This window comes from Acanthopagrus latus, chromosome 16 (genome assembly GCF_904848185.1).
Source record: "Acanthopagrus latus isolate v.2019 chromosome 16, fAcaLat1.1, whole genome shotgun sequence".
Lineage (NCBI taxonomy): Eukaryota > Metazoa > Chordata > Actinopteri > Spariformes > Sparidae > Acanthopagrus > Acanthopagrus latus.
The window spans coordinates 3,826,372-4,098,807 of record NC_051054.1 but is presented as its reverse complement, the minus strand read 5'-3'; the positions used below and the strand labels follow the sequence as shown (position 1 = coordinate 4,098,807).

General features: G+C 42.0%; 19 protein-coding genes and 2 long non-coding RNA genes across 37 annotated transcripts; 12 read left to right on the top strand and 9 right to left on the bottom strand.

The window, feature by feature from the left end:
- Positions 1-2,844: 2,844 nt before the first annotated feature.
- On the bottom strand, positions 2,845-11,804 carry hhipl2 (HHIP-like 2). The gene is made up of 9 exons (XM_037071741.1): positions 10,570-11,804; positions 8,738-9,390; positions 7,610-7,753; positions 6,978-7,309; positions 6,671-6,797; positions 5,555-5,700; positions 5,394-5,475; positions 4,596-4,678; positions 2,845-3,951 (listed from the first exon to the last, which is right to left on the bottom strand). The coding sequence occupies exons 1-9, from the start codon at positions 10,927-10,929 to the stop codon at positions 3,284-3,286; spliced, it is 2,595 nt and encodes an 864-aa protein (XP_036927636.1). The 5' UTR covers positions 10,930-11,804; the 3' UTR covers positions 2,845-3,283.
- An 896-nt stretch (positions 11,805-12,700) lies between these two features.
- Positions 12,701-22,037, top strand: wdr32 (WD repeat domain 32). Its single transcript, XM_037072475.1, has 7 exons — positions 12,701-13,430; positions 15,253-15,366; positions 15,625-15,822; positions 16,889-17,091; positions 17,421-17,501; positions 17,609-17,754; positions 18,107-22,037. The coding sequence occupies exons 1-7, from the start codon at positions 12,970-12,972 to the stop codon at positions 18,476-18,478; spliced, it is 1,575 nt and encodes a 524-aa protein (XP_036928370.1). The 5' UTR covers positions 12,701-12,969; the 3' UTR covers positions 18,479-22,037.
- Positions 22,038-22,339: 302 nt separating this feature from the next.
- Positions 22,340-31,071, bottom strand: LOC119005054 (probable carboxypeptidase X1). Of its 2 annotated transcripts, XM_037072473.1 has the most exons (13): positions 30,729-31,071; positions 29,669-29,778; positions 28,729-28,868; positions 28,519-28,603; positions 27,465-27,615; positions 27,259-27,347; positions 26,993-27,116; positions 25,838-26,034; positions 25,536-25,715; positions 24,163-24,457; positions 23,566-23,705; positions 23,381-23,483; positions 22,340-23,263 (listed from the first exon to the last, which is right to left on the bottom strand). In XM_037072473.1, the coding sequence occupies exons 1-13, from the start codon at positions 31,039-31,041 to the stop codon at positions 22,902-22,904; spliced, it is 2,289 nt and encodes a 762-aa protein (XP_036928368.1). In that variant the 5' UTR covers positions 31,042-31,071; the 3' UTR covers positions 22,340-22,901. The 2 variants fall into 2 exon arrangements, with proteins under 2 accessions (XP_036928368.1, XP_036928369.1); XM_037072474.1 differs by lacking the exons at positions 29,669-29,778; positions 30,729-31,071 and having other exon boundaries at positions 28,724-28,792.
- A 2,577-nt stretch (positions 31,072-33,648) lies between these two features.
- Positions 33,649-42,069, top strand: zmp:0000000662 (RING finger protein 145). Its single transcript, XM_037072472.1, has 11 exons — positions 33,649-33,941; positions 34,162-34,412; positions 35,073-35,181; positions 35,798-35,889; positions 36,530-36,771; positions 36,959-37,134; positions 37,229-37,369; positions 38,240-38,422; positions 38,564-38,711; positions 38,921-39,277; positions 40,539-42,069. The coding sequence occupies exons 2-11, from the start codon at positions 34,244-34,246 to the stop codon at positions 41,361-41,363; spliced, it is 2,442 nt and encodes an 813-aa protein (XP_036928367.1). The 5' UTR covers positions 33,649-33,941; positions 34,162-34,243; the 3' UTR covers positions 41,364-42,069.
- A 1,926-nt stretch (positions 42,070-43,995) lies between these two features.
- On the top strand, positions 43,996-51,335 carry LOC119005056 (ubiquitin-conjugating enzyme E2 D3-like). Its single transcript, XM_037072476.1, has 7 exons — positions 43,996-44,452; positions 45,626-45,689; positions 46,496-46,527; positions 46,738-46,815; positions 47,247-47,352; positions 48,330-48,423; positions 50,256-51,335. Exons 1-7 carry the CDS (start codon positions 44,429-44,431, stop codon positions 50,299-50,301), a joined length of 444 nt encoding a protein of 147 aa, XP_036928371.1. The 5' UTR covers positions 43,996-44,428; the 3' UTR covers positions 50,302-51,335.
- Positions 51,336-52,364: 1,029 nt separating this feature from the next.
- On the top strand, positions 52,365-60,323 carry manba (mannosidase, beta A, lysosomal). Its single transcript, XM_037072666.1, has 17 exons — positions 52,365-52,695; positions 53,826-53,920; positions 54,003-54,108; positions 54,192-54,365; positions 54,711-54,834; positions 54,993-55,162; positions 55,269-55,379; positions 56,055-56,206; positions 56,422-56,539; positions 56,822-56,908; positions 57,092-57,259; positions 57,344-57,562; positions 57,727-57,891; positions 58,192-58,336; positions 58,601-58,743; positions 58,998-59,255; positions 59,341-60,323. Exons 1-17 carry the CDS (start codon positions 52,372-52,374, stop codon positions 59,563-59,565), a joined length of 2,784 nt encoding a protein of 927 aa, XP_036928561.1. The 5' UTR covers positions 52,365-52,371; the 3' UTR covers positions 59,566-60,323.
- A 975-nt stretch (positions 60,324-61,298) lies between these two features.
- Positions 61,299-69,185, top strand: slc39a8 (solute carrier family 39 member 8). The gene is made up of 8 exons (XM_037072410.1): positions 61,299-61,910; positions 63,074-63,236; positions 65,011-65,180; positions 65,261-65,383; positions 65,749-65,895; positions 67,009-67,216; positions 67,841-68,025; positions 68,766-69,185. Exons 1-8 carry the CDS (start codon positions 61,704-61,706, stop codon positions 68,910-68,912), a joined length of 1,350 nt encoding a protein of 449 aa, XP_036928305.1. The 5' UTR covers positions 61,299-61,703; the 3' UTR covers positions 68,913-69,185.
- A 1,525-nt stretch (positions 69,186-70,710) lies between these two features.
- On the top strand, positions 70,711-72,765 carry nat8 (N-acetyltransferase 8). Its single transcript, XM_037072412.1, has 2 exons — positions 70,711-70,863; positions 71,681-72,765. Exon 2 carries the CDS (start codon positions 71,690-71,692, stop codon positions 72,362-72,364), a length of 675 nt encoding a protein of 224 aa, XP_036928307.1. The 5' UTR covers positions 70,711-70,863; positions 71,681-71,689; the 3' UTR covers positions 72,365-72,765.
- A 1,699-nt stretch (positions 72,766-74,464) lies between these two features.
- dctn1b (dynactin 1b) lies at positions 74,465-110,628 on the top strand. 7 transcript variants are annotated; one of them, XM_037125436.1, is made up of 31 exons: positions 74,465-74,617; positions 83,343-83,594; positions 85,743-85,821; positions 88,242-88,273; positions 89,480-89,524; positions 94,930-94,947; positions 97,440-97,460; positions 98,613-98,783; positions 100,671-100,868; positions 101,143-101,347; positions 101,992-102,070; positions 102,465-102,624; positions 102,733-102,837; positions 103,534-103,725; positions 103,827-103,943; positions 104,188-104,340; positions 104,425-104,585; positions 104,694-104,862; positions 104,976-105,044; positions 105,186-105,398; positions 105,554-105,715; positions 105,814-105,945; positions 106,053-106,181; positions 106,266-106,408; positions 106,523-106,680; positions 106,897-106,908; positions 107,617-107,744; positions 107,961-108,147; positions 108,420-108,493; positions 108,588-108,677; positions 108,829-110,628. In XM_037125436.1, the coding sequence occupies exons 2-31, from the start codon at positions 83,367-83,369 to the stop codon at positions 108,964-108,966; spliced, it is 3,768 nt and encodes a 1,255-aa protein (XP_036981331.1). In that variant the 5' UTR covers positions 74,465-74,617; positions 83,343-83,366; the 3' UTR covers positions 108,967-110,628. The 7 variants fall into 7 exon arrangements, with proteins under 7 accessions (XP_036981331.1, XP_036981327.1, XP_036981329.1 ...); XM_037125432.1 differs by lacking the exon at positions 74,465-74,617 and adding an exon at positions 79,288-79,682; XM_037125434.1 differs by lacking the exon at positions 74,465-74,617 and adding an exon at positions 79,289-79,682 and having other exon boundaries at positions 89,480-89,500.
- Positions 110,629-110,785: 157 nt separating this feature from the next.
- Positions 110,786-123,232, bottom strand: alms1 (ALMS1 centrosome and basal body associated protein). Its single transcript, XM_037125431.1, has 18 exons — positions 122,966-123,232; positions 121,757-121,919; positions 121,540-121,660; positions 119,594-121,436; positions 119,215-119,374; positions 117,904-119,049; positions 117,683-117,798; positions 116,323-117,322; positions 115,952-116,065; positions 114,926-115,084; positions 113,446-114,365; positions 113,126-113,243; positions 112,521-112,700; positions 112,129-112,391; positions 111,850-112,015; positions 111,602-111,659; positions 111,232-111,331; positions 110,786-111,118 (listed from the first exon to the last, which is right to left on the bottom strand). Exons 1-18 carry the CDS (start codon positions 122,978-122,980, stop codon positions 111,074-111,076), a joined length of 6,687 nt encoding a protein of 2,228 aa, XP_036981326.1. The 5' UTR covers positions 122,981-123,232; the 3' UTR covers positions 110,786-111,073.
- A 138-nt stretch (positions 123,233-123,370) lies between these two features.
- On the top strand, positions 123,371-132,711 carry si:dkey-33c12.4 (uncharacterized protein LOC560112 homolog). Its single transcript, XM_037125444.1, has 18 exons — positions 123,371-123,530; positions 123,786-123,838; positions 124,135-124,207; positions 125,971-126,134; positions 126,346-126,429; positions 126,544-126,600; positions 126,725-126,931; positions 127,090-127,290; positions 127,551-127,605; positions 127,711-127,801; positions 127,901-128,042; positions 128,269-128,373; positions 128,979-129,087; positions 129,172-129,358; positions 129,503-129,577; positions 130,037-130,139; positions 131,153-131,259; positions 131,538-132,711. The coding sequence occupies exons 1-18, from the start codon at positions 123,503-123,505 to the stop codon at positions 131,671-131,673; spliced, it is 1,977 nt and encodes a 658-aa protein (XP_036981339.1). The 5' UTR covers positions 123,371-123,502; the 3' UTR covers positions 131,674-132,711.
- Positions 132,244-170,958, bottom strand: LOC119034442. Of its 3 annotated transcripts, XR_005079564.1 has the most exons (4): positions 170,920-170,958; positions 168,886-168,950; positions 167,822-167,977; positions 132,244-135,467 (listed from the first exon to the last, which is right to left on the bottom strand). It is a non-coding gene; the product is annotated as an uncharacterized LOC119034442 (long non-coding RNA). The 3 variants fall into 3 exon arrangements; XR_005079565.1 differs by lacking the exons at positions 168,886-168,950; positions 170,920-170,958 and adding an exon at positions 168,349-168,579 and having other exon boundaries at positions 167,818-167,977; XR_005079563.1 differs by lacking the exons at positions 168,886-168,950; positions 170,920-170,958 and adding an exon at positions 168,349-168,579.
- LOC119034440 (nanos homolog 1-like) lies at positions 158,986-160,803 on the top strand. Its single transcript, XM_037125448.1, has one exon. It carries the CDS (start codon positions 159,133-159,135, stop codon positions 159,808-159,810), a length of 678 nt encoding a protein of 225 aa, XP_036981343.1. The 5' UTR covers positions 158,986-159,132; the 3' UTR covers positions 159,811-160,803.
- Positions 163,894-167,255, top strand: si:dkey-33c12.3 (uncharacterized protein LOC335380 homolog). The gene is made up of 3 exons (XM_037125447.1): positions 163,894-165,050; positions 165,602-165,726; positions 166,057-167,255. Exons 1-3 carry the CDS (start codon positions 164,043-164,045, stop codon positions 166,115-166,117), a joined length of 1,194 nt encoding a protein of 397 aa, XP_036981342.1. The 5' UTR covers positions 163,894-164,042; the 3' UTR covers positions 166,118-167,255.
- Positions 170,959-170,991: 33 nt separating the features above from the next.
- On the top strand, positions 170,992-176,386 carry mrps26 (mitochondrial ribosomal protein S26). 2 transcript variants are annotated; one of them, XM_037125451.1, is made up of 6 exons: positions 170,992-171,008; positions 172,958-173,054; positions 174,411-174,622; positions 175,390-175,536; positions 175,640-175,763; positions 175,909-176,386. In XM_037125451.1, exons 3-6 carry the CDS (start codon positions 174,567-174,569, stop codon positions 176,038-176,040), a joined length of 459 nt encoding a protein of 152 aa, XP_036981346.1. In that variant the 5' UTR covers positions 170,992-171,008; positions 172,958-173,054; positions 174,411-174,566; the 3' UTR covers positions 176,041-176,386. The 2 variants fall into 2 exon arrangements, with proteins under 2 accessions (XP_036981346.1, XP_036981345.1); XM_037125450.1 differs by lacking the exons at positions 170,992-171,008; positions 172,958-173,054 and having other exon boundaries at positions 173,994-174,622.
- Positions 176,387-177,489: 1,103 nt separating this feature from the next.
- On the bottom strand, positions 177,490-197,086 carry loxl3b (lysyl oxidase-like 3b). 3 transcript variants are annotated; one of them, XM_037125439.1, is made up of 16 exons: positions 196,836-197,086; positions 193,382-193,756; positions 193,006-193,169; positions 190,701-190,918; positions 188,847-188,912; positions 187,801-187,857; positions 186,459-186,666; positions 186,147-186,327; positions 183,955-184,109; positions 183,139-183,309; positions 179,873-180,032; positions 179,497-179,740; positions 179,296-179,411; positions 179,003-179,139; positions 178,742-178,853; positions 177,490-178,655 (listed from the first exon to the last, which is right to left on the bottom strand). In XM_037125439.1, the coding sequence occupies exons 2-16, from the start codon at positions 193,746-193,748 to the stop codon at positions 178,582-178,584; spliced, it is 2,430 nt and encodes an 809-aa protein (XP_036981334.1). In that variant the 5' UTR covers positions 193,749-193,756; positions 196,836-197,086; the 3' UTR covers positions 177,490-178,581. The 3 variants fall into 3 exon arrangements, with proteins under 3 accessions (XP_036981334.1, XP_036981337.1, XP_036981338.1); XM_037125442.1 differs by lacking the exon at positions 188,847-188,912; XM_037125443.1 differs by lacking the exons at positions 187,801-187,857; positions 188,847-188,912 and having other exon boundaries at positions 196,836-197,084.
- Positions 197,087-197,972: 886 nt separating this feature from the next.
- pank2 (pantothenate kinase 2) lies at positions 197,973-204,400 on the bottom strand. Of its 2 annotated transcripts, none has more exons than XM_037125446.1 (7): positions 204,002-204,400; positions 203,131-203,483; positions 201,958-202,211; positions 200,875-201,018; positions 200,511-200,634; positions 199,952-200,077; positions 197,973-199,866 (listed from the first exon to the last, which is right to left on the bottom strand). In XM_037125446.1, exons 1-7 carry the CDS (start codon positions 204,213-204,215, stop codon positions 199,816-199,818), a joined length of 1,266 nt encoding a protein of 421 aa, XP_036981341.1. In that variant the 5' UTR covers positions 204,216-204,400; the 3' UTR covers positions 197,973-199,815. The 2 variants fall into 2 exon arrangements, with proteins under 2 accessions (XP_036981341.1, XP_036981340.1); XM_037125445.1 differs by having other exon boundaries at positions 200,842-201,018; positions 204,002-204,398.
- A 1,521-nt stretch (positions 204,401-205,921) lies between these two features.
- On the bottom strand, positions 205,922-212,021 carry mavs (mitochondrial antiviral signaling protein). 3 transcript variants are annotated; one of them, XM_037072280.1, is made up of 6 exons: positions 211,892-212,021; positions 209,529-209,651; positions 209,244-209,424; positions 209,029-209,152; positions 208,332-208,992; positions 205,922-207,781 (listed from the first exon to the last, which is right to left on the bottom strand). In XM_037072280.1, exons 2-6 carry the CDS (start codon positions 209,649-209,651, stop codon positions 207,029-207,031), a joined length of 1,842 nt encoding a protein of 613 aa, XP_036928175.1. In that variant the 5' UTR covers positions 211,892-212,021; the 3' UTR covers positions 205,922-207,028. The 3 variants fall into 3 exon arrangements, with proteins under 3 accessions (XP_036928175.1, XP_036928173.1, XP_036928174.1); XM_037072278.1 differs by having other exon boundaries at positions 208,332-209,152; XM_037072279.1 differs by lacking the exon at positions 211,892-212,021 and adding an exon at positions 209,739-209,890 and having other exon boundaries at positions 208,332-209,152; positions 209,529-209,685.
- Positions 212,022-219,759: 7,738 nt separating this feature from the next.
- Positions 219,760-221,583, bottom strand: LOC119004710 (G-protein coupled receptor 151). The gene has a single exon (XM_037071878.1). It carries the CDS (start codon positions 221,189-221,191, stop codon positions 220,058-220,060), a length of 1,134 nt encoding a protein of 377 aa, XP_036927773.1. The 5' UTR covers positions 221,192-221,583; the 3' UTR covers positions 219,760-220,057.
- A 20,345-nt stretch (positions 221,584-241,928) lies between these two features.
- Positions 241,929-245,656, bottom strand: LOC119004637. Its single transcript, XR_005070263.1, has 3 exons — positions 245,519-245,656; positions 242,475-242,558; positions 241,929-242,223 (listed from the first exon to the last, which is right to left on the bottom strand). It is a non-coding gene; the product is annotated as an uncharacterized LOC119004637 (long non-coding RNA).
- Positions 244,504-270,730, top strand: rab11fip5a (RAB11 family interacting protein 5a (class I)). Of its 2 annotated transcripts, none has more exons than XM_037071738.1 (6): positions 244,504-245,617; positions 257,622-258,133; positions 259,084-259,681; positions 262,194-264,779; positions 266,342-266,498; positions 267,489-270,730. In XM_037071738.1, exons 1-6 carry the CDS (start codon positions 245,241-245,243, stop codon positions 267,747-267,749), a joined length of 4,491 nt encoding a protein of 1,496 aa, XP_036927633.1. In that variant the 5' UTR covers positions 244,504-245,240; the 3' UTR covers positions 267,750-270,730. The 2 variants fall into 2 exon arrangements, with proteins under 2 accessions (XP_036927633.1, XP_036927634.1); XM_037071739.1 differs by having other exon boundaries at positions 244,505-245,617; positions 262,461-264,779.
- The last annotated feature ends 1,706 nt before the right edge of the window (positions 270,731-272,436 follow it).

Sequence of the window (272,436 nt, the reverse complement as noted above, 5' to 3'; positions counted from 1 at the left end):
CACACAGAAACATAAATATGCATTCCTGAGCCTTTACAAAATGAATAAAAACACTGAAGAAGTAAATCACTGGTTCCTCTGTGTGATACAATGAAGATATCCAGACTCTCCAAATATAACAGTACGTAATTTTAAGTCTTTATTGTAGTGATGGCTCAATGGCAAACATGTTTCAGCCACATGTTTGGAGACCTGATGAAGACACTGAAACATGTTAGGTGCCTGTATTGCCTCCACTCTGCTTCTACGTACACCTGATGACATTTCTTAAATATTCCTCGTTGAATATTGTGTGAAACATGTTTATAAAAATCAGTTTGGATCATCAGCCCTTGTACCGCTCCTGGTTTTTTTTAACTCCTAAATAAAAACAGACCCAAAGAGACATTTGGTTTTTTGCGGTCAGTCACGTATCATCATTTCTACACTGAGAACAAGTCGTAGAGGGGTGATATATTTCTCACTGAGCTGTCAGAGGGCTGATGTTAAAGCAAGAGCACTCCAGAGTCCTTTTACAAAAGCATTTGTTTTTATACCTTAGACCAGAGGTGATCAAATCTCAAGGCACACCTGTAATCATAGCCGTGCAAAACAGCCTCTTGTTTTCAGTTTCCTGGAAGGTTTTTAAAATGCTTTTTCAGGGTATAGCATTTGACTAATAATAGGTTCACGGCACGCCATTTGGGAACCACTGTCACAGAGGGTCACCCACTTATATAGAATAATAAAAATGCTCTCTTCAGTTTTTTTTACTAAAAGTTTAAGAGTCTACAGCCATGACATCAGCGTGAGTGTTTGCCGTGTTCACTGTTAATTGCATTGGATTCATTATCTGGGGACAAATTTACACCAAACCATTTAGTAGATGTTGAGATATTCTACTGGATTAGAGATAAAGAAGATTACTGTCGAGGGATTCTCAGGTTGATGTGACATGTGATATGATAAAGCATTTAGCAAGAGAGAATCTATGTTCTAGTTACTTATTTATGTGTTGGGCAACTTGTTGTACGTCAGTTATGTTGAAAGGAATTCAAGAAAAACAACAAAACACTGAAACATGCAAACATCCCCTCCGAGAGGGGGGAAACCATCACGTTGTGTGTCGACTCACGTGACAGAAAAGTGCCTGGTTTGCTGAAAAGTGCACTTCAAAAGGTCGCCCCCTCCAGCAAAACAGCCACTTAATGACCAACAGAGCTAATAGGAGTCGTTGCACAACAGGAAAGGAGTCATCTCTAGACGGCTCTTCGGCCTCTTTACCGGCACAAAATGAGCACGTCTGAGGGGAAAAACCTTTCTAGGTGTAGAGTGAACAGTCAAGTTTCTAAATGCTTGACGTTACGCACAAATACACAGTTATGTAGGTCTGTAATTTATTCGGGTGTTTGGTTCAAGGACCTTCAACGTACACGACACCATATAGAAGTTACATAGTAGTCCTACCTCAAGTCCTTATATATTTTTAGACCTACACATTTAAACCCATAATCACTTTTAATGACTCTTGTGCTTCCTTTTCTAATCAGTATAATTTACATGTAGGACTGCGGTGCAAGTTGTGAGGGGATATGAGTACGTTAGGCCCTGAAAAATGGCAGGACTCCTAAAGTTTCCACACTAGTGTCGCTTCAGTCGTATGCAGGAGAGCCGGAAATTACACAAGAGGATTTGTCAAAGAAACTCATATTCTTTATGTGTGTGACTGCTGTAATAATACAAAGCAGCAGCACTTTTCTTGGTGATGTTCTTAATTGAGGGTTTATAGGTGATATTTTTATGTCATGTCGTGTCATGGTATGTTTATAACCTGCTATATTATTCCGTGCCGTGTTGTTGTATGTTTTAAGCCGTGTCGTAGTATAGTTTTTCTCTCAGTAAGCATCCAGCATCTTGTTATCAGGAGGTTGTTGGTTCGATTCCTCCTGGTCTGCCTGTCGAAGTATCCTTGGGCAAGACACTGATCCCCACACTGCTCCTGTAAATGCTCTAAAATGTAAATATTACATTGTCATAGTCTGGTATGTTGACATCATGTTAGGTTTATATCATGCCATATTATGTTGTGTTGCTGCATGGTATATTAATGTCATGCCATAGTAAGATATGGAAAATATGTCTTGTCATGCGTTGTTATGGTATATAGTGTCGTATCATTAATATTGTATAACGTAGCATTGTATATTAATGTCACTTTGTCATGTTATGTTATGGTACGATGTGTTTAAATCATCTTGTGTTATGTTATGATACAGTATTGTATAGTGAGGTTATCTTAAAGTCATACTATGTTTATGTCATGATGTATCTGTAAGTGTCATGTTAGGTCATGTTTTGGTAAGTTTTTGTCGTGTCTTGGTGTGTTACAGTCATTTTGTAATTGCATGTTATTGTATTTTGTGCAATGGTAAGTAAGGTATGTTAAACTTCTACATCTTACAGAATATTTCAGTATACGTTCAAGTTATGTCATGTTACGGTCATATAATGTCATCTTATGTCACGCGTTATGAAACAGGGTTGTAGTTGACTGGAGGTTGTACATTTTATCCTCGGGTAACCCTTCATTCATAACAATTTTTTTCTTTTAAACTGTTAAAAACTGTCAGACGGTGGTTTTTCCAGAAATAATTTTAAAAAAACAAAACAAAACAAACATGTTGTATGTCTCCGGATTGGCAGCAGAGAAGACATTTAAGAGATTTGTGTAAGTGCACGCTGCAGTCGGTGTGGCTTTAAGTTTACAGGCCTCATTATGTGATGTGAGCCACACTCTCCGCGGTTTTCAGTCATGATCAGTGGAGTTAAATTACAGAGAGCTTCTGAAATACACACACACACACCGACACTTTCTAATGTTTATTTTTAACACTTGCATGTGTTGTAAAATTAGAGAGAGATTAAACAACAGTGGGCTCTGGGGGTTTTTTTTCCCTTTTTATGTTTGCTGCTTATTTTTGTTTTTACTTCAAACCCATTTTGATGTGTGTTAAATACAGACAGGCTGGTGTTTAAGTCAGAACAATGAATTATGACCAACAGTTCCAGAATTGTTAATTAAACTGTCTCATTACATGCATAACGTGTGGTTTGTACTCATGCACCTCATGCAGAAAGATAAGATTGATAAGCCTACCAGTCTACATATCAAGCTAACTGAAATCTGGGGAGAAAGCTAAGCTAAGCTAAGCTAAGCTAATCGGCTGCTGAGTGTAGCTTCATGTTTACCTGAAAGTGGTGTTGATCTCCTCGTAAAAATACACAAAATATAACAACTCATGTTTTAAAGTGCTTTTGCATTTTTCGCTCGCTTCCTTTTCACCTGAAGTTTGTTTTGCATTCTTCCGCTTGTTTTCACGTTCAAGTTCGTCAGGGTTTTATTCACGAAGGCGTGATATTCTTTCGCAGATTCTTTCACCTTTATGCTGTTTTTGCCGGGCACGGTTTGCTTCTGTGCACCTTTCCGTTGGGGCGTCTTCTTCATCACGACCTTGTCAGGATCTCTCAGGCTCTTTGGGGTTTGTAGAGCGTTAGTTTTTATTTCAGCTGTGGCAGTTTCGTTGGTCTTCATCGGCTTTACTTTGTCACTTACGGATTTTACCACGGTGGTCTTTTTTAATTGCTCCTTGGATTTCTGTTTCTTTTTTTGCGTGTTGGCTGCCTGCTTGTTCAGCTTTTCCTTTTTCTTCCATGGTTTCAACTTATTCTCCTTCCTGTCTTTCTTATTAAATGATTTCCATTTCGGCTTCACCACAGCGGTGCTTGTCGTCGTTGGAACGCTGGTTGTAGTCGTCGAAAGTTCGACCCAGCTGCTCGTCACAGCGGTGCTTGTAACGCTGGCTGTTGTCGTCGAAGGTTTGACCTTGCCGCGTGTCACCGGTGGTTTAGTGGTGAGTTTGAATTTTCTCGGCGGTGGTCTGGTGGGTTTTTCATTCATGTCCAGCACGGTCACTGAAATGGCACAGATGTCAGTAAGTACTCATTTTCACAGTTTTACTTGTTGAATTCTGCAGCCACATGTATTAAATTTTAAAAGGCTGGACTGAATATTTAGCTCGGAAAACAAGCCTGAATGTTTGAAATGTTTTCCTCTCTGTTCAGCATGTTTGATGTATATTGGGAAACTGCTTTTTATAATTTTATATATGACCTCAATGTGATTATACAATTTGGCTGTATAGATGTGAAACAGGGAGGGAAGAAAAGCGATTTCTGCTCAGGACAAGCATACTAAAGAGTAAAACAGTAAATGTAGGCAATTTGTTGTTCGTGCCAGAACAGATGTCCTATTATAGAAACCTCTAACATCAGTGTAATTGACTTGATAACATGTTGTGTATGTGTTGTTTATATTTAGGGCACCTTGATTGACCCAAATCTATTTTTTACTCGTAGAAAAATGAAGAGCTCGATGCACATACTTCAGTTTAAGGCTCAATTTCAGAGGCTCCACTTTGTCAGACAGGCACAGACAAAGAAAAATTTAACTTGCATGTGTCTCTCTCCACATGAGGAATGTGCAGACTATAAAATGAGAAATAAAGTTATACGAAGAAAAGTCATAAAAATATAAAAGGTAAGTTTGGGTAACTTACGTTCCCTTGGCGTAAAAGGAACCTTTTTCCCCCTCACTTTCACTGGCAGCTGCTTCTGCTTACACTTTCCTGGAGGAGCTCTCCTGCAAAAGTTCAATGAGAAGTGATTCTTAACAGAGATAATACTTTCATCTTTCCCCCAAAATGTCTGTGGACATCAGTGATTTTTGTTGTCAATACTGAACTTTCCTTACAACTTCAAATTGATGAGTTTTCGCTGGTGTAGACTTTGAAAATCCTTCGTATTATTGTGACCTGAAAAGACCTTTAAATGCAGCGTTGGCCTTGAAGATACTGATTTATCTTAAATCAAATCAAAGTTCTGTAATGAATACTTGTGATGGCTCACGAAATGATGAGAAAATCATTAAATTAAGCCTATCCAAGCACTGCACATGAGGTTCATTGTTTAGCAGCCTATTATCTAGTTGTCAAATTAAATTTGTTTTGTGGCCTTTTTGATAGGATTTTACCAAGGAAGTAATGTTCTGATCTGAAACTGGCTCGCGGGCAATTCCATTAATTTCTTGGCTGATTGAAATGTGTCTTTGTTTTAAAATCGTTGCCTTTATTTTAAATACTGGTCCTCGACTCAAATATATAACTCTACAGGAAGAAGGATTAGTTGTGTTTAAAACTACGATTGTAGCTTACTAAAAAATGTCGTCCCGAAACGTACTAGTCCACTTTAATTGTTGGTTTCATGTTCCAACATATCCTACTCTTACCTTTCCTAGTTGGCAACATGTATTAATGTGATTAAAAGTACTTGATTTAATGCTGTGTGTGATACTGCACCTGGAGGGATCCATGAACTTGAAAACAGTTCCGTAAGGAGACGTGGCCCCGGGGTACGAAGTAGCCAAAAAATACAGTTCCCCTAAAAACACAGAAATACCCTTGAAGTAGCCGTTAAATCGATACACGACTAAACTGTGAGAGGCCGACTGAAACGTTACCTGCTTCGTCTTCAGCGAACGAGATGATGAACTTGTGGTACTGATTAATAAGTCCAGGAAAAGAGCACGTTTTCTTGTCGCCCATGCACACACTCCTCTCCTTCCAGCTTCCTGTCGATTTATCCTCCTCCAACGCCATGATTCGACTGCAAGATGGACAGGAATCACGTGTGATGTTATAGGCAAACATTAAGGTCTCTCAAAATCTACAAAGGCTGAGAAACAGTTATTATTTAGTAGCCTGGAACCTATTTTTCCATTAGAATTAATAACAGCATATAAATCACTTAGAAATAATAGATTAATAGCTCAACATGTGCTTATTCACTTTCTTGCCAAACTTGAGAAGCGTCAGTTGGCAGCTGGTGAGCTGAGCTCAGCATACAAGCTGGAACTGAGCCAAACAACAGGCACAACAGACCCGATCAGTAGCTAATCATCGTTAGCACAAAGCACAGACCTACAGCGAAGAGCAGCGATTGCCGGTCCAGGTAGAGTATGTTCATGAACGCTCTTTTGTTTATGCTCGTATGATTGTGGCATTTAACAGAGTGTTTATCTATGTATTGATTAAAGAGAGCTTGTTGAATTTCACATTTTGTGAACCTGTGGCGATAAAAGACGGAGGCTGGATTTGGACTTTGTTCTCACCTACTTGCAGAATCACATGGATGGAGTTTTGTCTCATCTGGACAGGGCAGATGGAAGTGATTGAGAGGTACAACTGTGTGCTGGAACACTGCATTTATCCTTAGGTTGTGTAACTGAGCTTTCCCTCGTGTCCTAAATCTTTCTCAAGTCCTCGATCTGAAGTCTCAATTTAAGTGTGAGCATGAAACACAGCCTGAAGTCCAAATAAAGTTAATATTGTTGGATCAAACATGAGCTTAAAACAAAGTATTTATGACGTGGTTGAATATAAATGTTCTACCGATATCAGTATTTTATTGTATGTATGTCTTGAATTCATTGAAAAACACATTGGCTTCTTAAAAAATGCACAACAGCTGAGCAAATATACTCAGAGGAGAGAGTCTGTTTCTCCTCCCCCCCCTGAAAAGCTGACAAACAGTTGGAGAAAAAAAAACTTTTGGCATGGATCGAAAACAATCTTACCCACTCATGAAGTCTCCGAAAATGTACAGGCCGTTCAGATTGGGTGATTCACATCCTCGGTACACATATCCCCCTGTCACAGACTTCCCAACATGATGGCTGTATGCAAATATAGGGAGGATGTCATCTGTGGTGGCAGAGAAAGATGCACTGAATTCAAATCAAATCTGAAGCATCCGAATTAGATTGAAAACCGCACACATGGGGGGGGCGGGGGTAGCAGGTGGTGGATCTATAAAAGAGTTAGAAAATAACTCTTTATTTTTAACCATCGGTGAAGTTTTTGACGTGGACAGAAAACACTCACTCAAGGAGGAGTTGTAGCACAGCTTCATATCGTAGCACTCGAAGCCTTCTTTGGCTCTCCATCCGTAGTTTCCTCCCTTCACGATAATGTCGACTTCTTCGTAGCGGTTTTGACCCACGTCGCCGCAGAATATCCTGCCCCTGCCGTAGCCGCTGACCTGGTCTCCACGGTCCACCGAACACCGCCACATGTTTCTGACTCCGTATGCGTACACCTCTGGCCGGGCGCCTGGGTCGTCGAGGAAGGGGTTATCAGGGGGGATGCTGTATGGCTTTCCACCGGAGTCACTTCCATCTACGTCAATGCGTAGTACTTTTCCCAACAGTGCACTCCTGGGTTGGGTAAAAATGGGATTAAGCAATAGTTAAGAGGCCTTCTAGCACAGAAGTTCCCAGCCAGGGTTAGGGCTGCTTGTAGCTAGTTTAGGATGTAGTTTTGCACTTCTGCATGTTTAGTCAGCTGTTAACACCAGAATAGACTGTCAGGCTAAAGGTTCTGAATAAAAACAATGGATAAATGTCAATTGATGGATGTTTGAGCTTGGATAAACAGTCAAATCATATGAAATCAAACCTGACCAACCTATAAAAAGAAAAGCGAAGATTAACAGTAAAGACCTGAAGTGGCCTTACTTGTTCTGTGCGTTGCCATACTTCCCAAAAGGATCCCCGGCTTTTCCCCCGTCTCCGGTGAAAATGTACAGATATCCGTCCAGACCGAACAGCAGCTGGCCTCCATTGTGGTTTGCAGCTGGTTCCTCAATCTCCAGAATGACCCTGAATGTCAAAAAAAAAAGGATCAGTTGAGCTACTGATCTACTGAAGGGGGATAATCTTGTTTTTCAGACGTAAATATCTGGTTGCCATGATCTTTAAGTATGCCTTCAGGTCGTGCTCATCCTGCCTTTTACCACTATGACATAGACGCTTTGGTGTATGTCACTCTTACATGCAGTTAACAGAAAGAAGTGATGACAGGGCAGACCTCAGGCGTTTAAAAGAGTCTGCTCACCCCAAATTACACAAAACAGTTTTGTTTGATCTGCTCTGTAATATCTGGTCATGCTGGTTTAGAAAAAGGGGGAGGTTTGGTTTTCTTGTTGCCTGCCACGCCAGAACAATAGAGGATTGTTTGTGGGACATCTGATTATTAGCCTGGTGGGCGGTTAGATGTTCAGACTGATACCACTCTCGTTATTATAAAGCCACTGCCAGCTGTTGGCTAGCTTAGCTTAGCATAAAGACTAAGAACAGATGGAAACAGCTAGCCTGGCTCTGTCCAAAAGTCATAAATTCCCACCTGTAAGATTCACTAATTAACTCTATTGCTTTATGTATGTTTAATCTGATGGGGGAGATATTTGTGTGTGCATGATGGTGCATGTAAGCGAGTCTGGAGACAGTTGTTCAGTCTCATTCCAAGGTCGCCACATAATAATATGATGCTGTGAGTTATTGGCAAACCACCAACACAAAGCGTCGGTATTTGACAACCTGCGACTCAACAGAAATCTGTGTTAGTTCTTTGTATATGTCCCTGAAAATGTAATGTTGCTCAGGCTGAGAAGGGATTTAAAGTATTAAGCTCAGAACATGTTTGTGCATGCTTTGGTGTATTTACAGCCCATGGGGGGGAGGGGGTTTGACAACATAATCCTATATGTCTTTCAAAGAGTAATTACTGTAGGTGCAGACATAAACATCAACAGCCAAACTTTGATGCCATAAAAAAAAGTAAATGGAACCCTTTCGTCTGCATACCTCTCTGAGGAAGGATCAGCCATGTTCATGTCGTAGGCAGACACTTTCATCTCACTGATTCTAACTTTCTCCAGCTTGCTGTTGACCTGGATCGAGTAGTAGATGAAGAAGCGTCCGTTGACCTGGTACTTTGGGTGGAAGGCCATGCCCAGGAAGCCCCTCTCATCCCCCAGCCAGGCGGTGGTTATCACCTCCCCGCTCAGGTCCAGGAAGGGCTGCTCTAGCCGGCTGCCGTCACGCAGGTAAACCCACACGAAGCCCAGCTGCTCTGCGATGAACATGCGATGTGTGTCGTCGCCGCTGTGCAGCATCAACACGGGGTTCCTGAGGTTGTTGGCCACCTCTGTCAGGCACAGCTTGAGACACCCTGTGGTGTCCTCTGCCACCTTTCCCAGTTTGTTGTTGAGGACCGAAGTCTTCAAAACGTTGGGGTAGCAGTAGTCCTGGTCGGACAGGTCCACCATGCTGCAGAACGTGGACACATCTCGCTCAGAGGTGTCCTGCAGCAGCTTGTTCTCGGTCAGATACTTGACCACGTGGCGACATTTGCCGTGAAACTCAGAGCAGTAGCCAAAGCAAAGGCCAGGGAGCTCTCTGACAGGAGTGTACGGGTCCTCAGCATCGTAGAGGTGGGCGGCATACGGAGAGCACTCCTGGGGAGGGCAAACATGAGACACTTCAGGACAAGAGCAACTTAACAATCACAATACACCCCATCTCTACCACCTGGCCCTCCAGTTGGGGGTGCTGAGGGGTGAGTCACTGGTGGATACAGCAACACTCATGTTTTTGAAGTAATTTGAAAGGCCAGGATACATTTTATCTGATAGTCACTAACAACAATTTGAGATGGTTTTGAAATACGGCCGACACCAATGTACTATAGGCCAAATCACAGGGAGAGAAATTCCCCAGACACTCTTATGGAATCACTCAGCACTCAGGTAGTTTCCCCCCCTGCCCTCCACTTACCACACCACTGTTTTAAAACTATGGAAGCATTCATTCATCTAATGTTCGGGTGTTGAGGCTCAGGCTTTTCACACCTTTACACACATCTTAAACAACATCATGTAAAAAATTGGCATTTTGCAGGACAAACATATTACTCTGCACATATAATGATTTAAAGTTTACAATGTCAATGAAACAGAAACTGGCATTTTGTGTGACTTGGCGCCCCCCACAGTTTCTGAGTGCAACACCACCGTCACAAACACAAATCCCAGGTCTGCAACAGTTTGTCAGATGTAACGCAGGTGCTGACTACAAACAAAACTCATTACATCAAATCAATGTTATGTGCTGGAAACTTGTATCTTCAGGTAAACATGTGATCAGACCCTCTCAGTGATGTTACACAGTGCAGGAGCAAGTAGCAGAGACACGATTCACCCTGTGATGAGACGCTGAACCATCAACGTGGTCGCTGTTATTTAAGATTTCATAATGTTGCATTAACGCACAAAGTTGGGTGAGAAACACAAGAATCCAATGTATCCAAAATATGACCTCTAACATGAGATTTCCCTTTCTGCTAATTAAAGTTTGGATTAAACTAGAGAAGATGACTGTAAGGGAGTACTGTGTGTTAATTCACTTATAACAAATTAAATCATGAAGCCTACATTTGTATCACTTTACCAATGTGGATCAGTTTGATGTCAGCGATCATTAGATAAAAGTCATTCAAAATAATTTGTAGACAGAGAGTTTGGACGGTGCCTCAACAACATTATGTAATAAATGTGTGATAATTTTATACCCATTTATTAAAGTAGCATCTGCAAGGCGGGGCACACATCCAACCTTTAGAGAATAAAGATATTTACCTGGCACATGATGTCCTTCAGCATGTCTGCACAGAGATCATAACCCGCCACTTCCAGCTGGTCGATAATGTCCCAGTATCTCTCCGCGATCGTGTTGTCCGTTTGCTGGTCGCAGCAGCCAAACTGCTCGTACTCCACACAGAACTCCAGGTGCCACTGAGGTTTGAAAGGTGGCTCGAAGTCCAGACACTGAGGATGAGCGGATGCCGGCTGGACTGTGACGAGCAACATCACTGACACGATCAGGAGAAACTCAGAAAGGCTCGGAGTCTTTTTGGATGAGTCGGAACCAGCCGCGCGTAAAACCGCGCCACAGGCGCCGTGTGGATGGAGCGCAGCATCCCGCCACATACTTGTCATTTTTGCCGTCTGCCCCTGAAAGAGTACAGCTGTTTGCTCTCTTTTACTTATGTGCCAGAGTGGAAGTGTGCGGGCGTGTATATGAATACATGCGTTACGCGTGCGTAAACGTATGGAGAAGGATGTGCGTCCCAGCTGGCCTCCTAAAGCAAGGTAAAAACGCACCTTGTCGTCAATTGTGTTTCCAATCAGGCTAATTACTAACAATTAAAATAAAACAGATTCATAATGTCGGTCAAGTCAATGGGATCCTTCATCATCTGCCACGCACAGTGGGATGCACCACAGTGAGGGTGGCAGGGGAGACGCAGTCAGCTTTTAAGGGCGCACGCAGAACAGGGCACAGTGTCGAGACACGCAAACATCAATAAGTAAACTGTACTTTAGTCTCACAGTCATGTTAAAGCGCCTCCAGGCAGCTCGCGTTTGGGCAACAGCTCCTCAGCAGCTGTGCCTCTTCCTAAAGATCTACTGTCCCGGCATGTCAACTCAAATTTGAATATAGAGTCATAGGTGTCTGTCATCATCATCTCCTGGTGCCAAGAGGAGGGAGAGAGAAGGAGACACCAAATCACTGCGCTTACATAATGTGCAGACCAGCAGTCTAACAACCGCGATTAATGCCAGCAGATAAGAACTATTTCATTCAAGTGCACAGCGATTTAGATAAGAAAAAAACACTACTTTAAATTTGATTGCACATTAAAGAAATCTTACTAAACCTAATTAATATTTTCAAGCATTTTAAATGACACCCAGCAGTAAATAGTTTAGCTTATAGTTTTTTAACATAGAGCCACACTTACTGAATCTAAATCTGATAGGTGACAAAGCACCTTTGCAACTTTTGCCTGAAGCCAGTGCTGGATTACCAACTTGGAAACTGGCCCCATGAATCCAAAGTGCTAATCAAACAGCTGTCTACCCAGCAGCTTATGTTGGGATCATTTGCATCTTCATGCCTCAAGGTTAAATTTTTACTTAAGTATATTCATGTTTATAATGTGAGGAAATGTTCTGTATTCAAGCAGAACATCAAAACCTTTAGTCCAAAAACACAAAATGATGTTTTTGTAGAATCATTCATAAGCAACTACCCAACAAAACCAATCATTTTGGAATGATTTCTCTTTTATTTGACCCACATTTCTGTCAATTTGCAGATACATAAGATAACAGATAATTGGTGACATAGAGTTTTTTGGTTTGGTTATTTAGTTTTGTTGGAGGTATATGACATTTTTGTAGTGCACAATAGTATTCTCTACATTAAGCAATTTTTTAAAAATGTTAATAGTTCAAGGTGTTTATCGTGGAAATCTCCTGCAGAAGAAGAAGAAACTGATTTTAGTAATCTTGAAGATATCTTTTGATTTGTATTATGATTGAAAACATCCTCCATACCAAATAACAGATGCAATATGCAGAAACATACTTGCAGTATTTATCCAGCAGATGGAAGCAACCAGCTGATGGATGCACCCTAAACTGGCCCCGGAAGCGGAACTACGTCATTTCTTGTTATTTTGCATTTGTTTTGGTCAGGACGAAAAGTGTCTAGTTAGCGAGAACAAAATCTTGAAACTTCCGGCTCAGCCCTTCATCTTAAAATATTTATCGATTACAATGTAGGTGTTGCGACGTAATTTAAGTCACATAAACCGCGATACAGTAATTAGATTATAATAACAAATGAATGGGTGATAATTCTAATAGTTTGTGCTTCTTTTTTTAACACGCACACACGTGGAAAACATATGTGTGCTTTTATCTTGAAGGCAGATATCTGCTCTTCCGGTAGCATTTAAGCTAACTATGTTCGGTTTGACGCGCGGCGACACGGCTCTGCCAAGTCCGACAACAAAATGTAATTTGCCTAACCTGTGCAGCTAAATTCCCCTTGCCATGGCATCTCAAATGAGTGCATGAAGACACGGTTTCATGCTCGGTAGGTGACCGGACTCAGTCAACTTTTCGCCGTTGAGCCGAGACGCTTCGCCCCGAAACGCAGACGGCTGCTTGGACGTCGGAGAAGCTACAATGAGCTCCGAGCACCAGAGCGACAGCGAGGACGCCGACGAGTCGCAGGACAGGCCCAACAGCGGCAGCGACAAAGAGGAAGACCCTGACATCGACGACTCGGACGTGGAGGATGACATCGCTCCGGTGGCTTCTCCATCACCGCCTAGGAGCAGCGAGGAGCGACCGGAGCGGACTGCGAGCTCCCCGGCGTCGGAAGAGCGAGAGCCCGGCTGCCAGGCGCCCACCGCGCCGCAGACGGGGAGCGGTGGGGACTCCGGCAGCGACATCCGCAGGGGGAATAGCCTGTTTTCATGGCTGCAGAGCAGGACAATAAGACGAGGGGTGTTTGTGGACCCAGCTAGGGATAACTTCAGGACAATGACCAGTTTGTACTGCTCGATGAATCCGGCTGTGGAGTCTGTCAACCTGAGCACTCAGACCCACGGAGCGGTGTTCAACCTGGAGTACTCCCCCGATGGGTAAGACATCAATTTAGGCCTTTTACCTGAAGTTCACGTTCACAGGTTTTCCACTAACCTGGAGGATATTTAAGATGTGCAATGAGAGGGTGTGAAACTTATTGGGCAAAAGACCTGGAAAGTGCTTGAAATGTGTCATCAAAGTCAGCTTCACATCCCTGGACTCCAAGGAAGAAGCCCAGTGGTTGATAATTATGGGATTACTGCAATTAATCTCTACATTTAAACATGCATTCATGAGTTGTCAATCTGGCAATAACATCAAGACAATATGAAGTTCTTGCATTTCTCAAAACGGAACCTGGAAAGTCTTGCAAAAGCCACACAGAGTAACCACAACTAAAGAGAGTGCGCGCAGGGTTTAAGCCTCAGTGACCAGACAGCAGATGTAAGAAGTAAATCCTGCAGACAAACCAGGTCAAGCCGTGTCCAGTCTGGGTTAAGTTTAAGTTCTTGGGCATGTGGGACAGCAGAACACAACACATGTGAGTGTCTCTCCCTGCACAGTTGAGTGCCTTTTGCAGAAAATGCATTGTGTTTTTGCAAGAGAATAAAATGTCCTGAGCCACAGTTTTAATAAACTTGATCAAATTATTACAACAGTTGGTATTTGGACACTTCTGACAGGTGCTTTTGAATCACAGATAAGGATGCAGAAATTATAAGCTGCCACTAGACTGTCAGAAATCAGAAACACTTATCTAGCAACATTTCATAAATCTGTCTTTTTATTAACTTCTGCATCTATAATCCACGAGCTGACACAAATCAAACTAGAGCACGTTAAACATTCAATTCTTTGGGGAGTAAATAAGTTAAACTTCCCACTGAACCTCAGTTTGTATCTCTATATTGATCAAGCAAAAGTTAATTATATAACAATTTTACAGACACCGGTCATAAAGTTCTTCACAGTCAATCAAAGCAAAAAAAAAGAATTAAAACAACAAATTCAAGGTAAAATATGAGCTGATAAACACAGCAGTAAAACATAAAACCTTATATTCTACTGTGTGTGTATATAAAGGAAGGTTAATAACTGCTTTCTGGAAAGAGTTCTCAAAAATTCTGGGAGACTAATCCAAAGCTTGGCTGCACCCCGAGTCTTGGGATGTGTCCGAGGAGAAAACCTAAGGGCTCGAGTTGGATGTTTAGAGTTACAGAAGGTCACTCAGGTAGCGTGGAGCCAGGCCAGGTGGGGCTCCATGAGCGAGCACCAAGAGGAAATCATGAGATTAAAATGGGTGTAATATGTGACCTGGCAGCAGTCGGTGTAGTGAGAGTTTCCTTAGATGTATTGATAACACCGCACCTGCCAGTGTGGGGTAGAGTCACCAGCTGTTCTGTGTTGCTCACATTTTCCCTAGAAAAATATATTTCTCAGATGTGTTGATAAAACACCAGCTGCCAGTGTGTGATAGCACCAACTGACATTTGATATAACACCAGTGGAGCTTCTAACATACAGATTTAAATGTATTTCTTAAGATTATGATTTATTTTCTTTCTCTCCTCTTTAATTGTTGCATCACATTGCAATTTTTTTCCCATTTATATTCCCAAAACATATTAATGTGACTGTTGGATTATCTCTTTGAGTATGTCATGTGCCACGTTAACTGGATTTTATTTTCTGCCAATTACTTTCAGCCTCAGTTAATCATTTAGTCTATTGATTGGACAAAGAAACAATTTGATTTGACAAATGCCTCACATTGAGGAAGCATCTTTAACATTTTGCATTATTGCTGCAGAGATTGACTCTTTTCCTCCCCCTGTATTTCTTATGAGTGTGTCTGATTTGCGTGTCTGCTCTGCTCAGGTCCGTCCTGACTGTCGCCTGCGAGCAGACGGAGGTCCTGCTGTTTGATCCCATCTCCTCCAGACACATCAAAACCCTGACCGAGGCCCATGAGGACTGCGTCAACAACATAAGGTGTGTTTGTCATGTCTTAAATCATCCAGAGATGGTATTAAAAAAAAGGAAGCGCGCAACATCCTGCATCCACATCAAGGACGGGGCCGAGGACAAAAGATTCTGGATGGCAACATGATGCCTTAAATCATCTTCTTAAGATGCCAGATTATGCTCCTTGTCCAGACTTGAAGTGCAGATGCTAATAAAAAACATAATATTTTAGATTAATGTCTGCAGAGGATGTTAAATGTTCTACTCACTGACCGTGCCCTGCAGGTTTTTGGACAATCGTTTGTTTGCCACCTGCTCTGACGACACCACGATTGCATTATGGGATCTGCGCAAGCTGAACTCAAAGGTTTGCTCGCTGCACGGCCACGCCAGCTGGGTGAAGAACATCGAGTACGACACCAACACTCGGCTCCTCGTCACGTCTGGCTTCGACGGCAACGTCATCACGTGGGACACTAACAGGTTTGTTAGATCTTACAGATAATCAAACGTGAATGTGGTGATTCTGCTCTCTGCCCCATTTTTTGAGAAAAAATGATGTAATGCTGTACAATCACATCCCCGTTACTTCCTGGAAAATGTCCTATTCTAGTGTGCACGTCATGCTCTACCAGAAGCCGCAAATAAAACTTCGATCAATACAAGACTGATATTTTAGGAGTGTCTTTCCTATATTTCGAGTGAGGGAAGGATGGAGCGTGAGATTGACAGGCGGATCGGTGCGGCGGCCGCAGTAATGCGGTCGTTGTACCGGTCTGTCGTGGTGAAGAGAGAGCTGAGTCGAAAGGCGAAGCTTTCGATTTACCGGTCAATCTACGTTCCTACCCTCACCTATGGTCATGAACTTTGGGTCATGACCGAAAGAATAAGATCCCGGATACAAGCGGCTGAAATGAGTTTCCTCCGCAGGGTGGCGGGGCGCTCCCTTAGAGATAGGGTGAGGAGCTCTGTCACCCGGGAGGAGCTCGGAGTAGAGCCGCTGCTCCTCCACATCGAGAGGAGCCAGTTGGGGTGGCTCGGGCATCTGTTTCGGATGCCCCCGGGACGCCTTCCACGGGAGGTGTTCCTGGCATGTCCCACTGGGAGGAGACCCCGGGGAAGACCCAGGACACGCTGGAGCGACTATGTCGCCCAGCTGGCCTGGGAACGCCTTGGGATCCTCCCAGAAGAGCTGGAGGAAGTGTCCGGGGTGAGGGAAGTCTGGGTGTCCCTGCTCAGACAGCTGCCCCCGCGACCCGGTAACGGATAAAGCGGTAGAAGATGGATGGATGGATGGATGGATGTCTTTCCTATATTTGTCTGTCAAATAAAAACCGCAACTTTTCAACTCTGAAATCGGGTAAATTGGGTTTCTGGCCGCACTTCAGACCTTAAAACTTAATAACCAAGCAGAGTTTATGTTTCTCCAGACAAACCCTTTTACTGTTGGTTGTTCTCCAGCTGAGGAAAACCCTTTTAAACCAGAATGAAATCTAATTATTTTGGAAAACCTCCCCCAATGATTCATGTTATTGTCCTTCTCCTGCAGGTTTACAGAAGACGGCTGCCCGCACAAGAAGTTCTTCCACACCCGTTATTTAATGAGGATGCGACTGACGCCCGACTGTTCCAAGATGCTCATCTCCACTTCATCAGGGTACCTGCTGATCCTCCACGACCTGGACCTCACCCAGTCCCTGGAGGTGGGCAGCTACCGTATGCTGCGAGCACGACGGACGCCCCTCAGCTCAGGTAAAAAAAAAACAAACATATTTAACGTAATTATTTCACTCAGTCATTCAGTTTTTTGTGTTTTCCCCTTTTTTTGTGTTTAGTTTTTTAGATTTTTCAGTGTGTTACTTCCTTTCTGTTAAGTTTATATGGATTTAGTGCCAAATCACTTGGTTGATCAATCAATTTTTAATGGTTGAGTAGTTAGTTCTAGTCCTTTTATCAGTAAAAATATAGTATTTCAGTGCATGATTACTGACATTTTCTTGACTAAATTTTGATGTGATTAGAACATTACCGTGGTTCCCAGATTAAAGAAAATGATTTCTGATCCTGTTGTGATTCTGCAGATGGAGGCACATCGGCGTCCAGGTCGGCCGGCACTCCTCGCCAGGGAAATGACTCCAGCAAGATCCATCCTCACAGAGAAGGTCAGAGATCACGGTGTAAAACTGAATAATAGATGTCAGCCGCGGTTCTCCTCTGATAGAGTAATAAAAGATTAACAATAAGGTTATCACACACTTTGTTCTCGCAGGTATGTCTCCCAGGAACAGCCTGGAGGTTTTGACTCCAGAGATCCCCGGGGAGAGAGACCGAGGGAACTGCATCACCTCCCTGCAGCTCCATCCTAAAGGCTGGGCCACACTCATCAGGTGCTCCAGCAACATGGACGACCAGGAGGTGAGAACCATAAATCTCATCTGTTAGATAGAGCACAAGAAGTCGAAGGCCCTGTTGTTGATGTAAAATTGCCTGTAGCGGATATACAAGAAAAAAATACTGTCCTTGTTGAAGGATTTCAAGAGTCTTTGCTGTAAGAATAGCCACACTCAGTAGATAGTAGGGTTAGCAGTAGTAATTGCTGTTGTTGTAATTTGTCTTCAGTGCAGCTCTATTGTTAAATCACAAGTAAAAAGCCACTAAGTGTCTCAGTGTCACTGTGGCTCCAGTGACCAGCGTCTTTCCAGTGACGGCACCAACATGATGAACAGTTTCGGACTCTGATATGTTGTTATCCTGTTTTCTTCCACAGTGGACATGTGTGTATGAGTTCCAGGAAGGAGCGCCCACCCGCCCGCTGGTCTCCCCCCGCTGTTCCCTCCGCCTCACCCACTACATCGAGGAGGCCAACGTTGGCAGGGGCTACATCAAAGAGCTGTGCTTCAGCCCGGACGGACGACTCATCTGCTCCCCGTATGGCTACGGCGTCCGCCTGCTGGCCTTCGACGAGAGCTGCGGCGAGCTGGCCGACTGCCTGCCCGTCCAGACCAGCTGCCTCAGGGAGATCCGCTCCATCTACTCGCACAGCGACGTGGTGCTCACCACCAAGTTCTCCCCGACACACTGCCAGCTGGCCTCAGGCTGCCTCAGTGGACGCGTCGCCCTTTACCAGCCCAAGTTTTAGCAAAGAATGATACGCTGCAGACCTGGGTAGAGAAGTGCTAATCAGGGCTCCTGCACAGATCTTATCTAATCTCCACTGAATGATTTTACAAAACAAACGATACACACCAACACACTAACTAGAAAACACTTACAGTACATACAGAACATACTGTCAGCACAGATGGCCTTCATTTGTTTCACAGATCACAAAATAATTCAGCAATACAAACTCAAATATGATCAGTGACAGTTATCTTAACATAAATATGATTTTTTTTTTCCTTCGTAAAGTCTCTTAAAATGAATAATATCGAGCAACATTTGAAGTTTTTAAGCGTAGATTCCACAGTTTTGCGCCGAATACTGAAATATGCTTTAATGTAGTTCGTGCGTACAGACTGTGTTGTCATGGAAGAACGGAGGAAGTATGACATTCGACCCATGACCATTTGAGGCTTCCGTATTTAGGAAACCCTGAATGACATTTCCTTGCATTTGTTTTAAAGTGCTGAAGTGCACCAGATGGGTGAGATTCACTGCCCGCAGATATCAGATATGTCTATTAACAGTCTGACATATAATGGTATAAATAGAATATTGTGATTTTTTTTTGTGTGTGGAAACCTGAAAGGGATCAAAGAAACCCTAAAATGTATTGAAGTACTTCTAGACCCGGGTCTGCAGCTGTGAGGCAGACTGAGTTTGTTTGGGTGGGAACCCTTCAGCCACCGACCTGGAAACAAAAATGAAAGACGAAGACTTTCAGCTGTGACTTCTTGACCGGGCTGCGGTAGTGGATGAAGACTTTCAGAGTTTGAACTTCAAGAAAAACAAAAGCAAAAAAAAAAAAAAAAGAAACTTTGAGAATAACAAAAGGAAACAGCACCACTGGGCTTCTCAAACTAGCCTCCCGCCAGGACTGAGGAGTAGGCTTGAAGCTCGGAGGTGCAACGTTGCGTCCGTCAAAAACAAACTCTGCAGTTCGTCTGTTGCTCTTTTTCATACTAAAGATTCCTTTTTGTCCTCTATAGCAGTGGAAGACTTATTCTGAGACGCAGCACATCCAGATTTTGCTGTCTCGGGCAAAAAACACTAAGGATGCAAACAGACTGATATTTATCCATTAATTCTAACGAGACAAACCAAGAAACGTGTCGTCTGCGCTGTTGTTTTTTGTCTTGACAGGTGCGGATCGTGTCGCTCTCAGCTGCTCCGCTCTGCTCATGCCTTTTCCACAGGTGCTGCTTCTCTGCTCATACAATCTGAACTTTGCCCCCCTCCCCTCACTTCATCATCGTCAACGCCTTTCCCGTTAACCTACCTGTCACTCGTCCATCTGCTCCCTGTTTCCGCCTTCATGGTCTTTAGGTTTGTTAGCGGTTTTATTGGTGTAGTGTTGTCACTTCTTGTTCACGGTGTTCGATTCGTTTTGATTCTTAAACTCACTTAACGCTTTAGAAAGAGTTGCGTCGGATTCACCTCTTGGTTACCTGCACAGTTTGTGTGTTTTTTAACTTAAGCCTGTGAATAGAAACCTCATGCCGTCTGAAGTAGAAAAGTCCAGCAGATGTCAGTATCCCCATCCAGACCCGCCCTGAGCAAGGAAATAGTACAGTTACATACTCCTGAAATGATAACGCTGGCATTTTCATTATTATTTTTGTTTTGACATAGAGAACTATAATCCGTCTCATAATACTTACCCATGACTTACCCATCATTAAAAGTCCTATTTGTGACTTACAATCCCAATGCATCAGTATTTGAGAAAAAAAAATAAGTTGGGAATGACACTTTCTTACAAATAGCACCTTCAAGCTCAGACAATATTAGCTAGTTGAATCATCACATAGTTGGTTTTGGTCTTTGTCATGCAGTTTGTCATTATAGATATAGAATTTTTCTGGCCTCGTTCTTTAATCAGCTCGTGACTTCAGAAGAAGTAGCCTCAGCATCCTTCGTTTAATCCTTCCTAGGAAGAAATCGTTGCCAAGAAATTTTGTTTTTTGGCCTTGTACCTCATGTTGTCTGAGTGTTGATCCACATCAGTGTTTGAGTATTCCCCTCCCCCTCGCGCATCACATCCAGTTTCTCATTTTTACAATGTTGTCATAAAGCTGACCAATCAGGTTTTTAATCCTCTCTGCGGAGCGAACGGATCGCTTTCTGACTGTTCTCGTATCGGCAACGCTTTTGTGTTTTCAACCACTGTAGAATAGTTCCTGTAAAGAGCCAAGCACATGTGTGGATGTTACACCTCAATATAAACTGGTTACAGTTCATACTTACTGACTGCAGAATAGATATAAACAAACGAATAGACGTTAGCGTATACTACTATGCATACCAGCCTTTATGAAGATTTTCCTTTCTTATTTATACGAGGGTGACGCTCTGCGTGGAGCGGTCAGATGCCAAAATGTGTTTTGCTCGGACAAGGCAGTGTGTCTCCTCGGTAGTTACTGTGAGCTGAGATTAACGGTGAACATCTGCTGTTATGGATTTAAACAATTTGTTAAAAGCTTAGATTTTAAAAGAACGGATGGATATCGAGGGCTGCAATGAACCGATAATTTCCCTGTTGATTTATTTGGCCATTTTTCCTGAATGTTTGAAAACACAAAGTATTAAATTAAGAAATGCAGCTGCAGCGTCAGAATGTCAAACATTTGCTGGTTGCAGCTTCTTCAATGTGACGATTTGCTTTTTTTTCTTCACCATGTCATTTATGACACTAAATGAAGAGTCTCTGGGGACAAAAGAAGCGATTTGAAGACGAAGATGAACCAAACTTTTTACCATGAACATAACCAGCTGATTAACTGATGAAGGTAATAGTCGTTAGGTGCAGCTCTGTTGAGAAATGTATTTAAATTTGAAGTGAAAAGATAAAGTTGTGTGAACGCAGATGTGACTTGTTAATTCCCAGCTCACAACATGGGCCTAAATGTTCTGAGAAAGGATGCTTTCAACACTTTGTACCTCAGTTATCTACTCAAAATGTGCATATTTCACAAACGGGGCTGATTTATCTTTCAGTTCAGTCGATTCTGTGACTTTTCCACCTCTGGAACAACAGAAGTTAAGGAAATACAGTACAATAACTTTAAGAGTAAACTGCTAAATGTATAGATTTAAAATTGGCTGAACTGAAGGATAAAGCAGCAGCCATGCTGTATATTCAGTGCTGCTTTTATTTCACTTGTATTCAACAATAAGCTCTTTGGAGAGAAGTGTCTTATCTGCCATTTTCACTTCAGTTACAGCAGCTAAACACCGGGTTCATTTTTATTATGACTGTTCCGTTTGTTTGTTTTGTTTTGTTTTTTTCGCTCACTCCTGTTCTGGGTTTTAACCCGTATTCTGTTGTGGATTTATTGAATGTTCTCAGTAGTTCTGGTGTTACCTGTGCACCGTCACACTCAACCGGAGGAGGAAGAAGGGTGGAGACGGAAATCACGTTGAGTTGTTCGCACTGTTACCTAAAAAATGGCTACACACAGCAAGGAATCCCAACAATGATACTAAAAATGGTACTTATAATTATCTCTGAAATAAAAAGGTTAGCTTCTTTTGCACTGCTGACTGTCTGTTTGTTTGAGTCCAGTATTTATATCCTTCAATATTTTTGTTTTATCTCTATTTTAAACACTGCGCTTGAAGGAGAAGCGACCAGTAGATGGCAGCAACTAAACTAGCAATTACTCTAAACCAGTGGTTCACACACCAGAGAGGATCCTGAAGGGGTCATCAGGAAGAAAATCTTTGTTTTTTAGACTTTCTTCTAATAACGTATTTAAATAAAACATGAGAGGGAAGAATTGCAGGCCTACTTATTTGATTTATGTCTGTGCACTAAAATATAGATAACACAAATAAGTCATATTTATTTGAGATTTTATTGTCCTTTTGGACTTTAGTCAAAGAAAAACAGACACAGTGTTAGAAAAAAAAAACATGTCACGTATCAGACCAGCTGACAGGTAAATTCTCAACTCAGTCGTCTTACAGATAAACAACGAACACTACAGCGTCACCAGCTATAATGTCGAATAAAACAGTCCGCCTGTCCATGGATGTGCAGACATCCATTAAAACCCTGCTTTTTTTTTAAGTATCCTGTCAAGTGCTGTTAGAGTTTGTTTGACTGTCATAGTTTAATCTGCCTTAAAGGGTCAGAACACCCAAACAAACCACAGCTTCAATATCTTAAATCTGTGATCGTCACATTGGTGGAATTAGAAATCTCTCTGATGGATAAAACCTCAGCAGATAAACTGTCTGCCTGTCTTGATATCACTGACGCTATGCAGAAAAATACATGTTTGTAATTTGGGTGAACTGACCCTTTAACAGGAACACGTCACAATTCCCAGAGGTCAGGTTTCTCCATTCGAACTGAACCTAATCAACCCATCACCCAGCTTGTCTCTGAGGCGTCTTCAGCCCCTGATCGCGTCTCCTCCTTGCGACCTCCGGGCTCCGATGGACCGAGCTCTCCTCCGCTGCTCCTGCTGCTCTCGCTGACTCTCCCTGCGGCGGTTGATGACCTTGGTGGTGGCACGAAGTTTGCGGAGCCTCAGAGCCCGAAGACGCAGCTGAAGGTCCTGGGGGATCTTCCCTCCTTTGGCCCGGATCTCCTTCAGCCTCTGGATGGGCGTTTTGGTCAGGGTGAAGTCGCAGATGGTGGGACGTGGCTCCATCCCAACGCGGCAGTGACGCACGGATGGGAAGTAACCCTCGGCCCAGACTATCACCTTGTACTCGCCCGGGTTCAGGAGACGCCAGTAGTCTCCATCAGCAGCTAAGGAAACCAAAAAGCATAGACAAAAATACAGATTGTTTTTTCTTCTACATAGTTACACATGTTCTGCGTCATCATCCTGGTCAAATACAAGAGAGAAGAACTCGAGTGTCAGACCTGATCGGATGTCATGATCGTGGTCCTCCACCTTGATCACAGCGTCAGCTATTCCTTGTTTGGTCATCTTGTCTTTGATCACACCTTTAATCCCCCTGTGAACCTGAGGGAAGAGGAGAAAGTTATTGATCTACAGCTGCTGCTGCTGCTGCTGCTGACTTGTATGATTTTCTCTGCAGACTGACCTGCTCCATGTAAACCAGCAGAGACTCCTTGTTGTTCTCCCACTCGACGGGAAGCTCACTGGCATGAGGGAACTTGTCACAGGACAACTCCACGGTCACCTCGAAGCAGTTGGTGTGCATATAACTGAAGTCATTCATACCTGCAGGAAAGAACAATGTATATAAGAAAGGCATTTACTAGTTTTATTTACTCAAAGAAGCGATTGAAAAGCTTCTTTCTCAGGTGAGCTCAAAATTGCCCAAACACCGTAATGATGCAGCGTTTGGACAAAATTACAAGGTTGTCCAGAATTCACAGGGATTGGCCGATCACCACATGTCGACTTTCTGTCTTGTTTTGTCCATAACCCAGATATTCAGCTTACTCTCATGGAGGAGACTGAACTAACCAGCCAGCAGCAGACAGTTATCAGTTACTACGCTGATAACTGTCTGCTGTTCACTCTGCAATTTTTATTGTTGTATCTTTCTTTCCTTGAAGTTATGAAAGGCTGTATTTCCACTGGCAGTTTTATCTGTGAAAACATCCTCTCAGCACAGCCTTTCTGAGCTAACTCTCCTCCGCTGGTTTCCATATTTCAGTCTGAGCTGACTCACTGCCGGGGACGGTGTGCCAGGCTCCTCCGTTGATGATGTTGTTGTGCGCCTGGAAGTCCTCGTAGTGGCAGATGCGACGGTCGGGGTTGGCCATCACCAGGTTGGTGGAGGCATAGACGGTGGCCAGCCAGCGGAAGAAAGCGTTGTCCGCCGTGGGGGTGTCCTCCTGAGGGGCCCAGTCCCGAGTGCAGTCGAAGGGGTACGTGACCACCAGCTCCCCCCCGTGGAGGTTTGCACTGAGGACGAAGGGAATGTCCTGCATCCAGCTGATGACGGCACGAGTCTCTGGTGCAACCTGAGAGGGAGGGAAAACATTGTGACATAACAATCAGGAGAAACTCATATAAAAATAATACTCTTAAAATGAATATTTCCGTTTATCAGTACCTGGTTATCTGGAGGCAGAGTTTCAACATGTGGTGACCTTTAACAAACTGTTACCCAACGCTGAGTGACAATGTTTCCAGGAAAACCACAGCCCTCTTGGCTCTGATTACTTCCTGATTCGAGGTTTGCATGCTGCTGCTGCTGCTGCAGTGGAAACATTATTTTCCTTTTCTGAAACCGTCCTCACACACTACCCTGCAAAAACTGCCTCTCAGTGTGACCTACATTTATCCACTAATGAACTGGAGACTCATTCAGTCACTGTTTAAAGTAACAGAGTTTGGTTCTTTAAGGCAACCGTTTGTATTTCATTAAATTCTCTTCCCTCTTCTAAGACAACAGAAAAGTCCGTTGTGTTTGTTTTATAAAGTTATGTGATTCTTGTTGCTGCCCGCCACAGTGCTGTTGTTTCTTTAGACCACCAGATGGTGCCAAATAAACACATTTTTAAAATCTTACACCCTGGTGCTTTACCACAATCCCAAAACTTAGTCAGCAAACTATATTGCTTGTCACATCAGTAACGACTTGTTTACTTTATTGGTTGTTTCAGAGGTGGAATTTAAAAGATTACATGAAATCATCTGCTGTACTTTAGTACACATTTGGATGTTCACTGACATTTTCTTTTCACCCACCTACATTGCTGTACTGAGTTCCCTCCCCAGACATCTTAACAACCATGCACATCTGGGCTCAACTACCTCTACCATCCCACATGAAGGCCAGTAAGGTCAACGACTCACAAGTGGCCCTAAACACTCTGTGAGGACACTCCCACACAGGGTTCACAAGCCTGCGACTCCCTTCCAGTTAGGTAGAACTGAAGAAACCTCTCGGATCAGAGCTGAAACATCTAAAAGTCTGGCTGCCTACGATACAGCACTTGGAATTACCATGACCTGGATGACTGCCTCTGTTATACACAGAATATGAGTACTTCTACTACTTCTCTGCTACCTAAGAATTGAGCTACGCATCCTTACCATCGCGTCTTCTTTGGTGTAGTACTCTGGGATGGGGATGTAGTGGTTGGTGACTTTGGACTTATCTACTGCCGTCTCTTGAGCATCCCACATGATGTTGTTCAAGTCTGGAAAGTTATGATTCAGGTCGATTCCTTCAAAGCTGTATCGTCCGTCAGCCCAGCCGGCCAACTCTGAGCCCTGCAACCAGGAACAGAAATTAATAACTGCAATGGTATATATACAGCATTCATCTCAAATTAGGGGCAAACTACAGAAAAATATCCGTCAAATCTACACAAAGTTACTTGAACTTCACTGACCTTCATATAGGCTTCTTCATATCCATCAGGATTCATAGAGGGCAGGAGGTGGATTCGAGTCTCGGTCACCAGCCGAACAACACGTTGGTTTCCCCTCTTGTACTCTTTACATAAATACTGCATGAGGTTGAGGACGAGCTCTCGGCCCAGAGCCTCGTTCCCGTGCATCCCCGCAACGTAGCGGAACTCAGGCTCGCCTACCGAAAGAGAAAATAGAGACATTTACTTTGCGAGCCAAGTAACAAATGTTGAGACGTTTGCCTGGGTCACACTCTCCATCAAGCACCTGCAGTGTTTTATTGGTTTCGACCAGAGTGTCGCGGCTGGAGGCACATCAGGAACCTCTTGGATAAAACTTTCAACACCTTTTATATTGTGTGAGGAAACAGTGTGGATCTGGCTCACAGCGCGCGGGTTGCAGAAAGTTTGCATTGGCTGCTGCCCCTCTTCTTCTTGGATTTGGCGCCAGTGAAACCACCGAAATTTAAATCAGCTGCTGACATTTTAAATAACCTAGATTCCCATTATTCCTGAGTGTTTATGCCATTTGTCTGAGAATAAGGAGAAGAAGAAGGAGAAGAAGAAGGGGAAAAAAAATCTGCCCTTCACGTAATTTATTTAAACTCTTTGGCAGATGTAGAGGCTAGAAAACCTGGCATCTGAGGACAAGATCACACAGAAATCTGTCTTGTATGGTGGAGAGAGAGTTGTCTCCGATTTCAACCCTTTATCAGTTTGTTTACATGTGGGAGGCCCCATTTTACGATACGCCTCAACATCCCTCAAGAGACAAGCCTGTATAAACACTTGAGGATTTTGAACCAGGGGCCTCTGAGCAGCCACGCCAGCAAAAAATGAAAACCACGTAGGATTAAATGTCTCAAATCAAGGCAGTATGTGCTTCTTTTCTGTCTCACAAAGCTGTTTTTATGTTGCAGTTATCTTGTTTAAAAGCCATTTTGTCCTTAATAATCTTCTAATATACAACGTGTTACTGAGATTTCACGGTTCTTGAAACTGGAGAGTCTCAGTATGAACTTGTTTGAACACTGTCAGGATAACTTCTCTATGAATTCTGGCTTTCTGCTGCAGAAACTTTAAACTTTAAAAAGACATCTCGACTCATGAGAGAAGGGCTGAATCACTTTTCCTTACCTAGCTCATGTTTGCTGGGGTTATCTGAGATCACCATGACGTACAGTTTGAGGCCCATGTAGCTCTTCCCGATGGTGTAGACGTGGGTGATGTCCGGGCACTCCTCCGTCACAGACTTCATGAGCTTCAGGGTTAAGAAGACAAGTTGGACTCTTTAAAGGGTTAAATCTGAAAACTGAATCTGAGTAAAAACCCTGGTATTGGCTTCAGGCGAACCACAGTTACTCATCATGCATCTGTGGCCTCACAGACTTAATCACTCTAACCTTTCTCATCTCTTTGTAGTTGTGGTGTCTGAAGTCCAGAGCGTCTTTTGATCCAAGCTCTCGCTCCGAGGCGTAGATGTCAGTCGGGTCTACGAGGAAAAACAGCATTAACTCCTGAAAGACCACCTGGCAGCATATTGGTCAGTGGGAATCTTATTATCAAGTGAATCATCATTACTGTCAAACACTTGCAGATCTGTTCCTACCATGAACTCGACAACCGAGTATCTCCGCCCTGAGGCAGATGGTGCCGTTGAAGTACCAGGTCTGGGGGTTAATGCGGATGAAACGGGCGACGGTGGGAACAGGAAGGAGTCCGAGGACCGGAGTCTCTGGATTCTGGTTTCCTTCGAAGATCTGTGCAATTCAATGGGACACTTTGGTTTGAACATTTTTGGATTCCCTGTAAAAATTACAACATTTACACATAAAGCTAGACAACAATTAGACCCCCAACCCCCTACAATTGTTATTGTATTCCAGACTGTATATCAACATATTCTGGATGGATTCTCACAGTAAGAAAGAAGAAGAGGAAGATGGCGATGAAGAATGAAGAAGGAGGAGAAGAAGAAGAAGAAGAAGAAGAAAAACAAAATGGTGGCTGAAGACTCTTGTTAATCTTTTGGCTTTGGAGTTTCACCAGAATAAACAAACTTTGAGAGAATCGATGGGACATTTTTTCCAGATGTGACTCATAATAAGAGGGAAGTCAGTCAAAACTGGCACACCAATCACCAAGCTAATTATTTGTTTCTTGTCCTTAAAGTTAGTCTTTGAGATCTTAACAGACCAACAGACAAACAAACAGGACTGAGACAAAACCTCGTTAGGGAAAACTTTACGAACTACAACAGTGCAAAGAATTTTATGTTTCAGCTCCAGCTCCTTGGAAAAAAATCTGACTGTCCAGCTCACTCATGTGTGGCACTGAACAGAAATCGTTCCTTCAGTTTTAGTTGCAGGTTTCAAGGTTCATCGAGGTGTATTTAACTTTGAATACACGTCTTCATTTTGTCATTTTAGAGGCAATTAACATCACTGTTTACTATGCCAACCACATACCCCAGTTTTCTGCCGTCCTTTATTTGTTTTCATTTTGAGCTCTCTGTTATTTGAGTGGTTCTCTTTCTACTCACAGAACATATTTCACTTTGGCTCAAGCACTTTGAAAATCTGTTTTCCATCTGTGTGAGGTCCAACGGTCACGGTAGAAAACATTCCTCAAATCAGAGAGAAAACACAAAAAGAGGTTCTTACTGCTTCTTCCGTCCCGTTCATGCAGGGCTCCCAGTTCACAGAGTCGTTACTCAGCTGGACTTTGTAGGTGTGGACCCAGTCCCAACTGGAATGAGGTCCAAAAATGTTAATACGCTATCATCTTGTAAACTTGTTTCTGTGTTTCTAGCACCAGTTTCTTAACATTTTGGAGCATGAACTCGTCAGATTTGAGTCCTGACACTACCTGACCTCCAGATGGAGTTTCGGCCCTGCAGGATGACTCCAGTGAACAGCGTCAGGTGCAGCGCGTCCACCTCCAGCCACTGGTGTTGGTCCTTATAATCAGCGCACCAGGCTCCGTCGTACAGGTCGCCGTCCTCGATGCCGGACTACAAACACATATTACACAGACGTTTTGAGGTCAGCTGTGGAATCCATTAATCAGAAACACGCCTGGCTCAGCCTCTGTCTGAATCGTTGCATAAGATTTAAGTTTTGACCCTGATTGTTAAATAATTGCTTTCAGACTGCAGAACATGAAGAGGGAGGCTGGCTCCTCACTTTACTGTACTCAACAAGAAGTCTCTTTCCTGCAAGGCCAATCAGTGGGTTTCATTACAGTGGTAATTTTAAATGTGAATAAATGCTCACAAGCAACTACGGCAGCTGATTTAACAGCTTAAACCACCTAAAAAGCGACAGGAACAGTAAGCCCGTACGGCATGTTCACAAAGACTTCTGTCAATCAATAGAATGAAGAAGAAAATAACGACTACAACACTGTGGGTACAGCATGTTTCACATCTGAATCAGTACATAAAGTAAGAGAAGTCAGGCTTCACGGATCTTGCTGAGTTTCTGACTTGGATGACCGTTCTGACTTGGGTTAACCTGACCCTTTCTGGGGCTTCTACCCCCGCCTGTGGGCACCAGATGTTGGATATCATCCATTTCCTGGCACCCTTGGAGAACCAGAGAACCATGGGAATGTTTGGGATGTATGCACGGTATTCGCCACATAGAGCTCCATTCCTGGGTAAAGGTCCAGTCAGTTAAGGGGGACAATCTGGGGTCATGTACCCGACTCAGAGTGCCCCTTTCCTGGGTAAACATCCAGGCAGATACGGGGGAGATAAGGAAGCTGTTCTCTGTACTTTGTGTTTGAAGTGTGATCCGGATCTAGACCCACCTGGATGTTCAGCCTCCCCCTGTGAGGACCCAGACCCATCCGCTGGTAGGAAGACGCTTGCATCTGGCTGTCATCGACCCGCAGGGACTCAAGGCCGAGGGGAGGACAGTCTGGAGAGAAAATAAACACAAGATGAAAATCCTTGTGTTTGAGCTTGTCTGGTGATACTGAGGGGTTAAAAAACTCCCCTCCTGGTTTCTCTGAGTAAGCAAACACCCGGCTGATGTAACAAGAGGTCCCCGCAGTTATGTGGAATATCTCCTAATCATCCTCTGGTCCAGTGGAAGTTTGGAGGCCCTCTCCAAAGGAAACCACAGATAAGTGAATTCAAGGAGGGTTCGAATGTAATCTGAGACAAAGCTGAGGGCCAAGAGAGAGTGAGGGCAAACGTCCAGCAGAGCAGGGAGACGAGAGTCACAGCTGGAAGGTATTTTATGGTTTTGGGAAGAGACAATAACAATCCTATTAATCATAAACACCACTGGTAGGGGCCATGCAAAATACCTTTGTTCTCTTAAGGTCAAGGTTATTTTTCTTTAAAGGTGCACTATGAACAGAAAGATCTTCAGTGACAGATTTTTTTCATTTTTATTCATTCCTAAACGAACTTTTGAGGCAAAAATGTTTTACTCCACAAAATTTACTTACTAGTTACTTTACAGATTCTTTTTAAGCATGAAAAAATAATATCAACAAGTAAATAATAGTATATTATTATAGATTAAGATAAAAAAAAACAGTAAATAAAGTACTAAAACAATACTTTTAACTTCAAAAGCTGCAAAATGCAAATGCATTGATGCGTCAATGGTAAAACTTTTAATGCACTAATTTGTCCTGTAACAGAGTATTTCTACACTGTGGTACTGCTGCTTTTACTTAAGCAAAAGCTCTGAGGAGCCTACTTGAAGATATCAGAAGCTCAGTGTGTCCCTGAAGGCATCACTGATTAATTGCACTTAAGTGTTTCGTTAATTAACATTAATATCTGGGTTAAATCAGCTTGAAGTCTCCCTGGATTCTCACAGCTTCGTGTAAAAAGAAAACTGTTCTATTTTACCCAGTGTAGTTTTCTTCTCCTCTGTCTTCTTGACATCTGGTTCTTCTTTGTTCTTGGTGTCTTCCTCGCTGTCTTCTTTGTTGGTGTTTTTGGTGTCCAGCTGTTTGTCTCTGACGGTGGTGGTAGATAATGTTGTCTGAGCCGTGGTCGGAGTCGGTCTGTCTGTGCTGTGATCCTCAGTGACGGACTCAGCCGTAGTCGTCGTGATGTTTAATAAATAATAACTCCGAGTTGATGCATCTTCAGTCAGAGTTGCATCTGAAAATCCTCCCAGAAAAACCACTGCAGCCAACATGAGCAATGACTTTTCCATCTTCCTCTTTGTTTGCTGCTGCAGAGTGGGGGGAAAAAAAAGTCCCAGAGCAATTTATGTGGATCTTACAGAGCCAGACCTCCATCCACATCCGTCCTCCTCCTCCTCCTCCTCCTCCTCCTCCTCCTCCTCCTCCTCAATCCCACCTCCCCTGCCTCACCCTCCCTCCTGAAATTCCAGTCAGAGTCCTGCAAAAAAAAGTGACTTTAAACAGACATTATTGCAGTTACATAATGTGGGTTGTGCGTGAACCAGTGACCTATATATCAATATATAGGCCTACGCTTGTGGTGCGAAGTAACTTAAGGACATTCACTCATGAACTGTACTTAAGCGAGGGATTATTACTCTGCTTTAGTAGGAATTTTTCTATTCTTAGTCATTCACGGTGCCCAGAGACTTTGAGGCTCTGAACACCAAAAGTTTACACTGTAAAATCTGACAAAGGGACTTTACTTTAGAAAGTGAGGAAACCAGTTACCTCAAAGTTTGTCTTCTTCACAGATCAGCTTTCATTTCTTCACCTTTTACTTCTTGATTTCAGGGTCATACAATACATATAATGTGTGTTTGGCCAGAGTTGCTGGAGCTTCCTGTTAATAACGATGACTTTTTCCTCCTGAATTTCAAAACCCAGTTTCCAACACATCCTGGCTTTTCCGAATTTCACTCCAAAGTTGTAAATTTGGATATGTTTTTCTTTTGTTTTTGATTATTCACATCCGCTTCCCTCTGCTGCTCTGACTTTCTGAGAAACATCTTACTCATTCAGCACTGTCTCCAGCTTATTGCCGACCTGAATAATGACCCGAGACAATGTTAATCATGTTCATAACAATATAAGATGCATCTGTGTCAAGATCAGCCAGTCCGCCGTCTGTTGAACTGGAGCGAGAGGCTGAGATTTATTGCAGCAGCTCAGATTACACAGATTAGTTTGAATGTGACAAACGCTTACTGGGAACACACCATCCCCTGTTTGTCTGCTTCCATCCAAACCCCACATTCGCAGTTTTTCAGCAAACCATCACATCTGTGTCATATTTTAGTCGCTCTGCCATGAGCTTTACTCACTTTGGCTGTCAACATCTGGTAAAACTAATATGTTGCAATGCAAGACGACATTTAGACAAACAAGGAGTCCCTCACTAAGCTGTGTATGACTTGTTCCCAGATGGTCCGAGAGCATGTCTACATAAACAGTCCATACAGTGATGATGTTTTTGTTTGTGTTTCCGGGTTTGGCTCATTTTCTCGCTGCCAGCCTCTCTGAGAGCATTTTAATAATCTTTTCTTCAGCACTGAGTCATGTAACGCTCTGCTTGGTGTAAATATTTAAACTACTGCTCAGGTTCATGGCAGTAATTCTGCCTTTGAACATAAAAGAGACCAAAAGAGCCATTTTAATTAAGTGTCAACACCTCATAATGTCTTACACTTAGACTCTTATGTAGTTTGTTAATGTCAAAGATAGTGGCTCTTGAACATCCATCATATATCTGTAAATACAGTACGAGTCTGTGTGTGAGAGGAAAATATATGTTTTATTTCTAACAGGATCAATCCTTTACTAAGCCCATTGTATATTCTTGATCATCTGAAGGAGATAAAAAGTGTCTGCAGTTTAGGAGAGAGATTTGATGCGAGGATGTCTTTGTAAAATCAACCGTAAACAACATGACATGAGTAACATTTCCTCTCTAGTTGCAGAGACAAAGAAAATCCACCCACACGATCAGGAAATTCACTTTCTTTATATTAGTCATGCAGTGCCTAGCAGTGCTTTCGGAACAGAGAGAAAACTGACAAATTCTGACAACTGATCTGAATCCTCATCCTCATCTTAATCCTTCTGTAAATTCCAGTACAAGATGATGGATGCATACATTTAGATTTTCTGTGAAAAATTACGTCTTTCATCATGGTGTTAAAAAGGTTCAGGAAAATCTTTATTCTCCTGTTTCCATTCAAAATCTAATCACAAAAGTTATGAAGACAGAAATCATTTGTCATGTTTGTCCAATGTGTGAAGTTATGAAACTGGTTGAGAAAATAACACTGATGGTTGTGGCTCCAGTTTGCAGCATTTTGTGAAATAGCACATTTATCATTGCTTTATCAGCCCAGTGTTTCCCAAATTTCTTACACCCGTCATAAATCTTGTGGACTTGAGAAGTTTGAACAAAGAGTCATTAATGTCATTACATAGGTATGTTATACCTCACAAAAGGCATTTTCTTGTTCTCCTTGACGTCTTGTCATGGCTGTGATGTTTCCATTGTTTAGGGTTTGCTTACAGAAACTACATGGAGTTAAGTGAGTAAATCGTCTTGCTCAAATTCATCTTGGGACCCCAAACACTGCAAAGAAATAATAAGAATATATCATTTCTGACTAGAAAACCACAAGGTATGTTAATTTATGATATTTTGTTTCTACTTTTAATTCAATTGCACACAAAAATGGCAGCTAAGATGGTCTAAGTTGCACTATGTTGCTTAAAAGTGCAGTGTAAGAGTAGTAACACCAGTTGTAGCTTTTATTTTGAAATCGAGACTGCCTGAAACCGATGGCCGTAGAAGAAGAGGAACCTGAACCTCATTGGTGCATTTCTCCGTGACGTATGCACGGGAAATGGCCACGCAAGCGAGCGGAATCATAACACAGCATCTGAAGTGTCTTTACTCACCCCGATATCGCTTAATTTGAGCCATTTAATTTCACTTTCTCCATGGCGGCTTCTTCTAAATATGTCCGAGAAGCGGCAGTTACGGAATAAATTAAATATTTGTCTCGCGGCGCTGTAAAAACATGTTGCTGGTCGCTGTGAAAGCTAACAACCAGCAGCAGGAACTAGCTAGCAAACGGCTGTTCGGCTGTGATGTCTGTCACTGTGCAAAGTAAGTGAACCACTGTCACTTTACACACACCAGCTAACAAAAAGCTTCATCACGGTGATATCTGAGATTACAAACGTACTGCTGCACTTCTCTAGAGCTGATTAATGGCCTGAATTTGACGCAAAAGCAGAAAATCACGGCCTGGTTGCTGTTGGAGGATTCGTGCTTGCGTGCTTCTCAGGAGCCTAACTTGTGTATTTTTTGGGGGGGTGTTTTACAGATGACAAGAAGACGAGCAAAACAGTGAACGGGTTAGCTAACAGCATGTGACACACAGGCTCAAAACACAGCTGGTTTCAAAGATGCCTCGACTGGAAGAGTTGGCCAACGTTGCCCTCAGGGTGCCGAGCATACTGGTGCTGGACCTGCTGTATAAATGTGACATTGAAGGTTTGACGGATCACCTCAAGGCCAAAAATGAAGACATGCTCTTCAAATACAAGTATGTCATCTGGAACATGTACTACGTTGGTAAGTATGCATGTGGTAAAATAATACCCATATACAGCTGTGGGTTTTGACACAATGACTTCTGTTGTCTCTGTTCAGCTGATTTAATGGAGATTCATCATTAACAACAGAGCTACTGTCTGTTTAAAGGCTGCAATGCAATTTTTATTATGTATTTTCTAAATTAATTTGTCTTGTAAATGCTTAAAATGCATAACATTGCTGCCAGTCCAAGATGGCAGACATTAGTCAGAATTCTCTGTGAAACTATGATCACAGTCAGCTTTGTTGCTGATGTTAATGAACACATGAGAGGAATTTCACCCCAGTTCACTTCACAGTTCCAACAAAAAATCTTCAGGAAGATCCCCCCTAATTCTTTTTGTTATTTTTGACTTTTGGTTAGACAAAACAGGATATATAAAGGCGTCACACTGGGCTGCCAGAAAGACTAAGGGATATATTAACTATTTTCTGACAAGTTATTGATAAAAAATGTTTTAGCTGAAACTCTAGCCATGAGCTTAAACAACAGGTGAATACAGTGTACAGCAGATCAGATGATAGAGCTTGATATGAATGCGCCTTGTGTGCCTTTCTAGTGTGTATTTTCTATGTTTTAATCTTCACTCGTGTTTTCTTTGAACACAGGAAACATAAACATTTCCTTTTTGCCTTCAGGTCATCTGATAAATGTGGTGGTTTTGGTTCTGCCACTGAGGCACATTGTGACGCTCTACCTCCATATCCTCGCTGCCCTCCTCCTCTACATGGGGCATCAGATTTCCAAGTGAGAACCCCTCTCTTCCTCCTCCTCCTCCTTCTTCTACTACTACTACTTCTCAGACATTTATTATACTTAGATCAGGTTTCTCTCCTGACAAAGCTTGGCTGCAGTCAGATTTCCCCTCCCTCCCTCCGTGTATCCAGTATCCTTCAGCCTGATATTTAATTTTAGGAGAGAGACAAGTGTATCATGTGTTGAGGCCACTGTTGTTTACTGCTCACTCGCTTGTTAATTTGTCTTGCAACTTGAGAACAGCCCGTGGTTTTCTTTTAAAGGCTTCAGGCTTGTTACTATAAAAAGACCAAACCATATAAAACATGAACAGAAATAAATAAACAAATAAATAGCTAAGAATATTAAATAAACTGAGGAATAATTCATTAGATTTTACCTTTTTCTGTCATCTCAGGAATTGTTTTAATGTATTAATTTAAGAAAATATATTCCATAATAAATCCTGCTGGTACAAAGTCCACAAAACAATCTCAGACTTGCCAAATGCAGCCTCAGGAAGTTGTGTGGTGCTCTGTGTTTTTTTCAATTATGTATCTGATGTAAACAAACAACAAACACTTCACAAAACATTATAAAACCTGTTTTATTTCTGTTAATTTTACAGGGATTATGTTCGTGAGGAGCTGCAGTACGGTTATGAAGGAGCAGTGTACCTTGATTCTCTGGCCTTCAATAGATTTGTCTCTGCAATGACTAGTGAGTCCTGAAACCAAACTTTAAATATGTGGTAAAAAGTCATCAAGGTTCATATTCATGTTTTGTTTTCTTAGGGCTTCACTATAAATATGCTGCAATTTGGCCTGTTAACAGTTTTCCACCCTTTCCAAGCTTTATGGTTGGAAAATCGTCATCATCAGTCATTTTACTTGCGTGTGTGACAGTGATTGATATTCTGTTTTAGTTTGTTCCACTAGAAAATTACATGTCTCCAAGTTTTATGGCTCCACCCTTCCATCAATGGTAATACTGTAGATTTTTTGTGCATCATTTTATACACTTTTCCTTGAAATGTAACTGAACTAAACTGTAGCTTTTCAAGGATGTTTAACTTGTGATCTGTGGGTTTGAACAATGTTTGGCTGAACAGTCGGGAGATGATAAATTTAATAATTTATTTGTTTTTCACTATTAAATCAATTACCAGCTATTCTAATGATTGATTGCTTCCTAGAGATTTTCTTTTTTAAAGAAAAAGCTCAAAATTATCTGATTCCAGCTTCTTAAATTTGTTTTTTTCCTTCTCTGACAGAAAACTAAATTAATCCGACACTAAAGATTGGACTAGTTTGTAAGTGTAATTCAGTTCTATTAATGCAGTATGTTATTTTCTTTTCAGGTCAGATTATTCTCAGCACGCTGTGTGCCTTCCTGATGAAGACCAGGAAGGTGTGGTTGTTTTCTGCTCACATGCTCCCCCTGCTGGCCAGACTCTTCGCTGCTCCTCACGCCACCCTGTTAACAGTCAACACGTTCTCCATGGGACTGACTGGAGCAGGAATCACCGTATTCCTCCTCTCGCATCTCTTTCTGCCATATCGTCTCGTGAGGGCTGCCTACTCAGAGCTGCTGCAACTGGAGGTGCTCTTATTTTGAAATACTTCTTTCTCCTCTTTTTATAATGAATCCTGTTCGTCTGAAGATGCTAATGTTTATTTAAAAATATGCTGTGGGATCACACTTCTCTACCTCTTATCTGTAATTTTTTTTGTTTGATTGAGTCTGATTTTATGCTCCTCAACTCATCTCTGTTTTTTTTGTCCCTCAGGTGATTGAGCTGTACAGACTTCTGGCTGTGGGAATCTCTTTGTGGAACCAGTTTGCCGTCCCAGTGCTCTTCAGTGTCTTCTGGTTTGTGCTGTTCATCGTCCAGCTGTGCTCAGATGCCATGTCTAGCAGTGCTTCAGCAGGCCATCAGGGAATCATGTTCTTCCTGCTCACAAGGTAGAATGTCATTCTCTGTATTATACACATTATTCCTTCATTACATATTTTCTTTATAATTTAATGGGGTTTTTTTGTTTTTCAAACCCTACAGTGTCTCTGAATGTTGTGCCACTCCGTACTCTCTTTTGGGTCTGACCTTCGTGGTGTCCTATCTCGCTCTTGGACTGCTCAACCTATGCAAGTTCTACCTGGGAGGTTACGCAGCTGTTCAGAATGAGAATGTCATGCACAGGTGAGATGTTACCTCTGGTTTTGTACTCTCACCACTTAACCCCTTTTTGCCCATTTTCTAAACAAATCCTGCAAGAACAAATTTTTTAAGCAGATACATTGAACTTGTTTGCAAACAGTTGCATATATCCACATTCAGCAGTTTCTGAGCAAAATTATGACTTATTTAGGGTTGTGTTTCTGTCCACCCGGTGAATGTGGGATGCAATATTCACTCTTGTAGCTTTGTTTTTGGGCTCTAATGACTCCTGAGGGCAATACTTAATCCTCTTTGTTCACCAGTTCATTGCCAAAAGTGTCTTATTGCTCTGTGGTGCTGATCAGGTAGTGTAGAGTGGGTTTCTAAAGCTTTTTTGATGAACAAAGCTGTCTGCTGAGGCTGAAAACAACAGTGTGACAGCGAAGAGAGTGAACCAAAACAGTAAAGCTGCAGTCAGACAGCTAAAAGATAAGCTGAAAACATAAAGCTGTGCATAAAGCTGTTTGTTACCACTGGGGGGCGCCCCCTATCTAAGTCACATAGAGGCAACAAACATCTCAGGTGATTTACAAGAATAAAGTCCTTGTCACTGCGCTTGGAAATTGTCATCTGGAAAATTCCACTCCCAAAACAAAGCTTGGAAAAAAACAACCACAGAAAATTCAATCCCTTTATGCTCCTCACAAATGGTCAAGGAAGAATGACTATCTTTAACCATTAGGATGGTAATTAAAATTCATTTTCATCATTGTTGATTATTTAATTGATTAAATAATTAGCTCTATTCACTCTCTTACAGATCAACAGTTTGATTACAAGATTTCTTTGAATACTACCTCAAAAATTAGCACCTGAAATGACTTTAAACTCCTTTCCCCCACTTGTCCGCAGAGGTGTAACTGAGGGCGTCACGCTTCTTCTCCTCGCTCTTCAGACTGGCCTGTTAGACATGCAGGCACTGCAGCGCACCTTCCTCCTCAGCATCATCCTCTTCATCGTGGTGACTTCAACCCTGCAGTCCATGATCGAGATAACAGATCCAGTTATTCTGGCTCTGGGTGCATCACGCAACAGGTAACAACAGCCACAACATTGATTTTCACCTCCTCAGGAGAGATAGAAGTGAAGCTCTCTGGGTGAAAATATTAAATGCTTCATGTTCAAAAGTTCTCTCTTGCCTCATTCCCTTCATTTCTGTTTCTTCTTTGCTTCCAGGAGTGTGTGGAAACACTTCCGTGGCCTCAGCATGTGTCTGCTTCTGCTGGTTTTTCCAGTTTTCATGGCTTATAAAATCTCACAGTTCTTCCACATGGACTTCTGGCTTCTTATATTGGTGTCCAGCTGCATGTTGACTTCTCTCCAGGTAGGAAGAGCAGGTGACCTTATATGATTTCCTGTGATATGCTGAAGAAAGGAAGATGGCTTGACACACATGCCTTATAAGATTAGAGGGAACAAACCAAATTCTGTTAGAATATTATAAAGATGTTATACATGCATAAACAGAATACATCAAAAAGAAAAAAATAGATTTTCGAATATATTGAATATAAATATTTACTCTTTGTCCAGGTTACCGGCACTATGCTGATCTACTCCCTCTTCATGGTGGAGCTGTTTCGTCGCGACCCGATCGAGAGCCTGGATGAGGTGATCTACTGGGTGAACGCTGTTAGCAGGGTGCTGGAGTTTGTGGTGGCACTCTGCGTGGTGGCATACGGCACCTGGGAGTCTCTGTTCGGGGAGTGGAGCTGGATGGGCGCCTCTGTCATCATCATCCACTCGTACTTCAATGTGTGGCTCCGGGCTCAGTCTGGCTGGAGGAGCTTCCTGCTCAGACAGGAAGCAGCAAAGAAGATTAACTCCCTCCCCAGAGCCACAGCACAACAGCTGCAAGAACACAACGACGTCTGCTCCATCTGCTTCCAGGTTAGTCACACTGTGACTGTTGTCATAGGCAGGTCATCAGAAGCTTCTGCTGTATATTGCTTAACATTGCATGTACCTTTCAGACAGTGGGACTTTGTGGCTTTTACAAGGGAGGCTTGGATGAACAGGAAAAAAATATGGAGGGAAACTAAGTTGAATGAATCTGATCACGTAGGGGAAATAAACAAGAGTAAACATCATCGTACTAACTTTTATTTTCACTCACTAAAATTCATCTTGGATAATAACTTGGAGGTTCCTTCCTCGTCATTATGAGAGATTCATAATGTTTGTGGGCTGTCGGCTTCTGAAGAGCGGGCCATGCCAGATAAGGTTTGAGAACCACTGCTTTGAGGCATGTTGTTCCTGTCTTTCCAGTTTAGCTGCACCTCCTCTTGCGCTGTTGAGGTACAGTCTTTGGCCCTCAGCCAGGGTTTTTGTTAAAACTAGTTAATATTGTTTTGCTTTTTTCTGCCTGTCGTTGACATTATGACTAGCATGTTACCAAGGGAGTAGCTACAGAAAATCTTGATGACGTAAAAGAAAGCTGATGTTATTTATTAGCTGGTTCAAGATTGTTTTAATCATCTTGTTTAAAGAAAAAGTTAAGATAATAAAACACTTAAGTGGGGAGATTCAGATATTACAGCAACACAGAAACAACCTGCGAGGTAAGAAAACAACATTTGAGTTCCGATCAGTCAGACCACATTTAGTGGAGGCCGGGACCACATTCTTGCAGCAACATGTACGCATATGTGTCCTGGGCCACATTGAAGAACCGCCTACTCAGCTGACGTCCTCTGCAAAAAACAAGCAGCAGAAGAAGAAGCCACAATAACAGGCAGAATCCATTACTGACTTATTTCCATGTGGTTTACTATAATGCAAACTAGAGTACGTGTTTGGGCTCTCTTAGCCTGTCTATGTTTGGAGCAAATGTTTGTTTGTGTGTTTCGACAAACCATTAAACTAGTGACTGTAATATCCCCAGACATTCTTAGAAATTGCGTGTTTTTAAGAGTTGTTAAGTGAAGTGTAATGTTATAAACTATGCAAAATGCTGTCTACAACAAATTCTTTCCCATTAGGGGCTTCTTATTAATCCAGCAAATGTTATACATGAAGATATTCCTTTAATTGTGTAAAAAACATACTGGTTTAAAGGTGTGAATGAGTACAATTGTAATGTATATATTGTTATATTTGTTGTACTGGTCCACAGGTGAAGAAATGTAATGAGATATGTCTCTCCCTACAGGAAATGAGCTCTGCTGTGATCACATACTGCGGACATTTCTTCCATGGCAACTGCCTCCGCAAGTGGCTGTACGTGCAGGAGACCTGCCCCATGTGCCACCAAACGGTCAGACCCACGCCATCGGGTCAGAGCCAGGCTTCAGGCGACGCACCGGAAGCTCCAGCTCATAGAGACGCAGGGCCAGATCCGGCTGCACAAGAGGGAGATCAGAATCAGAACCACGACACGTCCCAAGAGACGCAGAGCGAGAGCGAGGCTGTTACTCCTGATCCCAGCGAGCAGCAGGATCAGACGGGAAGATTTGAAGATGGGGATTGTGAGAGAGAGGACAAAGCTAATGGAGAAGCTGCTGAAGGGCTTCGCTTCAGCTCCAGTGGAGATTTTGTTGGATTTGTCAGCCCAGTGTCAAGCTCCTCTTTAGAGGGCGTTTCTAGTGAAACTTTTCCTCCTTACGTTCAAGGTGAGGAGAGCGGCAAAGACCCTCCTCTGCCATCGACTCTTAATGCTGTGAATGAGAACACAGCGGAGAACCAATCTGACTCTAACGGAGCAGAATTTAACGTTACTTCTTGTCCGAGAGTGCCACAAAAAGGTGACAGGATACCGAAATCATGGAACAGCCTGAGTTCACCTGAATCACAGATTACCAATACAAATCTTGAGGCATCTGGTTTCAGCCTCGATAGCCAAACATCTTTCAAATCATGTAACTCAGAACTCTTAGACTGCAATGATGACCCTCAGATTCATAAAGGTAACGGCACATATTCAGACGCGGACCTTGATGGGCTCGAGGAGGCCGAGACCAGTGACGACAGAGACTGACTGCCCTGCATCAGTGCCTTGAAGGAGTTAAAAAAAAAAAGGGTAATCCTCCATACATGGGAATAAAAAGCACATTTGCCTTTTCTCTGTGTACCAATAGAAAAATAATTGTATCTTTAACCAGACAGTGTACCGAATGTGCTTCAGTGAGCAGATAACGAGCATCTGGATTGAATTATAAGACTAAATCGTGTTAAATGACACTTATTGTACAACTGTAAAGAAATTGTAAAAAAATATAATTCATAGAAATTATGTGTAACTATGAAGCAGTCATGTTGCATCAATATTCACCTAATTCTAACAGGTTACAGGTAAAGATGTTTACTTAGAGAATTAGGTGATATTTGATTTATTTTCATTTTTATTTGTCCAGTGTCCTGGTCGCTCTCTTGTTTAGCTTTTTTGTGAAAACAGCGTGGAGGGGGAAAAAAAGGAAAAGCTTCAGCAGTTGTCTTTGTTATTCATGAATCAGCCTTTTGTACTGCTAAGGTTCTCTGTCGGTTCTCTGTCCCCCCCTCCCCAGTATTAAATTACTGCTGTGAACATTTTTTTTTTCTTTCTGTAGTTTTTATATTAATTAATAAAGCCGTGGCAGGTGCACAGTGACGTTGTCATCGTGTGCCGCATCTCTGAAGTCTAAACAGAACTTTACCTCTGTAGCCTCGAGATATGAGAGGCCAGATTAAACTTTTTGGCTCACATGTCAACTTGTCACTGTATAATTTCACAGTCATCTACAGTAAAATATCATAAGTCATCATTAAATGCTAAAAAAAACAACTTGACAAAACTTGGGTTACAAAATACAAAGTGTTTTCATTGTAATATATTTTGTACTACTGTTACTTTTGGTCAGGTTTTCCTTGGAAAAACATCAGGGGCCTGAACTTAAATATGTACGAGTAACACACATGATTTCTTACTTTTAATTAGATATTTATAACTCAAGAGTTGATGATTGCATTTAGCATTCAGGCAACAACACTAGAATGATAAATATATTGTGAAGTGTTAAAATGACATTTACTGTAAAGTGGTCAACAACAGATTACAGCAGCATAAAACTGTAGACTTCATTATCAGTTACATCTGTGCTTTCACTTCTATGATGTTAAAATGTAACAGATTATAATTGCCTATTACCGCAATAGACAGACAGTTTATGCAGCGTTTTCAAATAACAGAAGGCAGGTTGATGAAGATACTGCTTGTGTATCCAAGCAGCAACAAATAAACAAAACAGTGGAAAAAAAAATGTTAATTAAAATACAGTAAAGGTTTCAGTCAATATATAATTCAAGTGATTCAGATGGATTTTCAAGTCACTTTTAAATGCCGTAAAACTCAGACAAACTTTTAAAGAAATCTACAAATATATACAAAGTTTCAACCTCCAAACTTCACAATGTAATATGTGCAAATAGGTTTTACTTCATCTGAAACTAACCACTCGTGCATTCTGTCCCAAAAAACGTCAAACAGTATTACACGTGTAGAAAAGAAGTTCCTGACATTCAACAACTATACGACAGTTTTGAGGCACTTGTATTTTACTTAAATACTTTAATTTCCTGCTACTTCACACGTCAACTCCACCACATTTTGGAGGCAAATATTGTAGTTAGAACTCACAACACTTATTTCATCACTTTAGTTATTAGTTGTGCATTTTTAAATCAGTTACTTTCTTTAAAAAAATGACTTATTCTGATACTCAGCTGGGACAAAAATTGCTCGACCCATAGTATCCAATATATACATACTAGGGGTCGTCTTTGTGGCTTTTTCAGGGCTGATACTGATTATTAGAAATCTAAGAGACTTAAAAATGATATTTGGGACAGATATACATTTGAAGTAAAACTTTTTAAATCTTGATCTCAAACAACCAGTGTACTGTTATTCCCATTATCTGCTACTTTCTACTTCTTCTCCGCTACATTTATTCACACATTTTGTAGATACAGATTAGTTTTAATGTTCATAGGCTGTTAATTGTTACACCAAACAGATATTGTTGTGTGAGAGGATGTTGCCTCACAGCCAAAGTGACACATTTTTAAAATAAGCTTATTTATTGACAATCTGACTGAAAATTCACTAATAATGATCATTGTAAAATGCTGAATATCAGCCCTGATACTCAATCCACCCATAATATATATATGTAAATATGTATATAATTTGCTTTTACTTACACAAGTATATAATATATAAAATTCAGACCCTTAAAGACTGAAAGAAGCACTATTTGTGTGGGTGACTTTCACTTTTACAAAAGCAATATTTAAACGTTTTTACTCAAGTGTGACTTTTGGTTTCTTTTTGCTTTGACTAACTTTTTCAGCTGTGTTATAATTTAACAGATGTTTCTTTCTTTTTCTTTAATGGTAATATTTTTACTTTGAAACTAGAATTTCAAAATAAAGGTCACAGCGTGGCTAAATGAAACATGGTGTTATAAGCGTCGCATTTTAATTTAAGTCCTTTTATAATTAAATGCTGACATGTCCCAACTGGTCTGTCACGCATGTTGTTTTTTTATTTTTTTTTCTGCCGGCATGTAACCAATCTGCCTTCACATCCGCCCTGTCAATCACACGCCGACCGCACCGCCTTCTGCTCATAAAGCTTCAAATACATGTAGAGAGCTGCTAGTCGGCTAACGGAATCGACCGAAACCAAAAGAAGAGAGGAGCCTTATCGTCCGGGTTGCTTCACCTGGCACACGCACTTATTCACCCTCGACCGGGGACACGGATAATCCGACAGAAGACGTCGAAACTACGGGGAAAGTGAGGTTTATCGAAGGGCAGTGCGAGGTCTTGTCGTTGGGCGAGAATAAGCTGGATAAAATCGCCAGCTAGCTTTGTTACCAACTCCGCGCATACGTAGTTTTAGCTCGCTAGCAAGCTAACTACGCTAGCTCGAGAAGAAAGGCCGTCGAGTTGACCCCGCGTCAAATCACCTAACAGAGAGCGAATCATCCTGGCATATCACGGTTGCCTCTCACTGCTTGGATCGGAACACATTGAAATAAAAGAGAAGAACATCGAGAGAGGATGGCTCTGAAAAGGATCAACAAGGTAAGATAACATCGTCGGCTAGCTAGCTAGCTAGCTAGCTTGCTAACTGTACTAGTTCGCCGCGCTAGCCTCCCACAATGTAACGGGGACGCTGTATCCTGTGTAACATGGCGGTGAAACATGTTCGAGAAAGTCTCAAGTTTTCTGTTTCGTCGTGTGCACAATAATTTGGTGTGTTCAAGAGTTGAGTGAATAGACTGTAGTTTTTATTGCTGGCACCGACCGGCTCGCACACACGGCACGGTTTGTAGGGGGGGGAAACGCCATTCATAAAGCTAGCTAAACTAGCTAACGTTAGCAGTTTCGTTTACAGGTTCAACTCGTCGAAATGGACTGACGACAAAAAGAGGCCTCGTGAATTGCCCAACACTTCATACCTTTACATAAACACACACGTGTTGTAACGCTCTCTGCTCACAATACCAAGTCGTCACTGAAGCCCTCCACTTTGACGACGTGTGTTTTCGTAGCCAGTGAATCACTTTGTACATTGTATAATACTCTGTTACCAGAACCCATGACTCATATCACTCCCTGAATCTGTGTTAGCAGTCTGAGCCGTGTTCATGAAACACTTCCTTGGTATGTGAAAGTATTTGCTCAGTGCATGGGCACATCACAGGGTGTGTACTGCAGCTCATATGGAGGAAGTTGGCAGCAGTAGAGCCAAGAGTGACGTGAATTGTTTCCCTGAATGTCTTCTTTTCTTCCGTGTGCTGTTTGGACTGGAATTTTCTAAGGAAATCCACAAAGTGTAACTTCTTCTGTCATGTCTTCGTGTTTTGTAAGCCGGGGTGGGGCAGTGGTCGCCACCTCACCCTAAAGTAGCTGGGGACCTAAAAATAACATAAGAGGGCTGTAGTGTATATGCTCCTGGCTCATCTTGCGGTTAACTGGAGACGATAATAAGGCGGCCCCTGGCCCCTGAGCTGCTGCAGAGTTGAACTTGGAGGAGATAACAACACCGGCAGAGGGTTGTGAAATAAATGACACACACAATCACCTCTCGTTGCATTTCCCCTCGTCAGTCCCCATGTTGGCATTCATACACAGGATGTTAAGTGCTACTCGGTCTGGTGTATTGATTTCGCATGGTGTCTACTGTTTTTTTTGTTTTGTCTCTGAAGATCACTGTGGTCTAATTGGTTATTGTTGTGAATCTCTTCATTACAGGAGCTCAGCGACCTGGCTCGTGACCCTCCAGCACAGTGCTCAGCTGGCCCAGTGGGTGATGACAGTAAGTGTCTAAAAGTTTTTAGCTCAAAAGTACCTGTTTTATAAGTTCCCACAGACAAGGGTCACTTCTTGTTTTGTCTGACCATATTCAGATTACAGACATATGACAAACTGAACCATCAAAATCAGCAAATTTGGTAGTAGTTGATATAATATATAAGTAATATAAGTAGTTAGCAAAATAGTCGCAGATGAATTTTCATCCAATAAACTATTTGATTGTTGGTAGATGGTGTAATGGCAAAAAAAGAGAAAAAAACTATTGCTACCCCAAAAAATATAAAAGGCTCCATACAGCTCACCTAGAGTTCAGCAGCCCTTAGAGCCCTAATTGATTTGAAACTACAAATTTTAAAGGTGAAATCTTCACTGTTGCTACCAAAGCTAAAAGTGTTTACACCCAACATGTCAGTGCAAATTTCTGTCACGTCAAATCATTTTGGATTACGTCCAACAAACTTCATACAGCTAAAACTTGACCAAACTTTCCATCATGACGGGTGTGAGTAGGTAATGGCTGAACTTACAAACCCACTTAAACTGTTGAGAGATATGTCTGTATGTATGTATGTATGTATGTATGTATGTATGTATGTATGTATGTATGTATGTATGTATGTATGTCTAAATGAAAGTAAAAAAAGCACTGGTGGATTTAGATTGAGTACTGCTAAATAGTCATGTACATCCACCCTAAAATTCCCTTTCCTTGAAGTGGCAAATACTGCTGAGAAGCCATCTTCTCGTCAGATCACATACCTGGGACCTTTGTCAGCCTTACTAAAATTTACTTTCTGTTCTTTGCAGTGTTTCACTGGCAAGCCACAATCATGGGACCTGTAAGTAGATACTTTATGACATAAGTGTTGCTCTCTTCGTGCTTTAAAACACCACGATGTTGAAATTTGTGACCAGCGTTGTGCTCTTGGCTGCTTTAAATGTATTCATGTGATAAAGGTTGAAATTTGACTTGATAATGAGAAGCTGTGGACAGCAGCTTTGAGATCATTCTTCTCTGAAATATATGTAAATGTTGTTCTTGCTTTCAGAGCGACAGTCCATATCAGGGAGGAGTTTTCTTCTTGACAATTCATTTTCCAACAGACTACCCCTTCAAACCACCCAAGGTAAGCTGAATCACACCTGAAACGAGATTTTCTTTTTTGGCATTGATCATAAAAATGTTGTCATTTATCTATCAGGCCAGCCACCTGTGGTGAACATTAAAATAATGGCTTATATGTTCAATGTCTGAAACTGGGGTCAAACATTGTATTTGTTTAAACACTCAGACTCATTTCATGCATGGTGTTTTTAAAAGTTGACGTGAAACAACAGAGAAACCTTCCACGTCATGAAACTGAGCCTGGGTGTTTGGCTTCATCAACACATTTTATCTGTTGACAGCCCTCATGAAGTAATACCGGTCATTCCAGAAGCTGATAGTCATGAGCATCAAACGTCATGGCCGAGTGTCAAGATACTAAAATTGCATAACCATGTCTTGTTGTGTGACGCAGGCCTTATTTAACTTGTCCCTTGTTTTTCTTCTTTTCAGGTTGCATTTACAACAAGAATTTACCACCCAAATATTAACAGTAATGGCAGTATCTGTCTGGATATTCTCAGATCACAGTGGTCTCCTGCACTTACTATTTCTAAAGGTATGGACACACACGATCAGACGCCACGAGTTCTTGAAAGTGAACTTTGACGACAGGGTCTGAAATTAGCACTAGCTAGTCGAGGAGGATAGCTGCTTCTAACAACACGAGGTTCAAAGTGCTCTCCTGCAGGTCGAGTTTTGTTTTATGACAATTTAAGTGGGAAAAAGTTTTGAATAAAGACATTATTTCCTTTTTAGTAGTGTTCTCACCTTACGTGGAAAAATGTTGATATTCAATACAGCAGGGATAAATTGGCAAAACACTTTTCCAGACAAACCTTGTACACTGGTTGCACTGGTATGACTCACTTTTTCCATTAACGTGCACCCAGTGATTTTAATTGATATGTTGTGCATGTTAACGGCAATAAAGGTACAGACAATTGTTTTTTTCCTTCCTGTCCAACTATAATTACTGAACATGGAATATTATTGGGGTATTAAAAAGTCCATAGTCTCACTCTGGAGCCCTGCTTAAAGGTTTCAAGATAAATATAGCAAGGTTAGTGTAGTGTGCTTTTTGTTTTTGTTTTTTTTTACAGGCCCGTAAACAAAACAGGCTTTAAAAAAAGTTAAACCCACAGAACAACGGCAATATGGGTCATAACGAGCTGTTTTCACAGCTGTTTTCCTGATGAGGGGGGAAAAAACATTGTGACTTTTCTTTTCTCTGACTGTAGCCAGACTTGATTTAATATTTTATAATCAATTTTATACACCTGTTTTGATATTTTCAAATGATTCTATGCACATAAAAACGTAAAATTATCGGAGCATGTTCATGTGGAATGTCTTTGGCAGGTATTTTATTCTGTAAAATATGTTTTTGTTGTGGATGCTTTGAAATGACTTGACAAAAATTCTTCCACTAGATGTCATCTATTGTTTAATCAACTTGTGTAGATGTTTTACAATGTGACAAACTGTATTCCCTCATTAGGTTAGAAAACTTATATTCACGTTTGTTTCTTGCAGTACTTCTCTCCATTTGCTCACTCCTATGTGACCCAAACCCCGACGACCCACTAGTGCCAGAGATCGCACGAATCTACAAAACAGATAGTGTGAAGTAAGTGTTTATAATGTACACATGTGATTAACTCTTTCTCCCAAAAGGAACCACTGTCCTGTGTTACATTATATCCATGATAGTATGTAATCTAGTTTTACTCCGTCAGGTACAATAAACTAGCTCAGGAGTGGACAACGAAGTATGCCATGCTTTAGGGGTAAGGCCAGGAGGCGGTGCTGCATCTTGGCTTGGGGATTGGTTGGTTGTGTTGCTCTGGTCTCACTGGAATAACCAGAAGCTTCAATCTATTATCACGTGTATGACTGCTGTGTGGGGTTTGACTGCGATACTAATCCGTGGCTGTCTGTACCTATAGAGTACTCTGTTCAATCTCTGGTCCAGTGTGCACCTTGATAACCTGTAGATGACCCAATTAATTGGATATTTGTGCCTTGCACACCAACATAATCTTGTTTTGACAGTTATAGGTTACAGTCTTCTGTTGCATGAAGAAATACTCCAATGAATTATCTTTCATGGGCCCAGTGGTTAAAATTTACCGTGGTCATTCTCTTTTCATGGCCAATAAAGTCAGTTTTTAGAGAAGTCTTTATAATCTTAGACCACACCTTTTTAATCGAGTTCACACATATTACATGGTTGCTGACACATATACGAAGTTACATTTATCATTCCTTCCAGCATGACGGGAAAGTCAGTGTTTAGAAACTAGAAATGGGTGATCCCTCGCAGTTAAAAATGGGTTGCCTTTTGTTTTTGTTGTTGCTGCATTGTAAAGCAGTTGTCAGCAGGGACCACTCTGAAAATGTCCTTGGTGGTGCATTCGAGGACACGCCAACATTAGGCTGCCAAAGAGCTGCATTCATGAGCTATGATGTCTGAAACTGAAGCCCAGCATATAAACAATAGTGGTTATACGAGTTAGTTTTCTTGTATGAAAAGACTGATGTTTGGTTTGTCACCTGCATATTCACAATCTGCTCAAAGGTAGTTCGGTTTTTTTTACATTCTGTGCTGGCAGCTGCATCAACATGTAATGAAAAGACAACGAGCCGTATGCTGTGACGTATTTTGTCTGGAATTATTGTACATGTATTTCCAAGCTAATTTTCATATCGTACTCAGATGGACAGACAAAACAAAAAGCAGAACGAGTGGCTTCCTGGTGGAAAAATCCAACTATGTTGGGTTTGAAATACAACCTGGATGGATATATCTTGACATTGTTTCAGGGTCGCGTAACATTGTACAAAAAACAGAGCATACAAAAGTAATAAAATGTAGAGGGGAAAAGCTTTGGTGTGATTTTAGAATTTGTTTTTCATTATTGCTTAATCTGTAGACTATATTTTCTTATTGGTTTGGTCTATAAAACATCAGAAACTAGTTTAAAAACAAATGTCCATGATGTTTTCTCAGAGGCCTCGTCGATGTCACCTACTGACAAATGATCTACAGACTTAATAGTTTCATACGAGCGGGGCGTGAGCATAATTGCTTATTGTATCTGTCATAATGGCCACCCAGCCCTCAAATTAAATCCCTCGTGTAACAAGTTTTGAAGCTGAATCTTCTGTGCATGTTGTCGTATCCACTAACTCCTGCATGAAAAGTTTTTGTCCCTTGGCAGGTAAAGACGATGTCTTGAAGACAGATTTCACTGTTTCAGATTGGGAAGTTTAGCTTGTACAAAGTGTCGAGTATTGTGCATTTTGTTGAGGTGCCAACTTTGCTCGCAGTGTGTTTAAAAAAAAAAAAAATTAAATTAAAAAAAAAAAAGCAATGTGCTCAAGTGCATGTTAAGAACGATGGTGGTGGGAGAAGTGTGATTCCTTTTCGTTAATTTTGACCCGTTCCTCTCTTTGCAGATACACCAGAACAGCAAAAGAATGGACAAGCAAATACGCAATGTGATGGCATCGCTTGGAAAGCTGGTGGAAAATGTCATCGCTGGTTCAAACTGAAAAAAAAACCCCGGAATTATGTTTTCTTTACACTTTTTTTTTCTTTTTCTTTTATTTTCTGTTAATCAGAACATTTTACCCCCCCTCCTCCTCCTCCCTGCATTTCACCTGTGCGCTCATAAGAAGATAGTGTTTTTTCTCTAGGACACGTGCCAGTTTCTGTGAAGTTTCTGCTCCCATTTTGTGCGGAGTTTAAAAAAATAAAATAAAATGGAAAAAAAAAAAGAGGAAAAAAAAAAAGTTCTGAACACTCAGTCTGAGCATGCACCAGTAAGAGTTCTTACAACCCGAAATTGGTGATGTTATTCATTCACTCTGCACACACTTAGTAGAATCTGATGCAACTGGTCTCCTGACAACAAACATTATATCAACCCCACGATGATCCAGCTGTTTAACTGGTCGGCTCCTGTGGGGTTGATATTTTGCTGGATCACTGGATTTCTCAGAGCACTTAGAGAGGCCTGTCTTATGCCATGCCTGTAAAATTCAGAATTTTAAAGCTCAAATTGGCTAAATAAATCTTGGCTCTTGTATCTGCCTCCTGGACTGGTGTGATGTCGGTATGTTCTTCTGATCATTAGTATAGGAATCTATTACCTAAGGAAAGAAGTGTATCTTATTCCACTATCAAAGTGTGTGTACAGAGAAGCACAGCAGTATATATCAATGTTAAGGAAACAAAATATAAGAACTTCAATGTTGTATTTTATGCATGTTAATAAAGGTAGGCTATTATATCTGATATGTTTCTGCAAATTAAGTGGAGTGTAAGGCTGGAAGTTGGAAAAAATTTGGTTCCCCTCAAAGGCTTTCTATTTCTTTTTGTTATTTAGAAGCCAGTAGATATTAGTTTTATGCCCACATGAACACTGTCTTCTTGTAGCCCTAAAATATTGATGCAAAGCTGATGGTTGATAATCAACTTCTGGCTCTGTTTTGTTTTTACTTTTCCCTTCAATAAAGTTACTTAAACCATAAAAACGAATAGGTGTGGTGCCGGTTTTTTTTTTTTTTTTTAAGTTTATGTGAACTTGGCTAAATTTGTGTTAAATGTCTTTGAAGTTGCAGAAATGTGTACTTTTTTGTAGGCTTGTGCAGAGTTTACACCATTTTTATTTCCCCTCGTGCCTGTTGAAACTAAGAACTAAATGCTGTCAATTCTTGTTAAGCCTTGATTGTTCTGTTTTAGGATAGAGCTGAAAAACTGGAAAACAGATCTAATTGCAACTATTTTAACTGATGATGCAATTAAGATATTAACTGAGTGAGTGATGGTGAAAAATTGCAATTATTTGTAGTCCTGTTTTTGGGAAATTCTTCAGAGATAAAGACTAGTTTGAATATTTGAATTTGATGAGTAAAATTAAGACGATTATTTTCTGTTTATTTTTTTTTTGTCTATGCTGTGACAGAACTATGAATCGTGAAGGAAATTTGTTTGCTAATTGGTACAGAACAACAAGTGATAACCAGCGAGTTGCTCTGGTCAGGCTCGCACACGGGCCAAGCAAAAAAAAACAGAAGTAAGATGAGTACACGAGTAAACTTAAGTAGAGGAAAGTAACATTGGCAGTGATATGAAAATGTGGTAAAATTGAAGTGATATTGCACCTGATAATCTACCTCTAATGCACATGATATTAAATGTTATATAGCATGAAAAGGAGAAGAAAAAAGATCACATTTTGTCTGATAATTTAAGTTGCATATGCAAGTTAATATCTAACTTATTATCTAATTAGATATGCATCATTTGCATAAACATCTTGAACAGAGTTCTGAATTAAAAACACACCTAAATGTGTATTTTGGACTTTTCCACAGCAAAAGTCTATGAAATAATATGATAAATAATCGACTCATCCTTGAAAAATACATATTTACCCCTGTAGTATGTAATAATGCATGTGAACTTCCACTGCTTGCATCAACAGTTTTCTGATAATCTCAAGAAAACATTAAAATGTCCTAACAGTGGAATGACTCCTGCGTCACGTGACGTCCGCCTGCGCGTCACATGACAAACCAGGAAGTGCCCTCACAGCAAACACAACACAACCCAGACGCAGTCACACTTTTAAAGAGTGTTCCCGTTACTTACCATGTCTTAAACCAACCAGAAGCCATGACTCTGCGTGTCAACATGTGTGTGTGTGTTTCTGGTGTGTTGTTGTGTTTGTTTTCCGGAGTTTTATCCGGATTTTCTTCGGTGAAGGACCAACAACACACTGTGAGTCTGAGCGGTAAATGGAGTCTGTCCAACAGTAACGGCTCAGTGTCTCTGCCTGCAGAGGTGCCAGGATGTGTTCATTCAGCCCTGCAGCAACAGGGATACATCCAGGTGAGAAACCAACATATAACTACACTTTAATCGCTTTATTTTACTTTACTGTGCAAGTGCAGTAGCCAGATATTCACTCTGAATCAGTAAAGTAAGTCTGATAATCCAATAAAGTGAAATGAAGGAAGTACTGTACTTTTTTACCTCACTACATTTACACAGTGTTGTAAGAAGTACTCAAAAAGTCATAATTAGGAAATAGTAAAGATATCCGGTGTAGATTTTACTTTGCTGTTTATGAAAGTTACCCATAAAAGTAGTAAATATAAAGTCTTAAAGTATCTGATATTAAATTTACTTAAGTAACAAAAGGACATATCTGGCATAAATGTGCTTGAGTATCAAAAGTAAATATATCTCTATTTGTATTTATATTATTTATATTATATAACTACTAGTTACTGAAGTTATCAAATAAATATAATGAAGTAAAAATGCAATATTTGCATCCAGAATAAAGTATGAAATTAAAGAAAATGAAACTGAAGCACACTTACTCCAAAAGTGCACTTAAGTTTAGTAATTGGTTAAATTTTACTTTCAATAAGTGCATTTATGTACAGATTTAGTCAATAGTAACTTAATGAATTAAGAATTTTGCCCACAAAACATGTAAAGAGCTTCTCAAATTTGATGTTTTGTGGTAAATTCAACTTCCCAACATGTTAAAGTACATCTGAAACCATCAGTCAGTTAAGCGATTGACAAAAGCATAATACAGAAAAAGTCTTTTTAGGGTGTAATTTTTTACTGCTTTTAATACTTCAAATACATTTTCCTGATTTTACTTACGTTCTTTTACTCAAGTGACAGTTTTAATACAGGACTCTCACTTGTAAGATTACTTTTACACTGTGATATGAGTACTTTTAAACAAATAAAGGATCTGAATACTTCCTCCACCACCAGGTATCTTAATTAACATATGTCAATATTTCTTGCGCCACATTAAAACAGAGTTAAATATCAACTAAAAGCTTCTGGTACTTTGTTTAGTTAACAGTATCAGTCCTCCACTTTGCTACAGTTTTAGCAGCAGGTGTCAGTAAAAACAAAACTTGAACACTTTTTATAAATAAGAATAAAAGAAATGATCCTTTCAGCTAAATCCTCTTTTTGTCCCATTTCAGGACCCGTATTTCAGGTTCAACGATGTGTCTTATCGGTGGATTGCTTTTGACAACTGGACGTACTCGACCACATTTAATGTATCTACCCAGCTGAGGTCAGAGTCGTGATTTGTATTAATTTTAAAGCATATTCTGTTCCCTTTTCCTGACTCAGCTGTGTGTTTTCTGCATTAACAGGTCAAAACAAAAAGTGCTTCTCGTCTTTGACGGTGTCGACACTGTAGCATCGATTCAGCTCAATGGAGTCAGTGTCGGGAAGACGGACAACATGTTTCGTAGATATGTACGATCACGATGCATTGTACATATTTTCTTCTACATCAGAGCATCGTTTGTTTTAAACATCGCCTGATTTTGGTGTTTTAGGACCTCTCAGTCAGAGACCTGCTGACGGACGCAGATAACGAGCTGAGAGTGAGCTTCTCGTCTCCGGTTCTTTATGCATCCGAGCGCAGGAAAGCTCATTCTGCCTACAGAGTTCCTCCTGAATGTCCTCCAGACGTCCAGAAGGGGGAATGTCACGTCAACTTCATCAGAAAAGTGAGTGTGTGAGTGTGAATTACCTCTGAAAGTAAAACAATCTGTTTTGTTGATGCAAAAAAGTCTTTGAGGAATGAAGAGTTTAATGTTCAGCCTGTAAATCATCATACTGAATGTTTTTTTTATTCATTTTTGTGAATAATTTTTTTTTTCTGTTTGACATTTTAATCTTACACATGAACTAAACACTGATCAGTACTTCCTTCCTCATTTTCTGCTGTTTATGTTCATTAAAAGTGAACTGAATATGCAGAACTAACACTGACATCCTTTGACATAACTCAAGTTATATCAGTATTTATATCACTGTACGTCTGACACGCAGGTCTCTCTGTTTTGTTGAAGGAGCAGAGCTCTTTCAGTTGGGACTGGGGGCCTTCCTTCCCCACGATGGGTCTGTGGAAGGGAGTTCGACTGGAGGCGTTTGACGTCCTGCAGCTCATCCAGGTGTCCTCTGTTCCTCTGTACAGTACGTCCCAACTAATCTTTACCATCAGCCCTTAAAAATACAGATAATAAGGAACAAATAAGGATGTTGTTTTATCACTTTTTCCATTATCTTGTTCTTCTAGCAGTAGTTTGTCTCTTCCTGTCTTTTTATATAAAGTCTATATAATCTGTGTCTAGACTTGAGCGTCTCTCAGTGGAGAGTCCATGTTCAGCTTCTTGTCGATGCGGTTCAGACAACAAACGGCCAAATCACGCTCTCCATACCCGAGCTGGAGTCGGAGCAGACCGTCCAGACACAGTTTCTCTCAGGAAAGACCAAGAACAGCATCACCTTACACATCAACACGGTACTCAGCACAGTCGGATCAAACTGTTGAAAGGCTGCCTTGTTAAAACATTAATTGACGTTGTCTTGTTTTAAGGAGTTTTAAGTCCTCTGTCTTCTTCTTCCAGAGCAGCCAGGTGAAGCTGTGGTGGCCCAACGGACACGGTGACCAACCCTTCTACCAGCTCACTGTCAGAGGCTTTCAGGATGGATTTTTAGTCCTCAGTACAGAATCAAAGGTCAGAGTTCACTGCCTGTCAACACTTCCACTCTCCTCATATGTTATTTATGCAGTCAGCTTGATTCCCAGTTAGCTGATATAAAATCCCAACATATCTCCGCCACTGAAAACATGACAGGTGATATGAGCAGGATTAAACTTCTTTTTCATGCTTAATTTGACATCCAGGAGCAGATTAGATTTTACTTGTGATGCTTGAAAAGTCATGGTTACTATTTATTGTATGGCCAAATTGCATGTGCAGGAAATCAAGAGTAACAGATGTACAGATTTAAATCACAAGACGCAGCTGTAAAGTGTGTTTCATGTGTATTCAACAGTGTATTTAAAATTCTGAAGTTGTTTTGCAAATTTTTCCCTTTGGCACATCATCAATCAACCACTAATGTACTGTTATATTAGACTGTATGCAAGTATTTGTCTTGATAAACTGAAGGAAGGTTCTTCAAAATGTGTAAATTTAATGTGTTTTATTCCTCCTAACTCAGATTTTACATTTTAAGAATAGCTCTTTATTGAAACCGGAGTGTCTGTTGGTCCTTAAAAAATCCTAAAATGTCCTGAATTAATTTCTTTAAACAGTAGAATTAAAGGTATTACAGTTTTATACATGTGCAACAGAGACTGAACTAAATCATAGAGGTCAGTGGTTTGATGAAGGTGTCCCCTGCAGGTGTATTTCCGCACAGTGGAACTGGTCCAGGAGCCGGTTGTCGGGTCTCCAGGATTGAGCTTTTATTTCCGAATCAACGGGAAGCCAATTTTCCTCAAAGGCTCCAACTGGATCCCGGCCCACTCCTTCCAGGACCAGGTCTCCCCTGCTGTGTGAGTTCAGTCTGAAAGGCTGCTTCTTGAATTGTTGCACGTAAGCGTTGCCTGATGAGGAGAATACTGATCAGTAATTAACATCATGTTCAAAGAGAATCTGTATCTTTGTATAGATTTTTGTATTCACAGGACCGGCGTAGAGTTAAAGCCAGACCGCTGAGTTTGTTTGTTATGAATAATTAATGACTGAAGTGTCTCTGCTTCTCCTGCAGCTTGAGGAACTTGTTGCAGTCGGCTGTGGATGCTAACATGAATGCCCTCCGGGTCTGGGGAGGAGGGGTGTACGAACAGGATCTCTTCTACAGCATCTGTGATGAGATGGGAATCATGGTAACTACTACTTCTTCAAGTGAGATCGATATTAATACAACTACAGAAGAAAAAAAATAAACAGCAACATCACAACATCTTGTCGTACTGGTAGTTAAAGGTGCTATTTTAACATAAATATACCCTGAAATCATTCAGCCACTCTCACATACCATCATTCTAGGATTGTGTGGCTATTTAGGGAAGCATGACTATATTCTGTATGATTTAGGTTGTGTAACACCACCGTGACTCATGGCCATATTGCAGAACAGATGGAAGCTCAGAAATATTTGTCTTTAGGTTTGGCAGGACTTCATGTTTGCCTGTGCCATGTATCCCACCGAGGACGACTTCATACAGACCGTAAGAGAGGAGGTCAGCCAACAGGTGAGCCGAGTATTTATTTTAATTTAATTACATTTATTCCGTTTGCTCATTGTAAGAGGAGTTTTCAAATACCAACAGAAATAAGCAGAGATGCAGCATTTCAAGCTAATATAATGTTCCTGAATGTTGCATCCTGTACTGATGGTACATGTCGCCTGTTTCGTTTTGTGTTAACTCGTTAAGGTTCAGCGCCTCAAGTCTCATCCTTCCGTAATTATCTGGAGCGGGAACAATGAAAACGAAGCTGCCCTCGCGACGGACTGGTTCAGCATCCCCGTTTCCCAGAGGCCTCTGTACCGGAAAGACTATGTGACGCTGTATGTGAACAACATACGGGCGATAGTTCGAGAGGTGAGAGTCAGATCGTGTCATGTTTTTAAAAGTGTTCAGATAGTGTGCAGCAGGATGAAAGGGAGAGTCTTATCTGTCCTTCAGGAGGACGAGAGTCGGCAGTTCCTCGTGTCCAGTCCGACAAACGGGGCTGAATCAGAGCAGGAAGGATGGGTGGCAGCGAACCCCTACGACCCTCTCTATGGGGATACACATTTCTACAGCTACTTCCTGGACTGCTGGGACTGGAGGACTTTCCCACGAACACGTTTCGCCTCTGAATACGGCTTCCAGTCCTGGCCTTCATTCTCCACCCTGCAGCCGGTGACCACACAAACCCTCCATTCTCCAGTCCTTTGAAATAGGAATTATATCTCAAGAGGAGGATGCTGATTGTGTCCATCACATCTACAGATCTCAGTTTAACCCCTTTAGTTTATTTTTATTTTAAGTGGTATTAAGTTTCCGTCTGTTTTGTGACGTTTCAGGTGTCCGTTAAAGCAGACTGGAGCTACAACAGCAGTTTCTCTTCCCATCGTCAGCACCATGAGAACGGGAACCAGCAGATGTTACAGCAGGCTGCTTTACACTTCAACCTGCCGAACGCCACAGATCCCCTGAAGAGATTCACAGACACTCTCTACATCACTCAGGTAAGACACACACACACACACACACACACACACACACACACACACACACACACACACACCACCCTCAGCTCACGTCTGATTCTTCTAAAGCTGCGCGGGGCAAGTTAGTGCAGGTACAGCGGCTTCCGATGGAAGTTAAGAATTTGGACTTCAGCACAGATGAGTTATGTAACATGAAACTGTACATTTATGTTTGCTGATTTGTGAAACTCTGAGTTCAGACTGAATCATTTGATAATATTCAGCGTGAACATTTGAACTTGTGTTCCTTCAAACAGACTAATCACGTCTCATATCCAGGTCATGCAGGCTCAGTGTGTGAAGACTCAGACTGAGTTTTACCGGCGAAGTCAGAGTGAGATCATCGAGGGCAAAGGTCGCACCATGGGCGCTCTCTACTGGCAGCTCAATGATATTTGGCAAGCGCCGTCCTGGTCATCGATCGGTGAGTGAATGCCCAGTCAGCAGGTCATTTTCACTGTCATCTTTATTTTAACAGCTTTGAAAATAAAGGTTACTATCACCCTGACATTTTTATCAGTTCTGCACTCTGACCCCTGCACTCAACACTGTGTGGTGATTAAGCAATGAGAAAATGGAAATATTTATGATCTCTATAAATAATTTGTTGTGTAATAAATATCTTATCTATACTTGAGATTAGATATCACTGTTGCAGAATAATGATACATAATTTCCATGTGTGTAGAGTTTGGTGGAAAGTGGAAAATGCTGCATTATTTTGCGCAGAACTTCTTCGCCGCCGTCCTTCCTGTCGCCTTTGAGGACAACGACACGCTGTTCATCTACGCCGTCTCAGACCTGAGTCACGACCTGAAGCTCAGAGCTGTGGTGTGTTTACGACAGTAAACTTTATCATCACATTAGATTTATTTTGCAAATGCTTTTGTCCAAACTTACAATAAATGCATTCAATGTTGCAACGAAAAAAACAGCTGGACGTTGGACGAACAACTGAAAGCGTTTTCAGTGAGACAGTAAAGTGATAAATAAATAAAATAATCATTAAGTAGATGCTTTTTTTCTCATTCCTCCACCATTTTAGTAAATATAACAGCTAACAGGTTTATTCTTTTGTCCATCAGGTGTCCGTGTACTCGTGGGCTGATCTGGATCCTGTGTGCACACTGAAGTCAGACCTGCTCCTGGTCCCTGGAGGCAGCGCCGCGGCCATTTTTAAGCAGCCGGTCACCGCCCTGCTGGCAGGATGTGGACTCTGCACTCGCCTCACCTGCCTGCTCACCTTTCACCTGGAGGACAGCGGCGGCCAGCAGGGTCCCACCAACCACCACTTCCTGAGCTCACCTAAAGACGCTCAGGGACTCCAGAGACCAAACATCACAGTAAGACGACAGGAGCGCCACTGGTTTTATTTATTCATAGACAGATTGCAGCCATAAGTGTTGATCTGTGTGTGTTTCTCTGCAGGCCAAGGTGCAGCAGGATGCGACGGGATACACCGTCACCCTCCACTCTGCCTCTGTGGCTCCGTACGTCTGGCTCGACGTGGGAAACGTTCCCGGACGCTTCAGTTCCAACGGCTTCCTGATGGTTTCTAGAAACAGGACAGTGGGTTTTGAAGCGTGGCGCTCCACCAGCGTCGCTGAACTCTCCAGATCCCTCACCGTCACATCTTTGGCAGATGTTTACTGACCTGAGACCAGCCAGCAAAGATTATACCAAAGTGCAGAGACAACAGAGGGCACACCGGGACTGTCCTGTATCTGAACGGACTTTGTGTCTTTTAAAGAGATAATACGGCTTGTGTTTGACTCTTTGGATCAGAGAGTTATATTTTTTTACTGAACCTGATGAAGTTGAGACTTTTCACCAATTTTCGAAATGTTTGCTCGTCTTTTCTTGCCAAAAAAATCAGAGTGGGTTTGCAGCTCTTGGCAAAAGGACGACCTGCTGAATTCAGTCACTGAGGGCCTTTACATGAATCATTCATTCACACAAAACCCATCAGACAAAGAAATGGAATGTGTGAAGATCAGTACATGCTTGATAACGTTTAACAAGATCAACTGGATGAAGAATTATTCCAGATTTCTAGACTGATGACATATATCTGAGATCTTTAGCCACTGAAATAAAAGGATAATTAATTAGGCTCCAAAACCGACAATGACATCGATCTGATCAGTATTATTCACTGGAAAATGTTTTTTCCTTTTGTGTGTTTTGCTTGTTTGCACATCTCTCAGATAATTGACTGAACAAAGATTCATACTTGACGTCATGGATGTGTTGTTTTTTGTACAGAACTGTTCAAAAAGTGTACGTGCTAATTTTTATTCTGATGATCAGTCTGAAAATATCCTGATTGTATCAACTGTGGTTGATAGTTTAATGAATGAATATGAAAAATGTTGCATACACTGAGTAAATGATTATACATGATGACTTCATTTAGAGGCTAGTGGTTATTTTCGTTATGGATCAATCTGCATCTACATTCATCAGTGTTTTGGGTTTGTAGAAGTTCTGAAAATAGTGAGAATCACCATCAGAATGTTTGTCTTGTCCAGCTGTCCAAAGCTCAAAATCATTATGATGAAATTACTTTTTCATTACAATTATTAGAAGGAGAGAAAGCAAATGGCTGGAATCTTGGCATGATTTAACAACTATCAACGTGGTCAATTTTCTCCCAATTAGCTTATTGATCAATCATTTCAGCTCCATGTTGGACAGTTTAAGTTAAAACACGTATTTTCTAATGTCTTCATATGTTTCTCGTGTGTGAAAATCTCCCTGTAATGCAACTAAAGCGGCAAAATAACTGTAGCGCTGAACACGGAGATGCAGAGGTGAAGAAGTAGAAAGCGTGGATGGTGAGTAAAGTGCTTCAAATCAATACTTGAGTAAATTTATTTAGTTACAATCCAAAACATTACATGTTGTTATTTAAGTCCTCCAACAAAAATAGAGAAATAAATAAATAAGTTGTCTCTGGATTATTTTCAAGCCTAAAAAGGCCAATAAATGACGTGAAAGGAGTAAAAGATATGTCAGATATGTAGGATTTTGTTTTATTTTTTTTACTCTGCGTCCTGTCAGTATAATGCATAGTTATGTTTTACTCATGCAAACTTTCTCGTCTCTCCTTCCTGCAGTGACCACCTTCTGCCACAAGGTGGCGACAGAAACATTAAAACACTCCTCACATGTGTCATGTTTACTTTTTTTTTTTCCACTTCCAGCTGTTTCATAGTTGATCTGACTGAGACTCAGCAGCTGTAAAGTGACTCACGTCGCCGCACATCCGCCGCTTTTGCACTTTTACCCTCCACACACACACACACACACACGAGGGGTCCCCTCGTGTGTGTGTGTGTGTGTGTGTGTGTGTGTGTGTGTGTGTGTGTGTGTGTGTGTGTGTGTGTGTGAGCACGTTGCATACCAAGTGAGAAAGTCAGCCACAAAAGAAGGCATTGAAAGACGAGAGTGGCACGCGGTCGGTCACCTCCATGTTTTTCCTCCTCCGTGTCTCTTCTGCAGAACTGATCTTTGAACCTGATCTACCTCCGATTGATTCCGATTGATCATCAGAGAAGAAACACACACACACACACACACACACACACACACATTCTCTCTCTCTCTCTCACTCACACACACACACCCGGGACTTTAATCAAGCTGCTGCAACTTTTTTTTTTTTTCCTTTTTTTTTTAAAAAGGACTGCCATGGATGTGACTGAGCTTGCACAGAGATCCTGAGTGAAATGCTTTGAGAGAGGGAGCTGAAGGAGAAAACAGATTTATTCCCTGAAGGAAACAACACGATGTCTAATTTAACGCGTTTGATCAGCTGCCTGTTGGTCTTTGTCTCACAGTCGCACAGTTTACATGTGAGATTCCTAGAGGATATTTTGCACTATTATGGTCAGAATAACTCCATTTCCACAGAGGACCTGGATCACTTTCTGCTTTTAATCTCAGCCAGGAGATCCGAGGAGATCACCGAGGGGAACCCGCTGGAAAACCAAGAGGTATTTTACATTTATCAACTCTTTTCTTACTGTTTTAACTCATTAATGAGCATTTAAAACACCACACAACACTGAATGTGCTTATTTATTACAGTGTGTCATCACAGTTCATAAGGCTTGTTTATGAAAAGTGTTTTTTCAACATTTGTTCAACACTGTATAGAAATAAATCATTCTCAATAATGTTATATTTTACTGCCTTGTTCACTGTAAGCATTTGTAATTAAATAATGTGACTTATTTTTGACAAAATATGCAGTTTAATTCATATTTTAAGTCAGTTTTCTCCTATTACTCAGAGTCCCAGCCAGTTTATACATAAAACAAAAACCTAAATGTAGTCATGAACTTAATTCTATTGTTGTACACTTTGTTGACACTGTATAGTAATATTGAAATAATTGGGCTTATTTCTTTGTGAAATACTCATTAGTTAATTCATATTTTATGTGATTTCTGATGGTATTTCCTCACACATTTTAAGAGATATAACCAGTTTAGATTTAGATTGAAAATGTATTCATAAAAATTCATAAAAAAAGAAAAAAAATAGTTGGAAATAAACTTTATTCTGTTTTTGTTTACTTTGTTGACACTGCATGGTAATGAATGTTGTCGATTGATTGATGATTGGCATAATTTATGATCAAATACCTTCATCAATGCTTTTTTGATATTGTTTTCAAAGTATTCCTTTGTTGTTGTTTTTTTGTTGTTATATACTTTTGAACATGCTGAATTACAGGAATAAAATGTTAATTTATTGTTAATTATCTTTAGTTTGTTAACAGACGATGAAATGCTTCATAAACATGTATTATTATAAAGTTGCGTTTATGTTTATAACCCTTTACAATGATCAGTCAGAGGTTGCTGAAGCATTTCAATATTTGTTACGATTGATCTCTCGTCTTCTCACACTGTTTTACCTTTCTTATTTTCTACATTACATTATAATCAGGCTAAGTTGCTTCATCGTAAAATGATCTTCTTTCATCCCACGACAATAACAGTAATAAGAAGATTACTTGTACATTAAATATAAAAATGATAAGAAAAGAAGACAGATGCAAGAAACAAGACCATTAAAAACGCAGCAGGGAGGATTTTCGCGACTCAGAAGAGATTTAAAAGTTGTCTGATCAGGTCTTTTTGTCCCTCAGTGTCCCTCCACAGGGCAGATCTTGTCCCACTATGGGCTCAGTAATGTCAGTCAGCTGACTGTGGAACATCTGGAGAGGATCTGCCCCGCCGTGTTGACCCAGGTGCTGCTGCCCTCCTGCCCCTACGTCGTCCCCACGCCTGTGGCCCCTCTCGACTACACTGGTGAGTTGCTTCATCACCACATCGGTTTATTTGCTGAGACCCCCGCAAGTCAAATAATTCACAGTTCACCGCGGTTTGTTGCCTTGAATTAGGTCCAAAGTGACACAAATGCTCGGGATGATTCAGTGATCGGAGACGGAGCTGCTTCACTGAAGTCTGCGGTCGGCAATTTGCTTTTGCCCGAAAAACAGCAGGCTGTGGTGTGACTGAAGTTTCCTTTGACTCAACTGTGAAGTCGAGGGTTCAAATCCGAACCGTCCCTTATCTTTCCTGTCTCTAACAAAAGTGTTAAAACCTGTGACATCCAACAACCTTTTTGTTTTTAGATTCTTTCAAATGTGTCATCACTGCAAGAAGGAAATGACAAGAAACATAGAATTCAAACGTGCGGTCAGGTTGTTTATGTACGTTTGGAAAACAAAACCAGAAAGTTGCTGTTTGATCATTTGAGTTCCAGTCTGAGAGCCACTGACGTCATTAACCTTTCAGATCTTGTAAAGTTTCAGAAAGGTTTGAAACCAAAATTGGAAAACTTTTAGTTCACATTTGGTGTCAGATCACTGCGTTCTCATTTTGTTATCCAACATGTCCTGATACTTCTTGCTACTCAGGTTAAATTCAGGAAATTAAGAATTGGAATAAGAACTAAAGACTAGAACTACATCGTATTTCTATTTCTTTTACACATTTTAAGGACAAGATTTTAGATTATTTGTCGACTGCTTTTTTAATAATGATAATTACCTTGAGCATCTACAGTTCCATGCTGACTCCTGTTTCCATGGTCATGAACTTTAACTCTCCAGAAAGCAAAAATTAAAATGCTTAAACTTGTAGTTATAAAGGATACTCTCACATCTGTCCTGTGTAGATATGTTTGTGTGGACAATTTAAAGAACTTTAAAGCACATGAAGAGAAATGATATCATGCAAAGAAAACAGAAAATCACTTCGAACTGTCTTACAAACGTCGTCTCTTTATGTCCTTGCAGGAGTTGGTAAAATTTCAAAATAAAATAGATATTCCCAAATCGGGGTTAAGCTGCTTTTAATCTGCTTCATGATGAACCAATCATCAATCAGAGCAGGGGGCAGCCGCTCGGATTGATGAGTTCAGTGCCCTGAATTCACCACCGTGCTTGACTCTGGACCTTTAATCTCCATTCTCGCCATTCTCACTTATCTGTTTCCATTAATTAATAAAATCTAATCACGTGAAGTCATCTCCTGCCGAGGAGCCATAACTCTCCATAAAGTCCTGGACTGAGTCACAGAGCTACTGACCCGTCAGATTCACCCTCAGACTCTCCTCCTCCTCCTCCTCCTCCTCCTCCTCCTCCTCCTCCTCCTCTTCCTCCTCCTCCTCCTCCTCCTCCTCCTCCTCCTCCTCCTCCTCCTCTTCCTCCTCCTCCTCCTCGGTGCTGTTGACACAGTTACAACCAACTGTGACTGTTGTTCAGTGTGTTGTGCACGATGCACGCTGGTTCCTCACCGGCCTTGTGAACAGAACTTCCCTTCTGCAAATAAATAATAATTGTGTACTTTGTTGCGTTAACATCTGTTCGGTGACTGTGTTACATGATGATAAAATAAAACAAAATGTAGGTTTTCTTGTTAGAAATCTTCCAGAATAAATATCTGGTACCGTGATGATGGTTCTGCCCATGTCATAGACCACAGCAATAAGCCTAAAGCATTAAAAGATGTCAACAAAACACTTCATATGCACATTACGATGCTTCTGTCTCACTGTTTCTTCCTGCTGTCCTGACAGTGTGGGGTTATGGCTTTCTGGCGGTCACTGTGATCAACCTGGCGTCGCTGCTCGGTCTCTTCCTGATCCCCTTCACCAAGAAGTCTTATTTCCCCAAAGTGCTGACCTACTTCATCGGCCTGGCCATCGGGACACTCTTCTCCAATGCCGTGCTTCAGCTCATACCAGAGGTTTGTAGCAGGTGGAGGGGTTTGAATGGAGCCAATATTTATGTGCCGCTAACATTAATGTTCTCCTGTTAATTTCACAGGCCCTGGGCTTTGATCCCAAAACCGATAACTATTTGGCGAAGGCGGTTGGAATATTTGGGGGGTTTTACCTGCTGTTCTTTATGGAGAAGATCCTGAAAATGGCTCTCGGGATGGAGCATGAGGTGAGGTAACAGCGCGGTATGTGAGTTTAATCGGTGCAAAGCACTTTCCTTTTATTGCAGAGTGATATCAATTACTCTAGTTGTACATCTACCACTGATTACCTGGATTTACTAGCTAATTTGGCTGCCAATTAGAGACTACCATGAGGGCATAGTTACAGTTTATGGGAGTCATGTGCATTATTATATCTTTATAGTTTTACACAAGGATGAGGGACACAGTACTCATTAGATATATGGTTTATATAGTATCAAGGCATCCTAATGTCTTGAAGAGGTATTAAAATCTGTAGGCGGCAGAAAACAGAAAACATTTAAATCAGGAGAGACTTCATGTTCTTTATCTGTGTCTCTCTCGTCCTCAGCATGGCCACAGCCACTTCACTCCTGCAGAGAATCAAGAAAACTCCCTCCACAACGGAGACATAATGGAGAAGAAGGACTCCATCATTTTGACCGGCATCAACACCATCGCCACGGACAAGAGCAACCCCAACCCAGAACCTTCTCAGGTACGAGGGCGCGCTCACGTCATCTGTGACAGACGTCTGAATCACACTGTGCACCTCACATGTTACATTGACCTACACAGCAATCAGCCTTGTTCTCAGTTGTCTTTTATCTAATGAGTAGCTCATTCTTCAGATAAGCTTGTAACAACAGTGAGTCTCTCCTTAAGTCTTATCATTTGCTGTCCATGATCACAAACACACCTCACAGGAGCTCAACTTGGATTATGAATTAATGACTGTATTTAAAACTTCTAATCAGTTGCTGTGAGCAGCATCATGCAAAGAGTTTGCGATTTCAAATGGTTTCAAACCCACTTTTGTTTTTCTATAAGCTCTGTTATTCAGCTCAGGACTCATTTAGTGCGCTGCTATCAGTGACACAGGGCGTTTCAGAGCTACTGTTAATATTTAACGGTGAAATCTCTCGTGTCCGACGGAATAGTCTGGCTTTGAAGGGATCAGAAATGCTAAACAAACAGACATGGCGCTGTCACGGAGGGACGAAGCGATGAAAGCAGGCCGAAAGCCTCGGATCCTTCCCCTCCTGATAAATGCAGGAATTGTCTGCCTCGAGCACAAAGACTCCTTGTTCGGCCGTGGCTAATAAAAGGGGCCCAAATGCTCTGTTTCTGTTAGCCTGCTCTCAGGTTTCCCATTAAAGACACTCGTGCCTTTATATCTGTAATTGAAGAGTTCTGTTTGTAATGCTGCACATTCATTTAGGGGAAATATTCCCTGTATTTGATCATCAGTGTCTCTTACATTTCGAGAATCCAAATGAAAACACTTAGTTGAAGCATTTAGTCAGGAGGATTTCCTCAAAGTCTTTATTTTCAGCCAATTCTTAGAGCTATGAAACATTATAGACATTTAAGGTCTCTTATTTTGGCGAGACTCTGACCTACCTTTAGGTTTCATGTCAGCAGATGTCACGTCCCCCTCAGAATGAAATGTAATCACTTTGATGATCCCTTCATTGTCTAGTAATTGGACATTTATGACAAAATACCTGCAGTTTCTCCACCAGAAACCAGTGACAAGTTCATTTTCAAATGGTATAATCAATCAGTGGCATGAGCCGTGTGACTTGAACCCGTCCACCATCTCTTCCAGGAAGCCCAGGGCTCAGATTTGATGTGCCACTGGTTGCGTGGGCGACGCATCTCCAGCATCAAGACGGTGGCATGGATGATAACGCTGAGCGACGCGCTGCACAACTTCATCGACGGTCTCGCTATCGGCGCCTCGTTCACTGTGTCTTTACTGACGGGGTTCAGCACGTCCACCGCCATCATATGTGAGGAGTTTCCCCATGAGCTGGGTGAGTGAGTCTTTTATCCTGTTTGACCCTGTGTGAGTCTCATTCATTACAAACCGCATGTGCCGTGCAGTTAAACATTGCTCAAACCCAATGAACTTTGCTGGGAGCACTTGTGGAGATCCCAAAGTCACCAAAGATAACAGATAAGTCAGGCTCAATTTGGGAGGAAATGCGTGACACTAGACATCTAGAATATCTTAGTTTGATGAACAACAGATCGTCAAGTTTGAATGTTTAATCAGAAAAAACATCATGTTTTAAATGAAAATATAACCGATTTAAAGCAATTTAAGAGGAAATGAAATGGGATTTGTAGGTTAAAAGCAGGTAATATATTTTAATTTAAACTAAAGGGAAATCTATGATCTTCAGCAATCTCTACTGACAAACTGCAGAACTGCACCAAAACATTTATCATCATCATTTATTTTCAGTTGATGCAGGTTAAACACTTAATGTCACTTTTAAAAGAAACGTACATAACAAATACTCGACTCAGACAGCGACCAATCATACAATCACACCAAACTCACGATGACAGAAGACAAAATAACAACAGAAACAACAGTGAAACTCATCTTTGCACCCCTGTTGTATCCACCCTGGGTTTCCTTCCCTCTGCAGGTGACTTTGTGATCCTGCTGAACGCCGGTATGAGCATACCTCAAGCTATTTTCTTCAACCTGCTGTCGGCTGTGTCGTGTTACATCGGTCTCGTGTTCGGCATCATTCTCGGGAGCAATTTTGCCCCCAATCCAATCTTTGCCATCGCAGGAGGAATGTTCCTTTACATCGCACTGGCAGACATGGTGAGTGAGATCACACAACCACACACTGCTGTTGGTTTTGCATCTTTTATGTCTACTCACTTCCCTGTCCTGTCTGTGGCAGTCAGACAAGGTAGTGTGTGTTTAGAATAATAATGAATGAATGCCAGAATTGATCAAACATGCACCATTTTGTTCTTATAAACAGGGCTCGGAAATAAGATACAAACTAGACTCAGGACTCATCATGAGAAGTTACATACTTCCAGGCCTGAGGAGTTAAAAGTACCCTGTATAGGATCGAGTATTGTAAAGACAAATATCCAAAAAACTAGACGAGGAATGTGTCTGTGATTTATTACCTCAGTGAGCAGTTTGAGTTAATGCTTTATCTGATGTGTGATGTCACAGTGGACTTGCACTTGTAAGGATCAAGTGATAGTCAGTTTTGGCCTCTGCATGGAATTTGTTGACAATAAAACAATTCCCTTTCTGATAAGATAAACTTCTTTTGTTCTATTTCCAATTCAACATGTAATTTTTAAGGAACCAAAAGTTGCTTATATCTTCAACATTGAGAAGCAGTCAGCGCTCCAGACAATGTCAACGCTGACTTGCGGTCTGTTTCCCAGTCTGTTTGCTGCAGAACAATGTAATATTTGTAGCCACACAAACTAACACTTCTTGTTTCTCTACTATTGCTTCCTCATATGTGGGCCATTGAACAGTAAGGCCAGTGTATTTAGTGCACCACGCAGACGGCTGTCTTTTCTTTGTCTCAGTTTCCAGAGATGGACAGTATAGCACGGGAACAGAAACAAACCTCCACAAAGATCGTCTTCTTCCTGATCCAGAACGCAGGGCTGCTCAGCGGCTTCACCATCATACTACTGATCACCATGTTTGCAGGGCAGATCAATCTGGGCTAGCAGGGCACGAACACAAGCTGGAGAGAAAACTCAATAAACGAGCTGCTTCTGTTTCTGCTCCAGCTCGTCGGGCTGGACAGGAAAGTGAATGTAAAGTGAATGTTTTGTACAAACAAAACCAAATGTTTAAAGGAGACTTGATGCTTTTATATGTCCTGACTATCAATTTAGTTTACTCCGTATAAAAAGGGAAAATCTTTGCAATCATTTGATGTATGAACTGTAGTCAAATCTGTTTTCAGGAGACAATAAATTATTTTTTTAGTCTTCACATTGGGTGTAATATTTTACATTGATTGTATCTCACAGATGCTGTAGTGAACATATTGTTTTTCCTTTAATGGCAGCGGTGTTTGATTTCAGGGTTTTTGACCTCTGTGACCTTCACTGGTGCTTTTGTCAGTTCTCCTTTTATATTTTTTGTCTTTTTAAATACATGTATGTTGCTGATGTGAGGCAGAGTATAACATAAATCCTCACCGTGACTTCAGATGATGCAACTCTTCACCAGAGCTGAACATATCATGTCCATTATATCGTGCATTGTTCACCTTTTTTCATCAGGGTTTTGACAGATTCTGTCAGTGGCTGTATGATTAATACAATAACCAACAAAAGGTGCCACAAATACCAAGAAACAAATTAAATAAACTTTTAAACAATGCAAATGAATCAATTATATACAATCTGCATTTTTACAGTAATATTTCTGAATATTTGACCTTTGTTTCTCTTTTTATGGAAACCAATTTGTTTTCAAACTTAATTTTGAAAATCCTTAACAAAAACAGTTGATAAAGCTGTTCATATGATTGAAAAAATGTGATGCACATTTGCACTGGCTCTGATATTTTGTCTAGACAATACTGATATTGGCCAAAATAAAAAGGAACAAAAACTAAGCATCAAGGAAAACAAGGGGTAAGAGGAAGACAGTCATCTGGAAAAAATGGGAAGTTTTCGCAATACTAGATTAAAAGGTTAATTTTATGAAAGAGGGCCAGAGGAAGTGAAATGGACATTTGTTTTCAGAATCAGAATCAGAATACTTTATTAATCTCCAGGGGGAAACATGTGTAATGTGTAAAAAAAAAAAAAAAAGTGGGAAAGCAAGAAAAGGGAGATTATAAAGAAATCATATTTGGTATTATAACCTTGGTATTAAGTTGAGACACAAATGGTCATACAAGTAATATTGAGAGGTCTTTGGTAAGTGGTTACCTTTTAGAGATCAGTACTAGATGTTAACCATCCTCAAGTTGTTCTTGTCACTTGCCAAGATTCAAAATGATGTAAGGTTAGAGGATGAGAATATATGAAGAAAAAAAAAACCCATAAATGCCAGACATCATTGTAGGCAAGTGACAAGGGTCTAACAACCAAAAACTAAAACAATTAAAATGTCATTTACTGTTATGATTCTTCTTGAGAGTGAATATTAAAATATATATAATTAATTGCTAAACGTGTAATATACACACTGGTAAAGTTCACACCATACAGTGATGTTTTGTTTTATATAAACAAATGACGTAGGCAATTCGTCAGGAAGTGGCAACCAATCCGCATTACAGAGGAAGTGGTATAAGTTGCGTTCAATAACATGGAAAAGCTCGTAATTACGTACATCCATGGTAAAATCATGCAAAAAAATCAAATAAATAATAATTCACGTCAGCAGCCTGATTGTCATCCCACGTTGAATATATCGCAGATAACTTGACAGAAGATTCGACAATCCCGTGAGAGAATCGATTGAGTTTAATCTGACGGAAATCCCGCACTGGAAGGACGTGACTTACCATTTCCCCACTCTGCCGACATTCAGTGAATGCACCATGCTAGACGTTGGGGGGAATTGGACATTGACATTAAAACGGTTTTGACTTGTGGCGAACTTTTCTGCCGTCTGTAGATTCACACCCTGCTGCCGAGCCTCACAATAAAACACGTAAGTCAAGTTTATTCGTGCAGAGAGTTTAAGATCAAATTAAATCAGGGCAAAGCAATCACATCCTAGGCAGCTTTGTGAGGCTAGCACTGGTGCTAGCTGATATTAGCTAATCAGACGAATTAATACTTGGCTAACGTCTCATTTTTGGACATTTTCTGAAAGGATACGTATAGTTAAAGCTCATTAAATGTCGTTTGGTTGTGTGTTTAAGTCTGTCGGTGGCTAGCAGAGTTAGCATTGCTAACATACCCCTGGCTTTTTGTTTAAAGTTAACACAGTAACTGACCCTCATGTGACGTTTGAGGGTCACAGAAACTGCTCTGTTTTCGTCGAACCTGAGCCTGCAGCAATAATTACCCATGGTGTGTTTGTTGTTTTCACTACTTGTGCAAGACAGGGCTGTTTGTAATGATTACAATTCGTTTTGGTTCACGAGGAAATAATTACCAAATACATCATTCACTAGTAAACAGTAGTAAGTAAAAGGTCTTATTCTGAGAGTTAACCCCTACAATGTCAGTACTATCTTACCTATCATTGTGTTCCACTTTGGGGCGCTTCAAATTAAAGCCACATTGACACTGGATTTTAAGTCTGAAAGAATATGGATATAAAGTTGTTATATCTAATAGAGCTGGACGACATCTATGATATATGGTGTCGTCTTGATATGAGGCTATACACTGTTTTATATTGTTAATATCATTCAAGTGTTGTCTTTTTCTTGTATTAAAGCCTCCAAACTGATGTATCTAATCATTTATATTGTTTTGATGACTCTCACATTTCCACTTCCTGTCATTTAAAAACCCAGGGCTGAGCCATGGCCAGCATTCAGATCCGGAAGTATCGGGATGATGACGCTGAGGCAGTGAAGGAGATGTTCACCCTGGGGATGAGTGAGCACGTCCCTTCGTCCTTCATGCACCTCCTGAAACAGCCGCTGACCCAAATGGTGCTCATGTGTTCGTTCTGCGCTCTCATGACCAGCTCCAAGTCCTTCCTGCTGCCCATCCTTGCTATCACTCTCCTCTTGGCCGGGGCCCGGCAGTCAGTCGTCTACATGTTCAACAGATACATCGATCGTTCCCTCAGCGAGGACCTCAACAACATCAGTGAGAGCTACCTGGAGCAGAAAAACTCGTGTTTTTGGGTGGCTGAAAGTGACGGTCGGGTGGTTGGCTCAGTGGCTTGTCTGCCTGCTAGGAAAATGGCCGGGTGCTTGGAGCTGAAACGCATGTCAGTGCGGCGCAGTCACCGCGGGATGGGCATCGCTAAGGCTCTGTGTCGGACGGTGGCTGATTTTACTCAAGAAAGAGGATTTCCAGCAGTCGTCCTGTACACCTCTGTGGTGCAGACGGATGCTCAGAAGCTGTATGAGCACATGGGCTATGAGAAGATAAGAGAGTTTGTCGTTCCTGAGCTCATTGCCAAAATCACAAACTTTACACTCATTGAGTACAGACTGGATTTACAGAAAGATGGGAAAAAGGACTGAGTGTTCTTAAACGGAAACAAAAGGCTGTGTAACACATCAGGGGGACAGTACCGTCCATTCTCCCAGTTTCTATGCTTATGTCTACCCAGCATGCATTGCAGTTACGGCAACTAAACTCTCAGGACAGGTCAGGTAACATGAGGAACTGTTTACTGAAAACACCCAAGGTAAAAGGTCAGGCATGTTATCCTCTTCTTCCAGACACACAGGACAGATTAATCAATTATCGTTGTGTTTTGCAGAAACACATTTTTTTTTAAATTCTTGATAGAAATGTCCATGTTCATGCTGTTAAAGGTCTATGTTGATAAGCTTCTTGAAAGTTATTTGATTATTTAATTTTGTAAATGGTTTTCATTTTACATGACACTGAGAATAAATTGATAGATCTGAACACGCTCCGACAATTTTTTTCTTTTTTCAATGCTCCGGATTAGTATCAGTGTTGCAACTGATGATAAGATTAATAATAAGACATTTTAGTTGGTAGTTAGCGCTTTTCATGTTGCTTTTCAGTTAGCGCTTTTCATGAAACTCAAAAACACTTTACATGTGAACATAAAAGCGAAAATCAAAGATGATTTCATTGTCAATTCATCTGTCGATTACTTTCTTGATTAATCGATCAGTTGTTTGGTCCATGAATGTCAGAAAATGGTGAAAACAATCCCAAGAAGACGTCCTCAAATGTCTTGTTTTGTCCACAACTGAAATATATTCAGTTCAAGGAAAGAAACTGGAAAATATTCACATTTAGGAGCTGGAATCAGACAATGTTGAGCTTTTTTCTTTAAAAAAGAACTAAAACCTATAAATCAATTGTCGAAAATAGAAGGTGATTCACCTAAACTAAATGATTTATCGTTGTATCTGACCCTATTAATTGACCAGGGTGAGGCCATGACTTCACCAAACATCAAATTTTTTTTTTTTATTTGGGCATTAGGGCCGTCATAGTATCAGATGTTTTACTGGATTACTCCAGCCTGAATGAATTCATGACATTAACTGCGACATTGATATTTCATAGTATTTCCTTCTGACATGATATTTGACATCCATGTTTAATATGTACTTCACCTTTTCAGTTCTTTTTTTCTTGTTCTGCTGGTTTGCTTTATTAGGTTATCTGCAGCAATCTGGATAACCTATTGTCTGATTTGTTCATATATTATCTATTTTCCAGTCTTTCATTATTGACACTGAGCCCTTCTGCTTCACAATTTCCTCTTTTTCTTGACCACAATTGTGCAGCCTGAGGCATCAAAGAGAGTCTGGCAACTGTTCAGTCAAACGGGGAGAACAAGTCTTGTTTTTTATTAGAGCAAGAAGAAGGTTGTGGCCACAGGGCGAGGATCCTGCCGGGAACTGAATCAGATATTAATGGGTCGGGGGAATACTGAGGTTCTGCTCTGGGGTTTTGTTTCACCCACAGGATGCATCGCTATTACCATTGTTGTCCCAGACTGATACTCATAAGCACTGAGGATGTCAGGTTTAAATGTTTTGATTACATATCTTATGAATATCTCTGTTTCATGCAAAACTGTTCATTTAAATTGGCATGCTACTTCAAGTTCCAGCTGTTGGTATTCAACTTTAATTTCATTGTCCATGCTGAGGATATGTTTGTCTCTCTGTCGGATGATAAACTGAAACACAGAACGTATTCATATAAAATATGAAACAAAATATTACAAAAATATGTAAAACAATTGCTGAAACCTGACACACAAACCCACATAAAACAAATGTGGATACATGTGGGTACATTCAAATTCAAAAACTTTATTGTCCATTAATGCAGGCAATAAAGAACATGCAATCTTTGCTGCTGCATTGCTCATATAGAGATGCAATAATGTACTGTAAGAACATCAGATGCACATAAAAATACAACACATCACCACTCTGATATTTCATTTTATTTTATATTTTGTTTTGTGAAAAATACATATTTATCAGAGGAGTTCCCACAAATGTACTAAATTCTCACCTAAAAAAATAATTATTTACACAACCTTGTCTGTAAGCTGTCATAAACCTATCAGGGAATGCAGTGATATATTTACTATATTTATAGTGTGACACAGTGTTTAGAAAATCACCGGTCTCCTCTGTGTCTGTGAGGCGGGCTGGGTCAGGCAGCAGCTCGGACACCTCAAACGGATGTGTCCGGTCAGACCTCCATGGATGGATGTAGCCTGTCAGGGACGAAGCTGAGCGGTTAGCCGGATTTTAGGACACAAACAGGTAAGATTGAGCGCACGTTTGTAATCTGAACGGTGTGGGAAACATTTGAAATACATAAACACACATGTGTAGGAACACATATGTGTGTGTTTCGTTGAAATTAAAGCGTTAAGAGATTTTTTTATTGAGAAAGACAGCCGATGCTAACGGCTATCTTTGCTAGCAGGCATTCAGGGAGTGTCCAACTGACAGCTGACAGCACCAAACCCCAGCGGTTAAACTCACGATTTTAACGTGAGTCACAGCTGTTAAAATGCAACATTTACGCATTAAAACTACCAATTACGGAGTCGAGACCTTTACAGATATTTAATTGGCATTGGTTGGTGATTATGGACGCCTTTTGGATCCAGATATCCAGCCCTAATGGGATCAGAGGGCTCTCTTCTGGTTTGAATTAATTAATCCCAAATCCAGATTGATTTCGTTAATTTCTCATCCAATTTGGTTAATCTAAGGGGAGACACTGTCATGTCAGCCTGCAGCCACACCCATGCTGTGATTTATCATGACTTCCACCAGACATAACAGGCAGAACATAGATATTATTTGGCTTTTTGTGGAATAATGAATGCTCATTATGTTAAATCATTGACTTAAATAACATTATTCAGGTCAGTAAGGCAGTAGCATATCTTTGGATCAGAGGTCTCTGGGTTTTAAACTCACTAGATGGCACCAAATGACAGATAGAAGATTTACATGCTGCCACATCTCACGTTATAGAGGATTTATTTATATTTTGCAGGGATTATTTGTAGTGATCATGCAGATTAATTGGGCACTTCGAAGCTAATTTGATACACATTAGAGTGAAGTACCGGACTGAACAGGCTCTGCCCCTGTTTTCTATGGATGACCTATTTCTGTCCTGTGTGCTTACAATAGCACAGAGACCAAGCTGAATATCATTAGCATGCATATAGTGGAGAGGAAGCCAAACCTATAAGTAGCTAATGTGATATTCAGTATTGTTAGCATTTAATCTTGTTGCCATTGATTATTCATAAATAAATGTAAATGTTAAAAGTAAATGTTAAAAAAACGTGAAAACAAAATGTCTATTACAGCTTCAAGTAATATCCTCAAATTCTGTTGTAATATAATGTAAAACTAAATCTTCTCAATAATTTTCAGTTGATTTACAACCCAGCTTATTGATAAATCACTACATGTATGGCTTACAATTCAATATCTATAATTGCAATTAGACAACAGAAAATAAATCAGTGACATTTTAGGTAGTTGATTAATATTTGAAGCCATTTTTTAAAGCAAAGATGCCAAAAATTCTGAAGCCAGACATTTAAATGTCATATATGTGTCATCTTTTAAGTTTGCATAATAATCATGAGATTATTTCATTATCAATATCATCACATTATCTTTGAATATTGGACTGTTGGTCGGATAAAATTATACTGGATTTTTGTTAATAAATCATATCCAGCACATCAGATATCATATATGTCCATACTGATATATGTATGTGAGAGTTAAATATCGGTTGATAATATCTGTCGTAGTCAAATTAAGCTTTGGGAACTTGTGATATAGACCAAAATGGTTCATCACTTAATCCAGAAAATATTAAGAATAATCAATAGTTGTAGTCCTATGGCCAAATTTTAAAGTCGCACCTATTATAAAAGGCTTTATTGATCAGTTCTGGTATTTTAACATGAATTAACAGAAGTTTTTTCACACTGGCCTCATTATCTTTATAATGAATGAGACCACTGATGCTGAATTCAACTTAAAATTGATTGATGCCAATTTGTATCAGTAGTTTAAACCATTTATTTAGTAAAAGAACAGATATCTGCTGGAGAAAAGGTTGCTCAGTCAGTTTCTGAGTCATCTTTCTACACTGAGTCATTTGATTTTCTGACAGTAAGTCATATTAAGTCACCAATCTGAGAGCTCTCATCAGTCATGTATCATTATTTTTAATGTAAAATGAACAAATTACCAACGATTGACTGAATTAAACAGATTCATTTGTGACGTACCTAAGAATTCTTTACCTTGGTGACATGATGACACCTTGATGTGTCCTGACACAGCAGTTTCGCATTTTTAGCCCACGATTCAACTTCTCCATGAAGACGCAATCAATTTTTACCCGTGACAAACTTAAATCCTATTTCTCCTCCTCGTTTTAATCAATGCCAGCTTCAAGGACACTGACATGCTCATCCTTACCTCGTGTAATGACGTTGACTTGTTCCTCCTGGACTTGCAGTCTGGCTGAGGTGCACCGTGGTCGTAATGTTCCTCCTAAAATCCTTGTGTGTCACCTCTGTTCCTGCAACCTTCCTGTGTGCACCAGTCTGAAGAGGCTCGCAGCAGCGCTTGGCTGAGCTGGTGACGCCTCTTTCTGTCCTATTGTCCTCATTTTCTGTAAGGAGGCAGCAGTTCTTTGATTTTGGCCGTCTGCTGGTTGTCTCTATTATTATTTCTTCGGTGGGAGATAAGGGCTCCCCCTCTTCTCCCACACCCTCCCCACATTTTTGATTCTGCCTTTGTCATTTGCATAAACGGGTGCAAAGAGACTGCAGAGGTTGATTTTTGTCCCTAAACAACCTTAACTGTGAATAACTCTGAAATCCAAGTCCGTTTTTCGGACTGTAAATGCAATTTTGGGAGTTTTATCAACGCTCTATAGCCAACAACACATATACTACTTCAATCTGTGGTCCCTGTTGTAAAGGGATATTTCAGTACATGTTGTTGTCCTGGTTTGTTGAAGCATTATGAGCAATGCGTTTATTTGACAGAAAGACAAATATCTCCCTTGTCCGGAATGGTCTGTTTCTTTTGTTCTGATCCTTAAATGCATACTCTTTACCACATCTCTCATCAGCCTCTGAGCTGGAAGCTTTCACAGAGAAACCCTGCAGCATTTGCTTCCATTGCAAAAAGATGACAACACAGAAAATACAGAGAGTTTAAAAAAAAAGAAAAGGCCCAGCCACGCAGTTAGCTGATAAAAGCTGATAAAGGAGAGCTAATCCTCGCTCTGTGATGGGCCACAGCATCAGGCGGGGCCCTAATGCAACGCTGCTGGCTTTTGCTTACAGTGTGCTGCATTATTACAGAGCATCACCTGGGCCTTTTGTGTTCAACCACAATGAAACGGCTTCAGATTGAGTTGAACTGGTTTCAAAATGCTTACCGCCGGCATTTCCGTTCGCCCAGTTGTCACTGTGGCTTAAGAAAGAAACTGAATTGGATGGACACCTGACATCGACTGCAGTGCCTCTAAAACAGTTCCAAACTATGGATTGACTGATATATTTATTTTATTCAGGACCCGTAACGTAAAAGAAAAAATGAAAATAGAGATGTCAAAATAACCATTTAAAGTAACTGACCATAATTGGCTAAAGTAGTGTGCTGAAGTACAATTTTGAGGTACTTTCCATTTACTGCTACTTCATACTTCCACTCCATTACATTTATTTAATAACTTTGGTTACAAGTGACTTTACAGATCACATTATTCAACATTGATAAGCTATAGAGAGGCAAATCCAGCCCTTCTAGTGTGTCCCATGCAACCTTGTTTTAGAAAAAATGTTGTACAGTAGTCAGCGTGGAGAGACAAATACATTTTTGATCCCATTTGAATTGTGCCATGAATCACACAAATTATTTCAGCCAGTATAAAAGATAATTTTCCTAGTCAAGGAAGCTGAAGTTTGTTGTGAAGATATTAAAAAAAACGTTGTATATTGTAGTATATTGGCAGCTGCTGCCACGTAAAAGGAGATTTTGTCAGTTATGTGAGTGAGTTCATATGAGGGACCGGCGCTATAAGGTTTTATTTATTGGTTTTTGGTGAGTGATAATCGAGACAACGCGGCTGTGAAGTCTTTCCAGTTTTGTATTTTCATAGTCTTGTGTTTCATTCGTTTTTGCTTGAGTTGAAAACTGACCTTTAAATTGACAAACATCATATGTGGGATCAACAGTATTTGTCTCTGGCCTCTCGCTACCAAACATATTCTGAAATAGTGTCTGATGGTAGTCCATTGGAAGGGACGTGACTCCGCCTCTCTGTTTTGGCTTTTACTTGTGACGTGTAACCAATCAGATTGTGTTGTGGGTGGGACATTGAGTGAGACTGGAGCCAATGCCGATATAAAGGAGATAAAGATTGCCAATATTGATCTATCCGCCGATTATGCTTTATATACTGAATGTATGCATAACAATGATCCTTCAAATGTGACAGACAGACAGACACAGATACTGTTTAAAACGTAGGCAGGATATTCAACTATCTAACAATAAACTTCACTTGATTATCATAAGTTACAACCCCTCATCACCTTCTGCATAGAAAAAAAAGTTTCCATATTGGCGCATATCAAACAACAGACACGCTTATACCAATGTATCTGTGATGGGCTAATATCATCCAATAGTTATGTTGCTCTACTCCAGACCTCTCCATCATGCCTTATTAGCAAGACTTACATGAGAATAATGACTGTTAAGTTTATTTGGAGAAGCTTTTGAGTAGCATATTTGCAGGCTTTAGGACCCAGCACCTCAGTCTGGGCCTAAACCTCCCTCCCTCCTGCAGAAGCCAGCACAGACACTAGCGCAGCGCAGTGCTGCCGCTCAGCTGATGCGCTCACAGCAGACTGAGCCTGGCCGGTTTGTTTTTTTTCCTCCTGTCCTCGCTCTGCTGTTTTCCTCCGGTCCATTCATCGGAGGGGTGGATCGGCGGCGTCTGCCCCTCTGAAACTTTCTGACAGAGCCCAAAAAAGCTCCCGCAGCTTTTTTCCTCTGGCAGCAGCAGAGAGGAGGAGACAAGGAGTTTTGGGAGCTCAGGCTGTGCTGAGGATCAGGAGAGGGATGGTGTGATCCTGTAAAGAGACAGAGAGAGGAAGAGGGAGACGCTCCAGCAGCATCACCGATCCCCCCCCCCAACCCCTCCAGCCCTCTCCCAGACCCCCTTCTGTCTGGCTGACGCTCACCCCAATAACACGCTCCTTCAGACGAGACAATCTGGGGAAACATGTCACAGACTAGGAGGAGCACGTACACCCGGGTGAGTGTGTACGAGGTGTGGGGAGGTGAATGAATGGGCCAGACTGTGGTGTTTAACTTTGTCCTGATCGGTGCGCCATTGTTCCTGTTATGTCTGTTCAATTTGTCTCACTCTGTCATCAGCTTCGTGTCGATTTCTACTTTCAATAGAGGGGTTTCTAATCCATTTCAGCGCTGCATTCCTCTGTCTGAATTGTCGCCTCTTTGTTCGGCTCGGATGCCCCTCCGGGTTCAGAGTCGCCGGTCTGATGTTGAGGTTCAGACCTCTGTTATGACTGTTACATGAGACATGACAGGCAGGTAATGGCTTCACAAGGGGTTTTATTATCAGCAGGCTGCTGGACACACAATCCATGAGCCCCAGAAGACTTCCTGTTTGTCATCCGTCTCTGAGTCCAGCAGCTTCCCTGTCACCGGGAGGGATGACATCAGTGCTCGCTCATACAGTACCTTTCATCTACTCTTTCCTCTTTCTTCAGATCAGAAAACCCTTTGTAGATCGAGAATGGTCCTTATATTGTGTACCAGCCTGTGTAACATGGTGTTTATCTGTTATAACCATGTGTATGAAAGCATTTTAAAAGCTTATTTTGTTGAGAAAACAAAGCAGTACCATCTTCAGTTTGATCAGTGCCTTCGTCAGAGCACTGCGAGTGTTACAGTGCAGAAAAAGAGGCTGTATCACTGTTTTTTTCATCTCCTTTTCATTTTGCATCATAGTCAGTGTGAGCTCGCGTGTGTTTAAGAGTAGAGTGGCACTAAATAATTCACCTCGTCCTCCTCGGGTCCTCTGCCTCCAGCACATGACGAGCAGGTCGGAGCAATGTCTGAACTACGCTGAGTGTTTCATTACAGACTGGTAGCTGAAGCCAGAACTCTTTTGTTTACATTATTTGATGACTTTACAGACGGCAGGAATTATAACCCCCAATGGATGACTGATTGCAGATTGCTGACAGGTGCATTTGAACTGTGAAGCACCGCAAACGAATGATTCCTGCTTCTTTTATGGATCTGAAGTCATTTTTATGGCTTTAAATAGAAGTTGAAGTTTGAATAAAAGATCTGAGGCGTTGACGTGATGTTGAAGGGGCTCAACAAAGACTGCAAAGGATGCATTTACTCCACACGACGAGTTAAAATGTCTCTTCCCTTGCTGGTCATGAATTATAAGATAGGTTAATTAGACTTTAAGCAATCATGGGAATTCAGGGTTTGTTGGCAGCATCTCAACAGTGATGTTAATAAAAGATCATCTGCAGCTGCTAAATGATGTCTGGAAGCAGTAAGAGAGTGAAGATGAAAGACTACGAGGTGGAGGATGTGATAATATTTCATGTTTTTGGCCAATAAAATGTTTGGATGTATTGATATTTTATGAGAGAAAGAAACTGATTGTAGCTCTGAGTTATGCCTTCAGCAGAGAGCAAATTAGTTTCCATAAATACTAAGCTGAGAATAGACCTACACCCTCCTCCATTGTGACTGAGACCATTTTCCTTCATATACAGTCTCAATCGTGACCAGTAAATCCATGTTTCAATGGCTGAGAAATGTAAACGGCTCAAAAAAGGCTCTTAAGAAGTGACACCAGCTTTCAGCTTATGTTTAACAAAAGATTCATTATATTACCACATTCCAACCTATACTTTACTCATTAGCTTAGATTTAATGGCCTCCACCTTGTGCAATATCAGTAGCTGACTGTTAAGACCTATAGACTTAACCAGTATATAGTACACTATAAAACAAATATAGCATAGTTTATATAATATATTTTGTGCTAGCTTTCTGAGTATTTCCTGTCTTTGCTGAAGAACGCAAACGAGAGCAAATATTGCTGAAGGGAGAAGACAGGAGCAGAATCAAGGAGGATGAAGTACCAAACGTGTTTATTACCGATTATCAACACTTGGTGGAATATGATAGTGATGATATGGCTCGTTGTAGATCTATAAAGAGAAGTCGCAGCAGAGAATTATAGAAGATATTTGAGGTTAGAAACATTGAGCCATAACATGGTTTGCCCACCAGAGAGCACTGACAAATTTTACAGCTGTAATATGCTCGTTAAAACTTTTTAGGGTTGCTTAAAAAAAAAGTGGTTGTTTTTATTTTGTGTTCGTTAAAAAACTGGTGTGTTGAATCGGATTTTAAACTCAGATATCAATATCGGTACATCATAATCTAAACTCTGCCGTGAGTGATCTCTCAACCAAAACAATAATAAAAGCAGAAGTTTGTGATGTCATATAGTAGCGTAGGATCATGGGAAATGTTGTCCTCTTTCTCAGTTATAACACGCAGCAAATGACATTGAAAAAAAATCAGGAGCTGATGGAAACATTTGATAAAATAAATATTACACAACTCAAAAAACTGATGTCTTTAAAATTAGGTTTTAATGTGGGAATGTTACATATTATGCCTTTTATACGAACAAAATTAGTAACTAGTTTTTGTTTGATATTTCCTGAGTTTTGTCTGAATTAATAAAAAGAATATTTGTAAGTTGTCAACATATTTAGCATCAGAAACGTGTTAAAAGTCGTGTCAGAAATAAAATAGCTTGGATCAGAAAACAGGAACTAATGATTGCAGAAACCTGCAGTGGATGAGACAGACCGGGATTTAAAAGCCATCACGTTGCAGCTGTTTGTCTGTTTTGGCTCACGGTCCTGCGGAGGCTTCTTTGTTTAGTTAAACAGCAGTATATAGACAGCATATGTTTACAGTAAGCTGAAGGAGAGTCAGAGTATGTTCTCTCTGTGTAATAATATCTGCTGCTCCTCTTTGAGCTGTTCTGCTGAGTCACCATCAGTTCTAGGACATCACACTGTAAATTGGGTTATGCGGGATTATTTGATTACAAAATATTGCAGCACGAGTAAGCGTGCCCTATTGAAACCCTTTCACTGTGTGATTTTTTTGTTTCCATGGATTTATCACAAAAATTTGGCCTCTTTCGCTAGAAAGAGAAAGAAGCTTATATTGACACTTACAGAGTGCAGGTCAGGACAATTCCTGCTTTCACTTTCTGTGTGGTCCTGAACAGCCCAGTGGATCAGAATGACACTTGAATTGCTCTTTTGCAGTCTTATCCCAGCTGCACTATGCCTCTGTGTGCAGACATGACCCTGTTAATGGTTCTTTTTTAGGCGATATCCACTGAACAGCTTTAGTATGCACCTGTAAAAGGATCTCAAGTCCCATTTTGAATGTCAAGGGTCAAAGAGATCACCCTGAATCGATGCTACAGACATTCAGTATTCAGGGGACTCTGGCATGCAGATTTACAACAGCTGGTCTATATTAAGCACTGCAACACTTGATGGTTTCTTCTTTTAAGATCTTCCCTGTCTGGTAAACACCCACAACTTTCAAACTCTACACCTCCGGTTTGTAACTCAGACTTTCTTTAAAGTCACCTTTAAAGGCCAAGGTGAGACTACTCTGATGACATCATCATCAGACTTTCGGACAGGACTCCTCCAGAGCCGCAGAAGACATTATACAACAGGCTGAGATGAACTCCTACATTGACACCTACACTGATATGTATATTTAGTGGAGTGCCCCTTTTAAATGTTTTGATACGAGTATGAGTTCTTGTTTTAAGAGTCCAACTCTCTCTCTCTGTGTTTTCCTTCGTCCCACTCAGACCACCAGCAGCGGCAGCAGCAGGATGAGCTCGGACGGGGGCGGGCGGCCCGTCAAAGTGGGCTCCCTGGTGGAGGTGATCGGGAAGGGGCAGCGCGGCACGGTCGCTTACATCGGCAACACGCTCTTCGCCTCAGGAAAGTGGGTGGGAGTCATCCTCGATGAGGCCAAAGGCAAGAATGACGGCACCGTGCAGGGCAAACGTTACTTCACCTGCGAGGAGAATCATGGGATATTTGTGAGACAATCACAGGTAACTACAGAAGTACTTGCCATGTGCAAGAAACCTAAAGCATATAATGATACAGCTATTTATCCAACATTTATCTATTGTTTCTTATTTTGTAAGATGTTTGACATTTTGTTTTTCTTGTGATTTGACGCAGTGTGTCTGTGTGGGGGTTGATGTTTTCCTCTGCTGTCTCAGTGGTGCCAGCATTTTTCTTTTTCTGCTTCAGGCTGCATGCTCGGTTGTTTTGGATCAAAACAACTTTATTATTTTCTCACAGAAAATACTGCATAGCGTCCCTCTGTGTTACACTGGCCATTGATTATATGTGGCAGTCTGGAGAGTAAAGTCGAATATATATCCCACAGGAAGGAAAGCGAAATAATCTTTTTTGGGGGGACATGGGTTAAATTTCATGGCATTTAACAAACATCATTGTGGTGGTTTTAATTGTTTGAAATGGCAGATTTCTCACTTTGGAGGAAAGCTCTCCATTTGTACAAACACAAACAAACGCTCAGAGCTCAGACAGTTGAGTTCAAGGTTTCTTGTGGAGATTTCTTTTACAGTAAACAAACAAAAGTTATGTTTAAATTCACTGTTACCCACCGTAATGCATTTTGTGTAGGCAACATGTCAAGGTATATACAATCTTGCGTTGTTTGCATCTGTGTTTCTGGTTAAGGGAGAAGTCTAACTTTGTGACATTCTGCCAGAAATCCTTACTGCCATAGCGCTCTTTGAAAGTCATGCATGAGACCAGTATCGTGTCCTACGTGTTTGTGCAACAAAACTATACTTGGTTTGGTTTTGGAGAAGATCAGTAAACGGTGACGTGAGGTTTTTACATGGGGCAACAACAGCTTGAAGAAAGTTGCCCCTGAAGGCATTTGTCTCCCACTTGCCATGTTTACTAGTTAGCGGTTTTCTTCCTCCTTGTCGTTCTTGGCACATTGCAGCGTTTCTTGTCACATTATCACCACCTCTCCATCAGTGGAATAGTGTGAAAACCATTGGCAGGAATGTCTGTCACATCACCAGTGTGCATGTGTGTGTGTGTGTGTGTGTGAACATTGGAGCAAAAAATCTCCGTAGAGCATCATTTAAGCCTATTTGTACCTCCTGCAAGAACATTTGTAATTCATGGCACAGCTCAGACCAGATCCAAAAATGTGTCTCTTGCCATACTACAGTTATTTTCTGAAATAGGGTCCTTAAGAGAGGGATCATAGTCCCTTGAAGGAAACTGGAAGAGGTTCTGTTGACAACCCAAATCACTGTATGACTCCACATGCTCTGCTCCATTTGTGTGCCAAGTGTAGCCAGTGTAATTAGTGATATAAGAGGGCCAGAAACAATTAAACTGTAAATGCTATGTCATTGTAGTACAAAGTACGTAGCAGTAAGAATACTCCTAAGTTCAATACAAAAATATCCTCCCAAAGGAAAGCAGTTCATGACACAAATGAGAGCAAATGTGACCCTCATAACAAGGACAAGAGAATATATTTCATTACAGGCAGCAGATGATGTTACCCTGTGCAGGGACCTGCTGATATATGCAGAACAAAATATGTATTGCATACCACTTTGTATTATTTTTATCATATATAAACACCAAATTACTTTAGATTTATATGTAATTATTAATTAAACAATAGTTTAACACTATGAAAAATGACATCAGGCCTGGACCACTCTTGAATTTTAATGCACTTGACACCTAATAATGGCTCTTATTGACAGTTTCGATGAGTGAGCCCTGAGAGTAACTTCTTCATAGTGTTAATGCTACCTGTGACCCAGCTGTGCAGGTACAGACACATACAGGTCGGCGTCTGTATCGATTGGGTGTCGTATTACTAATCCTCCTCATTATGTCCCCCCACTTGGCTTGAAAGACTGTCTGGTGCTGACTGAGCCTGCACTCCACTTGTAGAGGTTGTTATGGAGATGGAAAGATCATGACTCATTTGGAGAGTGCTACATTTATATGAACATCAGTAAACAAGTCAATTTGATTTTTGTGGCTGCCCTTTAACATCTGTCGCCTGCTCCCTGCCAGCTCTGCTGATGAATGTGATAGTTGGCAGTCAGATCCTGTGATGTTTTGGACGAAATGACTAAATGTCTCCGGCTGTCTTTCTTCCTCTTTCCGTGTCTCTGTCTCAGATCCAGCTGGTTGACGATGGGGCCGACACGACATCTCCGGAGACACCTGAGCCCGGCACTGGCAAGGTTCCCAAACGAGGCAAGAACACACGCATTCAGTTTTTTTTTTTAGTATTCTGGAGGTCTTTGGCAAGTGAAATAAAAGGGATATTTGCTCAGACAAAGTGCATGTCATGTCGATTTTGACCTTCTTGAAATGGAAGCTGTCTAGGGGACATGCATGCTCAGAGTGCTAAACATGCAGCAGTATTGGAAAGCAAAGAAATTAAAAGTTCTGCAGTTTGAGAACACACGGGTCCGTACTTCTGTGCGTCCTTCACATTAATGGATGTTAAGCAATACAACCACTAGAGGACTTCTCTTGTCCTGTGGTCATGTCTACACTGCTGCATTGCCCCCCATGACTAGCAACAGTACTGCTCTGTTGGTCCCTATCCGAAAGCTGAAAACCTGCAGAAATACAGACTAAGTGAGCATAAAGTGCCGACAGTACGGACGCTGAGCATACGTGACACCTACTAACCACACCTGCTGTGTCTGCATCTCTGTGTGAGTGTATAAGTGCATCAGTAAAGCAGTGTAAACCTGCTCACCCACTGTTAGTCACTGTGGTTTCCAGTTTCTTCCTAAATATGTCATTATAAGGACACCCTATGGTTTTATTTTGGTCATGATGAGTCACTTATCAAGCAGGAGTGTGGAGTGGAGTGTGGCACCATCACTGCCAAAGTTGTGGGTTTGAATCCCTCTGGTGCTCCAGTAAAGTGTCCACCAGGTGATGACCTGTAAATGTCAAACTTAACAACAACACGTCGCCTCAAAACGAAGCGTTTAAGATGATTCGGGTTGAACAGCATCTTAATTCTCTTTCAACACAGGGCTGCAGGACAAAGTCACAGTAATCATGAGAGATTCATTTGAGACCAGTTGACAAAACAGTCTCATTACGTGGGCCGTTAGTGGCTAGAGCTCATCATCATCATCATCATCATCATCATCACCTCATCTGCTGATGAAGCTCCTGAAAAGCTTCTGACTTCTAACTCATTTTAAGAGACGTTAAAGACGTTTTGAATTATTGTTCTCTCTCTGCTTTCAACAAAATGAAAATAAATTGCCTATTTTTTTTTCCACATCTGGTCACTAATATCTTTTATCCTCTGGAGGATGGAGCTGCACTCTGTTTCCATGGTTACGCCTCACTTCTGCTTCATCAAATTGGGTGGTGGTGGCGAGTGCATTGTGATCGGTTTAGTGACCTGGTGCAGAATGTTAGAAGTGCTTACACACTTCGCACTTACTTGTGGTAGTGGTTGATGTTTCAGTAGCAGACAATGAAAACGAGACCGTCGATGATTCAGATGTTTTATTTGACATAAGAGATGTTTCTTGCGTATCGAACATTTAACACAGAAGAGGGTTCTCATGAAACAGGGGTGGCTGTAAATGCTCCCCTGCACCAAAATAAAGATAGAAACATGATTGAAAAAATGTCGCACCAAGTATATTTGTCTAATTTTCTGGTCAAAACATCTTGATGTACTTTATGAGACACAAATACTTAGAAAGTGACATTTATGTGAGCTATAGGGGCTTGTTTTAATACAATATTTACTTGTTGCATTGGCAGTTTTTTCTCCTTGTTTCAAGCATGAAACACCTCCTATTCATTGTTTTTTTTAGTAATTATTGAAGTGGTATTTTTTCCAGTGGATGCTCATCTCCATATTGAAGCCCTTCTCAGACATGGAATATGTAACCCTTTGCTTCATTTTCCAGTTAAAGTGATGCCTCTCAGACAACAGTAACTTTTATAAATCAGTTTGAAAATGACAGAACATATTAGAGAACAAGCCACAATGTTCACCAAACACTGGGGAAAAAAAATATTATAATAATAATTATGAGGAACACACTTTTTTTTAGCTGTGACTGTTATTTTTTTCTTTGCTTGGCATTCATTCATCTGTAGTTGGCGTAACTTGAAATTTTGAGTATTAATGGGGAATGCAAAGTACATTTCATTATAGTGTTGTTCACTCTCTGAATGTTTAACCTTGTGGAGTCTTTACATCAATCTGAAAGCAGTCGATTCAGACGTGCGCCTTGTTGAAAGTAATATGAAAAGATTGTTGCCGTGCGTAGGCGTGAAGTTGACCAGGGCGTTCATTCACACATAAAACCGACATGTTAAATCGCCATTGGATAAAAGAAAAGGGGTCTAAGTGCTGAAATCACTAACACACAAACAACAGCTACTGTCCTCCAGTTTCATCTGAAGGGAGAAAATGGACACAGAGAAACTAATTATAGAGACGTGATTGTGGTGTTGCAGCAGCACAGATCCTGCAGCTCACTGTGCATCTGTGTCAGAGTTGACTCTAATGTGTTTGCACCAGGATGTTTGTGGGACTTTAAACCTTGTAAAAGATGGTGAACACTGATTTGATATGACAGCTCACTTCTCACTTTCTTTGTTTGTCCTTTTTATCACTTCAGAGATCCTGGAGACGCCCAAGTCCACTAAACTGGTGAGTCAGACAACAGATAACACTGCAGCGCGACAGAGAAACAGTTCCCCTGCAGGAAGTCAGGAGCAGATCCGGCTGCACACACCTGGACTCACAAATGGATCCGCTCAAACTCACATACCTGCACACACATGCACACACACACACACACACACACACAGACACACAAACTCTGTGTTATCTCAAGTACCTGCTCATTTGCACATTTGTTTTTAGTATGTTCAGGGTTAAGCGATACTTCCTTTGCTCAATAGTGTGTTATGATTCAGACTATAAGAGATTTAACAAAAATCTTTCTATGCCTGAAATGAACAATACTTTTAGCCTGTGGCACACTGACAATATGCAGCCTAGAGGTAGTAGAGAAGAAACAGACTAAACACTAAACAACTAAATATTATAAATTATGTAGACTCTGGAGATCATAAATCCTTTTTTCCTGCGTACTTTCACGTTCCCTTCCTCCATAATTGAAACCAGATTGAAGATTTATGCAGTATAAAAACAGATGTATTGTTCTTTTAAATCATCCCTGAAAATGTGTTTACCAAGTTGTGTTGAACCCACTCAGATCTTAAATCTTGAGCCAATGTGTCTTTTCTCCTTTCTGACCACCAGAGGGCGACAATTACTTACAAATAAAGTAGTTGTGCTATGCAGACAGATTATTTATTTAAGTGACACAAGTGGAGGAGCTCCCCTGAGATCATTTTAATATTTTAATATAAAGAAACATATAGGAATATTCCCCTTTTATTGCTTTCTAATGGCTCTGTTATAGCTTTATGAATCTGGCTGTATAACCACAAATTAAAGATATAATTCAGAATATTTAGATTTAGCATTTTTGCAGTTGTGCCCATAGATGCAGTCACACTGAATTCCCCAAAGTCTAAAAAAGAATGTGTGTCATGTTACTATATTTTGATTTAATCACTGTGAAGAGAGACACTATTTTAGTGACACATCAGTCATGTTGGACTCATATTTAACAGGATTTTTTATGTGCAGTGTGTGTGAGAATGAGCTGACCGAAGGGATGTTTGTGTGAAAATATGTGTACTGTGTATCCGACTGAGGTCTTTGAAGAGCACCGACTCACTACAAGCCCCCGTCACCTCCAGCATGACAACTCTTGACCTTTAACCTCCACCCTCCCTACTATCCTTCCTCACTTCCTTCCCTTCTTTCCTCCCGACCACGCAGCGAGGAGTGAAGCCTAAAAAGGTGCTGCATGTTTCTCTAACCTCGGTACAGTGGTAATGTTATGACCTGATGATCGTAGTATCCGTGGCTCTGAATGGCCTCGCTGCTGCATGGCGACAGGGCCTCATCCCTCATTTACCCATGATTCCTCTCAGCCCACCGCACCGGCATCCTCTGTGTTTACATGAGAAGAGGTCCAAGTCTTTCCATCATCGTGCCACGTCCACTTCCTGTCATCTGACCTCACCGTGCTCTGTGCTCTGGTCTGTTTGCGTCGATGCAGCTCTGTGGCTCATGGTGTGTGTTTCTGTGTTTGTCCGCTGTCTGTGCATTTAAAGTTGCATGTTGAAGTCAAATGATTCTGGCAGCCGGGTTATGCTTCTTTTAATCTCAAATCCAAAGAGCCTCAAGGAAAACTGTTGTTTTAGTGTTTATTTATTGGAGGAGCACAACAACGTCCATCCAGTAATCAGGTTTTATGAGAATCAGTTCCTCCATGATAAGTTTTTGAAGACATGACGGATCTCTGAGGGGATGTTCAGAGGTTTTAGGAGATTATATTGAAAGACCAGAAGCTGCAGCTGAAGGTACTCGTCAGTTGGCTTAACTTTTTGGCAGTGGTGGTCGCTATTTATCTCTTGTTTCCTCTGCAGTTTCAAATCTGTAGAGTTAAATTACTCACTAGTATAAGAGTGGTGTTAGACATGTGAACGCAATTGGGCTGGTTGGAGGTCATCAGCTGGTTGACTGCTCAGATAATTTTCTATTTCCTGCCTCCCTAATTGTGAGAATTTGCTGATTTCTGTGCCAGCGATAGCTGCAGGCATCATGTTTTCACGTTGTCCATCCATCTTAGAAAAACAGTGAGTGAATTTCTTACAATTTGGCACAAATGTCCGCTTGTTTGAATTCGGTGGTCAAAGGTCACTTTGACCGTACAAAATGTTCATATTTTTGTTCATAGAAGGTCCTGGCTCTGCCCAGGACAGCAATTTGATGTTGCTTGTTCATCTTTCCTTCTTCTTCATCATCTTCTTAGATTTCATTGGCGGATTAAAAACCAAATTTAAAGGAGCATGCCATGTTTGTAAGATGCTATGCTTATTAAGTCAATAAAAGCAATTTGGTTTTGTGTCAATTTATCGCTGTAATTTGGTTAAAGGCCACTAAAATACATTTTCTATTTCCGATTATCTTGAGATTAATTGATGATAAAGTCAAGTGTGCGACCTTCGTGCTATTCTTTTATTGTCAGCTATCAGTAAGGCTTAGCATTTTCATTTTGTATTAAAAATGTGACTATTATAGCTGTTAAAAATAGTTAAAACAGATGATTTGAAAAATATATATAAAAAATCTTAGGATATGGACATAAAATTGAATCAAAACTATCTTTAAACCCTCTACTCTCAGTTTTCTTGAGGAAGTTGGGAGATTTTGTTGAAAAGAAAACAAGGAACGCCTCAACCTAACAGATCTGAATACACAGTACATAGAGTCAACTTTACATGTCCATCTGCAAAATCTTATTCCAGCTGAAAATGCATCGAACAAGAAGGTGTAAAAATAGAATGACAAAATATGATTTAATATATAGTGACTTTAACATTTTATGCTGTGCCACTCGGGGGATTCATCATGAGGTCCAGTGCTCTTTAATAATCACCCTCCGCTGAGTCATACATGCAGGCGTTCCTCTGCTGCGCTGCTTTGAAAATGTCAGACTATGACGGAGGTGAAATCGGCCGCCCTCCCGCCTGCGGAGAACAGACCTGCAGAGTATGGATTTCCTGTCAGCTCGGTTCTACTTTACCGTCTCCTGTTCCGCAGCAGACTGACTTTTAACACCGCGAGCTCAGTTTAGTCTCGAGCAGGAAGCTTGAATATTCTTTATTTCTCCTCTGAGGTTCAACTTAGGAATGTGCAGGGAATAGAGGATGCAGACGAGACAGAAATGTACTTGTAGAGATTAACTGAAGGTATGAATGACATGAAATACTAAATTTAATAGTTCAAACCAAAAAGGAAACTGAGTCTACACCTGCTAGTCCTCCAGCTGAAGGTCAGAGGACACAAAAAACAGCAGTTTAGTGTCCAGATTTCAATTTCAGCCTTCCCATAAGTGTCCAAAGAAAAAGATAGATGAATATTTCTTCTTTTGTTTTTTTAATCCTGAAGTCCATGCAGAGGAGGCACCAGTGTTTGTCTTTAGCTCTGAGTTCCATAGAGCCTTTCTGTCAGACTTGCACACCCCCAGAAAACCTCGACACAATCTTAATAGAAACCCAGGGGTAAAAAATGTCCTGAGAGAATTAGTTAAAGGGGAGGGCAGATGAGCATGCCGCATGTTTAGAGACAATTAAAGCGAGCGAATCACTGACTGAAACATCAAGAAAAGGGACGAGCAGACAGAGAGGATGATGGGATTTCTAAAAAGTTACATCATCTGGTCAAAGCTGCAGGGAACAGAGCAAAATGGACGTTTATATCGCTCCGTTGGGACCCTGGAGCATTAAGCTCCATCCTCAGTGGAGATTACGCACATGCAGAAAACCAAATAAACTTAGATTTTTATTCTTGTGCTGCTGTCCTACGAGATCACATCTTTCTACTAGCAGAGCGCGCTGGGTTCTGCTGCGTTGATGCTTCCTGGGCAGTAATTTTATCCTCTTTTCGTCCTGCTGGAGGCTGCAGGGCAGTGACCTCAGATTCAGCGATCCTCCCTGTGTTTGCTGGGAAAGCAGGAACTTGATCCATCTCCACCCATCCCATCATTCTCTCTGTCTGTCCGCCTCACTACCATCACTTCAGCGGTCCTCTCAGAGCAGCACTTAGTGTGAGAAAGTCAGGGGATTACACAGAAAGATCTTTTAATATTTCAACAGGACAGATTTCCCTTCGCTGCTCTGTAATGGATCTGCGTAAACAGTTTTACTCTGTAGTTCAGCAGACAGGAATCTTGAATTCTGCCTCTCGCTTTCTCATAATAATCCATTTTCAGTTCCTTTAATACTCCCTAGCAAACACTACAGAGTCTGTACTCACTGTGATGTAAGCCTCATTTAGTTTCATCACATCAATCTCAAAACACTTCAGCCAATTCTCATGGCCACAATGTAGAAGTGTTTTCAGGTTTAAAGCTCACAGCTAATCATAGTATCCCCCACTGAATTAATCCTCTTACATCCCTTTTCGCTTCCTGCTGAGCTTCGGGTGACGAGGACGAGATTAGTGGAGCTGAGGAAGATATGATGATAGCTACTCAAACTCCAGCTCTCGGCTGTTAAGGAAAGGATTGACCCACTAAATCACTTTTACACTAAAAACTAATTTCACTACAATCAGTGTTACGACTAAAGCTTGAGGCATATGTTTTATTGAGTAGAAGAAAAAAGACATGCAATGTGTGTACAAAAAGTCATAAAGCTAGAGCAGATAATGAATAAACAACACCCAAAAAGCTTCGAGGCAACACTTGCTAAAGAATCCCACGGGGGACCAACTCCGACCGTTAAATCTGGGGGAAAAAAACTCATTACCAGATGCTCTAAACATTGATTTTAGGGGTTTCTCAAACCAACCTGGGAAATGCGTTTAAGCCGCACAATGGTTGGGAAACCCCTGTAAAGCATTTTGCAAGGATTTGTTCTCCATTATTGGAGGAAGTAACCTGTGTAGAACAAATAAGACCGTTGGGAAATAGGCATATGAGGGTATTTACTGGTGCACGCTTAAGGGATTTTGCTGTAGTTCCAGACCTGCAGATTTCTTCAGTGATCCCAGCACTGTAATCCATGAATAATGGAATGAAATGGCACTCCACCATCATTTACAGGCTTAAACAGTGGATGTGATCACTTGAATATCTCCGGGTGTGTTAAGCCATTGTGGGTAATGTTGCGAATCCACCAGCTCCAAGGCCATATTGGATTTAAAGGGGCACTCCACTGATTCCCAGAGTGGTACTACTCAGCCTGTAAAGCAGCTGCATTTCAGTCCAGATGAAATTTTAAAAAAAGGCATTGTTAAGCACATTCGATCATAACCCCACGTCATATTGTGCACCAACTTGACAATATATACAAAAGAAATTACTAAAATCTATTTCTTTGTATTCTTATACCAAAATCTTATCATATTTTCTTCCTGTAGAACAAGAAATGACATCCTGAACTCATCCACCATCAATCGATATTTGTGCGGTTCAGGCACTCGCTGAAATAGATTAATCTGCTTGTTGGTAACAGGGTGGTAGGTCACTGCGTCTTCAGGGGTTCGCCACCTCAAACCTTGTTTGGTTTACCCACAATACTGCATTTTCAGGCCCGCTGGCTAGAATGTATTCATTTTATGTGACAGCTCCAGATTATGCACAGTGGGCTGCTTCAACAACCACGTGGACGTGGAATTTGTTCTTCATGACTCGGCTGGTTGACTAAAGTTCAAATAGAATCACATAAAATAGCAACAACAATGAATACAAACTATATAAACACGCTAAGACAACAAAAAGAGAACATTTGGGAAAGATGCATCAACATTGAAAGTGAATCCTCTGCACACTGTTTGAGGGAAAGGGGACACAGTATACCTTCATCCAGTTTGTAATAGCAGATCAGGTGTTTCCTCGTCCCGATCTTCAATGTTTTTGTCTCATTTTAATGAACCCAGAGGAGGAGGGCTTTGTGAGTGTTGCTAGGAGACAAGAGAGGCTTGCATCATTTCCCCCCCCCCCCCGCCTCACCTCCGTTAACAGCACCGCCCTCCTCTGTCTCACATCCTCCCCTCTGTCTGTCCCCCGACACCACTCAGTCTCACCCATCCCTCCCTGTCTGTCTGTGGCTGAGGTGGTCATGAGTGGGTGAGCAGCAGCAGCAAGCAAAGGGAGGAGAGAGAGAGAGAGAGAGAGAGGGAGAGGGAGGAGGGTGCACAGTGATGTAATGCAGGAGCAGGGCATTGGCCGGGCTGCCAAATCACAGTGAGCAGAGTGAGAAAGTGTGGGGGGGTGATGAGACAGAGGGGAGGAGGGGAGGAGGAGAGGGAAGGTTAGGGGAGGAGAGGCGTCTCCTGTGAGCAGTAGCAGGTCGGAGGCTCCACGGCAGCGAGATGTCAGAGTCGTAATCGGAGCGGAAAGGAAAGGGAGGCACCGACCGAGGGCTCCGGCGAACGGATTATGAGAGAAGCAGGACATAAAGGAGGACGATAGCAGGAGGAAGGGACGGACGGCGGCAGGGAGGGAGGGGGAGCCTGGGAAAAAATCGTTGCGGCCATTTGCACCACTGCAGCTTCCCGGCCTGAGTGGCTGCCTGTCTTGTTCGGCTTCAGCTGTCTGTCCTAAAGCCGGCATCTGTGGATCGAGCATCTTTCGCTGTTTTATCACCTTCCTCTGTGTGTGTGTGTGTTTCTCGGTGACTGTGTTGTCTTCTTCTCTTGCAAATATGATGAGACAGACTCCTGCACCCCGGAAGGTACAGAACTCCAAATGATCGTCCTTAAATGTTTGGGATGTTGCTGTTATTGTTGTCATCATCCATTTGTTTTGTTGGCAGAGCTGCTGTAAAGGTCATGCCCGAAACTTTCAGTTATTCCTCATTCTGCTTTGATGGGAATCGCCCTTTTTTTTTTTTTCCTCCTTTTGATATTCCCGAGTGGAAGTAGAAGTGTACCTGCAGCTGGGTTGTGCTCTCTTTTGATTTTCCTATTGATTTTTTTTTTGCGAACTCACGTGTCTTCTTTGCAGAGTTATTTCATGTGTGTGCAGCAGCTTCTGTTGTATTTTTCTGTCTATCCTTAATTTGGGCTCAGCTTGCACGAGTCATGCCTTCCACAGCTTTTTATTTCTACGAGGTCAGTGATTTTAGTCTGTCAGGGGAGAATCAAGGGATTTCACTCTTGGTTGCAGATGTAATAAACAGACTGATGCGATGTCAGTACAGCCTGTTCTGTTATCCACTGCACGACACTATGGCTTAAGTAGGCTGTCAGCTCTTATTTGGTACAGCTGTTAGCTCGGGCTAATTTCTGCTGAATGGTCCAGCTCTAATCCAATAAAGAACGATAACTGACCAAAGCGATGGCCGTGCCCAAGAGAGAAACAGAGAGAAACGGTGCGCGTCTGCACAGACCTGGGCTGAAAATTCACTTTTAATGTCATCACCATATAGGGAATGCCTGTGTAGCAGATCTGCAGGTTGAGCTCGCTAAAAAATTGGGTATATATGTATTCAGGTGATACTTTATTCAGATCCATATATTCCTCACAATTTTTCTGATAGTGTCCTAAAATGTTTCCAGGACAGAACAATGTAATATGACAGTGATCATGAGTAAAAACGAGACAAAGTTCAAGTGGTTCTCTTCTGATAAATAATTCAAAAATCACTAAACTAACATAATCGATATTCTGTGACGGAAGAGGAAAATTAATGATTAATAAATGTTTACTTAGGTTTAAAAGAGGCTTATTTCAGTTGTTCTTTCCAGGAAACTTTATTGAAAAAAAGATATAAAGGATTGAGTTGTAACAATATTCATTAATAATCAAACAAAACAGTGATCACTAGAGTAAATGTTGGCAATTTAAGTTTCTGAAAACAAGGATCTGTTGCAATTTTATATTTTTTTATGTTCAGTTTTCAATTTTAAAACCCAGTTGCTTAGGACTGGGACTAGATCTGCTTAAAATACACAGTTCCATTTCCACAATCTTGGCTAAACTGTCCAGATGTCTCTGCAAAAATATCACTTACAGATGTTGAAACCCTGTATTGAACAGTGGTCACTGGCTTGGCAGCTGTCTCGCCCGATGGCCACACCACCACTATTCAAGTAAATGTTAATATACATTAATGTGAACTTGTCATGTTTTTAAAGAAGTCACAGCTTAATTTCTAGAGCTGCGACAGTCAGACAATTGGTCAGTTTGTTTGATAATCGATTGATCGTTCAAGTCATTTTTCAAGCCAAATTGTGCAGGTTACACCTTCTCAAATGTGAGAATTACCTGCTTTTGTCCGTTTTATATCTAAGTAGGTTGAATGTGTTCATGTTTTGGACTGTACGTCTGACTAAAGACATTTAAAGAAGTCAACTTGGACACTGGCAAACTACTTTTCCTCAAATAACAGACTAAAGATTGTAAAAATGTTTTGGCTTGCAGAGAAACCAGATCTTGAGATGAGTTCTCTCGTGGAAATCAACTAAAAATAGAGATGCAGATTTTTCCTTGAGAGCACAGTACACTGTAAGTGTTTGCTTTGATCGTCTTAGAATAAATTGTGGGATTATCTCCTCTTCCTTAGGATTCTCTCTGTTGTCCTCTACAGCCAATCTCTCCTTCTCTAAGCAGTTTAACTCAAACATTTATAAGAACTCGGTTAAAAAGATGCAACGCAGATCTGGTGGCTGGACTCCTTTTTAGAAATCAGATAAGAACAAAGAGTGGATATCTCTCCGCACACTTCACTGATGATCCACTCAGCCAGCCGTCTGTGCAGCGTGTCTGAAACAGGCGATGTAGCAGGATAACAAGCTATTATCCCAGTATGAGCAGCAGCACAACAGCTCTGGTTTCAGATGAACCTGCTGCGTCCCCCGAGACACAATGCAGTCATTTAGGTCACAGCAGCCGTACCAGCCACTGTGTCCATGTTGTTACTGAGGGTTTTTTTTTTTTTTTGGTCACGTGGGTGGAAGAGATGAGGCTCTGGAGACCAGCGAGGACACGAAGGAAAACAAAAGGAGAAGAGATCTGTAGGGATGTGACATGATAATGGATTTGTTGTTGTCAGTCTGAGAAGTTTCATCTTCCACTCATTTCGTCCTTCTGTCTGTGATTTCCAGTTTAATATGAACTTTGCCTTGAATCACTAACCCTGGCTGTTTGTTTCCTTCCCTTCCCTGATCCTCCTCCTCCTCTTCCTCCTCCTCCTCTTCTTCCTCTCCTCCCTCTGCTCCTCAGACCACGGCCAGAAGGCCCAAGGTGAGCCCAGTCTTCAAAGTCTTCAGGGCTTCCCATTTCAGTCATATCAGTCTGAATTTTATTTACATTTTTTCTTTTATACGTGTGATTGCTTTTTCACTTCATGCAGCAGTTTGTGTGTGAGTGTTTGAGTGAGTGTTGCTGAGACAGTAGTGACAATACATCACCAGAGACGACATCCTTTTTGTCTTCGTTAGAGGATTCACAATTTTGGTGCCAACATTTTTCTACTTACATCGCTGTTTTCCTTTATTTCATCCTTCTTATTTTGGACGTCTTCACATTTATATTCACAGCACAGATTCATGTGTGATTCATGTTTTTGTTTTTAATGTCTCAAATGTCTTTTTTTCTCCCGTAGTTACTGTTTCTTTTGCTCAGTTGTTTTGTTTGTTCCATGGCAGTTTCAGCATATTAATGGCTTTGTTTGCTTTCTAATATTGTTTTTTTTATCATTTCATTATGGTTATTATTTGTAAATCAGATGTGGTCATGATGGAGGTCCAATGAAAAATTGGCAAATGCAAAAATGAAGAGTTAGATAGTGAACATTTTCACAGTTTCATACTGTTTTGCTTTGTTTATATTTGGCGGACCCTGCCACCTTTCTAGCTTCAAACAGTGTCATGGGGTCTTTATTTTCCCCGGAGAAGCATTTATCAAATATTCCAGAGTTTGTATTATCACCATTTATAAATATTGGTTAGTCAGTGCAAAACAAGTGTTTTTATGATTACATGGACGTTAGTATTCTTGTTATGATCAGTCAGAGTATCCTGGTTCTCTATTGAGGCGTGTACTAAACATAATTTCATGCCAGATTTGCGAGTGCTTCATCAGTTTGAGTGATTTAGTCCTCAGCAAGTGAAGCATGAACAATATAATGATGCTAAGCACACAAAAATGAAAAGGATAGTGTGACTAGCAGAGCATAAATCGAAACTAAAAAATTCTTAAATCCTCAGCTATTGGATTTCAGTCCGTTCTAATTTGTTTCCCAAAGCCAACGCTGACGTCCTTGAAAAGTATTCACTCAACAACCTCCATTATGGCCACTATTACATCCTCAGACAGCTATTTATACTGCGCGGGATCTTTTCACTGTCTTTCTATCCAGATTTCTAAAGGTTTCTATTTTCTTTGTTTCTGTAGCAGCCCACCCGACCTGCTGGAGGGAAGGGGGCTGCGTCCGGCTCGGCCTCGGCCTCAGCTGGGGAGATGAGCAGCAGCGAGCCCAGCACGCCGGCTCAGACCCCTCTGGCTGCTCCGGTCATCCCCACCCTCCACTCCCCTGGAAACCCTCCGGCGCCCGTCCCCAGCAAGGTCTGCGTCAGCTCTAAAAAATATCTCGCTGCAGTTCACAGTGTAGCAGATCTGATGTTTTACAGTCAGTGTGAAGTGAGAAAGTCTGCCTGCCACTGAGTTAAGAAACATGTTGCATCCACCAGATAGAGGGATAGTTCTGATTTGTTTTACATGTAGTAACCAGCTGACTCAGCCAGCTATGAGGACACATTTTCTCTCCTTTAAAACCACAAACTACACATCTTCAATCAGGAATCAGATTGATTAGATTGAATCAGATTGCCTGGTTTTTCGATCTTGTTGGCACAGTGAGTAATGTGTTACAAAACCACAGAGCACGGCGTGCCAACAACATCAGAAACGCCTCAACACTCGGTGAATAAGCAGCAGCGGTAGTAGTCGAGGTGTGGGAGTTAAATTAGAGCTGACATTTCTTTGCTATAGCTTCTATAAATACACACGGTTTTTGACACAGCTGTCAATTTCAATTGGTGTCATCCAAGAGTCATCGGCCATCATCAGAGGCCATAACTGGCATCTAACAATACATTAGGCAACGTGCTGAAAACTCGAGACATTTCAGTCCAATAAATAAATAAAAAAAAAAATACACAAACCATGAGGTTATTATTTCTAATGTAGTGCCAGTCTGTTAGTTATATAATCCATTTCCCCACTTACCTACAAACAGAACATCCTTTTGATGGTTACAGATGTTCATTTTCATTTTTTTCCTAGTCCCGCCTTTAATTCTGTAACTTTGTGACATCACAGTATGTCACCTTGTCACACGTTTACGCATTTTAAGCCTATATTTTATGGTAGAAGTGAAGCCAACTGGAAGCTGCAGGAGACACAGGGGACGTGTTTTTTGAGCATTAATCCATTTAAGACTATTCAAGTAGTGACCCAAAATATAAATTCTGAACCTGAAAATGAGCATCTGTCTCATTTGAATAAGTCAATAACTGGAGATAACGAGAAAATGTCAGTAATCAGTAATTGCTGAAGTGATTAGCTCTGGAGCACACAGTCAATTAAGCACGATTAAGAACCAGTGCGTGACCAAATGCTAGTCAGTTCGAACCAGTAAAGTGGCTTAATGTTCTGTTAATTCGTTAATCAGAGAACCGGGGACAGATTGAATCTGTTGCAGCCGACAGAGCGAAGCAACATGTATGAAAATGTCACGTTTTATCACATTAACATTTAGCAAAAGTCAGCTGTTATTTGGTCTTTAATTTTTTACGGCGGATGTGATCGGTCTGATTCATATTTTATCCCCTCAGGAGGACGTCGCTATGGAAACACAGGTGCAGTGATGTGGCGTGATGTGATGTTTTCTGCTCTTGATACTGACGTGTTGTTTTCCTCTCACTAACATTTTTAACGAGATGTCAGAAGTGTGACTTCTAGGCTTTAATTGGTGTGAGGTGACTCTGTTTCTGTTACAGGCTGCAAAAAAAAAAAAAAAAAAAACTCATCTATTGCCAGATTGATATTGTCGGTGTGCACTTCCCGAAAAGGCATGTGTGTGTCTTTTTCGCAGACTTTCTCGTGTCTACAGGTGGAGTCACTGCATGGCAAGTGAAATTGAAGCGTTCTGTCTAACACATACAGAGACAAAAGTGCTGTCAGAGTGAAAGCTTTGTACGTGATATATTGCTTTCATTATTCGCTGAGAAGAAACCTGAAAGTGAATCGATTAAAGAAACATTAAAGAATGAAAAACTGGAGCAATAGAGTGAGGTTGAAACCTCCTTTCATGTTTTGGAGCGCTTTTACTTTGTTAAAATGTGCGATTACCTCAACATCCTGCACCAGTAATGTGTTGAAACTAATTAAAATGCTACTTTTCCTCCCATCTGTCCTTTTAACTGATCCTCGCCGCCGTCCTGTATCCAGGAGGAGGAGGCGCTGCGTGGTCAGGTGAAGGACCTGGAGGAGAAGCTGGAGACACTGAAGATGAAGCGGACGGAGGACAAAGCCAAGCTGAAGGAGCTGGAGAAGCACAAGATCCAGCTGGAGCAGCTGCAGGAGTGGAAGAACAAGATGCAGGAGCAGCAGGCCGAGCTGCAGAAACAGCTGAAGGAGGCCAAGAGGGTAAGAAGCAACAGACGGACGAGCGTATGAGTAGATGGACGGGTAGATGTTGCTGATTATAGAACCATTTTTATGACCAGTGACAGGTAATCATGTTTTCATCTAAGAACAATACTATTGTCAGAATGGAGGAGACAAACGCACACAAATAAAACATTTTTGCAGATTAAATATTTGCACAATTGCCAGCCACACCCAGCAGCAAAAAAAAAAAAATGTATCTTGAGAAAAGATTTTATTCAAATGTCCATAACTGTATTTTTTTTCTCTGTAGGAGGCAAAAGAGGCCCTGGAGGCGAAGGAGCGTTACGTGGAGGAGATGTCGGACACGGCGGACGCCATCGAGATGGCCACGCTGGATAAGGAGATGGCCGAGGAGAGGGCGGAGTCTCTGCAGCTGGAGGTCGACTCGCTCAAGGAGAAAGTGGACGAGCTCACCATGGACCTGGAGATCCTCAAGCACGAGATCGAGGAGAAAGGTGCTGACAGAGAAGAAGAGATGCTGTTTTTAACTTTTTATTTTTATTGTTACATCCATCAACTTACAGACAACGTTAGACGGTCAAAGTCGTCAACATCAAACTTTACTTGAATGTAAAAGTTCACAACGGTTCAGTACAACAACATCAGTCTTTCTGCTTTAATTTGTTTATTTTATACCTTTAAGGCTGTTAAAAAATAAACCTGCACTGTAAGTTGTCTAAAATAGAATGAAATGTTTAAAGTGTTCTGTACAGAAGGGCGCAAAATGAAATAATTCAGTTTCTGTCCGTGAAATTTGATCTCTCACTCTCCTGTTCAGTTCCTATCAAGTAGCACAAGAGGATAAATCTGTCAGGCTTTAATGTGATCAGACTGCTGAAGGAGTGCAGAGAGAGTCAGTCTTCGGTGACCTCTGAGTGCAGCATGATGGCGGCTGATTTATCGATTTCTTTACAGCAAACAGTGATCAGAGCCAACTCAAGAGAAAAGCCCCATTCCTTTAATTAAAATATTCCATGTTCTCTTTTGGCAATAACATGCAGCAACATCAATTCTCTTCAAGTGTCATTTGGTCACATAAATTAAAAGTTGAAGTCGTTCTTGGTCTTTTAAAAACTTTCCATGTTTTTTGGGTTTTCAGGTTCAGACGGTGCCGCTTCCAGTTATCACGTGAAACAGCTGGAGGAGCAGAACGGCAGACTGAAGGAAGCGCTGGTCAGGTAGGTGTGTCGACGCTTCCTTAAATCAACTCTAGGGCTGCAAGAAATGATTATTTTTATTGTCAATTGACCTGCATCATTTCCTTGACATGAAAAATGTCAATCAGTGTTTCCCAAAGCCTAAGATGACGTCTTGTTTTGTCCACAACCAAGAGATGTTCAGTCATAGCGAAGGAAAGAGACCAGAACATATTCACCTGTAAAAAGCTGGAATCTGATAAATGTAGACTTTCCTTTCCAAGAAAAATTACTTAAATCGATGAAAAGCAGATCTAGTGGCTAATTCTAATTCTAAAAGTTGGGGAGAATGACAACAGACAATAAATAGAGATAAGAGAGAAAAGGAGAGAGAAGTTCTTGATCCAGATGTTGATGCTTTTCTTGTTTTTGTCAGGATGCGTGACCTGTCTTCATCAGAAAAGCAGGAACATGTGAAGTTGCAGAAGCAGATGGAGAAGAAGAACGTGGAGCTGGACACTCTGAGGAGCCAGAAGGAAAAACTGCAGGAGGAGATGTCAGCAGCAGAGAAGACCATCGACGAGCTGAAGGAACAGGTCAGTGTTTTACAGTGACGACGATCTGCCTGTTAATGTGTTCAGAGGAGATCCGTGGAGATGCCAAGGAGACAAATAATAACCTCTATTTCTGATGCTTTGTTTCAGGTGGATGCAGCTTTGGGGGCGGAGGAGATGGTGGAGATGCTGACCGAGAGGAACCTGGACCTGGAGGAGAAAGTGCGGGAGCTGAGAGAGACCGTCACTGACCTGGTGAGTGGAAGTCATCAGTCTCAGTGACGGCAGACGTGTTCAATGAAATTAAATTAACAGAAAACACAGAGTTGATCCAGTTCTTAATTTAAAAACCAATGACTGAAGACTCGTTCATTTCCTGCTCCGACCCTCTGAGTATTTATAGGACTGAGGTCAGAGAAAAATTAAAGTGCCACAGTCTGCTGACTCATTTCATTATCGATATGGGATCATGGTCATTAATATGCATGTGCTGCCCTCTGGTGTTTGTAGTCTCTGCAGTCATTGTTGAGTTTTTATTTTAATTTGATTGAACTTCTGTTTTGAACTCGATCAAAACAAATGTTGCTTTAGAGGAAACCCGACTGGTTTGTCCTTGTTTCAGGCAGAAGTCATCAACTATGGTAAATGCAGGATTTTAATAATAATGGCATCTTTAAAAACATTATGAGGGCATGAGAGCACATCAAAGTAACAAACAAAACAAACTATGTTCAGGAGTCAGAATAATTTTAGATATTACCAGTTTGTTTGCAATAAACAGAGGATGAGTCAGGTAGTTAGTGTGAAAAGCATCTACAGCAGCGCCACATACAGAAACACAAACTTTACTTCCAAAATCTGAAAAACAAGCAATAATTAAAATTGTCAGTAGTGATCATAAAAGGTTCCCAGTAAAGGACCTTGTTGGATTTTCATTGTCTTGCTCTTCAGGAAGCTATTAATGAGATGAACGACGAGCTGCAGGAGAACGCCAGAGAGACGGAGCTGGAGCTGAGGGAGATGTTGGATCTGGGTGCTGCGAGAGTCCGAGAGGCTGAGAAACGAGTGGAAGCTGCTCAGGAGACGGTCGCTGATTACCAGCAGACCATCAAGAAGTACCGAGAGCTCACAGCTCACCTGCAGGTACACTGTTAGTTTTTAATGTAGCGTATCGAGCAAGTTGTTCGATCACACATGTTTCTGTCTAATGCTGCGCCCTGATCCTGCCTTTGCGTTCTCCGCAGGAGGTGAACAGAGACCTGACCAGCCAGCAGGAAGCCTCAGCAGAGCTGCAGCAGCAGCCGCCTGCAGAGATGTTCGATTTCAAGATTAAATTTGCAGAGACGAAGGCGTACGCCAAGGTCAGAGACAGAAAGAGCTCTGTGGTCTGAATAATGAGGAAGTCTGATAACGTTAAATGTGATTCTGTATCAGTCTGAATGTCCTTTTTTCACCTCTCTTTTGATTTAGAGTTTGTAAAGTCAAAACTTTGAAAGTTTTAAGTTTGCACAAGATTCTAAGTGAGGGTCCGTATATTATTTTGTCTGTGTTGTGTTTAATCTTGTGTGTGTGTGTGTGTATGTGTGTGTCTATATTTGTGTCCAGGCCATTGAGATGGAGCTGAGGAAGATGGAGGTGGGTCAGGCCAACAGACACGTCTCTCTTCTGACCTCCTTCATGCCCGAGTCCTTCCTCCGTCACGGCGGAGACCACGACTGCATCCTGGTGCTGCTGCTCATCCCCAGACTCATCTGCAAGGTAAACACTTTACTTTCATGACTACATTTCCTCCAATAGACGAAGAAGGACGACAGAAATAAAAATCTGTTTGTGTGTCTGCAGGCCGAACTGATCAGCAAACAGGCCCAAGAGAAGTTCGACCTGAATGAGAACTGTGTGGAGCGAGCGGGACTCAAGGGAGCTGCCGGGGAGCAGCTGAGCTTCGCTGGCGGTTTGGTCTACTCGCTCAGTCTGCTGCAGGCCACGCTACATAAATACGAGCAGTATGTTTCATTAGGGTCCATAAAAATCAAGAATACACAGCAGGAGAGAGTCCGAGCACTTAAAAATAAATGTGTTTGCTTATGTTGCCCTCTGTGTTTGTGTTTAAGGGCTCTGGATCAGTGCTCTGTGGATGTCTATAAGAAGATCGGCTCTCTGTACCCGGAGATGAGCGTCCACGAGCGTTCTCTGGACTTCCTCATCGACCTGCTGCACAAAGACCAGCTGGACGAGACGGTCAACGTGGAGCCGCTCACCAAGGCCATTAAATACTATCAGGTACACACAAACACGGATGATTATTTCTGCTAAATGTAATGAAGCAGAGATTTGACATGAAGAGGATATATTGCATTCAGGTCCACTTATCGATGTTAATACATCTTCCTCAGCACCTGTACAGTATCCACCTGGCAGATCAGGACGAGGAGTGCACCATGCAGCTGGCTGATCACATCAGAGTGAGTATCAACATCAACATCAGGACAAAGGTCCCACCTCATACTTTGAAATAAAATTAAAAAGACCAGTCAAGCAGCTCGTGTTGTGACAGTGTATATGAAGTTTAAACAGCTGTGGATCTTGCCGCTGTCCCTGTGCAGTTTACCCAGAGTGCCTTGGACTGCATGGCGGTGGAGGTCGGTCGCCTGCGGGCGTTCCTGCACGCCGGTCAGGAGAAGGCCGACCTCGCCGTGCTGCTGAAGGACCTGGAGACGTCCTGCAGCGACATCCGACAGTTCTGCAAGAAGATCCGCCGCAGGATGCCCGGAACCGACGCGCCGGGAATACCAGCGGCACTCAGCTTCGGACAGCAGGTATCCACGGCAACAGAACCCCTCAACTTGGACAACTGTTACTGTTTCTATTACTTTATCATTAATGGATAGAAAATAAATTTCTCTTCAGTGGAATAAATTTTAATTTTCACCCCGTTGTGATAACTCTAGTCTTGCTGATGTTTGTCCTGCAGGTGTCAGACACCCTCTCAGACTGCAGGAAACACCTCACCTGGGTGGTGGCCGTGCTGCAGGAGGTTGCAGCGGCCGGAGCTCAGATGATGTCGCCTCTCGGTGAACAGGAGGGGCTGTCGGCCGTCAAACTGGAGGACGTGGCGTTCAAGGCAGGAGAGCAGGTACACAAAGTGATACTTCAGTATATCTGTGATGGAAATGGCACAAACGCTGTTCTGTGAACTGCTCTGGTTATAAAATATCTCACTATCATTTTCAGATCTATGGATCCCAGGGCGCCAACCCCTACGAGTGTCTGCGGCAGTCATGCAGCATCGTCATAGCAACCATGAACAAGATGGCCACCGCCATGCAGGAGGGAGAGTATGACTCAGAGAAGCCTCAGAACAAGGTGATTCACTCTGACGTGATTTCTCTCAGCTGTGGTTTTTGCTTCTGACAGAAGGATTAGAAGTTCAGAGATTAGAGTTTTGAGGTCATTCTGTTGTCACCCCTCAGAACCCTCCACCCGTGGATGTGCGATCAGCGGCTCTCCGAGCTGAAATCACTGATGCCGAAGGCCTCGGCATGAAGCTGGAGGACAGAGAGACGGTCATCAAAGAGCTGAAGAAGTCTCTCAAGATCAAGGTGGGTGAACACACACCTTTCTCCCTGCAAATTCACCGAGAATAAAAACACAGAACTGCAGAGTCATTGTGTTCGTGTTTTCAGGGAGAGGAGCTGAGCGAGGCGAACGTCCGCCTCAGCCTGCTGGAGAAGAAGCTCGACAGTTCCTCCAAAGACGCAGACGAACGCGTTGAAAAGATTCAGACTCGACTGGACGAGGCTCAGACTCTGCTGAAGAAGAAAGAGAAGTGAGAGCCGACCGTAGATTCAGACGGTAAAGTCATGTTCTGTAACAGAAGTCTGCAGCTGTGTCATGTTCTCCTTCCTCCTCCTCCTCCTCCTCCTCCTCCTCGTCTCTGCAGGGAGTTTGAGGAGACGATGGACGCCCTGCAGGCCGACATCGACCAGCTGGAGTCGGAGAAGGCCGAGCTGAAGCAGAGAATCAACAGCCAGTCGAAGATGGACGGGAGAGGAACCGGCCCGTCAGGAATCGCCTCCATCGTCACAGGAATAGCAGGAGGTAAAGAATTACTACACATGATCAACTTATCTCAGAGCTGTTTGTAGATGTATGAAGTATTTTCACTTTTGAACCATTTTCTGGTTATTTATCATCACTTAAACTCCAACGACTGTTTTTAATTCCACCTTTTGACCCTAACAACCTAAACACCTCCTCTTTGTCTTCACTCTTTTCTCCTTGTATGACTTCTTTTTAAATCTTTTACTTCTGCAGAGGAACAGAAAGGTATCTACTCCTGTTGTTGATTCTGCATGCTAAAATTAATGATGAATTAATCATGCATGGTTTGACTGCAGTTGAATACATGCACGTTTTTTTTTTTTCTTTCTTACACATCATTTCAAGTCTTTATAACAAATAAATCCAGGACATATCTCCCATACTAGTTATCTATCTTACTTTAGTACAGCACAGTATGATGGAAACGGATATTAAATGGAATTTAATGTGGAACTTAAATCTACCGGGTTGAATCTGCAGAAACTCTGTTATTAAACCGTTAAGACTGAGAATGTTGTTAATATTCATCACGTAAGTTTTTTTTTTCATGGCATGTACATCATCTTCGTGCATGATCTTAATCAGTATTTTGCTAATTCTGCGAGTCAAACATGAACATCGATATTATTTATAAAACATATTGGAGCAGAAAAAACTGAACGATGATAGTTTGACGTCCTCTGGACAGTTGAATCAGTATGAATCAGCATGACAGTCTAAAAATACTCCTGCAGGCAGAAGTCCTTACTTTGGTAATATTTAGTATAGTAGCATTATCAGCTGCAGCTGAATGGCTCCTGTCAGGGTGGAGCTGGCAGAACATTGTTTGTTTGTACGTTTGGACTATAAAGAAAGTTTATCAGGAGCGTTTAATGAATGCAAACACTCACAGGTTTGGTTCCTGTTCTCTCTCTCTCTCTCTCACTCCTGCAGCGAACATGATGTCCAGCGTCGGCTCAGGTTCGGGTGTCCAGGTGATCGACTCTCCTCTGCTGACTCAGCAGATCGAAGCTCAGAGACTCTGCATCAAACACCTGAAGAACGAGAACAACAGACTGAAGGTACAAGTCTCCTCTAAACCACCTCAGTGCCTGAGCTCTTAAACAGAATTCACTCTTTTCTTCATGATGAATCCTCAGAGACGTGAGGAAATAGTTACACTTGTTAAAAAAAGGAGAGAAGTCACTTTAAAATCAGCTAATATAAGTTTATAGATCGATCCTTGTTGTTGCTGTCATGTCTGTATTAACGAGCGTCCGCGTCTTTTCCCCTCTCAGGCTGAGAAGATGCGCGCTCAGCTCGCCTCCCTGCCTCCTCTTCACGTGACCAAACTTCCCTCCAGAGACGGAGGACGTCCCGAAGTGCTCTCCAGCGCCCTCTATCGCAAAACCGACCAGCTCCTGGAGACTCTGCTGCAGATGAGTGCCAACGTCAAGGTGGTGGACATCACCGGGAAATCTCCAGGTGAGTGAGTGCACTATTAAGCAAGCGGGTTTGTGTCCTGTGTTTGCCTCCCTGAGTGTACAGTTTTAGTTTGATTTAGCATGTTGGCTTGTTTCTTGACTCTCAGACTTAGTTGTTAGACTTCTGGTTGGTGGAGCTTTTAGAGCTGCCAGAATCCAAAAACTACACTCTCTCCTCTCAATCATCAAATCTGTCGTTACAGAGAGAAAAAGACTTGGTGGTTAGAAATGTAAACACTCACTTGAGGAATAACTGTTTTTTTTGTCCTGCAGTGACACCTAGTGCTCAGCTCCTGGAACAGACGGCTAGATTACAGTCCCTGAGCGACACTCTGGGCCGACTGAAGGTAAACACATCTTCACACCCCCACTGAACAAGTAAACACTCACCCAAAGATCAGTTAAATTCAGATGTCCTCCTCCACATCTCTTCTCTGTCAGGATGAAGTAGCTGAGCACGTCGTCAACCACCAGCCCGGAGCTCGAGTGTCGTCTGATTTTGCGACGTTCCCTTCGACCACGTTTGTCAAGGTGAGTGCAGCTACAAGACAAACTGTCACAGCTCATCATTTGTTTATTTTCTTGATAGTTTACAGAAGGGAATGACTCAGGACTCAGGGGCCTCAACCCACTTTCTACCCTCTCTCAGCTGATCTAACTCTCAACTCTTTCCTGTCTTTAGGCGAAGGAGGAGAAGCAAACCGACTCGGTGCTGGTGGGTCGGGTCATGGTGCCGTGTCCCCGCGGTCAGGAGCAGATCCACCGCCTCGTCCTGTCACAGTGTCAGCTGCAGAGAGTTCACAGTCTGCTGCGGACCTGAGCTACACCCGCCCTGTAATCCTGCCTGCTGCACCAACAAAACACCACCACCACCATCACCACCTCTCGTCATCAGCTTGGCAGCCTGGTCTCCACTCCAGGGCCAAACAAGTCAGACCAGGAAGTAAAAATCATGACTCCATCTTCATTTCTTTTCACCAGAAAAAGAAGAAGAGATATCATGACTGCACTGCTGCATGCTGCCCAAGACTCACTGTATTTCATTTTAGTTTATCAGACTTGTGTTTGGCCCTGGTGTGGAACCTGCAGTGTGCTTTGAATTAGGCCACAACGTTGGATGTCGCTTCATGTTTCTATGTTACACTATCGGCGCTACACAGGAGAGGAGAGATGTGTTGTGAATTTTAATCTGGTGTCACTGTTGTGTGCTCCGTTTTTATAACTTGACTGTCTAAAGGGAAAGAAGGAATATGTACGGAAGCCCTGAGAGGTAAATAAGGAAACAAACTCTAGTGATCTATATTTTAAAGTCTGAACGCGTGAAGAATTTAAACATTTTTGCCAGTATAATATTTTAAGTTATTGATGTAGTGAAACAGGCGGGGACAAAAGTTTTAATTTTTTCTTGGGTTGTGATTTTTTGTTTTCATCTACAAAAACAGGCAGGGAGAAGTCTTGCAAGGTTTATTGTTTTGTTTACTTTTTAAATCTATTTTATCGGTGAAACAGTTTGGTTGAGTCAGTTGAACAATTTAAATCAAATGTTAAAAATCGATCACTAAAGGGTTTTGGTTTTTTTTTCTCAGGGCTTCCGTAATTATTTGATTTAGAAATTACACTGAAAAAAAAAAATAATTTGTCCATTTAAAGTCGTGGGCGTTTTACTGTGGTTTGATCATAGAGACTTTTTGCACATATTTAACAAGTCATGAGTGACAAAAGAACAAAGTCCTGCACATTTGCTTTGTTGCTTCGAAGACGTTTTGCTGGCAGCTTGATGAGAAAATCATTTTGGAAAGAAGAAGAAAGATGCAAGAAAACTACAGAACATGTTGAGGATTTTTTGTGTTTTTGATGAAAATCTTGTTGGACTGCACAGAACAAATGAAGCTGATTAACCTCAAGGGATCTACTGTGGAAAAAAAAAATTGTTTATTTAAAAAAAAAAAAACAGAAGAAGCATTAATATGATTTAAATTATTTAGTATTTATTACACTCGTGGTGTAAATTCCTGTACGCTGATACCATCTTCTTTTACATGCTTGATGTAAAATGAAATGCCGGTTGTGTTGGTGAAGTTACTGAATTATCCACAAACAGACTGTATTACCTGTTGCTGTTTCAGACTTTGTCCGAGCCTTAAACCTGCAGAGAGCCTCGAGCTGAAGAGCGGTCACCTGCCTTATTTTTTTGATTCGTTTAGACCAAACCTCGTTTGAAGCAAAACTACATCTTTGCCAAAGAATCTTTGTTTCTCTCTCACCACATTTGCCACGGCTGATTTTTAAGGCTTTTAGTTTTAATCCGTGCTAATTATTGTATTTATGATCTGTTAGAATATTTATGTTTACACTGTTATGGCTTGAAGTTTAATTTAATTTAATTATTGGGCATAGTGCATCTACTTAATTGTAGTTTAAGAGGAAAATGCAGCTTATTTATTCATTCTGTTATTTATGTGTTGTCTCAGTGAGCAGCTGATGTACTCGACCTGCAGCTTGTCTAACTCGTCTTACAGTTTCCTCGTGTGGCTTCCTGCTCTTGCACAACCAATAACTGATCAATAAAAGACATTAATGCCAGTGTATCTTTCTGGGTCTTCACTGTCATCAATCAAAACATGAAATTGACCAAAAAAGTCATTAAAAATCTGCAGAAATCTGGTTTATTTTTTACATTAAAAACTCATTTAAACCAATTAAAACATTCTATTGGTCTGTAAGTAAAAAAAAAAAAAAAAAAAAGTACAAAACAGTAGAATTCAAATTTTCTACATAATATATAAAATATCAACTAAAAGATTTGGTCACAAATAAATAAAAGCTTTTGTTCTAGTTGAGTTAGGTAGTTTTGTTCTTAAAAATTGTAAAAATGTTTTCATGTTGTTGATTTACTCTACAGTAAAAAGTGTAACCGGTGTGTTTGATCAGTGCCACGCTGTTCTCCTGCCCAGGACTCGACCAGTGATTCTCTGAAAGACACAAAATATTCATTTGATTAATGCAAATATTCATCTGTCACACATGCTGAAAAACAGCTCCAGTCAAACATTGTGTGAATGATGAATGTGTGTTTGTGTCGTACCTTGTTGTAGAGTTGAGCGTTCAGCCGGTAAGTTCGATACTCTGCTTTTCTTCTTTCCTCCTCTTTCCTCCGCTGGACCTCCGGCAGATTTTCATAAATCCTGGAGAGAAGAGACAAAGTTCAGCTTGCTGTATAGTTGAGACCTTTTTATGCAACATATACGTCAAATAAAAATACTGCAGAACTGTTTTTACTTCCACTGAAGTTTACTAATAACACAATAACAAAGTAAAATCCTCCCCAGATTTTAAAACCTGGAAATGCAGATGATCAGACATTTCCAGCAGCCCCCCCTCTGGAGGGTTTGTCTAGAAAGTGTTGACATAATGAATTCAAAGTTAAATTCAAAACAGAACAAATGTCGGCTTACTGTTTGGACCTCTGAATCATCTCTTTCCTTGGAACAGCCCTCCTGAGCTGAGCGGTGCCTTAACAAAGAAAAGAAAGAACAATTTGTCAGTAAGTCCTATAAATACAACATCATTATCTTCTTTACAATGCATGTACAGAAAATGGTCTAGATTCATAAAACATGTAGCTGTCAGACAGAACATTAAAAACACCTCAGTTAAGGATCATCGTACGCTAGAAATGTGAACTCTATTTCCTGCTGAGTACCTGCAGGCTTCGGCAGCCTCCCTGGTCCTCCGGGCCTGCTGAACAGTTCTTCTCTCTCTCTGCTGAAGACTTCCTGCAGCTTCCTCTCCTCCATCTGCCGAGCCAGGCGCTTCACCCGCTGCCTGGACTGAGAGATGAACTCCGGACGACGCATCGCCAGAGCCTCCTGCAGGGTTGATGAGGAGCATCAAGTTTTTAAAAGAGCATCATTTACTGTTCTTTTCAAATGTCTTGTGTGATGTTTAACATTTAATCAGAATGGATGCCCGAGAAACTAACCTGGAGAGAGATCCGTGTCGGACTGGAGGATGTAGTTTTGGTTCTTGGGTCTAAATCAGTTTCATGGTGGAGGATAAACCTGGGCTGTGTGTTTCTGTCTTCAAGGACTTGTCTCTGTCTGAGCGGCTCTCTCCATGGTTTCATTCTGCTGTACGGCTCAAACCAGGCGGTGTTCGGCCTCCATGTCGACTCCTCCTCCTCCGGCCGGTTCTCCTTCCTCGCGTCTGGCCTCAGCTCGTCAGCAGAAATGAACCAAGAAACGCCTGGAGTAGACGAGGGAGATTCAAACCAAATATTTCAATATAAGGATGACTATAAACAAATATACTGTGTACACACATGCAAAAATATAAAACAAAGGGCACAGACAGGTCATCTGCTGTCTGACGTACCCTCAGGGTAGGTCTTTGTTGGGCTTCTCTTGCTCTTTCTCTGCCCTCCTCTTCCTCTCTCTGAGCTGGATGAGGAAGATGAGACCCGTCCGTAAGTTCTGGTTTCACCAGGTGATGGAAACGTCATTCCAACATCTCGGGTGTGACGACGAGTCCCATTACTGACGAGCTCCAAATCACCTGAGGAAGAAGAAAACAACAGTGTGAAGATTTTTTAAATTTGTACTAGAATAAATAAATAAATGTATAAATAAATAAAAATGAAGAACACAAACTTCACAAATGTTTCATAAAGTTGGGGTCGTCTTATACTGAAGGACTGAACACTACGCGTCTTCACAACAGCGGAGAGAAACCGTCTGTTTGGGTTTTTGTAGGTTTAAATGTTGTAGCTTATTTTGAGCAAGTCGGCCCTTTAAGTGTTAATTCAACCATCTCACATTTGGGTTGCTGCCGACTATTTTTGAGTGAGGAAACACAACAGCCCCTCAGTGATTCATCATGTTGACAGTTCAGGAAATAATGTGCCTCATGTGTCACCGGTTTTTCTTGGTAAATGTTTTTCCAACACAAAAGAAAACAGTAAGAGTTCAGCACACACTGACCTGCCTGGATGCCTTTGCTGACCAGTTTAACAGCCTTCTTGGCTGTCAGAGTTCTGGAGGGGACGTGTTGTGATGGGAGGCTGTAGGTGCTGGTGGATGATGCAGAATCAGCAGCAACCTGAAGACCGACAACATCAAAACATTAGAGCTGTAAAAAAACCTATTTTTATGTGTCTCATCTTTGCTCCTACACAGATCTTTGTCACAGACCACATTTCAACACAATAGAAAAACAACATCTGTAAATAATAACTTGCTTCAGTTTCAGGGCCTTGGTATGATACATGCTGGCTCATTTTCATGGTTAACTGTAAACTTACTGATTCATCAGTGCCGGTGGTCTCTGACATCATGATGATCTGAGGCGGCTCTTTGTCTCTCCCTCTTCTCTGTTCCCTCCCGTCTTTCTGCCTGTTGATGGTGTTGTACAGTTTTCTGAGGCCGGAGCTCGTCTTCACATGCTGGACTCTGTGGGCGCCGAAGGCTCGGATTAGCCTCGCCGTGTCCACGGTGGACATGGAGCCAGCGGTGGACAGGGTCTCAGACTCTTCTCTGTCAGCAGGATAGATGAGCTGACTCTGGGAGGAGGCGTGAGAGAAGCTGGAGGTGGAGGAGTCCTCGTCTGCAGGTGGAGACGCCTCCTCTGTTGGGAGCCTCTGTGGGATCTGAGGTTCACTTTCAGCCTCTCTACCTCCTCTGACTCTCCTCTCCAGCTCTCTGGCTTCACCATCTATGTTACTCTTCATTCTTTCATCTCCTCCCCTCCTCCCTCGCTTCTCTCCTGGATCACCATACACCTCTGACAGGTTTTCATCCCGAGTGTTATGAATAAGACGAGACAGACGCTCGAGCCGCTCCAGCAGCGACGCCTCTCTGTCACTGACGGGTCGGGACTCCTCCAGACTCCACCGGGCACAGAACCTCTGCCACAGCTGGTCCAGATTGCTGCTGCTCTGCTGGGCAGAGTCCCTCCTGTCCTGATCTCGCTCCAATCCAGCCTGAAGAACAGAGCTCCCGTGTAGGCGATGGCTGATTTCCACATGAACCGGCTGAAATCTCTCACTTCTGGGTTCTGGTTGATCATAGCTGAGGAACTGCACCGGGCTGGTCCCCTGGTCTCTCCTGGAGGTCTCCTGGTTGCTCGATAAAGGCACTCTGGTGAAGGCAACTGACACCTGAGAAGATGGCTTTGGAGTTTGAGTCGCAGTTTCAGAGGTTTCCTCTGTTGACACAGACACACCTGTGAAAAGAAAGAAAACAGGTGTTTTAACACAGACATTAAACAAACAATAACAAATATTGGAACATCAAGAACATGTTGCTTCATGATAGAACTGCAACATTAAGTCAATTACAGCTTACAGCTTCTAACGTTTGAGGATTTGCTGCTTTTCTTTTGTCATTTATTACAATAAATAATACAATATAAAGTAAGAGTCTTTTCTGAGACATTTTTAAAGCGTCTGCACTTGTAGCAATGAGTTTCTGAGTGACAAGCCCCTAAATACATCAGAGAGCTTTCTGAAATAACGTTCTCCACGGTATTTCTAACCTTTTCCCAAAAGCAGTTAAATTTTCTGCATTACCAAACTGTGTAACATCCTTTTCACCCCAGTACATTTAGTGTGTTTATTTGGGATGTTTCCAGTATATCAAATTAGTCCAACCAGAGTGACATATGTTTAAATTAACCAATGACAGATAATATATAAATTAATGGACTGATGATTTTTGCTTCCCAACATCTGATGAAGACATTCAGGAGAGTGAGTCTGTATACTGTGTTTGCGTTGTTCTCACCTCTGTGTTCTCCAGCCTTGCTCATTTTGAAGCTGCTTGTCTTCAGCCTCTTGCTGTAGATCCCCTCTGTGTGTCTGATGGAGACTCCACGGTCCAGCCCCGGGTCTCTGTGTCCGAGGACCTCACTGCTGAAGCGTGGAGGCACAGCGTCGTCTGAACCTGGTCAGAATCCAACAGCGTCTCATTATCTCATGACGAGTGTGACTTGGATCGTTAAACCATGATTGTCCTTATTTTTAAGATAACAGATGAATAAAACTGCTGGGAAAATGACCAAAATCCTCCATTTTCAAGATGTTCAGAGACATGGAGTCTACGGTCTTCTCTCCCTCCGTCTCTGCTGGGGCCCCAGCTCGCCTTTGTCTCCCTCTGCCCCTGAACATGAATAATTAATGCTCTACCGGGTGTGTGTTACAATAGAGCAGCTGCTGCCCAAAAGGCTCAGGGGAAATGAGAGCAGAGCCTCCTCATTCATCTCAGATTCAACTGACAATTCAATATTCTGGATTTGATATATTTCTTAATTTTTAATATGATTAACTTTTTCACTCAGGGCCCATTGGGGACAGTTGCCAAGCTGTTTGGCCATATTTGGAAACTGGCAACCAATTACTGGCCTTTGACTAATCAAATCTCATCATTTGTTCCAGATTTGAAAAAAAACTTTTAAGAGTTTCTGAAATATCATGTTTAGAAGTATGGGACGTCACGAGAACACAAGACAGGTCTGCAAACATAATGCATCCAGCCTGGCTATTGCCAGCATGGAGACATAAAAATATATAATTATTAACTCCCCTGCCCGGTTATTGTGAGATGAGCCAACACCGGGGCGGAGCCACAAACTGCCAGATTTGCTTTGACCGGCCTCGTCCTGTTTACAGCTTATAATTTACAGTGTGCCATGCAGTTGCTCCTGCCATTGGCTCAGTACAATGTGACAGCTTTAAAAAAGTGCACTTATTCTACTGACAAAACGCAAGTTAACCAAGAGGCTCAGTAAAATTAGATATGAGCAGACTTCACCTGTGTGGGTGCTCTCAATGGTGGTGTCAGTAGAGGAGGAATCAGCTTCGGTTTGAGGGACGTAGAAGAGCTCCTCACTGCCGCGGGGTTTGTAAGGCAGCAACACAGGCACAGCTGTATGAGGAGAGGTAAAAAGAACAACAGATAAATGTGAATAAAGTTATGTTGACATTCATTTCCTGATTTCTTAATTTGCACCATCAGCTCCACAACTCCCTCGAACTGCGCTCTGTGTTTTAGCCAATGTCCAAGTCCTTAGTCAGTTTAGATCTCTGTCTTTGTTTATTGTGTGATAAAAAACATAGTGAAGGGCTAAGTTTTCTTGTTCAGTTATAATCGATTATAAAACTAAGTTTTTCCTAAGTCACTACCTGGTGATTCGGTGGTTAAGGGTCTTGGTGACACTGCAGCTCTGTGACTTGGTGTAAAGAACCGTGAGGATGTGGACGTCATCCTGTCCTGAGTCGCAGCGGTTTTAAACAATGTGGAGGTGTCGGCTCTTTCTGTCCCTCGTTGTCTTGTTGGCTCTCTGTTGTCGCACCACTCTGGTGGACTGGACAACCCGACACCTTCGTCTGGACTGCTGGCAGGAGAAGACGAGTGTCTGAGGGGGACAAATTCTTTACGAGGCAGTCCTGTAACAGCAGAGGCCAAGCTGTGATTGTTGGCTTTGGGGGACAGAGTGAGATGGACGTGTGAGATGTGACCTGTCTTGGGTGGAGATTCAGATGTAGATGAAGCTGTGGTTTGACCAGAAACAGAGCTGTCCTGGACGGATAACTTGTCATCTCGCCTGAAAGACGGTGTGCTGTCATTTTTAATATTCACGTCCTCTCTACCTACACCCAGAGTGGATGGAGGAGGCTCCTCACTTTGGCCTCCTACAGCATCTTCCCTCCTCTGCTCCCCTGACGCTAACTGAGAAGTCTTATCTTCTTCATCCATGATGGGGGGAAGCTGCTTGTTAGCTTTAAGGAAGTTCACTGCTCCTGTAGAAAGCTCTGTCAGGTGAAGTGGCTCTGATGCAGGACTGAGAGGAGTTGCGGGTGACGTGGAAGGTGAAGGGGAGCTGGAGCGCCTGCGGGTGGCGATGGTAATAGATGTAATGGCCCTAGGGTTCGTCTTAGGGAGTGTTACCCCTTCTCTGGCAGCGATCTCACGTATTTGAGCCTCTAGATCCGGATGAGGAGGGTTTTGAAGCTGCACACTGGAGTCAGAAGGATCAGTGCTGACACCCTGCAGTGCCTCGGGTGGCTGATCGTTAGTGTCACCGAGGGTGGTGAATGTCTGCACTTGCTGAGCCTCTTCCTGCCGCCTTGGGGCTCTAAAGCTGGATGCTGCACTGCTCTCCGTGTCTGTGCTACCCTGACTCTGAAAGAAAACAAGAAAAAAAACTGTCTGTATGAAACTGTGTGACCAGGAAAATTATCCTGTGAATTAATCCACTACAAAGATTCAACAAAATCATTTTTCACTGCAAAACAGCACATGAAACAGTGTAAACGTGCACGCCACTGACTAAACGATTAATCATTGCAGCTCTTATCTGTTGACACAGCACACCTGCAACACATGAGTTACCTCAAGCATGAAATCTGAACTGTCCAGAGATTGGAGGCAGACGTCAACAGAAACAAAAACATTATTTTTTCAGCATTTGCATGACTACAAATTACAAAATGTACAAATATGACTAATTGCAGTGTTAAGATCTCTTCTTCGGTTGTTTACCTTCATGGGGTTTTTTAACAGCAGCTCTCTCTTGATCTCTTCAATCCGCTCTCTGTCTTCTTTGTCCAACTCAAGAGGCTCACACTGCTGTCCGGATATCTTCAGCTTGATCCACTCTGCAAAACAAAAACATTAACACCTGTGCAAAACCAGTTTATCTCAAAGGGATAGTATAGATTAGATTAGGCTGTAAAATGTGGATACCTTGCGAATCCTCTTACCTCTGGCTTTGCTCTCCTCCTGGTCGGTGACACTGGGTGTACTAGACACCATGGTGGCAGGGGATTCACTCTGCAGTAATCTGGCCACTCTGACTGCCAGCAAGCTCTCACTGCTTCCATCACTCATCACACCCTGGTCAACGTCCTCTAGGATGGGTGAAGAGGAGCTACTCTGTAATGGACCTTCCATGGCAGTCTGTTCTTCCTCCTCTGCCATGTCTGCAGGAGTGGAGGTGAGCTGTTGTGTAGTCAAGGCTGGTGAAGGAATGATGATTGCTGGCGGGGGTGGGAGTGTGTTGTCAGGGGGAGCAGCACTGCAACCCTCAGGCTCTGCCCGCCGGGCTGATTGAGAGAGGACAAAAGACGTCCCTGCACCTCTACTAACACTGCTGTCCGGTGGCTTTCTGTATGTACCTGTAGCCGGTGCTGTAACAAGAGGTTGTGTGGATGGATAATTAGATGGCCCTGATGAAGTCACACTCTCTCGACCAATAGAGGTTTCTCTCAGTTTCTCTGAGGTCAGCATAGAGTCAGACGAGGACCTGGCCCACAGCAAGGAGGATCGAGTTCTGGGATTTCCAGTCGCAGAGGAGGAGGAAAATGAGGATTCCTGGAGTTGGCTGGTTTTCTTCCTGGCTGATAGGAAAATGTCCTCATCAGAGAGTGGGAGACGGGGCGCTGCAGGGGAAGCCACTGAAGACCCAGCAGAGACCATGTTTTCTGCCTGAGAGAGCAGCTTACGGATCTCCAACAAGGCCTTGGAACTAACAAACGAAGCTTCTCCGCTTTGCTCCATACTACGGCTCGTTTGCAAAGGTGACTCCAAGTCACTACGTAACGAGGGGTCAGAGCCAAACCTGTCTCCTGGCTGGAGGGTGTTCTGGCTGCTGGTTAGGCTGCTGTCTCTCTGCTGCTGTAAGGCTGTCTGCAGCGTGGAGGGATAAGAGTCTTCATCGGGCTCAGACGAGGGGGCCAGTCTGCGTTCACTCTGGTTCGAATCTGTATCTGATGAGAGAGAAAGCCGTCTGGTCCGCTCTGAAAGAGATGCAGCTGGACCGAGACTATCCACGCTCAACGGGATGGATATGCTAGAATCCACTGACAGGATGCTGGACCTGGAAAACTCTCCTTTATGGTGACTGCCAACTGAAAATACAAAATGGAAATATTCTTTAAATCTTTATGGATAATTATGGTACCAAATAAAAGTTGACAAAACTAGATCTGTGCATCTTTAATACACTTTTTTTTACAGACTAATGAAAATAATCATTAGTTGCTGCTCTCATAAGAACAGCAGCTGGTAATTACCTTCAGAGAGTTGGGTGCTCTTGGTGGGGGTTCCAATAGATCCTTTAATTGTACAGAGATCAGTGGGAGAGAATTCAGGCTCTCTGATTGGGCCTCTGGGTGCAAATGGAGTTAGGATTGTTGAGGGAGACTGGTCAATCCCCAGGTTATGGAGATACAACTGCAGGAAAAACAAGTACAGAACATATAAGAACCAAGAATACTAATCTACACGTATACACGTTTGATTTGCTTGCTGAATAAAATTAGCTGCTAATTTTGGGGGTTTTCTTATCTTCTGAAAGTGAACCTGTAAGAACAATATTACATTATATTTTTTTCAAGTCATAAACATATTTTTTATATCTTCTATGTGTGAGACTTTCAGTTTTTCAAATACCGGAATTCGTTCTTCAATGTTGAGCTCTCGCGGCTTGGGCTGAGGTGGTGGTGTGGATAGCTTTGAGGTCCAGTGCGGGACGTAGTTATCTACCTCAAGGCTCACAACAGAAGAAGCTCCAATTGAAGTTCCTAATTTAACTCCACTGTTGTAACTGTCTTGGGAACTTGAGAGTGCCAAATCTTGATCAAGTGACACATCACTGAACTGACCAAGGCTCATGCGGGGCAATGGCTGATCTATGGCACTTGGCTGATGACTGACATAATCCTGAGTGTCACTCTTCTCTTCTTCTAGACGTCTTTCTGTCTCCTGATCTTTCTTTACTGACATGACCACTGTGCTAACAGAGGAGTGGGACTGTGACGTGCCAAAAGTTGAGGTAGAGGGTCTTTTTGTAGACCCAGCGTTGTCTTTATCACTGGGAGCCCTGCCAACCGCCTCCCCTCTTCTTGAAAAAGAGGGAGAGGTGGAGGAGCTCTGTGTAACACCCTGACTGGCAGCAGCTGAAACAGGAGGCTGTTGTAAACTCCTCGTCTGCTGACTCAGAAGGCGATTCAGGGTGTCAGATACTGCATCGTAAGCTTTCTTTTTAGGAGAGACGCCAGAAAAACCTTGCAGTGCCAAGCTATCAAATAGGGACGTCTTGCCTGAAGTTTGGTTTGTCCTCCAAGCATCTACTTTCTGCATATAGCTGAGACTTGGGAGAGACTGGACTTGTGCAGTGGTAGCTTTCTCTTGGCACTGATTTGACGAGTCTGGGTGGTGGACATCAGCTCTAGGAACATCTTGCTGTGGAGAGTTCTCTGTGCTTGACTGACAGGAGCTCTCTTTATTGGATTCTATTAGAGAAAGTTTAGCCTTGACACTGGATTTGGGTGGGGCTTTAAAAACACCTGGAGTGGACTGAGATTGTGGAAGGAAACCCAGATATGATCCATCAATCCCTGTTTGGTTCCCAGATGACCAGAGGTCTTGCTCTCTGGGACACCGTTCAATACCAGCTGAAAATGGGCCTGTCCATGGCATGCCACCCAGATTTGATCTGGTGACACCTGGCTTGCCTTCAGACATCTTCGTAGGATATGGTGTGAAAGACTGACCGGGTTGTGTTAGGCTTTGCTGTGGTTGGTTTTTAGATTCAGCTTCATGGCTGCTGCTCCTCTCTACCTCAGACAACAGCTCTCTGTGTAGCTCTTCACTATTCTCATCAGGGCGAGTGCTGCGGACCCCCATGGTGATGTTACAGACCTCAGATGACAATGTCCGTGACTGATCTCGATCAGGTTGTTGTGTCTGCTGCTGGGGACGAGAAGCTTCACCTGGAGGACCTTCTCTTCTCACAGTACTTCGGTCGATCTCTGGTTTGCAAACTTGAGTGCTTTTAGACTCTTTGGAAAAGGATACAGCAATCTTCACAGAGGTCGCTGAGGCAGAAGACACAGCACTGCTGCTGCTGCTTAGCATGCCGATATCTTTCTGAAGGAGCTCGAGAAGGTGCTGGGCAGGAATATCCTTATTCAGAAAGAATGTCTCATCTTCAACAGCCTGTCCTGCTGGCTTGTCTGAAGGGTCAGTTACAGTGTCTGCGTCCTTCTTCCTGTTGCCTGTATCATCTCTGGATGGACCTTCCAGTTTGTCAGTGTCCTTTTGTCTGTCTTTGTCCCCTGGTGACAAACTGTGCTGGGACAGAGAGCCGCAGCTGCTCACTCCTTCTTCAGACAGGACAGTTGCTTGGGCCAAAGGGTGCTGGGACAATGAGCTGCACTCAGAGGCCTGAGTGGTGTGATCCTGGGGCGGAAAGTGAAACTTCTCTGATGCCATGGAAATGTCGGGGTATGACCTTTAAACAGTAAATAAAATTATAGACTTAAGGACATTTAAGTGACACACTGCACAAAGCTATGCCCAGAGAACCATTTTTAAAAAAATGTATTTCATTTTACCTTAAAGGCACAAATTCATTGTCACTTTGTTGGAATAAAGAATATTCCGTGAACATGTGCTCCACACCAGAGTGAACAGGAAACAGGGGAAGGGCTGGAGACAGGTTACTGTCCTGGAATTCTGATAATACAGAAAATGCTGATTGTTATCCACACCATTTTCAACAGATTACAACTTGAGTGTTATTCATTGTTTTATTCATTGTACTGTACATACCTGTCTGCAAAGAGGGCTCCCAGCCATCTGTTCCCTGCCTGTACTGCTCCTGGTCCTGACTGGCACTGCCATGAGTCTGGGCTCCCAGTTGGTTTATCAATGTTTGTCCAGCCGACTGACTCACATCTTCATGTGCTGGCAACTGAGGAGATGCCGCTTCCCTCTGTTAACAGAATAATCAAACAACTCACTCTCACTGTTTTCTTTTGAACAGTTTCTTAAGAGGCTAAAAACAACTTTAACAGCAGCAGGTTTTCGGTGTGTAGTCTCTGGAGTTAGTGGAGAGGAGCATCCTGTGCCAATTGTGATTCATCCTGGAAAATATCGAGCAGCCCCTCCACCACCTGCTGGTCAGACAGCAGAGCAGAAAAACTTAACTTAAACTTATTTAGTTCCTTCAGCTCCAACTCTGGATTATTAAATAACAGACCGATATCTGTTTATATACAGTTTTTAATGCACAGTTGATTCCAGTAATATCCAAACATAATCTTGCACCTTGCTGCATAAATCTATATAACAGACCTGCACTACTAACGTACATCATATCACTGGGCACCATCTTTGCATAGAGTATAATCAAGATTATGTGCTAACATTTAGCCTATACTGATTTGTTTCATTCCAGTTTTCATTCATTAGGCATTTCTGTCATCCCAATTGCTTTGCTATGATGACAGGTACTTAGCGGAAAAGTCCTTTAAACCCAAAATGACCGAATCACAAATGAAACACTTATGTACAGCAGACTCATTTTAGAGTGAAAAGCTAATTGTATAACAGTTGAGTTTAACTACATTGTGTTATGTACCACATATCAATGAGTTGACAGGCACAGAAAAAGTAAGCAAGCTAATAGCAACAGGTTGCCGTTAGCTTTGTGAGAGACACATGCCTACGTAGACTATTATACGTTAACGTGCAGTTGTTTAGCTGCCAGTCATAAGTACAACTAATATCACTAACGGTGGCAAACACAGATTTTGTCTGACGATGGCGTTATAATTTGAATGAGTATGTTAGCGATGTGTTTTAGTTAGCTAACTACTTAGCAAAGCAATTAGCTAGCGTAGTAAGCTAGCTACATGCAACAGCTAACGACTGGTAGACTCTTGCCAGGTTTCTCCGGGTGAGAATTACGTGTAAGCGCACATATTGTCGATACCAATGTGGTGAAGAGACTAATTTTCACCCAGGAATCATAATTACCTCTGGAGGCTCCATGTTGATGTTGTTGTTATCGGGCCGCCACAGTGCGCGCGCTTCCCCAAGCGCGTATCCATGGAGCGTTGCTAGGAAATGTGGAAGAAACCGGAAACTCGCGCGGTCAGTTGGCGGCCGCGAGAGGCAGTTGAAAATTTATGTATTTTGTCTTATAAACATGTTCTTCAGGACTTTAGTACACGTCTGTCTATTTTAACGATTTTGAACGTTTTACCTATTATTTGCAGTCAATCATCATGACAGCACTAGCACAAACTGTCGCGCCAAATCCCGCCTACTTTGCCGTGATTGGCAGCAGCACATCCAATCACAGCCCTGAACCACCATAACAAACGAGTTATCCAATTTGATTGGTGGAGCTTCTTGGAGGCGGGGAAGTGTATGATAGGTTAAAGCCAGGGTGACGAGGATCCACCGTTAAAACGCGGAAACCAGAAGTCAGTCATCACATCACTGTAAAATTTGCCTTTAGGAAGATAAATACAGCCTCGACACACCTGTACCAACACACAAGTTCACATCATGCCGAGGAGGAAGGAGATTGTTAAAGGTAAGAATACGGCTGTGAGTCTTATATGGTGATTTGATATCCCAGTTGTTCAGTTTCATTTACTAAGAACTTCACCTATTTCGTCAACATGTTAAGCTAGTTAGCTTAGTAGCTGGCTAGCTAGCGTTGTGGCGTTTGATGAGCACCTGAACAGTGCGACTGTAATCGTGTCACCTTTATCCACGGACTTTGCCCCTCGCCATGTTATAGTATGAATAAAACCGTGTCTGTTACGGATACTTTTCTACCTTTCAGGAGGCGCTCCCATTGCTAGAATCCGAGAAAACTCGAGACTAATGCACACCCATGTGAGTATGATAACTGGAAATCTGGTACTGTGTCATTGTCATTGTGGCATAACCTGTCTGTCCAGTTTGTAATTGTGCTGCTGTTATCATGCCAACAGTGGGTAGGAAGCCATGGCAGCATGTTGTCTCACTTTGTTAATCAAATTCAAACTGTCCTTTTTAATGCACCCTTATAAAAGGGAAACACTGTACTACACTTCAGTACTCCTTAAATATAAATAGTCTTTGTGCACATTTGCTGTCACTGCTGCAGATGACAGCCAACTCACAATCAGCTGATCTTTTCTCCCTCTTAGGAATCTATGGTGGATTTCATGCATGGACGACACTCTGGGGGCTCTTTGCTGGATGTCGTCAGCTCTGTCTTCGGTGAGGCATTTTCTGGTTGTTGTAGGTTATTAAGTCTTATTCATTAGAGTTTATCTCATTTATTAGAGATGGCAGATGTTAGACAAGCTGATGGCACCTAACACAAATTCACAGCCTTCTCGGTTGATTCCTGAAAAACCCTGGGAAAGCCCATGTCTGTCAATACATATCTAGTCACTAGATCTAAAAGGCCACATCAGTTTATGTAAAATAAGACTGACATGGTGGTTATTAATTGGACTTTGTTTGGGGGAAATCATTGCCTCAGAGCTACGAAGGTTAATGCTAGAATATTTGCACAGATGATATCTAGTTATTGTAGGGGTAGACAGCACGGCACCCATACAGATATCAATTACAAGGGCGTGGAGGGCAATCAACTCCTTCTTGTGACGGTAAACTGCAGATTGCATCCTGTTCGATGTTGCCATCCTGTTGTCTATTGTAAATATTGTTTTGCTGACCTGTCTGTTAAGGTTTATGGTTGGCCTTTGACGCCAACAGCATTCCATTCCATTTTAAGAGCAAGCTAGGAGTGAGGCGACAAACAAACAGTCATTTTATTGAGAAGTTTTGGGTGTGACATCTTCTTTTAGCAAATAATGAGTCAGGAAAGGGCAGCCAAGGGATGAAATGGTAGGTGTGATGCCATTGGAAAGCAAAATTGTTTGTACCTGTTCTGAACAAACAAACATTCAGACCAGGTCGGATGTACTGGCGAAAATGCCAGTCTTCCCATCCAGTCTTGAGTGGAAGCAGTGCACACTTCAATTGTTGTTGGGAGGGGAAACAAAAAACTGTGGTCCTGCAGCAGACGAGTTGAAACAGAATAAATGCAAGCAGATGTCACGCTGCGGTAACCTATCACAGAAGCTGGCAATCAGACAGAACAAATGTAACCTAGTTCTATAATACTTATGATGGAATATTTTCATGTATTGTCATAAGCACTTGTTGATGTAACACATTCAGTGTCAGTTTCTATTCTGTTGCTTGGTGGTTCAAACAACATCGTGCTGCCAGGAAACTGAACCAACAAGGGAGGAGAAACGCTCTGCAAAGTTGTTGTGGCTGGAGGGATCCTCTGTGGAAAAGTTGCTGCTACCAAGCTGGGAGCCTGAATCTGGGCACTGCACACACACACAGTTCAGGGACCAACAATGAGACTTGTGTCTTCCTGTGCTAATCGCAACAACATCTGATTTGGTCTGATTGCAGCCTCGGGCAGAGTGAAAAGCATGCTGTCATAGAAACTGGGTGATGCAACACCATTTAAATATGAGGGAATCACTCCACATGGAAAAGCACTTTTAATGTTGGAGTTGTTCAAATGAAAAGTTGCAGACATAGTTGAGCAACAAACATAAAAACAGAGCTGGAGAGAGAAGGTCAAAGGAGTTGCGAATGTTAGATTGTTGATCCCCCAATTTAGACATTGGAAAGGTGAATGGGGTTAGTTACCTACGCCATCTGAAGAACAGTTCTGATGTATACAGTACAGGCGCAGTTGTTCATCAAGCTCATTAAGGCTAAGAAATGTTATTGGGTGAGTTCTGCTAGTGCACATGCAACTAGTGATATTCTTCTCTGAACTAAACTGTCCTAACACTCACTAATGTTTATGCACCACCAAGATCTGACGGACAGTAATAAAACAAATCATTTTCACTCTTCTTTTATAAATCTGATTAAAATGAAAAATTAAATCTGTGTAAAATGAGGCACTAGAGTGAATAACTGGATCCTTTTTGTTTGTCTCCCAGGTTTAGATTTTATAAGGAACAACCTGGAGGAAGACTTCATTTATTCGGACGATGACGACGATGATGATGATGATGATGATGACGATGATGATCGCTTCTATCCACGCAATCATGTCCACAGGCCTTTAGAACCACATCCAAGAATTAGACAGCTCACTGACGAGGTATTACACTTGTGTTTCATTTTTGGGAAAGTGAAACACAAAGGTTCATGGGGTTGTTTATGTAGGATACAACTACCTGGAGAATATAACTGGAGATTAGATTGAATTTATCCTCAAAACATGATACAATTGGCTTGTTTTAGTCTTAGATGGTGTGTTTTTTTCTTAGATGGTGTGTTTTTATTTATCTTAACTCACAATTTTTTTCCAGGAGGCCGATAGACATGCAAAAGAATTGATAGAAGAAGAGGAAAAACGTAAGGAGAGAACAGAGAGGAACAAGAGAAAGAAATTGGTCAGTTTTGGCACAATTATTAGGATTTAACATCATCTTGAATGTTGGTATTGCTTTTTTTTTTCTTTGACAGTGACTTGCAACACATTTTATTTTTTTTTCTTTCTGTTACAGCGTAAAAAAGAAAAGAAACGATTAGAAAAGGAGAATGCTGTTAAAGACATTATACCTGTAAGTATTCTTTAGTTCATATTTGCTGTGAACGAAGTGTTACTGTCTGGCAATAAAGACAACAAGACCTTGACAAAAGCAAAGCAAAGTTGATTGTTTGTAATCTAATTTTTTGTCATTGCAGGAGAGAGAACAAGCAAAGTCAGACTCCTCAGAAAATCACGAAGAAAGTCCTGTAATTGAAAGTAATGCAGAAACAAATACATCTCCTGAATCTGCTGAAACACAACATGCAACAGAGGCAGGTGGATGTAATGAGAGCAGCAGTGAAAATAAAATTACAGAAGAAAATACTGTGGAGGAAAATAAGAAAGAAGATGAGGAGCAAAAGGTTTGTGGTGAATTTTACATTTGTCACATTATTGTGTTTGATTACTTTAAATTCACTTGTGAACTCTGTTTTAACATTAGAATCTTTGCCAGTATTTGACAAACAGTAGTGGATGATTATCTTAAAACGACCACCCTGTGTTTGATTGTCCTCAACAGGATTTGGATTTAAATAATTCATATTCTTCGATGACTAAATCGGTGCCAGAGGAGACGTGTAACAAGAAGCCTGCAAAAGAGAGAAAAAAGGAAAAAATTAAATTACAGGAAGTTCAGCAGTCCAAGGAGAAAAAAACAAAAGAAGTGCAGAAAGCTGAAGTTCCAAAGAAGAAGGAAGAGAAACCTGAACCTGATAAAGAGGTGGGAACACTGAAAACATAATATTTATGTGTCCGTAAGGCAATGATAAAAAAGTTGTTTGCCACACTAAATTATTGTCAAACTGGAAACAAAAAACTTTCCCTTAAAAAAAAATAGCTTGATTTTATGTAACAAACAATAACTGGTGGGCATTTTTAAAATAATCTAATTTTTGACAGGAAGCTTCACACAGATTTGTTGTTTCCTGTGTTCCTCAACATGCAGTCAGTTTACTAATGTGCTGCCTCTAATTTTAACAGAAAACCGCAGATGCTCAGGCTGAAGAGTTGGCAAAAAGAAGCAGGGAGCTTGCTGGTAAGTTCCTTTTCCTTTTTTAACATTTTTCTCATTGAGAATTTGACAGAACGATCATGTGAAAGGTACTGAAGCAGGCACAACTGTCTCTGCTCCTCCCTCCAGGTATTGGAAATCGTTTGGCTGCCTCTGGTCAGTACGAGATGGCAGTGAAATACTTTACTGACGCCATTAAATGCAACCCAAAGGAATTCAAGTAAGAGAACAGGGACTTAAATTGACTTCAGCCTTTTCGTTAAAGCATCCAGAAGCATTTACTGATAATGACCTTGAATTCTGTTTACTACTTTCTCAGGTTGTTTGGAAATCGGTCACTCTGTTTTGAAAGAATGCAGCAGTATGAAAACGCGCTCAGGGATGCTGACCTGGCACTCTTCATGGAGCCAAACTGGATAAAAGGTTTATTTAGGAAAGGGAAAGCTCTCTGTGGGCTCAAGGTAAATCACTGCTTCTGAATCCAGTTAACCTTGCTTTGGTGTTTGTCCTTTCATATGCAGAACCTTTTCATGTTGCAGCTGGCTAAAGCTGTTTGCAAATTAAGAACTTGATCGTATTGGCAGATAATTTCTCTAAAGTTCAATGCTTGACCAAAAGTTAATGTGCTCTATTACCTAATCTTTAAAACCTTACGTATTGCCCTTTATTCCTCCCTCACTTCTGCAGAGATACTACGAGGCCTCACTCATCTATAAGGAAGTGTTGCAGCTGGAAAGTTCGAGCAATGACGCAGCGCAGGAGCTGAAACGAGCGCAGACGTTGCACCTCATGGTAAGAGAAGCTTACAAGGCTAAAAAAAAATAATCCCCTGATCGTAAAGCTCATGTGAAACTTAGTTGTGGTAACTTGTGTTACTGCCTATAACCATTGGACACAATAAAAGGAAATGGAGGATCTACAACAGAATGCTGTTGAATGTTTGGTTCAACTTTTTATAAAGGGAACGCTCTCTCACTTCTGGAGGTGTTTATTCCCTCCACCTGGTTAGTTCATGTTTATGTTCCTCAATAAGTTTAATTTATTCATGTCTTCTGGTGGTCCTGAGGAAGCTTCAGGTTTCTCACACTGTTCACTGCTTCTGTGTGGAGGGGGACGTGGACTCCCACATTTAACACCAGTGTGGACATGCTAATTGTCTGTTGCAGTGCTAGTATGTGTGTTAAAGTTAAGGATGTTGGAGCAGTGATAGTTTTTCATCCGTCTCTGTCAAGCAGCAGCACAGAGAGCTCAGTGCAAATCAGTTTAGATTTTGAATTGAATTTGAATTGAGTTTTACATCTTTGATACCTCTCTTGAGATTCTCAAGGGTGTCGTTCTTGTGTTTACTGTGTGTACGGTGTTATGATGTTTTTGGGTTTTTTTTACTGCCATTTTAGGAGATGGGATTCACCTGGGCGCAGAGCTCCGAGGCCTTGAAAACACATGCCACCTTAGAGGAAGCTGTTGAATCTCTGTTTGGTGGCGACTGTAATCCTGGTACTGGAGGTAAGTGTCTCAAAATGTTTCTCAAAGATGACACGTCGCTTCAGTATTGCATTCTCTGATCGTTTGTTTGTTGGCTCTCTTTAGAACTCGGTGCCAGTAAGGAGATCGCAGATCAACCATTGGTCCAGGAAGCAGCCGAGGATGAGGGAGAGTGGATTGTCCGACAAACAAGTCGTCCCAGAGCGCTGCAGATCAGAGACATCGACGCTCAGGACCAAAACAGATCAAAATCTCAGTCGCCGACCCCTCGCTCAAGAAATTCTGTGAAACCGTAAGTTGGATGTAATTAATGTTCATTTTTACATGGATTATGAAAAATGTGGTTCTCAACTTTTTAATGTAATGCCTGTGAACCTTTTTTAAAGAGAATTGTAACCGTAGTGCAACATCTTTCTGGTTTTTGTTTGGTATGAAGGGAGCTGTTCCCCATCTGGGTCGGATCCTTGGCCCCTGCTGTCACCTACACGACGCTCCACGAGCTCTTCAGCAGGTGAAGTACCTCAGTCTGATCTCCTTCACGCCTCCCGAGCAGGTTTTCATTTTAAGGATGTCGTTTGGCACTTTGTCAGAATCAGATGCTGTCTTGAGTTTACAGCCTCACAGGAGACACAAAAGATTTCAGCTCGAAGAACACAAAGAATGAAAACAGCTGTTTTAAGTATGAAGGACAAAAATAAATCTGCTAGAACAAAAGTAAAGTTGAACTGTGTTTTTAAAGCAGGTGCAGCTTGAGTTTTTGGTGGTTAATTTAGAGTCACTGATATACTTTGGATAAGAAATTGCCTGACGCTGTAGTGTTGGTATATGTCCACCAGAAGGCTCAAGCATATCGACTCTGAGCCTTTCATGTATCTATATTATTGCTGCTTAATTAACATGCTGATTTTTCCTTATTGACTCCAAGATTTAAGCTTGTCTGTTAACTTTCTCTTCCTTTCCTCTCTCTCAGAGCTGGGACGGTTTACAGCATCAAGATGCTGCTTGAACAACAGTGTGCCTTTGTCAACTACACCAAGAAGGAAGACTGTGACACAGCCATCCGGTGCATTAACGTATGTGTCTTTTTTCAACTTGTTTCTCTGATATTTCTTCTTCTAAACAGTATTTTAGTGTTAAAATTGACTAAAATCTTCAGCTGCAGCCACAAAAAAAAATCTTAAGTTCACCGAAGTTACAGAAAGCAAAGGCACACTGATTTATATTTTGTATAAGTGCAAAAATAAAAAAATGGTAATAACGAGTTTGTATTCACAACTTGGCAGATTCTAAGTAGAGCAGGAAGTTTTGAGACGAGGGTAAAAACTTCTTCTTTGATTGTGTTATTGAAGCGGTGACTGAAGACTGCAGCGCCTTCACTCTGCAAAGTTATTCCTGCTTTAAAGTCTGTCGGCTTCTCTTTAAAACTGTGGCATTATTTTCACATCATACTAAATTGACTCTGACACAAATCTTATCGGTTGTGTCTCAGCAAAAAACCTCTTTTCTGCTCCAAGCTGTGAGGCTCTGATAACTGTCACTTACACCCTTTTATTTTTCAACACAGCAACTTTACAATATGGATGGAAATGTGATACATAAACCAAAGTTATCAAGCTTTCCTTTAGCCATTGCTGTTCCTTTAACACTTTTTTGTCTACACTTTTTTAGTTATGACTACTGTAAATGAATGCAATATCAATAACTGTCTCTGGATTATTCTACCAAAAGAAAAATGAATCACCAACAACTTTGATATTGATTGATCGTTTCAATCATTTGTAATTAATGCTGGTTCCAGCTTGTTATTTGTGAGGATTCGCTGCTTGTCTTTGTAATTTCATGACAGTAAATCGAGAGCGTTTGGGGATTTGGATTGTCGGTTGGATAAAAGAAGCGATTTGAAGACAACTTTTCAACAGTTTATAAATCGTTAATTAAAATAATTGTTAGTTCTGTCCCTCGGTCTGGCCAGGAGTGTTAACTTTACAGAATGTACGTTGCTGTGCTTGATTAGAAAAATTACTAATTTTGACTGCAGTCAATGTTGACATGTTTGCTAGATGTTTGATGTGTCTTTCCTCCTCAGGGGATGGTGGTGGAGGGGGCTCCACTGTCGGTGCGATATCCCAATAGAATCCACAATGGACTTGGTATGTCCAGATCGGCCGCTACTGACGCCTACTCACGGCCCGGGTGAGAACATGCATTTCTTCTCAGAGTTTAAACTTTATGTTCATGTGTAAAATTATTCAAATCATAGATATTAGAGGGGGAAAATCTAGATTGTTGGTCGAATTTCATTGTTTCATCTTGAACTTGTGGCTGTAAGAAGACTGGACTTCTTTGGTCCAACGTATAAAATAACCAGTATTACATTAACTGTGTTCATGTGCTTATTCATAGTGTGTGACATACCTCCCTACATACAGTTGAATCTTGAGGTAAAAGATTGTTTCTCTCTGTTGTCGCAGCCCGTTCAGGAAGGAGTGCTTCTTCTGGAGGACCACGGGCTGCACGAGACCAGACTGCACCTTCAAACACGACCCGGAGCACAAGAACATTGACAGGGACAAATTCACCAGCAGACTGGGAAACTTTAACATGTAGGAAGTCAGAGAATGACAAGCATGCCTCTTGTTTCCTTTGATATTTGACACAGTGGTGGAGCCAGAATGAGCCGCTTTCTGTCCCGTCGGTTCCCCCCCTTTTTTTGTTTTTGGACCTTGTGAATTTAGGGCAACGGAAGAATAAGTGTTTTGATGTGTTCGGGTTTGATTCTTCTGCAGTTTCGGAAATGTTTGTACCATGACGGCCCGCCACCGTAGTACAAATACAAAGGACACAACAAACTTTATCATTCTGCTGTATAACTGTATTAATTCGTGTGCATCCAACTTTGAACATTCTCTTTGCAATCTGATTTTTGTCAGGGATTAATTCTAATTATCTAATCTGTTTAAAGATTGTGTTAAACACTTGATTTTTACTTTGTATAATTTTTAAAATTTTATTTTTAAATGATGTTTCTGTTCTCTCAGTCACCACTAGGTGACACTGTAACCTTTTATCCCTTAACTTTGGGGCTGCAAACATTGAACTGCTTTCACTACAGGCTGTGATTGATGGTTACTTTTGCTACTGGCACATTTATGGTGTCATGTTTAATGATGAAGCTGTTCTCTGTGATTAGAGTGCAGGGGCACTGGGTTTTGTTAATGTGCTGCTTAACTAATGGTTCAGTTCAGTATTTATGTACATTATGTATATGTTTTTAATGGCATGTCTGATGGTGAATCTGTTAAAGTGATGTTTGGACACAAACTGTCACACATTAAGTGCCTTTCAGTAGCACTGTAGGCTGCAGTTTATCATGGGTCAGCCCAGAGGGATTGAATCCTCAAATTGGAGAGTGTTAATGTTGTGCCATAAACATTAAAGGACCAGTTCACCCAAAGATGAAAGTTCAGTCATTATATACTCAAAGCAATGGTGACTATAAGTTGGGGGGAATTTTTGGAGCCAACAAAACATTACTGGAGATTCACAGCAACCAGTTTAAATCACAGGCTGACCAGTGTTTGTGTTTAAGGTTTGTAACCCAAAACCTAGCCTGAAGCTGAAGTGATTAAAATACAAATCATCGTCCGTGTTGCTCCCTCTTTTTGACTTGACACACAAACTGACAGAAGTCGGAAGAACGACCTCCGAAATTGGGAAGTGGTGACATGGTAGGAGAACATGAATGCAGCAAAAGTCTGCTCGAAGGCCCTTAAAGTTTGCAAGTGTGCAAAAGCAGTGAGGTCTGGAGATTTGGGTGCAGCCCAAGTCTCTGGATGCCCCGAGACACTGACTTGAAAGCTAAAAGCTCAAGGATATAAAGAACATCTTCTCAAATCAATCTGGGATCTCAGAGCTGCTGGAGACTTGGATTACGCCGGATGAGCTTCATGCATACATATCAAACCAGTTCCCATCTACTTTAAGTTTACAAAGGGATATTGCAAAGGAAGAAAACAAGGAAATACTTGAGTTAATTACAATTTTTGATCTGTAATCCCCTGGCTTTGGTGTTAAAAAGGCATCCTAAAATACATCGAGACAAGACAGATGTTAAGAACATTAAAACCAGAGGCGAGACATAAACAGTACGTATAAAATGAGGAAAGGAATACTTGCAGAAATGCTTTGCAGACTGAAACGTCACCTGACTGAGAGTGAGAAGATAATGACTGAATTTCTATTTTTGGGTGAACTGTTCCTTTTTATATACATACAGAACAGGACCAAAGCCTCGGTGTGGGTGGAGCAGCACATACAGATATGAATCAATACAGAGAATAATAAAGTCAGCCTCATGATAAACTGCGTCAGGCTGAAGAAAGATTCCTGAGAATGTAACTGAGTGTAATTTGGGAGATCAGTGTGCGGTCGCCGTCCCGCCATCAGCAGATTAACCCCGGCAGCAGCTGCGTATCCTGTTGCAGTGTCCTTGAGCGAGAAGCCCTCTGCAGTCGGCCTGAGTCAGAGCAGACCGCCAGTTAACCACCTGAAAAGTAACCATTGTCCCAGAGGTTTTATCTAAAGCGAGGTTCTTCTAATCCTGAAATACCTCGCTCCAATCCTCCTGGCTGTGTCTCCTCGCCCGTTAATGTGGGTGGGATTTGTGTAAGATCCCTCTTCGCCGAAGCCCAGCCCGTTTCTCTTTTCGTTTTCTGACTTCGGAGCAGTCCAAGGTCACTTCGCTGTGACTCCCGTTACGCAACGTGTGGGGTGTGAATTACCAAACCCTCCCAAAGAGCTGAATAATTACCTAAAAATGAGGTTGGAGGAAGTAAAAAGTCGAGGCGTTTAGCTGTGAAGAGTGCTTAGTCTTGACCTCGCAGACGGAGCAGCTGTACTCGTGGACATTAATTGGCTGATGGTGGCATACCTCACAAAGCCCTTTTGATCTGTGTGAGATTCGAGAGCATGAAAGGCCTGTAATACTAACAATATGAACTCTGGGCGAACTCATAGGCAGCACTGGGACACGCGGTTCATACATTACCAGCTCAGCAAAGCAGGGGTCTATATATTTAATCTCATTGGGCTGCTTGGCTTTAAACCTGTGCAAATGCAGATAAAGTCTGATAAGAGGTGAGGGTTCACAAGCCGGCTGGAGTCAACATCCCGCCACTCTGCGCCCGGACGAAGCCAATCCCTCACTTACCTAAAGCAAACAGCGGGAAGATTAAGTGCATCTTGTTAAAAGGCCGCTTGGTTTGTAGAGCTTTTAGCAGATTTCTCTCCTTCTCTCCCTCCCAACAGGAGGCAAAAGGGGAAAACAGAGAATGAAGCAGCAGACGTGACATGCTGCTCTCCCACTCTTTGCTTTCTTGATGTATTGCTGTGCAGCACACACACACACACACACAAAAAATCCTCCTCACTCCCCCTCAAGAGAAGTTTAGAGTCGGCGTAATTGAATGCGTTGCTTCTATCGCAGGGACGCATAATCTAATTTTTATTCTAATTCTGTGGTTTCCCTCCGCTGCTAAATAAACTATTGATGTGACATGAGGGAGTAGCTGACTCACGCTCTGAATCAACAGTCTGATTTGTTTCTCAGGAAGCCAAAGTAAATGCTCCGCTGCAGCCCTGCAGCCGCTCAGCTTACAGGCCTCTGTGTGAACTTCATAACCTTCCCAGCAGGGCTGCTGCTGTTTGCTTGTCCTCTTTTAAAGGAATGACACTTCAAACACAGCAGAGTGTGTGTTTTGGAGCAACACACCTCATTTTCTTGTGCCTCGTTTCCAACGGATTCTTGCAGGAACATCTTTAAAAGTTTAAAAGGCCCCTGAAAACGTGTTTCCTCAATCGTCTTGCCTCGCCGTGAGTGATGTCCTTCATATCACACAATTTTCTGGTAAAGCTGGATCAGTTTTGGTTATGTCGCAAGAGAAATATCTGTCTTTTACTGTTTTTATCTGTGCTGGTTTTAAAGCAGGCAGGGTTTTTTTTCAGGCAGTGTGAACAATCCAGCGAAGATGTTTCAGACAGATTTGATTGTCAGCATTTTCTCCCCAATTTCTACAGATATCTGAATAACACCGTTATTGTGAATTTGTTCGGCTGCCGTAATCGTGGAGTGAACCTCATTTATCCATCTTTTAATTCAAGCTTTTCAGCATGAAGGTCAACATTTGGTTAACCTTAAATAGAGTTTAATTTAAGGTCTGATACCCGCGAACACCCTGAATGTAACGTCAACGTTTAATTCTGGACTGAACCGTTGTGTGTCTTTAATGGGCGTGGCGACTGAGATCAACAAGATGTTCTGATGCTGGACTCAACACAATGGGGGAGGCGTCTGGTTCACTGCGGTGACTTCCTCAACCGTCGGCTGGATTCCTTTTGTTGCTCTGCGAAAATGAATACAGTAATTGTCACAAAGAGAAATTGACCTTCTCTTTAATCTCGACAGAGGCCCCCTTAACACGTTAAAATAGCACAAACCCAATTAGGGAATTGATTGCTTGCTTTCATTTTCCTCATTTGCATCAGGGTCATATAGGGAAGATAAATTAACGTCTAGTCTTTTGTCCACGCTGTCATTCCTGGTTACGGAGCATCTATTGCTAAGAAATGAGCTGGAGGGAAGTCTTTTGTGTCCTCCTTGACAAACTCATCTCTGATTATCTGCTGTTAAACACCTTCAGAAATAAAGACTTACAGAAGATTAAAACAGTTCTCTTTCATACTGCTGTCTGAATTCAAAGTGAAGATTTTATGTTAATGAGATCATTCAAAAGGGAAATATCAGAGTTTATGAATAGGTCAGGATGGGCTTTTTTAATTTCTAGCCACATTTAAAAGGTCTTTTACAGGTTTTGAATTGATGTTTCCTCTTTAGACTCGATGAATATATTTTTCTAATTGCCAACATTGCCTGAGTTCGTCTCTACAGTGTTAACTAAATCTTTATCATGCATTCATTTAGAAAAAAGGCTCGGTAATGTCCTAAAAACAGCTGGGCGCTGTAGTTTTCAAGCAAACGCTTATCAAATAGAAATAAACAGTGCATATGCTGGGGACTATTTTCAGCTGTGGATTCATACACATTTGATGCACTGTGAGTATTTGCAGAAGCAGGACGGTGAATGTGGGACACGGAGTCATAATAAAACGGTGCCATGTTCAGCTTCGTGTTCTAAGAGAGGAAATCTGATGAAGTTGGCTGAAGTGAAGCCAGTTCAGTCAGCAACGGTCGAGCCTGAGGTACAGCCAGGTCGATACCTTGGCTGTCCGACATGAAAACCACAGATTATGATGCAGTAATCGTGATAATTTGTATTTTTTAAAGTCCCAGTCAGTCAGGACGATAACTAACTAAATAACAACATTTGAGGGATCCGTGCAAATAACATATTGATCAGTCGGTCAGGCTCGAGTCTAAAGGAAGTGTAAACCCTCCACGATGTCGTCAATTGGTTTGTGGATTACTATTTTAAAGACTTGGCAGCTGAAGCCTGTAGTTATCACATTTGGAGGAGAAGGTGGAGCTGAGGAAGACATCCTGACGATCTGACTAAAATCTCAAGGACACGCCATGGTAGCATCTTCTAATGGCAACGTAGCCATGTACTGAATCATAGTGTGCTTTATCGATTATTTTACTCATAATGGGACCTGAGTTTACTAAATGAACATCATGCTGTGTTAAAAACGACTTGAAACTAGCGATTGAGACCATAAACTCATCCGTAAACAGTTTACAGAGGTAATAAGTCAAGTAAGAAGTAGGGTCATTTTCTCATAAGCTTACATACAATCAGACTTCTTTTTGAAACCAGTGCAGTCATTAGAAAGATGGCAGGTTTAAGACACTTCAACACTGGCCTCCCCTTTTCAGAAATGGAAGCTACAATACGTCCATATTTTGCACGTCTCAAAATGAAAGAAATCTGGGAATGTGAGGCTAAATTAGCCGCTACTAGCAGAACACCTAGCATCGCCGGTAGGGCAGGCGCTGATATTGAAAAGGAAGAAGAATGTGTGGACCCAAAACAGGCTGCATCGATTTTAATTTTCTTCTCCAAACAGTTTTTTTTTCTAAAGCTGACAATGGTGGAATGAGATTTATCAGGCTTCGGAAACAACAAACGCAAACAAAACCTCTTTCGGCTCAGTTCATTGTTGGTTTTGGTGTTTTCGTGGGATTTGTTGATGAAAAGGAAAATATTAAACTTGTTTTTTTTTTTTTTTTCCTGGTGGTTGTTTTGGAAGGAGGAAAAAGCTGCAATACTTCTATCAACGGTCAACAGTAATATAATGATTGAAATAGTGAACACGTACAGTAAATACAACTGGTGCTGCCTTCATAACAACCATGTCTTTTATGTTCCTGCGCATAAACTATTCAGTAAAACTGTCTGCCTGCATCCATAATGTACACTCCCGCTCCTTTACGTTTGGATAAATTATTCAGCAGTGCGAGTTTTTATGTGTATATGATATGTGCATGTTTACGTTCACCCGCAGAGACTTGCAGGGTGACGGGGAGGATAATGGCGTCGACTCCCTTTGTTGTCTCCCCTGATAAATGGCAGTTTAAAGGTTGAATCTCACATCTCTTTCATCTCCGTCAGACGTGCACAGACACAGATTCTGTCGCTTTACGTTTGGTGTCCGTGATCGATTGAGAGACGGCCTGTACGGGATGCACGGTGTCATTAACATGATTAGAAGCTTGTAAACAACAAAAAACAAAAAAACACAACTTGTTTTTTTGGTTTTTTGCAGGACGTTGAAACGCGGGGCATGCCTCAACTTGTGTTTCCCTCAAGTATTTACGTAACTTAATGGGGCAAGAAAAATGTGGCCTGTGTGTGTGTGTGTGTGTGTGTGTGTGTTGGAATCATTAAATCCTCCCGTCAGGTTGTATTTCATCCTGCTATCGACCTACGTATCTGGAGGTAACATGTTCAAGGGCATGAAAAATGTCAAGGCCTGTAAATCCGCTCATTGTTGCCCGGAGGAGTTTGGACTTCCAATAATTGATGCCCACTTCCATTCATCACCATCCTGCAGAGGTCTGAACGCTCAGCCCCGCTCTCTCTTTCACACATTGTCCTGTGGCTCGTCTTCCGTTTTGTGTCATTCATTTTCCCCAGAAAACACCTTACATTAACCTCCAGAACAACGTAAAATACAACGTCACCATTAATCTCCCGTTTTTTTTGCGCAGACAGTGATTTATAACAGGAGACACTTGTAATAAAACTTTGCCCTGCAGGCTTTTTTTTTTTTTTTTTACAGAACTGTGTGCTTCCTGTGTGAATGAAACCTGCTTCCTTTAATACAGATAATATCACCACCTTTTATTTTATTTAAAAAAAAAAAAAAGAGATTTTGCTCCTCGAAGCCATCAATCCAGTCAAATTTACGACTTCGCCACTTTTGCAGCACGCCGAGCTTTATTGTTTAAACGCCTTGTGTACGAGGGAGACAAGGCAAACAAGCTGGTTTGCTGTGTAATGTTTACCGCCTATTTAAGCAGCACTGAGGAGGCTGTTTATCTCTCTTGTGCTTATAGCAACCAGGATGTCTGGGACGATTTAAGACTTCCTCCTTCTTTTTTTCCCCCCCCCGCTTGTTTGAAAATGCTGCAGAGGATCCATCTATTCCTCCCGTTGTAATGAACCTCCCTGGGGGCCCGGGCGCACCATGTGAAGACGCCTTAGTACCAGAGCGATTCATTACCTCGGAAATGTGAGCTTTTGTTCCGTTTTCAGCGGAGCCCCATTAATCTTGGGCTGCCTCCTGGCATGCAGGCCAGGTACTGCTTTGGTAATTACAGTTAATCATCATTCAGACGTGCACATGGACCGCGGGCTCCTCTGTGGTTTACATGCAGGGGCAAATCTGCCCCCTTTACGCAGTTGTTTACCCCCCTCCAACTGTAACTCTGTGTCCCAGTTGCACCATGAAGCAGCCTCGGTTTTTTTTTTTCTCTTTTTGGAGAGTTTTAGTAATTGTGTCCGGTAAGGTTTGGTTTAGTTTGGCCGGCCCTGCACAAACAAGTACCCACCCACCCACATTTGCCCCCCCGGCTCGCTCTAAACATTTATACTATCCAGCTGTCAGAGGTGCACAGTTACCGGAGCCCACTGTTCACCTGCCGTTTATGATTGTGATTAATGGACAGATTATAGGATGGATGATTTTCAGGAGCAACAAGCAGAAAGAGACCATCTGTGTGTTCCTGCAGCAGAGGGACACGTGGAGGCGGATAACTTCATCACCCGGGTGTTTCCTACTGTCGCTGAGAACACATGCGGAGCTGTGAGAGTTGACATGTTTACATTCAGAGATTAAATAATAAATAAAGAGGCTTGTTTATTTGCCTCAAACAGCATGATTACGTTATTGTACATTAGCCGTGAGACAGCGAGCCACCGACAGCACCGAGAGCGTACGTGTCGGTGTGTTTACATTCAGGTCAGCCTCTGACTAAACGCAGCACTCACCACAGACTCCAGGTCTCTTACATTAGTGTTTAAGTGATTTAGAGACGCATTTTGTTCCGAAATATCTCAACAACTACTGGACGGGTTTCCATAAAATAATATGCAGGTATTCAGATAAAGACGACAAATTCTACACTGTTTTTTTAACCCAAATAAACCAACAAAAAAATAAGGAATTGGCTCCTCTCCTATTGACAACAGACAAATTTATCTTGTTTTTGTTTTTTCACAGTCAATGTCGTGAACGTGCCAGAAAACAGAGAACAGTAGAAAGCAGCATGAAGGACAGTGACGATGTTATGGTGGATGGAAACATATTAAATATTTATCTCATGTTAGTATTGTTATCATGGTCATGTTAGCCTGCTGAATATCTTAATATCTTTATATGTAAATAGCTTTTGTTTCTCAACTGTTGGTCGGACAAAACAGGTGACTTAAACTTTATCTAAATTATATCAAAATCCCTATTTTTTATTTTATAACCTCTATAATGAATGTAAACAAATGTCAACTCCAATTTCTTACTTAAATCCCAGTAAAGCACCGGAGGAACAACACAAGCTCCGGGTTTTGGGTGATTTAGTAGAAAGTATAACCCAAATGGCATTATTATATAATTCAATGTGGAAAAAGGGATTTCCATTCTGAGAATAATAAAGCATTACTCGATCATTTATCGTTTATTATTAAACGTCTCTAAAATATTCAGTAAAAATTTGCTCATGAAGGGAGGGCGTAGCGTCGTGTCAAAACCAAACCACCTCATCTACTCCTGCTTCAGATTGTGATTACCTGTTTTCCCAGAATGCATTTCACTCTGAGAACATACCTGATATTGCTGCATTAATCTGTAGGTTACGCTCTTTAAACAAGGTGGAGAAAAAAAACGCTCTGATAATACAGTCGGAGCAAGAGAAGCAGGGTGAAATAGACGAGACAAAGAGCAATTTGTGCGCCCACAGTAGGAGGGAATGCACCAGAATCTGTGTGAAGGGTCACAACTCTCATTCTGACAGCTGAATCTCTTTACTTTTACTGATTCTGTGGGTTTTATACTGGTATCGTTATTTATTTAAGAGGGATTCTTTCTGTTTTGGAGGCACACCTTATCTTGAAAGCACATCGGACTGCGTTTTCCCTTTTTGTTTTTTGTTTCTGATATGAGTCATCTTGTGAGAGAAGGTGTCAGGTTTTTTTTTTGGTTTTTTTTTCGAAAGTGTTTTTCCACAACAAAAACCCTTCAGCTGTGTGGTTCCCCAGAAGAACAGCCAGTCAGCCATCCATTCAGCAAGATGAAAACACAAAAAAAAAAGAAAAAGAAAAAAATGAGAAAGAAAACACGAGCATCTGGGGAAACTGTGAAGACTCTTGATCAGCTCGCTGTTGCACATTCCTCTAAAGACCAGCCACAAGCTCTCAGGGTATTGATTAACATTTTAGATATGAGCAAAGAAGAGAAACAATGTGCGCTGTTCTATTAGCGAAACGAGCCCTCAGAGGTTTGGTTGTTTGTGATTTGAATGCGGATAAACTCGCCGCTTAAAGGCTGCGGCAGCAAATGAGATGAGAGTCTATAGGCTGGCTGACCTCCTTTAAAAGGAGAACAAAGGCAAACTCAAACAAGAGCGAGCTGTTGTTTGCTCTGACTGATAAAAAAAACACACACACACACACAAAAATAAGCAATTGGTAATGATGGCAGAGCATGCTGAAGACATTCAGGTCCCGTCTGTCAGAAAATGAGAAATGAGCGAGGGCAAGCGGCCTGTTATCTGATGTCAGACGAGGGGAGAAAAGATTTCCTCGGGTTTGTTTCGCACCTGTTGCGTCGCGCCTGGCGTGTGAAGGAGGAAGAAGCTGGAAGATGTCCTGACTGTGTCGTCATCCAGTGCTGCAGACTCACTCATGCACTCACAGTAACGAACACCTCGCTTTGCTCCCCCGAGGAATTCCTGCGAGCCGGGAACCAAATCTGATCTGGGTCATCAGACCTGGTTCTTTTCTCTTAAGGTACATGCACATTTCTTGCTCGGATCCAGAGTCCGAAAACTGTGAATTATGTCCAACAACGCTCTTTGCTTTGTTATATATATAAACATAGTTTTCTTAAACACGCGTCCAACAGTGTTCTTAGTCTCTGCAGGACATAAATTACAGTCAGCAAATCCCATTAAACACAAACATCAACCCTGAACTGATTCTGAGATTTAACCTTTAAACTGCCATTTGTCAGCGAGGACGACAAAGGGAGTCGACGCCATTATCCTCCCTGTCACCCTGCAGTCAGTGTGCGTGAACGTCAACATGCACATATACACACCAAAACCTGCACACCTGAATAATTTATTTAAGTGGATGGATGAAGTGAGACAGTAGTGAGTACTTCATGCGCAGAGACACAACAAATCTGGGTTGTTAGACGGACCAAAGCAGCGTTTTGGCATATTAAATTTACATCAGGCGCTTTAATCTTTGTTAGACTGTTCTCTGAAGTGTTTTTGATTCTATCTGAAGGCTATTTGCGTCTCTTTTCAAAGAGGAGTCTGGAGATATTTTCATTTTATATACGCAGCACTTTTCTTGGAAAATCCAAGCCAACAAATATCACAAATTGTTAATAAAACAGAATTGGTGATATAGTCTGAATAATCCAGGGAAGATGTGAGGCTTTGTGCATCTTCTATTCATCTGGCTGCCCTTTCACAAGTAAATGAGTAGTTGATCGTAACTTTCTGTACATTTTTGGTACGAAAAGTTATGGTTACAGACTCTCCATCCCCCCTACATTCTTATTCTAAGCGTAATCTAATCTGTATGACTAAAAAAGGGACAAACCATACCAAAAAAACAAGGTTTAAACTGATATGGAGACAGCCATACTTTCACACAAACTGTTCACCTGCATGCAACCAAAAACCCGCTCAAACGTGACTGGTTGATAAAACCTGAACTACAAACAAAACCCTTTTGACACCAACATCCTGTCCCTCGCCTACACATCCAACATTCATATGAAGATATCTGCTTACAGAGATTAAATATATCTTACTCCTCTGCGGCGTAGAGCTCCAGTGAGCCACAACACTGCTGCACCGGCTGACATATTCCTTCATTACTGTGAGAATACACAAGTAGTTTATTTGGACTCAGTCCCACACTCACTCTTCACTGGAGCACTGATTGTGTCTCAATCCACCGCTGAAAATAGTCCAACAGAAGCGCTGGTTACTTCTGTTTGAGGAGTGTTTTCCAGAGACGACAGTGCCCAAATGTTTGAGGAAATAATTTAACCTTATAATAAAATGAAACTATTTATTTGTGAGCTGCTTTTAAAGGTCTATTTGTCAGAGGGAACCACGGGTTTGGAGGCTGATAAAGGAAGTCAGAGAGTGTTTTTTTTTGTTTTTTTTCATGGGTATTGCTGACAGTAAGTAAAATAAAGAATACCACCAGGTGTACTCTTTAAAGTTTTACTGATATTAGTGCAGGTATAACATTATTTGGATTATACGTGATGCAGAAACAGCTCCAGATTCTTCCACTGACGGAGTTCAGGAGCACGTCGTTCCTCAACGAGGCCTCACCGATTGTTTGCTTTTACCTTTGTGTCCTCCTCACCGCTGCCACCTTAAACCGCGAGACACCTGTCCCTTTGTGTGACACTTTCCACACACACACACACACACACACACACATTGAAAAACCTCTGGGGGTTTCTGCCCAGTCATTTGGCACATTTTTGATGTTGAATCAAAAAAGACAAAATGAGAGAGCGAGGAGGGAGCAGGGGAGGGAGAGGGAGCAATCTAGGCTTTCCACTCCAGTGAAAGGCACTCTTTGTTGAGCACTCCTCTGCAACCCCCCCCCCCCTTCTCTCTTCAACTCAACCCTCCCTCCATATTCACCCTCCCCTCCAAAGCCCCGGTGGATTTTTCATTAAATGCTATCAGAAATGTGACTGGTCCTATTCATGGGCAGATGGAGGGCTGGCTGTGCGGCTGGAGACCAATACTTCACTGGAGAATGACAGGAATCTGGGCTGTGGGTGAAGGTCCGGGCGGGTTTATATCAGAGAACCTGACAGAAAAAAATTAGCTTTCTTTGTGCGTAAAAGCACCTTTTTTTTTTTGCCAGTTCTGATTACGTGCGGTGCGCTCTCGCTCTGATTTTCTCCGGTTGCACCTCCTTTGTTAGCAGAGAAAGGAAAAACAGCCTCACATTTGTTGTATTCAAAAGGCACCTCAGTGTTTTCTCTCCCCTTCTCTGAGGCTCCTCCAAGTAAGACCTCCTTGTCCCCATTTGAACAAAAAAAAAAGAAGCTACTTAAAGAGTTAAGAGCACTCTAGCTAAACAAAACAGCATATTGTGCCTCTGTTCCCTCAGACAAACAAGGTGACCAGATCCATCCGCTGTTCATTTTCTCACCAAAAGGAGAGAGATGAACCTCTCATATTGTTAGAGAGCGCTCGATTATGTCACGGGACAATGGGAAGGGCAGCGGGTCGGAAGAAAACACAAACAATGATTTCCGCAACAGCAATTTAATCCTCTGGCGTTAAAAACCTGACACAAAAGTGGACAAAGGCGAGGAGGCTGGCACGAATAAACCCCCGAATCTGAAGATTAAGCAAAAAAAAAGAAAAAAAAAGAGGATCCTTTGTGTAAAAAGGCCCTTTATCTGCTTTTGAAGTCTGTGAGACCTGCCAGCCGTCCTCAGCCTCTCTTTGTAACCGGCCCCCATGTCCCACAGCAAAAAACCACCACCTCACTTTCATCTGCCCGTCATCTTAGGGGGCAATTAATGCCATTCAGGTCTACCCACTACACAGCGAGTGGAGAGAGGGTTGGGAAGGCTCCTCTACTTGTTGAAGCAGGGACTTGACAACAGTTTAGTGTAAGCCTAATTTGGTGCATATAAGGCAAGTGTCATTTCTCATCTGATAGGATCCAGCGCCCGCTCTCTCTGCCTCCCCTGTTATTATTTATATTTGATTGGGCTTCTGTTTACAGGCAGGCGGCGTGGAAACCAGCCAGGCTGTCGCTTAATGAATATTTCACTGCCTCCACACAATAAGCCTCCCATGATAGCCTTGTGAATAACGCCCTGCTCTGCAATTCTGCCGTGCGGTGTGCAATAACTCCAAACTCATACTTGATAAAGCTGCATGAGAGGAGAAGCCCTGGCTTTTTTTTTTTTTTTATCGCTGACCTTTTCGCTCTCTGCTGTAGTTCCTTTACTCGGGGGACTCCCGCCGTTTTCTGCTCTGCTGTTCTCATACAGCGGGACCCCGTCGTCTGCGAAGAGGCAGGGGAAATAAAGCCTCCATTTGCATTACGTAATTTCATGCATTATTCAGAGCTTCAGAGAATCATTTCACCTAGACAACTCCTCAGAGGGCAGTGAGGAGATAACTGTTAGTGACAGGACCGGCTCATGAAATGCAGAGTGACTTAACCACCCAATCTGCAGATATTATCCCGGCCTGAATTGGAAATATACACCAGCAAACGCTCGCACAGATGCGCTCCCTGCCTGTTGTTTTCATTTTTTTCCATTCCTCACACTGAAGGGGAGAACAAGCACATATCAAATGCACATTTTTTTTACCGTATATCTGTTTTATGATGCTGCTGATGTTTCAAAAGAGGATTTCAAACCACAGCACAGATGAACAGTGCTGTACGGGTGGGAGTGGATCCGTCTGTTTTTCTTTTTTTCCTTCCCTCACGCACAAAAGAGGAAAAACACTCTGAATTCAGACACTGTTAGATAATGATGTTCTATTTCTGCTTCCTCAGCGAGGCTCCTCTGCAGCCTCTGTTATGTTGCAGTCGTGTCGAAATGAGGGAATATGTAAAGATTTTATTGTCGTAATCTGTCTCTTTTTTTTAAAAAATAGTTTGGAGGCTGAGCTCACAGCAGCAGCAGCACCAGCAGAAGCAGACGCGCCAATTAGGGCAATCAAACAGCAACTGTAACACATGAGCTGCATAGCAGGGCTGCTCACAGCAACTGGACATTGTTTCTTTATTGTCTGAGGCTCACAACAGAAAGAGAAAGAGCCCCACAGCTCCAACAGTGGTGCTGCAGTTGTTATCTCGGCTCGGGAGGGGAAACACAGCGACACAAGACGACAGAGAAATAAAGCTTTTCTCCCTTCTAATCATAGACAATGGAGTGTATTTCATTAAGCCAGATAATGGTGTGTGCATTTCATTACCATAGATAACTAGGAATATTTAGATGAGGGATGAGGTGCTCGTAAAAAGCTCCAGTTGGTAGCCATGGTAACCCGGATCTTGGCAAACAAAAGAGTCGGGGAGAAAATGTTTGCTAGGGGATGGAGAGAGAAAAGGGGGGGAAAAAAAACAGAGAAAGGAAAGGAGAAAGGAAGGGAGACGAACACACACAGTCCCAGGCCAACGCAACCACGCCGAACGCTTCCATGTTGTTTTGTTCCTTCTTCCCGCAGTCCATGACGAGACTCAGGTGACCAACCGCGATGCTCCTTTGTTCTCACGGAAAGTTAAACATGCTTCCTCCCTCCGTAGGATACCCGCGGTAATCACATGCTAATGTAGCCGCGAGCCAAATAATAAACTTAATCACCCAAAATGTGGAAATCAGCGTTCAGTAAGAAAACCTATCCATCCATCTTTGCTCTGCTCCTGTGCATTTATTACAACCCCCACGTGTCCTCCTCATGCTGCCAGTCAAACCTGACTTTATGTTGTGTGAATTTCAAATGAAGACAATAAGAAAAGGGCCTCCGAGCCGAAATCAGCCCAAACCGTGACCTTGACCTTGGGAGATGGTTCTCATTCATCCTGTTCCAGAGCTGTCAGTCTGAGGACAAAAACCAGGACGGGTTATATTACTGTGGCTGACACTAAAGCAACGGGAATCCATTTCTTTTTTTTTTGGCAGTCAGCTACATTAAGCCCCGCTCCTCAGATATGAGTCCATCATTATTATTGGTGGCTGCAAAATTAAAGGCGGGAGTGAATGACAACTCAATACAGCCGATTTGGCATTTGCAAAAATTGGAGCAAAAGAAGACAGCGGCTCACATTTTTTAATCATAAATTGGCCAGTCAAGCTTCTGTACGCTGTAATTACAAGTTCAGACACGACCGCTTCATTTAATTTAACAGATTAAAATATATTTTACACCGTCTTGTCATCCTGTCGAAATGAATATTTTTCTTTAGATGAATACAGAAAAAAAAAGACATGGAGGAAATAAATGCTTTTATTTGGTAGTTTTTCTTATTGTGCTTTTTTTTCTTACACATTTGTCTTTTCATGCATCGCAAGCTTCTGTTTAAAAATCTCCTCTTTTAATGGTTGTGTTTACATTCTGCACGTCACTTTGTAAGGTTGCAGTGATAAACTGTTTTCAAGGCGTAACGCAGTCTGAAAATCGATGATTATTATACCCTGTACATTTGCTTATCAGTGGTCTTGAATTCTAATGTGTTAAGTCACGATTCATGTCAGGACATAATAACTTACATTTCTTATTAAAAGGTCACTGTGACTGATAATAACAGTAGGAACACGTCCACCATCACAATGCTAACATGATGATGCTAACCAGGTATGTTTACAGTTGCCATGGAAGTTCATTTTTCAGTGGATGTTAAGTTAATATATTGTAAATTCAGTCAGATTGAGATATTCTTTGTAATAATATAACATGTCTGAACAAAATATTGATTCAAAAAAGCCTCATCTTTTATTTTTCTTTGCATTTCCTACATCACCTGCTCGCAGCTTGCTCAGTCGTTAGCCTCAGTGGCTAACAGACGCTGTTGCAAAGTAGAAGTCATCTCAGAATTTAACGTCTTGAACACCAACACGAGTTTGAGTTTAATCTGTTAGCATGCTAATTTCCGCTAAACTCTTCCTGAGGTGATCATGAATGCATGCACAAAATTACAGTCCACTGGCCAGTCACTCAAAACCAGAAATGACAACCTCATGGTGCCGCTGACGGAAAAGTAACAGTATCGCCTGAGCTTCAGGGCTCATCCCGACTCGTGACCCTGCCATCCATAGAGCCAACGCTGCTAACGCCATCATCAAAATGCTTGTGTTATATTTTATTCAGCCATTCTCAGTGTCTGTACTTATTAATTTATTCTTTTTTATGCATCACAAGACTCAGTATTAATCTACTTTCTTGATTCGGTGATTAAATTCAGAAAAACAGCCCAGCAGATGAAACACAGAAAACACCAAATAACTGCACACGACCCGCACGTGGAGTTCAACCATTAGGTGAAAGCAGATAGGACTCCATATGGACGATGTGTTTGTTCCCCTCCGATACTCCACTTTGACAGGAATGTAGCGCTGCTGTTTAGACCTTTGATCTAAAATAAATTCAGCTTTTGAAACTTTTATCCATCGAGGGATCTGTTTTACAGAGCTTACGGAGGATGTTCAGCAGCTCTCGTCCATATATGAATGTCTGAAATTCATTTTCAAAGTTTTTTCTGTGGCTATGTGGTAGAATTTATGTTTTTTTTAAAGCAATGTTGAAAAAAAGACGGTGAGTATAAGAGTTGAATTCATGTGTAAGTTTCCAGTTAAATTATTATGATATTGATAAGATATTAAATATAGGCCAAAGGTGATTCACAGCTAACAATGTATAGGTTTCTTGCTGCAAACATACTAGAAGGAGGCAGCACACACACACAAAAAAACAACATTAAACATTTCACCCCAAAAACAAAAATACCTCACCTGTTTATATATTTCAGCTGTAGAGATGTCCACCTTCTTTCCAATATTGTGGAACTAGACGGCTTGTGTTGCACAAAGCGCCCAAAAAATACATCTGAAAACTTCAAAGGCGATGTCTCTTTCCAGAAAATACTCAAGATGATCCACAGACTTTGCTGGGAGCAGTTTCACGTACAAACTATTATCTTTCTACCGAACTTGTGCATCTACTCGTGGATGTGAATCCACTGCAATCAGCCCAGAGGGGATTTTGAATTCAGCCAAAAAATACAAAAGATAGCGAGTGCTACACAATGGGACTGCTACACCTCACGAGATGTAAACAAAGCAGAGACTACGGTGCAACTTACTTTGCTGATATAACCAGATCATCCAGGCCGAACATTTACACCAGCCAAGGTCCCCTAACATTGCAGCTCAGTCGAGGAGGACGCTGATGCTTCCTTCTAGGGCTGATTTCTCACAGCGTAACAGTAAAGATGGTAAAATAACACTACAGATAAGAGATAATACACTGAGCCATCCCAAGTCATGGCACAAGAAAATCTGTGTATTAGTCCTAAAATGGCCTGTATTTCACACGTGGCTGGTTTCAGCATTCCCCCATCATCGGTAACTTGAGAAGGCACCATTTGCAGATCAGAATTCAGTCACCAACCCACACAGAACTGGAATTTTCTGGTTTGAACACCGATGAAAACATCTGACAAGCCGTACAGGTGAAAACAGACACATAACAGGGTGAAACCAGCCTGCGACGGTCAGGCACAATAATGTGGATTCCCCTGATGATGATGGTGTGTGTGTGTGTGTGTGTGTGTGTGTGTGTGTGTGTGTGTGTGTGGGTGTGTAAGCAGACTCCAGTCGTGGCCCGCAGTAATAAGATCAGCCTGTTTGGGCCCGGCAGGCTCAGCCTCTCTCAGGGTGGCCCATCTGGCCAGCGCCCAGGCCACGGCGCCAGCCACCGGCTCCACTGTGCGGGGACCCATCTGTGGTCCTGTGTGGTATCAGCCATTACACTGCCAGGCCTGTCCCGACTTGCACATGGGTCCACTGGTGTGTGTGTTCTGCAGATGGGATAGTGGGTCAGCTAATGGCAGCAAATCACTCTTTGTGATTGTTTGAACCCGCCTGAAGTGTACAGACGGGCGGAATTTACAGCAGCAAGATGTTTCAGCCTGATAGTGTCAGGTGAGCTGCCCGACGCAGGAAAACACCACATTTGATCATTTGCTGCCTTAAAAATGTGAGTTAGGTTGAGTTAAGCTGCTACAAGGAGTTTTCAGATGTTTATGAAAGTCTCTATATGAGCTACATAAGCAATAGAGACCATGAGTGGGAGGTGATCTATTTCTTTTTTTAGTTTTTCTTGTCGCCTGCCACCGGGTCTGTGTACAGACAGGAAGAGCCTGCGTTTACGTTTTCACAGTGAGTAGGAAGTTAGCCAGTTAAAAAGAAGAAGAAGGAGATTTTTCTTCTGTTACGTCTGTTGCTGACGTTATATTTTGAGGTTTTGATGGTGCAAACACAACCACTTTTGACTAAAGGGGCCTCCAAAATCGACGAAATATCAAGCTTTGACATATGACATCTAATCTGTTCAGTCACACCGACAATCACAAGCAGTCATCCCCCTTTTTATAGCCCTAAACATGTTTATGTAATGTTTTATTAATAGTATCTTATCATTAAAAAGAAGAAAAAAAAGGTCTTTGGGGAAATATCATAAATGCCTCTTTTCGTCTCGGCCGACTGGAGGGGTGTGTCGCTGTGTGTGTGTTTGACTGACAGCAGCCGACAGGTTGAGTGTTGCTGTAACACCGTAGGGAAACGAGAAACAAAGTACACAAACTTGCGCTGCAGCTACATGTCATGGGCAGACAGCGTGATGTGCTGTTGTAGAGGTGGACCACACCTGCATTCGAACACACTGAGGTAATTCTTGCAGGGTTGTACACACGCTGCAGCCGAGCAGGTAATTAGCTATCTGGACCTGCAAAGTGACCCGAGCAGAGCAGCTTTGTGTGGCTGAACGCTGAATAATTCAAGGTGCAGCACAAACTGATTTTAACACAAAACAGTCACAAATGGAAGCTTCTTTAACGGGACTGCATTGATAAACAGAGATGAGAAATCGAAAACTGTCTCTGAGCCTCTCTTCTCTGTTCCCAACAATCACCTGGCACGAACGCTTCATTAGATTCGGAGGTAGATATATCGTGGAACGCATGTGTCGACTGAGAATGTGATTGCCATCCAGCCGTGCGGGGAACTTGACCTGTAATACGCTGTATCTATTGCCCATAAGTGTGCAGTTTCCTTGTAATTCAGTTTTTGGAAGATGAACGCGAGACGAGGGAATGCAGACATGACAGCAGCTGCATAGCTGAAAGATCACAAGAGACAGCCGAGCATGAGCTAATACGAGACAAGACACATCTGCCTCTGAGATCTAATGGTCCGTGAGGTAGAAGAGCACCGAGTTTACTGCATATTAGCAGCGGAGCGCAAACAGGACTGTACTCTGAGGATTTTAGCACAGAGTAAACAGAGCATAATATTTACAGTACATCAGACTCAATCAGTTTAATCAAAGGGTGGATTCATAGGTAGGAAGGAAATCGTGTTTGTCTGCCAGTGTGTTGGTGCATCATTCCGGTCCAGAACACGATGGATTGCCATGAGATTTCTGCGCAACATTCATGGCGAAGTCTTGCACAGACACAAGCACCGCGCCAGCACTGAATAAAGATCTGGCTGCACCTATTATTATTCTGCGATTTGGGAAAACACTTTGGCTTGTTTGCGTCAGCGCGCCTTCCAAATACAGCCGCTAGCTTGTTAAAAGTTTGCACCATTCGCGACCAGGTTAGTTGTTGTTGTCTCTCGAAGCGACCGGGATTTTAAAAACAGCAGCATGCAGAACGCGGAAAGCATAAAACTGGCGAATGACCGGCTCATACCGACAGTCTACACCCAGCGAGTCAGACGAGATGAATCCAAACGTCTCCGCGAATTAGTTATTTTTTTCTCTAGTGACACAAACAAGCCAAAGATTTCAATTTCCGGGAGAAAAATCTCAACATTTCATAGATTTTCCAGACTACTACGGAGTCATTCGACCTGGGATTGATTGCAAATTGTTATGTTTCCTATTGAAGACGAAAGCCAGATGTTGGTGGGTGTTAGTGGGTTTTTCTTCAGGACATAAGGGGTTTAAGCTTTGTCATTGTGAGCATTGTTAGCGTGTTGACATTAGTATTTAGCTCAAAGCACTGATTTGCGTAAGTACAACCTCACTTTCTCCGCGGATCACTAGAAATAACTCTACTATTATGGGGCTATCAGCAAACCAGTCAGCTCGAGGCCGGCAGTGGGACCTCTCACGAATGAACTGTTACAACCGAACCTTTTACCTTTCAGATAAACCTCTTTATAGCGCCGTGTTACAACCCATTAAACCCCGTACTACTGCATATATTTTAGACATGGGTGGCCACAGCAGCAATTAAAGCCCCGGCAGTGATGGTGTTAGCATTACGCTCCAATCATAAAGTAGATGCCCCATATCAGCATTGTCTTAGTAAAGGTTATTTCCACCGAGGGCGAAAAAAAAAACACGTCAGGCAGACTTCAAACGCCTCGCAGTGCACTCGCCTGGCTGCACAGTTTAAAAGCTCGACATGGTGTGTGGGACAATGGCGGCTCTCGAAAGCATTGTGGTAATCAGGGCCAATGGAATTTTCCCTGCATCATTAAAAAGGGATTGGTCTGTTCACCGCGTTCATGGGAAGTGCCGTTAGTTAACCCAACAAAGGTGCTCTGGCTGTGGACCCCCAGAGATGAAGGGCATCACAGGGGCTCAGTGAATCCACCTCTAATCCTCTCGGCCCCATTGTACCGATACACTCTAAACCCTTTGACCACTTCCCGCTCTAATCTCTGCAGATTTGGGTGAGTTAAACAAGTTTCTGATCCGTGGGCCTGCAACTTCCCTCCTCCTCCTCCTCCTCCTCCTCTTCCTCCTCCGCTGCTCTCCTCGCTCTGCAAGTTTAGTTACAGCAACTCGCCTCAGGAGAGAGTTTTTACTTTTACTTCTACTTATAAATAGATGCAATCTATAGACCGCAGACTTTTTTTCTAAAGTAGTACAAAGTATTACAAGGTTCTTTGCAACACACTAAAAAACGCTGCATTAAAAAATTCACCGTGGTGTCATATACATTTGACCCAGCGTTGGTGTTTTGTACTACATTACTTTAGGGTTATTGTATCAAATTAACTCTTTCGTTGGGTGTGTTTTTTTTTTCTACCCGTTGGAACAAATTGAATATTGCACTGTTGATCTTGGGAAGCAGCCACATGTTGAAAAAGGATTAAAAGTGTTGTGTGTAGGATTTAGGGGGATCTGCTGGCAAAAGACTTTACATAATATTCGCAATTGCAGTCACATAACCTTCGAACAAACCTTTTATAACTACGGAGGGAGAGTCTGCTCTGTTTCCACGGTGGCTCAGTATGGACAAACCAAACAGTACGAGTATGTTGCTCTAATTTATCTAATGTGATATGTGTAAATGGAATATTTTGGGCTTCAGACAGAACAAGCAATTTGAAAACAATAACGAAGTCACAAGTTTTCCTCTGTTTTATGAATATTAGCTAATAATTTTGTTATCTAAAAGTCTAATTGGTAAGAAAGTTGATTCTTTCAGTCTCATTCCCAACCAGTCACATACTGACCTTTCCAAACTCAAAGATATTCAAAGGAGGAAAGAAAGAAATTCACATTTAAGAAGCTGAAATCAGAGAATTTTGACTCTTTTGCCCCAAAAATTACTCAAACCGATTGATCTATTGTCAAAATAGTTGATTTGTTAATCGTTGTAGCTCTATCAAACAAGACAACCTATTAAAATGGACTCAAGACATTAATTCGTAGTAGATTCATGACTTGATAGCTGACAACAAATTGATTATTAGATGAATCAGTGCAGCTCTGATCAATATGCAATCACTGTCCTCCTGAAGGTTTCTTTACGTTTCCTATTAACTTAGATATTAAATTAAATAGGAGTGTGTCTATTTTAAAGAAGACGTCGGAGGTGAAGTCTTGAGATTGCTCGCTTTGTCTGATAAAAACAAAGATATCCAGTTTATTATTATATAAAACAGGAGAAGCCAGAACCAGGGAAATTATTTAAATGATAAACCGGCTACAAACTGGTTTTAAATGGTTTCCAACGATCGGAGGGACACTGGTCCTCTTTCCTTTCAGTCCCACCACTTCCACCATGTCAAGAGGAGGCTGTGTTTATGTGTGCGTGAGTGAACACATGAATAAGCTGGTGTGAGGAGGAAGGGGTGGAGTTAGCAGCTAAGTAATAGTGGGGCTGCTGCATTCAGAGAGCCGGTGGTCGTGACAAAGCACTTGACAGGCCCAAAGACAACCCCCTAATTTCAGGTTGACCTTGGCTTGTTTAGCATTCCCCACTGCTGCTGGTGACAGTGACACGTGTCTGGGGTTGGGTCGACTCTAGGAGCCGCGGGTCTGAGAGGGGTGTCGGGGGGGGGCCGGCAGAAGGTGTGTGTGCAGATGGACGGACCGTTAGGGATGAGGTCCTAAACTCCCAAGAGAGAGGAGGCAGAGGTCAAGGATCAAAGCCCCCCCCTCCCCTTTGCTCCGTGTCTGGGGACGTACCGAGAGCCAGAATGAAGCGCTCCTCCGGCCGGCCGCATTATGTGGTTTGTACAATTAATGCAGCGACGGGGATGGCAGGGGTGTGTGGAGGAGCGGGTAGGCTGTTGTTTGTGTCTGAGGCTGTGTATGTTTGCATGGAAGGGAGTGCTGTGTGGGTGTCTTCCTGTGCCAGGCTGTTGAGGCTTGCACAATGCAGCAGTGCAGCTGGCACGTGCCATACACACACACACACACACACACACACACACACACACACACGCACACACGCACACGCGCACAGCAGAGTCTAGAGAGGTCTTTTAATTAAGGGATTTGTTAATTTTCTATTCAACTTGACAGTGATGAATGGGGGAGCAGCGCCTGCCCGTCTCAGCCTCGGCTGCTCGGCAGACAGAGCTGCCTAGGAGGCCTCTGGGTGCGATCATCACGCTCTGAAACCAAATTCACGCATGAACATTTCTTTTTATTTTTTTTTAACCCTTCAGAAGTCGGAGATGCTGCACAAACTGAAGCTGAAAGAAAAAGAAAACTCTACTAGACGTGGCTCGCACTGTGTAACAGCCTGTGCGCAGTAAACAGATTAAACAATGGACACATTGTGGGAACAAAGCGAGATTTGTTGCTGCTGTGTGGCTGCGAAGGAAATAACTCCTTATTGTTATCTTGGCCTGTTACCAGCTGAAGCTTATCACAAACTCTTTTTAAATGACTAAATGTACATTAAGCCCTTTGTTGCTTTTTTGCTAACTCTGAAGTGTACAATTCTTGAGATACTGATTATTTCATTCTCAAGCATTTGCGAGAAGCTGTTGACTTACATTTTTTAATTTAATAAAAAAGAGTGTGTGTGTTAATTTGCACCAGACGACTGCAGCAGTCAGAATTGTGTTGCCAATTCTAATAAGAACAGGGAGAAGTAGCGCATTATCACATTATTACACTTTCCCACTTAATGAAAGGATATATTCTTAAGATTAAAGCTGGTGTTATTCTGTTTCCAACAGAGACTCTCAGTATCCAATTGCAAGGACTTTTTTTGTTTCTGCAAACCATAAATCAACATTTCATTAAGTTGCAGGTGGAATTTTATGTTTTGTCTGCGTCTGATAGTTAGTTAACGGCGTGAAGAGATCACGCTTTGGCTAAAAAATACCGGGTTTTGTCACCACAAACACGTCCGACGTCTCGTTAAAAGTATCCAGACATGTCAGGCTTTGAGACACACATAAAACCTATTGGCAGAAACATTCAGGTACTTTTGGTCTTTTTGTGGGATTTGCCAACAGGAAGAACAACTAGAATATCATCAGACTCAAGTTTTAAACACAAACTGTGTGTATTGCTGCACCGTAACCACATTATTTCTATTTCATTATCCTTTAACTATTATTTTACCTGTTTTAAATCCCCTTTGCCTCATCGACAGCACTTTTAGAGTCACCTTCTACAGACGAACTCGCCTTGACTCCTATAACAATCACGCCAGAAATCTTTTTTTTTTTTTTCCAAAGACGGTCCTCCAGATGAAACTCTTCAAAATGCAAAAGTGAACGCACTTTATATTCATTATCAATACTTTCTTTTGTTGCCGCCAAGCACGTTTTGCATTGAGAGTCATATAGGCACCCTGAAGCAGCAGAGCCACATGTCAGATTGGCCCCCATGCAATTTATCTATTGTGATTTGGCAGCCATTCATCTTTTAAATGCTCTCTCATGATTTTCTTTGTGCGCGCAGGAGCCGGAGGTGACCTTGAAAGTGGACCATGTGGTGTATTCTGATGATAATTTATTCCCACATACAAGAAACTGTTTCACTATCATGATTTTCTTTATGCTTTGTGCCGTCCACACTTCGCCAGGAAACTGTAAAAGCGGCGGCCGATGCGTTCGCAGGGCCATTCAGACAGCAGACACAGTTTTTCCGAGGGTGATTTCAGCAAGATTGAAAGTCAAATTCATCCTCTTTCATCACTGAACACAGGTCTCTTACTTTAGCATTTTTATAGATTTCCAGCGTACACAATCATACAAATATTCTTCATATAATATAACGACAATATCCAGTATGTTGAGGAAAAGCCCCACAAATGTTGTCTGTTAATTGGAACCCAATCAGATTTTCTTTTAAAAATGTTCAAAGAAAAGCATAAAAAAATGAGTGGAACATCAGATTTACACTGAATCAAAGGACATATTATTCAAATGAGAGTCATTTTGAATCCAGTGGTACAAAAGAGCATTTGTTATCACTCTTTGTAGTTTTTGAGATACATCCAATCTGCTGATTACTTTAACAATTAATTAATGGAGTTTTTAAGTCCATAAAATGTCAGAAATTGTGAAAAATTCTCAAAGTGACTTCTTCAAATTGCCTCTTTTGTCCAACTAACAGTCGAAAATGCCAAACAGTCTTCATTTACTGTCATAAGTGAAGAAGAAACGCCGTGAGGTCTCACATTTAAGAAGCTGAAACGAGGAAACGTACTGAAAGGATGAATTGATTAGCCAAGCAGCTGGCAACTCATTTTCTTCCCAATGACTAACTGATTAGTCAACTAATCGCTGCAGCTCACAGTATGACATGTGCATTCAGTCGATGGTCACGAGGCGTTTCTCATTTTATCATTATCGCACTTTCCCAGAAACACAGGTAGAAATACATTTTCCTACGACACCTGGCGAGTTTGTCTCAAGCACCTGAAGTGGTCGCCGGTTTGTGAACGAGCTAACGCTAACGTTGTTATCATTAGTTAATGCTAGCCATCTTTATGTGTCGTAAAAGGAATCATAAATACTCTCCTCGAGACATTAAGACGTTAAAACACACTTTTAAAGATGTGATGAAGTCAAACAACACTGAATCCAGAGGCAGGAATGTAAAACTATGGATTTATAGGTTTTTGTGTCCATCTTCTGACAGAACTGAATTGTTGTCAGAGACTCCCTGTTACTCAGTGAAAGACTGATATTGATTTTTTTTCCATCAATAAACTCCCTCAGCACCGCGACAAGACAAAACTGGATCTGAGCTCCAATTTTAAAATATAAGACATGCAAATGACTTTTGCCTCAACTTTGACTGTCCTTAATATTTCACACGACCGTCTGACAAAAATAGTAACATGGTCTCTCTTTTTTTTTTCTTTTTTCTTTTTTGGAGTCTGTCTTACTGAGCTCTGACCGACACACACACACACACACACACTCTCTCTCTCTCTCTCTCTGTTTTAATGCATATTAATGAAGTTAAACGGCCCACTGTAGAGAGGAGACAATGGAGCATGAGGATGGCTGGTTGCGAGCACAAAGCCGTGGACTCAGGGGAAGCAGTTGCAGGTGCAGCGAGGACACTGCAGCTTCACGTGGAGACGACTCACTATAGGTTCACCAGTGCAGGAAGGGATCTGCTAATGTGCCCAAATGCTTCATCTTGATGGTTTCTGGCATCATTTCGTGTGTCGGAGGGTCTTTGTTGACCCAGGAATCGTCTGTTAACTCAACACGGAGGCCTCTGCGAGACCGTTTTCTCTCATTTTTAGTGTTTTATTCCAGCTCGGTCACTTCAGTCTGGCTACACACAACATGACGTCAGACTTTTCTTTGGTTTTGTGCAACACATACGGCGAAATCCAGTCCAGTAGTTCAGGGTTGAGGTTGAGGGATGTGTCAAATAAAACAAAACAAAAAACAGGACTTTCACCGAGGAGATCGATGTCAATGTTGACTTAACTTTGAGTCTGGAAGTGAACGGACGTTACACACATGTTAACTGCACCTACGTCACATCTGACGTTACAGACCTGGGATTTGTGTTTACGACACCAGTGTTGCACTCGGAAACTGTGGCCAACATCATGTTGCTTTAATGGATGTGACGTACGTAGTGTTTTCTTCTCCTGAACCCAACCAGTGGTTCTGTTGACTGAACCATGACAACGAAGGGCGGATGGATGATGTTAAAGGTCACATGACAGAATTAAAACGTCAGATCTTTGTATCACGTCTTACTTCTGAGAGTTAAAAACCTCTCAAGACCTGCTTATAAATTAAAGAATAGAACAAGCAAACCATGAAAAAAGGGTCAAAATTATGGCTGAACAAATGATTTTCATTGTCGATTGATTTGATGATTCGTTGTTTGTTCTATAAAATATCAATCAGGGATATCGTGATATAATCCAGAGAGGATGTTTGGTCTTGTGCATCTTTTGTTTATGAGTTTGTCTGGTCGCCTTTCCACAAGTCATCGAGTGTAATGGTTCTTTCTGGACAATCTTTGCTAATGTTGAAGAGTCTCTCTCCACCTACATTTGTAATTTGAGTGTAATTTCGTTGCCCAAGAGACAAAACACACAGTAAACAAAGTTAAAGATGGATTTGACTGCTTCAAATTCCTATAAATATCATGATAATGTCGTTATTGTGAATCTGATTCCGTGACAGCCATACTTCTGAGCAGTCCCAAAATGTCTTGTTTTGTCAATAACAACAAAGAATTTAGTTTATGGTACCCAAACAGTCGCCCAGTTATCAAAATAGTTTTGATAATTAATGTTGTAGTTAAGTCGATTATTCAGTTTGAGTTCATATCACCAACACGGTTATTGGTTTAATCAGCTCCCAAGACAAGACAGCGGGTGGTGACGCAAACCAGAAACATTTGGGGCCCATTTCTCTCCAAATCTTCTTTAAATTCAAAAATGCACAAGCACAAACTGCCTGATAAATAATTATGAGAAGGAGGAAGCAAATTAGTCTCCAAGCCGACAGGATAAATAATTCCGCTGTGGCACAAAGAGATAGTCTCTCAGTGATAATATTGTGGGAGGGGAAGTGATTTTCCCAGCTCAGTGACTCCTGCTCCGCTCCGTGGACCCTCCTCTGCCTCCACACACGGATAATCAAGTTCAAACAGGCCACGCCCCCCTCTCGGTTCTTATTCTGGGGAATTTATCTGCGCCTACATGTTGAGCTGCGCTGCACACCGGACCGAGCCAGAGAAGAGAGCCGAGCACCTCCACAGACAACCCAATGCTGACACCCGAACCGCCTTTTCACTCCTGCGGATTTTAAAACTCTGCAGCTCCAAACTCCAGGATGGATTTTTTAGAGCGCGGCTACCTGGAAGCGCGTTCTCCTTATGATTACACCTTTAATTTTTGGAACGACTACCTCGGCCTGTCGACACTTGTCGCCAAGAACAAGAGCCCGTCCTGCAGCCCCAACTCTATCACCGAGTCCCTGAAAGCGACCCTGGGCTTGGAGGATGACTCCCCGGTTTGCTCCTGCGTAATTGGGCACGGCAGGGACGGCGACGGACACTTGGAGTGCTGCTGCGCGGCTCCTGGCTCCCCGCCGATCTCCATCTACGACCTGAAGGAGCGCATCTCGCTCCTCAGGCCGTACGAGCAACTTGCGGGTGATTCGCAGCTGGCGGACAGAGATTCACAGTCCTACAGGGGAAGCTTCGCCGGGCTCGACCTGCTCTCCATGGACAGGAGGCGCAAACAGACTCAGAGAGGAAAACCCGAGCCGAAGGTGTGCGTCTTCTGTCGGAATAACGGCGCGCCGGAGGAAGTTTACGGCACCCACATCCTGAAGACAGCGGACGGGAGGGTCCTGTGCCCCATCCTCCGGGCATACACCTGCCCCCTCTGCAGTGCCAACGGAGACAATGCGCACACCATCAAGTACTGCCCGCTGTCTAAAGACCAGGCGAGCCAGAGGATGGCAAAGGGAGGCAGATCTGTGGGGAAGAGGCTGAAAATCTTCTAAAAAAAAAAAAAAAGAAGAGAAGCTGAATGAAGTTTGAGTTGCACTGTAAATTACTAGCGTGTGCGGCGGTAATCTTCGCCCCCCCTCATTTCATGCACAAGACAAGTCTGGAGAGAGATTTAAAGACAATTTTTTTTTGTATTGATCTTCTTTTGACGTGTCACAGCTTCATTTAGTCTCTCCTGTTACTCTATGGGCACATAGTTTACACCTGGACGCATTACGCGCAGTATCCTTCCTCCTCCTCCTCCTCCTCCTCCTCCTCCTTCTGCAGCACTCTTAAATGACTTGGTGATCAAAAAAAAAGAAAGAAGAAATGAACCAAAGTACTGTACAGATCGACCTGTGAATGACCAACCTTCATGCTGTAATCAGAAGTTGCCAGAACAAACAAAAGCCTGCTCTGCTCTCTGGGGGCTCATGAGATGCCAACATGAATGAATATGCAGCACTCCTGATATGAGATGAATGTTTTAAGTCCCATAACTTGGATGTGAGAAGATACACTTCTTTATATCGAAGCACATTTTAGTTTTTTTTCTTCTTCTTCCTGAGATAAATGTTTTCTACCAAAGGAATACACTTTTTGTACTGACACTTAGCTCTTGTTCTCTTGTTTATATATGTATGTTGGATGTCTTATATCCTTTACGTGACTCTGTGTGGATAGAATTTTGCAGATATCAACTGAATGTAAAGACGGCAGGAGGCGAGATGTGACGTTCAGTTTCACCCACAAGCTCTTTTCAAGTAGCTCCAAGCTTTCAGTTTCCTGTCAGACGGTCACAGCACACAGATTCCTGAATTTGAACGTTTTCTTTCACCTGGTATTCTTGTAAATGTGTCAAAAGGTGGGGCGGAAACTCAGCCCGACATTCCAAAGTCTTTATCTGTCAATAGAAAATGTTTTATGTACTTATTTTTACCTTATGTATCATTGGGAAATATATTCACTGTAAATGACCCTCTGAATAAACATGTCATTTGCATTTTTTTCGGCTGAAAAACCGATTTAATATGACACGAGTCGCCTCACGTCGTCGTGATGGAGGGTGTCACAGCTCATTTTGTCACACATAACTGAATAAGCACTTCCACAAAAAAAACAGCATCTGCAACAGTCGCTCTGACACGAGGTGCACATGTGCCACCCAGTGTTCAAAACCTTCAACGACAACATCCCTGCAGGAAAGATCTCCACCAGACTCAGAACCAGAAAGAACCTGGTTGTTAGATCAAGATTAGAGCTGCAACGAATGATTATATTCAAGAATATGTCAGAAAATGGTGTTTCGAGATGACGTCCTTAAATGTCTTGTTTTGTGCACAACTCTAAGGAATTCAGTTTACTGTCAGAAAGAAAGCAGAAAATATTCATATTTAAGAAGCTGGAATCAGAGAATATTGGACTTCTTCTCATGAAAAATGACTCAACCAATCAATAAATTATCACAAAAGTTGGTGACTAGTTGGTGCAACTCTAACAAAGATGATCTTTTACACTGGGTCTAAAAAAAATCATTTATTTTTTATGATTCATGATGGATTGGTCTTGGTTATTAGTCCTGACATATGTAACCTCGACCACCTGGAACAAACAACTTGCCCGACATCAAAAACAGCTCAGCTGCTTTGTCGTATATCTGCATGTCGATAAGTCTGTGAAATAGCTGCAAGTTTTCTTTTAACACCAGGTCTTCATGCAGTACTGTCATCAATCAGTCACAGACTTTCTACGCATAAAACGACAACTGGTGGACGTAATTAGTTTGAGTTTGTGGTAATAGTTCTAGATTAAACGTTTCAAAATAAGATCTGTGGATTCTTGTGCATTTGTGGGTAAGGAGCTGATAAAATACTGAGTCTTATGTTAAGTTTAAGGGATTCAAAACCAGGATTTTAACACACTGAAGAGTTTGAGGTGCAAATGTGCCACCTAGTGTTCAAAAGCTTCAATGACAACATCTCCTGCAGGAGAGATCTCCACCAGACTCAGAAGTAGTAAGCCCGAGAGCTGCAACTAATCAAAAACCTCATTGTTGATTATTCTGATGATGATTTTTGTGATTAATTGAGTTGTTGGGTCTAGAATCTGTTGTTCTGTCCACAATTCAAAGAAGTTCAGTTTACTGTCAGACAAGAGGGAAGAAACTAGAAACTATTCACATTTAAGAAGCTGGAATCAGAGAATTTTTGACTTTTTGTACTCAAAAATCACTCAGGCGGATTCATCTATTATCAAAATAGTTGGTGATTAATTGTTGCAGCGCTAATGTGCTAAGTTTTCTGCTAGTTCTGATGACTTATGATGGGCTGGTCTTCGACATATGGGACGAGATTAGGAAGGTGTTCTGAAATCAGCTCCGATTACAAACTATTCGACTTCTCCTGATTTGAAAAACCTTCCAGCTCAATGCCAGAAATTAAAAACTGCTCAGTTAGCTGGTAGCCAAAAGTCCCTGCATGTTGCACGTTAATAAGTTGTTTACTTACATTATCAAATGTAAGTATCCAGGAGAGACTACTAATGTAAGTATCAAGGAGAGTTTCTTTCTTCCCCGTGTTACAAAACTGTTGAGTCAACTGTCTCTTTAAATGCCGAGCGATCAATGAGCATCATTGACCTCTTTCTTTTGGACATAAATAGAACAGAGAGCATCTCCCTCTACAACAGCCTTCAGATGTAACTGACACAATAATGAATAATAATCTTTACAATCGCTTGGAGTCGTCCTGCTGATTACATCACAGGCGTTTTATCTTTTGGTTTGGCTGCGAGGAAGGTTTCAGTTTGAGAACAGACGTTTCCTGGCTTAATGGTGTCACCTACTGGCAAAATAATGTTTCTTTACTGGCCTTTTAGGCTTGAATTCAACACTTTTTCACCTTTATAGCTGAGGAGCGATGATGGAAATACTTATCTATAGCACCATAGTTTATTTACTGGATGTTTAAACCTTTCTTACCTTTATAAGGTGTTCATTTTGATGTACTTGCTGTTTGTGCAATTAAGAAAAGATTTTGTTCCCGGACATCATTTTTAGCAGCTTGTGAAACTGATCGAATTACACTCTGCTGATAAATTCTGGTTGTTTTGTGCTCTAAAATCTGAAATATTTTCCTTCAAAGTTGCTTTATTTTTTATTTATGTGCAGGATCAGATAAATAAAGGTCAAAAAGTGACCCTGTCCTACAGCTGTCACCAGTCTGAAAGCTTCTGTCACTCAATCCGCGTCCTTGAGCAGAAATCTGAATCTCTTCCTGAATCACAACACCGGCTTGATGCTTCCTTTACAACAAACACTGAGGGTGATTTACAGGTACCCTCTGACTCATCTCAGGATGTTAAACAGCAGGAGTGTTTTGTCTGTGTCAGCAGACACAGATAGCACTTTCTTCTCCGGCGGTGTCTCCCACACACACTGTGACTCATCAATTCGCTAATCTAAATAGATCGAATAAATACGTCGAAGGATACGACAGCTGTGATGTTCAGCTATCAGGAAAGGCTTTTTACATCGGTGTTTGTGGACTAAATGTAGGATTATTCAATCATCATTCATTATTCAGTTAAAGCAGTAGACAGGCTGAAAACACATGAATCTATTTAAGGACCAGGCAAATTAATTTGTTGTCTTCTGTGGCATTAAAACCTTTAAGTGCCCGACTTTTAGAGTGTATGCCCTGCTCACTTCACTATAACTGGGCTGTGGAAAAACACTTTGTTTCAAGTCATTTCCACAAGGTCTGACCCAGTGTTTTCACTTTATTGACGTGGATGTTGTGGTTAATCATAAGATGCATCTGAGACGTCATTAAAGGAGAATAAAATATGTCTTCAGAGGTGAATGGAGTAATGAGTGCAATTAACTGAGATGTCATTTGAGGGGAAGATTAAAAGAAAACCTGCTCTACCACATGGTGCTCTGCCTGCCTTGGCTGAGAGTGATTCTGAAAATCAACCTGCTCTCTCCTCACTGCAGCAGTCTGCTATTGGCCTGGAGGATGCTGACAGCACTGATGTTCCTCCGTGGTGGCGGGAGGGGGGCCAGCCTCACTCTATAAAAGCTGGGGATCTGCAGCATCACCGAGCTGGTGCAGTGCAAAACGCTCGCTCATCCTCACCGATGGTGTGCAGAACAAGGGGGACATAAAAAAAAAACCTTCTGAAACTTTAAACATCCATCCTTTTCTTAAACAAACAAAAAAAAATCCACAACAAAAAATTCATCATGAGCTACGATTCCTACATCTCCTACCGCCGTCCTTGGGACGGCTACAGAGGCTCCCAGACCTCCTACAAATCCTCCATGTCTTCCTCGCTCTTCTCCACTCCTCGAGCTCCTCCGTCCGGGAAGAGGATCCTGAGGCTGGCCTCCTCTTCCCTGCCCGATGGGTCAGAGCGGATGGACCTGGCTCAGGCCAGCTCCATCAACACAGAGCTGCTTGGTCTGCGCTCCCAGGAGAGGGAACAGCTGGTGGGTCTTAACGACCGCTTCGCCACCTACATCGAGAAGGTGAGGCACCTGGAGCTGCAGAACCGGGCCCTGCTGGCCGAGCTGGAGGCGCTGAGGAGGCGGCAGAACGACCCATCCCGTCTGCAGACGCTCTACGAGGGCCAGGCGCGGAGTCTGAGGGCCATGATAGACTCGGAGAACGGGGAGAAGATGCGGATGGAGGCAGAGAGAGACTACCTGCGTGATGTGTACGAGCAGATGAAAGAGCGCTATGAGGAGGAGATGAGGAGGCGACTGGATGCTGAGGAGACCCTGCAGAGGGCCAAGGAGGAGGCCAGCAGGGCCGTGCTCTCCAACTGTGACATCGAGGCCAGCGTGGTGTCTCTGTGCGACGAGATGGTGTTCTTGAAGAAAGTCTTTGCAGAGGAGCAGGCAGAGCTGCAGGCTCAGCTGCAGGTGGCTAACATCAGCGTGGATGTGGAGGTGTCCCGGCCCGACCTCTCCACCGCCCTGCGAGACATCCGGGCCCAGTACGAGCGGCTGGCCAACAAGAACATGCAGGCCGCCGAGGACTGGTACAAGAGCAAGTTCGCAAGCGTGGCAGAGATGGCCAGCAAAAACAACGAGGCCGTGCACGCCATCCGGGAGGAGACCTTGGAGTACCGGAGGCTGCTTCAGTCCCGTTCATCCGAGATCGAGGCTCTCCGGAACGTCATCAACTCCTTAAACAAGCAGCTGGAGGATCTGGAGGAGACGCAGGCCAAAGAGGTGGCAAAGTACCAGGTGAATGAAGGATATTTGGATCCTGATCTGCATGAACATCCACCCTGTAAGGGATCTAATACATGGAGCCTGGTGTAGTTATTTGTTTTCAGACCAGAAGCTTCTTTTGCGTTTTAACAGCCTCTCTGTTCAACAGGCGAACAGGGAAAAAAGCGACAGGACAGATACAAAGATGTGTGTAAAGGTCATCATGATAAGACACAGAGATGAGATGGAATAATGAAGAAATCAAAAAAATAGCATGCTTCTTCTTTTTGCAGATGTAAATGTGAATATATTCTGTGCAGCAGCTACACCCTCCCCATCTGTAGTACTCAGCAGGAAATGAAGACAGGCTCACAGCAGAGGTGAAAATCTGCAAGGTTACTGTCCGAATGATCCGAGAGGGAACAACACAACTACACAAAGCAACAAAAAAAACAAGAAAAGAGCACAAATTTCCATTTAACTGACCCCTTTCCAATAATTTACAGTTATTTCAAAGGTAAATTCTTCAGGCACTGGGTTTATCTTCTTGTTATTTGCTAACGAATGTTTGTCTCCATCCATAGATAAGGATAAGTGAGCTGGAGCAGGACATCGCCGACGCTAAGCAGGAGATGGCGCGTTACCTGAGAGAGTACCAAGACCTTCTCAATGTGAAGATGGCCCTTGACATTGAAATCGCTGCGTACAGGTGAGATCTTTGTCTGCCGGATCTCCGGGCCGGGCAACATGTCGTTGTAATATCAGACTATACATCGTCTTAGATTTGAGTTATTAGTCTTTTCCTGGTGTTAAAGGCTGTGTTACAATAAAGAGATATGATTTTCTGAACCCTCCAGACTGTCTATCCACATTACTGATGATTATTTATCGAAAAACCTCACAGACACTTGTGATTTTATGACGTGCAACATGTTTAAAAAGACATTGTTTGTTTGATTTTCAATCTCTTTTCACACTTTTATTGCAAAAATAGGCAAACGAATGCACGGTAAAGATTCACTTTCATCTTCTTTTTCAGAAAACTCCTGGAGGGGGAAGAGATCCGACTGGCTTACCCTTCCCTTCCCGGCCTAAACTAAAAAACCTAAATGCCACCAGCCTGGCATAAACCTGAATTCTTCATCCCCTTTCTGATCTCCCCTCACCTTCATCATCATTCCTCTCCCTCCCTCCTTCCCTCCCTCCCTCATTTCTTTTACATCCCTCCCCTCTTTCATATTCTCCCTGCCCCCCCCCCCCCTCAAAAAAAAATACACTTTCATCTACTCCAAACCAAAGCTCATCGTTCTCAAGACAGATGCGCCCTTGTGCTAAACAAGAGGTCCACCAGAAGTCCCCCTTCTTCTACACACGATATGACACCACACATCACGAAGATGGCAAACTGTAAAAATGCAGAGTGGCTGCACTGCATTAGTTACGTAGCTATATACCGGACAGCAATATTGCTTTGGCTGAGTTCCTTTTTACGTCTCACATGTTTAAAGTCCAAGCAGCAGAGTAACTGTTCGACTCTCCTGAAGCCTCGTTGTGCAAACATTTGACCAATTGTTTGTGAAGGAGGACAAAGAAAATCCCCTTTCTGCCTCGACTGCTTGGACTTTAGCTGTGGTTATAAACCGATGCAAGAAAACCTGCAGGATTAACTGACCGGGAACTCTACCAATCGATTATGCATTGTCCTGCACCCCTGGTTCTGTAGTAGTCAGTGAACCAGTAACCTTAAAACATTTAATTTTCACTATATTAAAGTCTCATTTTTGTCCATTTTAGTTATTCTTCCTCTGCATTTACGTCTATAATTCCACAAGTTTGGGTTGGTTTAAGAATCAGAGTGAGTTTTTCCTATTTGGCCGGTTGTTTAAATTCTCTAATTTCCAACAGACCTGTCTTTTTCTTGCATCACCGTCTGGACATGTAAATGCTGTGGAAGACTAATTGTTACTGGTTTTCTCCTAATATTCATGCAGGCGTGTCTCACGGCCGACTGCGTTAGATTTTTGTTGGGTTTTTTTTCTGTTCTGTGAGTCCATTCGAAGCTAAACGACGACACTGAAAGATAACCGCAGGAGCTCCTTGTCTGTTTGTCTGCTGGTGTTAGATCCTCAATGGTGCTTTTACATCCGTGAAACTAATACAACGTCTGCACCATCATGCTTGGTCACGTACCTGTAACAGCCGGCAACAAGCTGAATAAACATATAACTGACCTGCAAATCGGTTCACGTCTTGTGTTTTCTTCTGACCTTGTCGCAGTGTTGTGTCTCAGTTATTTACCCTGGTGTTACCTCATTTTAGACCAATCAGCAAATGAGTATTTACATATTTAATCAAGGTGCAAATGTAGAAAATGCACAGAGATGTTCATTTGACGTCAACGGCAGCCTCATTTTAGCCTTTCTATCATAAAAAAAAATGTTTTAAAGAGGCCATTCAGGCAAAAGCAGACAAATACACTCATCATCTGTGTGTTTTAAAATCCCTTGACTGTAAAATAAGCTCTGATTAATTAAATTTAGTCACAATGACCCAAATTCCAATTCCAGACAAGATGTACAAACACCTGTCACCAAGTTTAGCTAAAGACTTATAACAAGAAATACACAGTTTTAAAGGAAGCCTTAAAAAGTTAAGGAGTTCAACATCCGTGAATGAGGAAATATTCTCTGTGGGATTTTTGTGATTTGTTAATTTGTCTGAGTGTCGAGGGTGCTGCTATTAAACATTTTCATTCTGAGATGCCGTTTAACGAAAGCAAACACAGCCTTCACAGACTTACTTACAGCTCTCAATGTCACGGGAACGACACACAACGGCACTGCACCATTTCCCATCATCCCGAGTTCCTGGCAAGCGGACGGGCGCTGTAATGTGCTGGTGCCTTGCCTCAGCAGGAACATCAGTCACCAGGCTGACACACCACAGCGTCCCACTGAACCCTGAAGGAACAAACACACACACAGAGAAAAATGCAGTTTATGATGGTTGTGAGTGTAAAACAACAGTTCAGCATAAATAATATGAAGAGTTATGTTGTGCCATTGTCTGGTTTTTAGGGGCCAGCTGGTCTCTGCTGTCAGAACATCAATCACAACATCTGTTATCCTCGAGTTGTAATTAGTAGTACTCTGCTTAAATTTAATCTATTTTTTATGTTCTACTGTTTTATAGAGTGCATTAAAGAATGATTCAGTCTGGTATTTGTTGAGACAGTAATTAGATTAACCTGTCACCTGCTTTTCTCTTCAATTGTGCTGAAGTATTGGTGGACTAAATTTGTGAAATGGTTGCTAGAATACTTGATTCTTACCTCTGTTTGTTGGTTTGTCAGCAGGGTAACACACAAACTACTGAACGGATTTCCATGAAACTCGGCTGGAGGATGGGTCTCAGCCCAAAATAGACCCAATTAACTTTTGGTTCTGGTTAAAGGGACAGATTACCTTCAGTTTATAACCGGGAATAACTACTGTAAACGTATCCTGTGTTTCATGGTCAGATTGTGAGACTGCAGTCTGCCTCAAACTCACAACCAGCAGTGGTTTCATTACAATCACGGTAAATGTTTGTGCATTTCCGCACTGGAAAAAAATGCTCTTATTTTCTCGATTCATCCGGTCATTGCGGAACTGACGATGCATTCAGGTGCGCTTTCAGACAATGGGAGATGGGAGCAGTCAAACCTGGGGGGGACTGTATCAAGCAGGCGCCGCCTACTGGACATTAGGGTCGATGCACTTTCCATTGTTAGTGCAGTTTAAGCTGCTCTGTCCCAACACAAATAAACGTGATAACATATTAGAAACATTTTCTTATTTGATATTGATCAGAATATTACATCACTGACCTCCTCATGCAATTCCCAGGTATCATGACTGACTTCGAATCAGAATCAGAACACCTTTATTGGTCCTGCAAACAGGGATATCTGTGTGTCATAGCAGCCTAAATAAACAATAATGTTAGTACAAAATAAACACGATAATAAAAAGGGAAGAAATAGATTATTATATACATAATATGTACAGGTCCCCCACCCTTTTCTGTGACATCACCAACATGAAGTCATTGTTCAAATCTAATGTCATTAATTTTATGGTAAAATTACAGATCAGAAATCAATAACACTTGAGCTGAGGTGTCCACATCACCCGAATTCACCTGATTACAATATCAAAGTAACGTAACTTCATTACATTCTGTTTGTATTGGAATAATAACAAATAAAGAGCAGAGAAATTTAATTTAAAAAGTAACATTTTAATGCTTTTATCAATTGTTTATCTGTGTTGTTCAAATCAATATTTGTTTTATTTTAGCCTCTTTTGACAAGACAGATTCAGGGATTACAGGAATCAGATTGCATTAAAGAACCCCAGGCCACAGATTGTACCAAGGGTGAAGACAGCATCTTGGCAAAGGAGCTCCTGCTCTGCCAGCTGAGCTGAACAGAGGTCAAGGATGGTTGGATTTGCATAAACCAGGCAAAATAAGTCCCGCCCACAGATTTTCTGACGAATGCAGGTGGTGAGCGCCAAAAGGGGCGGTCTTGTTCTTTTCCCGCGCGAAATCAGTGCATTTCCCTCCAAAACTGTTAATGTGTATATTAATGCTGATGGATTTTCACTCAGGTTGGAGCTGCTCTTCTCTGAGGACACGAACACGGTCAGTAAACTGTTCTGTATGATTCTGCTTTGTGTGTACAGTTACCTGCTCAGTACAAGTGTATTCAGGTCTGTGTGGGAGTTGTACAGGTCAGTTATTACCTACAATCTCAGGTAATAAGCCCAGGTGATGTTCCTTCATGTATCAGGGAGCTCCACATAGTAATGCGTTCATGCCTTGTCTAAGTCCAGTAAGTTCTACATATGTGCGGGTTAAAATGGAGCCAGCCTCCCTTTAATGTTGGTGAGATTTGTTTTGTTTTTGCCTCAAATGTTTCTAAAATAACTCTGAAGAGGAAGCTGAAGATGTCTCATTTAACTGTTAAATCTTGACTTAAATTCGGCTGGAAGTAATCCTTTAATTACATCCAGTTAAATCTGCTACAGACACTGTTTTGTTCGGAGCACCAAACTCCATTGTGATTTTGTTCGTTTTTTTCTCTGACGTGTTTATTACATGAATAATGCACAGTTAATTAAATTTAGGTCACTATCTCAAAACAAGTCGGTAGCTTTGGTGAAATCGGCATGAACGTTTTTCTAAATGTATGTTTAGAACGCCATGAAATCTGGTTAGCTAACGTTTGCTGGCTAACGTTAAAGTGAGTGGTGACGATCGCTGTTAGCTAGCTGACGTTGTTGTTGAAGTTGTTGGAGATGCACTGCAAGGTTTGGGAAACACGTTATCTACGGCCCAGCTGCCTTTATTAACAGGTTCTGACACTAGGTTTGCATATTAGCTAATGTGTGTGTCTGTTGGAGAATATTAGCACGACGCCATTATAGTGCTGTGCAATGTTAGCTTGTTCATACTGGCATGTTAGAGTACAGCACAGTTAGCTAACAGGCTCCGTGTGTTGTGCTCAATAATGTCTCAGTATGTTATTATGTCAGCATCTATAAAGGTCATTTTGAGCAGCTAAAGTAGTTTATACACACCACTGACTGTGTGTCAAAAGATAGACTTTAAAATCATATTACTCCTGTATGAAGCACAAAATGTTCTCAAGACTGAATACATTTGATTTACTTTTGGTTTTTGGATGATAATCCTGTACGAAATCCCCTTTTTGCCAGATGTGTCTGTAATCTGATTACTTGTGTTTTTCTGTTAGAATCAGAATATAACAAATACATATATATATATACATACACATATGCATGTAGTCATGTTATATTAGTAATATAACTTCCTAGTAATTAGTAATATAACTAACCATGTACTTCCTCCTCTCTCCAGGTGAACAGCGGGACTTGTCTTCAGCTTCAAGTGGAACAGCTCTGACCTGTATGGTGGATCAACAAGGTCAGTGGAATGGAGGTGTCAAAATTAAAGGCAGAAAGTGTGAGATTTGTCAGTTGCTGTTCATTAATACTCTAGGATCAGTAAATGATTCTAGATGACAGTCGAGTCTCATTCACAGGTCGTTGAATACCGACAGTTTGGGTTGGCAGAGGCCTCCCTCTTTTTCTGAGGGAGAGGCAACCAAATTTATAAAAAACAGCAATGCACAAGTTACTTAAATGGGAAATAAAAGAAGGAAGTAACTTACTAAGTGCTATGTTGTAGGCAATTATGATATAATTATATTTTATTGAACATGTATATCTACACTGTTCAGCCACAACATTAAAACAATTGACAAGTGAAGTGGGCATCGATCATCTTGTTACAATCAAATGTTCTGCTGGGAAACTTTGTGTTCTGTCATTTCTGTGGATCCTCTTTGACAAACACCATCCACCCAAACACCGTTCAGACCAACTGCACCCCCTCATGGCAAAGAACCCAAGGTGTCAAACTGGCCTCCTCACTCTCCAGATCCCAATCCAGGTGAGCATCTGTTGGATGCATCAGAACCAACTTCCATCCATGTTGGGGCCCCCATGGATCGTTCTTGGCTCAGACTGCATCCAGTGGGAGCTCAGTTGGATTGAGATCTGGGTAATCTGGAGGCCAGTTTGACACCTTGAGCTCTTTCCCATGTTCCTCGGGTCATTCCTGAGCAGTTTTTGTAGCGTTGCAGGTGCGTTGTCCTGCTGGGGGGGCACTGCCATTAAGGAGTGCTGCTGCCATGAGGTGGTGTACTTGGTCTGCAGCTGTGTTTGGGTGACTGGTGTTTGTCAAAGAGACGTCCACATGAATGCTAGGACTCATGGTTTCACAGCCGAACATGACATTGGAACAAAATGATCCATGTTATTTATTTCACCTGTCACTGGTTCTAATGATGTGGCTCTCAGTGTATACACATGTTAAATGCTTTTTACAGATACACTCAAAACCTCCACAAATAAACACAAAACTTCCACAAATACACACAAACTCTTCACAAATATTCTCAAAACTTCACAAATTCACAAAAAACTTCCATAAATATTCACAAAACCTCCACAAATACACAAAAACCTCCACAGTGGCACACAAAACCTCCACAATGACACACAAAACCTCCACAATGACACACAAAACCTCCACAAATACACACAAAACCTCCACGATGACACAAAAACTTCCACAAATACACACAAACTCTTCACAAATATACTAAAAACTTCCATAAATATACACAAACCTCCACAAATACACAAAAACCTCCACAATGACACAAAAACTTCAACAAATACACAAAAACTTCCACAATGACACACAAAACCTCCACAAATACACACAAAACCTCCACAATGACACACAAAACCTCCATGATGACACAAAAACTTCCACAAATACACACAAACTCTTCACAAATATACTAAAAACTTCACAAATTCACAAAAAACGTCCATAAATATACATAAAACCTCCACAAATATACAAAAACCTCCACAATGACACAGAAACTTCCACAAATACACACAAACTCTTCACAAATATACTAAAAACTTCACAAATTCACAAAAAACTTCCATAAATATACACAAACCTCCACAAATACACAAAAACCTCCACAATGACACAAAAACTTCCACAAAAACCTCCACAATGACACACAAAACCTCCACAAATTCACTAAAAACTTCCAAAATTACACAAAAAAACTCCACAATGACACACAAAATGTCCACAAATACACATAAAACCTCCACAAATTCACTAAAAACTTCCAAAATTACACAAAAAACTCCACAATGACACACAAAACCTCCACCAATACACACAAAATCTCTATAAACCCCCACAAATTCACTAAAACTTCCACAAAACCTCCACAAAGAGACGTGAAACTACCACTGCTCTTCTTTCTCATCTTGCAGGTGATGAACGAGCAGCTGAACCCGGGAGACGAGCCACAACAGGAGCCTGAAGCAGCAGGAAAACTGAGGATCTGTCTTCTGATGACGACTCTTTCAGGTCGTGCAGTTGTTTGTTGACTACGGTTTCACCTGCTCAGACACAGTGAGCACTGTTGTCTTCACTGGCTGTTTACGTAATAAACCCTTTTTTTTAATTATGCTGTTGTGGTGTTAATCCTGCTCATCCCTGATTTTTAAAGAACATGTTGAGTCTTTTAATGGAGTCCAGTGTCTCCTCTCAGTGGCCTTGTCAAAGCTTTAACTATATTCGATATATCAGATATATTGAAATATACCTGAAATTCTGTCTTTCAGATGCTGTTTTGATGTCTTAATGTTTTAGTTTTGATTACTTTCTATGTCTCTGAATTTAATTCTGTGTGAATAAATCTGCCTAAGTGAGGTTTTATTTGACCGAAGTTTTTTAGATCTCTAAACCTTGTTTTAAACTGAGTACTTAGTAATGAAAAATAGAAAACGGGACCTGAAATAAATCCAAAAGGCATTTTAGTTGAGACACTTCACAGGCTCCTCAGCTTGTGCCAGTAATTGTATTTGTAATTTTTTTCTGGATGCTTTTTTCCCCCTACTCTCACTTCACCTATTTGGTTTCAGCTAATTAAATCCGAGCCCAAATTTGCTCTCTGAACTTTGAATATTTATGTACATTTTTTTATTGTGATCACAGCAAAGAGTGAAATAGTGTGCACTGACTGAATGCTCAGGCCCTAATAGTACAAAAATTAAATACAAATCTGTCAAGAATATTTTGATTTGGTCATTTGAACAAAAAGCCTTTACAGAATAATTTGAGTTACTATTTAGTAATTTAGTAATTTTACTATTTACTTTTGTCAATTTCTGTCATCCACTGGTCAAAACTGAAGTCACATTGAAGAAACTCTTTAGTGAAACAGAAGTTTATGTTTACTGCTTCATTTCTAATTCATTCATTTCTGAAAGGTGTGAAAAAAGGAAACCAAAATCTAAGATTCAAGGTCTGAATTAGCGCACCACCTCCCATTGTTAGTGTTAAATCTAACATTGAATGCTTCACCTGGGAGCCAACAAGATTTCCTTTATTTGTACGTATATATTGTGTATGTGAAGTAAAAGCTGCAGGATCAGAATCAATCAAAAGAGAATATTTTTTTTTATCAGGTTTTTCCAGCTGCTCTGCACTGTGGCGATGACGTCACGCACTCTAGCTCATGTGTGGTGGCACAAACCAGAAGGGGCGGGGCTTCTGCTCCGTTCCACTTCCGCCGTGCAAAGTTCACCAACATGGCCGCCTCCTTACGTCGATAACATTTCTGTCTCCAATGTGAACTGAAGGCGCGTGTTTCAGAAACAAATGTTATAGTCAGCTGTCGTTAGGAATTTGTTACCGAGCTTTTTCGCCGACATGTTCCAGGTGATCGGCGGCAGGAGCGTCCAGGCGGCCCGGCTCCTCGCACCCAGGAGCGCCGTTCTTGTGGAGGCTGTCCGGGGCAGAAAGTCCCGCAACGACCCGGTGGCCAAGTCCAAACTGGGACGAATCAAAACGCCTCCTCCGGTCGATCCGGTGGAGATGGTCGTGCTGAAGGAGAGATACTCGCAGTACCAGCTGATCATGAGGGCGCTTCGGTGCGTTTAATTACGAATGTAACAGAATGTGCTTAATATAGGACATGTCTGATGCGTTAACAGGTCATCTGGTGTTGTGGGAAATTCTGGTTTCCTGCTCATAATCTGTCCTCCTGACAATTATTGGGGCGAAAATCTCTTCCTCAAACTGTCAAACGTTTTTATATGTATAGGAGATTTATTTTCACCTCAACTCTGATCCAAAAAAGCTGCTAAATTTACCAACATGTGTTGTAAAATCTCAATTGATTGCTTGTACTTCATTTTACAATTTTAATGATTTTGCATTCCTTAATATAAATCAGCAGTATGTTTAAGTGTGTCGTTTGCAGCAAACCTTTATGTGCTAGGCAGTTAAAAAAAATACACTTATTTTTCATCAAGTTAAATAGAAAACTAGAATAGAAATTATTTGTTTTAGGTTTTAATTAGCTAATAAAAAATGATTCGGTATGTTAAGCAGAAATATCCATAATGCACTAGTTATAGTAAACAGAATGTTAAACGAGTTATTTAATTATTTCTGCAAGGGATCTGCAGAAAATTTGTCTTCAACATACTACACTTCACCAAGACCAAGATCAATCAAATACTTTACTCAAAAAATACATCTTCAACATTTCTTCTCTTAGATGTTGCAGATCATTGTGCTGCTGGTCATTTGTATATTCCTGAAATTGATTCATAGGGTGGCACGGTATAAGATTTTCAAATTAGATTAAATTAAATTAGTGAATTAACCTGGTTCTTTCCTCTGTCTTTGCCAGCCTGGAGTTTAAAGAGGAGGTGCTCCGAAAGAAGTACGAGGAGGAGACGGGCTCCCTGGCCGAGGAGAGGGCGAGGCTGGAAGCGGAGGAGCATCACGCCCTCATGGCGTGGAACAACGAGGAGAATCTCCGCTTGCTCAAACTCAGGTAGGTAGAAATTCAAAATGATGATGTGAAGAAAGCACGCTAAAAATAAAGGATTTTGTCCCATCCTCGGAGTATTAGCTCAACTATGTCTCTAACTTTTCAGGACGCTGAGGATCCAGAAGGAAAAGGAGGAAGCAGAGCGCAAGAAGCTGGAAGCCATCATCAAGCATGAACAAGAACAGCAAGAATTCCTCAAAGTAAAGGAGAGGGAAATTCTGCAGCTGCAGGTAAGATTTTCTCAATCTGAGTTTATGTTCTTTCTGTTTTCTCCTTTCAAACTGATGTGGAAAATGCATATTTTTAAAATTTCTATTTAAAACTACTTTTGCATGTTTTTTAATCTGTTTTTCCATAAATAACTTTACTTTGCAGGAGGATGCCAAGAACTTCATCACCTTGGAGAACATGGATCAGCGAATAGAAGAAGCTCTGGACAATCCAAAGAATTACAACTTTGCCATTGACAAAGAAGGACGAGTTGTGAAACAGACGGTGCTGCAGTGAATCCAACCCGGATGTGTCTGTCTCAGAAGATTACAGGACCGCGATTCTGGATTTTCTTCAAACGAGAACGTTATCGCACCTGATTAACCAAGAAATATCTGAGGTGTTTCCATCAGCAGATAACTTCTCATGTCATCATATAAATATGAGCTTGAGTTGAGAGTGAGACCATGTTACTGTTTGTACCTGGATATGTGATGGACAGTTTAACACACAAGGTCACTCTGCCTTTATTTTCCATGTTCATGTTTTATTTTCGTCCCTATTAGGATTCTGTACCTGGTCATTACTGTCTTCTCATGATATGTATGTAAGTAAATTAACGTTCATCGGAGTTTCCATTGAACTAGTCTGACATTCCTTTATTTTCTTTACTTATAAATATTAACACTCCATTTTGTAATGGTTAGAAAGGCTGAAAAACAAAAAAGGGAGCTTAATTATACTTCCTTTTCACAACATTGCGGCAGACTTCAAGAACTTAGACTTAAAAAACAAGTTAGTGGTCACCACGGTGGGTTTTTCGCATTGCATCACATTCAGTCCTGCATTTGAAGCTGCTGCCCTGTAGGAGGCGCCGTGTGCAGCTCTCCTCACTGTCATCGGTGTTGGGGTCACAGGTATTACAGCAGCTCATGTATGACAACGTGCAGCTGCACCAGTGTAATCCTCTTCCGTCAGTTAAAGCTTTCAGGTTGATGGGATGATGATGATGGTCGGACGGGAAGATTTCAAGAGACACTCAGGCGACCTGCAGCCAGCACCACCCGACTGTCTGAGCTTCAACACATTATGGTTTGTAGACAAAGTGGTTAAAGAACAGAGCAGTTTTTCTTTGAAATATTTAAGTTTTTACCTTCGTGTTCATGCCTTATTGACAGAAAGTTTACATAACAACCAGGAAATTATACATTTTGCACTTTTACACAAGTCCACCCTTTTGGAAATAATTTTCTTATTCGAAGCATTGGATCGCTTCAAAAATACAGTGAATTTTAATTTTTTTAAGAGCATAAATGATAACCTAAAACTACTTAGATGATTCATAAATTCAATCATTGAAGTTGATTTTCAAAGCAGAAATGACAAACTTGGTGTTTTCAGCTTCTTCAGTGTGATGATTTTCTGCTTTTATCCATTTTATGATCTTGTCAGCTGAATATTTGAGTTTTTTGAGTGCTGGTGTTGCACAAAAAACAAACATGTTTGAGGATGACACCTTCAGCTAAACCCACTCAGAGCAGATGACACGATGGAGCAGACTGAGATTAGCAGCTGTTCTATCCCATATTTAATCAGCGCTGAGTACTCATATGGTTAATTTATACCTGAATCAGTTTCCTCCTCGTGGAGTGATTTTACATTTCAGGCCTTCAGACCAACAAGGCCAGAAAACAAGATGTGGCAACAAACCAGAAAGTTTGAGAATCACTGTGAGAAACAGCACAGTTATTTATTATTCCAATCCTTTTTTTTATTGTGTGTAGCAGGTGTGATTACATCAGCGTACAGACAGCGATTCGTGGGTGTAATTGTAGTATTTTTTTTGTCTCTGCCCAATAACATCTATGTTCTGACTCTAAACGGCTATTAATAATACACACGGACTAAAGCTAACGATGGCTTCAAACTGACCGTAATGCTAATAAGGAACACGTGTTGTTCTTGAGCACCTTGATAGTAGTAATAAATACATTCACAAAATGGAACTGTGGAGGCAGGTGTGAACAAAGATGGCAGAAAACTGAACAGGAAGTGATGTGAAAACCTTCTTTTTCTCTTGTGCAACACGTGGACCCTTCAAAATAAAACTCATCAAGTGCGCTGTGTTCTGAGGCACCGGCAGGTTTTTTGGAAACAGGACTTTCTTATCTCATTTATCAGTAATTCCCAGAGATGGAATGAAACTAAGTACGCTTACTCAAGTACAAATGTGAGGTACTTGTATTTTACTCGAGTTGTGCTACTTTATGCAGCCTGATACTTCCTCTCCACCACATCGCAGTGACTCAACTACACTTTAAACTGGCAGCTTTAGTTACTAGTTACTTTTAAACCCAGTATGAAGTTGCACTCCAGACCTGTAAGACTCTCACAGAGCTGCACTTGTTCCTGTTCTGCTGCCGCTAACAGCTAACGCTAACACCTCAGGTAGTTCTGAACCAGCCCGCTCCAAGTACAAACAAAACCTGGTTATAAAAAAATAAGAAAACAAAATAAAACCTCATTCATAACTCGGAATATAAACATTCAATAGAAGGCTGTACATTTCGTCATACACAGACTGACTTCATAAAATCCTATTTTGTGATAAAAATATAGCATTAGCTCACATTAGACTGAGAAAAGAAGCTTTAAAAAAAAACACTTGAATATTCAAGTATAATAACTCAGACGTACAACACATTCACCGGAGGAGAAAATACTGCTGGCTTCTTCAATGACAAAGGTTTGTGTCTTTCTTTTTGAGCAAACGAGGTGTTTTTACTCATTAAACCCTCACAGTGGGTCTCATATTGTTGATAAAAAAATGATTGTTTATTAAGAAACTTGGTTATTCAGCTGCCCGGGGTATTTGTCAAATCTTCTCTCTGCCTCCTCACTGAATGCATCACCTGCAGAGATTAACAAATTATGAATAAAGCAGTTAGAAAAATGTAAAATCTGACGAATTTGGCGTTAATATTTGACTGCATCTTACCGATGTGGCAGTTATGGAGCCAGATTCGATGTCCGTCATATTTGCAGTTGCATTTCATGCCGTTGTTGGTGAAGTCGCTCTCGGCCACCTCCTGATTTGGATTGATCACGATCTGAAGGGGTGAGAAAAGAGAAGGAAACATTTTTGATTTTAGGATAGAAATCAGACATTTAAACAGTGTTGGAGGACATTTCCTGATCCTGAAGAGGATCAAACCTTGTGATGGGCCAGATTCATACAGACAGAGTCACACATGCTCACCTGCAGGATGTAGTTTCCAGGTCTGACGTCAGTGATGTCGATCCACTGGCAGTCGATGTCGTGACGGTACAAATCCCAGCAGCCCACAGTGATGCCCTGATCACCAAAGTTGGCACACTCGTACCGCTTAGAAACACCTGATTGGGAAAAATATCGGCTGATTTTAAGATGCATGAATGAATCCATAAACACAAGCTGTAGTCACACAAACTCTCAGTCACTTGGTGCTGGTTCTGGTTCTCCTAACACATGAAACCATACTCTGTGGTTCAACACTGAAGCGTCAGACTCACCCTCCTGACAGTCTGTGTCCTCCAGACAGAAACTGGCTTTGTGTCCCTCGGCCACTTTGGTCCCGTTGGCGTTCAGAAGATCGTAGTGGGTGAAGATGTCCATGCTGTGGTAGTGACTGCAGTGCACAGAGAGGACGGTGTTAACATTTGTTGAGATTAAAGTCTCTCCTCTAAAGACCACACTAATGAAGACAGCATTACCCGTGACAGGCGTGCCAAACCCACGAGTGCCTCCCGGCCTTCGGCTTGAAGTCGGCCCGGCCGATGTTGTGGATCTGGGAGGAGAAGCGGAGCAGCCGGCGGTGTCCGTAGGGCCAGTTGGCCTTGGCTGCAGATTTGGACAGACAGTCCTCCTCTGCAGCACAGTAGAGCATGTGCAGGGGACGATCCTCGATGTAAACCGTCTGCTGGACCAGAGGGGCGTTCAGGACCAGGTCAGAGGCCGCTGGGAACAGGAGTAGATGCAGGATTGGACTCGAGTCGTGTTCATTATATTATTACAAGTCAAGTTAAAATCACAATTGTCAGTAACTGGAGCAGTTTGTCTGAAACATTTGTCCCTGTGGTCGTCACTCACTGTCGGAGCAGATGACTCCGGCTGAAAACTTTGCAGCCGACTTCTGGCAGCTGACCGTTTTGTGATGTTGGCACTGGCTCAGAGACATCTCGGTCCCCGTGCACTTCACGCCGCTCATCACCATCTCCGTCACATTACTGCTGTCCCAGTACCACGTTTCCTTAGATTCAGGGTTGAGAAAACAAGCAAACAGACGAACAAAAAGAAATACAGTGCATTGATCAGGAAGCTGAAGCTGCAGAGAGTTGAGTGTTGCAGTAAAACAGATGTTCATGACTCATCTCTGGCTGCTCACTGAGGACACAGTGTGATGCTGAGTTTATGTTCCCTGGAGGACGATATCTTCGTGCAGACACTGAGCGATTCAATAATTACATGACTTACTGGGAGGCTTCTCAGCTCCACACCACGATAAACATAATTACAGACCGTTGGTAAATAAGTATTTTGTATCATGTTGCTTTGTTGCAGTTAATTCAACTTCAAATATTTAATCTTTGTGTCTGACGTGCTGAATCGTGAGCTCCAGGTGTGATGTTGTCATGAAGAAATGCAAATTTCAAAGTTTGTGTGCCCACTTTCCCCTCAGAATCACCTGCTTATTTACTCCAACACGAGTCAATGATTTACTACATTTTCAAGAAGCCACAGAATAACTAAATCAGTCTCGTCCTGTAATTGTGGTATGTTTTCTTCTGTGGGTGTAGAAACTGCTCTCTGTGCCTCGCTAGAAGGATTTCTCTTTGTTTCTAGGGCGCAAACACCAAAACTTTACGTTTGTATTGCTGTTTTTAAAATATACACTCCATAATTTTGTTTTATTGCACATCAGTTCATCCAAATCATCCAGTTTTCCTTCCAGTTTAGTGCTTCGAAACTCGACACAGCTCTCAGCTTTTCAAACCTGCAGCAAAGAGCTGAGATTTAAATCTGTTATATGGAGGAACTGTTGGGACATCTATCTTTATATCTTTAATATATATCATAAATAAACCTGACATGACTGCAATATTTTGGTTTGCAATATGATCTTGAACTACGAGCTTTATTAAAAGGTTTTGGTATAAACTTTTACTCCAAATGAATTTGGTAAAACTGATTCCTGTTTTTTTTTTTATATGTAAAAATTGTCAATTAAAACAGTTAATGCGGACTTATTCTGAGATGTTCTGACGTGTGGTGCTCTTACTTTTCTGTTTTTAAGTCTCTAAACTAATTCAGTTTCTTTATATTCAAAATTTGTTTTAGTGAACCAGTTTGATTGAAGCGTTACAGTATATTAAGTCACTCTGATAAGTTTTTCTTCTTTGTATTCTCTGTTTCTACATTTTTATCTAAGATTCAATCTGATTACAATAAATTAGAATTACAAATTGAACCCACAACAGCAAAACTAGCCTCGAAACGAAGCGACATCTGCTTCTAATATTTCCTGTGATTAATATCAGTTGAGTGTGGAACAAATCTACTTACATTGATGGCATGCATGGAGTAGCCGAGCCCTAGCTGCCTGCAAACCACCATGGCTTCCCTTGTGGTCCAGCCTGTGCTGCACACTGTGCCCCACTTGGACCCAACCTGAACCTCCACCCGGCCCTCATAAGTGCTCCGGCCGCCCACTATCCGGATCTGTAGAAAACGTCCTGCTGGGAGTCAGTGAGGGGACACACTTCCTGTCCTGTCTCTGAGCCGTCTGGGCTCAAACTAACGTAGGCGGAGGATGTGTCGCTGAAGCAGCAGCTTGGTTAGACTTTTCTAGGAGTGAGACCGTCAGCGTGGTTTCCGGATGAGGTCACCGCTTTGGGTTCAGTGGTGAGTTTGATTAGAAACTTGGTGTGAGTCTGTTCTGCCTCTTTCGGCCCACGTAGAAAAGACCACGACAGGATCGCATTCTACGCAGGAGAAGAAAACATCTACTCCGTATGGAACTTATAATTTACTGTCAGACATTCAAGTGATAGTTCTGTGTTTTTGACGTGGGACTGTGAAAGGTACTTATTCCTGGTCAGTGTATTACATACAGTAGATGGTGGTTAGAACGCCTCCAGTTTGAAGAAGTAACCGAGAGAAGATCCTGGCACAGAAGCAACATGTATATTAGGCACCTAATAACAGGCCTTCCTCCAAAAAATGTGTATTAGGTGTACATTATATTTAGAATATTTCCATCAGACAGCTCTTTCCTCTGGCGCTATATTTCTGTAAAACTGTAAAACTTTCTGGAGAAACTTCTGCTGAACCCACATTTCTCTACTGGTTGTTTGGCAGGTTGTGGCGTTTATTCGTAGGTGTTTAGTGCTAAATCACTTTAATTACTTCTGTTAGTGCTTTTACATAACTCCTTTCACATGAATGATTACCGCAAATGCTGAGCTGTCTGATAGCAAGAAAAAATGGTGGGAATATACTAAATACAACACGCACTTAAACTGATACTGATTACTTTTTTTATGTTATTTTTGTCCGTCTTCATTTAGCGTGTTTGCTTCCCTCCTGATCTCCTCTCCACACCTGTCCTGCATCAGCCTCATTGGCCCTGCCCTGTTCACAGTGTTTTCCTCAGCCAATCAGCTTCCTTCCTGTGTCTTCACCTTATTCCCCTCACCTGTACCTCCTCAACTCGTCAGTTTAGCTTGTATTTAAGTCCAACTGTAACCTCAAAGCCTGATTATAATCAGTTTTAAGAGCCCAAACAGGTTCAAAATGCTCCATATAAACACCTCAGTCGGAGTAATCAGTTGCAGAGGGGTAAATTAAACCTTTTCATAAACTGATTCAAATAAAAAATGATTATTTCCCAGCTGCGATGTTTCTGCACGCTATCCAGATTGTTTTTATTACAAAACTCTCAAAAAACTTAACACAGAATGAAGACAAACATCTATCCTCGGGACAGGGAGCTGATCAAACGTGCTAAAAGAGATAAAATATCTGACGAGGAAGAGGAAGAGCATGACAGGACATCGCCTTAGATGTTGCATGTAAACACTAGACCCTGTTAATCCCGTCTCATGTAAACAGCTGACTTGAAATCTTGAATCAGAATGAGGTAATATTGTCCACGTACTGTAAACAAAGCTACTGGTTCACCGGCTGCTTCTCTACACCGAGCATGCTGACAGACATCTGCTGAAGGTAATACACTGACTCTGTATGGTATCAAACCAGTTGGATCACTGAGTGTTCATGACAGTATATTTAAGTTGCATATGTTACATGAACTGGAAGGCAGACAGTTGCCCTCAGCGCTGTTAATGTTAACCTACTTGCAGGCCCTGGTTAGCGTAGCCCAGGCCCAGCTGCCTGCAGGCCACCATGGCCTCCTTGGGGCTCCAGCTCTCTCCACAGATCAGACCCCAGCTCTGCGTCCCGTTAGAGTCTGAGCCCAGCACCTCCACGCGGCCCTCGTAACGGGTCCGTCCTCCGGTGAGTCGGATCTGTGCGGGGCCGAACGGGTTAGAGACTACAAGGCAGAATGTGGATGCACAAGAGACAAGCAGGATAAAAAACTCTGTTTTTTGTGTTTCAGCCTCGTCAAAAACCTTCAAAGTTAACATAATAAATGAACTTTACTTTTGGCTTATATGACTGAGAACTTGTAGAGTTTTTATCCCACTGAGTCCGGCCTCTGTGTGCATCTACAGGAAACACGGGACGGTATAATCTGGTAAAATACAAACTGCATGACCAGATATACTCTGTGTTAAAAGGAAATCAGTGCTGTCAGAAAAAAAAAGGATCTCCAAAAATATTTTCTGGCACATTTTTCAACAATTAATCAGGTCTTAATTCAGTAAAAGCCAGTATGAATCAGTTAAAACGACAAATGAGATGACTGTTTTTCGTGACAGCAGTGAAGAAGTATTGACTGAGAGTGAAAATGTGAGATTTCTGTGAGTATCAGCTCTAAATCAAACATGTTAGGGTCGAACGAAAAGACCTCTTAAGCAGCAGAACTAGATGATAACACAATAAATACAACATAAAACAGTTCTGACTGATGTAATAAATAGTGAAAAAGTAAGCAAATTAACAGCACAAACACAAGATGAGACATTTTAGTGAGGAGGTTCAGGTCTGACCGAGTTCTCGAAGCCCATGTAGGGCACATTGCAGCGCACGGCGGCGTCCTCCATGTGCTGACAGTCCTCTGAGGTGATGTTTTTAAAGGGGCAGTTCCAGATGGACTTCTCCTGGCCGACGCACTTCACCTCGTTCATGTAGATCGGACCCATTCCTGGACGAACAGTCACATGGACGGACAGAGAGAAGCTTTTAAAAGACTCGTTTAGCTGCAGCATTAAATGCACGTGAAGCCATTTAATAACGTTCTCACTGTAGATCAGATTGGAAACAATCCAGGTCACTTCATGAGCTCCAGGCGTGTTAAAGGAGCCCTAATGTAGAAAGTGTGATTTCCATTTATGATTTTAAAGCAGATCTAGGTTGTTTATGAATACATTGAAGGTATCAAAACGCTCATTCCACTGAGAAACGAGAAACTGAGACTTCAAACGAGCTGTTAAAACTTCTGTGACATTGTGATGTCACAACTATACGACTCTGGCCTGTGAGAGCGGACCAATCAGAGCAGAGTGGGCTTTTAAGGAGGCGGGGCCTTAAAGTGTGCATGCTTTCTGTCAGTGACACCTGTTTTTACCTCCACCCTCTAAACTCTCACTCCATCACTTTTGGGTCACACCATCATGAGGTGATCGAGTTATGAAATGTCTCTGAAAGGAATTCCTTCAGCGGCGCTCGTTTCCGACTTCGGTGACGTTCAGGAATGTTTCTTGGAACCGTTCGGCCAGGTGGTGGTCTGACATCCACCCGAGCACAGAGCAGGTATGCTGCTGCCTCCTCCACCGACTTCCTCTGCGGTGGAAATCATAATGTACACACACGGCAGCAGCCGTCCACACCCAGAACCGCCTTTCAAAAGACCGCTTGTTTCTTCTCCGGTGGAGTCTCAGGGAAGTTTACCCAAAAGCGACACACACCTCCGTGTTCTGGAGAATCGCCAACCAGGAACACACACACTGAGATAAATATTTTATTATTGAGCTGCCACTTTTGTTCTGAGTGACGTGGCAGCACTGGAACAACTTCCTCATGCTGTGACCCGTTTCACTAAGTCGACTTCAGATGTTGACGAGGACCAAATACAGAATCCTGGACGTACTGTAATTACTGCTCCTTCAACTTTTAGGCAAACAGATGACCTAAAAATCCATGTAAATCTATAAACGGACAATTATTAGTTGTTCAACAAGATACTTAAATGTAAATGTAAACACTCTGAACTGCAGCTTCAGGGTGTGTTGTGTCTTTAAAGGTCTTTCCTCTGACAGAACATTAATCCGATACTTTAACATGAGCCTTTACAAACATCCTCACACAGAAGTTATTTCTTTCCCAAGGAGATACGCTCACTTTCTCACAGACACACACACACACACACACACACACACACACACACACTCCTTCATTCAGCTGCTCTGAGCCATCAGTGAGGAATTTTGAGTCAGATTTTGCTTTTCGGCCAAATTTTCGAGGCAGTTTCCAGCCGAGTCCAGTAAATGTGTGTTTGTGTGTGTCCAGAGAGGGAGAAAAGCCGGGAAAATGATTTCAAACAGTTTGGTATGAAGTACTTCACTCCCACTCATCACCCGAAAAAAGTAACTGTATCTTAAAAACTGATTTTTTTTTTACAGTCACTTTTTACAGTCACTCATGTGGCGGCCGGGCAGCTCAGACACAAGCTGGACTTGTAAAATCAAGCACCACATTTTCACATGAAATGGTCCGTCGCCTCGCTGGAGTAACAGATGGTTTTCTCCTCTAAAAGTGCCTGACGGACCCTCAGAATAGCTATTTAATGAATATGGGGGGAAGGGAGAATTAATGTCAGGAATGTAGTGGGAGATGGAAATGATACGGTGAGATTCGTCTGTTATTGTAGTGATCTGGTGAGAAACAGTTTGTTTAGGGTGATGAAGTTCTTCTATCACGTCTTTGTTTCTCTTCCGTCTTCATGCGTAACATTCCTTTACTTATTAAAATAAGCTCCCGAATGAGGAATCCGTAAAAGGAATGTGGACTTAAAGGAGAGATTATCAGTGCTCGGGGGGTTAAAGGATGAGATGAGAGATAAGACAGGCAGCTGCAGATCGACAGCTGATGACTGAAGTCCAGTCTGGAGACACCTTCTGTCTCAGGTGACGGGTTTAATGAGATGAAAAACCAGCACATTCACTATATTTGTGTTCCTGACCTTGGCCCATGCGGGCCCCGGTGAGAGCCTCCTTGGCGCTGCCGAAGCCGAGCTCCCTGCAGACAACGCTGGCCGACTGCAGGTTCCAGCGGTCGTCGCACACCGTCCCCCACTCGTTGTCTTTCAGCACCTCCACCCGGCCCTCGCCCAGCTTGGCACCTCCCTTCAGCCTCACGTTTCTCTAGACGACAAGCAGACACACAATAAAGACAGTTTAATCTACAGTACACTGTGCACTTGAGGGAATATTATCCAGACTGCTTGTGTTCAGTAGCTGCGGTCAAGGTGGACTTCACTTAAACACCACTTTACCGAAGTTTTAAGTTTCTTCTTCAGGCCACTGTTCTGCATGAAGAGCGGCCCCGGCATGCAGCTGACGACGGCCGCCATGCCGCCATCGCAGGTGGATGTGGCGTTTGGCTTGTTGAACTCCAGGGGGCAGGCTGCCAGGTGGACCTCTGTGCCCAAACACGCCACAGAGTGAATGTGGAAGTGGTTCTTCTGACGCTCCAAATATAATCTGTAGGGAGCAGAGACGAGACGCAGGGAGTGTGATGACGGAAACATCAGCTGTGTCCCAAACCCACACTTATTCTATACAGTACGTACATTAACGTCATAGTAGACTGTTTAAAGTTATTTATTGGGCAATTCATTCCTTCCTTCCCTCCTTCCTTTAACTTGTCTTTCTGTCTTTCTGTCTTCAGTCCTCCTCACAGTGTAAACTGTAATGTGGATTTGGGACACGACAGTTGATTAAATGACTGAACTGATGCATCAAACTTAAAAGTTTGACAGTATGCTGAAAATAAAAATAAATAATGACAATAAAAATGACTGCAAATGAAGCTACATAATCACCTTGATTCACAAAGAAAAACTGAACATATACTTCCTTATAAAAAGGCTGCGGGTTTGTAATTAGAGTCATTACAACATTCACACCCATTAACTCACGTTATAGTAAGAATAAAACCAATCAGGCTCACACAAGTTAGCACAGATATTGTGTTCGATTATCTAAAAAAATGTTGAACAAAAGGAAAAACTACGGTTGCGATGGGCCAGTTATCTGCATCCAGTTTACGTGAAGTTGCAGTAAACAAACTGGAAACAGGAAGAAACATCCAACAAAAGTCGCCTTGCAGAAGCTTAAATGCTCAGCAGTTAATGTGTCATGTATCTCATGAGTTTAATCCATATTGGTATTTAACTAATCCAACGACTGAGCTTATTGTTTTCTCCCAGTTTTCATTCTTCATGCTAACTTAAGCTAACAAGCTCTAGCTTCATGAAAGTGAATACCAGTAAACATATTTCCCAAAACCTGGAATTAATGTCGCAAGTACATCTTTGCAATCAAAAACCAAATAGTTTGCACATAAATGAAGATGCTCTAACTAAAACTGAATGCTCAAATAACTCATGAGGTCATGGATGTTCTTCCGATCCACATGTGGACTGCAGGTGGTGACACTGCAGGGGAAGGATGTGGCTAATTATTAGCTCTCTCTAATCTTGGGAACATCCAACTTTTCTGGGCAAATCCCCCTAAAACTTCATATCAGTTTGATTTGTTTGTGAGGGAGGCTTGTTGTGTGTTTGTATCTTTTTCAGACAACTTGATTTTTTTTTTGTTTAATCTTCAGTTTACCTTTTGCCAGGGCTGCTCTGTTTAGACTTAGAGTTAGCTTTAGCTTTGGAAGTCGGCCTGCAAGGTAAACACGGGTTAGACTGCAGCACAGTGAGAATTAAGTCACAAAGGTTACACGATGCACAATTAGGTTTAAAACTGTTACACTGCTCAAAACGATGTGTCTCCTTCAACACAGATTATGTTTTTCCCAGCGCACCAGACACACACACATGTTGAAGGAGACACATCCTTTTAAAATGACAACAAACACAAATATGACAAAGAATCAAGACACATGGAATTTGGAAATTCTTGGGTTATTTTGAGAGGCTCATCCACATTGCATGGCCAAAAATATGTGGACACGCGTTGACACAGAAAGCATCTCAGGTCATATCTTAAAGGGGCACTATGAGGTTTCTTTTACACGACTGAATAAACAAGCTGTTCACTGAGGGGATTAGCAACATTGTTTTGAAGCTAGAGAGGTGGCAGGGTCCGCCACATATAAACAAAATAAAAACAGTATGTGTTGTCCTTTAAGGTGAGATTGTTTATTCAGTTTATTCAGTCATGAAAATGAAGAGTGTTAGGGTTTAGGGGTTTGTGTCAGGTTAGGATTAGGGTTAGCATTTGGTTTGGGGTTAACCCAACCTGACCCTCCTCCAAAAAGCATGCTGTAGTTAGGAATGGGATTTACAGATGTTGCATTACATGAAAAAAAGGACTAATCCGTCAAACAAATAAGCCCGTGTTACTGACACAGCACAGATTGCCAACATCTGTCCTATCAAAAAGGTTTAAACCTTCTAATCCGTGCGCCAGAAGTTCCCTTGATGAGGTCAGTTTTTTAACAATCTGTGCCACGTTGGTATAAATGTGAAGAAAGATGAAAAACAAACCCATCCACATGCTGCATATCATCATAATGTGATATTAAGAGAGAGAGAGGGGGGAAGTGGTTGACTATCATCTACTCCCAACAGGAAACCCACTGTCATAAGTACAGTACACAGAGTGCAGACGGCGCTGGACGGTGGGTTTTCCCCCAGACGACTGTGTACCTTCCACCGGCTGAGACATTAACCTTTGGCCTGGAGACCTTCTCAGCCGCTCGCTTTTTCAGACGTCTGCAACAGTGAGACAGCCGAGATTCCATCACACACAGGAGAGAGACTACATGCAAACACACACTGTCTCCGCGCTGCACTCGTACATGTCTTTCAATACGGCGAATAACATGTTTGACATTCCACAGGTCCGCAGTATATCATGTTGCAGACTTCAGGTGACCAATGTACGATCACAATTACACAACTATTCCAGCTATTCAGAATTCAGCACCATGGTGGTGTACTGAGTCTCATTCAGCAGCTAAAACAACTCAATACCTACCTGCTCATTGGCTGGTGATGCATTAGAAGTCCAGTCATCAACTTTGATGGTGATTGTGACAAACTAGTCGATTAAAACTGGCAGATTTCTCTTTAGATGCACATATATTTGTGATTTCTGCTGCTAGGGGTCAAAACAATGAACACAGAAGAAGAAGTTTGAATACACTGTGAGGTAGCACGGGAAATATTGCCCTCACGTGTACAGGAAATGCTTCGCCAGCAAAACCGTCCATCTAGCTTGGCGTGAAAATAGTCACATTTTAGGAAAATGGCTGTCACAAAATCTGCAACTGGCGAATTGTTTCAGCATGTGTCTGTTCCTCGCTATCTCGAGAACTTCCTACACTCATATCACACAATCTGACTGCACGCAGGTCGTCTTCACTGCAGTCATTGTTGTCTGTGCATTATGAGACCTACCTGAACTCGCCCCCCCAACACACACACACACACACACACACACACACACACACACACACACACCGTTTCCCCTCCGAGCTGCAACCTTCACACACGCTTGAGAGAAAACACACACTTCCCCTCGTACTACTGTGAACCATCTGCAGGGGACGAATAAAAAACGGCGTCCACTGGAGCGCGGCCAGGAATGTGTGCAGTCACAGTGGAAGAACAAACTCGGAAGAGAACGTGGAGGTCGGAGAGTCCACTGAAGTAATCACTGTCCTCTCACCCCACAGGAGGAGGACATACAGTACAGAGAACATTGTGATGAGGTCCTAAGTGTTTTAATTACACCGTTAATCTTGTAATTCTGTCTGACTGTTCGAAATGATTTATTATTTTTAATATTTGTGTGGTATTTGTGCACAGGAAGCCAATAGATTGTGAGAGGAAACATTTCTTCTGTTTTCCTCTGCATCATAAACAACCTGCAGGAGATTCATGATCTAGTTTTTAAACAATAAATCATAAATCAGACTTGTTAACTTGTTATCTTTTCACTGAACTAGCTCACGGTGCCAAACGGAGCCCCGCAGATGTGACAAACACACGCTGCCTCAAACTTTTTCATCTCTGCAGGCGGTTATAATAATCGCTCTTCAGCTTTCTCTGCAAAGTAATGACCAGAGGCAGAGAAACATGAAATATGTGACCCGACCTGGACGACGTCTTTTTCCCCCCTCAAAAAAAAAGGAAAAACAAAAACATCCTCTTAAGGAAGAAAAAAACAGAACAATCAGACGCACATGTGCTTTGTTGTCGGGCTGCGAGTTGTGGCAGATGGAAGATAAAGTTAACACGCAGCTCCTCTCGTGTCCACGCAGTAAACAGCAGGTCCTATAATGTCCACTCTCTACTGAACAAAGGCTGAGATCCTGCGTGTGGTTCGGTCAACGTGTTGCCACTTTGCTTTACGGACTAAAACCACAGGAATGTCAAACAGGGCTGCAGCAAACATCCCATCCTGAGTGAATGAGAGAGTCGCTAAGTGATCTGAGTCTCACTGTTGGTGCAAATGAAAGATGTGCCGCTGCACCTTGAACCTCACGCTGTACTTACTTGTAGAAGTTCTTGTTGACTTTCCTCTCATGGGGGAATCCCAGCATGCCGCAGACCACGCGTGTGTTTTTGATGGACCATCCCACGTCGCAGATCTGCGCCCAGCCGTCTTTGTATTTCACCTCCACGACGCCCTCCGAGATGGGCAGCCTCTTCTTGGCCACGGCGACCACGGGCCGGAGACGCACCTCCTCTACCTTGTTTTCATCGACGTGAGCCTGTTCGGAACAAATCGAGGTCGACTCTGAGTTTGTTTATAATGAATGTAACAAAAAACAAATGTTGAGAAATGTAAAATGGACCACTCGCATCTTTTTTTCTGCCCCAGGCTTCCGTACTCAAACCACGAATGAAGCTGTAAAGCCCGATACAGTAAATCTGCTTTCTACAGTTTGATGACTCAACACACCGTGACTTGACAATTTAACAAGGATCCAGAGCTTCAGTTTGCAGAGAGGAGCAGACTAAACAGTGAGTCACAGCTGTGACGGAGAGTAATTTAGGTTAAATCTTCTCACTCGCAGCTCGTAAGTGGTCAAACGTGACTATCTCTGATTACCAGCTGCAGACTGAGTCACTTCCACTCTGGTTTATTTGGGGGGGAAAAAAAAACTGGCTGTGGTCGAAGACTGAAGTCTGGACGCCACATCAGAAACAGGCAGACAGACGGAGGGAGAGTCGTAGAGAGTCCGCCCACTTCAGATCTTTCTAAGCACAGTTACACCTCATCCAGCTACCCGAGCTGTTTCCAGTGGTCTGTGGAGACGGTTCCCCCGGTCTAACCTTGTTCACCTCGTACCAGTCACAGTCGAACAGACGGGACATCAAAGAGGACAAATGGAAAAATGACGACCGGCTGGAAAACAGCTTCGATCTTTATTTATCCAGGGAGGGTTTACTGAGCACACTGGAGGCTTATTTAGACATTCAGTCGGCCGTCGTTCCCACCTGAAGAGTCCGTGAATACAAACTCTCTCTGAGTGATTCCACTGGAGGAGGCGGGAGTGAAGGAGCACAGAGAGTCGAGCTTTCTGTATAATAATATGATTAAAAACAATTATTTTATTCATGCAAAGCAATTTACTGGTCAGTATTCATTAGACTTACTCCCTACAGTCTCAGGGTTATTCTCAGGTTTGTTTTCAGTGTCGTCCCGCCCGACTGTGGTGTGATTATCTAGTTTTACTGTGCTGCTGGAGAGCTTCTGAAAGCTTCTCATCTCAGAGACGAGGATTTGTGTCCCACATGAAACCAAAAGTGAAGACTAGCATATCAACTGAGCTGCAAAATGGCAGGAATGTGTAAAATGAAGTATATCAGCACTGTGGCTTGTGTTGAACAGATGCTCAGCTTCAGGGAGCTGATGTTTCACAGAGCCTTGGCGTCAAATCCAGGACGACATTCGAATAAAATACAGACTTATTCGTGCAAATGTGCCGGATGCAACACGGATATAAGGTTGTAATTTCTAAATCACATTATTTCCCTTGGTAATACCTTTCTCCTGTGAATGAGACTCATTTTTCTTCTTCTTCTTCCTTCTTTTTTTTAAACGTTTCAGTCGTAGTTTGAATAGGTTAAGGCGCCAAAACTATCCATCTGTCCGGTTTGGCAGTTATCAGGCTGATTTCATCTTCTGTTGTCAGATCCCAGCAGACGTTTTGTATTTGTCAGTTTAAATCACAATTCAATTCTACGTAATGAGTATCAGGTCTTTGAAATGTTCTGCAGACCTTTCAGATTGTTTTTGTGGGACCTGCTGAGGTTTGGACCTTCGCAGACACGAGTTCATCTGCTTCTAGTGCGCGAACGCCACACACCACAGACCAAACTAATCAGACACAGACCTTTTTTTTGAAGAGTGAACCGAACACTGTACTTTCTAGTCTCGACAGCCCGTCGAATATCTGTTTATCTGTTTGTTGTCTTTGGACCACATCAGCAGAGCTGGATTTCACATCTGCTCCTCAGCTTCCCAGAGGTCACGACCCGGCTCAACCCCACAAACAATCAGCCGAAGGAACCGATGCCGCACTCTGTTATGTAAGGTATGTCAGGTTTACTGAGAACGCTCTGCACACACTTCACCACCTCACGTTTTCTTGGAGAGGCTGCTTCTTTCAGACACATGGTATAGAACGGAGCTAATCGGCACCATGTGTGCTGCAGCTTCACTGAGGCGTTAAACCTCACAGTCTATAGGCTGTAAACACAAATGTTTATGGTCATATAAAAGCTTCTTAATGAACTCTGAACATCAATTTTACTGCAGAAAAATTACAAAATCTCTTAAAATGTTACTCACGTCGATAACATTTGGGTCCACAAAGCCGGGGATCCTCTCGTCTTTGCACACGACGCCGGCGTCCTCGTCGTGGGTGCAGTCGCTGTTGCCCCAGCCGCGGGACTTGCAGAATTCAATGCTCTTCTCGCCTCCGCCACACATCACGTTGTCCAGCCAGATTTTCCCTGGACAGGCAGCAGACTGTCAGTGTGGCTCCAGCACACTCCCAGGCCCGCAGGGTGTAATGAGTCCAGGCCTGGGAGTGACACACTGGTGCTCTGGGGGCTTTACAGCAGCGAACTCTCCACAGTTGCACTTATTTTAGAGACTATGAATGCAGCACACAGTGTATCAAACCAGAAACTGAATCTCAAGAGGCAGCTGAGGTTGCTCTTACCTTGGCCCTTGCCATATTTGGCGCTGTGCGTCCACCCCGTGGCTGAGACGAAGCCCAGTTGGCGACAGAGCACGTTGGCGTTGGTTATCGAGAAGTCGTCGTCACAGATGGTTCCCCACTCTCCCTTGTAGAAAAGTTCGACCCGACCCTCGTTGTGTTTTCGAGGGTATCCAGCCAGTCTGACCTTTAGCCGATCGGTCAGTGGCTTGGGGGACGGGGACGGGGACGGTGTGGGTGCCGGCGTGGGTGCCGATGTGGGAGTCGGCGTGGCTCTGCTTGACGGTGTCGTCTGGGCCAGACAGCAAGTTAACCAGAACCCAAACAGAAGGCTGAATGCAAACTGATGCCTGCGTCTTGACTTCTCCATGATGTCAGCTTCACGTGAAGAAGAAAGAAAAGACAGATCTGAGATAACAAAGGAAGACGGTTTCATCTTCACATCAATAATATCTCCAGACTTTCTCCCTGACATCCCTCTGCTTAGAAAACTGCAATAAAATTGACTGTACTTGCTGTGATCCTGCATACAGTGGTGGTCTTTTTGACCAGAAAGACAAGTCTTAAGTGTCAGAATGAGACACCGGTCAAAATATATGCTCGGTTATTCAGTATAGTGTACATGAAACAAGAAGACCTGCACAGAGGAGCTGAAAATATACTCAGCATTGGGAAACACGGCTGATGAAAGTGTTGAGTTGCTCCACAAGTTTGATTCAAACCATCTGCTCACTCTTGACTTGACTATGAATTGAAGAAGAAGAATAACAGGGAACTTTTAAATATGTCCAGGCGTCGATTAAATTAAAGTCTATGAAATTAACAGCTGCTCTTTCACACTTTGTTCATCGTTTTTTATGGCTTTTCTGTCCAGTTTCTTTCAACGACGACGTTGTGCTACGATTCAGTTTTCCACCATCACTCAGGAAACTTTAATCGTTGTAGTATTCATTCATATTTCTTGACACAACAGGCCACTTTTTCCCTACAAAATGTCCACTCTGCTCTCTTAAAACCTTCCTGTAGGCGCTGCGTGCTAACATAGTACCCGCTATTGATAACCTGACAGCTACGCTCCGTCTCAGCTTTTTTAGCGAGTGGGGGGTTGTTCCCCTCCAGAGACACAAATACAGTAGTGTGATGTGTTTGTGCAGAGACCACAACCTTTAGGTCCCCTTTTCCAAAACATGTCTGGGGACTGACTGCGTCGTCTGAGTCCAGTTTCACGGTGTGTGGACGGACACACACACGCTTTACACTGAGCTTTAGTCACGGAAGATGTTCTGAATCTTAAAAGCTTTTGTAAGTCTCGAGCCCGACGAGCCCATCAGGTAACTGGTCAAACTAGACACTGTGACATAACCAGGTGTTTTCCAGCAGCTACAATCAAGTCTGGTTTGGCGTTCGTCCCTTTAAAAAGCAGCAGAGAGTGAGAACGACATCTACAAGACAACTGTGGACTTGTTTCACCAATCCTTACACTCAAACAACACCGTTAACTCACCATATTGTTCACATACACACAGATTTCCTGTGCAATGACGGATGAACATTTTTGGTGCTTACTTTCTGTTAAACCTCCAAAAAAAAAAAAAAAGCGGTTTAAATCATCTCTAAGCGTTTCACAAACCTGCTTGATAATCTCACCTCCCATGTGTCTTCATTGTAGTAAACTCTCCAAGTTTCCATAACTTTGGAATTACTTAAGTACAGTGTTCTCATTACTGGTAAGAGATAATAGCTACCAAACCAAGACCCAAACTTAATTAACTGGAATCATCTTGAAAGGCGGACGGACCAGCTGCTGTAACAAATAACATCCGCCCCCCCCCACGGCGTTTCCAAGTGGTATTACTGTTGGCGCCGCTGATGGAAAAACAGCTTTTCATCCTCAGAGAAGACCACCAACACAAAACCAGACCTGAGCTTATCGATTCATAGCCGAGATCACCAGCAAACTTTAATTTCTCAGGGCAATTTGTGCCCAGTGGCGGACAGAACCAGCTCGGGGAAACAGAGGTTTAAAGGTGCAGATGGTGTCATTATTCTATCACCATCACATTGTGCATCTAACATTTACTTTAAAATGACCAATCAAAGCAAAAAACTGCAGCGTTTGTTCCAATGAACCTCCGTCACACAGTCCAGAGTATCTGACTGTAATAAAAAAAAAGGGCCAACACTAATTCAAACCAACCCTCTCTCTCTCTCACACACATTGAACTGTTTCTCTTCCTCTCTCGCCCCCCCGTCACTAAAGCAGTGACTCTCCATACCAATGTGCTCATGGATCAGGTCTTGTGAAAGGCTCAAATCATCCAGGCGGCAGTTCTCCACATCAGCACACATTCCCACTAAAACACAAACACACATGGGACTCTTGTTTGTGTGTTTGCTAATCACAACCAGAGGTCTGCACCTTGTTGCCCCTCAGTCACACTGAAACAAAACCGGGCAACAGATGAGATTTTCCTACCGTGCTGCGGCGGCGTGGTGTTGTTGTTGTTGGTGTTGTTGACCTCGGAGAAACTTTTGGGAAACTTTGGGAAACTTTAAAGCCACATCACAAAGGACAGGACGAGTGATGGAGTGAGCTGCATTATAGATCATATGTGGAAGGGAAAAAAAAAACTGCAGTGGCTCAAACCAGAAACAGATGGTGGTCAAGCGTAGAAATTCTGAGAAAGCGCAATTAGGGTTTGCAAAAAAAATAAAAAGCCCAGACACAAAACCACCACAAACTCAAAGAGAGAAACAACATTTTATCTGTTTATTCTCCTCCGATGTGACACTCGATCTGTCTTATCAGCTACTTTGGGAAATCAGAAAACTCCCACCGACGGACAGTTTCAGCACTTATCTTCTGGAGAACAGCTGCTGAGCATCTGGACTGTGGAACAATTAATAAACATTTATATTAAACCTCCAGACTTGCTGGCTTCCAAGAAAGTGAGAATGAGGATTTTGTAACCCAAATGTCGCATATATCTGATATTTAAAGCATGAATAAATGAATCCACATCTTATTCAGCCTTAATAAGTGTATTTTAGCACATTTACAGGAGCAGGGATTCCTTTGAATACACCTCAGACTACTTTTCCAAGTCTATATTTGGCTTTGGGGAACAAATTTGCTCCCTGTTGCAGCATTCCTGACATTTTTTTCCTCTCTAATGATCAGCATCCTGATAGTAAAGGAGGGAGTTTCACTTGTATATCTGAATATATAATGAAAAGATACACTTCTGTAGATGGAGCTTGAGTCAGTATGAGGTGATTTCATGGCACACTGCTGCCTCACACAGTTATAAAAGCTGCACCAGCCTCAGTGTAACTTATAAGGCTGCTTTCTTCTTTGAGATCAGAGAGATTAATGTGAGTTTGGCAGCTAAACCTCGATTCTAAGCTGCATTTTTCTTCCTCTCAACACAACAGAGTGTTATGAAACGTGCCTTACCTTATGTTTGCAGTATGAGGAGGTTATAACGGTTCCAGTGGAGAGTGGGGAGCCGCAGGAGGGGGAGCTGATCCAAACTGAGTCCCCCGCAGACAAAAAGGATTCAATTAATATCCCAGAACTTGTGTTAATTCATGTCCTCCGTCACACACAGGTCTGATCTGCGGGCCAGTGGTCCACCGAGCAGCCAATTTACTCCTGACGGCGTTATTGTCTGTAAATTGCCAGCTGTGCAGCCCTCAGTGAGGAGGAGGAGGAGGAGGAGGAGGCTGGAGTGGGCTGGATCTCCTCCCTGGAAAGAAAGACACTAACTCTTTCATGGATGGTTCTGTAACAGGCTGTCTCTCCTCTTGCATAAAGCCGAAAAAACGTGCATTTCATTTATTTCACACGGAGGCTACGTGCCTGAGGAGGCGCGACGTGTCCGCAGATTTACAGCCGGAAAATAACTGAGGACAAGTTTCCTCTTAAAAAAATAATGAATAAGATATCTTTGTGTCGACCTGCATGTTTGTCGAGTTTCTTTTCAATAGTTTCCATAGAAGAACCAGTACAATTAAATAAATATTAATTCAATGTGTTTTAAAAAATATGACGAAGACTAAAATCCAGTTAAAAGAGTTGTGTCTCATTAAACTAGTATAGGAAGATAATTCGGCATTGATTTTGAGCGAATGGGTCACATGACATGGAATCTATCGCTAAAAATGCTGATTTTTAATTAAAAATATTAATGAACGTACAGTGGGAGCACTAAAATCCAATAAAAAGAGGTCTGTTCTATTCTTCGACGGTATGTATACAATTCGGCATTGATTTTGAATCACATGACATGAAATATATTTAAAAAATGCAAAGTTTTAGTCAGAAATATTACTAAAAAAATATGGGGAGCACTAAAATCCAATATGAAGAGGTGTGTCCTATTCTTTCAAACAATATATACAATTCGGCATTGGAGTCACATGACTAAAGGCTAACAAAATAAAAAATGCTGATTTTAAATAAGAATATTAATAAAACATTTGAGGACCATTAAAATTTAACAAAAAGAGGCATGTCTCATTCAACCAGTATGAACTTATTTCACCACTTACCTGAAAAGTTCTCATAAAAATGCCACAAGTCACACAAAGATATGAAATATTCGATTTAATCGTGACAATGCAATAAGAAATCTGTAACTCTGTTACAAAAGGTACTTTTTTTTTTTTGCAAAGTAGAAGCAGACAACAGCGGGAAACCTTGAGAATTACATTGAGAATCAGTTTGTCTCATTTTAAAATCACACTGCTGGACACATTAATGTATTTTACACAAAAACATGACAGGCACTTCATTTAAAATCAGCTCACTGAATACAACTTACACACTGACGGCTGAAAGAACTGTGTCCACCGACTTTACAACAACTTTGGGAGTCAAATCTCGTCATTAGGTAGGTTGTGATTCATTCTGGTCCCTGTAATCCATCAATGGACTGATTACTGAGCAAAGAGATTACGATAAAATTAGGACGGGTAAGCATGAAATGAAATGAGGGGACGTGTAACAGCTCTGATAACACGCACATCAGAGACACAAGGTTCAAAATGTTTCAGCTTCAACGTCGCTAAATTGCTCTTAAAGAGCAAAAACCGCAGGGACGATGATCGAGACCTACATTCATACTTCATTTCAGTGCCTACAGAAGATGGTTCTAAAACAGAAATGAACTGCGGTCACGTGACTTAAAACCTCCACTGGAGGGATGCACCGACCTCCTGCATCAAAATAACTTCTATTTAACTCGGGGACAAAAACCAGGGATGCGATGCCCCAACGTAACCTCTATTTTCACATTAATCAAATCTCTTTCATCTTGTTTTGCTTTCTCTCGACAATGAAAGGGATGCAGTGGCTCAAGGGCACTTCAGCAGGGCAGAGGTTTGGGAAAAGGGGCTGTTTAGTTTCTGTCACTAACCCCCAACACTGATTGTCGATTTCCTGACATCCTGACAGCTTAGAGCAAAAACACGAGGTGATAAACTTTACAAACGTTGATTTTAAATAAGGAAAACTACTGTAACAGAACATTTATCACTGAAAGAGGCAGAAACAATCTTCACAACTGACCATATATAACGGTAAAAGTTAATGTTGCTATTAAAGAATACAATGAAATGTGACTTTCGTCATTTGAAAGACACGGACACACAAGTTTTAATGTTAGTCAACATCCAGTGACGGGAAAACTGTTGGTGACGAGTAAATGCTCACAAATAATAAAAAAAATAAGTGGCTGTAAATGATTCCCAGTGTTTTGTTTAGGCTTATTAAGACCACCAGGTGAATAGGAGCAGTAGGACAGTATCTCACCTGACAGAATAATTAACAGCTGATAGCAAAGTCACCAATAAAGATATCATCCATGACTTTTAAAAGCCAGTGATGTTTGATTTAAAGCTACAGGTATCTACGTGTAGCACAAAGGATATCAACAGAGAACTGAAGTGACTCCCATCCACCTGGTGTCTACGAGGAATTAAAATAAACCATAAAAAGTACTTGCTAATATTGGGCCCAGGACCTGATCCCAACTGGAGGATTCGTTGAGTCCACAAGACAAGAATACGTAATAGCGAGTACTTTTTTTTTTTAACCGACAGTATTTCAGGCAGCTGTGGTGAACTTCCTTGAGATGTTTTTTAGACTGAACTAGTTTCTTTAAAGTCCTGCAGACAGTGACTCTTTTGTCAGGGCAGGAGAAAGACTTCTATCTACTGACCACGACAGCAGATGTGCATCAACATGTAGAAGCCAGAGAACACAACAGTGTCCCGAAAATGTTTGACATTTTACCTGCCGCAACCAAAAATGTAACAGTTAACTGTCTAACGGCTGGCGTAACATCCCACTGCCACTCTGAAAAGGTTAAAGTGCTCATGGTCTTTGCAGCAGATTGACATGAAGTTCTTCTTTGGATGCAGTTTGGGACGGACTAGGACGGATGCAGGAGCTCCAACAAGGCTCCAACAGCTCCGAAGTATCCCTGAAAATCAAGAGAAGTTGGAAACAGTTAGAAATCACTGAGCTCATCGTAAACACAGCGGACGATAAGAGGTTGAGGTTTTTACCTCGTGTCGTAGGAAGAGAGCCTTGAGCTGTCCTTTAGACCAGTAGTCCATGGCGTAGGCCAACAGCTTCATGGAGAGGGTGTTCACTCTGAGGAAGTTTCCCACGAACACCACCCTCTCTATGTTCTTGGTAATGAAAGAGAACGAGGAAATAACAATGAGCCGACGAATATTATCCATTAGATCTTCAACATCTGGTTGACTAATTAAAGGAAACTGACAACTTATTTCAAATGATCAATTAATCGTGTCAGTCATTTTTTAAGCAAAACATTTGCTGGTTTCAAATTCTTAGATGTTTTCTTTGTCATCCTTGTAGTAAATGAAGATAGTGCAGCTTAAATCCTCTCCGCCTTCATAGCCCTGTACAATGCTGCTTGATCAAGACGCCACAAGGCAGCACCGTAAAGAGGCTGAACGCAAAGAGGAAAACGACCAGCGGGGGCGCCGGTGGGGAGAATTTGACTTTTCCACAGACAGCTCAACCTTAAATAAACCCTTTTTAAAAACAACCTGACTGATACAAACACTCACCAAACAAACAAACCCCATCACTGACCTCATTGAGAGCACACATCCTGGTGATGGAGCCGATGTTGTTGGTGATGGTGACCAGCGTTGCTCTGGCCAGGTCCTCTTTGGACACTGACTCCCTCTTGTCTTTGGACATCATGTTGCCAAAACTACAAGAAAAAAAAAAAACACAAACCACGTCACACAAACAAGTACTTTAGAAGCTTCTGGAATTTCTGTAATGATATGCATCAAAATGTCCAAATAAGGAAGCCAATTGTAATAAATATTAGTGGATAGAAGTTGGTTTTCAGTTGCTCATTGTACATGGAACTGATATCAAGTGGGGGAAAAAAAAAGCTGCTGTAAACCCGCACCTTGAGGCTACAGCCCAGCCTGGCAGTCCAAACCTCTCATAGTCTCCTCCGTAGATGTCCCGAACCAGCTTGTCCACTCGGGTGCTCTCCCCCTGAGAAGCCATTTCTAGAGCTTCCTCGAAAGTAGAGCAGCCGGTCAGCAGGCAGCACAGGCCCAGGAAGGTCCCACCACCGAGGCTGTGAACACACACAAACGGATGATATATGAACTATTGATATTTTAGGAATGTAATTACATCAGCATTTGGCTGGGCAGGGATAGAAACGTCTAACCTGGAGTCTGAAATTAAGGGCAAAGAGAAATAAAGGTACTGCCAAAAGTAAGTCTGGCTTATCGTCAAAGAAAAGAGAATGAACATTATAGACTCCTAATTCAAACCCACTCATCTAGTGTTTCTTTCTGAACACAAGGGGCCATTATGTTGAGCGAGAACTCAGCGTTCATGAGTCCAGAACCACTAGACAGAGAAACCACATGTAAAAATAAACCAGCAGAGAGCGTAGGAGGAGGGAAAACCATCAGTCCAACTTTAAGCTTGACCACACTCACAAAAAAAAAGAAAAGAAAAAAGGACCGTTTTAATTAAACTCACAGTTTCACAGCTAAACAGTTGGTCAGGAAAGTGGTTTGGGAAAAAAAACTTTTCACACCAGGGAGACACGGAGGGCAGACGTCACCCAACAGGCCACCCTCCTGTGAATCCAGTCATCGCTTTTATAAGCTGGTATCAGCATGTGTGGTTCCCTAATGTCACGTTTCTGTTTGTTGCTCTGCACTTGACTGTGCAATCGCTCCATCACTGACTTTACATGGTCTGATTTTTAACAAAAACAAACGAGCATCCATAGGAACAAAAAGCATCATTTCTGTTGATCTACTCTAATTATCTGGTAACAATTTGGTCTATAAAATACCAGAAGACAGAGAAGAATTCCTGTCACAACTTTCAAGGTGAAGCACGGCGTCTATTGGTATCAAACACCTCATTTTAATGCTCATTTTAGCCTTTTCAGACCTTTTTTTATCAATTGTTTGGGCACTGAGTCCTATAAAAAGGAATAAAACAGGGCTGCACAACATAATAATACATTTAAATCTCCATCACTGATAATTACCTGGTCCCTGTAACTCGTTTGTAGTTGCTCTCAGAGTAGACGGCCAGGATGCTGACCCCAGACCCAATGTTGACCAGCAGCAGAGGATAGGGGTTCTCTAGTGTGTAGGGCTTCTGGACGCAATGATCCGGGTCAGTGGGGTTTTCAAAGTAGTAGCACTCCGAGGGTCCGCTGGACATCACCGAGTCGATGTACAGCACCCCCCGGATCAGACAGTCCAGCTCATCCAGCTTGTGGAGCTGCAGGTCCGCCATCTTTTTGTTGTTGAAGAAGAAAGAGAGAACATGGATTACGTCACTGAGGGGATGTGGTCAGGAGAACACAGGATGAGGAGGGACAGCAGGGGGGCAAAAAAACAGGAACCTTTATTACAGCCTGCTTCAACTGATTTACAGTTCTGAACAACTATCTGTCCTTTTCCAATCTTAAACCTGCGTTTTGCTTTGTTTTTAGCCTTGTTATATTTAAGGAAGCATTTATAACACCATGGCCAGCCGACTACAGGAGGCAAAAATTGCCTTTTGACTAATTTTACCCTGCGTTATATTTATTTGCACTGAATTTACATAGAATTTACCTTGCATAAATGAACATTATGGTTAATCTTATTGTCATTTCTGTTGCATTCTCATGATGCAGATGGCAGGAAAGTTAATGCTAACAACATGTCAGAACTGGAGTTGCAACAATAAGTCAAATAGCTGATCGAAAGAAAATGATTGCCAACTATTTGATGATCGATTAATAGCAAAAATGTGCAATATTTGCTGGTTCCAGCCTCTTAAATTTAAGGATTTAATGCCATTCTTTGTCATTTCTAATAGCTAATGAAGAGTGTCTGTGTTTTTGGACTGTTAGTTGGTCACTTTAGCCTCTGAGAAGATCATGAAAATAATCAGGAAATTGATGGATAACTGCAGCTCTGGTCAGAAAATTAAATTGCTTTGATTTTTTGCCAGCCGCATTAGGATTTTCTAAAATAAGACATCTATTTAAATGACCTTTTGTGCTAGTTTTCACAGGCTGTGGATTTCCAGTGCTCTCCATCCCTGCTATGACTGCAGTAATCTCCATCACACGCTATAAATATGTGTGGATTTTCTCTCCTCCCTGTCCATCTCAGCTGTCCAGCCTGTAAAAACCAAACTGAAAAGACGCCACACGGAGACCCACCGTGCGGAAATCAGACTCAAACTTGTACGCCCCCCCTCCCGTGGCGCAGAGGGTGGTGTGGAGGCTGGAGAAGTGCTTGTTGCGGCCCATCTGCAGGAAGGCGGGCAGGTCGTGTGTGGGGAAGCGGATGAAGTGCAGGTTGCCCGTCCTGCCGCACAGCGTCAGGTCCTGCAGCTCCAGGTGCACGTCCCTGATGCCCGTCTTACCATAGGCGGTGTTGGAGGTGAGGTAGCGGCGGATGCTCTTCAGGTTCTCCACCTCCTCCTGCTCCTCCTCTGCCGTGATGTCTTTGGGCTCAAAGTACACCAGCTTCACCAGGGTGCCGCCGATGTCCATGCCAAACCAGGGAAATGCTGCAAGATGTGAGAAAAAAACATGCAAAAATATATTATTCACCAACCCAGATTTTGTTTTCATTTTGATGATAATATGCCATTTATTTATTTATTTGTACAAATGAAATGTTCAATGACAGTGGGGGACATATGCATCTGATGTCTCATTGTTGGCGGACATAATGACATGCAGCTCCATCCTCAGAAGCAGCGGTACAGTGTGTACCACGAACGCCATCTTGTTGCAAAATAGATCCAGGCTATTTACTGGCACTACAGCTCACCGATATTACACTGTAACAAAATTAATTTCCTCCGTTTTAGCATCATCACAGCACATTTAGCAGATTTGTACTATTTATTTTGAGGTGTTTATGTGGCTAATTAAAGGATTTTCTCCCTGAATCTGTATTTTCACTGGCTGTCTTTTGTGGGGGAACGCCTTTTGATTTTTTTTTTTTTTGTAAACATGCGACGATGCCATCATCTCCCCCAGTAAATACACTAAGCCCACGCTAAGAAATGTGAACACCTACGCGGCCTCGTTTTCTTCACCGAGTCGGCCCGATGTCTCATCGTCGAGTTGGAGGTCCGCCGCTCGGATGTGGATCTTCCGGCCGAGCCGGACGCCTCATTGTGGGGCTCGGTCTTGAAACAACCGGGCATCTCCTTCTCGGAGCGCGGCTGCTTCGTGGGCGTTTCGTCCTCGTCGATACCTTCATCCTCGCGCTGGTGGCCATTGAACGCCATTTAAAATGACCAATCAGCTACATATATGCTGCAGTTTATGATCAATTAAACTATTGGACGTCAATAATCTCTGTGGACAATGAAGTCCGCGGCTGTACGAGCTAGCTAATTAGCTAGCTAAGTAGCTGTCTCGTCACACTGCCGGGGTACATGTCCTTTTTATGTTCGCTGTCAGGGCTGAGGGGGGCGGGGCCAGCAGATGACTGAAGGGCGCCAGAGCCAATCAGAATGCAATCCGCGCCAGTCAGAGAGTTTATAAGAAGGATGCTGATGTCACATTTTTCTTGAGATTTTGGGGGAAAGAACATCATGTTTCCATCAAAAGCAAAGTGAAACCAAGACTTTGTTTTATAATACCAACGAATTGTGAGAACTAAATGAACAAAATGCAACTTAATATAGATGCAGTATATCACTTTTACACTGAGTGACACTGGAGGAAGCTGCAGGATTATTTTGCTCATCATAAATGTTATTTTGCATTTTGAATGTAAAACACATTGTTTATTTTGGAAAAAATAAATATCCACAACCCATTCTCCTCATCTTTAGCCTTAATCCACATTCAGTTTCTAAATTATTAAGATAAAGCGTAAAAGGCTTAATATCATTTACATTTTACTATGGTATACACTTGTGTTTTTTGCATTATTTACATTTATATATATGAATACAACTAGTATGAAGAATCGATATGATTTTTTCTGGGCAAATACCGATACCTTTCATTGGTATTTAAGGGGACTGATAAAACATATTTATTTAATGTGTCAATAGTGTCATAACGACAATATATGCAAATACTGAACTCATTTCCTTTTCTTCTTCTTAATACTTACACTCCTCTCCATTTATTTGTTAACTTTAGTTACTAGTAACTAGATAATTCTGTTAATTCAGTGCTGGCTGTTACATGTGACATGTACCCAATGACACAGTGTGTTGGGCAAAACATTTAGTAAGACCACAGAGAGGTGACTACAGATGTTTCCTAATTATTTGCTTTATAATGGCAATCGGACACAAAAAACATGCATATCATAGCATAGTCAGTAAATAGCTAAATAGTGGCCTTGATGATCAGCCAGGCAGATAATCAATGTATCCCCAATAAGTACGACATATTTTCTATTTTCCATAATAATCATGATTCCTATGAAGGATGTTCTGCCATCCTTATTCTGTGTAACAACAAATTAGAAAAAGCAGCATTATGTTATCAAAACTAGAGTTTTCTCTAAAGGGAATTCAACATGCACATTCAATACTTTTGATTTTTTAAGTTTATTGACATGATTTTCAGGTGCATAGCTAGAAACAAGTGCATGAAAATTGAGCTCAAACCTAACTAACCCTATCACTGTACATGTGTATCATCACAATGGTACATTTGATCTAGAAAGCAGCTCTGCTGCTCAAATTTCCTCCTAAAAAGTGCAAAACCATCTAAATATTTTATTCCCCCTGACACTGATTGTATCGACAACACTATTTACAATGAAATCCCATCTTACAAGAATATCACAGTCAAACCTATTTCTATTTAAAGGTGACCAATACTTGGAAAAATAAAATGTCATCTCAAACATTTACATTATAATAACAGCCAGAAAGAACATAGGCGCACGGTCAGCAAAGTGGGTGACTTCCAAGTGCAGCATGATTTTTGCGTATTCCCAATTTTTTTTATTGCACATTTTTATGCATTATCTCACTGAATTAAAAAAAAAAAAAAAAAATAGGCGATGTCATTTTTCAACATCAATAAGAAAGACAAAAGCCATAATTAAGCCTAAAACCCCAGTTAAGTATGTAGCTAAGAAATAAACAGGAGAAAGCCATGGAAGTTCAAATCACTATTAAGGAAGACAATGGTTTCACGACGTTTGGGAGTAACTGGTCTTCCACTGGTTCCCAAGGAGCCTAAACCGACACAAATAAGACCTCAAATGCCCATTGCATAAGAATTTTACCATTAAATGTTTTAAGTGTGTGAAACCAATGACTAAAAACTAAATAATAGACTTATAGCACAATCAAATGATTCCCCTTTCTGCTGAGGACCCCTCAAGGACCCCACTTTGAGACCACTGGTCGAGATTATGATCCAAATACAATTATTCAATTATTTTAATTTTTTGAACGCTGAATATGAGACATAATAACTGCTTTGGAATTATTTGACACATCAGTTTTTCTTAAAATACATTACTTGAACTATATAGTTCATATACTTATACATATATATATGTACAAATAAATACAGACAGTGCGATAGCCATCATTAAAGCACCACTTCCCACTAAAACCAGGAAAGGAAAATGTGCGGAGTGTGGTGCTGGTTCTCATCCTTCCACAGTCAAAATCCAGTAAAATTCAGGTCCTTGCTTCTCTAATCCTCACTGGATGACAGCCAACAGTCTTATCACGGGAGTGTTTATCAGAGGAGTGAACATTTCCATCATTAATACACAGTTTCTCTGAACCTTTACAAACCACATATTTGCAGCTAGTGCATAAATAACCTGAGTTCCATAACCACAATACGAAGGGGAGATTTGGTTTCTGCTCACTAAGGTCAACTTCATTCAAGGGTAAAATAATAAAACACAGTCCGACTTCCTAACTGGCCTGTAATTAATGACATGATCAAAGGTCTGGCAAGTCAGCTATTATTACTATAGGTAATTATTAAACAGCTGCCTCACGCCAGTCCAGTCCAGGGATTGCAATAAGGCACCATACCCTCAAGATCCTCTTTCCCAAGCCTTAAAGCCATAATCTTCTCTTCCTTTAAAAGGTACTAAGTCCCCTTAATTCTTAAACTTCCACGCCATCAGCAGTGCACAGGCGCCCACTCCTGCAGCGGTCAGAATGTACTTTGTGTTAGCTGGCAGGGTGCGAGAGGGAGAAATCTTCTCTGAATCCTGCAGGGTCTTCAGCTGTGCCGAAGCCTCAGCTGGTGCAGGCTCAGACAGGTGGTGGTTCTCGCAGGAGGGGGTGTTCACGCTCGATACAGTATCAGCAGCGTTGGAAGATACCGGTGGTGCACAGGTGATCTCTTTGGCTGCTTCACCGTTGAAGATCTGAGCTTGCGGTGTTGAGCTTTGGCCGTCCAAGTTGAGAATTGACGGCTCCTCGGATATTTGCACCACATTCTCCCGCACATCCTGCAGTCCTAAACTCTGACCAGTAGACTCATAGAAGTTCTCCTCCGGTTCGTTGTGGTCAAGAGTGATGCCGTTCTCTTGGCACGGCAGTGCAGACACTGTGTACTCAGTGGTGGAGCTGACAGCAGAGCATGTGGGGACGTGGGCCGAGCTCACAGTTTCTGGCGCAGCCTCACTAATTTCCAGTCGGTCACTGTTACCCGAGTAGGGCTCCGCTGGAGGACTGGCTGCAGGGATAGCAGGGCTGCCATTGTTTTGTGGATGAATGCTGACAAGGTGACCAGGCTTGCTCAGACACACGTCGCTGTCATCACAGGGAGAGGTGTCGATCCCAGCGGCACCAGGCAGGGGGGAGGATGCAGGTGCAGTTTCTGTCTGAGGGCTTCTTTCAACAACCTGCAGGTGAAATTGATACTTGTCAAGTTTATGTTTTAAAAAAAGGAAGTTGGTGTCATTGTGATGAAGTCTTTAGAGCCGCAACGATTACTTGATTAGTTGTCAAGTATCATACTAATCAAAATTCTCTGATTCTAGCTTTTTAAATGTGAGTATTTTATGGTTTCTCTGGTCCATTATGACTTTAACTGAATGTCTTTGAGTTGTGGACAAAACAAGACATTTAAGCACGTCATCTTGGGCTGTGGGAAACAATTTTTGTGACGTTTTATTGACCAAACAGCTGCTCCATTTATCAAGAAAATAAACAACAGCTTAACTGACAATGAAAAGAATAGCTCCTTGCAGCCCTGAAGTAAAAACACTGCAACTGACAACTGCCCCGAGGTTTAGTTGAATTACTAAGTTGATTTACTGTTTATCAAAAACTAAACACATTAAGCTTCACAGAGGTAGCATTTATGTAATTCAATAATAATAATAATAATAATAATAATAATGAATTATTTTGTATTACTAATTCTTAAAAGAAGCATATTTAGGTGTTCACCTTTGTGGCAGGAGGTTCAGATGTCTCTTCAGGCTGCAGGACAACTGCAGGTTTCATGTTCAGAGGAGGGGTGGTGTCCTGGACTGGAGGCTTCTCTGGGGTCCTCAGGAGGAAATCTGATCCATCGGTCACATCGGAGTCTATCTGAGTCGGAGAGGGACTCCGTGTTGGCCTGACCTCTGTGGTTGTTGTTGTTGTTGCTGTTGTTGTTGTTGGGAGAGGATCAGGGCAGGATGGAGCGTCTACAGAGCTGATCGATACGTCGCCGTTTCCGGCAGTCACACCATTATCACCAGAAATATCCTGGATATCTGATTCAGAGTTTTCCTCCGGCTCCTGGTGAGAATTGATCTCCCTCTGAGGAGGTGGGGTTGCTGTTGTCACCTCAGTGTGTGGGGTTTCAGGGGAGGGAGGAGGTGTTGATGGAGCAGGTGCCACTTCGATTTGAGTTGACTGTGGAGGCTCAGCGACAGGCTCAGGTGGAGAAACAGCCTCAGGAACTTGGGCTTGTGGCTGCACAGGGACGTCCAGAGGGGGTGAGGCCTGGGCAGCTGGCTCTGGAGGAGCTGCTGCTTCAGCTGGAGGAGCTGCTGCTTTAGCTGGAGGAGCAGCAGCAGCACCTGGAGGAGCTGTTGCTTCAGCTGGAGGAGCAGCAGCAGCACCTGGAGGAGCTGTTGCTTCAGCTGGAGGAGCAGCAGCAGCAGCAGGAGTAGCAGCCTGACTAGTTCCATCACTCTCTGGGATGGGCAGATGACTGGCAGATGGGGTTGGATGGACGTGTGCCCTGGTGACAGTCGTTGGAAGAGAGCTGGGGCTGGAATCTGGGGCAAAGCAAACAATGTCATTTACATCTGACTGAACGCACACATTCCAAACATCCAATTCTGCAGTGTTGGTGTTGTGCTGACTTACTGTTGATGCCTCTCAGAGCGTCGTATTCTCTACGAATCTCAGCTGCAATGGTCGGATGGCCACACGCCTCAAGTGCTTCGATGAATTGCTCGGGCCAGTTTTCTCTTCTCTTCAGACAGTCCAGAAGAAGCACCATGCTGTTGTAGTTCCCATACATCTCTCTTTTGGCCTCAATTGTTTCCTAAAATTCAGATTTTCATTTTAAAAGTGGAAAACACATCAGTTTATCAGTTTACTGTTCATGTAGTGCCCGTGTTCAGAGTCATTATAGCTGATGAAACTTACCCTGTCATGATCAGTCAAGCAAGGCAGATAGGGAACTATTTCCCTCGCTTTCACCTTGGTCACAATTGTCGGCATATTCCTAATTAGGTACTCCCTGTACAGCTTGTCACTGGCATACGACATCTGTGAAATGAGAAAGTGGGAAAGAGAAACAGACCTCAGTCATTTTACCCGACCTCATCGTGTTTACATGCACGTTTGTTTACATACCAATAATTTAATTGCAGTTTTATGCCACTATATTGTCATAATATCAGCTGCATAAAAAACGCTTAAAATGACATATCATCATTTGATATTCTGCAGTATTTAAACCTTCCATATTTGTGTTATTAAATCAAATACTACTACTGCTATAGTACTACTAACCCATTGAGGGTCACTGTAACTGATAATAATAATATTAATAATAATAATATTATCAATAATAATAATAATAATAATAATAATAATAATAACAATAAATAATAGATCTTTAATACTGTATGTTGAGATACATACAACTGTGATATTTTCTGAATTTGTAAATCTCATACAGTTACAACCTTGATTGTGACAGGATTACTCCAGATTCCAGGTCTGTGTGCTCTATTTTTGCAAAAAGGCACTTAAATAGTTAATAGACACTCCTACATTTCAGTAACTGCAGCTCAGTTGGCAGGTCAGCCCGGCCACATTCCCCTACTGCTACGGTTAACAGTTACCCAGTGTGAGATGTGAAAGTACCCAAAAAGACAGGATGAAACAAGCTCTTTGTTGGATGATCACAAACACATTTCAGGGACTTTTTACTCAATGAAACCGAAAGTGAAAGTGACGATCAGCCAGCCTGCAGCTATGGGAGAAAAGGAAAGCATCACATTTTCCTTTTCAGTTTAGGAAGAACAATGGTTTTCTTTTCGAAAAGGGGCGGACACACTTCAGAAACATTTCAAGGTTGCAGTTGTCTGTAGTGAGAACAGGCCCAGACTAGTCACTGATTAATCACCCTGAGGCTCCAGCTTAATATCTGAACCTTAAATCTGCAGCATGACAGTCTCAATTGCCAAACACACCCACACATTCTTACATGCTTCTCAGGGTCAAATAGAAAGCTTGGGTACACTTTTATGTGTTGAATACAGCTTAAAACCTTCACTGTGTTTGTACCTAAACAGTCGGAGGGAGTAATCTGTTGTCAGATTTCATTCAGGGGGAACAAACCTGACAGCGCAGGCCCCGTCAAAAACAGAGCTGTATGTTAAAGTTTGGTGTAAACGTGGGACTGCAGCCAGACTCGCTTCTTGTAATGGAATAAATGTCAGAGGAGGCAGCAACCAAAGAGCAAAGTCTTCCTCCTCGTATCATTAGCTCTCAGAGGCCATGGTTTACCTGACACACACACACACACACACACACACACACACACACACACACACACACACACACTGAGCTTGTCAGGTGTACTGTGCTGTGTTCAGGCCCTTAAAAGGACTGTGGGAATTTTGTGCGTGTGTGTGTGTGTAATTTTCAATCATGCATCTGAGTGTAAAGCGATGAGGGATTGCAGATTAACAGGACAAGGAGGGTGGTGTGAGTAGGGACAAAAAGCACCTTGAAACAAGGGCAAATTATGCCGGACTGGGACAAATGAATGACCTCTAAACTGGCAGGTCGTGACGGCCCTTCTCTTGCCAGTCCTCCTTCGCTATTCAAGACCGTGGATCAGATTTCATGAATGGTAGATCTGTTGTAGTTAAAATCTCAAAGCTGCTGCTTCATGTCTCAGGAAAAAAAGCATGCAAGAGATGACAAGAAGTGAAAGTGGAGCACATTAGATGTGAACGTTGGTATGAAGAAATGACTTATAAAAAGCCCCACTGTCTTAAAATGATTGGTAATCATTTGAAATGTTTCCACACTAACAAAAAAGGCTATATGAGAGATATGAATCAATTCAGGGGTAAAATACCTGTCTTAAAAGGCTGGAATAACTTTAAAAGGCTGCATTTAAACACAAAAGACAACATAAAACCACACACGCCTGTTTCATACGGAATTATATCGTGAGAATTACTTTTAAAAACCCATTTCTGGGTCAGACTGAGAAGGTTAGTTTCAACAAAGCATGCACACAAACGACAGAGACTGAAACATGCACGTAAATAACTCAAATATATTGAGAAAATGATCCTAGCAAACAGGAATTAGCACATTAAAGTGAGCAGGTTACTTTAAATGAACAAATACGAGACAACCTAGCTATGTCACCGCTCTCTCCCCGAGTTTACAGGCGATTAAACTCACGACAAAACACGAATTCTATGTCCTAACACACTTAATTTATATCATTATCACACAATGACACACAATACAAAGCTCACCTTGCGTGTTTTAGTGCCTCAGCGGTTCGTGACTCCCTCTCAAACGCTTATTCCTGCTCTCAGCAACCTGCGCTGTCTTCTGTACACACATCTGCGCAGCGGTTCCCCCGCAGGTCTCCGTTCTCTGTTCCCATTGGACGACGGCGCCGTCGCTCAAGCAGCGGGCCAATGGGAATGAGACCAGGATGTAAAAGAAGGCGGGGCGCGCTTAATCTTGACCCCGGCCGTGACATTTCCTCTTCTGTGATGGCAGCAGAATTAGATTGGATCTCGACTTCTGGTTTACATCTGTCTCTAATCCCTGAGCCTAATCCCTTCACATGAGAGAGAGGAGGGGACCAACTGTGTTGTTTATGTATACACAGTAACTGAGTACATTTACTGAAGTACTGCACACATCTGAGGCACTTGAACCCGACATTGTGCATTCATTTCTTCCATATTACATTTTCTACAATATAATGCATTACTGTAAATTGCAGCACACATCCAGTATAACAGTAACACTCCCATAGGTTGATTTCGAATTACTTTATGTATCACTGGGTGGTAAACAAAGCATTAATTAGTTATTAGCTGCAAATCAAGTAGATTCCACATGCAGATTATAGGCATGAAACCAAAATACTCAAGTAAATGTACAGCAGTTACACCACTGCTGTTATTACTACATTTTTATATGAGTATGCAGCCCAGATTTCAAATGTCCTAATCCACATTTAATCACGATTATCTCTGTATGCACTGAATATGAGCAAATGCAGCTGCAGCATTTGTATATTCATACTCGCCATCATCTCTAATCCATGTTTCCCATATCTGTGTCTACCTCACCAGTGTTGTCTTGTCATCCGTGCACACCACAACATATTCAATACACATAATTCAATGTAATGGAGGTGCAGCTGAGGCCTCATGTGGTGCGTCACATGTATGAATTGCTGGATTTCACTGAAGAGGGTCCATTTGGTAGCTAGTGCAATATAAACTGTAGACAGTGACGTGAAAATGAAGGCATTGCATTAAACAAACAACCAGTGAATGGCTGCCCTTGGGGCCCCTAAAGCAGCCTTGACTGTATGTTTGAGTCCCAGGTTCATGGTGCTGTTGTGCTGCATTATGGTGTTTAAATCTGCTGAAATATTAAACTTGTTTTAGATCTTTGAACTGCTGCTCGCATCTCAGTGTTTGAGTCTTTTATTGTTTCCGTAATGAGTTCACAGTTTGTTTTGTCACCTCTGCCAAGGACTTTCTGTAATAAAATTATTTTTTCTACTGCTTTCTAAATGATGTTTTTGTGTCCTCAAAGCTGAAAACACCTTATTATTCAAGACCTTTCACGTTGTTCTCATTTTGTTTTTAATATTGACTATCATCGCTGTCATATTCTTGCAGCTTGGTCATAAAATGTATCAAGATAAGATGAATTTTTATTGGTCCCATGCAGGGAATAAAGGGATGTAAAAGGATAAAGCGACTGGTGGGGCAACAGATACGTCTGCTCTTCTGCATTTTAATCCAGAGATCTGCTGAATAAGAACAACACAACAGTTATATGACTAAATTACAGGCATATCAGAACTTTACAGCACCAGAGGAGGAACTAACCAAGTGACACCATGAGCTGTGCTCATTTCAAACCACAAGGTGGCGCCACTTTCTCACTCACTGTGTCAGGAGGAGTCTACTGTAAGTGGCTGTGCAGGAACACACAATATGCATTAAAAACATGAAAAACCTCCTCAGATCGTCTCAATCTAATTAAACGACATGAGGAGTATCTCGATGATCTGAATCACAGGAGGATTGTGGGAAGGATAACGTCATCAGGCAGGATGTCGGTTGATTATACTGCAGTTCAGTTGCACAGAGGGTAAAGATGTTTGATTGCACTGCTTGAATGTAAAGATTATTCATGATTAAAATGCTCCTTATCCTGTAAATAAACACTTAACGTCTGATTGCATTATAAATGCAGTAATTGACCTAATTTCCATCGTGGAGCTATAGAGGAGAGTTTGCGATATAAAGCCCCACTTCTTCAATTTTACCCCAGTTTTCTTCTTCATGAGGACTGCTCGGTCTGTCAGATGTGTCCTCAAACTTTCCTGTGACGGTACATGACTAAATTACAAGAGTAGCTCTTTATGTTTCAACTTCAAATCTCTAAATAATTCAAGCGACGCCCCAAAGTGACTTGTTTTATCTTGCAGTGGTATCCTCACTGTGGTTGCTTTGTGCTACCTGTCAGTCAAACCATGTGGGCTGGAATCAAGTTTGTGACATTTTCCTTGCATGCGTTTCCTTTTTGTTGTTTCTGCATGAAGGTGCTGATCTTGTCTTTGTCTGTTCAGCGTTTCGGGGGCCGTTACTGCTCAACGTCTTCTGTTTCGTTTTGGGTAAACTGTGCTGAAAATGTAAAACATGTCACGGCAACAAACTAAAGTTGCTCATCATCATGATGATTTCTGCTTTAAAGACATTTTGCTCACATTTTTGAGAGTTAAAGGGTAACTTCACCAACTGCACACATTAAAGTATGTTTACAGGTTTTAGGGAGTACTACTGCATTGGTGAAAAAGTTGTATAAATCCTGTTATGGCTCCAGAGGAGGCTGCATGTAATCTGATGAATGGCCTCCAGTGATGTCACTCAGTGGCTGTGCGGCATTGTGGGTAATGTAAGCGCCTGATTTTGAAATCGATGACAAATGTGCGGAATGAAAAAGGTGATATCTCTCTTCGTTATTTCTTTTCAATAATGAGTCCGACACTGTGATAGGAGTGCAGTGTTTGACTGAATCCAGGTGCCTTATTTACCCACAATGCAACTGAGGTGACATCACTGGAGGCAATTTATAAGATTACATGTAGCTTCATCTGGAGCCACAAAAGGCTTCACTTAGCCTAAACTTAAAGTTACCCTTAAACAATCAGGGTTACTGTATGTATTGTGTCTGTCAGGGATTAAAAACATCCTAAAAAAAATTGAGCTGAATCACCTGACACAGTAATCCTGACGCCGAGTACAAACCTTGAATGACTGATGATAGATTTACTAGATGAGAAAGGTTTACTACATGCAGCAGTTTAGATCAGAGTATGGCAGATGAACCAGACACAAAATCCAACCCCGGTGACCCTTCCTGCAGCGCAGAACAAATGTTGCACTATTAGTGAGTCTTTTTTGACTCAAGTCTGCTTCGGTCCTTTCACATCTCGCAGGGCAAACCTTCTTCTTCGGCAGGAAGGAGGGTACAAATAAAGCCGGAGCCCGAGGCAGCAGCATCAATCCATCACGGTTGAGCGGGGAGAAAAAAACACCATGTACATCTCAATAAAAGAGCAGGACTGTACTCTTTTCAGAGGCCTTTAGCTGTAAAACCACGGCGCACTGGGACGAATATCTGGCATTCAAGATTCTCATGTAGGGCAGCGCAGACATGAGTCAATTTGGCAAGTTCTGCATTTTAAAAAAAAACGAGAATGGTCAGAAAAGTGTCACCTGCAACATGCAAAAGCAGGATTTTGCCTTAAATTCAACTGATTGTTTTGTTCGTAAAATTGTGAAAAATGTAAGATCATGTCACGATCGCCCGGAGCCCAAAGTGACACCTTCACAATTTTATTTTGTCCAGTCTGAACCTTAGAATGATCTAAAATACATCAGAATAATTCAAATAATTCACATTTGTTAAGCCAGAACCATAAAATGAAATTATATTAGCTGTACAGTTTATCACAAAACATCATATTTTTAAAATTCTTTAGAAATCTTTTTGTGAAAAAATGTTCAAATCAAGAAGTAACTAATGCTATCAGATAAAATAATCTGAGTAAAAGGTAAAATATTACAAAAATGGCATGAAAAGTAAGTTGTTCTATGATGCTGAGTCAACATGTATTAATTAAAGAAGCGTGATACTTGAATAATGAACTCTTTATTGTCTGATTATGCAGAAGTTCCCCTTAACTTAATGTGTAATAATTGAAATAACACATAAGTATTATCTGTAAGTCTGCACTGATTTAATTTATGAACACTGATTCAACATATTAGAGTAAAAGTTGCACTAAATAAGACCCTTTATATTAAACGTATGTTGTAAAAATAGATGGAAAATGTACTTAATGTCATTGCCACTTCAGTTTTGTTGCATTTGAAAGCATTTCCAAGCTTTTGTAACGGGACTCTGCTCCTCCTGTGAGTACTTCAATGTGAACTTGACCGCGTGGGATCAAAACAAGTGATTTCTCAGCGTAACTGAAATCACGTCAGTCATCAAATCCTCCTGCTGATCCAACCCGACTGCTTTAACACGGTGTGAGTTCAGAGCTTGGTGAAAGTTCAGCAGTTCAGTCTGCAGCAGCGCCAGCCAACCTCTTCACCACCATATGAAGAGTACTTATTAATATTTAAGAATATTTATATCATGTGAACCCGAAAGGGAACTCATCCTCCTCCTCCATCATGGGACCTTATAGACTTTATCCCCGGGGCATTTCAATTTCTTTCAGTTCAGCATTTTTCATTGAAATGGCCGAATGAACAGAGCATTGTGGCTGCGTTACACACTATTACATAAGAGGCTTCATTATTGCTCCTCAGACTGAGTTAATATCACCACATACTGCAGGGGACGACTGGGACCACAGAATCAGGGCGTTGTTGCAACATGGACCATTTCTTTTGTCATTAAGTGACAACAGAAAATATCAATCCCGAGTGAGAAAAGCTTTATAGTATAAGGTCTTTGTAATAACCATGAGGTAATAGGTTACAAGTCCTTACAAGATGCCTAATAACATGTTTATGTTTCTGCATATAAGATTTAAAAGCTTACCATTTATGTCAACATTAAACCTTTTTTTGTTGCTTTATTAAGAATGATATATACTTTGTTATGCATCTATTAGCAGTCACTTCATAAAAAGAGTTAAGGTCGTGTTTATTTGGTGGAGATCAGAAATGTTTATCTTCAGCTAATGTTAGCATTTTTCATGCTAGCCTATCTTTGGTTCTTGCCAGGGTGAAGTTGACAGACTGGGGAGGGAAACAAGGAACATGGTGTCACTTTTTGTGTTCATTTACACAATATTTTTTGTGGGAAATGCTCCACAGAGGTCTAACCAGTCCATATGTGAAGGACAGAGTAATCGACTGGAACTGGACCAGTTAGCTTAACATGCTAGAGTTGTCTGAGCGTAACATGGTCACTTGCTTGGAGGACTAACACAAGCACCCTTGAGAATTATCTGCTGGAAATATTAAGTATTTGCTTGTCGATTTATCCAACTTCTATCCCGACACATGTCAACATCTCTGGAATATGTTTTGCGTTGTTTTGAGGGAGACGACACTGTTGTGACAGCATTGCAACATTTGTAAGAGGACAGGAATGAATAAAACATTTTGCAGAGGGAAATGCTCTCGCCCTGTTCCACCCTCTCCTCTCAGAACATAATTTATCTCATAAAATCATTGTAAACAGTTCCTTTCTTGGGAAAGTGGGGGATGTTTGGCGGCTGGTTTCCTTTTCATTCAAACACAGCTGTATCTTTCAGAAAGGAGACTTGTTGTCTTGTCACAGATCGCTCTGGGTTATGAGGAAGTGTATTGAACTCCACCGTGATCCTCTACTAAGTGCACAAAGGTTGTGTTTGCCTGAATGGTAAGTGCATGTGATCCAGATCTTGGAAAGCTCAGACGTGCACTAACACCGTCGGGGTCGGAGGTCAGATCTCTGTCAGGGTTTTTTTTTTTTTTTTTAACCTACAAAGGCAGATGTTCACAAACAGCTGCGGAGAAAAGAAAAGATAGATATGTTTCGGTCAAAGCTCTGAAGTCAAGGAACAGATCTTTTATATCATGAATGAGATTATCTTGTTCTGGAGTGACGTTGTTTGTCAGTGCAGATCATTTGAACACAAACAAGCTTTTTGTTTTACTACTTTTGGATTAAATTAGACGGATGTACAAATGGAGTCTGCTGGTCTTCACAGTGACCTTTCCTGTTCTACTTCTTGTCTAAAAAGCGATAAATGGCCGGTTTGGTGTAATGCGGAGTGTGTTGTGTAATTTACATTTTTATATTGAGGGATTAAAACAAAAACTGGTCAACCTGCTTTTACCCTCTGAGTTTTAAAAGCAGGTTAAAAACTTCTCTTTTAAGCCTTTAATTAGGTTTTATCCCATTTATTTGTTTGTCTGCGGGGGTGTGATGAGTGTTACATCAGTGCTTCCTGTGTACACATGTTTTATCTTTATAAACTGTATTTTATCCCTTTTTATCCCTTTAAACTACACATTACGTTCAGGATGCCGTCGACTCCTTGATTGGCTAAAAAAGATGTGACTCAGTGTCGTTTCCCATGAGAGAGGACTCTAAAAATACAGTGAATCATAAAAAAAAACAAAAAAAAAAAAACGGAAAATGAAGTGACCCAAGGCCAGACATTTGAAGACATGGTCCATTGTCAATGAATAAATTATATGCGGGAGCACAATCATGCTCAAGAGCTTTAGAGGCTTGTTTTTTTTTTCCTCCTCTTCAACCTGTAACCTTTCTTTTCACTCAGGCAGACTAAAATGTCAAATCTGCCGGGGCGTCGGAGCCACAGGCGGCCGCTGCTTTACTGGTAAACACACAGACGGCTAAAAGCTGGTTCCTTTTCACAACCAGTGAAAGGTTAGACTGTTGATGCAGGTCATGTGGGGTGGAGGTGGTGGTGCATCTGTCCATCCACTATACATCCAACCACAACAATGTCTTCATCAAGACTGTTGTTGTTTTCCAGGTGTGTGCGGACTGAGTGGAGGGCAGTGGATACGACATTGATCAGTTGTTTCTGAAAGCACACTGGTGATGGTCCAGGCTAACGTGCTAGCTGCACAGCTAACTGTGCTGTTTACTCTTGTGCATCATGTAATCGGCAAAGTAACCATTTATAAGGATATTTAATAAATGTAGAGGAGTATAAGTACAACTTTTACTTCCAGAATGTAGAGGAGTGGAAGGAAATACTCAAGTGAAGTGCCACTACCTCAAAATTGTACTTAATAAAGTGTGCTGCAGTTAGATTATATCACATGGTTTCAGAAGATATACAGCTGCATTTCTCAGCTACGATATTAAAGAGATGTAAACTTGAAAGCATCTGAATTCATTCTACATGATGAGTACTATCACTTTTGGTACTGTAAGTGTGTTTTGATGCCATTTCTTTTGGACGTTTGGACTTTTACTTGTGACAAAACACTTCTACACTGTGTTATCTGCCTTGTAAATATACATACAAGGCAACACTTCATAATAACCTTCATCATTAAATGGTAAATGTATCAGTGAGATGCTCATGAACTGGTAATCACGCAACTTTAAAACAGTTTTACATTTAATTGTTGTTGATATAACTAATTTAATCAACTATATATTAGAAGAGACATCCTGAATACTGGTGGAACATGTTTAAAATACAATTTAAAGTCAAACTTCTTGGTTGTTGGTTCCTTAATGTCTTCAAACTGTGAAAAATAAGGATAATAAAACCACATTTACGTCCTTTGGTGTGCTCACATCTTCTTGCTAAAACTGAAATATTGTGATTGACCTTAAAACACGCAGCTGGATTAGTTCCTGAATTTAATAATGCAGAAATGATTTAAATGTTTTCACTGTGCATGTCATCTCATAACCCCCCTGAATGAATTAAATGGAGAGATTTGATGGTTGCATTGTGTTTTTTATCCGTGATTAAGGAGAGCTGAGTGTTTTACAGCACATAAATAAATAAATAAATAAATAAATAAATAAATAAATAAATAAATAAATAAATAAATAAACAGTCCATATTTGAGAATGTTTTTATTTCATCACACGTACACAATCACAACACACCCCGTGATGCTCGATGGGTATTTACACTGGCCACACATGTGCACGAACTTCCTCTAATGAAGGTGTTTTTCTACTTGACAAATATTCAGTATAGATAGTAGAAATATGTGAAACATCAAAACATGATAAGTTTTATTTTACATCTAATCAAGCTCACGACAGCGAACAGGCCACTACTCAACGAGGTCTGCAACTGTGGGTCAAACAAACTAGAAACCAGCTGATTTAACTTTTCAAAAAAAGACAACAACACTTTCACGTCTGGTTCACTACAACATTTTCTCCTCTCGCTCCCAGGGAACCGGGTCCTGCTCCTCCTCGACCTGCGTGTTCCTGCGCCCTGTCCAAAAGTGCTCCAGGTCCGGGATGGTCTTGTCCCCCTCCGTCGAGACCGCGTTGGCGACGGCGTTGGCTCCCACCTCTGCTCCGTTCCCCTCCGTTTTCGGACATATTATCCTCGGGAGCTGCTTCGAGCTCCTGCAGGTCGCGATGAACCAGATGGTGACGAGTCCCTGGCGCACGTCGTCGTACATGGTCATGAGGATCACCGGGGAGAAGGCGCTGCATGCGTAAAGGAGCACTTGCGCGAAGATGATCAACCCCACGGGAGGTTTGTTGTACCCGAGTCTGATCCAGGTGAACGTCCCCCACTCCGGCAGCAGCATGAGCCCGAGCGCGCCGCTCAGACACAGTAAAACCAGCGTAACTTTGCTCTGATGCCGCGGGTTTGGCGCGTGGTTCACCGCAGAGTGCAGCGCTTTTGTGTAGTAGCCGAGCGTAAAGGTGACCGGCATCAGGAAGGCTGCGGTTGGGTAGATCTTGTAGAACAAACTCATGAAGTTAGACGCGCACACTGGCATCTCAGAGACGCAGATAGTGTCGCGGCCACGCTGCACCATGGAGGCGAAAAGCATCTGTGGGATCGGGAAGATCATCGACACGGTCCAAATGAACGCCAGGGCTCCGTGGATCCACGTCGGGCTGGACAGGGGCCCCGTGGCGGCGCAGGGGACCACAGTGTGTTTGGCTCTGGTGGTGGCTGCGAGGATTAAAGTTTTGGCAACCACGCAGGAGTGCTGGAACCAGTCCGTGGTGCTGCAGACAAAACTCCCCAAGGTCCACGTCTGTTTGTAGTAGGTGACGGCGCGCACGGGAGCGCACAGCAGCAGGATCACCAGGTCCGTGGAGGCCAAGGAGGCGAGCAGCACCTTCACCTCGGAGCCCATTCCGTTCCTAAAGTCGCGGATGAAAATCAGCAAAACGAGCAAATTCCCAACTGCTCCGGACACGCAGATCCCGATGAGGATGACGGGCATGGCGGTCCTGGAGTCCTCCCCCTGGAGGAGCTGAACTCCTCCAACAAAATCAAAAAAGGTGACATTTGCCGGTCGGTCAATATCCATCTCTCCCCCCTTTGTGACTGTAAAGTTTAAACTCCTTAAAGTAGGGGGAAAAAGCTCCTAACAAATAAAATCAGATGTTTCTCTTTTCCACTTTTCTCGTCCAAGAGTAAAAAAAAAAAAACAAACCCAACCCAAAACCGAGACGGAGGAGCTGTCCAGCGCGCCGCGGTGCTGAAAGCGCTCTTAACAGGGTCGTGATCGCATCAGCAAGTGGGTGAGCAGGCTGGCAGGTAGGCTATTTCAAGTGCTGCCATTTAGCATCGTCAACCACTCACGTCATTTTACCAGTGTGGCTCCGGGCTGCAGCCAGCCCGCATGTGAAGCGCAGCCTGGTGTGATTTACATCTGAAGCCTCTGAGGGATCCCGGCTGGCCGACAGCGTCAGAAATAAGTCTGAGTGAGAAATGATCTCCTGCATGTCTGTTAATCATCTCTTTAGATTATAAATGTAACATGATAACAGTCAGCAGAGCTCTGACGTCCACTGGAATCACTGACAACACGGCATATTGTGCAGCCATATGAAATGATGAAATAATAATCACATCATGCTGGAATGGCTCAAAGGCATCTTCTCAATGAGGACAAGCGTCCATTCAGTACATTAGAAAAATCTCGTCTTTATATGTGCAAATAATGGCTCAAATTCCCCCAAATAACAGGAAAATCCTTTTAAAACTAGTCGAGTTCAGCGGAGGCCAAACATGAATCCCCTCAACCATCTGTGTCAGGACAAACTGAGAGGAGTAAACAACATTCAGAGCTGAACTTTGTGGTCGACTGACGATGGAAATTCATTAAATTCATCTCCTTAAAGAGACACTATGGAGATATTATTTCCGTAAGTGAATAAACAAGCTGTTCTCAGAGGAAAATGGTCTCAAGAACTCTTTTGGAAACAAGAAAGGTGGCAGGGTCCGCCACTAATAAACAAAGTAAAACACTCTGTTTCCGTCGAACAATCCATCTGCCCTCGACCTCCCCATGACACATGTAAACACATATAAAGTATGATACCTGTCCTGACTTCCTCCTTTGCTGCTATAATGTTTACTGTGGCCACTAGAGGTTGCTAGAGGTGAACTTTTAATGGATCCTTATCGAGAATGTTACTTAATCAAGTGTGTTTTTATCAAAGATTAATAAACATACGAATACCAGAAGATAAATTATCGTGACCAGCTTTAAAACCCTCAGATATGTCGAGTTTATGTTGAAACCCATTAAAATGACTCACTAATATTATACATTTCCTGCAGAGCCAGAACCAATTAGCACTGATTAATTGAATACCAACACTTCCGGCTTTACAGAGTCAGAAACCTCAGCTCAGTATCTGCTGGAACAGATCTGATACCAGTTCTCTGTTTTACCCCCCAAAAAATATATCTCAGCGCATGTTCATCGTCAGAATAATTCTCATGTCAAGTGACGGGAAGTGAAGAGGAGTTTGCAGCCTGCTGCGGCCAAACGATTGTAAGTCACAGTGGATTCATGTGCGTGGCTGATGCCTGAACCAGCTCCCTGACTTCACTATCTGGATCACAAATAAAGAACAATCCATATTCCGTCCGGTTTAATTTGAGGTATTGAATTCTAACTAGCACATTGACCCGGACGCTGAGCCCATGAAGCAGACTTGCACCGCAGAGCGAGGTGTGTTTACTTGACTAGAAGAGCATCCGGATGATGAAGGGAAAGGTGGTGGGGAGCTAGTGGTGTTTAGTTGAGTGTGTGTGTGTGTGTGTGTGTGTGTGTGTGTGTGTGTGTGTGTGTGTTGGGGGGGTTGTATGTAGAGAGGTGAGGGTGCCCACTCAAATGCTGTCACCTCCTCTAAGAGGGCTGGTTGCTAGGAGACGGGAGCCACCATCACAGTATGGGGTTAGGAAGATGTGAGGCACCATGAAGTAGTGTGAGATCTAGACGGATGGAGAGGCTTTAAAGAGACTCTGGAGCTTCAGATCTAATGAATGAATAGTTACATAGTGTCACTGAGGCGGGGTGGGGAAAAAAAAGGGGTCTCTGATGGTGTTTAGAGGGATGATATAATAGCAGAAGCAGGAGTGCTGCCCCGAGGGCGAGCAGTAATCAGAGATAATTGATATGTTATAGACTGTGCAGGGCTAAGAATACGAGGAGGTTTCGGCTCCCACTGATTTCGCCTCAGCGGGACGTGAACGGGAGGCTCAAACACACTCAAATCTGCATGTCTGCACACAGAGATGCATTCATGTTTCTTACACACATGACAAGACCTGAAAACGTATTCCTGTGAGTTTATAATGATGATAGAAATGAGAATAACCCAACAGCACACATGCATTTTCACGCAGATTCACAGAAAACAGAAGTCAAAGCAGAACGTAACTCATAAAACAAACAGCAAGAAAATTGCATAAACGTTAAAAGGCAGGAAACAGGAAGTCTAGCACAAGGAGCCAAGGAAGGGGCGGGGTTTATAAAAAAAAGGGGGTGTGGACTCACCTGCAGTGAGACACACCTGAGGGTCAGCAGTTGTTTGCTGCTTGACTCGGCAGGCCACATTTTAATACAAAACGTGTTTGGAAGCATGATCTGAGAGAAGAAGGTAACTGTGTGATTATGAAATGTTTGTTTTTTTAGCTCACGATGCTAAATTAAAGAGTCGCTAAATTATATATTTGTTAGATTCCCCGATGTTTGTAAGCTTCCACTCACCTCTGATTTAGGTAAAAGACTGCGAGGAGAAGCACGTCATTTATGTTTTATGATGTTTGGCTGTAAAATTTTCCTTTGTCTATTAATTTGCTTCTGTTTTTCTTTAAGATAGTGTAAGATCTGTAGTGTGCTTCTAACTCTCTGATGGGTCGATTATCTTTCGTGTGTGTGTTTCTGGTGGGGTTTAAGTCACCGTAGCTCGCTGTGCATAAGTACTTTTACCGTGCAAACAGTTTAAAATTGTTCCGTGCTTGTGGTTTTGCCCATAAATTACTTTTATAGTTTGTGCAGATCCCTTTTTTCTGCATGACTCTGCACCTACTCCTCTGGTAGTGCAGCTTACCCCCAAATAACTTAAAGTGTTTGTTGGTTTCTCATTGGTTGTTTTATGAAATAACATTCTCATTTTGTCCTTACATTACAGCCTGTGTTTAGACGACTTAACAGACTCCTTAGTTTTCTATTTTTCTTTTACTTGTTGTTTCTAAAATCTGTATTTCTGATGCAGCACTCTGGTTCCAGTTTGTTCTGTGTCCTGTGTATTTAATCTCCCTGAGTTACGTCAAGTAGTTTGAGCTAGAGACGTCTGAAGAAGTTTTTTTGAGCATGTATGCGTCAGATGATTTTGTAATTCCAGAGTTTAGTCTGAATGTCAGATTGGATTTAAAGCCTGGTGCCGTTCCTTGGGGCTTGAACAAAACCTGATACCATTTAGGCCGATGTTTGTGGCCAAAACAAGGTGTTTTCCTGAACCTAACATATGTTTTTTTTGTCTCTAAATCAAACCTTTCAGGACATCCGTGGTTTTGAGAGCTGCTTTCATGCCTGTGGCCTCTCATTCTTCTTTCACACCATGTGTGCAGATTAATGAAACAAATCACAATCCAGTTAAAAACTCCATAAATCCATTGGAGGGGAAAATTACTTGCCAAAAGTTAGTTGAGGAAGCTCTTCTCCTCATGAGGTGTTATCACGCTGTCAGTCATGATTGCTATTATCCTTTTTTTTAAAGGTGAGTTAATGTGCTGTCATTTTCCTCTGCGCGTCATTTAAAAGGATAAGTCTCGTCCTGGAACAAAACGTTTTCTCAGCAGGGGTCTCGCTGAGGACGACAGACGTATTGTCGGATGGTACTCAGACTGTAATTTTGGGTTCTTGTTCTCAAGAAACAAGCTCAGACCGGAAGAAGCCTGCAAGTTTTCCTTTTCTTCTTTCTCCTTTTTCATCTCGGCGTACACAACCACTCCAGCCGAGACTGAAGCAGCATTGTGTGAGTGAGAGTTGGATCCCTCACATCTCCCCGAGGGCTTTTTTTTTTTTTTTTACAGAGCCGGAGAAGGACAAAATAACAGTAAAAGAAAATGATAGCGAGGAGGAGGAGGAGGAGGAGGAGGATGGAGAGAGGGAGGGAGGGGAGAGAGAGGAGAGCATGAACAAAAACCCAGAGTCTGAAATGAACTCCAGTAATGTTCCCTGTGGAGATTAGAAACAAAGATGAAGTACTTTTTCGACCACAGGGATGTCTGCCATTAAAACCATGATACATTTTTTCTGTCCCAGAGATCCCTTGATGCATAAAAAGCTTTTACAGTATCAAAGAAAAACAAATGCAGTATTTTTTCCTCTCTCATTGGCTTCATTCACAGGGATGAAAGGTAAAAGGGTCTCCCCAGGTAACGGAGCCTCGCCTTATTGATGTTATTGTTCAGAAGTGGAGAAGCGATTAGCAATTTGCTGTTGATGTTGCGACCCCTGTTTTACATGACTCGCTTTCAAGTCGCCCCTTCCATCAGACGACGGATGGCTCTGCTGACATCAAGTTGCTCCTATAGGTGGCAAGACTGACAGTTACCACGACAACCTGTGGATGGAGACCACTTGACTTGCAGAGCAGTCGTCATTTTGTCAGGCAGGCGGGTGTTTTGTTTTTTTTTTTTTTTCCAGCCCTTAAGCATCTTTAACTTAGACGCTTGTGTGAATAAATCTGAACTATATGTTTCCTGATGAGCTGTCAGGAAATCCTCTCCATCATCTGCATCATTTTTTTTTTTTCTCATTTGTTTTCAGGCATCATGCGAAGGGATAAATGACTCCCTTTAGCAAAAGGGCAGACTCCCGCCTGCAAAACAGCAAATAATTAATGTCAGGGCTTTTTTTATAGTGTGTAAGGGAGGAGGGAGCGGATGGAGATGTAGGCTTTTCTTTTTTTTTTTCTCTCCTCTTAGATAGTTAAAAACCAAACACAACTGCTGACTTGTTATTCCCAGATTCTGTTTATATCTTGAGTTTAGTGAATATTACTCACCATCACCTGCTTGTTAATGATTCATTGTTTGTTTTTCCTCTTTTAATTCAGATGAATGTCAGCACTATGCTGCTGCCTGCTGTGGCTTCCCGCCGTGTTGCTGTCACGACTGATCATTTATGGACGCTGATCGCTTAAGTATTCAGATGCTTCGCTTCAGTAGAAGAACCAGAGCCTGCTATTAAAAGCTCTTGCACTGAAATGTTATTTTAGTAGAATTGTGTTAAAAGAATCAAGAACATGTATATTATTATCAGTGATTATTGATGAGGAGACATGGGAGAGTTCAGCAAAAAAGATATCCACACTCGAACAAAGGCAATTTAATTTAAAATTATGGATATTACACATATATCTACAAGTTTCAGGTGTTGTTTTAACCCCTTCATGTTCTCCTGTGTCCCAAATGTCCATTTCAAATAGGTATATTAACACACAGCAGATGGTAATTTTGCAATTTGCAGAAGTGTTGATCTGGAATATACATGAAATAGAGGAATATTTGATGAACAAGTGGAAATATAACCTTGTAAAACATTCTCACCTTTGCTTTTCTTATCTTTTTTTGCTATCACTTACACTGTTATATATGATCTCATTTGATCACTATGAGTCTTGGATTAATGTTAAAGCAGGTTTTCAGCAGGTGAAGATCATTTTATATGAGGCCACCTTTTTAAAAATGTGTGTTTTTCTGCAACCAACAGAGCAAAACTTCAACTTTACATTAAAGAAGCTTGAACAATGAAATGATTTTATATAAAAAATGAACAAATATGAAGGTGAACATTCAGTCTGAGGTCTGTGAGGACTTCATGGTGGTGAAGATGACAAATGATGGTTCAGAAATACTAAGAGGAGAGTGCCACCATGTGACCGAGGAGGGAAAACACACAACCTGAACCACAACAGGATCAACATTACCAGATTTTTTTCCTTCCAATTATTTGAAAATGTTATATTTTGTACTGAAGTCACTAAAACTGACAGCAGAAGAGAAATACACAAATAAAGAATAGGATATTTATATTGGTTATTATTCCCAACAACACATCTTCCTTTAAATATTTATAAATATGTTGATAATTCTAATTATATTAACTTTAATTTACCACATATGATGAAGGTATTTTACCTCAGTTTTAATGTTAGTTTGTATGTTAACACATTTGGTACCTCATGAAAACATCGATACCTTGATGTCAACAGAAGATGGCAGCAGATTATTATTTCTATAAATGACCTCAAACATTATGGAAGCTCTCAGCCACTAGATGGAGACTTTCACATGAGTATCAACACGAATGAACAACTGAGAAATCAACATACAGATCAGTTTTTACTGCTGTATGATGAATCTGATTAAAGTAGCTCTTTAAATCATGATGAGGAAAAACATCCAAGAAAGGTTGAAGGTCTCGTATTAATCTAGTTTTTTATTTATTCTGGTGCAAGAACATGATGTGAAGCTGGTAATTAATAAATCACTGAACATTAGAAGTGGTGTTCTGGCTTCTGTGTTTATTTTTATTACACTTCTTTAGTATTACGAACACATCAGTGAGCAGCACTGTTGGTTGTGGAGACATTTATTTATCTATTGTGAATCCCAGATAAGCGGTGTGGCGTCACGTTGGTACTGACGATAACCGCGATATTTAAAAATCAAATATCGATCTAGTTTTGATTACGCACATTTGATCATATCGTTTGGATAAGAAATCGCCTCTCAAATCATTTGTTTCCTTTTTGTTTGACTTTTTTACACTTAGTTACAGGAAGTCTCTCCACCTCCTGACATCTGTAGTTTGAGTGAAATTCAGCTGCTAAAAAGAACAAAACACATTCAAAAATGATTCATTTGACTGATAACGTGTCTTTACAAATGTCAGATAGATGTTGTGATGATATCTTCAGGCCATGAATCATGTAGTGAATCATGAAAGTGACACACATGAACCAGATGTGTATTAATCTGCAGCTGAAGATAGACCCTTTGCTTTATTTACTCCTGTTTGAGTGAATAATGAATAAACTACAGTGACCAGCTGTTTCAGGAAATGACAGGAGACTATATTTTTATCCGCTGCTTGTTGTTTTTAAGATGAACTGTTGGTTCTTTCATGAGTTTACTGACAAACAGTCATTAATTTTTCTCTTTCTCAGGAGTTTGTGCATCACTTGAGTCACTTGTCTGTGCAGCGAGTGTGAAATAACAGCCACATTACACATTTCTGTACATAATGATCCCTATGTAAACCCTCCAAGACCTGAAAGGGCTCAATTTCATTCAGTTCCACATGTAGGCGGATTAATAATTAGCTTAAAATGTGTCTTTCATGGTGAAAGAGAGGAAAAGTCTCCTGCAGCAGCAGCGGCAGCCTGACTATAACATGTTAATACACACACACACACACACACACACACACACATACACACACACACACACATCTATAGTCAAACTGATTAAAGTTAAAGTTTTAATGCACACAATAAGAAAGCAAATGTGTTTTGTTTATGGCTTTTTATTTAATCTAGATGACTTGTATGTTTCTCGCCCTTTATGCACAGGAGGCCCCCCGTTTAATCTTGTTCTCCATCGGCCCCTGTGCATAATGAAAAGGGGGGCTTATCGCGATGCTGGCCTCGGGGTGACGTCGACTTTCTTTCCATTTCCGCCGAGAATAAGGTGAATGCCACTTAAAAGCCACGTGACCGGCGGGAGAGAAAAAAAAAAAATCTCCACAGGGACCCATGGGTGCCATCGCCGGGGCTGGAAATGGGAACAATAACTCGGAGAGAATAAAAAATGAAGAGTTCAATTGGGGGAAGCGATTAAAATGAATAGAAGCTTTGACTAGATAAGACACATACCATTTCCTCATCTATTTAACATTCATTGAATTGAATAATCCGGTCTTATTATCGTAAATAGTCTGCATATTTACCCTGAATATGCTAATTTATGTTTGCTGCAAGCCCTCCGCGACTTAATAATTTTTCCATCACTATATGCATATCTGTGCCTTTCTCCTATAGCTGCTTCTAAAGAGGAGTGTGGAGAGAGAGAACGAGGGCTGAGGGACCCAGAGGAGGAGAGGAACTCCGTTATATAGCGCTCATTGTTTCTGTAACTTTTCTATTCATTCATTTCATTTATTTATTTATTTTTTGTTTTGCACTTTGCCCAGGGGGCCAAAGCGAGTTACATTTCAATCAAAAGATTCATTGTAAAGTCATTATCCCAAACTAGGCCCCGATAATTGGCTGTCATTTTGCATAGTGGTGGCACTCTGGCTGCAGGGCAAATGACTGTGAGCCTTATCTTTCACTTTTAAGGAAAAATAATGGACAATTTATCATTAATCTTCTCCGGGAAATAATAACAAGTTAAATGTCATTCCCCCCGTGTCGCGCCTTTACAAATAAAATTGTGTCGCTCGTGGGCCTGGGCTGATCAGCGGCTGACCTATCCTCTTCACCGTGAAGGTGGAGGAGAAATTTAAAACTGGCAGGGTGACGGAAAGGTTGGGAAACATTACATCCTCTGAAACGCCTAAATATACGTGTAATATGAGTTATAACGACATTTTTTGCTGCTCCTCTTGCAGCTCTTTAAAACGTGGTTAGCTCTGAAAATGTACCTTTGAGGCACTCTTTGGTTCCAATGAGTTCTTTAGAGGGTGTTGTAGCTCGTGGAGTGGAATAATTTGTGAGGAAGCATCTAAATGCAAAGCAAACAACGTGAAAATGGGGAGTCGCAGTAGCGTTTGGTTCATAGAGAGCCGAAGTCATGGGACGTAATATCTCAAAAATGTGTTTGTGGATTATAAAGACAGTTTTTCAAGGTCAATGCGGTCGCAGTTTGTCCAGGAATAAAGTCAAATACCATCAGCTCGCCCAACACCAACATGGCCACCAACTCGGCACAGAAAAGGCGCTAAAATAAAGGTGAAAATCACAATAAATCTGCTCGTATTGACGACTGCAGTGATGCCGAAGGACACTTGGTTGGTTTTCTGTGAGCTGCTGATATACAGGAGCAGCTCAACAATGTTTAAGTTACAGTTTTGGTGAGACGAAACCACTAACGAGACCGTTGGCTGTGTCTTCTCTATAATAACATATTCCCAGTTATATTTCACAGGTTTTTTGACAAACTGCAACTTTCGATAGCTGAAAAGTTTGTCTCAACTGACAAACATCACATGTGGATAAAGTGGATAAAACCTCAGTGTGTATAACTTTGTTGTTCTCGAATAACTCTGTCTTTGTAAAACTGCTCAGTCACCATCATGCAGCTGGTTCTGTGTCGTGTTTTTCAGCCTCGGCGAGCGACCCGGTCGGTGTCGAGGCCCCTCATCAGTAAACAATCTGAGACAAATGGCAGAATGAAAGGTTGACATCAGCAGAGGACGACACTCATTCCCATTCGTTTATGGGATTAGGGCTGCTGCTGTGAGAGGGCGACGGCCGAATGACTCGTTTGGCATTCAAAGGCAACTGTGGCCCAAAAAGAGAGGCCCTGTTTGAACAGAGATCAATTATCAATCAGTGTGTGGGCGAGGAGGGGGAGATTAACCAGAGCTGCGTGAGTCGTGTTGACAAATAAAGCCAACAGATCCCGTCAATGAATGCACGCGGACAAACGCCTTTGGCTTTGACACTGGCCACTGCCGAACATTCAGATCAGAGTCCATCTCGTGGGCAGATTAGTGCTGTTTATGTCTGCTGCACCATCGCACATCATCTCTGCTCTCAGTTCAGCTGCATTAAGCTCCCTGACCCGCCAATTATGTCCTCGCTCTGCCAACAAAACACATGACACAGCCCCCCCAAAAGAACACGTTATACGTACATCTGTACATTTTCTGATAATGTCACAGCGTTTAAAAAAGCTAAGACGACGACGTGTGTGTTTCATGACCCGGGCACACGAACATGAACACATGATGAGCTGCAGCAGCTGCACGCAGACGATGAACCCTTTTCATACGTGTCAGGAATAATAAATCATCTGGAATCAATTCTAACAATCGGGTAATAAAAGTGAACAAGCTTTTAATGAACGACTAAACTACTGAAAGATCATTTTTAAAAGCCGTGAAGTAGTTTTGACATGCAGAGACAATCATAGTGTATTTACTGAGTATATTGTGAGTTATTGAAGAGTAAGAAAGTACAAAAATAAGACTTTCAGAGATTTTCAAGTCCTTAATCTCATCATTATAAATCAGCAAGACTTTAAAGAATTAGGTTTATATGTTATGTTTTATTGTTTAATCAGGTGGTGGAAGAGAAATTGGATCGATTCGACTGATCGTAGCAAAATCAGAATTAAAAGAAGAAGTTTTGAGGGTTTCAGCTTCAAACAAACTAAACAGGCTGAAGGCAGAAGAGACGTTGCAGCTCTGAACGATGACTTTTGTTTTGACACTTACAAAATGTTCTTTGTATCGTGGATGAAAGAAGAAGAAGAGGAAGGAAGATCATTTCAAACCAACCATGTCATTCATTCACCAAAACTTTATCTAAACAGTGGAAGGGACGTAGACACAGTAAACACACATGCAACATTTAATATTATAGTACAATACCATTTTCAAGGATATCAATCAATCTATAGATAAAGAGACTTTTAAAGGTATGCGGGTAGTTTACCAGGAAGTGCTTTACAAACAGATCTTACCTGGAGAACTTCTGACTTCAGGTACTGACGGTTTTCCGGCAAATCGTGTCTACAGTTTGTGTTTGTGTTTGTATGAATTAAATGTCTGTCAAAAAGTACAAGTAGTCGTGATCGACAGAGTGTTTTCTTTCACATTGTGACTCACTTTTGATAGGAATGCACTGAAACACGCTTGATCTTAGAAGACAAGAAAAGACGACCCTGAAATGTTGAAGTACAAACATTAAACACTCGGCCATCACTTGAATATTTAAAAGCTGCAGAAAAAAGATGAGCAGAGGCCTCGGTACTTTATGTTGCTGCTTGAGTCATGAATTTCAAATCATTTGTTCCTGAAAAAGAGCAACAGATGAGGATTAATCCCACCAAATGCTGCTGTTTGCTGATGAAAATTAACTTCTCACTATCGGCAGCGAGAAAAGCCCGAGCTCATGATAGATGTGAAGGATGGGTTTGACATTGTCTCTGGTGCTGTTGTGCTGCTGACGGCATCAATAGCAGCGGTCAGTGTGTCAGTTTGGAGGGCAGGTTGAAGGTTAGAGGCCCTCAGAGAGCAAACAGACCCTCCCCGGTAATCCCGACCCGCTCTTTGAGTTGACCGTGACGGTTAAGAACCGCCGTGAATCCTCCGGCACGTCTGGACCACCTCAAAGTCGAGGGGACGAAGCAGGCCTGCAGCGAAGGATCATGGGAAAAAGGACAAAGGACACAGTTTTGGGGTGGATTGGTATTAGAGACTTTTGTAGTGCTTTTGTGCAGGAACATTTAACAACACCATGAATGATTTAGGGGCTCTTGACATTATCTGAGGTCTTTCTCACGTCTTTACATTTATTTCTAATCTAACAGTCCAACAATATTCTGCAGTTTCCCTGATTTGCACCATCAAAAGTCAGCGGTTGTCGTCATTTCTCAGGGTGTGTTTCAGGGAGAATCCAAGAAAATTCTCACTCTGTTTAAAACTACATTTTGTCATTTCTTTGCTGCTAGATTTATAATAGACGCCAAAGAGAGGCGACAGTAAATTAGACCTGATATGTAAAAGACTGTTTTTCTCAGCTGGTTCAGGATCAGTGTTTTTGTCCTGTGTAACCAGGTAAAGAAACTCCACCAAACCATAAACTGACTCTGGCTGCAAACACTTCACAAATCTGTGTCAGTTTGACAGTTTTAGATTCAAAAACCTGCAATTAAAGTAATTTACTGGGGAATATTTGGTTTATAATCAATCAAGAAGCTGTGACATCCTTCAGTTTGGTTTAATCTTGTGACGAAGCTAAAGTTTCTGCAGGTGATGCTCTATGATTCTCCTTCACACCTTCATGTATTACAAATGACCGGTTTCCTGTTTTTGCTAAATGGAAAGAGACCATAACTTGCATGAAAATGTGTCACATTGACCCTTAAACTTGTGCAGTTTCCTAAAAAGAATTAGTCTTTCTCTTCCTTCAGGCATTTATCTCGACCCCTCCTGTCCTGAGGAGGGTCACGCTGCTGCTCTTCTGCCCTCCTGACCTGTGAGGGGTCAACAAGAGCAGCTTTACAAATCCTGACTTTATAAAAAAAAATAAAAGATCTCAGGGAGAAGCTCCTCATGGGAATTAACTCCACCCAGGCAACCCCAAACAGTAAATTACAGGGGGGGGGCTTACATGATTCCTGCGTTTCCCCGGGGACATCAAACAGTCGGACGGGGCTCCGTTAAACTCGCTGCACTGATTCTGCTCTTTTGTTCCGGCGTGTTGGTTCAATCCCCCGAAGACTGCAGGGAGGCTGCTCGGGTCTCTGTGAGCTCTCCTACTTGTTCTGATTATTAAGATGTTTTAAAACGACTTATTTACTGAGATAGAAGCCTTTACTTGTGCTCAAAAATCATCATTTCAAGGGTGAAAGACTCCAGAATAGCTGCAGATTCATGTCTTACGTCTGTGTGTCTTGTTGATGCTGTTAATCGTCTGTGTGAGATGTAATTTCATGATGAAGTTTTGCAATCTGAGCTTAACCGAGTCATTTTCAAAATGCATGTGTAAGTTCCGGTGAGCCGTCTTCGTGTTTCAACATCTGTAAGAGGGATCATTTCCAGCCATGTTTGCGGTGTAGAATCAGGTATTTTAAGATTAAAAAAATGATCTTTTCCTAAACCTAACCAAGTGTTTTCTGTCCCTAAACCTAACCAGAGCATGAGCACATAGTTGTCACGTCCCAAAATTTAAAACATGTTCTTACAGGAACCTTAAAAGCTGATTAAATGCATTTTTTGTTTCCCCTGCGTGGGATTTAAATCTTGTAAAGTTTTTTTTAAAATCAAATCTGGCAACATATTTCCTTCCTTCACAGATTTTGGTCACTTTAATTGACCTGAAACTAGCTCACAATATCAGATTTATCTCAAACATTGTGGGAACCGCGGTCTCCTCTCCGCTGACCGGTCTCGGGGACAATGGCTTCGTACACGGCTGAGTGTTTTCTTCTCAGCTCTTCAGCGGGGAGGAGCCCCCGCTGGGAGCAGATTAGCCTCTTCATGGGGGATGTGACGCCCAAAGAGGAAGTATCAGAGGAGGACAAACACAAGGACAAATCATCCGGCCCTCGCTTAATATTCAGCACAGACACGCAGACAGCAGGAGAGGGTTTCCTCTGAGCCGCAGACGGAGATCTGCTTTTCTTCTCCTCTTTGTTTCCCTCATTTTGATCTCTATTAGCTGCTACTGAGATGATTGTTGGTCTGTGGAGGGAGGCGTTCAGAGGAGAGGGAGGCGGTTCAAGTCCTGACAACTCATTCACACGTATGACAGATTATAACCACTGTAAAGTGCATTTACAGTTTTATTTTCCTTTATACATAATCAAAGGCAGCAGGAACATCTTTAAATCATTTCAGGCTCAGAGAAAGAGACACAAATGAGAGACGTGATGAAGGAAATTCAGAAATCAGTTCTGCAAAAGTCACAAATCATAAGTAGGAAACAGGATTTCACAATAAAATTGCGATGAAAAGAGCTGTATGGTGTATGGTATTGTTTTATGTCATCTTTCTTTTTGGGAAATTGTTTTTGCAGCAGGTGCAGAACAAAGACGTAAAGAATACAAATATAAAGAATGCAAAAAATATCAAATAAACATAATTTTACAGTAAAATACACAGAAGACATGAACATAAAGTGCACTTTGCACTTTTTCAGCTAAGAAAAGAAAAGGAAAAGTAACAATATATCAGTTTTGAATGATTTAAAATGGATTTCATTACTTTAATTTATCAAAATAAATGATATTTTCACAACATATTTGCATCCTGGGTCTTTTCTCCTGCAGGGATGATTTCACCACCAACAGATGGCGTCAAACACAAACGTATCCAGACTGAACGCATCACATTAAACCAACACTTGATGCTGAACCTGCATCAAAAAACCTAAAAATGATTTAAACTCACAATAATTCAAATAAAATGCCAGTCTGATGAAATAAATGCATCAAAAAAAGTCTAAATCACTGATTTTTTTTCCCTACATATTATTAATTTATTATTAAATAAAACATATTAGCTGCACGCTCAGTCGTCCTGCTCGTTGCGGGGCTGACTGACAGCTGCGGGGGTCAGACCGCGGATCTTTTCCCACATGGCCCTCAGCCGCAGTTTAGCAGATAATTAAAATCTAACCCGGACAAAGACCTCTAAATCTTCAGCCTCAGCGTTACAAAGGCAGAGCCCACATCCCCAGAGCCGGTAAACCAACACCGCATTATTGAGCCCCGCAAAGGAAAACACGCCGCTCTCCGCCAGCTGTTCACCGCAAGTGTTGTTGTGGTTTGTGTCGGACCCGCCGCGGAAACAGCGGAGGGCCGCGGGAGCCACGCTGCGTTCAGGGGCGGTGGGAAATATGCGCTTCCCGAGGTCACTACATATCAATGATGCGTAATGAATCAAATTTAGCAGAAGTTTATGTTATTTTAAGATGAATGTGCACCAAACTCGTGCGTCTCAGTAGGAAGCCGAACATGTTAACTTGGAGACGAAGCTCTGTGAATGTATAGATGCACGATGCAGACCATACAGGTGACCTGTTCCTTTTGTTTTCAGAAAGATATCACACTGAAGTTGCAGTTCAATGCTTAAATCTGATTCTACATTTTGCAAACTGTCTTAAGGTGACCTGCTGGGTTAAGCCAGTCTGCAGCCTGCGCTCCTGCAAGCAAAATACGTTTACATGAATGCATCGATTTCAGCTTCTGGGAGGCTTAGATGAGCATTTTTCAATTACTTTCTGACATCCCTGTTACTTAAAAATGTGTTTTTCCTATTGTTACGCGCCTTCGGATGTTTGACTCTCACTGTGCAGAGTGATTTAAGTGCAGTTTGACACTAGAAAGGAGGAAAATTTCTCTGTGATCTCCATATATCCGTCACACAACACACCTTTGCATGTGTGGATGTGGGATCTTGAAAAAAGGGGGACACTGCAGAATTAGCTTGAGGACCACTGCTCAAAGGCAGCCCTGTTACGGTTAGACTGAAACCATCCATCCATTAGTGAGGTTTGCAGCTCATGCTATCCTATTTTTCCTTCTGCTCTTGAAATTAAAGCAGCTTTCAAATTGACTGACGGCCCCTGAACGCAGCTCGCAGGGCCAGGCTGGGAGTCTGCTGCTGCTCTGCAGGCTTCATGGCTGCTGGCACTGAATTAATGTGCTGAGCTGTTCAGGGAGGATAACAGTGATCTACCTCCACACAGAGAAAACACACAGCTGATCTGAATCTCACAGATCTGTCCAGAATTTAAATAAACTCCACCGGCCTTCTCGTCAGATGTTATCTGTCGGTAATAGTGTCAAAACACATCATAATGGCAGCTTTACACATTTAGAATCAACACAGGTAATGTTAAAATGTTGCGTGAACATTTATTACAGCACCTGCTGCATCACAGTATTAGTAAAATCACTTGCGTATCTCCCTGGTTGATTAATTAGTCATTATATTTCTCAAATAATTCATCAATAGAGGACAATATTGTCACACAGGTGGATGAAATGTCAACTTATAGCCTCACTGAAGCTTGGGAGTGATTTTTTTTTTTGTTTATACATCTAACATACTTTAGTTCCAGAAATAAAGCTGCTGTATTTAACATATCAAGCTCCTAGAAGTCACATAAAAAGAAATAATCTGAAATTTTAGCTGACTGAACAACTTATTCTGACGTTTTCGAACGGGGGGGTTCGTTCAATTTGGTTCTTGTATCCTCTGGATCTCCGGTCCAGTCCGGATAAAAAAAAAGATTAAAAAAAAACTCATTATGGAACCTGAGGTCCAGCAGTCACCTGATCTCCTCCCCTGCAGTCTAAATATTTGGATTCATATAAAGCCCAGTAACACCAGTATCACCAGCGCTCCTGCCCAGTGACAGCTGCTGGTGCGACATGACGGACAGGAGGAGAGTCAAGTCCACCACATCGTCACCAGTGTCATGAAGACAGAATGTATTAGATTTATTTCATTATTTATTAATTGATTAAGAGGACGACTGCACTCAGCCTGTCGTCGACACAACCTTTAATAACTCAGGTGGTTTCCACTGCAGCTCTCATGTCAAAATCTGACAGTAAAATACCTGCAGCTTCCTTTACCTGCTGTGATCTCCATAGACAGTATATTACTGTAAAATCTACTAATTACTGTATGGTGTGATCTTTACAGTGTCACACTGCTAGAAGCAAATGATTTAGAGATACTTAAAGTAGCTTATCTTCCTCAAAAACATCAACATCTACAGCTGTATACTGTATTTACACAAAATAGTTCATTATTTATGTTATTTATGAAGTTTTGGGTTGAAAATTACAAACCTAAGTATCAAGAATACAAGTAAAAGTACATATATGAATACAAATCAACAGATAAATAGTTAGGGTGATTACTGGATCCTATATTCAGCATTTTTCTTTTTCTTTTTTAGCCTGATTGCAGATTAAATGAATTAATTAACAAAAGTATCTACTCTGGCTCTCATGCAACATGCAGCCTGCAAACTAGTAACTAATCAAGTTGCTTAATACATGTAATGAACGTTTGTAGTGAAGAAAATGGAAATATTCAATTAAAGCACCTCAAAACTGTATCGTAAGTATACTTGGGAAGTGAAATACTCAAGTAAATCCACTTAGTTACGTTCCATAAAAAAGTAATCTGGTGCAAAACAGAAACGAAAGTGTGGAAATGAAAATGTTTTCCTCGTCTTGTGTATCTCTTGTCTTTCAATCTGTTGACGTGTTCTGATCCGAGGTGTGTTTACAGGCAGTCACAGCTGTGTTTGTGACACTGTGAAAATGTGTGCCACGTACTCGAGGACAGGAGCATTTCATTACGTTCATCAGGGGGGTGAGAAAGTGAGCCCTGATTAGGGTTTCTAATTACCCAGTTTAAACTCTAAGTAGGCCATTTGCACTCCGCTGCTTGAACTGGATCCATCGTTCTGTTTCTCTTGGCTCCACAGAAAGTGTGTGTTTGGCAGCTGCTGGCCCTCATTGTCTACCACAGTGTGTGTGTGTGTGTATATATCAATCCTACATGTGGATTAGCTGTGGTTATGTAACAGCTGTCGGTGTCAGGGTCTGATATGAATCTGTGAGCCTGATGAGGAGGATGATTGGCAGCTCGGCTCCCAGAATAGACGAGGAATCTCTCTTTGATGAGGCCCCTGAGCTCCGGCTTGATCTCTTCACGGGGCTTTCTATAGAAATCTCCCTGTCGCCTTCATGATTGGTGTGGATAATATCTTAACGAGGCAGATTAGTTTGTCAGAAAAAATATTGCTAAACATTTCAGCCCCTCGTTTAAGAGGCCTGTTAGATGCCTTTATGGCTCTCAAATAGGTTTTGTCTCTCGTGTGATTAGAGGACGTGGAGGGATGTGAGGCAGCATGAAAAATCTCATATTGGTCGGCGGAGGATTAGGATGTAATAGGCAATTTGGCACCGTGTCATGGAAAATGATGCAGCCTCTTTATGATATCAACGTTTCTGAGAGCTAAAAGTTGAGATGAAAAGACGCTTTTTGAGCTTTGAAACAGAATCTCAGAGGGAAAATCTGCTTAAACAGAGACAATGAGGCATTGACACCTTTGATAGTCAATGATCAAGTGAAAATGACAAATATGTTTCACAAATGCAAGGATTTGCAGCTTTCTTTCTCTTTTCTATCAGATTAAATTGAATATTTTGGACTAATATGGACAGCTGAAGATATCATTGTGCTCTCTGATGGGAACTTCAAAGTAAAACATGAATTGATGAGTGGATTAAAAATATAATTAAATGATAAAGAAGACAGATAAATCCAGTGAGTCAACAAACAGAAAATAAATTGGTGGTTACAAAAAAAGTTGTGCAAAATATTCTTTTCTTCCAGCTTTTTCTACAAACAATATATTTGGAATAGGAGTGCTACCTGAGTACATCACAGTCAGCTTCTGGGAGGCTTAGATGAGCATTTTTTCAATTACTTTCTGACATTTTAATTGATTAAAATTGAGTCCCCAATACTCAAAAATATGTTTTGCTTATTGTTACGTCCCTTGGATGTTTGGCTTTCACTGTGCAGAGTGATTAACGTGCAGCGTTTGACAATAGAAAGTTACTCTGTGATCACCTTTTATCCGTCACACACCTTTGCAAGCCAAATAAATTTTACTATAATTCAAAAAGGCTTTGATTTGGAAACTTTTTTATATAATAATAAACCTATATTGGATACAAACTGTTTATTTTTTTTAAAACAAGTCCAGATACATTGATTATCAGGATTTATTAATTCACAGTGGAAGGAAAAATAAAAAATGACTGAACAGTGAGGAGTTAAACTTTAAACCTTGTTCCCTGTGGTGCCCAACAGAGGGCGCTGTGTGCCTCAGACTGGAGCTGTGCAGCCCACATGGTCATGCTCATGCTGTGTTCAAAGACAGGAGGACACAGCAGTGAAACAAAGACCACGAACTGCTCCATGAAAGATATATTTCATATGTGAGCAGCAGCTGATGAGGAGAGTCACTTTCAGCTGAGGGAACAAGTTGTTCTCTCTGTGCCGGACTGTTTATCAGAAGCATTTCAATGTGGATTCAGTTTTTTTTTTTATCTATTCAGGACGAGTAGTATGGGTGTTATCAGATTTCTAAGTGTCCATTATAACTCTCGGGGTTGTGTGGGTAAAACCTGAGCAGGCCTTTATAAATCATGCAAAGCAGCGTGTCAGGCGTTCCTGCACGTCGGCTGCGTTTTGATTTGCATGGCTAAAGCACGAGGTTTCATCTGATTTCACACAGGAGGTCACACTGAGGTCAAACGCCTTTGCATATTAGTGTTTTTTGTCAAGTTATCGCAGTTTAAACACAGAAGAGATCGACAGAAGATCCGCTAGAAGAGCCTCGTCTTTTTGAAAATGTACCATTCCGTCCTTGGCAGCCGACTCCTGGCAGCATGACTGAAGCAGAAAACACAACATTAAGGTTTATTTGATGCGAGTCTGGATGAAACAGCCATGACGCTTTGCCTGCTGCCCTCACTGCCTGTCTTGTAGGATACAGTCACAGATATCTGGATTCCTACCAAAACACAACCTGCCTCATCGCCAAAATCACATCTTTCCTCGGCCAAAACTTCGTCTTGGCACCGCTGAAATGTTTTCTGCAGCATCTTCCAACTCCAGAAAGAAATTCCTTCATGAAGCTCGAGCCATTTTCCCTCCACGTTTCATTTCGGATTAATCACAACCTTTGCTTTGACACCTGCATTCCTAACTCCCACAAAACTAATTTATTTTCAAACCTCATTACCGCCTCCACTAAAATTAACTCCCTCTAAAACATTGCGGACAGATTCCCTGCTATCTGAAATAATGTGACCGCAGTGGACAAATGAAATTCTTTGAGAGCGGCGATAAACTGGACGTGTGGCAGTCAGAGCATCCTGGATGTTGCAATAAAAGAACATTACAATTATTTCTCTCTGTGTGCAGCAGATATATAAATACTTGTTGTAGCTGGAGATGAGCTGGTTGTTGGTTTTGTCGATGGACAGAAAACGAGGAGGAAGGAGTGGGAAGATTTAGTCAGAAATACTGAAATGATCACCCACATTTTCAGCCCGCCCGTCGACTAAAAAAAAACTCTCCCTGCACTTCAGATTTCATGGACGTGAAGATTTGCTAAGTGGTCCAAGTCGCCTCCCTCTCCTTTGCTCGCCACTTCAGAGCCGGTCTGTTGACTCGGTCTTTACCTGAGTGGAAAATCTCAAGTGCTGCTGTCAAAATACCCTCAAAGACCAAGAAAATCCTCCTCTCCCCTTCAGCCGCAAACTGGTTCCATAAAGTAATATTTCATATGTGGGCGGATGCTGGAGGAAAAGCACGGAAGGCAGCCACTTTGAAATTGGGGAACAAGTGGTGCTCCTCTGGGTTTTAACAGCTGCTGATGTGCTCTTGAGCATGATGGAGCTGCTCTGTGAGCCACACAGGAAGCTTTTCAGTTTTTAATCTGTTCAGGAAGCCGTCTTTTGAAAGAGAGATCAGATAACGCAGCCTATACGTTAAAAATAAAATAACGGGAGGAAGTCATCATCACACCTTCGCTGACTTTCACAGATTAAAGTGAGTGTCAGCTTTCAGTGTTGCAGCTCGCTCCAGTAGTAACAGGCACAAAATTGGTAAAAAAAGATTGGAATTATGCAAAGAAGTCAGCGACAAATCAATATCACTCGTATCGGTCTATTTGTCTCTTCAGTTTAAAGGTAACTTCTGCTTTATTTGGCAAAAGCTCAGAATTATATAACCCGCTAAAACTGCCTTCCTAGCATCATCTAACGAAACATCACGATATCTAAATTAAGCTAACAGACGTTTAAACCACAAGGACATATGACGTCAGACATTACTGTCCTTAAATTAACCAATCAACAGCCTCAACCGTGAATTATTGATCTCTTTCACTTGCTTGTCAATACATAGACTGGGATATGATGTCAGTCCGCTTCCCCTCAGGTCAGCCGGTGGCAAATTATCCACTATTTATTGATTTCCTCACATGTAGGCTTGTGCACAGTCCAGCACTACATCACCACCACCAACAACACCACCACCACCACCAGCAGCAGCAGCAGCAGCAGCAACATTAAAGTGGCCCAGTCCTCCCATCAGTCACTCTCAAGGCAGACGTAACCTCACGGGCCCCTCGAGGTCGAACAAGGTCTTTCACAGCCACACGTCAAAGTAAGTTCAGACAGACTGAAGCGGGCAACTCGACTGGGAACAAATTCTTCTTCACAGTGACAGCTGGAGACAGGAAACAGGGTCTGAATAGAGACAGAAGGGCAGAAACAAAACAAAAGGGAACAATAAGAGGACGACGAGTGAGCAAAGGATAAAAGACAACAGCTTGTTCAGCCACAAACACGACTTAAAGCAAACATCCAGGGTTTCTGGTGCAATAATTTGCTGCCGTCATGTTCTGGACTGGAAACATGTAATAATAGTGAAACCATCGTGTGGAAAACATTAACCTGGGTAGATTGAATATCAAATGAGGTTGACTTAACGTCACAACCTTTGGTGCTTCGGTTAGGAAAATCCAGCCCACAGAGTTGGTGACGAAAACGGTGCAAACATCGCTGGTGGTGCCTGAAACGCCCTGAAACATAAAAACCACCAAAATATTTTATTTTCTGGGTGGTTGACAAAGAACGACATCCATCTACAGACATGCTGATAACTCTGTGAGGCTGTTTGTTAGCACAGAGGTGCTTTGAGCTAACTGCTAACATACACACTAACAGTGTTCACACGCTAATGTTACACTTTCAGCATGCTAACATCTGCTAATTAGCCCTGTTAGCACTAAATACACACATTTCACATGAGGCATGAACTGTGCTGGAGTACAGCACACTTGTGTTCACACTAATCAAACGAACTGGACTTTGGGATCAAGTGTACTCGGATCCGGGTCCCTTAATGTGACAGGGCTCTCTCCGGTTGTACCTACTGCTAATAATGCTAATTCCCAAATGGTTGTGGGTGCTACTGGAAAAGTTAAAGGTTCATCAAAGTTATTACAATCTGAAGGGAGCATGAATGTTTGGACCACACTTCACAGCGATCCATCCAAGATTTCATTCAAGGATAAAGAAAGTAAAATTATTGGGATTCATCCTCTGGGAATCATGAATGTGTGAGCAACAAAACCAAGTGTAAGCCCTTCTCAGACAGATCGCGGTTGTTTACGCAAGTATCTTTATAATGACCCCTGTTCACGTTTATTGTTTGGTGGCGACCTCTTGTGACCGTTAGCAAAGGAGGAAGTATGTAAACCGACAAGGTCCATGTCCAAGACTTTCACCCAGGAAACCACTGTTCATATCCCATGTGGCACCAAAACTCGATCTTGTGTGTGTATTTAAAGTTAGCATACTTATTTGAACACAAACTGTGAGCTTTTTCTAAACAGTTGTTGTTTTTGGAGTCCGTGGCATTCAATGATTCAGTCGTTGATGTGTGAAGACATGTTGACGACTTGTTGTTACTTTGGTTTTATAAGAGCTGCTACAGGCTCCAACAGGCTGCAACCTGGTTATAATTTACATTTATTCATTTGGCAGATGCGACGTACCACTGAGGAACAATCCAGGCCAAAGTGGATCAAGGAGAAGATGTTGGGAACAAGTTCCAGAGCGCTTGAGTCCATTTGACACCCAACACAAGTGCCTCGAGGTCTGCAGGTGTGTGAAGTGAGACACGATGACGCACGAGTGAGAAATGTTAGAGCAGCAGGTGGAGTAGGTTATTAATGTATTGTGTCCCCTGCCAAAGGACTGATGTATTTGTTATCTGATCATCGCGTGGGGACGCTCTGCTCTCAGACTAAACTCAGCCACGCCTCAACAAGAGTCCAAGAATTACTCCGTCTGGGACATCTGGCCCAACGACACAGCCTTAGGGTGCACATCTGTACATTCACCCTCCATATACACAACAGAAACAAGACGGTTTAAATGTCAGTGTGCGATCAAAGTTAAGTAAGTACATGTTTACAGGCTGAATGTATTGTAAAGATGCAGCGTTTAACCCTCGAGCTGATGGTCTGGCATCATTAGAAGAGTTAAAATAGCGTTTGTTATGGGTGAAAGTTGTAAAATAGTTGATTGGTCAGTGTTAGGGACACAAAGACAAAATGGAGAGAGGTATTCAGGAATTACTGTCGATTGGGCGAGTTGTAACCTTTCATGCATGCCAGCTAGTGTCGGCCATGTTGCACGCTGTCCGGAGAAGATGGATGCAGGCGGCGGAAACAGCCGATCAGTCACGTGAGCAACATGTTCGCTACGTCAGATTTCATATGGCAAAACTGTTTCTATCAGACATCAGGGGAAAAAACCTGGCTAGTGAGTTGGGACTGGGTCTCAAAAACAATCAACTAACTCACGAATAGTTTGGGAAACGCTGGTCTGTAACTTGAATAAGTTTTTGAGCAAAGATGCCATTGAATACCTTTGTGATTGAGATGCTGTCTGGACAAAACAAGACACTTAATATGATTTTTAGAAAATCATGTTTAACCAATAAAGAAAAAAAAACCTGCTGGATGTTAAATGTTAAATTTAAAGTGCCCTGTGTTAATATTTCATGACTACAACATGTTCCCATGTGGTTTTTGTAAACAGTCTGTAGTCTCTTGCAGCACTGAGGCCTTCATCACGGTATCTGCAGTGTGGTCAGTCCTCGCAGCCAACCACAGACTCAGTTTCACATTCTTCCACAGGAGCTGATTTGATTGAACACACCGCACAAAAGAAAGATTTATCACAGCCCACATCCCAGCACTCCGTGTGCATGCAGGCCCATGTGTTGTGTCGGGGCTGCTGAACTTCCTCGTCCTGCAGAAGAAGAAGAAGAAGAAGAAGAAGAAGAAGAAGAAGAGGAAGAAGGAGGATAGAGGCGTGACGTCGCTGCCCGCAGAGAGGCCCGTGCAGCAGCAGCGGGAGGAGGCAGGCAGGGACGCGCCGTGCGGGGACGGACGCTGCCGCTGCCGCAGAGCACACAGAGCAGACCAGGGCAGCAAACAACCGGCAACCCGCGGAAAACTTTGCAGACACGACACGCAGCCATAATGCGGCACCGCCCGCCGACCCGGGAGCTGATGTGACTGTGCACAACCCAGAGCAGGGAGGAGGAAGCGGCGGACAGCACCACCACCTCTCCCCCGGTTGCCTCGCCTCGTCACGGTGTGTGCGCGGCAGGTCGCTCGGTCGGTCGCTGTGTCTGTCTGGAGTGAGAGAGAGAGAGGTGGGTGGAGGTGGAGGTGGAGGGGGGGGACATGTCCTCGCTAACCGTGGAGGACGACCAGAAATGGTTACCGACACACGTCCAGGTGACGGTGCTGAGAGGAAGGGGCTTACGGGGCAAGGGCAAGCACGGCACCAGCGACGTGTACACCATCATCCAGCTGGGGAAGGAGAAATACTCGACCGGCGTGGCGGAGAAGACCACCGAGCCGGAGTGGAGGGAGGAGTGCTCGTTCGAGCTGCACCCCGGCGTGCTGGACACCGGCGGGCGGAGCGGCCACCCGGCCGGGAGCAACGAGCTCGTCCTCACCGTGATGCACCGGGCGGTCATGGGCATGGACGTGTTCCTCGGACAGGCGGTGATCCAGCTGGATAAGCTGTTTCTGGAGAGCCGATGCGCTAAAAACGAGTAAGTTCAGCTGTGTGTTCATGTAATACTAGTGTGTGTGTGTGTGTGTGTGTGTGTATGTGTGTGTGTCAGCTTGCAGATAACTAATAGCTGCGTGCATAATGCCTCATCTGCCTTGACTTCTATGTTTTCCCACGTTCAGTGAACACATCAGGGTGTTTTTCTTCTTCTCTGCTGCTTTTTGTCCCATTTTTGACTTTGTGCTCGCACATAAACACAGCTGTCAGAGCTCTTGGTTGCTGCATCAGGGCCCTGCAGACACACCCTCCCTCCTCCCACACACACCAAACTAACTCTGAGACCATCTGACTGTCCACTGAACACCTCACCACAAAACAAGCCTTCTAGAAAAAACCCTCCCCTCCCACCCTCCTCCAGGGGCTCCACCACATGAGGTGGCTCTCTGTGTAGTTGTTTTGTTTTCTGGGGAGCTTTTGAGCATAGTTGTTTCCCAACAGCCCTCCTGCATGACGTAGAGCATCGGGGATTAATGCCTGTCCCAATTCCAGGGATTATCTAACAGATCCATGATCTGGAAAGCTCCAAGGTATTTATAGCACAACATGTTGTTTTACAAAATAAAACAAAAAGACGCCCAACCTCTGGGGCAACGACGTGGATGCAAATAAGTTAGGAAAAGTCTTTTAAACTGATGCCCAACTCCAGGTAACTCTTATTTATGATCTGTGCGGATGAACCAACGAGTCGAGTCCCAATGTCCTGCGCTCCCCACGATGCCTTTCAGCACCTCCCGGTAAACAAGTCTGAAGCTGTTTGACTGCAGCTGTCGATCTTGAATGGCTGGCATAGAAATAAGCAAGAAAAGGTGGAGAAATTGATTGATTTCTCACAGTTTGACTGCCGATTATAGGATAAAACAGCAAAACCTGACATTTACAGCTGATTTTTGGGAGGGATGAAACATTTCCTGCCATTAAAACATGTGATGGCACTTTGTTTACAGTCTCCCAGACCGAGCTTAACATCCTATAATGAAGCAGTGGCACCAAGGAGCACCGAAACAACAGTTTCACCTGAACTGTGGCTCATGTTCTGGTGGATGTTCCCCGTTCAAACCCGTTACACTGACATGTAAACGTCGCGTTGGCTGACCAGCCCAGATTCACTGAATACCACATGGAGACAATGAATGTACCAAGACGCCAAACTGCTGACACTTCAACATCACAGGCTGGATCTAACCTTCAAGTGACCAGCTCCAGCAGGGTCGACAGGAGGGAGGAGGAGGAGGAGGAGGAGGAGGAGGAGGAGGACTGGTTCCCCTTTCATCTCGTGTTCACACGTCTGTGCCGAGTGAAAGCACAGTCGGGTCGAGCTGGTAGTCATTTTAAACAAACTGCCATAAAAGGACAGAAACCTGAGAGGGGGCGAGAGGAGCGCTTGTGTTCATCATCGAGTGAAAATATTCAATCTGAGCTCAGTCGACCGGGTGTCGGATAGAAAGGGGGGGTGTCCGTTCATGCACAGGTACTCTGGCACGTGTACAAAAGACAACAACATGTGATGACCTTTTTATTTCTAGGTCAAGTTTGAAGATTGGTTGTGTAATTGACCTCTGCAGCATTAATGAGGTCCTGGTTGTGGCGAAACCTTGATACCTGCAGAAGAAGAAGAAGGTCCTCTTCCGTCGAGGCTGCTGTGTTTCTATAGAAGCCCACAAAGGACAAACCAAACACCGGCTCAACAGAGAAATATTTGTGTTTGTCATGTTTTTTAGCAAACCACTATAGAAAGGGTGTGACGAGGGGTATTCAGTTGGTTGCAATCTGTAACCACAATGCAAGATTCTTTAGAAAAGATGATGAAGACGATCCAGTAAAAGCTGGAAAGTTCTAGCAAGTTTAGCCCTGTAGTTGTACCAATATCAGTTGATAATGATGCATTATGCATTATTTTGCGACAGTATTGTGTGCAAAACTGATTTAATTAAGACACAACAAACACAGAAGTGCTAATAACCAGTATATTCTACAGCTTTCATAGCTGTTGGTGCATGGGGCAGCCATCTTGGATTTTTAAGGTCAGGGCTGGTGTTGTGGGACCGACTTCCTGAGTCAGAAATCCTCGTTTTTAGGGGATGTTCTAGTTGAAATGGCTGAATCTGGACTAACTACCTTTTAGACAAGTAAAGACAAAACATCCTGCGTACTCACAATCTCATGAAAAGAAGATTAAGAGACTGAAATGTTTGTTGGCAGACTTTGATCTGTAAAACTGTTGCAGTTACCCTTTAAGTTACGACAGTTGTTATTGCACTGCTGTCTATGAGCTGACTGAGGCTGCAGGGAAAACCTTTGGATACAGGTGCTAATACGATGCCTTATTTTTAGGTACCAAACCAAAACTCATCTCTGATCTCTGAGATCAGAATAATCATGTTTGTTTTTATGTTTTGCATCATTAAAAACCGTCACGTAGACAGAGACTGACTCGAAGCAGTGTTCCAGTGTTATGTTACTCGTTTTTCCTTCAGGAGGATTTGTGGTTTTGGGCCATTCCCAGTAACACCCTTAAAAGTAAAGCAGTGTGATTTGTGTGTTTTTTTTTTTTATCTCTGTGCTCCCATGATGGAGCAATAATAGATTTTTTAAGGGTTTCATTTTTAAGGTGAGCTTTATTTGCACGGTGATAAATGATGGCGGTAAAATCTGATCATAAAAAAAAGCACACAGAGGGAATGATCAATGTGCTGCTCAGGTGAGATGGAGGAAAGAAAAACAGGTGATTTTCAAACTTAAACATCACATCACATACACATAACTGCGTAATAGTAAAACTGAAAAAGGAAAGCACTTGGAGGGGGTTTCACTGAGTCTTGCAGAGGTTGAGGGTGCCAAGACTCCTTCACTTTACAGTTTCTAATATTTATAAAGCCCTTTAGAGGAGGTAGGGGCTCCACGGTGATATATTGCTCCGGGTTGAGTATTACAGCAAATTGAGATACGGCAGGTCGAACCGGCTCCTTTCTTCCGAACCTCTGACTTGTTTTATTCTCCTCCAGGATTCATCAGTTTCCACACAGTGTACTTCTGAATCAGCGTGTTCCAGTCACAGTCAGTGGAAATGAAGGATGAGGCTTTAAATTTAGGTGTGGTTGGTTGTGTAGGAGGATCGGAAGATGATGAAGAAACAGTGATGAGCAGACTAGCGAGGTGGCGTCAGCGGCTCAGATTCGAGTCACGTGACTTAGAGCCAAGTCATGTATTTGTCAGAGAAAAATGTAAAGGAGGCGTTAAACACTGTATTTAACAGCAAGCTTCAATGTTAGCATGTGGAGCTAACTAGCTTCCTCCCCTCAGCTGTTATCCTCAGGTTGTGTGATGACTGACTGGAGGCCAGTGGCTACGACACCCTGTTTGTTTTGAATGCGTATAGGTGAGGGTCCAGGCTGGAGAACCAGTTTCTTAAACTGCAGACTTTTTTAGGTGCAGGTCGTGCTAATTAGCCTAAACTGAAATACAAGAACAATACTGGTTGTATACAGTCTTTCAAAGAATGCACAATAACGTATGTAGTCAAGTAAAACGAGTATGCTTGAAACACCATTAGCTTCAGTAGCTAGCTAGCTGCAGCTATTGAAATCTGTCATTGTGAATTAACTATATTAACTGTTCAATGCTCACAGTGTCAGCATCTATTGGAGTACAACACACATTAGTAATAACAGTAGAAAAACAGCCACAGCAGTGCTTTACATGTCCCAACGTGTCTCATCTTTATTTAGCAGTTTTGTAATAGAATGAGAGCAGAGCAGCTGCCCACAGATGGGTGGCATGGGAGGATGCAGTGGCCCTGATGTATTTGCATGTTGAACTATCAGCGTAGAGCAGATTCTTGGTAAGGTGGGCGTTGGGTGAATTCCCCTGCAGGGTCTGTCAGGAGGAAACCCACGAAAACACAGATCAACCAACTGTGGACAGAAACTAGCAAGCAACCCTCGAAAATTAAGTTGTTTTTTTGCAATGTTTTTGCTGAAAATTGACCTTGTTACACACAATTTTTTCCTTAATAATCAAGTTTCTTCTCAAGAGAGTAATTTAACCTTTCAGCTATTTTTTTTTTCTGCAGACTAGGAATTTTTCAGTGTCATGGTTTGATGGTTCCTGAAGTGCTAATATTGTAATTTAGAAGTGAGATTTGGTGTTTTTCCAGTGCATTGCTGTCTCTGTTTCACACCCCCTGTCACGTTGTGTATCTGTAGGAGGCAAAACTCTGATGCAGACCTGAATGTTACTGAGGCAGTCCAGAGAACTGAACCTCCATCTGCTGAGTGAGGCAGAACGACTGTGGATGTGTGTGTGTGTGTGTGTGTTTCTGTCTGTATGTGTGTGATGTCCATCCAGAAAAATCCTCTGCTAAGAGCCGACTGTCTTTCAGGAGCCACTGCATGGAGAGAATATAGTCTAATGGACATTACATAACAGCGTGACCTGACAAGTCATCCCAGATCATTATAAATGTACTTCAGCTGGTTGAAAACATTTCACTGGAGATTTATCAGATTAAAAACATTATATTTGTAGCAGGGTATTGCTGCTGATGTAAAGGGCTGCACAGTTGCATCACAAATCCTCCCATCGGCCTGTCGAGCATCATCATTGAGTTATTATGGCTATTGTGGTTTAGCTAAAGGACATTGTAGCATTGTTATTAGCCGAGCACAGAAGAGACAGAGCTGTTTCCAAATCTGGGTCACTGTGACACAGCAGCCTAAATTGTCTGGTCTTAAGTTCCTGTTGTACTCAGTTCAGGTCACAGCACTCTTAGCTACACAGTTAGCCAGCATGCTACAGCAAGCAAACCAGCAACCAGTCAAAAAATAATAAACTTTTGGATGAATATGCTGATGAAATTTGGTCTAACTTACTTGTTGTGCACGCCATTGTTCCAGCCTGTACTGTTTCCCACAATGGACTCTGATTTAATTGAGAAATTAATCTTAATCTGTGGTGGAGAAAGTCAGGACATGTGAGGGATGTGTTTATAAAATGTCAGCCCGGTTCCTAGTTAAGTATCAGTGATGGATGGAGCAAGTCTGTCCACTTAAATATCAGCAGTAAGATTAAGTGTTTCGAATAGTGTTGAGAGGGCAAAGTTGTATATTAAGAAAAATGTCACCGGCTGTCCAATAGCTCAAGTTCCCCAAATATAATTGCAAACTCTGAAGGCTTTAGTCTTTTTTTTTTTTAAGGCTGATGTCACTTTGAGGATTAGAATGATTAAAAAAAAAAGTTATTTAAGAGATTAAACACCTGTTGTTGTGCATAAATCTCCTAAAGGCGGCTGACAGTATTTAAAGTGTGCTCAATTAGAGGAACCCACAGTGGATCTTGTCTCCCATATATAGCCTGATAACTGTGCTGCTCTGGCGACGGAAGCATCTGGAAACAAAGTTAACTGCAATCTGCTGTAATGCAGAAATTGGCCTTGAACCTCAAACGAGATGTGCAATAACAGCACAGTCTAACAGACCTCATTTGAAAGTGGTGTTATTTGCAGCAACCTTTTGTAAAGAGATGCAGATAAGAGTCGCACTGCTTCTGCTTTTGCTTCTGTTTGTGGTGATCTGCTTTACATTGTTGATGCATTCAAGTGATGCTACAGCTTCTGTAAACAACACCCACCTCATGAATTTAGACACTGTAATCAAAGTTCGCCTGCTCTACATCTTTTAACATTTGTTCAGTTGGTGTTTGATAACAAAACCAAGACTTAAACCAATATCATCATCATAACTCAGATAGTTTGCTAATGGGATCTGTTATTGGATGGCGAGCTTAATTTTTTTCCATTTCTGTGACACAACAGTGACTTACCTTTCACAAAAACAGACAGTTTTCCTGGTTATCTGTCACTGATATCTGATGTAGGCCTGAGAAGTTGTGGTTTTTAAGATACAATGCTTGGTTGTATGAAAGTATTGGGAGGGAAGTTGGTGGTGAGGTAAGAGCTCATCGCATCCAGATGTGGAATGTGGTCCGAGTCTCGCGGCCTGTCTGGTATTTTTTTGCTGAACGAGCTGGAATTCAGGCCACATTACCAGCCGTGCCCGCAGTGCTCCTGGAGGGTTTCATGGTTTGTATCACTGAAAGAGATGTAATCAGAAGTGTCCACTTGATCATTCAAATGAAGTAACACTGCTTACCTACTTTCCATCCTCTTAAGTTCCACACAGAGTTGATCATCGGCAGCTGTTTGGCCGTTGTACAGCACCAGGTGAACGTGGATTGTAGTTTTTGTGTTCCCAGGAGAGTTGGCTCCGATTTGGACCTTGCTGGTGACTGTTTTGCTGTATCATCATGTATAATTAGCAGCAGAGGCAGTTGGTGAGAGATGACTCTCTGAATGTTGATGTCTGTCTAGAGATTTCACACTTCAGGACAACAGTCCTGTTATGAAAGATCGAATGATTGTATTTGTTTGAAATATAAAATGGGCCATGAGAGTTTTCACCTGCTCTTAGATATGTTGCTTAAGTATGAGCTAGCCTTAGCCTTTACTTACTGTTCACATATCCTAATGTTCTGTTAGGTTTGACTTGCTGTGTGTGTGCAGTATTCTTGTGTCTTAAAAAGCTTTGAGGGCCTTGGTACTCCGTGCTTAATACATCCACCAAGTGTTTGTTGTTGTCTGGTGTTAGTGAGTTGTGCTTGTGTTTTTTCTTTTGGTTGGTTTAAACAGCCAGCGGTGGAGCTGATGCAGCAGATTGTGGAGCTGTAGTTGACCCAGTAAACACACCAACATATTCATCAGTGTCTCTTAGCTAGTCTTGTAGGCAGAGCTGACAGACTTGGTGTCCAGCGGGCCGGACCTGCTTCAGTGCAGCTCTTCCTAGCAAAGACCAGGAGTATCAATGACCCCCATGAGAGGCAGCGGACCAGGAAGGAGGCCGAAGAGGTTGTTGTTGTTACAGGGGAAGATAAATCACAGTATCAGAGCTGAAAGTAAAACAAACCTGAATGAGATAGGATGCCAACTTATCCAGATAAGAGGGTGAACATGATAAACACTATGCTAGCTAAACTAAGCATGGTGGCACACTGTTAGCATTGCACTCTAAGCACAGCAGTGAACACTGGCTGTATTAGTTTTGTTTCTAAATGTGTCAGAGCGGTGAAGGTGTTTCCTTTGTACGTCAGTCTCTCAGCTCCTGTAGAGCCTCACAAAGACCCCTCTGAATCCTCGAGTAGACAGAAAAAGAATCGCAGAGCTGTTTAACCTTAAATACCAACATGTTGGGTGAATCAAGTGCACCACTAAGTCCCACGGTTGACACAGATCCTGCGCCCTTGGCACCAGTTTTATTTCAGAGAGTCTCTTCTGTCTGGCTCTGATACCACCCGAGCTCCCAGAGCCCCACAGAGACTGAGTACATGCTGGAGAAAATAGGTTGATAGCCTACTTGTCTTTGTAATTTCAGCCCTTTCCTGACTTGAAGGGTGGTTTCAAGGGATCGACTCGTTCCACAGAGGACTAGAATAAGACGGCAGCTCCTGGATGAGAAGTTTTTTCCTATTTGCTCCTCGGTGGATCAGGGAGGGGAGATGAGGAGATGGTGTCATGCTGGGATGGGGTGGAGTGTTGTGATTTCCTGTTTTTGCGAGATGGGGAAGCAGATACACGGTCATGCTCTGCAGTTATGCTCTGCAGCTCTGGAATGGGACTGTTTACAAAGTGCAGCCCGTATAGACTCCCACAGATTCCAAAAAAAACAAAAAAAAAAAACAGGCAGAACATTCGGTTATGAGGACTGTAACCAAAAACACTTTACAACCTCAGCGCTGTGGCCTTGTTGAACTACACGGGCGTCTGTGTGGGAAGATGCTTTTGGGAAACTGGGTCCTCTTCTGTAACAGACTGTACTCTGCTTGAGTACGTGGGCTTCAAAATGTAGGCTGCGCTCTTTTGTCTGTGTTGCAGTTTCTGTATTTAGGCCTCACGTCTGTTCACTTATGTTTACATTTGTTGTCGTCGTCAGGCTTTTTCAGAAGACACGTGAGCACAGGTGCGTCTACGTCAACGGGCTTGCAACTTATTTGCATCGTCTGGGAAAATGAAAAGTAGCTTTTGGAGGGTTTTTGTCCAGCAGAAGCTCTTTCTCTTTTTTTTTTTCTCTCAGCCTTTCTTCTGTAAGCAGTTGTCATGTAAATGAGTCAACTGAATACCAAAATATAATGACACGTGTAGATAAATCCAGTATCTGAAAGTCTTTTCTGCCTGATATAGCCCCTTAATTACCATCCCAGCGTAAACGATTGCATGATGATGGTAGTTGTAGGTTTGAAAAAGAAAACCCTTGCATAGCTCTCTGGTCCGGTGTTTGGAATGTGAACCCCACCTTGGCTACAGGGAGTTGGCTGCCCAATCAGGAGGAGGACCGATACTATTGTTGGAGCATGGACGTGAAACTCGAGTCCAACCCTAACAGGCATTTAAGGGAAGCAGCGCTGGTGCACAACCTCAGACACTCGAGCGAGATCTTACCCAAGAATCTTAAAGAAAAGACGACAGGCAGGTTCAGAGCTCGGGGGTTTTCTTTTTGTCTACGTGTAGTTTTACAGTCCGGTACAGGATTTGATTTGCTGAAATGCTCCAAAGTAAATAACTTGTTCACCGCGTCTTCAGTGATGTTTGGATTAGTGAATGAAAAGTGCCATCGCTGTCTGTTTACGTGTGATGTAATGTTTGTTGTTCTTGTGGAGCTATAAAAAGCCTCGGCAGCATTCCTCTCTCCTCTCCGGGCTCCACCTGCTTTGTTATCTGTGATTCACAGAGTTGAACTGGAAGGAGTGTGGCTGCTAATTGTTTTCCACTGGCATTCTTCTTGGGTGTTACCGTGTTTTCAGGGCTGAACTTGAGGTCGGCTGCAGGATGAGGATGATGATGGTGATTACATAACAGCCTGTGCTGTGAATTATATTACGTTTTTTTTTCCTCCTTGCAGCCTACAGTTATGCTAATGTTTTTGCTGGAACAGGGAAACTTCCTGTGTTGGTTCCTTTTTTTTTTTTGCACAAACGGTTTCATAGAACCAAATAAGAAATATGAGAATAAGGTCACTGGGTTTAAATGTCTGGAAAGCTGTAAATATCAGGTGGCCAGTCCGATAAATATAGATATTTTTGTCATGTTTTAAGTTTAAGTTACACTATAGGAATTATAATGAGTCCATCTTTGGCCCATAGTTAAATATCCAAACTGTTTGCATTGCAATAACATTCGGTGCAGACATTTGTCCCTGCAACATGAATCTGAATCACTTTAATTGTCTACTAAACCTTTGTAAGCTGTGGCAGTGTGTTCCCCATGATCGTTGAAGTGCTGTTTCATTTATTCATTCATTTCTTTGTAAGTGTTGTGAGTCGTGACGCTTGCTGGGTTTGTGCGTTGTCATGCTGTACGTTCGGTCTGTCTGGTTTCTGAGATACTCGTGTAGAAAATGTGTGAAGTTCCTTCCTTTTTCATACATCAGTTGGTTTTCCTTCAGTCTCAGTTTTCTTTCATGTCACGTCTTTGATGCTCTAACCTCCGCAGCTCCGCTCTCGGTTGTGCATTAGACTTTCCGTAGCATGACATTTAGGTTTTCTTCTTGACTTGGCAGACTGGGACATTTTTGCAGTTCATGAACATCCTCTGTTGTGATTTCACTACACTTGAAGATCTGTTTTTCACATTTGGTACAAAATGATCTGCATCAACAGTTAAATTAGCTCAGCTGTTCTGTCAGTCCAAAGAAAATTGTGTGCCAGCTGTTTTGATAATCGATGAATTATCATTTTTCAACCATTTTTCTTCTTCTTTCTAAATGTCCAAGTCTTTCGTGTTTGGATTGTTTCTGGCACAAAAGAAGCAATTTGAGATGTCATTTTTGGCTCTTTTTCACATTTTAAAAAAAAATATATGGGCTAAACAAGTCATTAAATCATTAATCATTAAAAAGTAAAATTATTTATGAAAACACACTTTATATACATATAATATGTATAACATAAAAAGTAGAATAATCAATACGTTTATTAGCCATACATCAAATTCAAACAATTATATAGGCTATATTATAAACAAATTATGTTCTAAATGTTATTTTTATTGCATTTTCATAATATTTAAATAGAATCTACTGAAGCACGAGTTGCTTCTTCTTCCTTCTTCCTGTTGACTTTGGCTTTTTTGTGTCTTAGATAATTTATAATTGATTTCCGCTTAATTGCATCCTATTTCTAGAATTAAGTCCATTTATTTGCAGCATGTGTCTGTCATCCTCATAGTGGTTCTATGAACAATAGAGGAAGGCACTGTGGTGGAGGTGTGAGGTGAAAATAGCCCAGCAGCACAGGAAGTGAAAAAATAAAAGCAGGTCTTGGTTTCAGTGCTGATAACTTCCCTTTGGCAGCACCAAGTGTCAGAAACACATGTGAAGTGGGGGATTTTTTCTCAGTCACATTATTTTTTTCACCCTGTCACAACACACCAGATGAGACTTTCCCATGAGTCACGGTGCGGTGAACTTGTTGGCGCTGCTACACTCACCGCTGCACGGCATTTCTAAGAACCGCTCCTCTGTTTCTCCTCCAGTGAAGGAATTTACAGTTGAGGCTGTTTGTTTTCTGTCATGTTATTGTCGGGCACTCACTCTTAACATCTGACATGAGCATAATCTCACTTCATTGTTCTTGCTTACTGGATCTGATGAAGAACACAGGAGGGCTCCTCCGTGGTCATGTGGGATGTCTGGCCTCGCGGTGTTAGTAGGATACTCACACACACTCTCACCTTGTGTGAGGACAGATTAACCCCATTCATAATAACAATACAGTCATTCACATCATTTCATGAACCCACTCACAGCGCGAATAAATTAATGACTCAGACAAGTGTTTCCCTGTGTGCATGTGTGTAACAGACGAATGGAAACTGAAATATGAACATTTAATTTCACGATAATCCTGTCAGACATAACAGGATTCATGACAATTATCACAATATTCTTAAAACTTCAAAATAAAATGTATTATTTCGCACTAAAACATCCTGGAATCACCTCAACCTTCAACAGTTTGTCAGGAAACAAATATTTTTAAATATCTTTTTAATATGGGAAACAAACAATATAAGAATCTTAACTAAGTAATATGAAATCAGGAGGTCATCCTGCATAAATAAAGGTTAAATAAACGGTGGCCTCGTCATTCATGTCAGGATATTCACGATTATCGCGATAATGAAAATTCACCATGACTGACTTATTGTTTACCGACACTTACCAGACTTAAAACAGAAATAGTTTCCTGATTGAATAAATGCTTTGTTACAGTATTATTTCAAAAATATTACATCCTGACAGACATGAAACTTGAAGGATACAAATATTTGAGTTAAATCCTGTATAAGTAAATGCACACAGTCTGATAATCATCAAGTTTCATATCATTTTATACCTCGAAACAAGTTTATCGCTGCAAACATATTATTGATTGGATGTTTCTTGTCTAAATGCACCCTGGGAGATGTAGTTAACTTCAAATCCCTTTGAGTTTTTGTGTACGGAGACTTTCTGAATCAAAGAATCATCTCTAACAGAAATATTAATCTCTTGTGTTGATGGTTCAGTCAGGAGAGTTTGATGCTGCTCCAAGCTGTAGAAGCGCTCAAACTCTGAGTCACGTCACGCTGTTGATGTGAAAACTGTCTGTGGGAGTCCAGAGGAACCCAAAATAACTCTGCCCACTCAGAATTTCTATTCTGGGTAAGAAACTGTACAAAAAAAAAATCAAATTCAGGTATTAAAATAATGACACAAGGGCTTCAACTAGCCCAAACTGAGTTTATAACACAAGAGAAGAGTGCGAAGCCCTCATGTTTGAGAAGCTGGAACCGACGATTATTCTGCCTTCTTTGCTTGATAAATGACCAACTCACTGATGATTTAGACTAATTGTTTCACTGCCTAATTAATCTTGTGTGTAACTGCTCCCTGCTGCAGGTGGTACCGCCTCAACTCTAAGACGGGGAAGAAGGAGAAGGAGCGAGGAGACATTCAAGTCACCATCCAGTTCACCAGAAACAACCTGACGGCCAGCATGTACGACCTCGTCATGAAGGACAAGAGCGCCTCCACCTTCGTCAAGCTGAAAGAGCGCATAAAGGGGAAGAGGAGATCCAGCGACGATGACGCCTCGTCCGCTGTCCTACCAGGTGGTTACGGGACCCTCTGCCGGATGCGGCAGCGGCTGCCGAGCGACGGAGGCGGGGAGGAGGACTACGAGGACGACGAGGGGGGCGAGGCCCGGAGAAGCAAGATGAGGACCTTCTTTCTTAGAGGGAAGCTGAGGAAGTCGTCGGACACACGCTCCAGCACGTCACTCGGCTCGGAGAGCAGCGAGTCGTCATCGCGGGGCGGGAGCCTCAGCCCCACGGCCGGCATCAGCGTGGTGGTCTCTGATCTGTCCAACTCGCCCAGTAACAGCAGCAACCTGACAGCTGATAACAGCCCAGGTGAGAAGGACCAGTGCAGGTGTCATGTTTGTACAGTTTATTACAGCATCTCAGTCATCCATCATTTTCTTCATAGCTGAGGAAGAAGTGCTCAGGTTCGTGTTTCCCTCGCGTGGGATGATCCTGTTATCTTTTACAGCAACAGCAAACAAATCTTACAACTAAAGAAATGTTTTGTTTCAGCTGCAGATCAAACATCACTCGTTTCAGCTCTTAACTAATCGACTGCCACTTTGAATTTCCTGCTGCAGATCTTGCAGGATGGTGTAAGAGTCACGGTGGTTTATGTAAAATGTTTCAAAATAAACCACTTCCCCAAAATTATTTCACACCAGCTGTATAATTTACTCCCTGTTAATGCTGCTGCTTTTCATTTTAGTATTTAAGTAAGTGTAGAGTAAATGGATGCATGGATGAGCGTGAATCTTTTTATATTTAGATTCTATAAATGCTCTGATTGTCTTTATCACCCTCCTGTGACACCACAGTGCTGCTAAAATCAGCTTGAAAACTGAGAAGATTTTAGAATTCAAATGTAATGTAAATGTGTGCATCTCCTGTTGTGAAACAAATTGATAATGTGCCTGCAAAGAATTAATTAATCCAGAGTGAAAATCCCTCATGAGCTGCTTTATTATGACGGTTAAAAAAAGACTTTAGGGAGGCGTGCGGCCCGCTGGGTGCCGTCTTCTCTGTTAAATCACCTGGACTGGAGAAGTGTTGCACTGAAGCGCAGAGCGATTGTTCACATTATACTAGAAAAGATTCACACAGAAGCAAATTCATCATTTTTCCAAGCTACATACACCGTCCTGCTGTGAAAAACGTGTCAGTTGAAGCCATTTCAGGATTTTTATTATCCAGTTATGCTGCCTGGAAATTTAAGTCAGTAGTCGTCCATCTTTTTCTCACCCCTCCTTTCTGTCTTCCTCCTCTTTGCTGCCTCACAGTGCACACAGCCGACACGTCGCCCAAGTCTTCGTCTTCTCTCAAATGTGAGTTTGGTGACGATCCCGGCGAGATCACCATCGCAGTGCCTCTGCCCACTGTGTGCGTTAACGGAAGCCATGCGTACGACGTCCAGCCGCTGGACCCAGGCTCAGGAAAACCTGCAGGATCTTTAGGCCTGGGACTGTTGCAGAAGTCTTTGCCTCTCTCCATGTCTCTACAGAACCTCAGCCCGCGGGCTAAAACAGACCTCCCCAAAGGCCCAGTGGGAGACGGGCGCCGCTGGTCTTTCGACAAGCCCGACGAGGAGGAGAAGGCAGCCATAGCAGCGGCCCTGGAGCAGAGCGGCCCCATGCTGGGTGATGAAGAAGAAGAAGAAGAACGGTTTAGACAGGCTGCTCCACCTAAAGTCGCCTCCTCCGCCGTGGAGTCTGAAAGCCAGGGGAAAAAGCAGCGGAGGAACTTGTTCTCTCACGGGAGGAGTGAGTCGGCAGGGAAGGGGCAGAGTCAGTCCAGGGATGAGTCTGAACAGACCCCCGCTGTCACTGACGAGAAACACAGGGGATGGTTCGGATCAAAGGACTCGCACAGCAAACCCAGGTGAGACACACACTGAGATCACAGAGGAGACGAGTCACACTGACAGCTTCATTTGTTACAACATCAAACAGGTGATGAATTATCATCTCAAAATGAGCCTGCTGAGAGCTCGTACCTGAATCGTAAGTCACAGACGGAGGTGTCTAATCGCAACTTTCTGGGAAATATCGCTTTCTACTACCTATGACTGTTAAATGAATTGCCAACCATTGAGATAGTCTATTAATCAAGTTTGAGTGATTTCTTAAGGGAAAAGAAGAAAAAAAAATCTTAAATGTGAATATTTCCTGGATTCTTTCCTCCTAAACTGAATATATTTGGGTTGTGGACAAAACGAGACATTCGAGGATGTCACTTCGGGTTTTGGGAAACAATAGAAATAGAAATAAATATTAGTTGCAGCTCTCGCGTCAACAGAATGTAGATCCAAGCTCCAAGTCTTAAGCTAATCGCCTCCTGGAAGAATCTGGGCACTATTGATCATGTCATCTCTCTCTCAGGAAATAAAGCCTTCATCCCAAAAATGTTGAAATAATCCTTTAACTTTCAGGTATATGTGCTGTAGGGCTATTTAATCAGTAACATGATATCCCGCTGTTTGGAGGATATGGTAAAAAAAAAATATCTCCTGTGTGATTGAGTTCTTATAATAAAACTTACAGAAGCTAAAATCGGAGTAAATTCCATCACGTCTATCAAATTACAGGAGGGTCAGATTTCATGATCTGTATTCAGAGCAGCAGCATTGTGTGGAGCAGCAGCCAGAGTGGTTGTTTACCTTTCTCGTCCTGCGTACCAGCATGGCTGCCAGAATTTTGCCTTGTCCCTCCTGAGCTCCTGGTCTCAGTCTCTGGTTACATCAGGTATCTGCAATGCAGATGGAGGAGGGGAGCTGCTCCTGTGAAATTAGCTTTATCACACTGAGGCCTTGTGCTCGCTGAAATATGGTTCAATAATAATCATCGTTGGAAAGGTGATGATGTGAGCCGGAGCACTCCTTACTCTCCCAGGTTTTGTGTATATATTCGAGTGTGTGTGTGTGTGTGTGTGTGTGGGCTTGTGTATACATTTGTAATGTGTGTGTGTGTGGGGGCAGAGAGAATGGAGGGAAGAAAAGCCCATTGAATTTTATTTCCACTTCCAACACAAGCACATTCTTGAGTGGGTAATTTATTTTGTGGGTGTCACCTGCTCGACTGTACTTTCTCTCGTACTGCTCTCTGTTGTGCTGAGTGAGTTTCTCATGCACATCTTTAATTCAGGTCTAGACAAACCTTTAAACAGTTACTTTTAATTTTAATTGTAATAATTTGCTCGCCCAAGCACAAAAAAACAAAACAAAACAAGAACAGCCTCGTCATATTTCCTTACGCTGAACGTAAACAAAATATTGGACCGATAAGCACCTGCTGATTGGAGCGAGGTCAGCTATTCTGGACCATAGTACACTCAATACCTTTCTGCCAGCTCTGTAACTATACATTTTCACAGCCTACACACTCACATGCTCTGAGATCCTTGAGGGAGAGGTGCCAAGTTGGCACCGGCAGCACTAAGTAATCACTACACCCAGCTGCATCAACTTCCCTCACAAAATATTACATCATGTGCCAGAGAAAGCACACAAAAGACACAGAGAGGAATGTCTTTGAACATATGAAAAACATGAGTGATTGATTTCAACAATTAATATGAACCTTTTTAGAGGTGCTTTTTGCACTTAAAATTTAATTTAATCCAGTTTAAGTGTGTTTCACCAAACGGGCAAATATTAGATAATATCTATTATCGCAGTGTTTTGAATATTGGACACCTATTGTGTTTATTACAGTGAGATTTCATACCTGGCTGGTCCTTCAGAGTTCAGAGGGAAGCGAACAAGACTAGCGGCACATTTTTAATCATATTGAGCCGTTTAAAAGTGTATGTGTTGCTGTAAATGGAGACGTAGAAAAGTGAACAGCATGTCCTCCTCTCAGTCCATTATTTATTCATACTACTAATGTCTAATGCGATATTTGGACGAAACAACATCATGATACATCATTTTGGATATTGACGAAGGTACTGGCTGGTGGTGGAGACCAAAAACAGAGCTAAAAGAAAGTGATTATCGGACATTAATCACCAAATTAAAGCTGATGTTGCCCTGTGTCACCACGATCAATCATCTGGCAACTCTTTGCTATCATGTTTACTGTACAAGGTGTAAAAACAAATACTGTATTTACAGTTTGTTTCACTGCCCCCTAGTGGCTTAACATAGTCAGTGCTGTTTAATTGTTTTCCAGACAACAAAGAAAAATTAAGAAAACCACTCTTAAAAGCTGGGCCTGAATAAAAACAGGATGTAAGGGGATACAAGTGACTGTACATTTCAAATAAACTGGGTCAGTCTTCAAGAATGTGTGATTAAAATGTGATTTGAGACAGAAAACTTTCTGCAGACCAGTTTTAAAGCTGTATGAACAATCCTCACTAATCAAGAGGACTGTGTGCCTTCCTTTCACAGCCTGGTGGTGTCACCTAAAGTAGTGCCCAGCACTGACCCCCACCCACCTCCCCTCCCACCTAGCCACCACCCCTCGGGTCCCCCTGTAGATCCTCTGGTTTCTCCACTGCATCACTCTAACCCTTTCAGCCCCTCACAGAGCACATCACCTCCCATCTCCCCCTGCAACCCTTTCTTCTCTCTCCTCCAGCACAACCCTTTCTATGAAGACATGCTTACCGCTCAGCCCCTAAAACCTTCGCTGCCTCCTCTGCCCTATCTCTCCAGCTCCCGGCCCCCCATAGCCACACTCTTTCCGCAGGCGAGTAACCCTAACACCACCCTGACTCTGAAGGGCTCCATCACTGGTGGAGACGCGAGGAGCGGAGTGATGGCTAAAGTTGAGAAACGACCTCTCCCTCCGACTCCCTCAGAAGGGGTGACACCTTTAAGCAGGAGGCCGTCCAACCCTTTTCTGTCCGTTGGGGAGCTGGAACCGGATTCAGAGTGGGACGAGTCCTTTGAAGCTTTTGCAGCTGGCAGGCTGCAGTCTCCCGAGGATCTGACCACAGATTGCAAAACACAGCAAAACACACCCAGTGACGATCCACTGGAACACTGCAGTAATAAAGGAGCATTACTCCCCGTAACAGATGACACACTACATCATCAGCCTTACACAGATTTTGGATTCGAAGCGCAAAAAGCCAGCAGCCAGGTGACCAACACTAACATGCATCACTTTGACTCATTTGCACAATTTCTGGAGACAATCCCAGAGCACACAAGCTTTGAAAGTGAAAACACAACTTACAGTACTTCTCCTAACTCAGCAGAACTGGCTGCTTGCACTGAGACTAATCAAGCTAACAATACTGCTAACACTAACGACACAAACATGCATCAAGCCTCACCCGTAAAGCTCAACAGCAGCTCTCCAGATCCTGGTTCGTCAGGTCTGGGCAGTTCAGTGGAAGAGGACTTCCTCTCATGTGTCTCCTCGTATTCGGACAAATTCTCTGCATCTTCCTCCGAGGAAGCTGAGGTGCAGAACTTCGAAAGCCTCAACTTTGAGAAATCCTCAGAGTCGACTGTGGTCAAGCCCCCAGAATCTGAAGACGACATCATAGACAGGTTGAAGGATCTGTGTTTAGTTGACGTAGACCGCCACAGGGATGTTGATGAAAAGGTAGATCTAACTGTTCTGGAGCAGCCCTCGATCACTGAGAGCCAGACACCAAAACTCTCAGAACTACAGCCTAAGTCAAACGTGTCTCTAGAGTCCGACAATGAACATCGAGAGAAAGAAACGGGTGAATTTGACAGATCTGATGATGTGATGACCTCACACCCGTCTTTAGACATCAGAACCTCGTCTCCGGATGTGAGGCAGAGTTCATCTGACATCCACACCACTCCCTTAGGGGGGAAGGATTCAAGTTCTCCGATACCATACGGGCTTGATTTACTGAACACCAGTCGCACCGTGAACAGTCCCTGCCATGGCTCCGATGATGTGCCAGAACTCTCAGAACTAGAACCAAAATCAATCGTCTCTTCAAAGTCTGACAATGAACATGGAGAGAAAGACAAAGGTGAATCCAATGGATCAGAAGTCTTAAATGATTCCTCTGTATCTGTAAGTATTCCGACAGATGTGATGACTCCGGTTGATGAACTCTGCTCCACACAGCCGTCATTACACATCATAACGTCTTCTCCAGAGGTGAGGCAGTGTTCGTCGGACATTGAGAGCAGTACTTTAGGAGGGAAGGATGCAAGTTCTCCTTTAACATTCGGGTTCGATCTCCTCAACACCAGTTCCATTGCGAGCAGTCCTAGCGAAGGCTTTGACGACACACTGTTGCACACTCGAGCATCCGATCTGAGCAGCAGCAGCTTTCTACAAAGCCTTTATGTCAGCATCGATTCGGAGGACTACCAAACCTGTGTGTCTCACCCAGCCTCCGAATTCTCCATGGACTCGTATCAGAACGAGACACTACACTCCGCAAACTCAACGCTCTGTGGCGAGCTGAGTGCGATCCAGACGGCTGCTGATGCTGCTTCAGACCAACAACTTTCAACAAATGCATGCAAGCAATCTGTCGAAGAAGTCGACCAAACTGATCCAGCTCAAGGTTCTGGCGCTGAGGACAGGACGGCAACTCTTCAGACAAGTTTCACGATAGACGGTGACTTTGGTTTCCTTCCTGTGGCGTTGACGGACTCTCAACAGAAGATCACCGAAGGAGGTATAGACGAGTTCTCGAATTGTCCTCAGGTACAAAGTGCTCCGCTACACCGCTCCCACTCTGAGGGCACCCTGACGCCCGCCCTAGACGAGATCCTCCTGCCCTCCTTTGGGAGCGACCCCGGCGCCATCCAGGAGTTCTCTTCAGCTGATCCTTGCCCTGACCTCCCCTCTCTGACTTCCTTTGCTCCTTCCTTAACTCCTGACAGTAGTAGCTTCCCTGTAGCGCTCTGTCCTCTCTCTCCCCTTGCCAACGCTACGGCGAGGTCACCACCCAGCGTGGCGTGGGCCGCCGCGCCAAAACCAATCGCTGAGGAGACCCAGCAGGAGCAGGCAGCCAATCAGGAGAACAGGTGAGGTTGCACATGCTCAGTGAAAAGGTGGAGGTGGAGGTGGAGAGGAAGCACTTTTTTTTTTTTCCCCCCTCACTTCCAGAAATTTCTCTCTTCAGTCTCCCTCTGCCGCTCTGCTTCCGGCTGCTTTTCTTCTGCGCCGTCGACTCTCAAGGGGCTCTTCCTTTGTGGTGTGACCTTCTCTTTTTCCTCACTTTGTTACCACACACACACACACACACACACACACACACACTGGTGTTAATAACAGGACTCCTCTGCAGGTGTCTTGTGTGTGTCCTGGCTCTGTGGTAACAGCAGGGGAAACATAGCCTCAGGCCAATTAGCAGTTATTATTTTACCCTGAATCCCTCCACACACACCCCCTCCCTCCCAACACACACACACACACACACACACACACACACACACGCACACACACACCCTCTCTCTCCACAGGGCTAGCTGGTGTTCTCACACACCACACTCATTTTCCAAATTCTGAACCAGAACCCGGGCTTTTCTACAAGTCAAAAAAAAAAAAAGGTGTTGTTGTGTCACTGATAGCATTTCCTTTTCACCTCGGGGTAATAATACCTTTAACACAATTACACATGTTTGATTGCACCAACGCATGCAATTACATCTTTCAGTTTTCAGCTCATTTAATTTTAATTTTCACCAGTATTTCCACTAATGAGGAGACTTACACCTGTCTAACCTCCTTTTCCTTCATGGGATTTTAAAAGGTTGATCTTTAGCGTCCGTGTCTGGTGTCATCCTGGAGGTCTTGATGAGAATCTGTTGTGTAAACGTGTATTACCTGGGCTAAAGAATGACATATCTGACAGAGATGATTGTGCAAGTCTCTGCACTAAGAAGGGGAGGGGTCTGAAATGATAGATTTCTAGGTCACTGACACAGGAAGCTTTCTTTCCTGTGTTGTTGTCGAGCTGTAGTTTGAGAAAATACTTCATGTTGACCTGAACAAAGAGCTGGTGTCTGGTGGTTTGCCAGTCAACTGGCCAAGCACGCAAATTGATTTAATTACAGCCAGACTGTGGCATCTTTTTAGCCCATGTAAGACAGTTGTGTTACAAAAAAAAAGCTTACCAAAGCATTTGAATACTAATAAACACTGATTGTCTCTAAAACTAAAAACTCATATGATAACATATTCTGCATTAATTAAGATAAGCTTTGTGTATCACCCAAGGCCATTCTTAATGTTTAGTTTTATTTAGGCTCAAACTGTGTAAATAGCCACTAAAAAGATTTTACTCTGAAAAATCACTCCTTGCACAAACCATCCCCACACTTCCCCTCTGGTGTGTTTCGGGAAAATATATGTAAATGTAATAACTTCAGACACAGATTTGAGATTTATTATCCATTGCTGGAAGGTAAATGTTTGTTTCCAGCCATTTATATAATTTAAGAGTTTTGGACCTCCAGTTTGGCAGCCGGATGAAGTCCTTCCATCGCCTGAAAGTCTCTCATATGAAACTGAAGCAGCCACAGAGGTGTTGTTGTATGAAGTTTGACTGTTCGTGTGCGTGCTGCTTTGTTGTCGTCCCGTCCAGCCCCCACCCAGTGAAGCCCCTGACCACTGCCATGCTGGCTGACGAGAAGCGGACTGAGGGCCGGTCAGTGCTGGCCACCGGACTGGAGAAGCTCAAGTCCACCATCAACCCGGGGAGGAGCAGCCAGCTCAGCGAGCAGGAGGCGGACAAGAAGAAGGTACAGTACAGTGTGCTGTAATAATAATGAAATAAAAACACTGACATACTGCCCTTCAGAGGAAAACAACAGTAACTATTTGACTGTATTTAAGGGACAATGATCTCGACTTGTGTTTAGAGCTGGAGGATATAATGAAAATACCCTTCTAGTTATAAAAAAAAATGCTTCTCTGAAAGAAAAAACTAAACATGTGTTTGTTTTAGTGTCTCTACCTACACGACTCCCACGCAACAGTAATGATGATCGTAATAACTTCATCAGATGGTGCGACAAATGTTTCTTTCCTGCTTTTATGAGTGATAAAACGAAAGCAAGCCAGACTACAACCAGGGAATGAACACTTAAAGTTTCATAACACTTGTAGAGTTCAACAAATGTATCAAACGCTCCTGAAACTAAAAATAAAGTAACAAAACCATCAAGATGTTGAAGGAGGAATAATTTCAAAGAGGAATAATGATTCATACTATTTGCTTTAGATTCCTCCTTCCCTTTAGCTTAATATGGAGTACGTGTCTGCTGTGTTTTGTATATTTTAATTTTTCTTAAAATGTACCACAGTCAGACATGAGAAAAACGGTTTAGTCAAGACAGAAATCAACCAACAACTAAGTAATGCGATTTTGCTAATTATTGTGAATTTTGCAGGAATCCAGCTGCTAACTAGCAGGTGACTCTGGAAAACAAACGGGAACTTCTCGCATCTCGGGTGGAATTACATTATCTTTGACTCAATTTACTTACATTACTTATATAATGTAATTTTACTCGTAGTTATAGATTGTCTGGTTTCCCTTTGGATCTCTTCAGGATAAAAGTTAAAACAGGAACCGAACCCTCTCTTGGAGCTGTGTGCTGCTTGTTATTAAGTTTCTGATTTGTTTTGAAAAGACACAAGGTGTTTCACCTTCAGGAAGAGAATCAACAGAAGGTAAAATGTGCTTCCTTTCCTCTTCCTGTATTGCTGATTCCTCTCTGTGTCTTTAGTGTCTGGTGACAGAAGGAGCCGGCTCGTACTACCACCTGAACCACAGTGAACTGGTCGCCCTGCTGGTGCAGCGGGAGGCGGAGCTTGAGAGGCAGAAGGCGGAGTTTGAGCGGCAGAAACTTTTGCTGGCCAAGCGGGAGGTGGAGCTGAAGAAGCTGAAGCCGCAGGTCAGAGATCTGGAGGACTACATTGACACGCTGCTGGTGCGCATCATGGAGCAGAAGCCCACTCTCCTGCAAGTGCGCACCAAGTTAAAGTGACGGCGGGGCGGCGAGGGTTTGCAGTCCAGTCCGCATCTGTTCACTCTAACCTCCACAACAGCTCTTTAGTCTTTTCACTGCTATGCTGTCCTTTTTGATACAAATATTTAGGCACTGAGAGATGTCGAGGCGATGTTTTTTTTTTTTCCAGACGGCATGCTGAAACGCGGCCCCTCGTTCGAAAAAAAGGGGGTTCGGTTCCGGGCGGTTCTGAATGTAGTGGGTCCTCAGGTTGTTTTCAGGTTCACACAGCCAGTTGGTTTTACGTTGGCGGAGAAGCGAGCCCAGCAGGCGGGGCGGGGGGGAGTTCAAACACCCAGATGCTTCCATTTTGGAATCCTGATTGTAGAAAACATAGATTCCTCCTTTTCACCTCACTTGTCACTTCTATCACCTTATCACAGAAGAGAGAAAATGGTAGCGTTTCAGTCCATAACACTGTATATCTTCACTCTTCACACAGTTTAAAACAAATAAACACTCCTGCAAGAGTGTCAGCTTTTACTGCAGGTAGGAGGAGAGCGAACAACGTGAGGGGGCACTCTGGTGGTTTTGCATGTTTTAGCCCATTAACTTCAAAATGCGTATACTTTATAATCTTTTTTTTTTTTTTGCCATTTCTGTAGCGGACCATCAGGTTCAGATTGATTTCATACCTTCAGGGCAGCATGAAGATCAAATCAAAGTTAACCTGCTCAATAATCTGTCACACCTGAACATTTTATTACCTTTGTATTCAGTCAGTAGTTATGGACTGAAGTTGAGAGCAGAGAAGATATTCGCTCTGATGTCCAGAAAGTCTTGTGGTTAAAAGTTATATTGTAGGTCTGTACACACTATCAGTGTTTATGTTCTCAGTTAATTTGGCAATAATTTTCTCTTCGATTTGCCTGTTTTATTGGACTAACAGTCCAAAATACAACATCATCCACTTTACTATAATTTAATTTAAGCCAAAGAAAAGCAGCAAATCCTCAAAATTTCGGAAGTTGGGAACAACAAATGTTTTAAAAACTAGTCTAAGCAATTAACAGATTATCCTAAAAGCTTGTTAATAAATTGTTGTAGTTAAAATATGCTGTCAGAATCTCAAAGGATGGTTATAAATCTGGTTGTCTCAGCAGCAGCAACAGACTGTTGGGCTTAAGGTTTTGTTGGCTAACAGTTTCCCCCTGTGTCTTAATGCTAATCGCCTTCTGGATCCAGATCCGTCCTTCTTCTTGTTCTTCTCAACACACTCCTGGCAAGAAAGGGAACAAGCGTAGTTCCCTTAATTGGTTGATTGATTTCTTGTATTTTCAGTGGCTGCTCAGAAGGAAAGAAATACATTGAAGTATTCAAGTTTCCCTTTTGGAAAAAAGTGCGCAGTATTTCAAAGTAAACACAGTATTTGGTTATTAATCAGGTCACTTCATGCAAAACCACCGACACGTTTCTTATTCAGCGATGTCCTCCTGCGACACCAGCTGACGTACGTGTTGTTCTGGACTGACACTCTACAAACGTTCCCTGACGATGGCGATAGTATCGAGTGCTCGGGACTAGTTTTTTGGTTTTTTTTTTTAAACCAAACGAGCGGTGTGAGACTCGTCACGTGCACATTTTTCCCGGGAACTGATCGTAGCTCCTGAATGTTCAAAAGTGTTCTTAGCCAGCAAGTGAATGGGTTTAATTTGTTCTACGCACGATGAGTGCTGTTTCTCCTTTTTCTTTTTCGCTTGTTCCTTGCTTTTTTTTTTTTTTGTTTGTTTGTTTCTTTTTTCCTTGTATTCCGTTCAGTGGGCATGTCTTGAACTTACCCATAATGCTCAGCCTAATAAGCTAACTGATTCTCGTATGGGTCACAGTGTTATCAGGTGAAGACAGTATCACTTAGTATCAAGATGAGCCACCACAGCTTCTCTGATCTCATGCTTTCTGCCGTCCATCAACACGACGCCACTGTTGAGAAAATGCCTGCGACATGCCGGTACTTGACTCCCTCTTCCTCCCTCCCTTCCCCTCCTTACGGTTTATGTGTCACATCCGCTCCTGCTCAAGCACGCATATCGCTACTGCTTTCAGGTGTTACAAAGGGATATATACCGCATTTTACAGCATATATGCCGTATTGAAATGCCAAATGCTGCCTTATTTTTGTTTTGTTTTGACGTTCCATTAAAAAAAAAAAAAATCTCGCACTTCCTTTCTTTTTTTACATGCCGGGGCTTCGGGGGGGGGGGTGCAGGTTTTGAAAAAGCCATCTGTTCACCAAAAGTTTGACCTCTTTTCATGCTTTGTTATCGTTTTTAGATCACCGCACAATAATGAAAAATTGTATGCATACCAATAGAAAAAATGAGCAGTAACTTCCTGTGAAATGCCAAAAAAAAGCCTTGAAACTTAATCTATGGAGCAGATCGATTACACCATAAAGTATTTCAGATATGACGCCACTTTTAACAGCGTTTGTGGATGTTCTTGCACTACTTAATCGTCAGAACATTACTGTACCTGTCTGTTGATATCTGGTATAGTTAGATCTACTTTACACCGTACTGCACTTTCTAACCGCTCTGTGATTTAAGCACTCGGCCTACTTTGACACCACGACATTTTTTTTCCAGTGAGCTTGACGCATACGAAGACATCCAAAAAAAAACAAAAAACAAGACGAATAAACGTCTCGTCGTCTCAGTTTTTCTTCTGTGCGATCTCAATATCAAGTGCGTAGATGACCGTAGAGACATACTCGATGTGACTCGGCACTTATGAAGCGCAAGAATAAATTAAAAAAAACGTCCTCCTCCATGTCTTCCATTTCTATTTTTTTTGTTTAATTTAAGTTTAAACTGATTGTATTTTGTCCTTGATTGTGTAGCTGGTGGAATGTGCTTAAAGGTTAGTATGTAAGATTGGAAAGTTTACAATTCGTGATGCAATTCTGTTTCACAAATTTTGTATATTTAATAAAGAATATTTTGTGTTTCTTGCTCACCGTATGTTCGGCTGTAAATCTTTTCTTTGGGGGAATGTGTTTTTGCAAGGTTTTTTATGTTTGAACTCAGCTTGTTTTTAGTTTTAAGCTGGTAAAATACAAAAAGAAAAAATATGATATAGGTTCACAAACATTTACGTCATCACATAACTAAATAAGCTGCTGGTTTTGGGTGATTAAATGACGATAAATTGCTGTAACAGCTGAACTCTGTTGTGCATGTTAGACGTTTAACTCCTCAGATAATATCACTTATGAAGATATTGATTAATAACAACAAAAAAATCAACTTTATTAAGTATAGCATGTGTTGCATTAATCTGATGCTTTCACAGGCGTAACTGTCACAATACTGACAGTAATTATGTGAGAATTGCTGTGATGACACCTATTCAAATGGGTCGAGATCCAATTAAAATCCGTTCCAGTTAGTGTCTTTTGACGGGGGGGGGGGGCAACTCAGCATTTTTAAAAAGTACGCACTCACACTGAGTCAAATTTCAACACATTAAACAAACGAGTACAGCTTTTTAAGATCTGTAGTCAGGACTTTAGTCACCCTGATGTCCAGCACATCCAAACTCCTACATTTTTACAACTTTTCAAATTATATTTATTGTTTTTTAAGCCCACATCCTGCACGTATCACATCCTGCTGGAGAAATGCAGCACCGAATTCTGTTACTGACACGTGAAATGCCTTCAAACCACGTCTGCGTGACGTGTAAACGATGCACCTGTAGTATTAATTGTTGCGTTTCTGTTTTCACACTCGATGCCTTACATAGCACATGTGATCAATCCGAAAATCAGTCGGAACAAGTGAATTTCTCACGTGAGAGGGTGCCAACGTGGCGGGAGACATTCACATGTGCTTTTTTATCAGTGTAAATATATTTATATAAGTGTAAAAATACTGGAATCACCTTACTTCACACTGTAGGTCAGAGTTTGGAGAGGAAATCAGAATTTGTACTTAAGTAAACGTGGCAGACTGCCAGTGTAGATATACTCTGGTATAAATATAAGTAATAAGTAAGTGCAAAAGTATTAGGTTAATAAACTAGTACAGCTTTTCCTTTGAGCCAAAATATTGTTTGTTTTATAACATACATTTACATTCCATCACTGATGATATTACATCATAATTGATTTACTGATTATTATTATTTGTTCACCATTAAACTGAATCTGCAAAGTTACTAGTAACTAAAGAAATTAAAGAAATGAAGTGGAGTAAAAAGCTCAGTATTCACCTGACTTCACCTGATATATATATATATATATATATATATATATATATATATATAAAATATACTTACTTTATTTCAGTAAATATATTTAGTTACATTCCATGACTGATAATATTACATAATAATAATAATAATAATAATACATTAGACTTTTATAATGCTTTTCTAGATACTTAACATTCTTTACAAAGCAAACAACAACCAAAAAAGAGCAATAATCCACGAGTAAAGGGAATTTATCTTGTCTTATTGAGAGAAGTTACAGTCACCACAACACCATTTATTTATGAATCATATTTTGCATTATTAAATCTAAATCTGCAAAGTAACTAAAGTCAGATAAATGCAGTGGAGTGGAGGTATAAAGTGGCAGAATAACATTCCTGATTGTTATCTGGGTTTTGATGAATGTAAGGGTGTTCATGTTATTTTGTCCATTTCACTGCTCCTGACTTTT

What these genes read in the sequence shown, in the direction of transcription:
- hhipl2 (XM_037071741.1), bottom strand. Translation starts at nt 10,929, where the DNA reads ATGACAAGTATGTGGCGGGATGCTGCGCTCCATCCACACGGCGCCTGT. An exon ending in TGAAGGACATCATGTGCCAG is followed by an intron (nt 9,391 to 10,569) that starts GTAAATATCTTT and finishes TGCCCTCCCCAG; the next exon opens with GAGTGCTCTCCGTATGCCGC. An exon ending in TCCTTTTACGCCAAGGGAAC is followed by an intron (nt 3,952 to 4,595) that starts GTAAGTTACCCA and finishes GTGCCATTTCAG; the next exon opens with TGACCGTGCTGGACATGAAT.
- wdr32 (XM_037072475.1), top strand. Translation starts at nt 12,970, where the DNA reads ATGAGCTCCGAGCACCAGAGCGACAGCGAGGACGCCGACGAGTCGCAG. An exon ending in GACTGCGTCAACAACATAAG is followed by an intron (nt 15,367 to 15,624) that starts GTGTGTTTGTCA and finishes CGTGCCCTGCAG; the next exon opens with GTTTTTGGACAATCGTTTGT. An exon ending in ATCACGTGGGACACTAACAG is followed by an intron (nt 15,823 to 16,888) that starts GTTTGTTAGATC and finishes CTTCTCCTGCAG; the next exon opens with GTTTACAGAAGACGGCTGCC.
- LOC119005054 (XM_037072473.1), bottom strand. Translation starts at nt 31,041, where the DNA reads ATGGAAAAGTCATTGCTCATGTTGGCTGCAGTGGTTTTTCTGGGAGGA. An exon ending in GGAGAAGAAAACTACACTGG is followed by an intron (nt 29,779 to 30,728) that starts GTAAAATAGAAC and finishes TTTTCTCTCCAG; the next exon opens with ACTGTCCTCCCCTCGGCCTT. An exon ending in ACACCAAAGAAGACGCGATG is followed by an intron (nt 24,458 to 25,535) that starts GTAAGGATGCGT and finishes CCTCCCTCTCAG; the next exon opens with GTTGCACCAGAGACTCGTGC.
- zmp:0000000662 (XM_037072472.1), top strand. Translation starts at nt 34,244, where the DNA reads ATGCCTCGACTGGAAGAGTTGGCCAACGTTGCCCTCAGGGTGCCGAGC. An exon ending in ATTTGTCTCTGCAATGACTA is followed by an intron (nt 35,890 to 36,529) that starts GTGAGTCCTGAA and finishes TTTTCTTTTCAG; the next exon opens with GTCAGATTATTCTCAGCACG. An exon ending in CTGGGTGCATCACGCAACAG is followed by an intron (nt 38,423 to 38,563) that starts GTAACAACAGCC and finishes CTTTGCTTCCAG; the next exon opens with GAGTGTGTGGAAACACTTCC.
- LOC119005056 (XM_037072476.1), top strand. Translation starts at nt 44,429, where the DNA reads ATGGCTCTGAAAAGGATCAACAAG. An exon ending in AAGCCACAATCATGGGACCT is followed by an intron (nt 46,528 to 46,737) that starts GTAAGTAGATAC and finishes TCTTGCTTTCAG; the next exon opens with AGCGACAGTCCATATCAGGG. An exon ending in TACAAAACAGATAGTGTGAA is followed by an intron (nt 48,424 to 50,255) that starts GTAAGTGTTTAT and finishes CTCTCTTTGCAG; the next exon opens with ATACACCAGAACAGCAAAAG.
- manba (XM_037072666.1), top strand. Translation starts at nt 52,372, where the DNA reads ATGACAAACCAGGAAGTGCCCTCACAGCAAACACAACACAACCCAGAC. An exon ending in AATGTATCTACCCAGCTGAG is followed by an intron (nt 53,921 to 54,002) that starts GTCAGAGTCGTG and finishes CTGCATTAACAG; the next exon opens with GTCAAAACAAAAAGTGCTTC. An exon ending in TACGGGCGATAGTTCGAGAG is followed by an intron (nt 57,260 to 57,343) that starts GTGAGAGTCAGA and finishes TCTGTCCTTCAG; the next exon opens with GAGGACGAGAGTCGGCAGTT.
- slc39a8 (XM_037072410.1), top strand. Translation starts at nt 61,704, where the DNA reads ATGTCTAATTTAACGCGTTTGATCAGCTGCCTGTTGGTCTTTGTCTCA. An exon ending in CTCTCGGGATGGAGCATGAG is followed by an intron (nt 65,384 to 65,748) that starts GTGAGGTAACAG and finishes TCTCGTCCTCAG; the next exon opens with CATGGCCACAGCCACTTCAC. An exon ending in GGAGTTTCCCCATGAGCTGG is followed by an intron (nt 67,217 to 67,840) that starts GTGAGTGAGTCT and finishes TTCCCTCTGCAG; the next exon opens with GTGACTTTGTGATCCTGCTG.
- nat8 (XM_037072412.1), top strand. Translation starts at nt 71,690, where the DNA reads ATGGCCAGCATTCAGATCCGGAAGTATCGGGATGATGACGCTGAGGCA.
- dctn1b (XM_037125432.1), top strand. Translation starts at nt 79,650, where the DNA reads ATGTCACAGACTAGGAGGAGCACGTACACCCGG. An exon ending in AGCTCACAGCTCACCTGCAG is followed by an intron (nt 103,726 to 103,826) that starts GTACACTGTTAG and finishes CGTTCTCCGCAG; the next exon opens with GAGGTGAACAGAGACCTGAC. An exon ending in CAGAGAAGCCTCAGAACAAG is followed by an intron (nt 105,946 to 106,052) that starts GTGATTCACTCT and finishes GTCACCCCTCAG; the next exon opens with AACCCTCCACCCGTGGATGT.
- alms1 (XM_037125431.1), bottom strand. An exon ending in CCACCGGCACTGATGAATCA is followed by an intron (nt 113,244 to 113,445) that starts GTAAGTTTACAG and finishes GTCGGTCTTCAG; the next exon opens with GTTGCTGCTGATTCTGCATC. An exon ending in AACAAAGACCTACCCTGAGG is followed by an intron (nt 112,392 to 112,520) that starts GTACGTCAGACA and finishes CGTCTACTCCAG; the next exon opens with GCGTTTCTTGGTTCATTTCT.
- si:dkey-33c12.4 (XM_037125444.1), top strand. Translation starts at nt 123,503, where the DNA reads ATGCCGAGGAGGAAGGAGATTGTTAAAG. An exon ending in AAGAAGATGAGGAGCAAAAG is followed by an intron (nt 126,932 to 127,089) that starts GTTTGTGGTGAA and finishes TGTCCTCAACAG; the next exon opens with GATTTGGATTTAAATAATTC. An exon ending in CTCCACGAGCTCTTCAGCAG is followed by an intron (nt 129,578 to 130,036) that starts GTGAAGTACCTC and finishes CCTCTCTCTCAG; the next exon opens with AGCTGGGACGGTTTACAGCA.
- LOC119034440 (XM_037125448.1), top strand. Translation starts at nt 159,133, where the DNA reads ATGGATTTTTTAGAGCGCGGCTACCTGGAAGCGCGTTCTCCTTATGAT.
- si:dkey-33c12.3 (XM_037125447.1), top strand. Translation starts at nt 164,043, where the DNA reads ATGAGCTACGATTCCTACATCTCCTACCGCCGTCCTTGGGACGGCTAC. An exon ending in AAGAGGTGGCAAAGTACCAG is followed by an intron (nt 165,051 to 165,601) that starts GTGAATGAAGGA and finishes CTCCATCCATAG; the next exon opens with ATAAGGATAAGTGAGCTGGA. An exon ending in ATTGAAATCGCTGCGTACAG is followed by an intron (nt 165,727 to 166,056) that starts GTGAGATCTTTG and finishes CTTCTTTTTCAG; the next exon opens with AAAACTCCTGGAGGGGGAAG.
- mrps26 (XM_037125450.1), top strand. Translation starts at nt 174,402, where the DNA reads ATGTTCCAGGTGATCGGCGGCAGGAGCGTCCAGGCGGCCCGGCTCCTC. An exon ending in CTGATCATGAGGGCGCTTCG is followed by an intron (nt 174,623 to 175,389) that starts GTGCGTTTAATT and finishes TGTCTTTGCCAG; the next exon opens with CCTGGAGTTTAAAGAGGAGG. An exon ending in CTCCGCTTGCTCAAACTCAG is followed by an intron (nt 175,537 to 175,639) that starts GTAGGTAGAAAT and finishes CTAACTTTTCAG; the next exon opens with GACGCTGAGGATCCAGAAGG.
- loxl3b (XM_037125439.1), bottom strand. Translation starts at nt 193,748, where the DNA reads ATGGAGAAGTCAAGACGCAGGCATCAGTTTGCATTCAGCCTTCTGTTT. An exon ending in AGAAGAAACTTAAAACTTCG is followed by an intron (nt 186,328 to 186,458) that starts GTAAAGTGGTGT and finishes CTTGTCGTCTAG; the next exon opens with AGAAACGTGAGGCTGAAGGG. An exon ending in CGGGGCCCGCATGGGCCAAG is followed by an intron (nt 184,110 to 186,146) that starts GTCAGGAACACA and finishes CTGTTCGTCCAG; the next exon opens with GAATGGGTCCGATCTACATG.
- pank2 (XM_037125445.1), bottom strand. Translation starts at nt 204,215, where the DNA reads ATGGCGTTCAATGGCCACCAGCGCGAGGATGAAGGTATCGACGAGGAC. An exon ending in GGATGTGTGCTCTCAATGAG is followed by an intron (nt 200,078 to 200,510) that starts GTCAGTGATGGG and finishes TTCATTACCAAG; the next exon opens with AACATAGAGAGGGTGGTGTT. An exon ending in CTCTCTTCCTACGACACGAG is followed by an intron (nt 199,867 to 199,951) that starts GTAAAAACCTCA and finishes CTTGATTTTCAG; the next exon opens with GGATACTTCGGAGCTGTTGG.
- mavs (XM_037072278.1), bottom strand. Translation starts at nt 209,651, where the DNA reads ATGTCGTATGCCAGTGACAAGCTGTACAGGGAGTACCTAATTAGGAAT. An exon ending in GCTTGACTGATCATGACAGG is followed by an intron (nt 209,425 to 209,528) that starts GTAAGTTTCATC and finishes TCTGAATTTTAG; the next exon opens with GAAACAATTGAGGCCAAAAG. An exon ending in CGCTCTGAGAGGCATCAACA is followed by an intron (nt 209,153 to 209,243) that starts GTAAGTCAGCAC and finishes GCTTTGCCCCAG; the next exon opens with ATTCCAGCCCCAGCTCTCTT.
- LOC119004710 (XM_037071878.1), bottom strand. Translation starts at nt 221,191, where the DNA reads ATGGATATTGACCGACCGGCAAATGTCACCTTTTTTGATTTTGTTGGA.
- rab11fip5a (XM_037071738.1), top strand. Translation starts at nt 245,241, where the DNA reads ATGTCCTCGCTAACCGTGGAGGACGACCAGAAATGGTTACCGACACAC. An exon ending in GACAGCTGATAACAGCCCAG is followed by an intron (nt 258,134 to 259,083) that starts GTGAGAAGGACC and finishes GCTGCCTCACAG; the next exon opens with TGCACACAGCCGACACGTCG. An exon ending in AGGAGGCGGACAAGAAGAAG is followed by an intron (nt 266,499 to 267,488) that starts GTACAGTACAGT and finishes CTGTGTCTTTAG; the next exon opens with TGTCTGGTGACAGAAGGAGC.